The 288,358-nt window shown below is 46.2% G+C and overlaps 5 protein-coding genes across 8 annotated transcripts; 3 read left to right on the top strand and 2 right to left on the bottom strand.

Annotated features, from left to right (window-relative positions):
• Positions 1–18,846: 18,846 nt before the first annotated feature.
• On the top strand, positions 18,847–176,309 carry Scn8a (sodium voltage-gated channel alpha subunit 8). Of its 4 annotated transcripts, none has more exons than XM_051189929.1 (27): positions 18,847–19,008; positions 73,504–73,833; positions 90,633–90,750; positions 92,421–92,511; positions 93,006–93,134; positions 94,802–94,893; positions 103,354–103,575; positions 104,968–105,031; positions 106,617–106,758; positions 108,379–108,585; positions 109,932–110,225; positions 119,693–120,049; positions 129,966–130,098; positions 137,256–137,494; positions 141,622–141,795; positions 143,644–144,000; positions 145,207–145,677; positions 145,947–146,064; positions 146,454–146,608; positions 151,949–152,122; positions 158,615–158,737; positions 163,936–164,220; positions 166,092–166,145; positions 166,603–166,740; positions 167,649–167,753; positions 168,273–168,543; positions 172,900–176,309. In XM_051189929.1, exons 2-27 carry the CDS (start codon positions 73,558–73,560, stop codon positions 174,045–174,047), a joined length of 5,937 nt encoding a protein of 1,978 aa, XP_051045886.1. In that variant the 5' UTR covers positions 18,847–19,008; positions 73,504–73,557; the 3' UTR covers positions 174,048–176,309. The 4 variants fall into 4 exon arrangements, with proteins under 4 accessions (XP_051045886.1, XP_051045885.1, XP_051045889.1 ...); XM_051189928.1 differs by lacking the exon at positions 94,802–94,893 and adding an exon at positions 95,051–95,142; XM_051189932.1 differs by lacking the exon at positions 158,615–158,737.
• Positions 176,310–179,570: 3,261 nt separating this feature from the next.
• Positions 179,571–180,505, bottom strand: Tmdd1 (transmembrane and death domain 1). The gene has a single exon (XM_051190161.1). It carries the CDS (start codon positions 180,459–180,461, stop codon positions 179,571–179,573), a length of 891 nt encoding a protein of 296 aa, XP_051046118.1. The 5' UTR covers positions 180,462–180,505.
• Positions 180,506–184,945: 4,440 nt separating this feature from the next.
• Fignl2 (fidgetin like 2) lies at positions 184,946–210,246 on the bottom strand. Its single transcript, XM_051189933.1, has 2 exons — positions 210,017–210,246; positions 184,946–187,086 (listed from the first exon to the last, which is right to left on the bottom strand). Exon 2 carries the CDS (start codon positions 187,073–187,075, stop codon positions 185,111–185,113), a length of 1,965 nt encoding a protein of 654 aa, XP_051045890.1. The 5' UTR covers positions 187,076–187,086; positions 210,017–210,246; the 3' UTR covers positions 184,946–185,110.
• Positions 210,247–246,742: 36,496 nt separating this feature from the next.
• On the top strand, positions 246,743–249,127 carry Ankrd33 (ankyrin repeat domain 33). The gene is given in 5 exon segments (XM_051189946.1): positions 246,743–246,918; positions 247,159–247,288; positions 247,456–247,596; positions 248,386–249,056; positions 249,059–249,127. Coding segments are annotated over 5 exon segments (1,137 nt in total). The 5' UTR covers positions 246,743–246,765; the 3' UTR covers positions 249,101–249,127.
• Positions 249,128–260,610: 11,483 nt separating this feature from the next.
• Positions 260,611–274,254, top strand: Acvrl1 (activin A receptor like type 1). The gene is made up of 11 exons (XM_051189942.1): positions 260,611–260,680; positions 262,106–262,159; positions 265,943–266,011; positions 266,496–266,747; positions 266,955–267,157; positions 267,330–267,429; positions 268,086–268,232; positions 268,479–268,754; positions 269,359–269,556; positions 272,146–272,276; positions 273,958–274,254. Exons 3-11 carry the CDS (start codon positions 265,948–265,950, stop codon positions 274,090–274,092), a joined length of 1,506 nt encoding a protein of 501 aa, XP_051045899.1. The 5' UTR covers positions 260,611–260,680; positions 262,106–262,159; positions 265,943–265,947; the 3' UTR covers positions 274,093–274,254.
• Positions 274,255–288,358: the final 14,104 nt, after the last annotated feature.

A 288,358-nucleotide genomic window follows, 5' to 3' on the forward strand; every position in this document is an offset into this window, starting at 1 on the left:
TATATATATATATATATATATATGCAAAGCAATGCCTGATGTCTGATGTGAAACATTTGGGTACAAGAAGAAAATAAAACTAGCTGTCAGGCTGGCATCTTAGAACTGACAGAGTGGTATATTGAGGGAAAAGCAACATTAGAAAATTATTTATGGAGATAGAGGAATCTTTCATATGTGTTGAATTGAGGATTAAAATAGGCGGTGATGTATTCATTCCAGGGACCTAGAGGAAAATTAGGGGATGGGTCAAATGAAACCGACTATTCCTGTTGGAGATTGGTGCTGGCTAAAGTGATATCAAGAAATGGGAGTCCCTCCCTTCCCACTGGGTGACATGGTCGTTTGCTTAGAGTGACAAAGTTCTCACAAGTGTTTAGCAAAAAGGTGTATATATCACACCTTTCCCCAAAGATTCAGGTGGTTAGTTACAAACATCTTCATGAGAACCACTTTAATAGTGTTTATTATCCACTTTACTGATAGGAAATATGTGAGCTTCTGCAAAAACAGTTCAGTCTAAGAGCCCTTGCTGTCAGACCTGAGCTTCATCCCCAGAGTCCACATGGTGGAAGGAGAGAACCAACCCTCACAAGTTGTCAGATTTCCACACACATGTAATGGTATGCACATGCATGCTTATGTGTGCACACACACAAACATACATGTGCATGGGGTGGGCTTTGGTTTTTGAGTCATTTCTGTTCTTCTAAGTGACCCCTCACCCATATTCCAGTAAGTAACTCCAATAAAACTCATTGGTCATCTAGCTGGATTTCAGTGGTAGCCACACTTTAGTCTGCCATCAGTTACCTATCAAATCCCCCCGAAACCGTGCCACACAACATACCTGTAAAAGGTGATTTACCATTATTGGTATTTCCCACTACCTTCTCACTATGAGACAGCTGAGGAGGTGAATGCCTTCGGAGCTTGGCCAATTTCAAACACTCGGTACAACCTCACTGAATTGAAGGTGGACCTGGGAAGAGATGCACAGTAATAGAGTTTTATGGCATTCCTCATATATGCAGATACATAGGAAGTAAATAACCATAAAGCACTAACAACAGCGGAGACAGGAATAGTGTCCAGGAAGCTAGAGTTTGGTAGCATTTATGACCTTAAGTAGAATGTGCTAAAATCTAAGTTTGCATCATTTACTTAATAAGACTATGTTAAACAAAATTCTCACAGAATTCCTGAAATTTTAGCTGTCTGTTCTTGTAAGCTTTATGAGTCTGCTTGGAGTGAGTCTGCTATATGTTAGACAGGGTCTCGATGTGTAGCTCTGGTTGGCCTGAAACTTTCTGTGTATGCCATGCTGGCCTCAAACTCACAGATCCACCTGCCTCTGCCTCCTTGAGTGCTGGGATTAAAGGCATGTGCCATCATGCCTAGATTAGGTTTGTATTTTACTTTACCAGTTCATTGCTATCTAGCCATGGATGATATATTTTACCTCTTCAAGCCTGTTATTTCTATAGGAGGGAATGTAACACTTACATAAAAGGGTAAAGGCAAGACTAGAACAAGCTTATAAAGTGCTCATCAATATAAAAATGTCAGAACGGTTGTTTCTCTTCTGACCTTCCTAGATCCATTTTAAATGGTCCTGGACAGTGACACTGCCTCTCCATCCCTGGGTCCTACAGTTACATATAAGACTTTAGACACACAAAGATAGGATAGATGATGGACTATTTTCTTTAAATCTAGCTAAATGTTAATGGACTAAGTATTGTTAACTGTTATTTGTTAACTGTTTTGTTATATATTTTACAATGTTAAAGTTAAAACCCTTCTTTTTATTTAGACAGAAAGGAGATGATAGGAGATGTCATTCTGTAACTCTTATTGGTTAATGAATAAAACACCATTGGCCTAATAGGAAAGCAAGATAGGTGGGACTAGGAGACAAGGAGGATTCTGGGAGATGTACTAGAGAGGAGTCGAAATGTAGGACACAGGAGGAGTAAGAGGTCCAGACCTTCTCTCCGGTAAGATGAGACCACGTAGAAACACTTAGATTGATAGAAATGAGTTAATATTTAAGACAAAGCTAGCCAATAAGAAATGCTACTAACAAGCCAACAGCTTTATATCTTTAAAAAAACAAAAAGGAGTTTGTTATCAAAATCTGCATCTAGCACTGAGGTAGAAAGATGCTGAATTCATGGTTAGCCTGGGACTTATAGTATGATGTTGTCTCAAAACCAAAACCTAACAGTATCCACATGTCCTCAGACCCATTATTTCTCGGGAGGCCATGTACACTTCAACCAGGCTTGTGGTTCTCATCTCTGCATCTCTGCTCATGATCCTCCTTCCCAGTTAGATCCCGCCAACATCAGTGTCCCTTCCTGCTTCATCACCTCAGTATCTATGGGACACATGTGATGCACCAGAACCAGCCACCTGCCTTGTGTAAATGTCTCACTATGTTTCTGTTATTTGATTACGCTCAAAGCTCAAATGTCTCCACAGTTGTCCCCAACTGGCAATGCTGTTTGGGGAAGTTGTGGAACCGTGGGCCCTGGGGTTGAGCTAGTGGATGCAGGTCACCACGGCATAGGTGTTGGCCAGTGACAGCCAGCCCCACTTCTGCCCGCATCCCCTGCTTCCTGATCTGCCAGGATGTCAACAGGATACATTACAAACTCCTGCCACACAAGATCCTCTGCCAGCAGGCCTCCCCCTTTAGCAGGGTGAGACATCTAGAACTGTGATCCAAGTAAGTCCTTCTTCCTCAAGTGACTCCATATTTGAAGGTAGAGACCCAGAGGTGCAGTAGGCAACAATTTACCTGAGGTCACAGTTGGGACTGGGATCCAAATTCCTGTGGCCTGCCTGCTTCAGAAGCTGAACTAGTCCCTGTGAACCATTTAGCTGCTTGGATAATTACCCTAAAAACACAAAACAACAACAACAAAAACCTTAGCTGAGTTTAATGTTAACATATTACAACTGGGGCTTTCCCCATGTCTGCGTTTATCTGCTTTGTCAAAATCATGCTTTGTCTCCTGAGGACTTTATAAAATGACTTCTTTTATATCAAATATTACAATGAGCAATGGGGCCAGGCGGTAGTGTTGGCAGCAGTGCATGCCTTTAAATCCCAGCACTCGGGAGGCAGGGTTCCAGGTCACCCTGGCCTACTGAGCAAGTTCCAGGAAAGCCTGCTAAGCTAGAGAGAAATGCAGTCTAGAAAAACAAAACTAAAAACCAAACACTGGGCAATGGGGGTTGTGAGCTATTCCTTTGCTAGATACATTATAAAACACCCATATAGTGGAATATTATACAGCTAAAACAAAGAACAAGGATGTTCATCATGTGTGAACATGAGAACATTTCTGAGATACAGTGTTAAAATCACAAGTCATGAAGGCTTTTGTAGAAACCTTTGGATAAAACGAAAAGATGGTTAAGAATTTTTTTATACGTATTTTTAATTTGTTTAAAAGACCTAATCCATATTATTATGAGGCTTTTAGTATGAGCACTGAACAATCATAAATGCTAAAGATGATAATATAAAGTGCTTGCTCAGTGTGTCAGGCCCTGGGTTTAGTTCTCAGGCAACACAAATGTATACACACGTACATACTTACACATGCACATACATGTACATACATACATACATGAACATGAACATGCACACACACATGCATATACCCATATATTACAAAGAGAAATGAAAACACACATACACCCATACATACACACATATAGATACACAATGCACATACATGTACATACATGCATGCATGAACACATACATGCATATACCCATACATACAAACAGATAAACATACACCATATATTCACACATACATGCACACACATGTGTACGCACACATATGTAAACATGGATGAACACACACATACCCATACATACACACACAGTGCTGTAATCACTGGAGCACACACATCCCATAGTACACACACAGTGCTGTAATCACTTGAAAAAAAAACATGTATGGAAACCATTGTGGCAGAGAAGGAAAGGGCAGCTGACGCAGGAGCCCTGTACCCCTCCAATTATAGCGCACAGTAAGTAGCGCCTTCAGAGGAGGATGTTTTCAAGCTATCTTCACATATTCCAGCCAATGGGGTGCAGGCGTCTTTGAAGAAAAACCTCCCATCTTCTGGCTGTGTGTCAATCAACAGACTCATGCTCCTGAGTGGCACTGTAGTGCAAAGCTGCTTTGCACAGTTCCTCCAGTCACCATGGGTTTAGGATTGTATCTAGTTAGATTTCTGTTGCTGTGATAAAACACCGACCTAAAGCAAGCTGGGGAGGAAAGGGTTTATTTGGCCTATGCTTCCTGATCATAGTCCATCATGAAAGGAAGTCAGGGCAGGAACTTGGAAGCAGGAACTGAAGCAGGATCCATGGAGGAACTAGCTTCATCAGCTCCCCAAGGCGTGATCCGCTTGTTTTTAATGCAACGCAGGACCAGGCTGGGCTCTTTCACATCATTAACGAAGAAAATACCCCACAGACAGGTAAAATGATGGAGGTATTCTCTCAACCGACACTTTCTCTTCATAGATGAGTCTAGCTTGTGTCAGGTTGACCAAACACTAACCAGAAGTGGAAGTCTGTATGATTGCAGTTGGCATTGTCTTTGTTATACACCACTCTAGCACAGACTTTTCCTTTCAGGGTAAAATTTTAGGTGACTCTTTCAGACTGTTAATAACTTATTTCACTTGATAAACATATATTTTTTATGCTGGCTGCAATTCTTGCCAAGACAGTTTTATAAATTCCCTTTCCCATTCGTACCTAGTGCCATAGTAGGCTCATCCTACACATACAAGCCTCCATTTCATCACAGGAACTGTACTTCTTTAGACCCTTTAGCTTCTGTCACTGGTGTTAGTGGCCGCTGGCTTTCCAGTGATCAGACCTGAAGAACATGTGGGGCACCCTGTGGGAGAGAAGCTCTTGGACGAAGCATCCTGAAGTGGGAAAGCCAGGAGACTGTACTGTACTGGCTGTGCGAGTACAGTGCTGCCAAGCAGGCTTGTGCAGTGAGAAAAACTGCAGAGTACTCGCCGGTGCCCGCCTCTCACCGACAGCACAGTCTTCGGTGTTTTATGCCAAAAGAGGGTTTTGAGTAGAATAGCTTGGTCTGACCTCTATTCTAGAGGGCCCCCCGTGCATGTGAGAGAAGGGTCCAGGTAAAGACATCAACCAAGAAGACTTTGAGACAAGTCAGGTGAAAAATGCTGGCCACTTGTGGGAGGCGAGCTGGGGAGAATTGAAAGCCTGGTTTTGCTGACAGATCCATTGAGAGGGCCAAGAGAAATACAGCAGTCAACCATGGCTCCAGGGTTTTTTCTTGGAGACATTTTCCACAAACGGGCAGAGCTTTTATTATTTGATGAGCTTCACTATACATAGAATGCTGACAAGCAGAGATGCAGGCGTCCCTGGGATGCAGGTGCTGGGCCAGGTTGTCTGCAATCCCTCTGCCCCATTGGTGAAAGCCAGATATCCTGAGGAAGACTGAACCTCGGCGCCTCCATTTGAACTATAAACCTGAGTTTTCCAGATGGTCCTAGACATCCTAGATGTGAATGCATCATGAGGAAAGGTCTGGAAGGGTGACACATCATGAGGCAGACATTCACGAACCTTCTCAATTTACTGAACCCTTAATGTCTCTGTGATTTTGAATGGTGTCCCTGGGAACCATCCCATTATTGGCTAATTAGGCCCCAACAACTTAATAAGCAGCTTTATCCCAACAGCTAAGGCAAGTGTGTAAATCAGCAGTGGTTCAGTAGGTGGACTCTGAGCATCACACAGATTCCATGTTGATGTTAGGACCAGGTCAGATCCATCACCCCACTGTTTTCTGTATTGATTGCCACATGGTCTTTCTTTGTAAAGACTGTTGAAAACCCAGCTTTATAAAGAGTTGATTCATTTAAAAGAAAGTTTGTCATGTAATGCTGAATTTGTGAACACCTTCAAGCTAAAGGTTGCACTGTATATGACAGATGTTGAATGTTGGCGTTTCTCTCAAGAAGTCAAATTATCTCTGAAAGCCTCTGGCACTTTCATATCGTGGGATGCCTTGATGCATAGTTAAGGAGCTGCAGACTTTGGGCACTTGAAGGAACTAAAATCATTACAGGGCAAGGACTTTACATTCCATGTACAGCGGGAAGTAAAAGGTAAAATATTAGGCAGGGAGTACTTGTGCATGATTGGTTAGTCACATTTTATCTAGGCAGATGGAACACCAGGCACACATAGTCTTAGTCTCTGGAAATGCATGTGATAGCTAAGAAGAGATGGATGATAAGCAGATAGACAAACAGGCATGTGCATTCATGCATACACATGAATAGCTGTAATACACCATGATGACTTTATCCCCAGAGCCCTACATGACAGAAGAACAGATTTCTGATAGTTGTCTTCTGACCATCACATGCACACACAAAATGAATAACATATTTTAAAAATTTAAGTATATATTATTGATTTTTGACTTGGGAGGAAGTGAGGGAAGGCTTAGCTTTATGAAACATGGGATGATGTTAGACCAGGAGCTGCGATGAACAACTGATAAGGCCAGACATGATGCTTCATACTTATAATTCCAGCAATGGAGAGACTGAGGCAAGTTTGAGGTCAGTCTGGGCTACACAGCAATAAATAATACATAATAAATAAATAAAGTCAATGCAGGAAAGGGTGAACTATGTAAGCAACTGTGCAGATGTGACATTGCACAGCACATCTGAGAATGACACTGGATCTTGTGACTGGGGCCCACGGATTAAAACCACAGATTAAGAGTGGGAAGGCAGTCAGTCTCTGACTGGGGAGACCGCTCAGCAGCATATTAGTTTGGTTGCAGTGATACTGTATCATGACCAAGGCTATTTAAGAAGTTTCAGAAGGAACTTACAGTTCCAGGGAAGCATGGTGGTGGAGGAGGCATGAGAGCAGCTGGTAGCCAGAGCAGGATGTTGAGAGATCAGATCATGAACTGCAAACACAAAGCAGAGAAGGAAAGGGGGGAAAAATCCCCAACAACCTAGAAGTGGAGTGAGGCTCAGTGACACACTTCCTCCAGCAAGTCTCCACTTCTGGAAGGCTTCATAACTTCTCCAAAAAAACACCATCATTTGGGAGCTAAGTGTTCACATATGTGAACACACATGGGATATTTTTCATTCAAACCACCAGTGGATAAAGCACCTTTTGTGAGGGCCTGAGGACCAGAGTTTGCACCTGTAGAACCCACATTAAAAGTCGGGGTGTGTGTGTGTGTGTGTGTGTGTGTGTGTGTGCGCGCGCGCGCGCGCGCGTGCGCGACAGCCTGTAATTTCAGCAAGTGGGAGGCAGAGACAGGGAGTGCCTGGGTACCCAGACAAGCCAGAATAGGGTCCTCTGGGTTCCTCAGGAGACCCTGCCTAAACATCCAAGGTGGAGAGTAATCTAGGAAGATAATTGATGCCAACCCACACCCACCCACACCCCCTCACACACACACACACACACACACACACACACACACGTGCACGCACTCACATGTGCCCATGCATGTACACATGCTTACATGCCACATACACATACACAGGAAAAAGAAAGGGGAGGGTGAAGCAACCCAGGAACTATGAATAGATTTGAATGAAGTACTATGGAGATTAAACTTTATTGTGTCAACTACAGGGAGCTGTCATGTGTAAGGAGTATGTCCCCCGGCCCCCTCCTGGCCTGGGCCCACCGCCATGCCTGCCCCAAATAATACACAGAGACTCTGTATTTGATATAATGCTGTTGGCCAGTTACTTATTTCTTATAGTCTAGCTCTGTCTTAAGTATTAACCCATTTCCATTAATCTAAGTATTTTCACGTGGTCTCATCTTACCAGAGAGAGGGCCTGGACCTCTGTTGTCTCCAGTCTCTACATGCTGACTCCTCCTTACTACTTCCTCTTTCCTCCTTGTCTCCTAGTCCCTCCTATCTTCCTTTCCTATTGGCCAATAGGGCTTTATTCATTAACCAATAAGAGAAACATATTTACAGAATGACATCTCCCATCAGTCATGGATTTCTATAGTGACTGATTTGATCAATTTCAGAAAGACAGATATGGAGACAGGCAGGAATGGGGGATAGTGGTGCAGAGACTAAAAGGGTGACCATGTGAGCCAGCTATTGCTGCATTATTCTGTGTAACAATGTGTTTTTCCTTAATAATGAGCCTATGGGGTTGCTGAGGAGGCTGGGGCAGTGCCAGGTCTCTTCCACAATCTCCACAGAGTTCTGTCAGTGACCAACCAGGGCACATTGTTCTCAGAGTTGACCTCTATGCCAGAGATTTAGCCCAACAGTGTGAAGGTGTACGTAAAGCCTTTGCTATTACCATCCCTGCTCATGCTTATTGAACAAGTCACATAGCTAAATCTGAGGGCATCCTGGCAGAGAAATGTGTTCTGTCCTCTCTAGGACCCTGCAATGGAAGGAAGAAAGAATTTTTCTGTTAAAAATTCTTTTGCCATGTAGTAGCAGCAAGAGCTAATTAGGGCAATGGCAGTGGAAATCGGGACATGAGGAATTAAGTCCTTTGATATTAATGATCTTGGAGGTCTTCTCTAAGTGAGATCTCTCTTGGCCATATGGATAATATACTAACACCTGTTAGGTGCTTTGCAGGGGAATAAACAGTATACCAAGTGCTTATATACACAGACCAATGTGATCCTGTCAAACCACCAGGAGACAAGAGCTAACATTTTTCTCCATTTCGCAGACAAGGAAACCAAAGCTTGGTAGTTACATAACTGAGCAAGATTAAAAGGCTATGGTGAAGTGTGGATTTTAATCCATTATGCCTGTCTCTGTGGCCCACATGAGTGATCCCAGCAAACATCATTTCCCTACTGTGCCTATTGTAGAGTGAAGCCTACAGAAAAAGCTTTGTGGAACCATCGGTAGGGGCTGGATGCCTAGATTCAGGTACATGGCATATTCTTATAGATACAAGCTAGTTGAGAACTTAAAAGAATTTTAAAAATGTGTGTGTGTGTGTGTGTGTGTGTGTGTGTGCACATGTGTGTTAGTGTGTGTGCACAGTGGGCTGACTCATTCCTTCCATCATGTAGGTCTGGGGGATTGACTCAGATGGTCAAGGTTAGCAGCAGGGGCCTTTACCTGCTGAGCCATCTTGGCAGCCTGGCAAAGGTTTTGTGTTTCGAAGTAACCACCAAAGGTGGGATAAACTGAGAAGACATAGATAACATCATGGGAATTCACACGGATTGCAGCAGAAAGGAAGGATAGAGTGAGTGGCATCGTCCCCAATGCCAGTGTTCTGCAGGACTGCCTTTGCTGGAGGAGATTAGGGGTAATCTCAGAGATAACATCTTCCAACTGGAGTCTGCTGGCATCACAGAGAGCTGGGGTATTAAAAACCTGTGTCTGTGGAAGAGAACGGTAAATTTAGGAAGCCATAATGTCTGGAGTGAGGATAGAACATTAACTAAATTATTATTGAATAGTATGGAAAACAGTGAGATGGGACAGCCCAAGAAGGAAAGCTGTTTAGCTGCTGGACTTTTAGTAAACCTTGGGTGACCTCTAAATGTGGCTGTGAGGACAGGAACAGATCCGGAGACCCATGTAGACTCATAGATGATCTGAGGTGATAGGTACCTAGTCCTGTGACACTCCTAGAACATCTAGATGAACCAGGAGTTGCTGACTTGTAATTCAAGGATGTAATCCATGATCCATGCAAAACTGGGTGTTTGTGAGTGTGTCTGTGTGGGTATATGTGTACATGCATGAAGTGGGTCATTTTTTTTTCCTGGAGGGAAAGAGAAGTCTATGCTTTTCATCAGATTTTTCAAAGGGGTCTTTGAGTCTAAAAAATCCTTCGAACAGATGCTCTTACAGCTTCTTGGGCAAACATTTCAGACACCTTCCCTTGTAGAGGGTAGGAGTAGCTTGTTCTGATCTCTTCCACCCCTATTCCTGCTCATGCCCTGTGGAGCAGCACTGGCTAAGTTTAACTCACTCATCTTTCTAAAAAGAACTCACTTCTTTTTGCCCCTTGGATGAGCTTAGTTGTTAAAGGAGATCCTTGACAGGTCCCATATTTTGAAGATCATCCGCTGAGTCAGCCAATAGTCTTGTATTTTGAAGAGTCTGTAAGTTTGGCAACCCAGAACCTAGCAGATTCTATTACTGGAAACTAGGTACTCCCTCAGGGTGGAGCTTCCATATTTGTTAAAATACTGGAGAAAGGATTTAGAATGATATCCGCATTCACTGTTTGAGAGCTGCCACAGAATAAGTAAGGGGGATGTGGCTGCTTTAACTAACATATATATTCCTCATTTTTGTGGCAAGAATATTTAGACCAGGAGAATTCTGGGGAGAGGAACACAGACAGTGAGTCGCCAGAAAGATGCCTTGTAGCTACCGGGAAGAAAGGACACCTGGGCATTGTCTGGTAAGCCAAGGCTACATGGAGATACATAGATTAATAGAAATGGGTTAATAATTAAGAGAGAGCTAGCCAGTAAGAAGCCTGAGCCATAGATTAAACAGTTTATAATTAATATAAGCTTCTGTGAGGTTTTGTTTTGTTTTTTGTTTTTTTGTTTTTTTTTTGAGACTGAATGGCTGTGGGACTGGACAGGACAGAAACTTCCTTCTACACCTTCTGATACTCTGTGTCCTTTGACTAACAAACCCTTTATCCCCTTACCCCATGTCAATTGGCACCATTACTCTCTGCTTGCATGATCTCGACTCTACCAGATGGCACATGTTTGTGAGATCAAGCAGTATTTGTCTTTCTGGCCTTGGTTTATCTCACTTTATGTCTCTCAGGCTAATCCTGGTGTCATACCTGAAAGGATCCCTTTGTGTAGCATTCTACGTGGCTACATGACATCCCCTTTATCCAGTCATCCACTGAAGGGCATTTGGACTGATGGCATTGCTTCACTGTTAGGAATAATGATACCCAGGATTGCAGTTATCTGTTTGGCTTACTTCTTTTGTGTCTACTGGTTATATTTTATTTATTCATTCATTTATTTATTGTAGGAGACCAGTATGGGTATAGAAATCAGAGGAAAACTTAGAGAAGTCATTGCTTTTCTTTCCTGTGGATTGAACTCTGATCATTAGGCTTGGCAGCAAGCACCTTCTCCACTCAGGTGTCTTACTCTCCCTTCCTTGATCATATACTCAGTTTGCTGGATCATATTGTAGTTTTGTTTATATTTTGGATTTTTTGAGCAACTTTCATACCATTTTCTACTATGGCTGTATAAGTTTACATTCCTATCAATAGTGTATCAGGGTCTACTTTTCTCTACATGCTTGTCAAAACCTATTTTTTAAAAATACTTTTATAATAGTGAATCTAACAGGTGTGAGATGACAGGTCATCATGGATTAATTTGCATTTCTGTAATCATTCACCTGTGGTTAGGAGGCTGGGTCTGTAACCAGCTGACAGGAGTTGGAGGGAGGAGCCAGGCGGAGAAGGGTTTATAAAGAAGGGCGAGAACAGCACAAGGACTTCTTGGGAGACTCTGAAGTGGTGAGCTAGGTGAGCGACCTGCTATTGAGCCTCTCTGGGAAGCAAGATTCTCTGAATCTTGAGTTCTTTAGTGGAACAGAGATTTAAATAAGCTTCCTTAGTAGCTTTGTGTGTCTCAGGGAGCAGAATCCCTCAGGCTTCGGCTCTTGTGCCCTAGCCACTACTGGTAGCAAAAATTGTTGTACCTTTTACTAATACTGAAATTGCTTCATTATGGGCAGAAAATGAAAACTGGCAAAGAGCTTGTAGTAATTTTATGAGAGTGATAAGTAACAAATATCCAAAAGGAAGAGGTTTCAGTTTATAAAAAAAGGAATAAATGGATTTTACCTCACATACTAAAAGGCACCCCAATTTCTGGAGCTCCTACATTTTATACTGATGAAAATTAATCAGGCAAGGCAGGTTATAAGTCAGGAAAAGCAAAGTGGTTCAAAGCCCTTGTGATTCAGTTCAGAAGTTAGAATTGTATGCTATTCTCATGGTATTGTAAGATTTTTCAGAGCCTCTTGATATAATGACTGATTCTCAATATGCAGAAAGAATTGTCGTACATATTGAAACTGCTGAATTTATTGCTGATAAGTCGGAATTAACTTCACTAATTATGGGATAATCAGGAATAGAAATCATCCCATGTATTTAACACGTATCAGGTCCCATACGGGTCTGCCAGATCTCTAGCACGAGGTAATGATGAAATTGATCAGGTATTAATAGGAAATGTGCTGGCAGCCTCAGAGTTTCATAGAAGACACCACGTCAATACCAAGTGTTTAAAAAAGGACCTTTCCATCACTTGGCAACACACCAGGGAAATTATAAGAAAATGTCCTCCTTGTTCCTTGTACAATTAAACTCCACCACCTGCAGGAAGTAACCCAAAGGGTACTAAAAAATGAAATTTGGCAAATGGATGTGTTTCAGTTTTCAGAGTTTGGGAAATTAAAATACATACACCATATAATAGATACATATTAAGGATCTCAATGGGTGACTGTTTTGACTTCTGAAAAGGCTGACTCTGTAATTACAAATCTATTAGAAGTTATGGCCATTATGAGGATACCTATAGAAATTAAGGACAATGCTCCAGCATATGTGTCCACTAAATAAAACACTTTAAAAGCATATTATGACATTAAAACATTTTACAGATATTCCATAAAACCTTATAGGACAGTTACAGAAAGGTCTAATTGAATTTTGAAAGAAATGTTTAATAAACAGAAGGGAGTAATAAAGACTCCCTAGAGGCAGACTGCATAATTCATTATTAATTTTGAATTTTCTGAATGCTAATGAAGAAGGAACAGCAGCTGTGGAGAGACATTGGACAATAGAATTAAATCAGCCTGTGTACTTTCAAGATGTGTTGACCTCAGAATGGAAACCAGGATTTGTGCTATGTTGGGGAAGAGGTTTTGCTTTTGTTTCTACAGGAGAAGAAAAGCAATAGATACCATCAAAATTAATAAAGATTCTATTTGAACAGGAGAGACATCTTGACCAGGAGAAGTGATAGTTCATCAACCAAAGTGGTGATTTGACATGTCAAAAGTTAGGGTTGGGCCAGGGTTTTGTTTTTGTTTTTATTGAAGAATAAAATTATCTACCCTGAAGAAATTTGGACAGATAGACATCTAAAGAAGAAGGGAAAAATGTCAAGAAAAAATTATCAAGAAAAGAAACAATCTGGCATGATGGCATACTTACTTTCCACAGGGTAAAATCTCCTTACCTTTTGAAATATTTGGTGTCCCAATTCAATTATAAACCAAAGCTGGCTTTAGAGTTGGAGTGTGGCTGTCTCCTTCTCTAAACCCAAGTATACTGTTAAAGAAAATTCAGAGTGTTTCTCCAATGAGCCACTTGGTATGGGACAGAAGAAACCTAATCTAGGATATTCTTTCCTTTCATATTTATTATCTTAAATTTTAAAATTTCCATTTTGTTATTAATAATGTATAAGTTTTCCACAGTGAACAATACATTTTTCTAATGGCAACCTCTGAAGTCTCCAAAAGGATGATGGGGCCCCACAATGATTCCACCTGGATCACAATAAAGCCATTGGGTATCAGTCCTCCAAACAACAGGAAGTAATTGTAAGGATGGTACCCACATTCCTAAGAGGTGGGGAGAAAGGAATTTGGTCATTTGTAGGGATAGATGCTTGTCATCATTTATGGGGGCTGTTTATTAATTGTTACTGGTATTGGCAAGGGAGGAAATAATACAAATGATATTATATCCAGGTATCTCTTAGAAAAAAGGGGAAAAGAAAAGAAATAGAGGGGAGATATAGGACTGATAGGATGAAAGGGAAGATTGTTGAATCTACTTTAGATAATAGGGTAGATTATTGAATCTATTATAAATTAAAGGACAACTATTGATCTAAAATGCTTTGTATTTGTAAGGATTTATATAAATTTAAGGTCATTTTTGTTACAATACACTATATATATTTCTACTCTTGTTTAAAGGATTTTTGTATGTTGATACAGATTTAAAGTTATTTTTGTTACATTGTATATTATGTTTCTACTTGTCTAAAGGGTTTTTGTAGATTGATGCAAATTTAAAGTTGTTCATTACCACATATTATATATGTGTGTTTCTCCTCTTGTTTAAGGTATTTTACTAATGCAGTTCATTTAGCAATGTGAGATCAAGTTCTAGTTTTTGAAAACTATTATTACAAACTATATAGGACAATCAAGAAACATGTTAATAGTCATTTGTAACTATTTTTGTAGATATGTTAGGTATGTTTTCTAGGTTAAATAAATATATTTTAGATATATGGTCTTCAAATACTTCAAAAACCTGTAGAATATGGCATTTAAAATATTTTATTAATTTAAAGATTTTCGTGACAAGGAGACACATCTGCTCCTGGCAACACTGATTGACTTCAGAGAAGATGATGGGCATTGAAGTGATTCTTTATGGAGTTTGCTTTCATTGTGGCAAGGTCAGCCACCAGGCAAAGAAACTGTTCTTGACTTTAACTGATGACACAGAGGAAATTGACGGACAAATTACCAATATAGGTGGGACAGCCTTTCAGGTTCCCTGCTTCATTAGAAGCCTGCCAGCTTCAGGCCTATAAGATGAAGCTGGGTGCCACAGTTGCAAAGGCAGTCAGATGTCTCTGGCATTTCGAGAGTTTTTGGAAGTCATTTGCAATGCACCTTTTGTTTACTTAAATAGTATATCCTTCTGGTGTTTTTGATGGAGTTGAAGACTAGATAGTTATAGTTGTGGTTTTCCTTGGTTATAATAGAGAGTAAATTAGGCACAAAATTTTAGATTCAATAAGATAGGTTAGACAATGAGATATTTTCATTTAATTAGTCAGACACAAATGAACTGGAATTTATTATATTATATTGTGACTGTACTCTTTACTGGATAATTTTCTTACTGTATACAGACTTATTTTAAAGTTAAAACCTTTCATTTTTTTGTTGTTGTTTAGACAAAAAAGGGGAAATGTTGTAGAATATTACTTAATGTGTGTTACTTTTGTTTATGTACTGGAATATGTCTAGTGATGCAAAGATATGTTTGATTAAATAACATTTACCTGTAGTCAGGGGGCTGGGTCAGCAACTAGCTGACAGGAAGTTGTAGAGAGGAGCCAGGTGGAGAAGGTTTACGAGGAAGGGTGAGGACAAACACAAGGATTTCTTGGGAGACAGAAGGAGGTGAGCTAGGTGAGCTGCTTGCTATTCAGCCTCTCTGGGGAGCAGGAGTCTACCTCAACCTTTGAATCTTGAGTTCTTTAGTGGGACAGAGATTTAAATAAGTTTCATTAGTAGCTTTGAGAGAGTCAGTTCCTTTCGGAACAGAATTCCTCAGGCTTTGGTTCTTGTGGCCTAGCCACTGTTGGTAGCAGCTGAGTGGCAGTTGGTGAATAGGATAGCTGTAGTTTAAAAGTCAGAAACAATTAAAAAAAGAAAAACAACACATCTGAGCCCATTTTCATTCAAACCACCGCAAAACCATATATACTAAATACATAATAAAAACTTAAAAAACAAAACAAAACAAAACTGCTCATTTGTAATTCCCACATGCTTTGGGGCTTTAGTCTGTTTTTATTCATCCTAGACAGAGAGCATAACAACCCATCTCACCCCACATCAGCAATCTACCTCAGCAACCCACCTCACCCTACCCCACCTCAGCAACCCACCCCACCTCAGCAACCCACCTAACCCCATCCCACCTCACCCCACCCCATCAATTGATAATTATTTGTATATATTCAGGGAGGAGAGGGACTGATGTACATCTTGAGCCCTGCTCCTTCTTTCTGTAGAGGAATGCTAATGGGTCCAATGTTGTGGTGTTTCTTTTGGGGAATCTGATATCATGTTAGCACACTTGTAAAATACAGAAAAATTAACTGTACTTCTACACATTTCCTAGGAATGATGAGAAACCAAAATAATATAAATTGTTAAGCAACACATCACACACACACACAAATACAAAATATTTAGGAGCGATTCCTAGAAAGGCGAATAAGGCCTGTCTCCTGAAAAATCACAGGACACTCAGAGCACTCAGAAGACCCTCATGGTGATGAAATGGAAGAGTTTTGGCTCTGTTGTCATGGAAATTTCCCCAAAGCTGATGCTATAAACCAATGCAATTTTGATCAAAGTTCCAGTGACTTCTTGTTGCTGTTGTTCTGTAGAACCTGATAAAGATTCCAGAGTTTATAGGAGAATGTGAAAGACCTAGAGTTGGAAACCCAGCACTGGAGAAAGAAGAGCAGAGTGAGAGAGAGGGAGAGGCTGGCCTCCAAGTTGTCATCCAGATCCTTGTGTCTCAGGCTTCCTAGTGCCATGAAGCCCATGCTGCTTATGACATCCAGGGGCACATCATGCTCTATGTGTGCTACACCCCTGCACATGTGTGCTACACCACTGCATGAGATCTTCAGCCTGGAAAAAGGCTTCAACTGGCAGATTTCAAAGTTTATTTTAAAGCAAGAGTATACAAAGCCAGGTAAACATGCAAATGAACAACAGAGTCCAGAACTAGAGCCTTCAATCTGCTTAAAACATGGTCCACAGAAGGAGGAGGAGAAGGAGAAGAAGAAGAAGAAGAAGAAGAAGAAGAAGAAGAAGAAGAAGAAGAAGAAGAAGAAGAAATAAATAAACTGGACTTCACAAAACTTAAGGGTCTTTACTTTTGGAATGACTTTTTTCAAGAGACTAAAAATATAAGCCCATACTAGGAAACAATATTTGCCAGTCATGTAGCTGTTAGAAGATGTGTATCCATAATATACAAATAGCTCTCAGAATTCAATAAGAAAACATCCTCTCAACTATGGAATACTTGCAATAGACAACTTCAACCAGGAGAATTTACTGAGCCAAGACATTTAACACGTTTAGTCATTAGTGAGACAGAAGCTAACACCACAGTGGGATAATCAATCACACTATTACAACAGCTAAAATTAAAGACTGGTCATATCAGATGTGGATGAGGATATGGGGCACTGAGGCCCTACTGGGCTGCTAGCCAGAATGTAAAATGGCAAAAGCACTCTGAAAAGCAGTTCAGAAGTTCCTTTCCTTTCTTTGTTATTTTGGTTTTGAAAGGCATGGCCTCATGTAGCCAGAAACTTGCTATGTGGGTGAGAATGACCTTGAGCAGTTTATGTGGTGGCTGTTGGGGATTGGATCCAGGGCTTTGTGCATGGTGGGCAAGTGCTGTACCTGTAGCCCTGGACTTTGCTTGTCATGTACAACCCAGAGGACTCAGTCATTTAATTCTTTGGTATTTACTTATATCCAGAGATAAAAGAGTATGCTTCCATACAAAGATGCGCACAGTGTTCATAGAAGCTTAATTTGTAACAAGCAAGAATCTAGCACTAGCCTCAATGCCATAAGTAAGCAAATGAAAATTGTGGTAGGTCCCTCCATAATGATCACTGCCCAGCAGTAAGAAAAAATGAACACCTTACAGGCAACAAAATAGTCATGCTGAAAGAAGAGTCCTACACCCCCTAGAAGTTCATACTATGCGATCTCATTAGTTCTGGAAAATGCAAACTAATGTACAATAATAGATCAGTGGTTGCCTGGGGGAGGGTGTGGGTGGGTGGGCAATGCAGGGAGGTTTATGAAGAAACACCAGGAAACCCTGGGTGCACCCATCACCTTATTGAGGAGCTCCTGAACACATCCACATGTCAAAACTGTATATTCTAAACATGCAGCTTATTGTGCGCCAAATATATCTCAGGAAAGCTACTGTAAAATGCATGCAGTGGGCACATTATGCGACAGCCTGTGCTAGGCTGTGTTAGAAAAGTGTAAATGCCTTTCCCCTTTAGTCTCTACAATAAAGCCATCAGTTTGGTGCTGTGATTGACTGCTCCCACCTAGTGACGGAGCGAGCACCGAGGTCTGGACAGATTGTCACCCACCAGTGCTTAGCTAAGAGGTGCTATTCCGTCTCAACTATATTTGCATTAGAGACACAAGGCTGGGAGTTCTGGTCTTCACTGTGTAGATCCTTAGGCATGTGGCGGAAGCAGTTCAGAGCGTCACGCCAACTTCACAGAGCGACCCACTGAATTTCGAGAGGGTAAGGTGACCTCTACGCCTTCAAACCCGAGGGCTGTCAGGGAAGCAGTGTCTCTGCCACTCGGATCAGGGCCCTGTCGTCACACTGGATACCATCTGCTGGGTTAACGACTATCGGTTGAGCAAAGATTAAGTCGTTCGGCCAGAAACTTCAGCTGCGGTTACTCGATGACCGAGTGTGCCCAGGAGCAAGGAGAGACTTGTCATTGACCAGGGCCGCACAGCATTTTTCGGGTGTCGACGCCGCCGGTGCTGGCGGGGCCGGCGGGGGCGTCGCGGAGGGAGGCGGGCCCGGGGACGCTCGCAGGAGCTCGGGCGCGGCGCCCCCTGCCGGCTGGGCTCCGGCGAGCATCCATCCAGTCCGGAGCGCGGGGACGCCGGCCGGCCAGCTGGTAGCGACAGGGCAGGCGGGCGGGCGGGCGGGTGTGCGAGCGAGCGCGCCCGGCAGGGTAGGTGGCCGCTGGGAGAGCGGGCGCGGGACACGGGCCGAAGGGCGGGCTGGGGGCGGACGAGCGGGCGGGGGTCGAGTGGGCGCCGAGGGTCGCGCGGGGGACCGGCGGCGGGGGCGCGCGGCGGCGGCGGGGGCGCGCGCGGCGCGAGTCATCAATTATGCAAGGACTCGCACGGCGCGGGAGGGGGCGGGCGCGGGGAGCGCTCCAAGATGGCGCCCACCGCAGTCCCGCCCGCCGCAGCCTCGGCACCTCTGCAGTTCGGCCGCGCCTCCCGGGCCCCGCGCTAGGGCCGCCGCCGCCCCGATCGCCCGCCCGCCGCCGCCACAGCCGCCGTAAGTTGCCCCGGAGTCCCCGGCCCTGGCGCCGCTCCTCGGCCTGGGCTCTGCCTGTCGCCCCGGGACCCTGGAGCGAGGCTCGCCCCTCTCCGCCCGGGGCTTTGCCGCAGAGCGCGCGGCGCGGCGCGGCTCGCGGGCCGCTGGGCTCGCTCTCGGGGCTCGCGGGGGTATGAATGGCCGTCCGTGGAACGGGGGTTTCTGCCCTTCGGGATTTGGACGGGTGTTTGGAAGTCTTCCTTCCGCGGTGTTTGCCCGGGGTTCCCCAGGAGGATGGGGGACCACCAGCTCCCACCCTTGGACACCCTGCTCTCCGGGTCTCCGGGTCGCCCCGGCGACGCGGGCTTGCCCCCGGTGGCACCCTCAACGCTGCAGCCGGCACCCAACCCCCAGTGCCAGCCGGACCCGGGCTCTCCTGCTGCTCTGCAGCCCCTCAGCTCTGCCCCCTCCCCCAGTCCTTACTGAATCCTCCCTCATCCGGCTCCACATTGCTACCAACTGCAGAAGCCGGGGGGACTCCGGGGTTCGTGGGGCGGTCAGGACACCTCCTGTCCTTCACTGCTTTAATGGGACGTATCAGTGCCCCTTTCATCAGGGTGCTCAGAGGCTATGTTGGAGCCCCCCGCGACCTTCCTTGGCAGACTAGGATTCCTGCATCAGAGTACATCACTTTCAGAATATCCCCTTCCCCCACCCCCACCCCTACGCCACCCTATGCAGAGCTTGTTCCTCTCCTTGCTCCCTTCCCTCCCCCACCTTACCACGGGCAGCAGCACCCCGAGCTTCGCGTTAGCGTTGGGATACTGAACTGTCTGCCCAGCTCCACAGCTTGGACCCTTCCTCTCTACTTCACTCTTGGTATCTTGGGGACCGCAAAAACCTCTGCATTTCTCTGGGGAGCTCTGCTCCATCCTCTCCATTGCCCGCAGCAACCACCGGTGGAGACTTGGCAGTTAACTTTCCGGGCGGTACTGGGGGCTGTCAGACCCCTTCAACGTCCCTAGCTTCAAGTTAGGATGGCGTGGGAATAATTTTTCAGCCTAATAAATAGGAATTCTCTAAACTGTGCGTTCCTTCCAACTACTCCACCCTATGCCCTCTTCCTCACTTACACTGCAGTTTTTAAGCACGGGGAGGAATACATTTTATAACTGGAGGTTCCAAGATTCGCATCAGTGTTCATAATCAATGTCATCTGTTGGGGTAGAGAGGCATAGGAGAAACTTTGCATTGCATCTGGCCAAACTCAGGGGTAGGGAGAAATAATCACGCTGCAAAGCTCCACCGCGCAGGGGGAACTGCTTTTAATGCACAGTGGGCATCCAGAAGGGCAGGGATCTGGAGCAGGAAGTGTGGGTGAGGGCTTTTAGGGCAAAGGGGGAGTGCTTTTTATAACTGTTTTCTCGAGTTTAAGCCTAGAGATTCTTTAGAGAGGGGTACGTGTGATAGGACTGGGGGATGTTTTAGCTTTCCAAGGAGATTTCGGGTGTGGTAGATTTTTTTCATCATTTCATAGGCTCTCTTCCCTTTTCTCCATGTGCATTGGGAGATATGGGGGAGGGTGCCTTTTTCTTTCCTCAAAATTGTTTTTTGATGTGTAATGCAAATGGCTGGGCAGCAGTACTACCTACCCAGTACCAGGACAGCAGGACTGGGGATTCAGACTTAAAATGCCGAAAGCTTTTTAGCGTAATGTCAGTAACCCAGCTCTTGAAATACTGCAGCATTTTCCTTTGGAACTCATGACCCATAAGGCCTTCGGTTCTCCCCGAGAGAGGATTTGATTGCTGTGTGTGGGGGTAGCGACGGTTTGGTGTTCTGTGAGCATTCTGTCTGTCCTAGAAATGGAAGCTCTCTGGAGAGGGCTGCAAGCATGTTCTGTGTTCTCTGAACATCTGATGTGTGTGGATGTGATGTCTTTTACTGGGATATGGTGGGTATTGTAAAACAATTCATGATAGTACAGGCCAGTTAGTTACTGGTTTCTTGGGGGTCAGTTTAGGTGGCTAGCTTTATATGCTTTTGGTTTTCATATGAGATTTTGCCAACTTTTGTACAAATATTTGGAATATTTTCTTTTAAATGTATAAAAGGTAATGACTTGGGATATAGTATATTTATAGACAAATAGCCATATAATTGCTTCCTTGAAGGAGGACCCTCAACAATTCCCCTCACCCCCTATGGGTCTTGCATTTTCGTTTGCTTTATGTGTGTGCTAGTTGGGTACCTGCTGTAGTGCTGAATGGACAGCTCCGGGGCTTGTATGGCTGAAGTCAGGCTGGAAAGGACTGGGTTTGGTGTGTGAACAGCAGGCTTTCCTGAGGATGTGGATTTGCCTGTGCATGAGTAGCTGTGTTGTATTTGAGGTTGAAGGTCTAGTTATCACATTTTCCTTACTCCCACATAACTCCTCATTTTGGTTGTCCCTTTGGAGGCAATGCTTTATAGGCTGCAATAGACACGTAGGTAAGACATGCATTCTGCTGACTGTGATTTCAGCACATATTTGTCATCCCAAATGACAATATTACAGCAATTTGGTTTTCATCAGAAGTAACTAGATAGCTTCCCAAGTTAAGCTCAATCTGAAGAACATCTTTGCTAGGTCTATCTGAACAGTGAGAGGGACTCAGCAGGCTAGCTTGTGACCCATTATGTCACATGGGTTTGTTGGTCTAAAAAGTGTTTAAGAAGCATAGATTAAGAAGGGGGATTATAGGATTCAGCATGTTCAGCCTCCTGCCTCACCTGGGCACCCTTCTTATAGGACACTTCTGCTTTGAAGATCTTGTAGGTAGGGAACTCACTACCAGCATGGATGAAACTAGTTCATCCACTGTGGTTGAAATACTTTAATCTCTCTTAAAAAGGTAGCATGTATAACATTGACAGACATAACATCAGAACTATTTAAAGGGCAAATGTCTTTCACATGCTTGCTACTAAGAAAATTGACACAACATTTTGTAGAGAACTGATAAGGCACTCTATATATTTAGAAAGAATGCAAAGAAACATGGCTGCCTAAAGTAAGAGAAGGGTTCTCTGAATGGAAAGAAAGCTGTCTTTCATGTGCTGGGGTTATGTAACAAGTTCTGGAAAGTACCTGCTTTACTTAATGACTGTTTAACCCCTGTGGGCTATACTGAGAAGGCAGAAAGCCCATCCTGTAGAGAAACTGTTAAACAGTGTATCCAGAGTGGGGGCAGTTGCTTCAGTTATAAAAATAACACACACTGGTTGCAGAAACAGCATGGAAGAAAGTCCTTCTGATTTTTACATGCTCAGCAAAAGCACTGGTCATGTTTGAGTGCACTTTGATTTCAAAGCGTACTTGCAGAAGTTACTCGAATGACGGTTACTTTCAAACTGTATCGTTCAGGTTCTTGAACTCATGGTCTAATAGACTGAGGGATTTGAACATTAAGTTGTCGAATTTCTGTTTACTTTCCCCCTTAATCCTTTAAACACTTTTCAGAAGGCTATTTTTAATGTGAGAGATTTTGTCCACAGAATAAACCCTTCTTTTCAAGTCTCTTGGCTAAAATGTAGCAAGTTAACTAGAGGAATAAAGGCAATGTTTCCAATTAGTGGCTTGATGACTAGTGTCACCCTGTGACTCTCATAATATAAGGCACTGTATTAGACATGGACACAGCTGCTAAATGGCACCAACTTAGAAATAATGCCATGCTCAAACACCGTGGCTGTAAAGAGCGAAGGGGAAAAAACAGAATTTCGGCCCTGTGGGCTTATTGATTGCGGAAATGTATGATTGTCAGGTTGCGCTCAGTGATTTTACCTAAAAATAGTTTGTAAAAGGGTAAAAAATAAATATAGGAAAAGAAAAAGGAGAAGGCCTCTGAATTTTTTTCTGTCCTTTTGTGAAGTTGTAGAAACACAGCTAGGACACACAGTTAAATACTGTGCATTGGATTGTAGCGAAATGACCCAACCAGTTGCCATGGTTACTTTTTTTTTTTTACATAGATAAGAAAAGGCAAATGGGTGTATGGGCTTTGGAGTCTGATACAACTAGGTTCAAATCTAGACTTGGCTCTTTACTTGCCCTTTCACCTTGGGCAAGCTATTCTAATTTCTCTGGTTTCAGTTGCCCTCATCAATGAAGATAAGAATAATAATGTCTACATTGTGGCATTTGTAGGGATTAAATAAAATCTGTTTCTGAGATTTAGCAGACTAGAAGGTATTTACATGTGTGTCTTGATTTAGTTATTATGTACTCTATTATAAAGTTTTGGTGATCTGAAAAGCAGAAAGTTCCTTAATGCCAGTCTGGCATAGGAGGTGGGGTCTGCAGGTGGCTTAACCTGAACGGACAGTGCTAGTCACAAAGGAGGAAAATGATATCACATGAATGCATTTGCCAAAGCAACTCTTTCCTTGTTCCCTCCTAAGCTCCATAGGTGGCTCCTGTCCACAAGGACTGATTTAGCACTCACAGGCCCAGAGGTTGAGGCCTACCATTATTTTTACATAGGCTAGGTCTTTTCAGTGTGATAGAGTTTGGAAGGGTGTCTGTCTTTATTTTAGTTTTCTTTGTATGGACTTTGAACAGCTGTGTCTGAATGGGTATCATTTTAGGACTTACAGGTGACCACTCACCTTTGGTCTTTATTACTATTTACCAAAATTCAAAATATCGTTCTATCTGGTCATTTTTAGAGCTAGGTTGAGGCAGACATTGTTCTGTATTACAGCTTAGGAGACAGCATGCCCAGAAGGTGGAGTTGTGCAGGCGTGAGGACGACTTGAGATGTAGAGCACAGACTGCTACTGGGGTTGGTTGATCCACACCTAAAGATTTTTTCCATTAAATGGTGTTACATTCTGATGTTCACAAACCAAGTAAAATGAACAGTTTTGGTTTATTTTAAGGAATTATCATTATCCTAGGTAGCTAAACATATCTTAGTGAGTGGGCATGGTGAACGATCCTGAGATAGGCAGAAAGAAAGCCAAAGTACCTCTGAAAATGCATTTTAGAAGAATGAGGGAAAATGACCTTAAGAAGTGTCAAGAAGTAGTTGAAGGAGCATGTTTTCATTCTGTTTCGGTGCTAACTTTCAGCCCCCACTGGAAGTCAGAATGGAGCCCCGTTTGCAAGGGCTGTCACACCTTTGTATGTGCTTCCCTTTCTCCCTGTGTCTTGTACATAAATAAATACCTTTATGTGACGACCCATAAATCTCTCACACTGCCAACCTGTGTTGCAACAAGTTCTGTAGGGATGTCTTTGTTCATGCAAGGTTGGAGCTGGTGCAGGACTTGGAGGACAGAGCCCTCTGGGGACTGGTGCTGGAAGGGTGAGATCTAGAGCATGAGTAGTTCTTGGAAGCCTTTAGACTAGGAGAGCACAGTGAAGGGGGTAATGGTCAGGGTTTTCCTTAGGGATAGAGCTGTGTCATATCAAGAGAAACTGGCACAAAAACAGAACCTGAGAGTCTAAGACAGTGGTTCTTAACCTGTGGGTTACAGCTCCTTTGGGGGGGGGTTGCATATTAGATATCCTGTATCTTAGATAATTATATTAGAACTCATAACTATGAAGTAACAATGAGATAATTTTATGGTTAGGGGTCATCACAACATGTGGAAGTGTATTAAAGGGTTGTAGCCTTAGGAAGGTTGAGAACCAATGGTCTAAGAGGTGCTCTTAGTTTGGGATTGAAGCTCTGCTGCACCTGGAAGTTGATTTGGGGTAGTGTGTGTGTGTGTGTGTGTGTGTGTGTGTGTGTGTGTGTGTGTGTGTGTGTGACTTGACATGTTATATGCAGAAGTTTGGTGTGTCTTTATAGTCTGATAGTGGTAAGGAGAGGCTTCCTGTGTCACTGGGGCTTGTCCAGAGGTCTAGGAATGGAAAGCACTGAATCCCTCAAAAGCCCCATCATCCAACTCCTTCCTTGCTCTCTTGGTCAGTGTGGCTTTGATGCTGTTGAGGGCTCTGGAGTCCCAGGCAGTGGAGACAAACAGAAGATTTCTGAATTGCAGTTATCTGTTTTCTTCTATGTTAGTTCTTAACTGATGATTAGCATTTCCACCAAAGTGAACTTGGGGAGAAGGGAAGGTCAGTTAGGTTAATTTTAACATTTAAATAATAATTGATAATGAAAGAGATTAAGACTGCTTCATCTGTGAAAAAGTAGTCCATTTTCATGTATCATTTCTTCCTGTTTTATATATAAAGACAGTTAAATACTGAATCCTCAGAAGCTTAGGGTTCATTGTAAACCATTGTGAAATAGCGGTTGTCTTCTTTTGCTGAGCCCAGTGAGTGAATACGGCTGTCTGTCATATGGCTAGCTCCTTGTTCAGGAGTTCTTTAATTAAGGATAATGTAGTGAGCTCTGGAGCCACATCCACTACTGCCTTTTTGTCTTAGCAATAAGCTGAATAAAAATGATTTTAAATGAAAACAAATTAGTGCATTTTTATTAAACTGCAGAGGAATATTAAGCAGGTTGGAAATGAGCCTGGCAGAACTTTCTCAGAGATCAGAGTACCCAGAAACCTCATGTGCTGCAGAATTCTCAACTGGATTCCCTAAGATGTGCTGTAAAGAGGAGATGTGACCCACCATTTTTTTTTGGGGGGGGGGGTAGACATCTCTATTATAATAGGCATGCTGTAAAGCTTGGCATTGAGCTGGGGAGGAATGTGTTGGGGATGTTCACCAAAGGGTGGAGGAGGTACAACAGACAAGGGAGGTACAGTGTGAATATGAGAACTGCTCACACCTAACGACAAGATGTGTATTCACTCCCCTGAAGCCTCGGGTGGGTCCATGTCTTGCCTCATGTCTGGATAGAGCTCAGAACCTTAGCAAGGTGGAATTCTGCTGCTGTTTTAACATTGTTTTCTTTACCTGATTTCTGTGGAGGGAAAACTGGAAGACATTTTCTTGCTTTATGGGAAAAGGGGTGACTTTTTTGTTTTTGTTTCTGAGACAGTGTTTCTCTGTGTAACAAACAGCCCTGGCTGTCCTGGAACTTGCCTCTGTAAATCAGGCTGGCCTTGAAGTCAGAGATCTGCTGCCTGAGTGCTGGGATTAAAGGTCACTATTCCCAGGTGGGGTAATGTTCTTAACCCCTCAGTTTTAGTAATTATTCTGAGAACCTTTCCACCAAAACATTCTTGGCGTTTTCTCTTCTGCTCTCATTTAAAAATCCATCTTCTGTATTTACTTGCTTGAATAGTTGATAGAGGCAGTGTTCTGTCTCCTAGCCATCCAGCATGCACTCTCCATAAATACAGCGGTGAGTCCTAGTTGGGCACGTACACACAGTAGCCCTTCCTGCCCCTCCTTAACTATTTCTATCATCTTTTAGAAAGGTTACTTTTTAAAATACTTATTTTGTATGTATGGGAGTTTTGTTTGCATGTATGTCTGTGCCATGTGCTTGCTTTGTACCTACAGAGGGCAGAAGGAGACATTGAATCCCCTGTTACTGGAATTACAGGCAGTTTCAGCAGCCATGTGGGTGCTGGAACTCGAACCTGGGTCTTCTGGTAGAGCATCCAGACTGTTTTTAATGGCTAAGTCGTCTCCCCCGCTCACTTAGAAGGACCTCAAATCATTTGGTATTTTGATCGATTATTCTAGACTATCTTAAATCAATCCTTTATGATATATGTAATCCTTCTATGTTTTCCTTTTATTGATGAAATTTATGTTCTACTGGTTTAGTTTGTTTAATGTAAAAAGTTAGGGTTTCCATTAGAATCTTCTTAAAATAAAAGTGAGTGTAGAAGAATTCATGGTCTTGAAAAGTCGTGAAGTACAACTAAGAGAGAAGAGTGTAACAGGTTCTGAGAGCTAGCTGTATGAATGACCTTTCTGTGTTCTAGAAACTTATCTGGTTAAGTAAGTAGCAAACAAAATATTAAATAAGAATAGGTTTTCTTAATGGTTCATGATTCGATGATCAAAAAGGGTTTAATTGCCAACTGAGTGGTATAGTTGGCAATTAGTCGATCTCCTTGCTTCCCAAGATACAGTCTTACTATGAAGCCCAGTGTTCTAAAACTCATCATGTAGTCCAAGCTCACATCAAGCTCATGGCAGTCCTCCTGCCTCAGTCAGCTTCATGAGGGCCACCATGCCTGGCCAGAAAGTTGACTCTTCCTGGTTTGCTCAGAAGCTGCTGTAAGATGTGTGCTTTGAACTTGCTGTGAGCCAAAGTGAGAATGGAGTGTTTGGGGAGGTGTGAACAGTCTAGGTGGACTGGGTAGAATTCCCCAGGTGCAGGTAAGCCTGCAAAAATAGCAGTGAGTTAAGCAACATTAAAGGCTTTTCAGTCAGTGGAGAGCATAGAGGATTTAGAGGAGTACTAAATAACCCATGATCAAAGCCATGGCAGCTTGTAGCAGTGTTTAACAGGATGGCATAGAGCAAAGGCGTGGACACCCAAGTGTTTTGCAGTTTGAATTGGTCTTATTGGTCAAAGCTTGAACTCATGATTATGTGAGCAGGACAGACAGGAAAGAAAGCAAATAGAAGTTTGAATATATGTGCCACATGAATGTTTTTGTTTAGGTAACATTTTTCTAATTTTAAAGTTGTTTTTCTGCATGGTTTTCTCCTTATGAACTTCTGAGTTTTTGTTTGTTTGTTTGTTTTTGTCTTGGGAAAACCTGTTTCTAAACATGTTTAATTCTTAGACTCTCCCTGGTGAAGACCATCTGATCTTTGCTGGAAAGGCTCTGCTTTATGTTGGAGTTCCTCTCCATTTGTAAATCATTGTTTTAACTAAACATTTGAAGTTGTACTTTACTGAATGTGATTATGTGTATGTGTGTGGGGGGGTGCTTGTGCCATGGTGCACTTGTGACAGTCCAAGGACAACTTGGGGATTTGGGTGCCTAGCCATCAGACATAATAGAAGTGCCATCTCACCAGTTCCCCATTATACACGCTCCCCTCTCCTGTAATTATTATTGTTGAGTCCATTTTGTGTTGCCTCTGTATGCTTTTTTGGGCTGAGTGCTTGGTATTGGATAACCAGTTAGGGGGCTGATCATTGATGGTTCTCCCATAAGTCATTAATTGCCTGTAGCTTTTCATCTGGGAGTGGGGCCTTGTGAGATCCCCACCCACAATGGCATGTCAACGGGTGTTGTCATTGTTCAGGTTTGTTTAGGCAACTCTATGTTCAGATTTTAGCTTCCTGGTCCTCTGGCTCATGCCGTCTTTCTGTCCCCCCTTCTGTTCAAACTTTTAACATATTTTTTTTTCTCTTGATATTCTCAACTAACCTTTAGTCTGGAGGATAAGGAATAAGAACCACACATCTTTTCATAGGCTGGTGACTGATGGAGAGCTTTGCTTTGCTGAAACAGGTTTCTTTCTCTCTTCTTTTGTATTGTTTCCTTCTACTCCAGACAGAAGTGAATACAGGGTCTAGAGGTAGCCACTAAAAGGATTTTTAGCAGTTGAGGACAGAGGGAAGAGGGAGAGATCTTACTCATGCTGTTACTTTCAATCCAAGTGCTGAGTTTTGAGCTGGCTTGGGTGAGCCCTCCATATGTGACAGGGGCCGCTGGCCCAGCAAAGGACTTGAGTGTAATTTGCAGCACAGGCATACTTGGGGACGTTGGCCTTGCTCTGGCCTCCTAGTTAGCAAAGATCTTCAAGTAAGAAAAGAAAAAAATTATTTGGATTATTAGACTGTATAAACCAAAATAATAAAATACATTTAGAGGAAAAGCACACCAGAAATGTGCCTCAGCAAAACATAATCTCATTTGCTAGAATTTCTTTCTTTTTTTAGCCACTAGAGTTGCTTGAATAACCTGAGCCCTTGCGAATTCCTTTACCTACCTTTTTGTGCTTAGACCATTGGCAGTGACCCCTGTGGCTTGCTGTGGAGCCAGGAGGACAAGCCAAGTTCATGCACATGATGTCAACAGATTTAGCACTCCGTGTAGGGATGCACAGCATCCTTGCAGCACTCCTAGGAGGACTGACTCTGTGCTTGCACCTGCCTCCTAGTTAGGATGCATAGCCGGGGACATCTGAACAGCGGTACCCTGTGGAGATGCTCTGGAGTTTGGCTGGGCAAGGCAGGTCCACCTGACCACCTGCAGGAAGGAGGGGAAAGCTGCCCTGTTAATTTGTATGTTCTAGCGCAAGGAATGAGTTGTGAGCTGGAGGTGTCTTCCCAACCTCTTGTTTGTAATATTTCTCCATTCCTGTCCCTAGAAAAGGGGAAAGAGGTGGTATAACACAGTGTTTCTTGTAAGGACTGTGCAGGTGCCACAGCTTTCACTTACCTCACTAGAAGATTCCTCCATAAGTGCTCAAAGAGTATGTATGGTTTAAAACATCTTTGTGGATCCTTGGCATCAAAAAGTCCTTTTCAGGGCAAAGCCAAGCCCTTTTTTTTCCTGTGTGCTGAGTAGGCACTAAAGACATGCTGTCAGTTAGCCCGAGTGGTCTCTGTCCAGTTTAAAACAGGGCATATTTAACCTGAGTTTTGAGGGCTGATATGCTTTGTGCCTGCTGCTACATCTCAGGTTATCTTCATCCTTGTATCTTGTAGGGTTTGTGTGTATGTACAAGGTTTATCTACTGTTCGTCAGCAGGCTGCTTCTTGGTGTCTGTAGTAAGGTATGGATCAGCAAAGTCCCGAGTGGTGCTTGGAGAACTGTGAGGGTTTTGTAAGGGCAGTTCATTCATCCCTTGCCTGTGACCTGTTGCAAAAAGCTCATGAACAAAACAAAGTAAAACTCTTCAGGAAGCAGGGTGTCTGTGTTACTTTCCAGCAGGACTCCAGAGCCAGCAGCTACTGTAGGTTCACACTCACTTAGGAGTGTGGAGTTGTAGGGTGTCCTGAGTTTTTAGTTCTAGTATTTAATCACAGAACCTAATAGTAACTATTTATGGTGATATAGTAACTATTTGGGGTGTATAATTATGAAAAACTAGTGGAGGATCTGTAGAATCCAAGGCATTGATAGTAGTCTAAATTCTGGGCCAAAAAGTATGTTTTTAATGACCAAAATTGAGGGGTTAGAACCCTGCATTGTTGCCAGCAGTGCACCAAGGACAGCAGGAACGCCTTATAGTCTGCAATCCTTCCTGTTAGGGTTTGTCCCCAGAGAAACTTGTTTCTCTCTCAGGAATAGATTCAGTGTGGCTAGTGTTTGGAAAACTTCTATATCTAGCTGAGAGGCAGTGGACACATAGTTTCCACTTTACTATGTCACACAGGTTTGGCTTTCTTATTATTTTTAAACCTGTCAAAGTCAACATTGAGAAAGAAGTTGTTTATGAGTTAATAAATGTGTAAATTTATGTAAGTACAATTACTGTCAGGACAGAGAAAGTTCTGCTACCCCCCAAAAGTCCTCTTGTCCTTTTGTAGTGTCCCTGTTAGGATAAAGCTTGAAGGGGACCTTGCATGGGGGAACCATGGCGGATTCCCTGGCAGGCGAGGGTGACCAGGCTGACAGAGTTTAAGTGAGAAGTTTTATTGGAAAGGGGTAGGAGGAGGAAAGAGAAAAGAGATAAGAGACACAGACAGAGATGAGAGGGAGAACAGAAGAGAAGAGGGAGACAGGAAAAGTCTGGTCTGCCCCAGGGGAACAGAAGGAAAGAGAGTGGGAAGAGAGCTGGAAAAGAGCAGAAAGAGATGAGAGATGAGAGAGAGAAAAGCAGGAAAGAGAGCTATGTGGGCGTGATCTTTCTTTTGAAGGGGTCCTTTGCACCATGAGTACAGACTCATGGAACCCTGGGCTGACCAAAGTGCTGCCTGAGTGATTCTGCCAGGTGACAGGGGCAGGTCAGTATAATGCCGGAATCCTTACAGTCCCCAATCCATAACTCTTGGTAAGCCCTGATTGGTTCAGCATTCCTATGAGCCTACCTTTCCCAAATGCTGTATAAATAGAACCGCACTATAGCATTTAACTTCTTGAACCTGGCCTCTTTTGTTCAGTGTATCTTGGGTGATTTTTGTTGTACCAATCAGTTCTTTATTATTGGTGAGTAGTATCTTACTGTATATAATTGAATTGTTTGTTACATTGTGTCTAACATTGTATTTAATAATTTGCTTATTCATCTGTGGAAGGACATTTGGAATGTGGGATGTTCCTGGCTATTGTGAATAATGGCTGCTATACAGGTTTTTGTGTAAGCCTAAATTCATATTTCCCAGAAATAGTCCCTAAGATGGGGATTGCTGAGCTGGGCAGTGGTGGCACATGCCTTTGGTACCAGCACTTGGGAGGCAGAGGTAGGCAGATGTCTGTGAGTTCGAGGCCAGCCAGGTTTACAGAATGAGTTCCAGGACGTCAGGGCTACACAAAGAAAACCTGTCTCAAAAAACAAACAAACAAACGGATCTGCTGGGAAGTATAGTAAGTATATGTGTGTCTTTTGGGCTGTAAAGGATGTGCATGTGTGAGTACATAACAGTTTGTGCACGTTTGAAGGCCAGAGGTCAACATCAAGTGTCCTCTATCACTCTCCACCTTATTTTCCTGAGGCAGGGTCCCTTACTGGACCTGGAGCTCACTGACTGACTGGACTGGCTGGTCAGTGAGTGCTTCCTGTCTTTGCTGTCAGTGCTAGGATCTCAGGTATGTGCTGCTGTGCCCAGCTTTTTATGTGGATGCTAGTGGTCTGGTCTCATGCTTGCATAGCCTGCACTTTAAGCCACCAAGCATTAAGGATACAACTAGGAAAATACTTTCCAGTGTGGGTATATCATTGTGCATCCCTCCAGGAATGCAAGGGAGCTCAAGTGCTCTGTCCATCTACCCCCACCCCATCTCAATAATGAGGCATTTGTCCTATTTCATTGTGGTTTCAGCTTGCACTTCTCTAGTGGCTAATGATATTAAATGTCTTTTTACATGCTTGTTTGCTATCTGTGTATTTGTGGTGAAGTGTCTGTTCCGCTTTTTTGCCCATTAGAAATATATTGGATTTCCTATTGTGAGTTTTGTTTTTATGGCTTAAAAAGAAGTCTTTTCTTAGATTGATCATGTGGACATACTTTCTCCCAGTGCTAGCATTTCTTTACTTCTCCTTTATAAATGACAAATTTAAAGTTTTTTGATAAGTACAACTTTCCCATTTTTCTCCTTTATGGGTATGTCTTTAATGACATATTGTAAGCCCTTTTTGTCTAACCCAGGGTGGCTTTCATGGTGTTGCACCTAGACCTGTGATTCAAGTGAGTTCTTTTGTACAGTGTAGGTTTTCTTTGCTGTGTGTTTTCATGCTTCCTCACCATTGTGGAGGAGGTTAGCCTCCCCCTATGGAGTTGGTTGTGCACCTTTGTCAAGTCAGTTGGCTCTGTCTGTGGGTCTTTCTGTATGTTTGTCTCTTCACATGCCACTCTTGATAACTGTATTTTATAGTAGACTCTAAGTCAGGTCGGATGAACTTTCCACCTTTGTTCTTCTATTGAAATTGTTGGGGAAATCAGACAGAATTAGTTTGTATATATCATCAAAAACTCCTACTGGAATTTTTATCTGAACTGTATCAGATTATAGATCAGTTTGAGAATTGATTTATTAACTGTATCCAGGCTTCTCATCAATGAGTGTAATACATTTCTTCATTTATTTGTCTACTATTTGACATTAGCATTTTGTAGGTTTAATTTTTTCTTATTATAGTTTATTTACTAGAGAGAGAAAGAGAGAGAGAGAGAGTGTAAGTCAGAGGACCACTTGTAGTTCTTTTCCTCTATAATGTGGGTCTCAGGGATTAATTAAACTCAGGTTTTTAGATTTTGTTGTAGTTGTCTTTACTTATTGAGCCATCTCACCAGCCCCATTTTGTAGTTTAAGCATGTAGATTCTGCACATAAATTTATTTTTTAACTATTGAAAATGTTTTTATTTTAGGTTTCAGTTTCTAATTTGTTTCTTGAATGTGGAAGCAAAATGGATTTTTTTTTTTTAATGAGAACTTGTGTCTTACAACTTATAGACTCACTTGTTGATTCTAGAAGCTGCTATATGAGATTCTTGGTTATTGAATAGTTTGGAAAAAGTGACAGTTTAATTTCTTCCATTTGGATTTATGTATCTTTTCTTGACCTTTATTGCAAGCATCTTGTAAGATATGGGTGTGGGCCTTCTTCCTGCTCTTAGGAAAAAGTGTCCAGGTTTTTTTTTTCCCATTAAGCTTGTTCCTGTAGATGCTCTTACCAGGTCAAGTTCAGTCTCTTGATAATGTGTTGAGAATGGATATTCAGTTTTGTCAAGTGTTTTCTTTTTCCCTGTGTGAATTGATATGGCCATGTATTTATTTACTTTGTTGATACATGCTTTGTGCTGTTATATTCCTGGATGAATTACACTTGTTTGCAGAGTGTTAGTATCATAGTGTTATACCAATTTGTTAACATTTTGTTGAGCAGTGTGTAATGGCATACATCTTTAATCTCAGCATTTGAGAGGCAGAGGCAGGCAGGTCTCTGTGAGTCTGAGGCCAGCCTGGTCTATGTAATGAGTTCCAGGCTGGCCAGGGCTACACAGAGAAACCCTGTCTCAAAAACAACAACAAAATATTTTGTTGAGTTTTACATCTACTTTAGAAAATTGGTCTGTAGATTTGTGTGTGTGTGTGTGTGTGTGTGTGTGTGTGTGTATGTGTATTTCCCCTTGAATTATCTTTGTCAAGGTTTGGTATTGATAATATAGCCTTTGGAAACATTTTATCAAATTCCTTCATTAACTATTGGGTAGAGGGATAGCACGATGGCTCAGTGGGTACAATGCATGCCAAATACACACAAAGGCCTGAGTCCAGATGTCAGCACTCAGGTCGAAGTCAGGTGTGATGCTGTGTTCTGTGCATCTGTAACTTCAGCACTGGGGCTGAGGCAGTGCAAGGTGGCCTTGTTAGCTGAAATGGCCAAAGTTAGTTGAAGTTCTAGTTCCAGACAGAGACTTTGTTTTGAAAAATAAAGTGGAAGAGCTGTAGAGATGACTCTGTAGGTAACAGTGCTTGCATTGTTACCTGAGTTCAAATCCCCCATGTAAAACTTGGGCTGGCAAATGTGTACCTGTAACCCCAGTGAAGGGTGGAGGCAGGAGGATTGCTGCAGCTTGCTGGGCAATATCCTGGCTCCAAATTCAGCCAGAGACCCTAGCTTAAGGGTATATGGCAGAAGGTGATACAGCAGGACATGTCATGTCCTCCACTGGCTTCCAGTGTACAGGTCTGTGCACACATATATGGGTATACCACATACATATTCATACATACAAAAGGAAAAAACTTAAAAAATTCTAAAAACGCGGTAGATTGTGGTAGCGGGAGACATCCAATATTGATTACTGTCCCATTCCAGGTACATGTACCTGCACACACATGCACACGCATGCACTATGCACACAGACATGTATTTTAAGTCCCCCATCTCACACATACAAATAAATCAGTAAAAGAAAAACATAGTTAGTAGATCTTTCCAGTGGAACCATCTGTCTTTAGTCACTGTTCTATTGCTGTATAGAGACACCATGACCATGGCAACTCTTATAAATAGAGCATCTTATAGGGCTTGCTTATACTTTCAGAAGTTTAGTCCATTATCATCACACCAGGGAGAGTGGCGGTGGTCAGGCAAGTGCTGACTGGAGCAGCAGCTGAGGCTACATCCTGATCCATACGTAGAGAGACACTTAGGCTTGGCATGGGCTTTTGAAACCTCAGAGCTCACACCCAGTGACACACTTCATCCAACAAGGCCATATCTCCTAATCCTACTGCTTTCGAGTAGTGCTGCTCTTGGTGATGAAGCTCTCAAGTCTGTGAGCCTGTGTGAGGAGAACACCACACTATCTGAGCTTTGTGTTTTCTTTTATGAAACTTTTTAATTAAAATTATATTTAAATAACAGCTTAGGAACTTGTGTCTTTGGAGTGGGTTTTTTTTTTTTTTTTTTTTTTTTTTTTGCTTTCAAGGAATTGGTTCATTCAGTCTAAGCTGGCCAGTTTACATGTGTACATTTGTTTGTTATTGATGGCTATGAGGTCTGTAGTGATGTATCTTTCATTTTCACAGAAAATTCTTATATTTCTAGTATGTAATTTTGAGTAAATTTGTTCTTCCATCTCAACTGGAAGGAACTTACATTGTTGATTCTGCCCTCTCTCCACTCCCCTCTACACCTCACCTCTCTTCTTCCTCCTCCCTTCCCTCCTTTTGGATTTTGAAGCAGAGTCTTGCTATATTTCCATACCAGTTTGGCCTTGAACTCACAATCCTCCCACCTCAGTAAAGTACATTTTTAATAATGTACATTTTGCTTCAAGTACTGTGGCTGTATTTGACAAATTTTGATACATTGAGTTTTCACTTTCCTTGAGACTTCCTCTGTGACCTTAAGTTTGTTTGTGCAGTTTGGAACTTGGGATGTTTTCACCAGTCTTCCTTTTTCCCTTTTTTGAGACAGGGTCTCTCTCTGCATAGCTCTGGCTGGCTGGCCTCAAACTCACAGAGACCCGTCTGCCTCTGCCTCCCAGAGTACTGGGATTAAAGGTGTGCACCACCGTTGCCTGGCCACTGTCTAATTATATTCTATCATACATTTTATATGAGTTTAGTGCTTTAAAATAACTTTTGACTTTTGACCCAAAATAAGGTCTGTTTTGTTGCCTGTTTCAAATGTACCTGAAAAGAATATGTGTTCTGTTGCTAGGGAATCTCCTGTGGGTATACCCAATTTGTCGATGGTTTTTTTCAATTTCTTTGTATCCTTGGTTATTTTCTTTTAGTGCTTCTTTTAGTGATTGTGGAGAAAGAAAAATTGAAGTCTTTAACTGTAATCATGGATTTGTGGACTACTTCCTTCAACTTTATAAGTTTGTATATTTTAAGACTTTTGATATATATATATATATATGTACTTATATATATATATACACACATATGCATACACATATACATACATTTTAGATTTTTTTGTCTTTTTATGAATTGATCCTTTGTTATTATTTAATGTCTCTTTGTATCCCTAGTGGTTTTCCTTGCTTTGTAATCTAAATCTGATACTATTATAGAGCCATTCCAGCTTTCTGATGATTCATATTTATTTTATCTCCTTTTTACTTAAAATGTCTTTTTATTTTGAAGTAATTTCAGACCCATAAAAAAGTTCCAAAAAACAGTACAGAGGGTTCCTGAATCCTGTTTATTTAGCTTTCCTTAATTTATATAACTGTGATACATTTATGAAAACCAAGATATTTACATTGATGTAATATTGTTTTACTAAGTAGTAGATTCTTTTCTAATAGTGTCATTTTCTATTCCAGTATCCAATCATATAATTCACATATTTTTTTAGTTTCAGCCTGCATTGTGTTTAATGTGGGTTTTCTAGTGGACAGCTTATAGTATGTCCTTTTAGTTTTTGTAGTTCAGCCTGTCTCTCTGTCCTTTTCTATATCTTTCTCTTCTACACGAGGAAAGCACTTTAGGTGTGCTGTCCCTCCTCACGAAGGGTACGCGTTTGATATGGTGCTGCTGACTTTAGGTACAACATTGTGCACGCAGCTTTAGAATGTATCCATCTTGCTTAACTGAAAATGTGTACTCCTTGATTAATAACCCCCATGACAATTTCTATTCTAAATATTGTGTTTGATCATTTACATTTAAAGTAGTTATTAACATTTAATTCAGGTACACTATCTTATTGTTGGTTTTTTGTTTACTTTGTGGTTGTTTCCATTTCTTTCTTTTGGGACACACACATGCAAACATACATATTAATTTATATGCAGGATTTTAGATTTTACTTTCTTTTCTTTTTGAGACAAGAGTTTCTCTGTGTAGTCCTGGCTGTCCTGGAACTCACTCTGTAGACTAGGCTGGCCTCGAACTCAGAGAGATCCACCTCCCTCTTCCTCCCCACTCTTACAGCATCCCTTTGCATAGTTTCCTTAGTGTTACACTAGGATATCATACACATATTTAAATGGTCAGTCTGCCTAAAATTAATATTTTACTACTTCAAACGGAATGCTGACATGTCAGTTCCACAAAGCATCTTTGCCTCCTCGTTCACCGTTGAGTGCTCAGAGCTCATTGGGTGGTCTTGTGGCAGATAGGAATATTGAGAGCACTGCAGACAATGGTGGCCTGCCTGCCCTGTGATGCTTCTGAGGGAACTAAGATTGGACTAAGAATCACCAAAACGATCCCTTTGCTTTTCCGGGACAATTGATACCAGCTAGCTGGGGCTGAAGAATCACCTGTGATTAAGAAGAGACCACCGCCACTGGGGTGAAATCTTCTAAAAAGTGTTTTCTCAGAGTTAGCACACAGAAGCTGCACTTCAGAGGGGGCCAGCTGATTCTGGACCTTGTGCTGGGTGCCATACTTGGTAATGTATGTAAAAGTCTCCCATGTGGAGTTCTGAAGGCATGAAGGGGTCATGGAGAGCAGGTGAGGCTTGGCTCTGTGAGAGGCCCTTGGTGAAGGTGCAGTCTCAGTTGCAGTGAAGCCCAAGACTGAAGGAGTCATGGAGAAAAGCCGAGGAGGCTCCACCCATGTGGCAGCATCAGAGTGCTTGAGTGAGCCTGGGGTAGGCTACTGGGGAAGGAAGGTATAGCCCAGCTGCCTGCAGACCTGAGCATTCGGGAGATACCAGTACCTCAGGATAGCAGCAGCTGTGGAGTGGAGCTGGCTTGGGCCTCTGGGTTACTGTGGCAAGCCACTTGGGGCCTAGCAGATCTTGAGCCTGAGCTCCACAGTGTGACTTGAGTTGTCTGTGCCCTGGTCTTCCCTTGTGAGTAAGGAAGTGTATGGCTGGCATTTTTACAGGAGCCACAGCTAGGAGACTCTGGGCTTTAGGGAGAATGTGAACTTGGAAAGAGAATGTAGCTGTTTCAAAGAAACTGAACCTTCTTATTTGTTTGTTTGTTTGTTTGTTTTTTCATGACAGGTTTTCTCTGTGTAGCTCTGGGTGTCCTGGAATTCACTCTGTAGACCAGGCTGGTCTTAAACTCAGAAATCTGCCTGCCTCTGCCTCCCAACTGCTGGGATTAAAGGTGTGCACCACCACTGGCTAGTTTAAAAACTGAATTTTTAAAGTGTATGGACTTTTAAAGATTGTAGGACTTAAAATAGTTGGAATATTTTATATTGTGATATTATTATTATGAGCTTGGGGATGAATAAGAAAGGATGGGTTAGTGTGTGTGTCAAGTTGACAAGGGGTCAATGGTGTGTATTTTGAGGGTATGCTCATATAAGGGTTGAACCTGGCTTATGCATGCCAGGCATGCAGTGCTCTGATCAGCTGTACCCCAGCCCACTGTTCTTTCCTTTTCTGGTTTTGTTTCTTGAATCTCTCTATGTAGTCCTGCTGGCCTGGAACTTGATTTGTAGATGATTCTGGCCTCTAAATTGTGATCCTCCTGCCTCTGTCTTTCAAGTGCTGGAATTACAGGCGTGTATCACCATGCTTGGCTCTGTTCATTTAAAAAATTCCTTCCTCCCCCATTGTCCAACTAGCATAGTTTTTGCTGTCTACTTTCAAGTTCATTTGCTCTTCCATTGTTATGTGTGGTTTTGAATTTTTTACATTTATCTATTTATGTGTGTGTGTGTTGGTGTGAGTGAAAATAAAAAGGAAAGGAAAGGCCATGACTGCACCTAGGTGTGGTGGAGGAGAAAATTTATTTATTGTAGATGTATGGGAGAACATAGTCAGAGGCCGGGACATCTGAGGACTCCAGAGTGGATATGACCAGACTGATCTGTGCCAGGTTGGGGCTGGGGTCAGGGGAACCAGATGCAGCAGCCAGGAGGCCTAAAGAACAGAGGGCTGGTAACCAAAATGTCTGGTTTATATAGAGAAGGGTATGCCAGCCAGGAGGGCCCTGTAACCTGTAGGGACTGGGGGATTCATGGAGAACTGTTCTGGTATGTTAAATAGGCACCTCAGCCATTTATCCCAGGTTATGCTACGGCTTACATGGTGATTCGAGGACAATTTACAGGAGTTGGTCCCTCCTTCCACCTTGGGTGCTACAAGGGTCTCTCAGATCAGCAAGATGCAGCAAGCACCTTTATCCACCAAGCCTTCTTACCGAACCCTAGCCTTTTAAGAAAAGGTTTTTTTTGTTTTTTGTTTTTTGTTTTTTTTTTGTCTTTTATTCTTTGATAATCTCATACATGTATATAATGCATTTTGGTCATTTTACTCCCCAATACTCTCATCTGCTCACACTCCTGTGTGAGTTCCTCCTATTTTGATGTCACTTGTTTTGGTTTTATGTGACCCACTGAGTTTAATTAGGGTTGCGTGTATGGGCGTGGTTGGGGCTAACTTATTGGAGCACGGAAATGTTACTGGTGTCATCACCACTGAGGAAAATCACCCTCCTCTCCTCAGGGAAGTGGGACTGGAATGTTGGCCAGCTCAAACCCCTTGTGTCCATAGCTGGTGAGTCCTGAGTCCTTGAGTGCAGTGGCCACGTGGAACCCAGAAGGCAGCATTTGTCAAATAGGGAATGTCTCTTTCTATTTCATTGCACAGCCAATTCAGTTATAGGTCAGTGTCCTTTTTGCTTTCGTGGGCTAGAGTTGGCACTGCTTACTTTTTAAAATGCTTACCTTGATACCTGTCAGTGCCAGATCTGCTAGCAGTGTACTCAGGGTCTAGCTGTGCAAACCTCTGACATACTCTTAGTGGCGGGTACATGATATGTAGCTGGAGTACCAGAGTTGACAGTTTTGTTGAGTTCCTTCTTCCTGATATTTCTCAACTTTCCTTGTCCAGTAGTTTCTCCTTGCAGCTCCTTGGCACTTGATGCTGAGTCAGAAGGATAAACATGGGTTCAGTGGGACAACCCCCCCTCAGTTCCTCTCCTGTAGTCAGCTGCTTTCCAGTTCTTTGTGTTTCTGTAGAGAGATTTCTACACATTACCTGAGGAAGGTGCAGGGGTAGGGGGAGAGGGGGTGGCAGCAGAAAAGGTGCCCTCTCTGACTCTGTCCTTGCCTTACTCTCCACTCACAAGCCTGGGAGTCTTTCTGAATGGGTGTCTGTGGATGTTCTCATTGCTGTAGTAGCCTGGCTTGTTGGCCAGCATGCATCTTGTGTGTGTGTGTGTGTGTGTGTGTGTGTGTGTGTATTTAGTAAATAAACATTTATTCCAAATACCACCTTTCATTATTATGGGACATCACTTACAGTATCTTTCTATGTGTATTTTACATGTGTGATGCCATATCTTCAGAATAAATATGTGGGTATAACATTATTAGACTAAAAATATGTGTCCTTTTAAATTTACTCATGTGAATATATTTCATCTGATTTCAAATAGTGCATCATTTTAAGCCTTGGAGGGTTAAGACTTTTAGAATAGGTACTAGAATCCTTTTTATAATCTGCAGGCTCCTAACTCTAGTTCTGGCTTTTACCAGAAGTATTTGGAAAATGAAACATGGGTTAATGGATTTCCCCCTCCCTTCTGCTAAGAGGCATGCCAGCAACTGTGAAGGAAACACAGCACAATAACAACCTGAGAATGGTCAGAAGAGAGGGCTGTGGGGAGCTTTAGATGTCCAGGTGTTTGGGCAGTTAATTCCTAATTCTCAAATGCTGGCTCCAGTTCATTCTTCAGAGGAATGCTGTGTCTGTCACATACTCTGGTCTCTACAGCTATGTCTGTGTCAGCAGAGAAGCAGATGAACACTCATTTACTATCCTGATCACAGAGTAAGAAGGCCTGGGAAGTGAAGGTCACCCTTCCCAACCCCTCGCTTACAGTAACAGTTTTGCACAAGAAGCTGCCTTGGAGAAGTGTTTGATACCGAGACCAGAGAGGTGCCATTGAGTGGTTTGATGAGGTCTCGAGTCTTGCTTGGAAAATCTGAAATACAGATTTTTCTGTGCAATAGAGCATTTTCCTGATGAGAGTCCTTTGACCCTATATGTGGGACACCACCCCCACCATACATACACACACATGCCAACAGCAAATACTCATACTTTCCATGTTCAAAGGGAGTTCTGTGTTCTTTCAAGGGGCCCATGCTTTTCAGTAATAAAACTGGTTTCTTGGCTCTTAAATTTTTCATCTTGTTTTAATATTTTATTTATATGTAACTTTATGCTATTTGAAAAATTTTGATGATCATTTATTTTGTGGGAAAAAAATACAACGTAGTAAAAATACCCAAGGAAGAAAGTCAGCTATCCTGGAGGGCTATGCATAAAATAATTGTACGGAACGCACTTGGGCTTCCTTCCTTAAATCTGCTCACTTGGCCTGTGCTATGTCAGTCCCTAAGATCAGGAGCCACCATGGTGTAGGTGGAGAAGGGGAAATGGGGCAATTCATAAAAGTCGTTATAGGATTACTGAAGGAGTCAGTGTTTTGGGGCTTCCCTTGGATAATGGCTATATACAGTCATCCTGTAGTATAAACACTTACATTTTAATGTTCAAGGACTCCTGATAGTAGGAATGGAGGTGTCTCTGATTCTTTCGCCTGTTTTGGAACCCTTTTTCCTCCTACTGGTTGACTTGCCCAGCCTCGATGTGAGGGTTTGTGCCTAGTCTTAATGTATCTGGTTTGGTTGTTGTCCCTAGGACCATGCCTTTTTTTTTTTTTTTTTTTTTTTTTTTTTTTTTTGAGACAGGGTTTCTCTATCGTTTTGGAGCCTGTCCTGGAACTAGGTCTCTAGACCAAGCTGGCCTCAAAACTCCTGAGTGCTGGGACTAAAGGTGTGTGCCACCAGTACACCGGTGCCATGTGCACTCTTAAAAAGAAAGGGGGGGGGCAGGTGCTCTCTCTTATGTGGTGGTCGGGATTGGGCCACTGCTTCCATTCACCCCAGGGCAGAAAGGAAGACCACAGCGGCTCTATTCCTTGTTGTTATTCCCTAATAAATAATAAATTCCCTCCCTCCCTCTCTTCTTTCTTTTCCTCCATCTCTTCCTCCTTCTCTCTTTTTCTTCTTCCCTCTTCCTCTTCTTAACAGTAGGGGGGTTGGATGCCCTGTGCTACCCATTAGTTTGTATATCTTATACAGGCGGTTATTTGACTATAGACTGAAACATTGTTGTTATATTATCTGTATGTGTACAGTGATGCTTCCAAAAAAACCTTTAATCTAGATGTGGGAGACTGAGGCAGTGCAGATTTCTCTGTTCTCTGTCAGAAGCAGAGGAAGAAGGAAAGGACAGAGACTTATAGTTACATCTCTTCAGGTGGTTCAGGACACAGAGCAGAAAGGCAAGAGGTCTAGGAGAGGCTGGAAGCTTTGTTACACAGATAGGACAGCCAGAAGACCCTGGGGGGCCTCATCTGGAGATGTGGGAGGAAAGAACACCATCTCATGAAAGAACATCCTGTTAGGGGGACTACTATTCCATCTGGAGGATAAGCATCTAACCTTGAGTGTGCACTGGAGATCAGTTCTCCACATGATCAGGTGTCAGGTGCACCTTATGTACTGTTTTTGTGTCTAAAGTTTGTCACAAAGGAATGTTGCAAATGCAATTTAATTGGGTTCCTTTCTCTTGATGACTCAGCAGCTCTTTCCAGGGTTGAGGATGAAACCCAGGGCTTTGCACACACCCCTCAAGAGTTCTGTCATGCCGATCCATACTGTTGGGCTTTTAATGCCAACTTCAAAAGTTATTTTATGCCAGCTTTTTTTTAAACATTTCTTCTTTTTTAATTTAAATTTGAAACAAGCTTGTTTCATGTCAATCCTAGTTCCCTCACCCTCCTATCCTCCCCTGTCCCTACCAACCCCAATCCCACCCCCTTTCTGCTCCCCAGGGAGGGTGAGGCCTTCCATGGGGAGTCTTCAAAGTCTATCATATCTTTTGGGGCAGGGCCTAGGCCCTCCCCCATGTGTCTAGGCTGAGAGAGTATCCCTCTATGTGGAATGGGCTCCCAAAGTCCGTTTATATACTAGGGATAAATAATCCACTATCAGAGGCCCCATAGACTGCCCAGTCCTCCTAACTAACACCCACATTCAGGGGGTCTGGATTGGTCCTATGCTGGTTTCCCAGCTATCAGACTGGAGTCCATGTTCAGGTCAGCAGTTTCTCTAGGTTTCTCCAGCCTGATCTTGACCCCCTTTGCTCATCACTCCTCCTTCTCTGCAACTGGATTCCAGGAGTTCGACTTAGTGTTTAGCTGTGGATGTCTGCTTCTGCTTCCATCAGCTACTAGATGAAGGCTCTAGGATGGCATATAAAGTAGTCATCAATCTCATTATCAGGGAAGGGCATTTAAGGCAGCCTTTCCACTATTGCTTAGATTGTTACTTGGGGTCATCCTTGTAGATCTCTGGACATTTCCCTAGTGCCAGATTTCTCTTGAAACCTATAATGGCTCCCTCTATTGTGGTTTTTCTTTTCTTGCTCTCCTCTATTCTTTTCCTGTCTCAATTCCTCCTCCCTCATGCCTACCTCTCCCCTCCTCTTCTCCCCTTCTCTTTCTCCTAACTAACTCCCCCCCCCCATACTCCCAATTTGCTCAGGAGATCTCCTCCCTTTCCCCTTCTCTGGGGGACCATGTATGTCTCTCTTAGGGTCCTCCTTGTTTCCTAGCTTTTCTTTTATGCCAGCTTTTTAATTTGGAGTAATTGTAGGCTTATAGACAAGTTACAAAGATAATAAAGATTTTTCAGAGAGCAACATTCATTCTTTCCTGTTTGTGTTTTTTGGATTTTACCTGTTTGACACTGCTGTCCAATTTCTCCCCAGGTTACTTATGTACTATGCTACATTCAGACTGTCATTTCCTTAGCCTTCTCTGTCCTATGATGGTTTCTCAGCATCCTATGGGTTGCTCATTAATGTAGTTTTTCTTATGTTTAGGCTGTAGTTTGGGGCTTGGAGAGGAATACCATGGTGCAATGTAATATGGTAACAGTGCTTACTTAGCAAGTGATGCTCCCTCCATCATGGCTCCAGTTAGCAGTTTCCAGTTTCTCCAGTCATTGCTTTTCCCATGCTGTGTTCTTTGGAAATGAGTCACTAAATCTAGTTTACACTTGGGATTAGTCTCCACCTCCCTCCATTCATGTTGTTTGGAACTCTTCTGTAGGAGACATCTCCTGCCTGTGTGTTATCAAATCATTGGCTTCTATGAGTGCAGAGTGTGTGTTTATATTGTACTTTGAATCACAACACTACACTCTTACTATTGCTCTGCTTTGGCTCCTGGGGCCTCACCAAGGCTTTCTGTGTCCAGTTGACTCGCCTTGTTCCTTGCTGCTTGGACAGCAAGGAACTGGAAGCCAGAGCTGGAAGGCTTTCCAGGCTTGCCCTAGGTCAGCTCTTAGAGGCCTTTTTTTCCCTGGACAAATTAAGATCTGAATATTGGATTGAATATTGCTGTTCATCCTCTCAGTGGATAGATGACACATGCCATGTTGAGTATCCCTCAGAAACGCCTGGGCAGGGTGTTATAGATTTTTGGACTTTTGGACTATTTGCATATGATTAATGATGTATGTCTTAGTTACTTTTCTATTGCTGTGAAGAAACACCATGGCCAAGGCAACTTATATAAGAAAGTGTTAATTGGGGCTTACAGTTTCAGAGGATTAACAATCATGACCATCATGGAAAGAAGCCTGGCAATAGTCAGGAAGGGCATCTTGAGTCACAATCACAAGACAGAGAGAACTAACTGGAAATGGCACAAGACTTTTGAACCCTCAAAGCCCATCCCCAGAGATACAGCTTCTCCAACAAGTCTATAACTCCAAACCCTTCCCTAACTGTTCTAGCAGCTGGGTTCCAAGCACTCAGATGTGAGCCTCTGGGGGCCAGTCTCATTCAAACCAACACAATATGCCTTGGAGATAGGACCTAAGTCTAAACACAAAATTTCATGCATTTTATGTACACATTTTGCATGTATCCTGAAAACAATTCTATACCAGGTTTTTAGTGCACTTATATCTTTGACTATGACAGGCCTCATGTTGGATTTCCCCATTTGTAAAGTTTCAGATTTGGAGCATATTAGATTTTCAGGTCAGAGATACAGCTTGTGTGTTAATCCTGGTATAATATACTTATTTATAATCATCTCTACCTCATTTGAGGTATATATTGAGCTATACATGAGTTTATGCTATAAATCTACTCCATATTGCAGACTTTACACTGCCCTTCCCTCTTTGCTTATTTGACAGTGAGAAACCTGCTCCTTACTATCCACTATGGAAGATGGAGTTTTACTTATGTATTCAAACACATGTATGTATAAAGCTTGTTCAACCCCTGTGAGCAACAAGTTTGCCAATAGCAGCATCTCCCTGTGCTACTCGGTAATCTTCTATTCCCCATCCCTGTTACTGAAGTTATGTCATGCATTTATGGTGGTGCATTCTTTTTCAGACAGCATCTCACTATATTGCCCAGCCTGGCTGGGCTCTAGGAATGGTGTCCACTGTGCCTGGCTAATATGCTAGGTTATTGTTTTTACATTTTTGTGAGTTCTTTGAGAATTTAGTACAGTGCATTTTGATTATATTCACACTGCACCCAGTCCTCCCAGCCCTGCCACCTTCCCTGCTCACGCTTCCCTCCTCCTCCTTTCTCCCTCCTCTTTCTTCTTCTTTTAAAAAAATTCATCAAGTTCAGTTTGTTCTGCCCATATACCCTTGGGTGTTTTGCCACTCACTAAAACCTAATCCAACTAGCAGGAGTCACATCCTTAAAGAAAATTGACTCTCCCTTCCCCAGGATCTATCAGTTGCCAGTGGCTCCTCAGCTAGGAGTGGGACTTCATGCCCACCCTTCTTAATGCAGGCCTTGCAAATGTTGTCATGACTACTGTGAGTATATATGTGTAACAGCTCCTGCTGTGCCTGGAAAACACTATTTCCTTATGGCATCTGTCACCCCTGATTCTTCAAATCTTTTTCCTCCTTTCATGATCCCTGAGCCTATGGAAGAGGTGGTGTGAGTAGATGTCCCATTTAGAGGTAAGCGGTCCCCAGTTGCTCATTCTCTATACCTTGGCCACTTGTAGGTCTTGGCGTTAGTCACCATCTGTTGAAAAAAAAAAAGAAGCTTCTCTGATGAGGGTTGAGAGACTTATAATCTATGGGTATAATGAGTCATCAGGAGTTGACTTAATGTCATGCCCATTTAGCAGAGTAGTAGTGGTAGGTTCTCTCCTAGGGCCTATGACCTGTTCTTGGTCCCAATAACAGGACTAGGTGTGGGTTTCGTCTCATCTCAGAAAGGGGTTGGTTACACTCAGGACATTCTGCCACAGTTGGACCAGTGGCCATGTCTTGCCAAAGTAGGTCATTTTTATAGCTCACAAGATGCACAGCTGGGTAAGATTGACCATGCCTTTTCTTCACTGATAGCATGTATACACCTTCCAACACCATGAAAGCCCGCCAGTAGGAGGGGTGATGCTTTCATGTCCACTGCAGCTTGACAGCTTGATTTCTTCATATTCTGTAACTCGAGTGCATGGTGTCTTCAGTAATAGGGTTTTACTATCACATTCTTGAGATCAACCAAGAGCATTGCCAATATCCCATGATGTTTGGGGTTTATGGGTCCTCACTGGCCAAGAACTCCCCAAATAGTACTCTTTTTCACAGTCTACACTCCTTTCTCCGATGCCCTGACATTTTGGTGAACTTTTAAAAAACTTGGGTGTACTTGTAATCCCAGTGCTGGGGAGGCAGTGACAGGAGGGTCTTTGGAGCTTTCTAGCCAGCCAGTTTAGCCTAGTCAGTGACCACTAGGTTCAGTGGGAAACCCCATCTTAAAAAATAAGGTGGAGGCCGAGCATTGGTGGAGAGTGATTGAGGAAGACACCGACCCAAATCAATTTTTTTGCTTCTACACACATTAGCACTTACACACATGGGCATGCATGCTCCTGCATGTGCATGTATGTGTGTACTCACACAAACAGAAGATTAATTCATTTCTTGTATAAATCAATAGCTTATTTCTTTTAATTGTTAAATAATATTCCTCTCTAGGAGTATACCAGAGTTTGTTTATTCATTCACCCATTGAAAGACATCTTTCAGTTTCAGATGCTTGTAATTAAATCTGTTATAAGTGTGTGTGTTACTTTCCTATGTGAACGTAGTTTTCAGCTTGGTTGGGTAAATACATAGTAAAGCCTATGATTGCTGGGTCGTATTATAAGACTGTATTTAATTTGATAGGAACTACCAATCTGTGGAGCATTAGAGTTTAATTGCCTTTGATGGTTAGTCTTGTCTATCTGACTCAATCTAGAATTATCCAGGAAGGACGTCTTAACTATAACTCACAAAGGGTGAACCTCATACACACACAAGTTTTGTAAAAGTTCACCAGAATGTCAGGGCATCGGAGGATGGAATGTAGACTATGAAAAAGAGTACTAATCATCTTGATTAGTGGTGGCCCCGTTCCCTGGACTGGGGTTGTGGATCATGTAAGAGTGGAGAAAAGCCACCCGAGCATTGTCAGGTATTCATTAGCCCATTGCTTTTGCTTTAGAATGTGGATGTTATATAACGAGCTTTCTAGTGCTCCTGAGGCTGTGATTTTCCTGTCATGATGGACATGACCTGGCTGTGACCTGAAGAAGACCCTTTCCCCTTTAAATTCCTTCATTGGAGTACTTGTCACAGCAGCAGGAAAATTAATTAAAATGTCATTTTTTAAAGGCAGAATGGCTAATTAAACAGTTGATGAGAGTATAAAATGTCAACCAGTGTTTACTTTCCTGTGTAAAATTTGGCTCTTGAAGTGATCGCTCTGTGTGGCATTAAGTTTGGCCAGTAGTGTATACAAAGAGAAAGAAGGTCCTTGTTAGACATCTTCATAGGGGTCTGCTATCTCATAGCCAGTTTCCTAAGGATGGCATGGGACAGCACTGAGGGAGAAGCTGTTGTTCTCTGGCTCTTTGGTGGCAAACTGTTCTGTTTAGGGGCCTAGTTTGTATAGGTGTCTGGCTGACAGCATAGCCATACAGGGATGCCCCATGTTCTCAGGAGGATGAAGGTTGGAAGGGAAAGTATGGCTTCTTTGGGCAAGGTAAGGCAGATCTAGGAAACAGCATGGGATTGGTCAGTTTGAAGAATTTCAGTGGGCTCTGGGTCACAGGGTTTGTCCCTGGAAGGCCTGGTATGCTCCATAAAGACTGGATTTCAGGTAGGTGCACCATTGGTCATTATGCTGACCTTGTGATCAGTGATGCCAAATGGATAAATACAGAATCTATGTAAGAAAGCATAGAATGCCAGTGTAATCTGCCCCCTTACCCTGTGATGCTTTCCTCATCTACTAGCAGAATAACTTAATGTGTTATTGACTGTCTACTGGAAAACAAGGATTCAAAGATTCAGGAAGAGAGGTCTTTGCCCTCAAGGGGCTCATGATATTCAGGAAAAACAGATTCACTCCTTCATTGAGCAAAAGTTCATTAAACATCTACCATATTTTAAGCACTTGCTAATCTCCAAAGATACATTTGAGTCACTCAGACGAGAAGTTCATAACTGAAGAGTGGAATCTTTTCGCTCTGCTTTCCCTCTCTTCTACCCTCCCCTCCACATCTTGCCACATGCTGCTGTTGCTGTAGGTTCAGGGGAGCTAGAGTCCAGGATTCCCACATTCCTGGGAAACCCGAGCAAAGGCATCTGCAAACAGATTCCTCTGAAGGAGCGCTGACAAATATTTTTAAAGACACTGAAAACCTTCCTTCAGTTGGTTGTTTGAGCTTTTCATGGTCTCTTTCCACAGCATTGCTGGGAGTGGCTGAGAAGTGGGGGGATGGGAAGAGGCTATGGGGTTCCCTGGAGACTGTAAGGACAAAAGCTCGTGGTTAGGCTTGCTGCTAACATGTGCATCTTGACTGGACATCCCTCTTTTCTGAAGCCTCAGGTTTCTCATTCAGAGAGTTGACTTTGTGACTGATTTGTTTGGTCTACCATCATCATTCAAAGGAAATAAGAGACTAGCCATACAACTGACAGAGTCATACATTTGCCTGATGACTTCCTGATGGGCCCCGGTTTACAAAAGTCTTGCTACCTCTTAGCAAGTTTCTTGCAATAGACTTTGGGGGAGACACACTCAAATCCAGGCTATAGAAGTGGACTTCCACCCACTTATGCCAACTTAGTTAAATGTTAATAAGCACTACTCACATATTCAGCATTAGTCAGTGAGCTGACAATACGAAGTAGACTTGTTCTCTGCTCTCGAATTTCAGGACTGAACTAAGTGAATGTAAACACATGTGTAGCCTTGTCTGAACGAGTATTTTATATTTCAGGTTTTTGGGCCAAGGATGCTAGAACAATAGAGCCCTGTGAAAGCACCCAAATTCTGAAAACTTGCTGGGATTTGGAATACTTTGGTTCCAAGTGTTTTCAGATAATAGATACTCACCTGTACATCGGGTACTGTGTAAGCTGTAGGCAAGGAAGAGACTATTCTCTGCACTATTGAGGTTTTGAACATGGTGATTTGGTGATGGGGGATATGCTGTGCATTTTAATGTTTAGCAGCATCTCTGACCTCTACACTTGATACTAGTGACTGTCCTATGTTGTTACATTTCACAGTGTCTCCAGATATCCAGATATCAGTGATAAGCCTAAGGACTAGACTCACTGAATTTAGGGACCTTACAACTCTGGAAGTGTACTTTTGTTGTGGAGGAACTGTGTAGTGTAGATTTTATTAGCATATGACAATAGATTTTAGGACTTGAGTAATTGGCATGATGGCTTTTTGTTACATTCCATTTTGGGGGCTTTCAGATTTGAGTGATGTTGGTAAATATGAAAAATGTAGGCGGTTGCTTGTGACTTTGACCTTGGAGAGGTCAACAGGACAGCGAGGCACTCAGACCAGACCTGAGCAGAGACATTTCACTGCAGGTGAGGAGCCGGTGGTAGCCAGGTCAGACTGTGGCCAGGGTAGACCCTTTGTTCTGTTCCTCAGAGCCACCCTTGTGTTTCTGGGGGATGTTGTAAATTCTTCATGGCTTGAATTCTGCCTTCTTTGTTTCCAAAGTGCATCTCGGCCAAGTGTCTTAACTCCACTGTGCCTTGTTTAGTTTGGTTTAAATTTTAAAAGATTGCAAGTCTAGGGGATTGCTCAGACAGCAAAGTTTGGCTGGATCTGAGTCCACCCCCCAGAACCCAAGTAAAAAAGGGTTGGGTATGCACACAGTTGTAATTCTTGTGCTGGAGAGGCAGGCACAGGTGAAATCCCCCCTTTTAAGACAGGGTTTCTCAGTGTAGTCCTGACCGTCCTGGAACTTGATCTATAGACAAGGCACCTGCCTCTGCCTCCTGGAATTAAAGCCATGCACCACCATGTCTGTATGCACCACCATGCCTGTCTAGCTAGCCTTCTTGAGGAACTCCAGGCCAGAGAAAGATCCTGTCTGAAAAATCGGAGTAGATAGCTTTGTGGAACAATGCCTCAAGTTATCCTCTGGCCTCCACACTCATACATGTGCACCCACACACATGTGTACCTGCACATGTACATGGAACTTCATTAAACTATATATAGGATGGTTTCAGGTAAAGTTTATATCATCATGCAGCCATCACCACCATCCATCTCCCAATGCTTTCTTCTTCCTCATCTGAAACCCTGTATCTATTGTCTTCTCCCCATTGTCCCCCCACCCCTCTCCATTATCCCATTTGTGTCTTTATAAAGATGACTCTTATAGGAACCCCAAGTAAGAGGAATCATAAAGCAATATGCTTTTAGGATCCGCCCATGTTGTTAGTTAATATGTCAGGCTATTCTTTCCTGTGATAGAATCCAAATGCACAGATTTTGTGCATTTGTTTCATTTGAGGTAAAATGAAAAATCAGGCTTCCTCCATTTGGGTTCGGGTAGTGCTTGCAGAGTGCCAGGCACTGACTTGTGCTAAGCCTTTCTTTTGCCTTTCCTTCTGTTACATCTACCTCCCTTGATGGCTAATCAAAACCAAGTGATGACTAATGGATTTTTTTTTTTTAATTTCTGACAGTTCAAATCTATTCCCAGGACTGACATTTTCTGGTCTGTGTTCTTGCCACTGTGTTGTTTCCAAAGCTGGACAGTCTGGAAATTCAAGTTCATTCTCTCAACCCTGCCTTGTTCCAGTTCTCTGAAATGCCCTTCACTAAGGCTCACTGTCAACACTTTTCTCTATGATCATTTGTTCTAAAATTCTGCTAATGGCAGCTTGCTACATGAAGACTCCTGAGGTCCAGCAGACCAAGATCTTGATTCATCTGTCATTCAAAAGGATACTGATAGCCTGAGGGCAAGATTTAGATACACTTGGTGAATTTCATTTCTTTGTTCCTTTGACTCCGCTTAAACACCCAGTCTCCCTCCCTCTGCGGGAAGGCATATTTTTGGCTGGCCCCTTTCTCTTTGTGCTGTGCCATCTGTCACAGGGGTCATTGCTTAGAGGCTGGCTTCTTCCCTGCTGGGAGCAGGTGGTCACGGCCAGTGGCTATTGACAGGGCTGGGGCGGGGAGCTTCCGTATGCCCCCCATGCTGGATGTATAGTTGTTACCCTTCAGTCAGAGAAAAGAAAGCCTTCCTTGGGGAAAGAAAAGTTGCAGAGGTGATCTTGAATTGTTGATGTTTCAACTACTTGACTGTCCTGTCTGTCTGTCCCTCCTCTGGTTCCAGACTGTTGGACTGCTAGTTGAGAGAGCACAGAATGCAAAGAAAGCAGTGTCCTTGGCTGTTGCAGATAACATAGTTACACAGAAGGCACTTGGCTTTTGCTGGAAGGAAAAGAAAATGCCCCTGAAGCCTTGAATGATCTTGCTGGAAGGACCCTGGTTTCAAAGTTATTTAAATTATGTGTTTCCAGCTAGTCAGGGTTCTGGGCCTGACTCAGCCCAGTGCTGAGTCACTGAGCCAGCTTCATTCATCGATCGTGTGCTTGCACACAGCTTGGTGGAAGGGGGAGAGAATTACTATTTTCAAATGTTCCTTCCTGAGGTAGCATGGTCCAGAAGTGAGCTGAGAGACAGGATGCTGGAGTTCTATTCTTGGCCCAGCTATGCACCTTCAGCAAGATACAGCCCCGCCTCTTGCCATGTTTAATATGGAAGGATGGGAACCTAAGGAAACCAGCAGGACAGAAAAGAACAGAAGAGGGTTTAAATAATTTTCTTGGCGAAATTCTAAGGAACTAGGCTCCCAAACTCCTTCTCCCTGGTTGGTGGTGTTTTGTTGCCTTTGATTGCTCAAGAACTGTATTGTGGTAAAATAAGAAAACCCTGTCCATGGATAGATTCAGCAGTATCAGACCTTATTCTTTTTCAACCACTGGTGCTATCCCATAGTATTCACACTGTGTGTGCATTTATGTTTTAAAAAGCACAAATTGGGAGCTGAGCAAATAAATGTGCTTGCTGCCAAGCCTGATGACCTGAGTGACCTGCAGAATCCATATGGTAGAAGACAAGTTCCCACAAGTTGTTCTCTGACCTTCACTCATGTATCATGACATGTGTATGTGCACGGACTTGTGCATGGGCACGTGCACACACACACACGTTTACACACATTTTTTTTCAGAGCAGTGATTTACAGGATAAATTAGTAGTGGGTATGTTATCTAGATTACCGAGACCAGCCTGGTTCCTGTTTCCTTGGACCTCCCTAGCTGTCTAGTAGCGTTTGTACACTCTGCCTTCCCTTTCTGGTGTGTGACTCATATGTCTAACCTCAGCACTAGGCATGGTTGTACTGTCCACCTCTCCTATTCCTGGGAGAGGCGAAGCCTTTTCTGCTCAGGCTGTGGAGTCCCTCAGTTCATGTCACACTTTTTTCACTGACATCTGAACATCAGTGTGGTAGTGTCTAAGAATTTTGCTTACAGAGTTCTGTAGTGAGGTAGACCTTCTGTAGCACTGACCACGCCCAGTCAGATATAGATGCTTAATCTTCAATCACTTCATAGACATGCAGAACATGGCATTTAAATGTTTTAATATTAGTACTCCATTGACATGAGACACTGTTGCTCCTGACAGCACCGTGCACTTTCCCGAAAATATGTTGGATACTGTTGTTGCTCCTGCTGGAGTTCAATCTCGCCTCAGCTAATGGCCTGTTGGGCATAGAATTGCCCCCACCTTGACCACTGATTTGGACATGCAGTCCTATGTGCTTGCAGGAGACAAATATAGAAGATTGCTTGACCTTGCCAAGCCAGGGTAAGACAGCCATTCTACCTCCCTGCTGTTGTTGTGGTCTGTCAAGTTCTCTTGGCCTTAGCCAAATCTGGGTGTACCAACGTCGCTGTGAGACCTAGGGTGACTGTTCAGGTGGCTTGCTGTTTCTGTCCTTGCTGCACCTTTTGGAAGTTGTCCATCCGCATTTCCTGTCTACTCTAGTATTGTTAATTTCCTTCTCAGGTCTTGATGAGGTTGAAGATTAAACTATCACAACTATTATTCTCTCTTCCTAGTTAGATATATTAGGTACTAGACTTACGTTTTCCAGCTTAGGACACCTCTATTGTAAACTCCATTATGCCCTCACCCTAGGACTAGATATGTAGGTCATTTTGTTCTCGATTTTCCTTTTCTTAGAGCACACTTGTTATTCACTGTTTTGTATATAGTTTTGTATTAAGCCTAAATCTTTTCTTTAGACTAAAAGGGGAATTGTAGTGAGGTAGTCCTTCTGTAGCACTGACCACGCCCATTGGGGGGTGGAGCGATGGGCGGAGGTGACCTGAGGAAGGAGGTCGGAGGGGGCCAGGAAGGCGCTCTCTCTTTCTGGCTTGACTCGGACAGGAGAGGATCGGGTTGAATTTCCTGGTGTTCATCTGTCTAGGTTGTAAGTTATTTCTCCCTGAATAAACATCTATTCGGCCTATTTGTTTATCCTGATCCTTATTTACCGCAATAGAGTTCTTTCATTTTTATTATACAATGTTTTAAGCATGCAGATAAGCATAGAGAATAATTTATATGCTTATAATTTTGAGAAATAAATAATTATAAGTACAGTTAACACACACACAAACACACACAAGCATTATGTCCATATAAACTCCTAGCTATTTTGAACAAACATTATTATTTTATTTTTTTTTTAATTTTGCAAGGCCTCAGTGCAGAGAGCTTTATACCCTGTAGCAAGTGCATCTTACATGTCTTATATATACTATCTGGTTTTCTTAAGCATTTTAACAAGTTACCCTTCCTGCCCCTCATAGTGACCTTGGACAATTGTTTTGTTTCCCTGATTATTATGTTTCTCACCTGTGCAATGAGAATAATAACAGCACTAGTCTGTCTGGTTTTACTTTAGAAACAATGTGGTAATGTATGTGGTACTCTATAAGGCCGGTGTTACCAGTGTGCCCATCATCTATACAAACAGATGCTGGGGATGGTCTTCCTGGAAGTGATGCTCTGAATCTCAGCACTTTCTTAGTCTGATGCATATCTATCTGTACTGTGCACAAGTGTGTGTGTGAGTATGTGTGTGTGAGTGTGTGGTGTGTGCATGTGTGTGACTGTGTGTATGTGTGAGTCCGTGTATGTGTGGTGGTGTGTGTGAGTGTGTGTGTCTGTGTGTGTGTCTGTGTGTGTGTGTGCACATACATGTTGTACACATACAGTTTCATGTGGAATGATTAGAAATACTGTACTTGGAAGGAAGAGACCAAGAGACCAAGAGGAGCTATCTCTATCGACTTGGATTTTCTCCCATCATTTTCTTTTCTTTTAAGATTAGAAAATAAAATTGTGCATATAAGCTACATGCATGCCCATAAAAGTCAGAAGAGGATTCCAGATCCACAGACACTGGAGTTATAGATGGTGTGAGCCACCATGTGGGTGCTGGGAACAGAACTTACTTCATCTGCAAGATCAAGTGCTTTAACCCTGGAACCATCTCTCCGCCTTTTTCCATTATTTTCAAGATTCTGTGTTATTTTCTGACCTAATTTGTGTTCCTTGTGGTTTTATATTAGAATTACCCTTTTAAGAAAAACAATTCTTTCCTGTCTGATCAAAGTTCAGATTTTAGATAAGAATTGTCATCAGCCATTTGGCTAAAGATGTTTGCTTTCACCAGCGCAAAACTCTTGCTACTGATTCTTTCTTAGTTTAAATGTCTTTTTCTAGTGAATGTTGTCTGAAGAGGGTGCCCCTCTCTGTCAGCTGCCTCAGTGCCTTTTCATGTCCTATCAGAGGTACTGTTTATTGTGTTATAGAAAAACTGCTTTGATTCTTGTGTGTGTGTGTGTGTGTGTGTGTGTGTGTGCACGTGCGTGCATGTGCACGTGTGCATGTGTGCATGTGTGGAGGAGGAAGATGTAAATATGTCATAAGAATTAAATGTCAGCTGGGGTTGTGGTGTACACCTTTAATCCAAGCATTCAGGAGGCAGAGGCAGGCGGATCTCTGTGAGTTTGAGACCAGCCTGGTCTACAGAGTGAGTTCCAGGACAGCCAGAGTCATAAAGAGAAACCCTGTCTCAAAAAAGCAAAACAATAAAAAGGTGCAAACTGGAGGATATGATCGGTATTGTGTATCTATCTGTACAGTCTCGGGTGAGTGTAGTGACCCCCGCCTGTAGCCTTAGCTTCTCCAGGACTGAGGAGGACTGGCGTGGGGCAACATATAAGAGCCAAAACATACTGAACAGCCCTCACTCTGCATTTGGATTCATGGCTCCTATGGTGGTAATTGAGAACTAAGAATAAAAAACACAGGGTTCAGAGCTGTTTGGGAAGGTGGGGCTGGACTCCAGGGAAGAGGTACGGTGAGGGGCGGGAGAAGGGGCGGGAGAAGGGCTGCAGCTGGGGCTGAGACTTTCCGCCACTGTCTGTGCTTTGTTGGTACCTGACTGTTTCATAAAACAAATTAACTGCAAGAAAATACTCAAAATATGTGTGGAATGCAATCCAGTTTTTATTGTTATTTTAGTTCTGGGGAGAGAACTCAGGACCTTGCAATGTGCCAGGCATGCCCTCTACCATGGAATTATGGCACCTATAATCATATTTTTTTTTAAGCTAGAGGCAAATAGAGAACATGGAATAAGTTAACAGTTCTGGAAATGTTAGGCTCATAAATGATTTTTAAAATAGTTTTCTATAATGAAATACATTATATATCAGGAAACATGGAAATGTCTTTTTAAGGGTTCAGAAAACACCAAATTAGATAGGTTTTTCCCTCCAGCCTGGACCTGAGAAATAATTCTCAATTAGCAAAAATTTTTAGATTTTAACTTGGTAAGCACTTTATTGTCCTGTTGCATTGATTTTATTTAAAAGTTAAATTTCAATTTTAACTAATTAAAAAAAATAGCTAGGCTTAGAGGGGAAGATGGCTAGAATTTTAAAACACAAAGAATATTGCTTGGGATTATATATGATTATATATATTAAAAAATCATGTTAAGACAAATAGTTTCTAAGACTTGCAGCGGTTGTTGTGTTAGCTGCTTCCTGGCTCGGAGACATCAGGCGGGCTTGTCGGCTTCTGTATTCCTCAGCTTCCTCTTCTCCCTTCCCTTCTCCTCTCCTAAAGAACACCCCCAGGCCCCTGCCCCTAGGAGCCCACTGTCTGCTCCTCACTGCTTTGTGCTTAACTGGTAACCGTATGCCTCTCCTGGAGTTTGAACTCCACACAGGCAGGATGCAGGTGTTTTATACAACTTGAGGCGGCTCCCGTTCCTTACCTGTCATGTAGATGGCACTGGGAAATGATTCTTGTATGAATGAACAACTGAATGAATGAGAAAGTCACAGCTGAAGGGGACATTCTGGAAACTGAGTCATTGGATGGGAAATATTGAAGTAGGTTTTCTACTCATCATACAATAAAGGTAATTAAGTTGAGTAATAAGCTGTGAGTAATTCTCTTTGGAACTCTTAAATGAAAGAGTAAAAGCTGGGCTCTAACTGCGGGTGCCTTGCTAGACACAGGGAATGAGAAATTGAGGAAATGAAAGGGGCACACTCAGGATTGAGGGAAATAATGATTTTGACATTGGCTCTCTTTCATTTATCTGATTTTAAGTGTCACTTTTAAAACCTTACTTTAAGAGGTATGATTCACTTTTCCTTTCCTCCCTCCTTCCTTCCTTCCATCACTCTCCTTCCTACTTCTTTCCCCATCTTCCTCTTCCTCTCTCCTCCCATCCTTCTCCCATTCTGCCCTTGGGGATTGCACCCAGAGCTTCTCTCAGGCTAAACTTGCAAGAATGCAAGCCACTAACCCATATCCCTAGCCCCAGAGGGAGAGAGGAGAGAGAGAAAGAAAGAAGACATACTCACACGTGGGTGACTCTGTGGTGTGTGTGTGTGTGTGTGTGTGTGTGTGTGTGTGTGTGTGTGGTGTGTATATAGGCCCAAGGTCAATATCAGATGTCCTCCTCAGTCACTCTCTGCCTTATGTTTTGAGCTAGGGTCTCTCACTGAACCTGGAGCTCACTGACAAGCCCTCCTGTCCTCACCTCCCTGACTCTGGGACTACAAGTGCATGGTGTTGTTTGTGGATTTTTACATGGGAGCTGGGCATACATCAGGTCATCTCCCTAACACTGGTTTCTTTGGGCTCAGAAGCCTCTGGTCTCGATCACTAACTTCTTTTCTCACAGGGAAACTCCCAGGATATTGTTTTATAATCCAGTTTTTGTAGAATGCCTCATACCATACTGTTGTTCATGGTGGGGTAAGTTAGCTGCTGGACTCAGCTCTGGATAAAGGATGACAGCTGTTGTCCAAGGACGTCGCTCCACTCTATTGACCACAGATGTCACTCCCAAATCATTGTTCCTCTTTGATCATAGGGTCATTAGACCGTGGCTGTGTGGAAAGGTGAAGGAAGTGTGTGCCTACTGAGTCCTTTTACCTTGGATGTGGGAGATCTCAAAATTGTTGGATGTATCATTTACAAGACAGCAGTCATTTTGCTACCCGTAAGGCCATTGTCTTAAGAGCAGGATACCATTTTTCACTTACATCACAAATGGTCGTCTGCAGTATGCAAAGCCTTGTGCAAGGCAAGACACGGTGCAGACATGGGTGAGCTTGCTGTGCCTCAGGGGCTGAGGGTCAGGTCTGAGCACATAGAGCCACAGTTTAGAAGTCGGGTGAGCTATTAAAGGAGGGGACTTGTTTTTAACTGGGGAGGATGGGAACAGCTACCCCAAGCAAAGATAGGTAAAGTATGGTAGGGTAAAGTATTGGCACAGCTGGAGTACAGGGGTGGGAGAGACTTTGGGAAACTTAAGATGTAAGCAGAGCATGTTGATCAGTAGACTGAAAGAGACCATGCATACTCATTCATTCAACAAACAGTGAGAGGCAATGGTGGCCATCAAATCTGAATTTGATAGCTGTTTCCAGGTATGTCCACCAGATATGATTACAGGGCTGCCCGTGAGGTTTGCAGGGGTGTGACAGCTCTGAGGGTTAGTCACACTCATTAGTTATCTGTAATATGGCTCAATGTCAGTTAAGGCACACAGCAATCAGTTTCCAGCCTCCCCTGGGTTGTGCTTTCCATTGTTACTGCATTCTGTCTTTTCTCCTCCCTGGTCATTTTATTCTCTTCCTGCCTGTGCTACTACCAACTGGTCTCAATGGGAAAGGAATTCTCCCTCCTTTAAAAAAACGGACAGGGAACCATGTACTACCCCCCCCCCCACGTTTTCTCTGGCTGCCCGATACAAAGCAAATCACTTTGCATACTGAACCCCAGATGCCGTCTGTGAAGTTTGGATCTAGCAGTATTTGCTCCTTTAAACGTATAAGTGAGGATGAGATGAGGTAAAGGATAAGAAAGTGCTTTGTAAATGTTAAAGCACTGTGCAAATATGAGGTTGCATTAATCTGTAGCCCCAGCAGCTGTTTGCAGAGTTTGTCACTCTGTTAGCTCAATTTTAAGATACCAGCTAGACCAAAATCTTATTCAGGAAACAAGTACCCTGATTTTATTTTTAATTTACTTATGATGATGAGGTGTACTATGTGGAGGTGGGCACATATGTGGAGGTTGCAGGACAACTTTGTGGAGTTGATTTTCTTCTGCCTTTGTATGGATTGTGGGTATCAAACTCAGGCTTGTGTAGCAAGCTCTTTAACTTGCTGAACCATCTTGCTAGTCCTACCCTGGTTTTTCCTGTGGTTGTCACACTGGGTTGCTTGCTGCTGTGATTCTGGCAATGTGCAGCCAGGTTCTTGTGCATTTTTATAATTATATTTGTCCGACACTGCACAGCTCCTGGCAAATGCTCTGTCATCTGCTCCTCCCCGTAACTGAGGAGGAGGAGGAAACTTTTCTTACCCCTGGTTAAGGCTTCCTTTTTATTTTTATCTTGCCTTGCAGTCATCTTGAGTACCACAGCATCTGCTTGGTTGACCCAAGCGAGTTTCCCTTGTTCAACCTCAGAAGTATGGGGATGGATTCAGACCTTGGACAGAGGGGCATCCTTTAGTCACCTACTCATGGGTCCATGTGCAATCTGGGGATTGCTTGGCAAGTGAGGGTATAAGCCCATCTAAACTGAAGCAGCCTTATGGGGTCTGAGTCTGGACCCCCTGTCACACTGAAGGCCCAGTGGCCTGTAGACTGGGATTTGAGTAGCAAAACTGTGTTATCTGTACTGCGGTTATTGAAAATCTTGGTCCCTTGTCTGGAGCCCCTCTGGAGTACACAAGCTCCTGACCATGGTCGTTTGTAGATCCATCATGGTACAGGAAAGTCCTGTGGGCTTTCAAAGAGGCTGTTTCTACTGGAACAGTATATGTGTATATGTGTGTGGGGAGGGAAGTCATGGTGTTTCTTTCTTTAATTACAATGAGACTGCCAGTACCTAGTGAATTATGTTGTTGTAAGAATTTCTGGTAGTGTTTCCGAAGGGCCTAACATCTTTGCAGGTAGCAAACCAGCTTTGTAGATGGTACTGAAAGAGTCTTCATGAGTTTCTGCATGCCCATCTCAAGTGAACCTTAACAGCAGTCAGCCATGTAAACATTTCCCATTGAATTCTGGAGTGGAGAGGCCTAACAGTTGGACCATTTTGTACATTAGTTTAGTACATCCTGATACTCTTCAAGAATGTCTTCAGGGCATTCTGAAGAGGCCACTGACTGAGAACCACAATTCAGCTTTTTACCCAGCTAGTGCAGAAGTCTCCACAGCATGACTGACAGAACATGACATAGGAGAGGTACCTGACATCTGTTTCTGAATTCTCAGTTTTCCAGTGTTTGTTATGCATGATACACACTAAGAACTGCTTGTTGAAGGGATGAATTCTTGGACCTGGCCATGGTGATGACCAGCTAGATAGTACCAGGCCATTGCTGTGTCCTTCACGTGTATATATTTAGGCCTTTATTTAACCCATGACTCTTTTATAGTAGGTTTTGAGTCAAGACACTGCTTTTTTCTTATTTAAGCCAGTTTGTGGTTTGGATTGATAATTGCCACACCGAAGCCAGAGACTGGTCAGCTAGTTAGTTGGTGTCCTAAACTCAGAAATGGAATGAGAGTGCTAATGGTAGGTAGTATAGTAGAGGGTTAAAAGCACATCATGGAACCAAATATGTAAGCTGAAATCTCATTGTGTGATCTTAAGTTATCAAGCCTCTTTGCTTTTCAGTTTTTCTCATCAGGAATATGGGATAATGACAATGACTTACCTTAGTGGGTTGTTGGAAGGATAGAAAGAATTGGATATAGAGACCAGCTCTGTGGATAAGAGTGCTTGGGCCAGGGATGGTGGACACACTTTTAATTCTATCACTCAAGAAGCGGAGGCATGTAGGTCTCTCTGAGTTTGAGGCCACTCTGATCTACATAGTAAGTTCCAGGACTGCCAGGGCTATGTAGAGAGACCCTGTCTCAATGAAAACAAAAAGCAAACCAAAAAAGAGTACTTAGTGCAGATGCATGAGTACCTGACCCACAGGAAAAGTCAGGAGTGGCCATGCACAGCACCTGTAGCCCTAGCTCTGTGGGGTGTCAGACACAGGAGGATCACTGGGGCTCCCTCATCAGCAGCCAAGCTCCAGGTTCAGTGAGAGACCCTGTCTTGTGGGAAGTCATACAGAGAAGAAACAAGTGAGCCCTGGTCAGCACAGGAAAGGGGGCTCTGTTTTTATGGTAGCTTACACATTAGACCAGTTACAGTTATCTTATATATTTCTTTCATATTAAGACAGTTCTCCAATTTGGTTCTGTCCCCTCATCCCGTGCAAATGGCAGCAGAGGTGATTTAGTCTTGCCCTAAGTTACTGCAGGGCTTTCCATTAAACTATTGCTATGGATTGTGTACCTGGAAAAGAAATGTCAGTTAACAGGTACTCGTGCTCCTAAGTGACCATGGTATTTGAAAAGCTGCAATTTATCTCTGGTCTAACAAGATAGATGGCTCTTGAGCCAGATCGAGAACCTCTTGTGTTGTGTGTCCTCCTGTAACCACCTGTAGGCACGGTGGGACTAGGACAGATCACCGTGCCGGACAATGGAGGGAGGAAGTGGCTGAACACACCAAACAATGATCACCCTATTTATAACTAGGGGGAAAGCACCATGCTTAGTAATTTGTTGCCCCTTTCCTTTGCAGTTGGACAGTTACTAGGCTTGAGTTCACTGAATAAATGATTGGATTTGAGATTCACTCTTCTCACTGAAATCCAAAGGTTCAAGTCTGGCTTCAGCTGTAAAAAGACTTAAATGGCAGAAAGAGAAGAGCTCAGCACGGTGTCAGATGCAGAGGTGCTGAGCATAGCCGTGCTTCAGCATCGCTCTGCGAGCTTCGTTTCTGTCCTTACCTCATCCGTGCACAAAGCGCAGGTGTTAGAGGCCAAGGATCCTCCTCAATTTTTTTTCACCTTTTTAATTTCAAATTCTAAAAATTATTTTGTGTAGTTGTATGTGTGTGGGTGTTTGTGTACTCTTAGCATGTGTGTGAAGGTCAGAGAACAACTTGGAGGGAGTCTGCTCTAGCCTTCCACTGTGTGGGTCCCTGTTAATTGAACTCAGGTCATTAGGCTTGGTAGCAAGTGCCCTTGTTCACTGAGCCATGCCTCTGGCCACACCTTATTTTCTGAGACAGGTGCTCTCACTGACCCTGTAGCTCACCCATTGGTTAGACTGGTTGGTGAGTGACTTCCCAGTTCTAAGACCTTAGGCATGACTGCTACACCCAGCTTTTATGAGGGTGCTGGGGATCAGACTCAGGTCCTTGTGTAGCAGGTGTTTTACTGACTGACACATCTCCAGCCTCATAAATAGGATGATGAATCCTACCAAGAATCTTAACATTTAGGTCACAACATCCAAGTACCAGAAGTATTTATATTGGATGCTTAAATGCTTTCCAAGTGTCTCCTGGAAGTTATAGGTCATGGGTATGCATTTAGAGCTGTATCAGGATTCTTTCAATGAACTCTATGAACAGACACTCATAGGGCTTCTTCAGGAAGATAGGTATTTTAAGTTACCACAGAGCAGCTTTCCTACAAGGATCAGAACAGCCTAGCTGCTGGGGATCAGTGGCAACTTGATGAGCTCTGGGGAAATGTGACGGTTGTGAGGCTGAGGAAGAACAAGCTCTGGCAGTAGCCTTGCAGGGTGGAAAGCCAGTGCATGCAATGCTCATGGTAAAGATAGGCTTCAAGCCTGGTAAAAGGAGCCGGATCTTGCTGTTATCAACAGAGGGTTAAGATGATAATTTTTTATATTTAAAATGATTAAAATTAAGTTCTGGCACAATTGTATCATTTCAGTTCAAGAACTGTTAGAGATCTCCTAAAATGAAATCTGTAAGACAGAAAGAAAATTGGCATGCTCACATCTAGCTGTCACTGGAAGGAGGAGGAGCCTGGGGAGCGGGGATGGTGTAAACGGTCCATCTGGCCACATTTCTTTCTCCTACGCTAGGAGCCACCCACCTTCCTCCCAGCACAGGGCTGCTCCTCTGTCTGATTCCCTGAGCTTACAGCAGATGCACAGAGCTGGCTCACAGGCCTGAGTCCAGCTCTGGTTCTGTAGCAGTCACTTGTTTTCTCTTGGTTCTTACTAACCCTCTCTTTTGAGCTTCAGAACACAGAGTTGGCTGTCTGGTATCCCCATTTGGATACAGCAAGTGCCTCAGACCAGGCCTGTTCAAAGTGAAGTCATCTTCATTCCAGAACTGCATGTCACATCATATTCCTTGGGTCACCGAGTTTTCCTGACTGAAAATGGTTCCTGGTTTTCCTTCTTACTTTCAGCCAGCTGCCCCGCTCACCATGTCACCTGACTCCAGGCTGGCACCGTCCACAAGCTTCTGCCTGGCTTACCTCTGACCTTGTTCTTCCTCCTGTTATGTCCTGTGTATTATTCCTGGAAACTAAGATGCCACCATATGACCAATGCCTCTTAAACTGTAGGTCCCAACCTCACTTGTCACTGAATGTGGAGGTTGTGAAAACCATTTGTCCTTCTACCCACAGGCAAGTGTAGTCCTCACCCTTCGTCAGAGAAACTTGACTTTGCCATAGATGGAGACTGCTACAGAGAACCACACCATTTAAAGGCGGAGGTGTGGAGCTGAGTCCCATCTAAGTACAACAGAGCTCCTACACCTGAGGCTCAGGGATTGCAGAAGAGGGGTGTAAGGATTGCAAGAGCCAGGGGATCAGGAGTTTGTTGTGAGACTGTCTCCCGGTAGTGTCAGGAATTGCATCCATAAGTCTCAAGATCATGGCTGCCTAGACATGAGCTGAACAAGGACAATAGATGTGCTAAAGTGGATGGGGAAAGTTCATGAGGTCTCATCCAACACAAAGAACTACAGGCAACCAAGGGATGCTGAGAGTGGGGAAAATATTCTTCTCCAGGGAAGGGCACACCGATTGGTTATCCAGTACCAAATGACCAGCCCTGACCATTTGCATGCAAGTAACACTGTACAGACTGAGCAGATTATAGTTAAGAGTATATGTGTATATACATGTACATATGTGCATATCACAGCAGCTAATGAAGAAGAGGTGTGGACTTGAAAGAGGAAAGAGGGTAAATGGGAGGGTTTGGAGGGAAGAAAGAGAAGGGAAATTAGGTCATTGTATTACAACCATTTTTTTTTTTAAGATTGACAACAATGAAAGGTTTCTGAACACACAGAAATCAAAATTTAGTTCAGAACAAACACCTAATGAGTCCAAGGTGTTTCTGGGAGAGCTCACCTATGTTGCATGGCATGATGTCACTGCGGCCTTGGTTCTGCACACAGTACATGTACTGCATGCCCTGTCATGCTATGCAGCACCAGTGGAGGATGCCTGAAATAACTAAAATCAGATTCGTCACTGTCACTTTAGAAGCTGCAGGGCTTTCCTGTGTGTTGTGTGCAGTTCTCTGCTCTCACAGGACCAAACTGGTTTTTACAGAAAATAGTTCTAATAGTCTTCTCTGTTGTCATTCTTCAGCATCTAGCAAAACAATGTATCTTTAGATTGTATTGTATTAGGCAAGCACCTTTCTTAGTAATACATAAATTGACTTTCATCATCAATAAACAATAAATGTATGCACACCAAAGGATTACTTCATGATTTAAGAGTAAACGCTTGATTGATATGCCTATTTTGTCTATCTATACCTGGGGTTCATAAAAATTTCTTAAGACTAATAGTGAGTAGAAGAAGTTTAAAAAGCCCTAATGTAGGTCATCATTTTTTTCTTAAAGCTTTCAATGCCTGCTTGCTTTCAGGATAAAATGGGCCTGGCCCTTGTGTGCTCGCAGGGCTTTGCCTTCCTGGTATAGCAGGTGCTTGCCTACCTGGGTCACTGAGTCCACACTGAACTGTTGCAGCAGCCCTATGGCTCGACTGCCCTGCCCTATGATATGCTGAGTGCTACTCTTTGTCCTGCAGAGCTCTGCCCATCCTCTCACTGTCTCCCATGCCAGTGGACTGCCCTTCAGCTTTAACAGATGTTGCCTTTTCCAGAATTCTCTCTCTGATTCCTCTGCGCTAGGCTGGGTGTTCTGCTTCTCATGCCTGTAAACTTGTCTTACCTATTGCAAGGTTTAGCATTCTGTGATTTGCTATTTATCTGTCGTTTATCCCAGATTATCAGGTCTCTTGGGGGCAGTAGTGAACAATCTTGTTCATCAGAGTGTAGCTCTGGCATGCAAGTAGACTTTTATAGTATTTACCTCTTTGTTTCTGGTTTCATGTTTTCAGGCACATGTTAGCATTTCTTTTACTTTTAAGGTATTTCATTGTATGTATGTATACCACATTTTATATATCCAATTCATGGTCATTTGGGCTATTTGGCATTTGTGAATATTGCTGCTGGGAATATCTTTTCGAGTTACTGCTTTCAATTCTTTGGGGGCATATGCTAAATAGTGGAATTGGTAATACATATTACAATAAGGTAATATAGGAATTCTTGTCTTAACTTTGGGGGACCTGCTATGCTCTTCTGGAACAGCTGTTCAGCATTATGTTCCAATTAGTTGTACAGACGTTCAGGTTGGGGGGGTGGGGAGAACAAATGTTTGATGGATGTTGTATGTATGTAGCAGACATGGGTGTGCCACGGCATGTGTGTGGGTGTCAGATGACAGCTTTTGGGAGTCAGTTCTCTTCTGCTAGCTTGTGGGGTCTGGGGACCAGAGTCAGGTAGTGAGGTGAGGTCCTGCCAGCTAGTTCTCAAATAACCACACAGAGACTTATTAATTATAAGTGCTCAGCCAGTAGCTCAGGCTTCTTACTAGCTGACTCCTGCATTTTAAATAAACCCATATTTCTTATCTGGGCTCTGCCACATGGCCCGGCACCTTCTCTCAGTGCGGCAAGTTCACCTCCTGCTTCCTCTGCATCTCCACTCCCAAGACTTCTCTTCTTTTTGCACTTTCTTTTCATCTCTGGTCCCCCCCAACCTCTATCTGCCCAACTATTTGCCAGTCAGCCTCATTATTAGACCAGTCACAGTGACATATATTCACACAGTGTAAGGAACTATTCCACAGCGTGGCCCGTGTGTGCTATCTCACTAGCCCCTTTCAGTTTCTGACGCCCTCAGTAACCTGTAGTTGGTTCCCCATTGCTTGCTGTGTTCCCGTGTTATCCACCCGACTAGGCCTCTCCTTCAGGTATGTGGTTTGTAAATGCTTCCTGCTCTGCGACTTGTCTTTAGATTCTTCTCTTGATGCTTTTGTGTAAAGCATAAGAGTTTTTAAATCTAATTAGTTTTATTTTGGCAGGTATCTCTGTGTGGATTGCATTTGTGTGTGTGTGCTTGTTCACATGTGCATGGGCTTGTATGTGTGCAGTTACACATGCATGTATGTACATGTGGAGGCCTGAGGCAGGTGGCAAGACTCTCTAATACTCCTCACATTACTCATGGAGACAGGATCTCTTGCTGACCCAGAGTCCCTTGGCTAGTGTAGCCACCTGGCTTGCTCCAGGATCCTTCATCTTGGCTTTCCTAACATTGTAATTGACAGTTATACTGCCATGCCCACCTGGCATTTGTATGAGCATTGGGGATCTGAACTCTGGTCCTCTGAACCTCACATCTCACAAATAACCTCCCAGCCATGTTTTCTGCTAAGTTTCATAGTTTTGTTTCTTTTACTAAGGCATTAATTCATTTTTGAGTTAATAGTGCAGGTATTATAAAGTAAAGCCCCACTTCATTCTTTGGCATTTGTCTGTGTGTGGCATGCCTGCATGTGTATTCCTACTGTGCAAATGATAGGGCTGTTCTTGTTCCACATACATAAGCCTTTATTTCTAGACTCTATCCATTGGGTTGCTTCTAGTTCAATACCAAAATTTTGATGACTTCACATTTGTAATTAATTTTAATATGAGGAATGTGTGTCACCAAACTTTGTTCTTTTCGTTCCAGGCTGAGACAAGTTTGATTTTAGTTCTGTTTTGCAATGCCAGGGACTTAACCAATGGTCTTGCATGTGTAGAACAGCGTTCTACTGCATAGCCACACCCAGGTCAGATGTATTGTGTGTTTCTGTACTATTTACAACTTCTGTTGCTGTTTATTTGTTTTTTATTTTTGAAACAGGATCTTGCTATGCAACCCAGATTAACCTTGAACTGAACTCTCTGTGTAGCTTAGGCTGGTCTTATTTAAAAAGTATCTTTATTAATTCATTGAGAATTTTATGCATGTATACAATGCATTTTGATCATATTCCCTGCTTCCTTCTCTAAATCCTCTCAGATCACCCCCCCCCCACCTCCCAACCCTCCAACTTCATGTTTAGGCTGGTCTTGGCTGTTCCATCCTCCTGCCTCAACCTTCTGAGTGTTGGTGTGAGGGCAGGCCACTGTGCATCAGGCTCACTGGTAAGTTAGTTTGGTCCTGCCCCCAGCATATTTCTTACATGCCTTTGCCTAGAGTCCCTGCAACAGCTGCTTCCATTTTACCCTATTCTAACCTCTCTGCAGCCATTTTCTTTGTTGCCCTCCCCCATTAGTGTCCCCCATGAATTCCTCTTTATTGTCTGTCAGATCTCAGTGAGCATTTTAAGTTCTTAGTTCTCTCAGATGACCAAGAGACGAGAGCACTAATCATCTATTGCCACCCCCACAAGTTTTTGAGTTTAGTTCAGTCTTTTCTGAAACTCTCAGGACTGAGAGCCACTATCATTGTTCCTTCATTGTCTGGGTTAAGTGGGGACATGGCAGGAAGACAGCTGAGCAGTAGGAGCAGGGGCATTGACAGAGAGACTGGTTCTATGAACATAGCAGTCCATCTGACCTTGGAATGGCCAGACACAGTGAAGTCTGCAGATAACTTTGACCCTCCCAAATCTTTTCTTCTCATGGTACAGAGGATTAACACCTGTACCTCAGCATGCTAGGCAAGTTGTCTGAACTGTCTCTGGCTCTGACTCCCCCAAAACTCAACTACTACTGTCCGGCTGTTGACCAGGAGACTTGATGATAGCAGTTGGTTGCACTTATATGTGGTGATAAAAGCACTAGAACGGGGAGACTTTTTACTGAGATACACAACTTACTGTGAAGAGGGAAAAACAATTTCCTCACCCAGAGGCAGTTAGTGGTATACCAGGACTTAGCTACCATGGCAACAGGAATGACTGGGAAATGACAACAGTTGTGCAGAAAGTGCCGCGTTAATTTTATGCTCTCATGATTTAATACTGAATCTGTACATTTAGCAAGGTTTGTGAGGCTGCAAGTCACAACCATGTATGTTCTAAGTGTCTTCATAGATTTTGATAAATTTAAAGTTTTGATACAGAGTTGAACAAATTTTATGATAGCAAATAATAAAAGACCCTTTATACACAAAATTTTTAATGCATTCATGATATGCCTAACTTTTCTTTTATGTAAAAAAAATTCTACCTACTGGGTTTATCTGTCAGTTTTTTTCAGATTGTCAAAAAAAATTTTTAAGCTATGTATAAGTGGATTTGTACAGTTCAAACTGCCATTGTTTGAAGGCCAGCCATATATTGGAGGTTGCTAGCTCTCCAGTGTGCTAACTGGCGGTTAGATAGTCCAGCCTCTCATTTGATTTCAGATTCGGCACCTTGCATGGCATGACCTCTGAGTTCAGTCTAAATCCAGGAATCCGTTTACTCTTTGCTCTGAAGAAGGAGGGGTTTATTTGATGACTAGAACCTAGGTACAAGAGGAGAAACAGACTTCAGGGTTATAGCTAGAAAGTGTATATAGTTGCCAATAATATGTGTATATAGGAGTCACAATGTAATGTATATAGTAGTCAATAAAAGAGACAATGACCAGACATTGACTTAGTGATGCTGGGTCAGTTGTTTATTGACATTGGGGGGAAAATGAATCTATTCTTGACATCATATACAATGTCCAGTTCTCAGTGATATGCAGGTTTAAATAAAAAATGTAGAACAATAAATCTAGAAGAAAACCTAGTAGAATACCTGCATGGCCGTGGATAGGCTGGGTATTTCTTTTTTAAAGGCACTGCCTGGGGAGAAAAGACTGATAGATTGGATTCTAGTAAAATTAAGAACCACTGCTTACCAAAATATTACCAGGAACATAATAGAGAGGGAGAGACTTACAAAAAATGCTGGGCATGCGACACACACCTTTAATTCCAGAGCTTTGGTGCCAGAGGCAGAACTCATCTCTGTGAGTTAGAGGCCAGCCTGGTCTACATAGTGAGTTCCAGGACAGCCAGGGCTACATAGTGAAGCCCTACCTCAAAAACAACTGTGGCCAGGATGTAAAATAAATAAGTAAATTTATTTTAAAAAACAAACAAACAAAGAGTACTTTAAGAGGGTTGTTCAGTAAATAAGCAGTTCAAAACAGGAAAATGTAAATGACACAATAGAAGAAAGTGGGCACCACTGAGGCTAGCACCTTACAAATGGGGATGTCTGGCACACAGTATAGAGACGCTCAGTGCTGACTGGCTTTGCAGGAAACACAGTGATCCGGGAGGTGTGTGGAAAGTGCATCAGAACCATTCGAGGAATACATACCGAAAACACGGTGAGGGCTGGGGAGAAGGTGCAGTGTTTAACACACACACACACACACACACACACACACACACACACACACACACTGATACATATTACTTTGTGACTTTACCTTAAAAATTTTATACTAAGTGAAAGAGGTCAGACCCAAATGGTCGCACATTATGTGCTACCATTTTATAGGCAATATCAGAAAAAATACATTGGTAGGGACAGAATGCACTTTTGGTAACAGGGAGCTAGGTGGAGGGTGGTGGAGAGAAACTAAGCTGTGTGAGGGGTAGAGGTGGCACTGAACTTTCAATAATGGAAAGACTTGCGCAATGGTGAAGGTTGTGAATCCATTGCTTGCAGTGGAGTTGTTTGCTTTAAATGGTTAATTTCAAGTTGCATCAATTTTTTTCTCATCCAGCAAGTATTAAAACTCTGAGGCACCATTAATTGAGTGAAATTGAGGAGAATGTTGTTCTGAGTGTTGCCAAGGGTGTGGGGCGGCTGGAAGACTCCACCCTTGGCACTTTATATATGGCCTGCAACCCATGACTCCTCCCTTAGCCAAATTCTGGGAAGAATCACATGAATATTTGACCACGGAAAGGTGGGGCTAATGGGGTGCTTAGCGTCTTCTCACAGCAGCTTACTGATGAAGGAACATGACAGCAAATTGCTGTTGTCACACAGGTGTAGCAACACACGCACAGACTGAACTGGGCACTATGGAGTCATATACCTTACTGTGTTATGTTTACTCTTAAAAAGAAATGTTAGCAAATAGAAAACCAACAGTAGTCACCAGAGGAGACATCTGTAAAGCAGGAGAAGGGACTGTTTGAGAAACATGAGGTTGTCAGAGACCTGGAGTGGTAGTGACAAGCCACAAATTTCTATCTGCTATGAACTGGTGGGCTTGAGGGAAGGAAATGACAATGAAAGCCGATTTCTAGGGAAGAAGATGTTTGGAAACACACCTGGGTAGACTGAGGCTGACCACATGTGAGAACACTGCTTTTGTGGGACCTGAGTGGGTGATGCTCACAAATGGAAGCTATTCAGGAAGGAATGGTCAGGCTGTGGCTGGGCATGGAAAGCAAGGGGCTGGCGGTGTGAATGGGATCCCATGCTGGATGGCTGGAAAAGGGTGGTCCCAATGATAGAGGAGGAGGAATCCAAGAAGAATAGTTTAAAGTGCTTCAATTAAGAGCCTGTGTCTAAAGTGGACCCTAGTGTGGCACTGTCCTGGGCACAGTGAGGACTGTTACAGAAGCCTGGCATCACTTGAGTGCCAATGGGTTGATATGAATGAGCGCCCAAGGGGAAGAGGGTAACAGATTTTGGAAGACAGCCATAGAGAAGAAAGTATGTGGGAGATCACAGCCATGGCACAGTGAGTGTCAACAAGGCCAGATGTTGGAAAGCCAGTGGAGATCACAGACACGTGGGGAGAAAGAGCTAGGAAGGAAAACAGAAGGTTGAAATGTGGTGGGACCAGGGCTAATGGGGGGGGGGGCTGGCCCTGGAGACAGTGGGGGCGCAGAGACTGAGCAAGGCAGCACCCTAGCCATGAGCTAAGCTGTCGCAGTTAGAGTGCAGCTCTCCTGCCCTCTGTCCAACCTCGGCTGTGAGTGAGTGTGGAAGGTGAGCCTGCAATCCCAGATATTGGGTCTCACTGTGGGTTCCAGGCAATCCCGCCTAGCTTTTGAGTGGCTATAGGTGGTTGGAGCCCTGGCTGTCCCTCCCTAGCAGCATGGCTTTAGGGAGGCCAAGGTAATTCTCTAAGCCTCTGTTTCTTTGTTGGTAAATGATGATGATATCAATAGACCTTGTGTTCTGGAGGTGAAGCTAGTGCAAACAAGGTACTTGAAACACAGCTGAGAGGCAGGCAGAGCTCCCAGAGGAGTGCCGTGGAGGCCAAGGCTGGGCACAGACGCTGGAGTATGAGGTTGAGGCAGGAGGAAGGGGATCTACTGGATTAGTTCAGGGTATGGGAGGAATTGGGGAAAAGGAAGCCAAGGCTGGGGGAAACTGTAAATGAAGTCTCAGATCATAAAACCATTTTATTTCTGTGTGATTTGCTTAATGAGCCAGGCTACTCCTGCTGGAGACTAGTGATGGGGAGGATAGGATGGGATGGGTAACTGGAAAAAAAAAATAGATTTCTTTTGTAATAGTAAAGAAATAAGAATTGGGATATCAGCATCTGGTTCAGGTCTTCGGGTTTTTTTTTTTTTTTGCATTAATTAATTAATTTAGTGACGCTCACATGGTATGTGTATGGAGGTTAGAAGGCAACTTCTGGAAGCTGATTTTTCTCCTTCTGCCATGAGGGATAAAACTCTAGTCTTGAGGCTTGGCAGCAAGCACCCTTACCTGCTGAGCTATCCTAGCTTTTAGTTGTGATTTTTTTTTTTTTTTTTTAAAAAAAATCCTGTCCCTGTGACCTGGGCAAATTGTCCAATATCTTAGGACCCACATTTCCTCATCTGCACAATGGATAGACGAGTCCTGCAGTGTCTTAAGTCCTATGCTTGCTCAGAATGCTTCCTCTGGCCCCGCTCGCTAGTGGAACCTGTGGGTTTTGATGTGGTGAGAAACTACCCAGTCTGTGTGGGGCCACTGCATGGTTTTGTCCCTGGAGCCCTGTGCTGTAAGCAGAGTCTAGTTGCAGACACTCAGCTCCAAGCTGTGGCACAGCAGTCACCAGGAAAACTGGATTTGTCAAAGGAGCCCTCAGGGACCACACTTTGTAATCAGTGAGAGTTTACAGCTATTCTCTTGAGCAGGAGCAGGTTACATAGGTATGTGAAGTGGACCCTGAGGACTAAGGGAGTAGCAGAAGCAGCAATCTTCAGCCTTTCAAAACTATTTCCTGGGTATGCATGTGACACTAAGTAAATGTTCTTAAAAGATGTTTGGAGTGTAAGAGACAGAGACTTAAGCGCATTTCCTGGCCCGCCTTATTCTGCCACTGCTGAAAGAAGGAGACGCCACTTTGAATACCAGGGGAACAGCCAGTGGTCACTGTCCATTCTTGTAAAGTGCTGGGCTATTGCTCTCAGCATCAGCTCCAGGCTCAGGTAAAAATAACACAGGGTGGAATGGCTTTTCACGTAGGAGCTGAGAACTCCCTGATGCCTGTGACCTTCCTGCTCTTTCGAGAGGGAATGTTCCCTTCCCTTCTGTCTGAGTCCTTCTAGGAAGCCAGCCTCCATGCCAGTATGCTCCATTGCTGGTACATGGGGAACCTAGAGGTTTCCTCAGCTTTTCTCATTGCTAAGTAGGGGGCCTTGGAAGTGGTGGCAGCCCTTTCCACTGAAAAACATTTCTGTGTTTGTCCCTGGCAGGTGCTTGATCCTGAAAAAAAAAAAACTAGAATTTTATACTGGAAAGATCGTGACAACTCAGTAAATTGAAATACCTTGTAATGGAAGGATGACTACAGATGAAAGCTATTTTATCAGTATTTTGTGTTGGCAAAAGTTTTAGGGGTTAGTTTTGTTTCAGAAAGTGAGAATTTTGAGAAGAGGGACTGACTGTTCACCCTTTTCTTGCCCTTAAAGAAAAACGGATTCTTTTGCAGCACAGGGAGAGGAAGGTGAATTGAGCATGCAAAGGCAGGCCCTAGGGAATGTTAACTATTCCTAGTTAGCTGAGAGCAGAGTGCCTGGGGGATATGGAACACATCTCTTTTGTTCATGTGTGATTCTGAGCAGTGAGTTAAATTTAGGTAAATATAATATATGCTATCAGTTTGAGAGACCCCAATCTTTCCACCACAGAGGTCACCCAAACCATTCTCTCCATAGGCTTTTTTTTTTTTTTTTTTTTTTTTTTTTTAAGATAAAAAGAACCATGTCATGGTGGAAACTGTGTTGCAAAGGTTGTGAATGAAGGTTGAGAAGGAGCTGGTTTAATCTGGCCTCCTTTTAGAGCAGTGATTGATTAATGCTGCCTGTGTTGCTGTTCTTCCAGAGCTGACCTGTCCTGGACACAGCATAACTAACGAAGCTGCTGCAGGATGAGAAGATGGCAGCGCGGCTGCTCGCACCACCAGGCCCTGATAGTTTCAAGCCTTTCACCCCTGAGTCGCTGGCAAACATCGAGAGGCGCATTGCTGAAAGCAAGCTCAAGAAACCACCAAAGGCGGATGGCAGTCATCGGGAAGATGATGAGGACAGCAAGCCGAAGCCCAACAGTGACTTGGAAGCCGGGAAGAGTTTGCCATTCATCTATGGGGACATCCCCCAAGGCCTGGTTGCAGTTCCCCTGGAGGACTTTGACCCCTACTATTTGACGCAGAAAGTGAGTTGGAGGAGGCCCGACTACAGAGGCCCCTTCCCTTCAGGCGTGGGAGAGGGAAAAGGAGCCCCATCTTTGCCAGAGTGCGGAGACATGGCTAGCGTTTGCTTCTGCCTGGGATTGTTTTCCCATTTTTGTTGCTGCTGAGGGCCACTATCAGGCCTTTCCAAAGGCCAACTCTCTTAATAAGACTTCAAGTTTTGCTTCCAGGCCAGATTAGGGAAAATAAAAAATAAAAATTTACAAGGGATGGGGATGTAGCTTACTGGCTGGGTACTTTCTAACATGCCTGGAGCCCCTGGTACTGGGAGCTTGAAGGAAGGAGAGAGGGAGGAAGTGTGGACACAGATAAAGTATCTATTTGTTAGCATCCAAAGGGATATTACAGCTGTGTGGAATCTCCCCGTGCCCACAATTTTGAAATTCTGTCATTATATAGAAAGGTGATATTGCTCGTACAGGGTAGCAGGCAGTCAATGTCGTGGAGACCGTGGGTGTGCCTCTATGCAGTCCTCCTTCCTGACACTGGAGCATGGCCATTGTGGGGCAGAAACAGTGAAGCACACTTTGGTCTTTGGTCTTGTCATGCCCTAGTCAGGTTGAATCTTTGTATCAAAGCCAGTTCTGTTCCCTGGTCAACAGAGAACACAGGCAAAAAGCCAGTCTTCGTTTGGCCAAGGGTTCAAACTTCCTGAACAATGTTTGACCAAATTTTAGATTTTTATCATAATTTTTGTATGAAAGACGACAAGAGGAGAAGCCAAGCCTCCTGGTTCGATTAGTTGCTAGATCCTGAGTGCTGATGTCAAATTGTAGGAGACCCACCTAATTCAACAGATATCATTTAAATAACCATGTCAGTAGGTTTCCCAGATAATGGTTTTATGTAGTTGATGTGAATAGAAAACTTTATGCTATTTTTGTTAACACTGTTCCTAACAGCTGTTAGTAAGTTTTAAATTTTGTCTTGTTAATAGGACAGAATTAAGAGATTTATCCTAGAATTAGTGAGAAGGCTCAGTAGGTAAAGGCACCTGCCACCAACTCTAATAACTGTGATCCCAGGGGTTGGGGTGGCAGAGGTAGATCCCACATTGTGGGAGGAGAGAATGGACTCCTGTGAGTCATTCTAAGTGTCCTGGTGTGCATACTCTCTCAGCAGTACACACACACACACACACACACACACACACACACACACACACACACACACACACACTGCAGAAATACATAAGTGAGTTTTAGAAACCACCCTTAACTCAGGATGGATGACAAAAGCAGCCAGGATGCTCTCTGTAAAGCATAGCCCTTTATCCAGGTGCTTCTGCTGCAGCTCACAACAGCTGCATAGGGAGGAAAAGTGGAACCAGTGGTCCAGAGCTGTCCAAGTTTAAAGAATTAAACATGATACGATTCAGAGGACAATAGACTGTAGAGAGATTGTGACTCCACCATGCTCTCTACTTTATTATTTATATTGTTCTTTGTTAGTATAAATATTGTCTAAGTGACCACAATAATTATAAGGGAAAAATAATGAAAAACAAACTTTACAAAAATAATTCATGACTCTTAGATGATTCTTAGCAAGTCACTTTATTTCCCAGGGCTTAAATTATTTATTTTTATTTCATTTCCTTACCTGTGATTTAGTTTTCCTTTGTGTACCATTTCCCTGGGTCCTGCCCCACTGATGCTTTCTCTGTTTCTGGTGCCTGCATCTGTTTCATGGCCTGGGTCATGGCTGAGGACTCTTTGCAGAGAGTGGGCCTTTGGCTCTACCAGATGAGCCACATTGTTGTCAATGGAGCACTATAGGTCTGGCTTATCATGGCAGAGAGTTGTCCTCCTGCAGTGTTAATCGTTGATGGCGGCGTCTTCTGTGGTTTCTCTATACCTTTGCAAGCAATAGTGTGTGTGTGAGGAACCTGACCTCAGACACTTGTCCTTGCCTTCTGTCACCTGACTTCCCTTTTACTGTGGAATCTCTTTTGGTTTTTGTTATTGTTGTTATTGTTGCTGTTTAGGCTTTTTGAGTCAGGGATGGGGCTACAGCTGTGTACCACCACATGCTATGCTATGGGGTCCTGAGTTTTATCAATGTCACTTCCTACTTTATTTCCCTTCATTTTTTTTTCTTTTAGAGAATCAGATCAGGGGTTTTCTTTACTGTCAGCAGCTTACCAGTAATTTGTTGAGTTTTAAGTGACTGTATAGATTTCTAATAACTATCTTGCATTGGCAATAGGGGAGTCTGTAGGTTGAGTTGAAGGCCCTTCTGCCTGAGTCCCACCCCTTTCTCATTTCTTACACCTGATGATTGACATGGCCTCTGTATCTAATAGAATGTCCTACTATAAAGAAGCGCTGCAGGATTGATGTGTCTTTAAGTATTATGGTGCATTCCTATTGCACTAGAAAGTCATGCTTCTCAAAGTTCAGCTCACTTCAGTGTATATTCGTTTTTCTACAAAGTGAGGTACATTTAAAGTCACAGGAAATTAAAGTTTAGAGGCCTTTAACATCATTTAATTTAGCTTCCTTACATTATTTATTTTATGGTATTGGTACTTTGTCAAAAGCCAGAACCAGGCTTGCAAGGTGACTCAGGGGTTAGGGCATTTATCAAAGAACTGACTCCCATGGGTTGTTCTGATTTCCACTCATGAGGCACGTGCATGCACAAATATATAGATAATGTTTTAAAGCAGAGCTACTGTTACTGGCAGAGCCTGCATTAAATCTCCTCCTTTTAATTCTGTTCATTACAACGTATTTCCAGCTTTTCACCTTTGAAACATTTTATTTCCTATCCTTGGCTTCAGTCAATGCTGAAGACAGATGTAAGGAATGTAAAGCAAACTTCTTTCTTGTTTGCATCCCCACTGATCCCTGTGGCTTGCTCTCCACCTTAGGATCAGTAATGAAGAGTGTAGTGCTAAGAGCCGGGCCCTTTATCAGTACCTCCATCATTGCCTGTCTAGACGTGAGCTCTGGAGCGTTCAGTTGGCCTCTCCACCTTCTTTTACTTTCTAAGGGAACATTGTCTCCCTCACACCACAGCCCACCCCTGCCTGCCACAATGGCAGGTTTCATTCCAGTTTTGTTTTTTGATTTGCCTGGGCCATGGTTTCTTCATCTGTAAATGGGTGTGGTAGAGCGGACATGCATCTGTATCAGTGTACCGTGTGTCACCTTTGCTGTGTGCATCCTGTGCTGGCAGTGTGGTAAAGTGCTCTCTGCCCCCTGTGTGTCTCCTCCCCTTGGAATGCACTCTTCCTTCAGCTTCAGCTTTGAGGCTTTTGCCAGCTCACCCGGGCCCAGCCATAACTTGGTGCTTCTTCCTGTGATATAGCATGGTGCTTCTACACCAGAACTGAGTCTTCGAGACTACAGCCTGTCTTAAGAGCCCCCCATGGTGTTGTCTGGTGTAGGTGTGGAGGGTTCCTCTGTGCCCACAGTCTTTACAGTTTTCTCCTCTTCCTCACTAATGATACAGCCATCAGCCTCTGAAAAATCTCTCTCCCCCATCCTTCCCACCCTCTAGGCCTCCCTCCCTCCCTCCTCTGCCCCCTACCCACCCCCACCCCCCACCCCTTGTGCACACATGTTTCCCTGTTGTCAGGAGATACTCCTTTCCAAATCTGTTTGAATATGTCAGCAGGTGTTCAGAGCCAGGCTGTTAAGGGAACGTTTGTGTCCATCAGGTGTGACTGATGTTGCTGATAACTTGTTCCATTGCAGTCAGCATAGACATTTAAAATTAAGCTATATTTTAAAACTTCAGTTTATTTTGTCATTTAAAGCACCCCCCTGCCCTAATAGTATGGGGAAGTCAAGTGGTATTTCAGTTTTTTATTTACCAGATGAGCCCTGGACGATGCTTTGAGGCAGTGAGGTCTGAGTCCACTCAGACCTGGACGAGTGGCGGGTGGGCAGATACTGAGCTTTTGTTCCCTGTCCATCCATGCAGTTACAGAAAGAAAGGATTTGAGCATTCAGGCTTCTCATGTAGCTCTAGCAACTGACTAAGGGTTGGGAAGGCTTATTTCTGATCCTGTCCCCACCTAATTCCAGGTAATCTTAGCTGTGTCACTCTCCCATGCAAGGCCTTTGGTTTCTCTAGTCTAGAAAATTATGGGTACACTAAAAACTACTGTCCTACATATTTTTCAGTGTTTGTAGAGACGGTAACTTGACTGCCCTGTCTAAAGCAGTGGGTCCCTCAGTCCTGTTTGGTTTTCCTTGGTAGCACATAGCACCTGGTATATAGGACAGTTACAGCTGCATTGTTCATCTCCTGTCACCCCCTCCAGAGAGGAGCCTCACTTCCCAGTGCTCAGAGTTGTATGTACAGGGGCCAATGTTTATCCGAATTCTAAGATGGCTTTGCCTCAGTCATGATGTCCATTGGATATTTAGGAGCTGGTTTACTGCCTTCCCAGGCTAAAAGTTATAAAAATTTTACTGGAATAAAAATTGGCCTTTGCCAGGCAGTGCATGCCTTTAATCCCAGCACTTGGGAGGCAGAAGCAGGCAGATCTCCATGAGTTCGAAGCCAGCCTGTTCTACAAAGCAAATGCCAGGAGAGGCACCAAAGCTACACAGAGAAATCCTGTCTTGAAAATCCAAAATAAATAAATAAATAAATAAATAAATAAATAAATAAATAAAATGGCCTTTGACTTCTTTAGTGATAATTACCATTTAATGATGGAGGATATCTTGAGAATCATATTGGTCATTTTCTAAAATAGTTGGCATCATTTTAGCCTATTCTAATCTATGTAGAGGCTCCTTTTACTGTGCCTGAAGTCACACAGAAGTTCTAAGTAGCTATTTGCATACAGCCTGGTTGACACCACCCATTTTTGTTGACTGTGGCTCTACCATGGGGTCTCATTGTCCGTGCTTCTACCATGAGGTGTTTTTTAAAGTCTTATCTCACTGAACCTCTCAGCTGTCTAGTGCTTAGTTATAGCTCCTTACGTCTTTCCCCTAATTCTCTTATTTCTCAGGGTTCCTTCCACTTCTTGCTCTTTCTTTCCACCTTTCCCTTCTATCCTGTTGTTCCCCAAGGCTCTGGCCTTAGGCCTTGTTTTTACTTGGTGCTTGTGCTGGGTAACTTCATCCTGTCTCAGTTCCAAGCCTGATTTTGTACCTTCAACCTGGGCTGCTTCTTTACAACTCAGCACCAACCCAGCCAGCCCTGTGGGATCCCTACAGGTAACCCACCATGTCCAAAATGGGGCCATTCTTCTCTCAAGCTTCTTTTATCATTGATAGCACCACCAATATTCTAGATATCCAAATTCCTATAATATCTGAAGATTACCAATAACATTAAAGAAATGTTGGATGTTGGTGTTATGATGTTTTTTTTTCCTTTTTAATTGTTTTTATGTGAATGAGTATTTTATCTGCATGTATGTCTGTGTACCGTGTGTATGTCTGATGCCTGCAGAGGCTGGAAGAGGACATCAGAACTCCTGGAACTGGAGTTTCAGACTGTTGTGAGCACCCTGTGGATGCTGGGAACCAAACCCCAGTCCTCTAGAAGAGTAGCAAGTACTCTGAACCATCAAGCTATCTCTCCAGCCCCTGATGCATGTTTTTAAAAGTTAGGAAAGAAACTCTAGCTTGAAAACATTAACCTTATTCAAGTAACTTTCTTGCTCACCCAACTCATGTGTGGAAGAGCCAGGTTTCCATTCTGTAGTCTGGGAACTTAATGTGCCCAGTAGAAAGTGCTGGGCTTTGATCCCTCGCAGGTGTGTGCTACAGGAAGCTGTTTTGTTTGAGGTTTCTGCTATCATTTGTAGCTATTTCCTGTCATTTTGCTTTATAAGTTTAGTGTATCTGCTTTTTTAGTCATTGTTTATGCCCTATCTTCACCATGGTATTCAAAGCATTGAAAAAGGTGTAAAGTCTTAAAAAACGAAAGTTAGTGAATTTTTAGAGGTGGGCGAGCCAAGGGTGAGAAAGGAACCTGTGTCACTGAGCACCTAACAAAAGGCTGGGTATAGCTATAGGTTATTTGATTTCTATTGTGTAATGTCTTCATGTCTAAGAACTCCAGTCATCTATTCAATAAGTGTATAACCTGTCAGTCTTATGCTGGATGGGCCTCATATTATGTCCTCTGTCTGCTGAGCTGAGAAGATCATGGTGGATAGAAGATAGGCCCCACCTTCATGGTACGCCTCGCTGTGTCTAGTGATGCTGACACCTAAGTTATGGTGACCATTTTCTCAGCTCGATGCTCTAATGGAAATGAAGGGCATGTTATGAGGATGTGTTGGAGGGTGAATAACTCTGCTCCAGAGGGTTGAATGGGGCTTCCTTCAGAGAGGAAGTGATTTGTGAACTGGATCTCTTGTCATGATGGTCTCTTACAGGTAATAAGTCACCTGTAAGAGAAGAGGAGAGAGCAGTTAGATATGAGAAGCTGTATACTGAGGCCGAGAGACAGAACAAAGCTGAGTTGTTTGAAATAGTGAATTTAGTTGTGACTGGAGCATAGAAGTGCTCTGAGTGTCTTCTCCCCCTTTCAGAGTTCCCAAGGTCTGAGATACCTTCTGGTACCATTTGAGCCAGTACATCCCTTTAGGGACCTCTACTCCAGGTCTAGCTTGTTGTACACAGTACTCTTAACGACCTGAGCCCATGTATAGATTCTTGGTACCATGGATGGAACCCTTAGAGCTGTAGACAGCTACCCTTGTCCTAGAGCCAAAGAAGAGAGATGGCCCCTGAGCATAAAAGCAGTCGCAGCGACAGGGTCACCCTCAGAGTACTGACTCTGTGCCAGCATGAAGTAAGTGTCCAGGACCCTGACAACTGCTCACACGCAGCAGAGCTGGCCTGGAACCGAGGCCTGTAGAGTTACAGACTCAGGCATTCTCCTCTGCTGATTCAGGAGAGGAAAATGTGACCCTTTCTAGATTGTGATTATTCTTTACAGAATGCCTCAGTTTGCTGTGTTCTTGAACATTTGCAATCCTTACACCAAAGAGGAGACTTTTCCACTGAAGGAGGTTGAGAAGCATGGCCAGGAAGGAGGTTCAGACTTGCCTTGCCCTGGGGAGCAGTGTTATTCTGGTTTAGCCATGAAGCAGGCACAGGGTGTTGCTGTTCTGTCAGGCGGCTTCCTGTGACCAGGATGTAGGAAGGAAGAGTGACAATTACAGCCACAGACAGATGTGGCATTCACATTGAGTTCCCCCAGCCAACCCCTGAGAGAACCATGAGCACCTGTGCTCTCAGGTGCACGTGGCTTTTGTTTATAGACAAGATTCCTTCGCTGGTGTAAGGAGTAGACCAGATGACCCAGCATGGAAAGAAGAGCCCTCCCTGCCTGGAGCCAGCCAATCTGTGTCCGAGAAACTCCCCTGCTATTCTTGCCTCTCACTCTGTGACTGTAGCTTAGGAGGATCCTCTGGGATTGGTATCAACTTTGTTAGTTTGTTTTTGAGACAGGGCCTCTCTATGATCCCTGACAATGGGCTTATGATGTAGACCAGGCTGGCCTTGAACTCAAGAAATCCACCTGCCAGTGCTGGGATTAAAGGTGCGTGCCACCACACCCAAAGTTCTTTGTTTCAACTTTTAAAGCTTCTTTCACTGCAGTGTAGCAAGTAAATTCTAAGTCCCGGCCTTGGAATTAGGCCATCGCATTGCAGTCCTGTGCTTCACAACCTATTTTTGTGGTCTTGAGCAAGTTGCTATACCTCTGTCACAGTCCATCTTCTATAGACTGGTGCCCGCCTTAGAGTGGCTGCCATGACATAGTTATAGAAGGCATGGTAGGATGCCTGCCACATCGTAAATGATTAGTAAACATCATTGTGTTTGTTTCTTTAAGCAGACTCGGGTAAAATTATCAGTAACGTGTATAAGGATGTTTTGTGTACATGTACATCTATACACCATAAGTGTGATGTAGAGGCTGGAAATCAAACCTGGGTCTCTGGAAGACCAGCCTGTGCTCTTAAGAGCTGGGCCCTCTCTCCAGCTGCACTAAAAAGGTGTTTGGTTTTTTTTTTTTTTTTTTTTTTTAACTACAGGGTTTAAGGTCTCCCTCCCTCCTCCCCAGGGTAGTAGAATAGAGGCTGAGAACGCCAGCTCTAACTGTCCATACAGAGCAAGCACAAGAGTTTCGCCTGAGACCTCATGTTCTGCTTTAGCTCAGCATTTTTCAGCATACCTAAGTTGTCCCAGTAACCAGGTATTCTGGAATTACAGCCCCGTTTGTTTTTGTTGGTGCCTCTCTAGGCCACTAAAGCTATGTAGTTATTTCACCTGAACCAGCTGTTAGAGCACCAGGCTACTAAGTCTGACTTGGCAGCTCACTTTTGTTTAACAGCTTCACAGCCTGTTTACATTCTGATATATATGTATATATATATATATATATATATATATGTATATATATATATATACATATACATACACACACACACACACATATACATACAAACATATATATCCCAAATGAGGGTTGTTGTTGTTTTCAGCTCTTCTTAGGAGTCCAGGCTGATCTCACGTTCAGAATTCTACCACTTTAGCCTCCCAACTACTCAGCAAACACAGGGAACCCTTTGAAAAGTACCTGCACCTGCTGTCTTGCTGAATTGACTATGCAGAGTTGCTCAGAAAAGAGTGCCAGCTGGCTAATAATTAGTGAAATCTGGTCTAGAGGTGAGTAGGTATATTGGTTACTGTTGTATTGCTCTGACCCAATACCCAACAAAAAGAAAGAGAGGAAGGATCTATACTGACTCACAGTTCAAGAAGAGCTCAGTCTGCCAGGGAGACAGCTGGCCACTGCATCTTTAAGCAGGAAGGGCAAGCAGACTAATGTTGTCTGTGCTCAGCTCATCATCTCCTTTGAACTGAATTCAGAGCCCCAGACCATGGAATGGAGTCCCCCATATTCATGATGGGTCTTCCCTCAGTGAAACCTTGATGTGAATACCTTTATAAATGTACCTAAAGATGTGTCTCTATGATGATTCTAAGTCCAATCAAATGACAGTGAAGATTAGCCATCACAGTGTCATCCACTGTCAACTTAATATCTAGACATATCAGTTTAATTGAAATCATAACACTCTACCCCTAAGGTCTCAGTTTCAAATTGTAATGTACAATGTATATGTACACTCTATACATCTCCGTAGTCTTTAACAGTCCAAATACTGTTCAAAAGTCCAAAGTCTCAGCTGAGACTCAAGACAAAGCTCTTAACTGTGAGCTTCTATTAAGTGAAACAGATTATCCAATGACAGAGAATTTGCCGTGCCCATTCCAGAATGGAGGGATGGCTATATAACAGAGATTGGACTAAAGCTCAGCAAGCCACCAAACCTACAGTTCCATTCTCAGCATCATCTGGGCTCCAACTGGCCTTGGACCTCTCCTTTACTGTGCCTGCAGCACACATAGCTCTGGGAGTGGGGGAGGAATCCACTCCATGGCTGTAGCTTTCCTAAGTAGATTTCCCACATTTTGAGGTCTTCCTTGTAACTTGGGCTTCATCTTCCCAACCTCATGCAGTGACCTTTCAGGATCTCCTGGCAGGGAATCCACCCCTGCCACACCTTTCCTGTCCTCAGCGATGACCCTACTTTTGTATCTTTCATTCCTATAAAGCCAATACCGTCTGGATAGTACCACCAGTTTCTATGACCAGCTTGATATGTTGCATTGTGGATTACAGCTGCAGCAAACCTCTGTACACCTTCAAAGCATTTCTCCAGGTGGCTGTTTTCAAACTGGGAAACTCCTTGGCAGCATTTAGAGTTGAAGGTTCTAGCCTGCTATAGCCCCGCCCTCATTTAGGTTAGGCCTTCTGTCCTCAGTTAAGTCTTTCTAGAAAACCTTTGTAGATACACCCAGAGGTGTGTTTCCATGGTGATTCTAACCCCAATGAAGTTGACAGCAAAGACTGTCACATCTGACTGAGAGAACACACTGAGGCTGTAGAAGTCAGCCCAAGGTGAGAGGATCAGGCAATTCTAGAATCAAAACAGTTAAGACCTCAGGTGAAGACAGTCATCATTAGTGCCTGTTGCAATTGTAGACAGAGAGACTAAAAGGATCTTATAGGATAGGTAGGTCTGTAGAGCCAGGAGGCAATGGATGTGACTGAGTGGGGAGTCACTCTTCTGAGCCATGTGACATGTGGCTGTCCAGGGGTTACCGAATGACTAATTCCTTAAGATATTTTCTGTTCTGTGTTGTTTGCTACTTCTTGTCCACATGGCATCTATTATTATTATTATTATTATTATTATTATTATTATTATTATTCACCTTTTGTTGTTTTCATTTATACTTATTATATGGGTTAGAAACTGTTCTAACTTGGAGTGTAGGGCTGAGAACATGCTAATAAGTGGGCCATTCTTCAGTACTGTGAAGTTGTATATGTTATATTGTATTTGTACGATGCTGTCATTTGTTTGGTGTGTATACGAATGTGCTTGTGCCAGGTTGTGCACAATGACTCTTTCCCTAATTGTGGGCCCAAGAGAAAAGACATTGCATCCTGAGTGAACAGCAGTGAAGTCACACGCTCCAAACCCCACATTGCTAATTAGAAATGAAAACTCTGTGCTTTTTGGAAGGCTCATTTTGTGCCAACATGACACATTTATTAATACTCCATGCCATAATTTCTTAAGAGCTGTTCTACTGCTCTTAATGGGCTTTGTGCTCAGACGCATCCACTGGCTGTTGTTATAAACATGTATTTTCCCTTGGGCAGTAAACCACAGCCCAGTTTCAATTTCCTTTTAATTCATTTGCTTCACAAAGATCTAATTTAAGACAGATTAGGTAAAATAGCCTTGGTCTTTATGGGCACCAAGTGATCATTGCTTAAGAAGTCTAGCACTCATTCCTCCCCCAGCTGGGTTTTGAAAGGTCTGGTGTTGGAGTCCTGTTGAACTTGGGATGCATTGACTTTTCTGGATCTTATCATTTAGCAGTGATTATAGAGGTTAAATTAAAGAGCCATGTGGATGCTTTAACTTTTTAATTATGGGGCCAGGTGCAGTGATGCACACATTTAATCCCAGCACTCAGAAGAAGGCAGGGGCAGGTGGGTCTCTGTGAGTCCAGCCTGGTCTACAGAGTGAATTCCAGAATAGCCAGGGCTACATGGTAAGAACCTGTCTCAAACAACAACAAATCCAACTATGTATTTTTTGTCAGTGAATTGTCAGTCATACCTGTCTGTATTACTCATCAACCCATCATTGTGACAAATACCTGAAAAATATCAACTTTAAGGAAGAAAGATTCATTTTGACTTCTGATTTCAATGGGTCCAGTCCATGGTCCCCATTTTTTCAAGCCTGTGGTAAAACAGTGTCTTGACAGAAGGGCATGGAAGAGGAAAGCTGCTCACTACATGGCACCAAGGAACCAACGGGGGGGGGGGTGGTTGCATGGGACAAGAGCAAAATATGCCCATTCTGGGTGTCCCCTCTCATCTGCTCACTCCAGCTCTGCCCCATGTCCCAGTTTTCACCTGTGACAATTAATCCATCCAGGCACTAGACTAGAGCCCTCATGATCCAGTCTCATCCTAAAGCCGCACCTCTGATCACAGCTGGCACCAGGGGCCACGCCTTTGGTCTGTAAGGAGTGTCTCATATCCAAACCATGCTGCTGTTCAGTATCTCTCCCATACCCACTGTCCTCTGAAGAGCAGAGTATAAAAGTAGGAGCGACAGCCCAGGGCACACAGGCAGGGTGTCGTGCTCTGCCACCAGGAGGCTGCCCCCTCGCTACTGTGGTTCCCAGGCAGTATCAAGCAGCCTCATCCCTGGTCGTGGACTGGCATCAGAGGGTAAAATAACTACCAAGAGTTCTTCCTGCCAGAGGTGAGGTGGGAGAATAGACCATGGTAGGTTTTCTCCTGGGAAGTGTGGCTTGCTGCCTTTTGCACATCATCGTGGCTGTCTTGTGAAATGTCTAAACTGTAGCATCATAGATGACAAGGCTAGATAGAAAGGTCTTGCCACTTCCAACCAGTGGGGCCTCTTACCCATTTTCTAATTGTGGAAAGTGAATCCAGGGAGAATCAGTGGTTCATCTGGCCACACAGCTAGGGAGGAAAGATGGAGACAACCCCAAGTGTTTCTGGACAGGAGCTGAAGATCTATTTGCTTCCTGGAGGGACAGATTTTCCAGACTCTTGTGCAGACTCACTCTGGAGGTGGGAGTCAGCAACCTCTGTTTTAAAAAAGTTCTCAGGTGACTCTAGTGCAGCAAGTCTGGTCTTCACAGGCCAGATCAGTGTCACCATCTGGCTGTGTGGCCCACTAGCTAAGTAGAGTCTGCCTATTTCCCAGTAGCTGGATGTGTAAAAACTACGTGAGGTTTGTGTGTCCATAAAGTTTACAGGGTACAGCCACTCCTGTGTGTTTATGTGCTGCCAGTGGCCCGCAGTACTTAGCACCTGGACACTTACAGAGAAAGCCTGCCAGCACAGCTCATCTTCTGTCTCACGTGACCCCTGCAAGCAGCAGTGCTCATTGTGAAATTCCCAAGCTTTGAGTTGTGTTGGTCCAGACGCCCTCTTGCTTTTATCCAGAAGGCGTGTTTAAGAAACACTACATGCAAATGATCAGTAAATCTATTTTTTTTTTTAAGATTTATTTATTGTGTTTATGATGCTCTGCTTACATGTCTGCTTCAACACCAGAAGAGGGCACCAGACCCGATTACAGATGGCTGTGAGCCACCATGTGGTTGCTGGGAATTGAACTCAGGACCTTTGGAAGAGTAACCAGTGCTCTTAACCTCTGAGCCATCTCTCCAGGCCCCTAAATCTAATTTTTTTAATGATAAAGCAAATTACAGAGCAACTCTTGACTGAAAGTGTAGAGGGTGTTCACTTTCTCATGCATTCGGTGCACAAAAGATGGTTTTTATTTTCCAAGTAGAGATTTGAGGGTTTAGAAAGAGGTAATGTTGAATTGTCTCATTCTGTGTGCAACATTGTGTCTAAATGATGAGAGTTATATTTTGTGAATGGAATGTAACTGATAAGGCCTATCTGCAAACCATTTTGTAGAAGCACTGGGTTTTCCTCAGACTCCTCAGTTCTCTGGTTCACCCCCAGAACCCTGGCTGTCATTCAACTGACATGCAAGGGCTCCGCTTCTCCATGTCTTCTTTTTCCTCTTCTCTCACCTCAAATAACAGACTGTCCATTAACAAACAGACAGCATTTATTGAACACCTTCTGTGTGCAATAGGAAACACCTCCCATGTGACCAACCTGAGACACAAGGAAATGGGCAGTAAAGAGAATAAAGTCTTGTGAATTGTCACTTAAGGCGGGCAGGCAATTTAGTAAAGGCTTTAGGTGGGTAAAATAAAATCATAAAGTGAGCTTTAGGTCCTTGTGTGTGGACCAGTGAATTTTTTTTAACCACTATTCTTAGCTACTTTATACGGTATACCCAGGAGCTCAAATTCCCCATATAACAACAGAGAAGCCATCCCCCATGTCAACTTCATTCTGCCATGTAGTTGTGAAATTACTACCTAGTCGGGCTCAGTAGAAGCTCTAAAGAGACTCTGAGCTTGGCATAATGTGCTGCTCTTTGCCATGTGACATCTATGGGTGGTGTCCCTCTCCTGAGCTTTTGTTCTGTGACCTTTATGTCCCTCCCCTGAACTTTCCTAAGGTTGATACAGGCTGAGAATTCCTTCTTTACCCGTACTTTATGGGACTATTATGAGGTTGAATGAGGAGGTTATTTAAAAGGCCTGGCATTTCATGGAGAGAGTTGCTATAGAAACACAGAGGGGTACAAGGACTTCAGAAAGAGGGAATATTGTGGCTCGTTTATTCCAGAGATCTGGAAGGACCAGATCTCTGCCCTTGACTGCTTTAAGGTAACCCTAGATCTTCGAGTTCCACTTGGTGTTAGGATTGGGCTTTCTCTGGGGATCACAACAGAGCCTGGATGTCCTGGTGTACAAAAAAGGTTAGCACACAGTGCTGTAGCAAACATGGGATGGGGCAAGTGGGCTCTTCTAAATGAACAGAGCTGCACACCAAAATTGCTTTTCTAGGGGAGAGATTTCAGTGACCCTGGCAAATGAAGAGACTTTAACAGAAGATAAGTAGAAAGGAACTTAAAAAGTAACTTGGGAGTGTGTGGAGTGAGCACTGTATCAGAACTGCACAAGGAAGTGTGAGCTTGGTCCCTGTCTCCAAGAGGGTTAAACTGAGTTTTAAGGAGAGCAAGTAGAGGAACAGGTAGGGGAGAAAGACAGGGAGATGTCGACTGAGGGTCCTAAATGGTGTTTATTAGATTGAACCCTGTCAGTGTCTTTGCATTAAGATTAGAGTTTATTGGAGCATTGTATGCCTCTATTTAGGTCACCATGTTCATCCCCTTGTATTAGCAGACTGTGCCACATGCTTGGTTTCCCTGTTAAGCTGTCATTGTACTGTATTTCATGTGGTCAGATACTCAGTCCTTCATGGGCTGTTAGGTTTGTTTGCTAGTATTTTGTTGAGGCCTTTTGTGTCCATATTACTAAGTCCTATGAGTCTAGAGTTTTCTCTTCTGGTGACATCATTGCCGGATTCTGTATAAAGAACCTTTCAGAATGAGTTGGGAATTATTCCCCTCTCTTCTGGGTTTTTGGAAGAGTTTGTGCTAATTCTTAAACATTCGGTAGAATTCATTAGTGAAGCCATCTGGTCCCTGGGCTTCTCTTTGTGGGGTTCATTTTTTAATGCTTGGTGCAGAAGAGTATTAATAGTGCAGTCTCGCTGGAGGGAAAGACTAAGGATAGATCTGTATGCTAATACTTATAAAGAAAAATTCTTGAAGGATATTCTAAAAACTGGCAGCAAAGATTACCATTGGGTAATAGAATGGAACTTAATCTTATGTTTTTAAATTCTAGGCATACATCATTCTAAATTAAAATAATCAAAAAAGCGAGACTACTTAAAGTGACTTGCATTTGGCTCTTTGCTATCTGTATTTGCTCTGGCCTGACCTCCACAGGGTTTCCCAGTTTGGTAGGCCCTACATCTGTTTCCAGCACCACAGACTGCTATTCCCTCTGCCCTCTTCTGTCTTCAGTTGACACAGAATTATTTGTGGACACCCTGAAGATAATAAAGCTATGCACAACTGTCCCTGCCTTGCTGTTCCCTTTTCTTGCCATCCCTATCTTCTTTATCTGTTCAGTTTCTTTCAGTTCCTATTTTCCTTTATGAACACATCTGGCTCACTTTCCTTTTCTATTACCCACAGACAGTCTGGGGAGGGGGGTCCTCTGTCCTGCCGTCTCTCATATTTTTGTTTTGAATTTCATACTTATCTGCCACCATGATTGCAAGTTCACATACGTTCTCCCATAAAGGGTAGTTCTGTCCAATTTTATGTGCCCTCTCCCCCGCAGTTTAGCACAATGTTTGGCTATTATTTATGATTTATTAAAGCTTGCCTGAGGATTCAGAAAGCAAAGTCAGCCACAAGCTATAGAAGCCAGGCAGTAGTGATACATGCCTTTAATCCCACCATTTGTGAGGTAGAAGTTCAAGGTCACACTGAGCTGTAAGAAATATATCCAGTCCTAAAATGAAACAGCTCACACAGAGATTATCTCAGCACTTGAAATCACATGTCTTTAATCCCAGGACTCATGAGGAATATTTAAGACAGGAGCAGGGTCTCAGATCAGGCATTCATTCTCCAGCCACATTGAGGATAGGAAGACATTGAAGTCTCAGGATTCTCCAGCCACACTGAGGAGAGGCATCAGTCAGAGGTTTTGTGGAGCCAAGATCGCCTTGCAGTCTGAGGTAGAGTGAGAGCTAGTGACCAGCTGTTTTTCTTTTCTGATTTTCAGCTTGAAGTTTGAACCCCAATATCAGTCTCTGGGTCTTTTATTTCTTGTGCTACACTTGGTACAGGGTAGTTGCATAGTGTGAGCAAAGACACAAGTTATGTATTGCTATAGCCTGTTACGAGGGCATGGGCTAGTTTGACTTGATAGGAAGGTTCTTGCTGGAAAATACAAGTGAATGGTTTGGCAAGTCTAAAGTCAGAATCTTCTAGAAGCCAGACCGAGAAGATTTGTTGAGAAGACACTAAATGGAGTACTCGCTGCCTTTGCTTCCTTCAGCTTGCCCAGCTCTTTCTTCCCAGCAGGATAACTGATTTTTTTACAGCGGTCTCCTCTACACTGATTCATCCCCTCACCCAACATTCCTGCCATCCGTGTGTCAGGGCCGGCAGAGCCACTTGTTCCTGTTCCATGCTGATTATGCTCCTGGTTGGGATATACACGCCTCACACAAGGGCAGCCTTGTTTACCAGTGACTTTCAACACCTCCATGTTGTCCGACACATACTCAGTACTTAGGTGTAATTCCTGCAGAGAGTGAACCTTCAATGAGTGGACTTTAAATCACTGTCTGGACCTGGCATAGAGAGTCCAGAATTCTCCAAATGAGAAAGAACCTGCTGGTATTGTAGCTACAATGTGTAATTGAGCCTGAGGGCCGGGTGCTGGCATGGAATGGGAAGGAGCAGAAGCTATATTGCTGGCTTGTTTTTTTGTTTGTTTGTTTGTTTTTGTTTTGTTTTATTTTGTTTTGGTTTGGATTTTTATTTGTTTGTTTTTTGTTTTGCCTTCAAAAACCAAACAGGAGCAAAGCCTTTGAGTAAGTTTTATTTCTTCCCCCAAAAAATGTTTTGTGTGGTGACTAATACTCATGTTTTAATGATTTCTCTCTTTTTTCTCCACAGACCTTTGTAGTATTAAACAGAGGGAAAACTCTCTTCAGATTTAGTGCCACGCCTGCCTTGTACATTTTAAGTCCTTTTAACCTGATAAGAAGAATAGCTATTAAAATTTTGATACATTCATATCCTTTTCCGCACCAGGAGTGAGTGCTGTGGGTCTTACATGTCTTTGAGGGGTTGACAGCTGTACTGTGTACCTTCCCACCAGCCCACCTCACCCCGGGGCTAGGAATAGTGTCCTGCTGGATTCCAAGCTGAGCTCCTCAGGTCCATTTTCAGAAGATATTCCTGGAGTCTAGGATTTTGTTGGTGTCGTTATGAGGGACTAATTAAGATGTCAACCTTTTACTGAAGTCATGGCTTTTTAGTAATTCTATTCCATGATAATTCAGCTTGTTAATGTATTACCTGATATAGAATGTTTTTGAAAACCACATCTTGAATTACAAATACCTGAATGAATGCTTTATATTTTTTTTTCATTGAACAGGAGCTTACACAGTACCAGGTATTTCAGATAATAGCAACTCCTTGGCACAGAAGTTGAGATGCAGACTATGCTTTAATAGGAATCTTTTCTGGGATTGCCTTCCCCTCCAGTTGGAAAGTGCTAACCTTTACATCCCATTAATATAGAACATATGACACATGACAAATGATCTGATGGGTTTAGCATCTTGACACAGTGATTAACTTGTATGATTGCCACTTCATTTAACAACACTTAGTCCCATGCATCAAAAAGTACTGCATCCTCCAGATGCAACTCAGTGGTCCAGGTCAGTGAGCTGCTGCCTTGTGGAGCTTAGCTGTGGAATATATGGTACCACAGGTATGAAGTTATGAGGTTTACAAGAAATAGGTCATTCACAATAGACTTTGTCCCATTTACGATCAGAGATGGAATGTGTTTTCTTTCCTGTCCCTAAAGGACATGTCATTTCCCCCACCTCTGAGGATACTCCGGCTGTAGAGAAGAGAAAAAGTTCAGCCAGAAGCACTGTTTTTAAAATCCCAGTAGTAAGATAAAGATGGGAATAAGAGAGAATGAGTTCACAGGGAATGATCTCTGGCCTGATGCAGTTTGAGTAACTCCTGCTGGCTGTTAAACTGTTTAATTTCTCTCAGCATACAAGAACAGAAAGGACTGAGAAAGATCCTGAGTGGCAAGGGCTCCTTCACAATGATCAAACTGACTTACCCTATTACCCGAGTCTCGGGACTATTGGGCACAGGTACCCTAGGAGTCCATTTCTAACATGCCACACTGATTTTCACGTGGCACACACTCAATGTACAATTGGCCAGACTGAGATATTCAGCCCCTTGGGAGACCCCGGAGGAAAGTGAACCATCAATATATGTAGATTTTCAAATAACTAATTATTCATAATAATTAACAACACATGAATCTTGGGGGGGGTGTAGATTTACTTTCTCTGGTGGCCTTGGAGCCTTCGGTCACTTCTGGGTCCTTTCACAAAGGTTTAAGTATTTAGAGTATTGCGCCATAGTTGGCATGGAAAGTGACAAGTTCATCCAAAAGCGGTGGGTCAGTGACAGTCCTATGGGCAGGGGAACGGCTGTCAGTGCCACCTGCCGGTCAGATGGGATGTCCAGGGCTTTCCTTGTGGTAATGGTGGCCTTTTCCTCTTTTGTGTTTGTCTCCTGCCAGCCTGTTGATTTAGATCTCACAAGACCTAGTATGAAATGGGTTTGTTTTCTAGTTTGAAAAAGAAAAATAAATAAAAGCCCAGGCCAGATTTTGTGTGGCCCCTTAACTCTTCTCCACAGTATTTAGCATGATCATCATGTGCACTATCTTGACCAACTGTGTATTCATGACTTTTAGTAACCCTCCCGACTGGTCGAAGAATGTGGAGTAAGTGCTTCTTTGTTTGTCTGCTTGTTTGGTTTGAAGATTTTCGTTGTGTTATTCCAGTTTATCCATGGAGACAAATAAATAGTTACTGCCGGGTATTTGGGGTGTGGGGGGCACTGAAGATAATGTAGGATTTGGGAAATAGCCTTAGAAATGAATTCTAGACCAGGCAGCACTGGGAGATAATTCTTCCTCACTAGCAGGGGGCTTTCACCGTCCTGGGTCCTCCTTCCTCCGAGGCTGAAATCAGTCTCCCTGACGGTTCCAGAGTAACCGTGTTCTGGATGGAACACCAGTAAGGCTCTTGTGCAGCCTCCCAGTTGCTGTGGGCATGTCAGTCCACTTCAGTCAGGGCACTCTCTTCTCCCTGGCACTGCAAAGTGCCCTTTCTGTTTTGTCTGTGTGATGAAGCTACACCCAGGCAAGTGTTACCTTAAGCAGGTTCATTGACCGTTTCTGCCGGGAATAACCTCAGCTGTCCATACCTTTGACAGGTACACATTCACAGGGATTTACACATTTGAATCACTAGTGAAAATCATCGCAAGAGGTTTCTGCATAGATGGCTTCACCTTCTTACGAGACCCATGGAACTGGTTAGACTTCAGTGTCATCATGATGGCGTAAGTTCCACGATTATTTTTACTGTTTTCTGGATATGACTGCATATGTGTGCACGTGCGTGCGTGTGTGCACGGGTGCATTGAATGGGCTTGCATGATGGTGCAAGTGAATGTGAGTTTGTGGGCTCAGCAGAATGGAGAATTCTTTTTTAACTTTTTTCTTTTAAGATAGAATCTCATGTAGCACAAGTTATCCCTGAATTCACCATACAGCTGAGGCTGTTTTAAACCTCTGATCGTCTTTGCCTCTTCTCCAGGTGTTGGGCTTACAAGCTTGTACCAAAACACCTGGCTACAGAATGGGAATTCTTGGGTAACTGCATCTGACCCATGGGTTGCAAGCCCCTGTCAGTTTTCAAGACATCGGCATGTTTATACGGGAGGTGGTGAAGGGAAGCTTTACAGCTGGAAGGCCATAGGGGTGACTCCTCGTGACTCTTCCTTATAGTTTATGCCCCTTTATGACATCGGCCCAGGGCCTCACACCCATTGCTAGCAGGCCTCAGTGAGGGCATGAAAGATTTTGGGTGTAAACTTTTAGCTGAAACACATTTGAGGTTTTTAACTCAAAACATGAGCCATTGTATCTAAACTGGCTCATCCAGAAAAGTTACTAACTGGAGTTCCCAACTCTTGCTGGAGACTTCGTGGCTCTGCACAGTATCTGCACTTCTACACAGGTGTGCTCACTGCCTCTGGCAGTCTGTTTGGTTTCAGCTGGGAAGTTTCCATTTGAGAAACTTAGTTGAGGATAGAAGAGTTAGACAGGCTCGTATTTTTATTTTGAAAATGCATTGTCATCTAAGGGAGGGGACACTTGGAGTGGGATATAGGTTGTGTGTATAAAGATGTGTGAAAGAAAGCAAGCATTTGCATGTGTGTGGGCCTAAGTCAGGAGGAAGATGCAGTTCCACTGTAAAATGTGAGTGAGTGGTGTGCCCTGAGTATCTGAAAATGGAGCTGACTTTCAGTTCTATGGAGACAGTCTCTACTCTCTAGCATTATAAAATATGCATTGGTGTGCATTTTAACTCTCTGTCCTCCTAGGCACAGAGCTGGTGAGAAAATGGGCACGCAACTCAATTTTTGCTCTGATCTCCTCATGATCTGGATTTTTTTCCCCTGAGCCTTGCTTTTGGCTGTCATGGGGTAAAACGTCACCTGTAGAATGGCTGCAATATATATATATATACAACTCCCTAAGAAGTCATGGATACTGCCATGTATCATCATGCCCATTGGCAACTGGGAGTCGCTCTAATATGGATTTGTCTTTGTAAGGCTCCTGCCACAAACATTTTGCCTCTGTTTCTTATGAAATTTTTCATAAAATTGGGAACATAAGTCTTTGATACCTCATGGCCATTTCCCCTTGCTAAAAACAGTAAATTCACTCTGCCAGTAAAGTTGCTCTGAAGTCTGCCCATCACCCACTGGTCTGAGAGAGTGAACCCCAGAACGCCCTAATCTGTCAATACTTTAGAATATACTTCTGAATTCTTCTTGCCCGCTTTTTAAAAGATGTGTTCCTTACATGTTTATATTTTGAAATTTTTTTCAGGGAAACAAAATAAAACCATAACTTATACATAAGACCCTCACTTGCCCCACTCTCAAACCCTCCCCCAGTGGTCCCGTTACAAGTTAACTTTGGTTTGATTCTGCAGGTATATAACCGAGTTTATAAACCTAGGCAATGTTTCAGCTCTGCGCACTTTCAGGGTTCTGAGGGCTTTGAAAACTATTTCGGTAATCCCAGGTAAGATGGCCCGGGGTTGGTGTTAGGTGTTGGGTTAGGGCCCTGATGTGACGTATTGTACTTTTTGTTTTGTTGTGGTTTTGTTTTTTTTTCCTTTGGTGTTTGTGTTGTGTCTGTGTTTGTCATTTGTGTCTGTGTGTGACCTCCCTTACTACAGATATGTGACAGAGTTTGTGGACCTGGGCAATGTCTCAGCGCTGAGAACATTCAGGGTTCTCCGAGCTTTGAAAACTATCTCTGTAATTCCAGGTGAGCAAATGCGTGCACAAGACTGGTTTTGCTGCACTCCTATTCTCCTCCATTCATTTTGTTCACCACATTTGAAACTGGTATCGACACATTTGATATGGCCTGGCTCTCTGCATGCTTTCCCTGAGAAACGATCTCTGGAATGGCCCTTTGGTCTGTTGACAGGCTTCTCTGTCCATGCTTGCCAGGCATGCAGCTCTCATTCCACCCATGCTTTGGAGAAAAGCACACGCTTATGAAGCCTTTGAACCTTACAGCATCTGAGGAGCACTGTATTGGAGCAAGCTGTGTCTTTGTATAGGAATCATTTGAATCATGGCCTCATGGAATTACAGTGACTGTAACATCCACTCCCATTCCCATTGCTTGTGATTCCAGAGTTCCTGTAGCATGTTTTGCCAATCGCATGTTATTAAAAAAACTTGTACTTTTACTGGTACCATACTAATATAACCTTTAATCAAGAAGTGACCTAACCAGTTAACTAGTCACTTCAGACTAGTTAAGAGTTAAAAGTCTTGGAATTAGTGAGCCAAATTTTAATAGTTACTGTCTCTTATACTCTCCAACTGTCATCTTCAATAGAATGAGACCAAGCAGACATCTTCTGTGAGTAGGCTCAGGGGTCACTCTCAAATGTAAATTACAATGAAAGTGTATACAGGCACTGCTGTAAAGTCAAAGGTACAATGTCAGCAAAAGCTGAGACACCCGGGGACAAAAGGAAATGAGAGAGTGGGTTGAAAAGTAGTTGAAGGACAATCTCTTGAAAATATTTGCCCTTTGCTTTCCCATGCCTGGTTGAGCTAGCCCAGTGGTTCTAAGCCTCTTGAAGGTTTTTGGTCCCTTTCAGACTCAAATGAAATTTCAAAGATGCCTTTCCACAGACACCTCTCCCACAACCATCCATGCATCTCAGGTTAATATTCCATAATTTAAATAATTGCAGCTGGACAATAACCTCTCCAAGAACTGGTCTTGAAATCTAGAAGAAAAGATGTGTTTAATGTTAAGACTGGCAGTAACCCAGCAGAGGTGAAGGCATGTGTTTCTCTTGGGACTTTAATTGGGGTCAAAGGTATTAAGGAACACTTCCTTTCCACCATGTTGTGTGGAAACGGGTGCTGAGCTCCATGTTCTGCTCTGTGGTCCATCCTCTGTGGCTGATTTCAGATATAGTTCTTTTACCCTCTATTTAACATCGTGTCAGTGGCCTAGGTGGGGAAACACAAAGATAGAGCTATGAAGAGGATAGATGGGGTGTGGTTTACCAGGGACCTCAGAGTACCAAGCCCATAAGCAGGCCTTGTTCTAAGGCAGCTGGGATGCCAGATCTCCACTTTCATTTTCACTTTGGTCTCTTTTCTCCTCTGGCCCCTTTAAACACGATCCCATGTTTCCTGTTCCTCTCCCCCGGCACTCTGTGAGCTGTCTCTTCGCGTTCCTGTGATCTCAAAATTTCTCTTCCAGAGTTCAGTGCAAAGGCTGTGTTCTCTTCACTAACTGGGGCAGCAGATGCTGCCGCTTTTGTCTCTCTCTGCTCTAGGGTTAACTTTGGAGCAGGGCATTTCTGCAAAGTAATTTTTGCCAGGTTACTTATACTCTCTAGGGGTGTGTGTGTGTGTGTGTGTGTGTGTGTATGTAGTGTCTATAGCACAGTGCCTGGTCCATAGCAGTGCTACATAAATGGTTGTAGTAGAATCACTTACCAAAAAAAAAAGCCTTGTGAAAGGTTTGTGTCAAGATTTAGACACTAGCTTAGCAGTCTGAAAGAGATTCTCAGATTCCTGCTTCTATAAGTGCCCCTAGTCATGCTGGCTTTGGGAAGATAACTGGGTTAAGGGTAGTATAAAATTAGGGACAGATCACTGTCATCAAGAAGTTTTAACCCTTTGTGTTCCAACCCCTTGCTCTCCATTCTCACTGTTTAGTGTAAGAGAGGCCAGTTGTTGGCCTATGTAGAGTTCTGAGCTTATGTGTAATTCCCTAGAGGGCTGTCCTTGTTTCCTTCCAAGGTGGGGTCAATATGTGTGCATCACTGGATCAGGGTCTATCTCTTGCTTAAAACTCAAAGTTACTTTGATTCCAGGTTGTAGAGCTAGGACACAGCAGTCCTCAGTCAAAGCTAAAGCTTTGCTCTCTGCCTTCTCCCAGCTCCGTTTGGATCTTAGACTTTCCCCCAGAGCTGCCAGAACTACAGAAGGGAAGCATGGCTGTGTCATTTACTTTTCTGTTACTGTGACAAAATCTCTGATGAAAGCAGCTTAAAGAAGGACAGGTCATTTTGTCTCACAGTGTGGAGGAGTGCAGTCCACCAAGGTGAGGGAAGCATGGCAACAGGACCATGAGGCCACTAGTCACACCGGGTCCACGGCCACCGTGAGGGCAGCTCTTTTCCCTGGACACCCTCGCAGACACACTTACACAGTTGTCCCCTCAGTGATTCAAAATCCTGTCAAATTGAGAATCAAGATCAGCCATCCTGAAGGGTCACCGTGGAAATGACATGGTGTCCATAAGATCTCACAGTGGTCTTAAAGTCTTAGTATTTCATGAGAACTGTCCAGGCTGGTGCTGCGTCCAGGCCAGTGTGGCACCCAGGCCAGCATTATGCCCAGGCCAGTGTTGTGCCCAGGCCAATGCTCCCTTTGCATTCTGGTAGCTATTTTGAATATGCCAGGTGAGCCAGGTCACTATACTACACAATAAAGTGTTTTAGTTCACACCAATCTTTTGTATAAGAAATATTCCTGGGCAGTGGTGGTGCACACCCTTGAGGCAGGCAGATCTCTGTCTGAGTTCAGGGCCAGCTAGGGCTATTACATAGAGAAACCTGTCTCAACAAAAGAAAGAAAAAAGAGAAAGGAAGGAAGGAAAGAAGGAAGGAAGGAAACGAAGAAGAAATGCCATAGAACCTTCATGACACTTACAAAGACCAAACTCGCATTCTGAGCCTTCTTATTTGATGGATCAAGACCCGGAGGCAGGCCACTTGTGGCTTCTTTTTGTTTCAAAGGCACAATCTTTGGAGAAACAGTGCACATACACTCTATGTTGAAAGAGTCTTTAGGCCAGAGTTGGTGAGATTCAACTTGACATTGAGCTATTCTGCCAAGAAGTCCGTGTCTTAAATCTTCATTTTCACATTGCGTTCATCGGGAGCTGCAGCAGAAGGTGAACTCACAGAGGGTTCCATCAGAGGGGCTACTTTCCTACTGCCCTGCCATAGGTCAGACCTCACCTTGCAGGAGCTCTCCTGGAGAAGAGCACTGCAGCCCGAGCGAGCAGAGCTGCAGCTGGGAGAGCTGCAGCTGTGGGTTCCTCTCCATTTCCCTTCTGTAAAGGCTCCCCGCACCCACCGCTCCGGGTCCTGATCCAGTGCCATCCATCCCGAATTCTTCGGGGTTGTGACTCTTCCTTACTTTCCTCTTGGATTCTCCATTTCTCTACTTTCATTTCTGCTCCTTTCAGTCCTACCCAATGAAATCAGGCAGGAAACAGAAAACAGGGGTGTCCTTTCCTTCCTGCCCAGTTTTCACCAAGCACTCTTCTTTAAATGTATACATTGTGAGTGTGGCTGTTTTCCTGACTAGCAACAGAGTGGGAAAGATACTTTAAGATTATATTCACTGATGGTTTCTTTCTTTCTATTTATTATGGTTTTTGTTTGTTTTTTGAGATTCACTCCGTAGACCAGGCTGATCTCGAATTCAGAGATCAGTCTGCCTCTGCCCCCAAGTGCTGGTTTTAAGAGATCAGTCTGCCTCTGCCCCCAAGTGCTGGTTTTAAGGCATGTACCATCACATCAGGCTGATCATTTCTTTTTAAATATTAAAGTTTTAAATCTTGTTGCTTTTGTACTTCTCTTCCTTCTACATTGCATATTAGGGGGGAAAATCACCCAAATGTAGTATGGTCCTAAGTGGAAAAGAACCAAGAGAGAGGCTGCATTTGCAGGACGAAAGTGAACAAGACTTGCCTTACCTCTGGGACCTGATGGAACTGTGAGCTTTCCTCTCCCCCAGGCTGAGAACTGCTTCTGACAGCTGTTGGGACGACTCCAATATTAATCTTGTGGGAAATTAGCTCACACTGCTTTAGACCATTTAAATTGCCCAACCTGTGCGACAAACAGGGGACTATGAACTAACTTCATTTATAATTGGACCATCACAGCAACAGACTTGATCCCGACATGCATGGCTGATTTCTCCAGACACAGGACATTAGCAGGCTTTGTTTGTTGTGCATGAGATCTGGAGGTATCGTGTAAGGTGACAGGAGAGTCAAAGGTGCCTTTGGACAGAGTGTAGTAGAAGCCTGTAGCACCAGCTTTTCCTGCTTCTCCAAGTCCCTGCCATCCCCAGCCACCTTCATACCTTGGGTCCGCCCCACTGTCTTCCCAAGCTCTGTCATGAATGTACAAACTTCTGTTCTGGCACATACCAATGTGTGCTTATGTTCACATCTCTCAGGAGTTCTCCCTGTCCAATTTGCCCCCACATGGCTTCTGCTGCACGCTTTGTTGTGTAGGAGTCGTTAGAAGGAGCTCTCTGCTCTGTTTGGGGTAATTGATTTTCAGTGAGTGTGAGCCAATAGAAAAAGCCAGAACAGTATCATTCTGCATCAGGTCATGAGTGCCACTCCTGACCAGTGCTGGTGGTAGTTGGTTATATTTTCTGTATGCAGCCACTTCAGGCAACCTTAGAGCTGGACTGTAGGAGATGCCATTCTTCAGTAACCCACCCAGCTGAGATGTCATTTGCAGTCATGTTTCCACTTGTGGGAAACCACTTTGTAAGCTGAACAGACTCAGCAGCAAGATAATCTAAGCCTCAGACATGAGAACACTTGAGGAAAGGATTTTTTAGCTGTGTGGACTTAGGTTTCTAGATGTCTTTGGCTGAGACATCTGGCTGATGGAGAGGGGACCATAAGCCACCTGTTGGTGACAGGCCCATCTTTAGGAAGTGAGTGCTAGGCTCTACTGGAAAGCCACAGGCTCCAATTGTGCACCTCTGAGGTGAGCAGAATGCTGACCCAGGAGACCCTACAGACCCCAGAATTTTTGTCTCCACCCCACTTTCTCCAGAAGTCTGTTTTTCTTTCTTCAAATACAAATTCCTCTACTTTGTCAAGCACATCTTAAAATGACATAGTATGGCTGCTATCTAGCTGTCAGTTTTATATGTTAATATTTCTGCCACATAGTCAGATAATGGTCTCTTGTCCTGCTCCAGATCCTTATTGGAAAAGGGTCTGGATTTAGGTCAGATGTCCACCCTAATATCTGTAAGTACCAAGAGAGAGTCACCTTGTACAAACAAAGCTGCTAACAGCACACCCTCAGGGACAGGGACAGTTAGAGTTTGTGGCCTAGAATTTCTTGTGATACAGACTTGGAACATCCAAGGATTTCCCACCCTGGAAAATTAGGTCATACTCAGGGTGAAATTATGATTTATTGGTGGATTCATTTTTATTTATGCCAAGCCCTTGCGTTTTGTATGGTTTGTAATTTGGAGTTTTTCTTGCTACTGTAGGTAGCAGCATCCTTTTTGTTTCAGTTGAAATAGCAATGCCCAGGGCATCAGATGATCACCCAGTGTCCAGATGGACACTTGTCTGGTGTCTTTAAAAGAGGCAGCTGTGGAAGCTCTTTATGTGATGAAACATGGTAACCGTTCTTCAGTGACCTACTCAGTTGTTCTCTTTGAATCACTCTTCAGCAGTAGATGCCTGAACTTGAGTTACTGGCCCAGTGTAGGCCTACCCCAACCCAGTCAAAATACAATGAGAAGTTTCCATTTTCAGAAGTGGTATAGAACTCAGTTGCATAACTCTGGGACACTCCTTGATGACTGCCTTCTACTTGCTGTGCCTAGCGGTGCGATCACAGGCCTTGGGCATAAACGATCTTGGACACCTCTTTCCTGAGTCTCCACCCTATCTTTAAAGGCTCTGAGAGGAGATTCTTCAGCTTTTCTCCTTCCTGCCCACTGTGTGCATATCCCACGGGAGAGAGCTGAGGCTTGAGAAGAGACTTTAAGTTCATGCTGAACCATGACGGGTTATAATAGTGATTAAATTTCTCAGTGCCTGGACCACTCCTCTGCCACACAGCCATGTGGGATGGACCCTGAGTAGAAAGCCATGTGTCTGGAACCTAGGCAAGCTCTCTGCCCCTTGGTTCTGTAGCCTCCAGGGAAGGCCACACTGTAAGAAGGCCCAGGCCTCTGCATACTTTCACCCTTAGATGCCTTTATGGTTATCTGTAAGAAAAGAAAAAAAAAATATTATCTATCTACTCTTCAGTAAAAATTTATGAAACTGCCTGCTTTGTGCCAGATTCTAGACGAGGCACAAGGTCCATTGCTGAAGTTCAACCCAGGAAGTTCTGCTGAGCTTAATTCTAAGCATTTTAGGTGGTCACTTGCAAAATGCATGGGTCTAAAAACCTTGTCCAGACACACATTGGAACACTGTCACATGGAATTAGCCCTGAGCAGGGACATTATCCCCACCAAGTCCCTTTGAGGGGGCCCTAAGATATAAATTAATGATATGTGACACATGCTCTGTATCATGACAATGTGATGAAATTGGAATTGTGTACCTTTACAATTGAGGTTCACACAATAATAGTTAACCTCCTTCACCATGCTCCAGCTGCTCTGTTAAGTGGTTATGTGTGAGCACACTCAATTCTCAAGGCAGTCTGGTGGTCAGTTACAACTGTCTCTCTAATTTCCTCACTTATTTCTGGTGGAGCTGAAGGCGGAAGCCAGGGCCTTCCCTGTGCTAAGTAAATGTTCTGCCCTCTAGCACAGCCTCATTCCAATCATCCCTTTAAAGGTGAAAATGCTGAGAGCCCAGAGGCTTATTTGTATTGCTCAGATGATAACATGTAAGTAACACACTTTGATTAGGGTTATTGAGGAGCCACCCAATCAGGGCAGCAAAGCTCACATCAGCTATCCCTGGAATGCCAGCCTTGTATTCTTACCATCAGAAGTTGATCAAGGCTGACCTCTTCACTGAGCCCATGTGTGTCAAGGCTCAGAGTCTCTTGCTCATCATGTACACTGTAGAAGTGTTTGTGTTTTGTGGGCCATGTCCTACAGTAGCCTGCTGTTGGGCATGCTGAGGATTGCCACACATAGACTCTTTTGGCTTAAGTACCGTAAACCTGTAATTATATTTTTATGTGTCTCCCATCATTGATATCACCCTATGCAATGTGGAAGTGATCATTTTCAGGTTTAAATTTGAACCCATTGTCTTGCATTTTAAACCTCAAATTGGAACTGGTATAATATAACTCCTTGGGAGGCATGCACCCAGGCATGCAGAAAACTGAATTCTATTCGCAGCACCAACCTCAAAAATAAAATAAAACAAAACTTTACATTAAGTTTCAAGTGTCTCATTTTGACACAAGGAAGGTTACTGTAGCAAGCAGGACATGTACCTTTAAATGGAAAGACAAACTGTAAATACTGCATTGATAACACTTAATGTTTTCAGTACATTGGCATTTCCAGAGTTCTTCAGAAAAGATATTGTATCTTCTTGCTTACTGGCTTATAAACTATCCAGTGGTTCCTTTTCCAACTTGAAAGCCTCCTTAATCTCAATCCTTTTTTATTTGTTTATTCAACAAATATTTATTGTGAGTTAGACACTACAGATATGACTGTGGACAAGACAGACAGAAAATGAATTATAACCATGACAGATGCTACAGGGGAGACTAGAAGGCTCTGCTAAAGCAATAGCAATGGTAGGAGAGGGAGGCGATTGGGAAGGCAGGGAGGGCATCTTGGGCAGTGGTTTCATGAGACCAGAAGGGGAAGGTGGAGTTAGATTATGTCGGGGGGGGGGGGTGTAAGAGAAGGAACGGAGCATCTGGGAGGAGGGACCAGCATGTGTCAAGCCCCTGGGGAGAGGGAAGTATGACCACGGAGAAGGGAGCCATGTGCTAATAGAAGCAGCTTCTGATTCTTTTTGAAAAGGATTATTGGCTTAGAAATGGATACTTCTGGAAACTGACAATGCGACCTACACATTCTTATTCTATGTGTAAGGATGGAGTGACCATATTTCAAGGGGGATACAATGGGAGAGTTGCAGGTAGGACTAAGTGGGGGGGCTAGGGGAAGAAGGGAGGACTTTGAGTTGACTCTGCCTTGGGGGGCTCTGTCTTTTCAGGCCTGAAGACAATTGTGGGTGCCCTCATTCAATCTGTGAAGAAGCTGTCCGATGTGATGATCTTGACCGTGTTCTGCTTGAGTGTTTTCGCCCTGATTGGCCTGCAGCTGTTCATGGGGAACCTTCGAAACAAGTGTGTGGTGTGGCCCATAAACTTCAATGAGAGCTATCTTGAAAATGGCACCAGAGGCTTTGACTGGGAAGAGTATATCAACAATAAAAGTAGGTGTCCTCTCCACTGCAAGAGCAAAGCTTGACCCAAGGTTAATTGTCAGGGGCTGCAGTTGAGCTACACAAAGTGATCTGGCCCAGAAAGGCTCAGAATTGCCAGACTCAGCCTGGGACGCCATTACCCTATCTCCAAGGCAGGTCTGTGTCTGTGTGGAAGCTCTCAAATCCTTTAATATTATTTTTATTTTATTTTATTTTTAGACAGGGTCTCACTATGTAGGTCTCACTATGTAATGATGGCTGTCCTGGAGCTATGAGGCCAAGCTGGCCTTGAACTCACAGAAATCCACCTGCCTCTGCCTCCCAAGTGCCGGTGTGCACAGCTATGCCTGATTAAGCCTCAGCCCTTGAAAACCAAGGGAATGCTTAGAATGTCCTCACATGCACCCCTAAACTTCTGCTTTAGAAGCTGCATAAGCTTTGCTTTGCTTTGCTGGTTTACCTGAAACAGTTAAGCTTTCGGTCTAGACTATGCTTATGAACCAAAGCTCTTTGATGCTCATAAGAGCTTTGCAATAGGACTTGTCTAGGGAGTCAGGTGATCTCTAAGATGCCATTTGATCTTACTACAGTTGAAGAGTTTTAATAACTTCATTTGAGGAATCAAAGCTCTGGGGTCTTAAATTAAGGGGAATTTGGTATAATGTTGTTTCTATTAACAACAAAAAAAGCAGTATCACCAGTAGTCACTCGAGAGAAATAAAATCAATTAAGTAGCCTCAAGAAAGTGTTGCAAAAGAGATCTCAGGGACAGAGCCTTCTGATTTAAAGTAGGGCATGGCAACTAATGTCTAGTGCAGCGTTTTAGAACATCTTGATAAAAATATTACAAGGATAAAAGGGTAAAGAAGTATAAAGGAAGAAGACCTCAGAAACTGACTTTCGAACAGTGGTTCTCAACCTGTCAGTCATGACCCATTTGGGGGTCAAATATCAGATATTCTCTATATCAGATATTTATATTACAATTCACAACATTAGCAAAATCACAGTTATGTAGAAGCAATAAAATAACTTTATGGATGGGGGTCAGCACAACATAAGGAACTGTATGAACAGGTGGCAGCATTAAGGAAGATTGAGAACCACTGACTTAGACCATTTAATCCAAGTAGCAGAATCTGGCACGCGGAGCTGAAATCCTGGGAGTCGGGTGCCTGTGACTCCAGCACCACCTCCAGGGCTTTTGGGTAGCTCTTGGCTTTAAACACATACAGGAGATCATTAATGGGGGGAATTCTTATCAGCTTTCTGCTGTTGGGAAGGATTTATACGAGCTAAAATCAATAGCTGCTGTTGCTGGCAAGCTAGGGACTGTGTCACCTTATTCTCTCATTCACTGAAAGCTGCCTATTCATTTCCTGCCTCTCCCAACCTTTCCAGCAAACTTTTACACAGTTCCTGGCATGCTAGAACCCTTGCTCTGTGGGAACAGTTCCGATGCTGGGTAAGTAGTTCACCCAATGTTGTTTTTCCTTAGTGTGCCTCGTATTGGTTGGGTCTAGATGAGCAACATCCTCACTTTCCTTGTGCTCACATACTGGGCCCCACACGTGGGTCTGACCTATTGGCTGACTCGGATTTTCTTTCCATTTTATATTTGATCATCCAGAGTTGACATCTCACTAGAAGGTGAATGCACCAGTAATCTCAAACTAAAATGAAAGCTGTGAAACGATAAGGGAAACTCTAGCACTCAATGGCTTATCTGCCTCTTATAAAGACCCTCTCGTCCTCTGTTAACACAGTCCCTGCAATGTGAACCAAGGACACTGTCTTGGTGAGAGTTCAACATCCAAAGACAACCCAAGTAACCCCAAAGGGTTAGATACCAACTTAGGATCAGCTCCTGTTTGAGCTCTAGAGTGTTGCCAAGCCATCAAATCTATTCAAGTCTCGCTTTCCTCCTCCATGACAGATCTAATAATAAGCTATGCTCTCTTCCTCACAGGGTTACTGTAAAGGGCCTGTTAAATACTATCTACACAACAGTTCTGTAAACACATGTAGGGTAGTGATTCAATATATAATATAATATATACATATGTATGTATGTACATAATATAGTACTATCCATACAACTGTCTGTAAACACATGAGGTGGTGATGGTTAACTCAGTACATTCCCCCCCCCAGGAGCTGCTATTTTAGTATGACACCTAGAAGACATGTTAAGTTCTATATTGAATTAAATACTAGAAATTACATTGAAAGAGACATCAGATGGGTCCAAAAGCAGGAGAAATCATATAATTGACTCATTGAAATCCCTATAACTTAGGCCAGCACAGCAAATGTTATAAGAACAGACAACCAAGAACTTAACTACTTTTGTTATTGACAATACTTGACTCATTTGAATTAGTAATTAACCAATTAATAATTTGATAGAAAATATACATTGATATGGATCTATACTATCACAAGACAGTGGTTCTTATCCTTGGCACACATGCAGCCACCTGACCTATCTTTAAAGTGCACATCCATGGGTTCTGCCCACTTAGCTTCCAGTACCTAGATGTGCACAGATCTCAGCGTCTTTATCCTTCAAGACTGCCCAGTCACTCGGATTCTAGGCCTTCCCCAGACATTGGCTAGCTGTTATTTTCTTTCCTTTCTCCTCTTTTTCCTCCTTCTTCTCCCCCAACCACTCCTGTCTCTGTCTGGTTATTTTTCTTCCAGTTTTGTTGTCCTGGCTATAAAGGTGACTATTTCTATCTCCAAGGGCATGGAATAGATGGGTTTGTGTAATCTATTTCCAAGGCCATGACTTGGTAGGATTATTTTTTAAAAGCCCTAAATTTCCTTTCTCTCTCATTCTCTGTGTGTGCATGTGTACATGTAGATATGCACATTTGTGTGTGTATGCACATGTGCATGTGTGTGCACATGTATGTGGATATACGTGTGTGTGTGTGTGTGTGTGTGTGTGTGTGTGTTGCCAGAAATAAAATTGAGGGACTTGAAGCTACTAGGGAGATCTCTTCCCCAGAGCTGTGTCCCATCCCAGTGTGCCTTTCTTTCTTCAGGCAATGCCCAGAGGGATACCAGTGCATGAAAGCAGGAAGGAACCCCAACTATGGCTATACAAGCTTTGATACTTTCAGCTGGGCCTTCTTGGCATTGTTTCGCCTTATGACCCAGGACTACTGGGAGAATTTATATCAGCTGGTAAGTAATACCTCTTTTTCTTTAGCGACATAGTCCACATGAGGGTATGATGAGTGTGGGGCTTGTGTGTGACATACCTGTTATGGATGATTCTTCCCACAGCCTGGTCCCACAGCCGTGTCAGCGCCAAATGAATAATGCACCAGTAATCTCAAACTAAACTGAAAGCTGTGAAACGATATTAGTTATAAAGCTATTGGCCAATGTCTAGGGCTTCTTATTGGCTAGCTCTGTCTCAATTAACCCATTTTTCTCACTCTATGTATTGCAGCTAGACTGTGGCTTACCCAGTAATGCCCAGCATGGTGTTACTCCTCTGGCGGCATCGTGACTGTCCAGTGGGTTTACTCTGCCTATCTTTTCCAGAATCCTTCTCCTCTGGTAGTCCTGCCTATCCTTCCTACCTGGCCACTAGCCACACAGTGTTTTATTCATCAACCAATAAGAGCAACATATACACAGAAGGACAGCCCTATCACAGACCTATAATGAAGACACTAAATAGGATCCGAGAATGGCATCTCCCACACAGCAGGATGGGTGAATTCACCCAGCTCTCAGCCCTGTTTATGTTTCTTGAATGTTTAGTCATGGTCCATTGTAGCTTACACCTTGACAGCCTCAGCCTGGCCTGGAGGTTTGCAGCCTTCGGCATCTTCTAACTTCACTCTCTGCAGTGTGTTTTCTTGGGGTTTCAGTGTTAGAGCATGTAAGAAATAGCAGGGTGGGGGGAGGAGGGAGAGAGGGAGAGAGAGAGAGAGAATCGCAAACACTCATTTGTGCAAGGCATTTTACAGTATTAAAATGATAGGATTTCTATCCATGGGACCTTGAAGTATGACTTAGAGCTGTAATTTTGGACTTGTTCGGGTATGTGGTATGAGTGAGAATAAGGCTGGACCCATCCTATTGGGCCACACTGATGACTTTAGGTGTCTTTTAATTTCTCAAGTTATAATGAGGAAATTGATGTTGCTGATGATCCTATAAATATCCATTGTTTTCTCTTTGACTATGGTACCGGTTAATTAGAGAATAACAAATAATTCTCTCTTACAAAAAGGAACCTCTTTAAGAGAGGCTTCTAGTTCCAGTCCCTAAGTCAGTTCTTACTGCTGGGTATAATAGGCACTAAATTCCATTATATCCTTGCTAACTGAAAGAATAAAGAGCCAGGTCTGTGTTATGGGTTTGCAGTCCTGGCACTCAGGAGACAAGCAGGAGGATTACTGGGAGTTTGAAGCCAGTCTGATTTATGTAGCAAGTTCTATACCAACCAGGATCACATTGTGAAACTTTGTGTAAAATAGATAGAGGATGGATGGATGGATGGATGGATGGATGGATGGATGGATGGATGACAAGATATATGTGATAGATGGACAAACAGATAAAATGTTTTTCTATGAAAGCAAAATGCAGGGGATATTTTCTCTACAGTGGAAGTGGTGGTTAAGTGTTAGGAAGGCATTTGACCACTGGGATGTGAAATTGGTGCAAAGTACCATACAAGAAAACTGTGACCTACCCAGCCTGCAGTGGTCCCTGCCAGGCTCACACTGTGTTTTCGTCCTGCTTCATTTGATGGAAATGACTGAGGAGATGGCCTTTGTCTTTCAGACCTTACGAGCAGCTGGGAAAACATACATGATCTTCTTTGTCTTAGTCATCTTTGTGGGTTCTTTCTACTTGGTAAACTTGATCTTGGCTGTGGTAGCCATGGCTTATGAAGAGCAGAACCAGGCAACATTGGAAGAAGCTGAGCAAAAAGAAGCTGAGTTCAAAGCAATGCTAGAGCAGCTCAAGAAGCAGCAGGAAGAGGCCCAGGTGGGTGGTTCTGTGCAGCGGCCTTCTTCATGATGACTGCACTGAGCTCTGGCTGATTGCCATTGCAATTGCTTCTTTATTGACTATCTCAGCTCAATGTCCAGCTTCTGTGATGACTGGGAAGTCATCCACTTATTAACTACTGATGAGTAGTTAATGCACCATTTCAATAAGCCTAGTCTGCTTTGTCTATTGACCTGATGCTGGAGATTGAGCACAGGTCCTCTGCAGTAGGAATGTAACCCCAAACACAGCCTCTTTGGGGTTGAGAAAAACATTAAGATGCCATTCAGGGATTCACTATGACCATAGAGTATTATTTCTAATTTTAAAAAATATATAGGGAGAGAATTCTGTCAATTAAAGTTATCACCACACAAGCTTTTATCCCCAGAACCCACAGAAAAAGCCAAACATGATGGCTCACATTTGTAACCCTAGCCCTGGACAGGCAGAGACAGGTGGATCCCAGGGATCCCTGGCAAGCCAGCCAGCCTAGCCTATTTGGTGAGTTCTAGGCTAGTGAGAGACTCTGTCTCAAAGAACAGGGTGGATGGAATCCTATGTTCACCTCTGGCCTCAACTGAACACACTTGTTCATAAGGACATATGCTCATGCATGCACGCGTGCGCGCGCACGCACACACACACACACACACACACACACACACACACACACACTCACACACTCAAGGAGATGGGAGATACAGTGAGATGGCTCAGTGGATTACAAAAGAAATGCTTGCCACACAAGCCTGGTACCCTGAGTTTGAGTTCCAGAATACATGTAAATGTGGAATGCAAAAAACAGCTTCATAAAAGTTATCCCTTTGATCTCTGTACACACACACACATATACACATATGTGCCATGCACTTACACACAATAATAAATAATTTTTAAAGTTTTAAAATGATGATATAGGCAAAAAATAAAATTTAGAAACAATTGTGAATCTATTACTCTTACCATTTATCTTTTTGCTTGTGTATATGCTTACACATATATGCAACGATATGTATTATTTTTCGGTGTTTGCCTAATAGTATCTAGTATGGGTTCTAAGCATTCATTTCCATTGTTACTCACTAAGGAATACATTGTATGAAGAAAGCAACCAGGTCCTTATCTGGGATACTCAGAGTAAGTCCCAGCATGCTTGCCATGAGTGCTCTGGTCATTCAGGCCTGTGTACCAGGATGCAAGCTCACCCAGAAGGTGGTAGCAGCCAGTGCTGACCACAACCTCCCCTTTAGGGTGGGCTCGTGTCCTTATCTGTCAGTGGCTGACTTGGGTGGCTCCAGATAATGCTTCTGAGTAGGACTGTCTGTGTGGCCCTTCCCTAGGCTGCTGCGATGGCCACTTCAGCAGGAACTGTCTCAGAAGATGCCATTGAAGAAGAAGGTGAAGATGGGGTCGGCTCTCCACGGAGCTCATCGGAACTTTCTAAACTCAGCTCAAAGAGTGCCAAGGAACGCCGGAACAGGCGGAAGAAGAGGAAGCAGAAGGAGCTCTCTGAAGGAGAGGAGAAAGGAGACCCTGAAAAGGTGTTTAAGTCCGAATCGGAAGATGGTATGAGAAGGAAGGGTTTCCGGCTGCCAGACAACAGGATAGGGAGGAAGTTTTCCATCATGAATCAGGTAAACTCTTTCCATTGTCTCAGATAAGCCCTGAGACCCTGCTTTCCTCATCCCGCTTGTCCTTGAAGCTCTCAGACTCATCCTTGCACTGACCTTCCTCCCCAGCTGCCCTTCCTCTGTTGTGAGCCCCAGGGCCATGTGATCATGATTGGCAACCTTGCTTTACACTGGTGATTACATCACACTAGCAAGGCTTGGGGTCAAACACCAGGAGGGGCTTTTCTCCTGTTTGTGGCAGATCGTCTCTAACTGTGTGTGATTGCCACTAATAATAGCTGTTGTAAAAGTCTAGGACATCTTATTTGAGCATGACAATTTCTAGCAATTAATTGTTGTGGCCATACAGTATTATTAATTACCCTGTAATGTATTGAAAGCTCCAGTTTTATCTAGCTTTGATCAATGTGGAAACCAAGAACAGGCAGAGAAACTGTCAGTTACTTATCATTATTGTAAATATCAGCTTATGGTGGGCCACTTGGAGTTTTAAAGATATTGGGTGACCATTTAGTTCCCATTTTAGAAAATGCTGCAGACTTGCTAGGTGTGGATAGAGCACTGTTACAGGGGAGGGGAGCAGTGTATCCAGTGTATTTTGCTTTATTCACAGAGATGATTCATCTTGCCTTTGCATCTCTTGCCTCGAAGTTAGGTCTTTGGCCAGTCCTATACATTTTGTCACGGCAAGTCTTTCCTGTGCACACCCGTATTTGAGTTCCTGTTAATCTTGGCTTAGCGCAGGAAGGTTTTCCACTGCAGCTGTGTCTTCTCCAGTCCTTCTCTCTCCTTTTTGTCTTTACTGACAACAGATCACTTTGTAAAATATAGTTCCCATTGCTCATGTTGCAAGAATTTATGGAGTATCTACCAAGAGTCAAGAATGGTCCTAGGTCCTGGAGATTAAGAGATGGTTAAACCTCAGCCCTGCCCTCAGGATCTTACTATGGCAGCCAGATGGTGTGTGTGTGTGTGTGTGTGTGTGTGTGTGTGTGTGTGTGTTTTACATATATTTTTCCATAAATGAAACTTAGTAGGATTGTTTTGGAGTTGTAAGCCAGAACTTTCTAGAAAAGATAAATTCTGAATGAGGCTTCAAGAAAGGACAGACAGAAATGAGTCCCAGATAATGGATGTGTGTGCTGATGGGACAGAAGCAATAGACAGGAAAGGATGCTCCCGGGCTGAAAGAAAAGTATATTACAGCTTAGACATCCCAAATTCGATTTACTTGGCACCACTCAAGAAGAACAAATGGGGTGAAAGAACGCAGGCTACCAACATGACTGATGTTGATGGAGTAGGAGCTGGGACAGTAGGGGTGCTAAAAGAACAGTGAGTTTGGAAGGCTATGAGTAGAAGGGTTGGAGAATATAGGGCAGTAGTCAGTGGACTGCAGTTTTCCCAGAGTTGTCTAGTGAAATCTGAATTAGATGCATCTCTTCTATCTGGCATCAGAAAAGTCATTGAGGACTTGGTGATACAATTTCATACAGAATGAAGATGGGTGCCATACTGAGGGGAGACAGTAAATGTAGATTTAAAGAGTACGTGTGAAAGCTTGGTAAGGTGGCACATACTGGTAATTTCCTTTTTTTGTTTTGTTTTGGGTGTGTGTGTGTGTGTGTGTGTGTGTGTGTGTGTGTGTGTGTGTAGTTTTTTTGGTGGGGGAGTTGGGTTTGTTTTTTGTTTTTTTTTTTTTCCAAGACAGTGTTTCTCTGTGGCTTTTGGAGCCTGTCCTGGAACTAGCTCTTGTAAACCAGGCTGATCTTGAACTCACAAAGATCTGCCTACCTCTGCCTCCCAAGTGCTAGAACTAAAGGTGTACGACACCACCACCCTGCCATAATTGGTAATTTTAAGACTCAGATGGCTAAGACAAGAGAATCCCAAGTTCAAGGCCAACATGGGTACATAGCAAGACCCTGTCTCAAGAAAATAACACAGCTGGCTGTAGAGGCGAATGCCTTTTATCCCAACACAGAGGAGGCAGAGGCAGGTAGATGGATCTCTGAATTTGAAGCCAGCCTGGTCTACAGAGCGAGTACCAAGAAAGCCAGGGCTACAGAAAAAAACTCTTGTCTTGAAAGAAAAGAAACAATACATGCAGCTGCAGAGATGGGTCAGTGCTTAAGATCACTGGCTATTCTTCCTGAGGACTCAGGTTTGATGCTCAGAACACCCTCTTCCGGCCTCCACCAGTACTGGGCACGCACATAGTATACAGACAGACATACAGGCAAAACACCCATACACATAAAATGAAATTTTAAGATAAATAAACACAAAACAGTCTGGGGGACAAAAGCTGGCAAAGTCAGGTTAGAGATGAAGTACAAAAGAATAGAAATGGTGACAGTCTTGATGACAGGAATTAGATGTAGTTGTTAGCAGGAAAGGGACACCTTATCCTTTTTTCCTTGAAACCTCAGGAAAATAATCAAGGGCCAAGCAGATGTTTGTAGACAGGAAGGTGCTCCCTGGCCATTTTAATTTTTCCATATCATAGAAAATGTAAACACTTATCAAAGGAACTTTGAATGAGAACTGAATCAGGTATTAAAGAAGATATTGACAGTTCAGAATAGTTTAATTAAGAAGAATAAGAGAATTTCCCTAACGAGAGTAACTCTGTTTGCTAATAAAGTCCCGGTTCTTTATCATAGAGTTTGTAGCACCACCTGTACCAACCTGGATACAATCCATCCATCCTTCCATATCCAATCATTGGACCCCATCAGACACCCAGTCCTTAATCCAGAACAAACCACCAGATACTTCTCCTATTTGACATTTGTTTTCTGCCTTGTGTGGAAATGCCCTGAGTTGTCCCATCTGTAAAAGCCCACATCACAGTTGTCCTTCACATCTATCTGTGAAGAATTGTCATCTTGCACCCTCACCCCCAAAGCAGTAGCCTCTATTCCATGTTTCCATCATGTTTATGTATCTTTGTTTTTACTGTGTGCCTATCCTGTCTACATATTTGTGTATGTTCATGTCTCTCTTCTACTGAAGTCTAAAATCAGCTTTTGTACCCATAGCTATCATTCAGATACTGCTGGTTGAATGGATGCAGGGCATGTAGAAACCTGACTTCATTCCCTCTAGAATGTCATCATGGCCCATAGACAGCCACCTCAGAGTCACCTTCATTACCGCTCTCCTGCTCCATTGAGGACTGTGATTGCAGCTTTGTTGTAGCTCTGTCCTTGTCTTGAGCATATCACCGTTCTCTGTAATGAATGCCTCACTGCTCCTGGGCTTGACTATTGAATACTCTCTGATTAATCTATAGGCTTTAGCAGAGTCACATTGATTACTCCCTCACTTAGAAAATAAAACTGGGTTCTGAGATGTCCTGCTTTGCATGAAAGTGTTCACTTCCTCTAATTTCTCCATTTGAAAATAAAAAAATAAGGATTGCTCTTGGCCATGGCTGACTGCCAAAGCTGGCTTAGACTTAGATGCCCCACATGGCAGCAATATTCTTTGTCCTAGGACTTGCCTGCAGTTTCTCTGAGTGTATTTGGAGGGCTGAAGGAAATGAAACCTAAAGAGACTTGCTGATTGATGTATTCAGGTTATGACACTAATGAGCACTAGAGCCATGATTTGACTCAGTTCCCTCTACTCTAGAATTTGTGGCCCAGCTATTCTTCCTCACTGATGCACAGACATAGTTTTAAGAATTTTCAGTTAGCCATCACTGGTGAAGCACACCGTTAATCCCAGCACTCAGGAAGCACAGGCAGGTGGATTCCTATGAGTTCAAAGCCATTCTGGTCTTCAGAGTCGGTTCCAGGACAGCTAGGGCTACACAGAGAAACCCTGTCTCAGAAAACAATTTTTTTTTTTCGTTTTTTCATAGCACCATCCAGTTTTGTGTCTGTTTCTTCTCTGTTCCCTTGAACCTCCCATCTCCCTGCTCCATACTCATTTCTCTCCATTTTCAGGGCTCATGCAGTTTAGTAAATATTATGTTGAAACTGTGTTTTTGTTTTGAGAAGTGTATTTATTCTGTTGCAGTTTTCAAATCGTTGTGGTCTTAGAATACCTTTACATCTTTCAAAATTATTGAGGAGTCAGTGACAAGGCTCAGTGAGTAAAGGACCTCACTGACAAAGTTAACCACCTGCGTTTGATTCCTGGACCAACCTGAACAGATTCCCATGAGTTACACACATGTATGCAACAACACACACACACACACACACACACAGTAAATGTAAAAGTGATTGAGTGCCCCACACAGCTTTTTTAAAAAGAAGTATTTTAGTGTATCTTATTATAAATTATATTTAAGAAAATTTAAAGAAACTTATTTATGTATGTATTTTAAACTTTCATGTGCTGATATGCTAAAAATACTTTGTTGTTTTGTTCTTAAATCATGAATGATGACATTATGCGTTATTCTTTGCCAAACTTTGGATCCCTGGCTATACAGATCTTCCAAATGTTGACATACAGTATTAAAAATCTAAAAAGTCTTCAAATATAGCAAAGCTACCAGCCCACAGTATCACTCAGATGCTTGTAAGAAAATAAGATTGATCAAAGTGGTTATCATACCGATATCATCACCAAATGGTTCTGTCCTGGTGGGTGAAGGGTGGCTGGAGAGCCCCTTGGGATCACTGGAAGTCCTCAGATCACATTCTAGGAATCACTGTGCTATTGGAAAGCAAAACATGAGTGAAAAATGAAATAGAGCATTTAAAACCACCTGTCTATTTATCATATTTCAAACAACCAGTGATCACAGGCCTGAGGATAGGTACATATTTATGTGTGGAGAATGTAAGGCCAATCCCATAAGTCCAGAGCACCCAAGAGCTAGTCTCCCAAGAAAAATCCATAGCGGTCCTATTTCTTAAGTTGCTATGCTGTGATCATCTGAGAAGAGCCAGGGCACTTAGTTGGTTGATAAGAAGAATTTCAAAAGTAAGAAGTAAAACATATTTGTTTCATAAACCTGGTTGGATCCCAGGAGTTGATAGAGCCACGGCCTTGAGACACAATAGGTATTTTATTAACTAATATTAAATTTTATTACCAAATAAAATATCTTTCCTTAGGTGGCAGTTAATTCACAAGGCAGTGTCAGTAAAACAATTCAATCCAGAGGGAAAGGAACCCATTACATGTGAACATGGCCAGTTTGCAGTGTATAATCAGAATACAAACCATGTAATCTATTTATAGCTACAGTATACAAAGCAGTCCAAGTGATATAAAGAGATTTTTAAAAGGCATTATGCCCTTAAGGAACTTGTAGATGGTCTCCAGGGAGATTTAACAACAATAAAAAGGCTGCTGCACCTGGAAAGGGGCTGAGTGCTGTGCAAGGATTGAGGGGGTTGACAGAAAGACACAGTAGGCTGAACAATGGGAAGGAAGAGTGTGGTAGCAATGGAGAAGGGACACTCCTGGAGGCTGCCTGCCTGCCTGGTGCACATTTGAGGGAAGTTAAGTAAAATGCAGTCAGTCATGGAGGAGGCTTGACTGCCCATCCTAGTTATCAAAGATGACCGTGGGAGATAAAACAAACATGTTCCTGTTTTGTTTGTCCATCTGTCTTTCTAGTGAGGCCATCAGATTTTTGTGCCACTACACAGTTTATTAAGTTTCTCTTTTATCCACCCCCATAGTTGCTTTTGAGTGTGCCTTTTATTTGCAACTTAACCAATCTAAAGCTACTGTTGCTAGCTACTTCCTTTGTCTATAAACTAATATTTCCCTGCTCCAAACCATTCTAGAGCTGAGTGCCCAATAGTTAAGTGCCTCTTCTACAGCCTACATAGACCCCAAATTATTTCATACTTTCCAGCCTTGAGCTTTCTCCAGCCTGCCTCCCCTGCTTAGACTGCTGCTTCCTGAAGACACACTCGCTGACTCAATGTGGTCCTCCACATCATGGAGCAGCTGTCTGGGACAGAGGTGTGAAGTCTTCTTACTATGTTCCTGCTTCTTTGTCTGTTGTAATTGTTGAGATGGGGTCTTGAGTTATAGCCTAACCTGTTCATAAACTTGTATGATCCACCTGCCTCAGACTCCTGAGTTCTGGGATAATAGCATGCCCAGCTTTTGTCTTTATATCTTAAGGCACCATCTTCCAGCCAGTCATTTTATCAAACTGTCTGTGGTGAAGGACTAGTTTCTATTTTTTTCCAATTGTACATGAACTGATACTATTGTGAAATGTAACAATGAATTTCCAGAAAGATTACCATATTCCCTGATGTTATGACACCATTAATTGCCATAAAATTTCCTAGCGTTCATTCGTCTTACTGTAAGCCAGTAAGTTTTATGTTATCATTGATCTGTGAATGTTGTGCTCACTGCGCACATTGACTAGAACAGGTTCAGGGGAAAGAGGCAGCAACCCAATGAAGGGAGCCCAAGAAAGACTAGAGTGAAGCAGAGAGGCTCTGGTCCACTTACCAGTGCACAAGTTGGAAGAGAAGTGTAGGAGCTGGCCATGTGCATGCTCTTATAATGCCAGCTCTCATTCACAAACAAGGTGTAGGATCTACCCAGAGTATCAGTCCCTCTCAGTGCCAGCATGTGGCAGAACAGTAAGTGGGGATGCTGAGAGATGATGCTGAGCTCAGTCTTCCCACAATGCCAGTGTGTGGCATATGAGTGTTCTGCAGTGGCGTTACCAGCACGTAGGTGGAAGGGACCTATGATTTCTTTTTGACTTTTCCTTTTTCTTTTGTGGTGCTGAGGTAGGAACTCAGACCTTCATGGAACCTGGGTAAGCACTGTTCCTGGACTACAGCCCTTGCCCCAACTATGAGTTTCTTCAAATGGCCTCCAGTGATGAAACTCAGATATGTTTCAGAAGTTTGTGGGCTACTCAAAGCCAAGTCAGGAAAAGACCACACAGCAAGGGAAAGACACCGGTGAGAGGGTGTGATGGGAGATGTCATTCTGTAAATATGTTTCTCTTATTGGTTAATGAATAAAGCACAGTTGGCCAATTAGCAAGCAAGATAGGCGAGACTAGGAGACTAGGAGGAGAGAGGATTAGTAAGGAGGAGATCCAAGATGGAGGACGGAGAGAGAAGAACGCCAGCCACTCTCTCCGGTAAGATAAGACCACGTGGAAATACTTAGATTAATAGAAATGGGTTAATATTTAAGGCAGAGCTAGCCGATAAGAAACTAGTAACTGGCCAACAGAATTATATATTAATACAGTGTCTCTGTGTATTATTTGGGGCTGGCACAGTAGTGGGCCCAGGCCGGTGGGGGGGGGGACAACTCATAACTAGAGTGAAGTGCACTGAATTAGAATTCTTCAAAGAGAATGCAACCCATTGAGAGACAGGGGCTTTGTACATTACAGGAAGAGATAGGAACTAGAAACACTTGGAGCATAGAACCAGAAATGATTCTCGACAGCACAGAGACAAGGACAAAACACTAAACACAGTGGCCCTTCTAGGATTATCATCAAAAGTCTGCTGAAGTAGTTTTCCTTTAACAGTTATAATGTGTGCACTATAATCACTTAGCAAGCTGCTTTCTCCTACAGAAGTGGCTCTCACACTGAGCTTTTGCTTGGAGTTCTTGACTACTTTGCAATCAATCAGTTTTCAAGAACCGGATCCCCTAACCTTTAACCTATACAGAGTTGTGCCTGAGATTAAGCCCTGTGACCCAAAGCACCAGTGTCTGTGTGTGTGTGTGTGTGTGTGTGTGTGTGTCTGTGTGTGTCTGTGTGTGTGTGTGTGTGTGTGTGTGTGTTTAACCCCCCTCCTTCCCTTTTCAGTGGTAACCTCTTCTCATCCCAGGTCACCTGTATGGCTTATTTCCTTAAGGATATCAGCTTAAAGGACAATTGAAAGTATCAGTGCCTACAAAGTACTCTCTGACACAGGAACTTAACTCCTCTGAATCCATCTCTTCCTTACATGTGTCTGTTGCAAGTAGAGTAATCATAGAAATTCTGTGAGGGCGACACATATATTAAAAATAAAAAATGAAGACATACTTTTTCACATGATGGCAAGTCTAATTTGACCACTTCCTTAAACATTGTGAACACTGTCAACTAGAGCATGCTGCAGACTCCCGTAAACCAGGGGCTAAGTCTGCCGTCTTAAGACCGATACAATGTGTTTAAAGCATGTACTGTGATAAAATCATCTTATTTTAAAATGCCCACATTGATGAAAATAAAATGTGGTTTTGAGTGTTCCCTTTTCTGCCTTAAAGTGAAAGAGTAACTCAGTCCTGACAGTTGTTAATGACCTCAGCAGTTGGGAAGGGACTGCTGAGGTAGACATCCACTCACTAGCAAGTTCCCTATCCACAATAAGGTGAAAAGAAGCGTGAATTTGTGGCTGACAGCTTCTTCTAATATATTTGACTGGTGGTTTGCCATGTGGTTTTTGGCATATAACTTGGAAGGAGTTCAAAGAATTGAATGACATTATAACACAATTCCTTCCAAGATTATATTTGCATGAGTAAAGCTTCCCGACACAATGGAATATTAGGAATGGGCGTGGGTGAGCCATGTCTCCTTCTCATAAGTAATCCTATCAACAAACAGTGAAGCACAATGGAATGAATAGCCATTTCATCGAGAGGTGTGCTTTAATAACTGCTTTTAAGTTAATTGCTTGTCAAATGTATACTATGTGTATAGTGTGATCAATTACATTCATAAAAATTATAATCAAAACAATATGAGAGAATTTGAAAAATATCTTAGGGACTACTCATGGTCACAGAAGAAAGTTTTAAATTTTAAGATTGCTTATTTATAATTCTTTTGGTGCAGAGCAGTATTCAGTGGGAATCAATAAAATGCATTTAAGCATAAAAATCACTGATAAAATTTTGGAGGGAATGTGCAATGGAAATATGTGTTGAAGGATAAAAGGGAATGAAAAACTTGATAGTCTTGAAAATGTGGGTGCTGGGAATTATGTAATTTACAACCAACTAAATTAGGAAATAAATTATTCACAACCACTTAAAACTCTGATTTTAAAAGATGCTGACTTTAAAGTGGAGGCGGTATAGATCACGTGTGAACTGATTAACAGAGGCCTCTTGTAATGGTATCAGAGCTCCAGACAGGTACCAATGGAGAGAGGGCCCCTGGTTCTGGCACCTCTAAGGACTTTTGCTAGGTGGGCTGTGGAGACAAACTTGGGCAATGTTTAAAAGCATTTTCCTTGAATGCTGGGAGTAAGCACAAAAACAAACAAAAACTTATTTACATGCAGGGTCTATTCATCTAGGTGACTAGACATGTGATTCCAGGTGTATGTATGGGCATCGGGGTGTGATTAAGAGTAAGTGATTTAAGGTAGTAGACCTTCTACACCCTGCAGAACCTTCTGGAATCCCTGGTATTGTGGCCTGCAGGGGAGCATCGGGCTGCTGCTAGCTGGTCTCACACCTCTCTTTCTCTTTCTTCTCTTTCCCTTACCCTCTCTCAGTCCCTGCTGAGCATCCCAGGCTCACCCTTCCTCTCCCGCCACAACAGCAAAAGCAGCATCTTCAGCTTCCGGGGCCCTGGGAGGTTCCGAGACCCTGGCTCAGAAAACGAGTTTGCCGACGATGAGCACAGCACGGTGGAGGAAAGTGAGGGCCGGCGCGATTCACTCTTCATCCCGATCCGGGCCCGCGAGCGCCGCAGCAGCTACAGCGGCTACAGTGGCTACAGCCAATGCAGCCGCTCATCACGCATCTTCCCCAGCCTGCGGCGCAGTGTCAAGCGCAACAGCACCGTGGACTGCAACGGCGTGGTGTCGCTCATCGGGCCCGGCTCCCACATCGGGCGGCTCCTGCCTGAGGTGAAAATAGATAAGGCAGCTACAGACAGTGTAAGGAAGTACACAGTGGACCAGGCTAGGCATGGCAGTCTCCGCTCCTGCACCCTTCTTGCCCGCCAGGCCGGCCTCATGGGCTACCTTCCATTCTGGTTAACTCCCCTGCCTCTCCCTTCTTTTCATCCTCCCCTTACTCCTCTTAATCTTACCTTAGTCCTTTCCTTTAGACTTTGCTTCCTCTCCTCCTGCCCTGCCTTCTTTGTTTCAGGGCTCCTTTTGTTTCACCTCTTAACGTCTCCCTCCACCTGGGCAAATCGGGCTGTCCTCTGCCCATACACACCTGCTTTGATTGACTGCAGGGTAGAATGAAACTGACCAGTTGCCACTTCCAGTGACCTTAGTCTGAGCCGGTTTGAAATCACTGCTTCTCGGAAAACAGCTTGGAATTTAAAGACCTTACTGTTTCTATTTTTTAAAATACTATTTTTGAATGCCTCTCCACGAGGATGAGATGTGATTTTTTTTTCCCAAAGAGGAATGTTCATGCATTATGCCGTGGTGGAGGTTGTATCAGGCAAGCAAGGACAGCAGTTGAGACCAAGAGAGAACTGGACCCAGAGTCTCAGAAAGCATTGGAATGGGAGAAATGAGGAGAGGGGAAAGTGGGAGGTTGGGTGACGAACACATGGTGCATGGGGGAGGAAGTAAAGGAAGGAAAGATAAATTTAAACGGAGTCAGTCGTCAGGCTCTGGGGGAGTAGCAGGTAATAGCTTCAGAGAATCGATTGTCTAAGGGCTCAGTAACCGTCCCCTCCTTGGGAAAAGCCATGTCTTAGCATTTCTTTAAATTCTAAGCTCTTTTTTTTTAAGTTTTAAGTTATAATACCTCTGAATCCTAACTATTCCCACCTCCAATTCTTGAGCAGTCTTCAGTGCCTCCGTAGCTGGTGTGAGCCCGAGGCAGCATGCTTGGCCATTGTTCTAACCACTCAGTGTCTCTAACAGCATGAAGAAAGCCAGCCCTTGAGCTAGCATGATGCATGTGTGAAAGAAAGTGGGTAATGGTGGGTGAAATGGTTCTTAGTGATCTGTATTAGGACGTTAGGACAGTTGTTGGCTGTACAGATAAACACCCAAAGACAGGGCTGGCATATGTAGTTTAATGGGAGATAGGGCTTTGGCATGCCTGCCGTCGGCCCTGGGTTCCCTCTCCAGCACCTCACAGTAGGTGGAAGGAAATGGAAAAAAATCAAAAGTCAGTTTGAATGTGTTTGAGGTTGCTTCATCTCTCTCTGTCTTTTTATTTAAAAGGAAAATGCCTTGTCCCTTGGATACTTAGCTTTGTACAAGCTAAAGATGTCCCCTTGCTTTCTGTGTCTGTTGCAAAGCAACTGAATTTGATGCTGGGACCAGGCCTTCTGCATTATGAGGCCAAAGCTCTCCCAGTGAGCTACACCTCTAGACCAGCCTATGTATATTTTTTTTTTTTCAGAAGTGTTAACCTCTGAAAACCCAGTCCTTTTCTTCCAGTTGGCTTTAACATCATTTCTGTCCACTGACTTGGCTATTGCCCTTCTGGTGACCTGATTGTTTAAAGTTACTACGAGAACTAATAATGAACAGTGACTCAATTTCTCCAACCCAGAGAGGTGGCCAAAATATCACCATTATATTACATTTTTATTTGATTTTCACTGATTCTGTATCTAGAGTAAATTTTGGGCTTGATACCAAGGTAGTTATATTCTATGGGAAAACACCAAGAATTGACATCAATCAAAAGTCAGGATAGGTCATTTGGTGGTGCGGTACAGTTGGGGCAGCTCAATAGTTCAGATATCCAGAGCTAAACTGAATTGTGTTGTACTGGAAGGTTTACGGTTTGTAAGTCAAATAATAAAGCTGACTTTTTCCCCAAATAAAAAGGATGAGATGTCCAGGAAGTGTCTCAACTTCGGCTTAAGTTATGTTCAGGCTTGGCAGTTGGCTTGGCTTGTGTTTGGTTAGGTTAGGTTTGGTTTGGCTGGGTTTGACTGGGTTTGGTTTGGTTTGGTTAGGTTTGGTTGTGCTTGGTTAGGTTTGGTTGTGTTTAGTTAGGTTTGGTTGGGTTGGTCTAGGTTAGGTTTAGATTGGTTGTGTTGGCCATCTACTTCTGGGCATGGGTCTGTCCTAAAGAGTGGTTTATATATCCAATGCTACTCTGTTGGAGAAAACTAATTCTACATTTGTGAGTGGTTATCAATTGGAGATAGCTTCTAGGTTAGGTTTTCCCTCTGAGACCTCATCAGGCTGACATGTGCAGGCCCAGTGTATGCTGCCACAGTCTCTGTGAGTTCATGTGTACATCAGTCCTGCTGTGTGTAGAGGCCTTGTTTCTTTGGTGTCCTCCATCTCCTCTGGCTCTTACAGTCTTTCCAGCTCCTGTTCCACAGGGTTCTCTGAGCCCCAAGGGGAGGGAATTGATGGAGACGTCCCATTCAGGATTTAGAATTCTAAGGTCTCCCCCTCCCTGCATGCTGTCCAGCAGTTGGTCTCTGTATTCCCATCTAGGAGGCAACTTTCTGGTGATGGCACTGATCTATGAGTATAGCAGATGTTAAGATTCATTTCGTTGCTACCTTTCTTTAGCAGAATGGTGGTATTTGGTTTTCCCCTAGATTCCTGGCCTATTGTCTTGTCTCAGGGTCTTGGTCCCTCAGCAGTGTCGGGATGGGTTTCATCTCATGAAATGAGCCTAAAATCTAAGCAGATAATGATTGTCAGCCTCATAAGCTTGGTGCCAGTACTGCAATAGCGTACCTTGTCTGTAGGTCACCACTATAGATTGGAGAGTTTGTGGCTGGTTGGTGGTTAGCTTTCTCCTCTAGTGGCATGCAGTGTACCTTCCAGTACCATGAACACTAGCTCAGCTTCTCCATGTTCAGTGAGTTATGTAAGTGTTGTCTTAAGAAATAGAACCTTACCATCAGATGATGGAGAGCAACCAATAGCTTTGTGGGGCTTCCCATGGAGCCCCTTTGGCCAACAGTTAGATTAGATGTAACCCATCCCAGTACTGGAAGCTTCATTTGGTAATGTGAGTTGCCAGTTAGGTCTCTATCTCCTCCATTATTTGGCAGTTCCATTTAGATCACTTTAATACATGTATATATTTTAGGGTTGTTGTTGTTCATTTGTTTGTTTATGTAGACACAGTGCTGTGAAGTTGCCAGTTAGACTGCCTTAATTGTGTCACACAGGTTTGGGTATGTTGTGTATTCATTTCCACTCAATTCTAAAAAGTTTTTAATTCTTTATTAATTTCTGTCTTGACCCACTTTTCATCCAGTAGAGAATTGTTCTGTTTTCAATGAGTTTATAGACTTTCAGTTGTTTTTGTTGTTGTTGATATCCAGCTTTAATTTATGGTGGTCTGATAGGATGCAGGGGGTTATTTCCTTTTTCTTATATCTATTGAGACAGCTTGTTTTATGTCCAAGTATGCGGTCAATTTTTGAAGCAAGGTCCATAAGGTGGTGAGAAGAAGGTATACTCTTCTGTGTTTGGGTAAAGTGTTATGTAAATACTTACTAGGTCCATTTGATTTATAACATTATTTATCTGCAGCATTTCTGTTTAGTTTCTGTGTGGATGACCTGTTTATTGGCAGTATTGGAGTATTGAACTCACCTAACTATCAGTGGGGGGGGGGGGTCAATATGTGATTTAAGCTGTAGTGTTTTGTTGTTTGTTTGCTTTATGTACTTTGGATGTTCTTGTGCTTGGTGCCTAAATATTTGGAATTGCAATGTCCTATTGGTAGATTTTTCATCTGATGAGTATATAACATCCTTTCTGATCTCTTTGGATTAGTTTTGCTGTAAAGTCTATTCTGTCAGATATTAATATGGCCACACCGGCTTCATTCTTTTTCCACTTGCTTGAACTATCTTTTTCCATCACGTACCCTGAGGTGATGTCTGTCCTTGATGTTAAGGTGTGTTTCCTAGATGCAGCAGAAGGACAGAGCCTATTTTTGCATCCATTGTATGTCTTTATATTAGGGAATTGATGTTGCGAGTTATTATGGAGCTGTATTTACTGCCATGTATACAGGGATGGGCATTTTACCAAGGTGCAGGGTCAAGGTTAGCCTGGATGATAACAGTTGTGGTTTGGGGTTTCCCCCCTCTACTCATTTGATTTGCTGGTCAGAGTTTATTTTTTCCTTGTTTTCTTGAGGGTAGTCAACATTTTCAGGTTGAAGTTTTCCTTCTAGTGTCTACTATAGACTACATACTGCTTAAATTTGGTTTTATTGCAGAATATCTTACTTTTTTCCATGTATTGTGATTGAAAGTTTTGCTGGATATAGTAGTCTGGGCTGCCATCTGTGGTCTCTTAGACTGTGTAGAGCATCTGTCCAGGCCCTTTTGGCTTTTAGAATCTCCACTGAAAAGTCAGGTGTTATCTAATATGTCTGCCTTTATATGTTACATGGTCTTTTTCCTTTGGAGTTTTTAATATTCTTTTTTTGTTGTTTGTTTGTTTGTTTTGCTCCATATGCTTAGTGTTTTGATTGTCATATGTCATGGGAACTTATTTCTGCTCCAGTCTAGTTGGTACTCTGTATGCTTCCAGTACCTTGATACATACCTCTCCTTTAGGTTAGGGAAGTTTTCTTCTATGATTTTGTTGAAAATATTTTCTGTGCCTTTGGCCTAGGTTTCTTTTCCTTCCTCTATTCCTATTATTTGTAGGTTTGGTCTTTTCATAGTGTTCCAGATCTTCTGGATGTTTTGTGTCTGGATTTTTTTTCTTCCATATCTTGTATTCTGTTGGTGAGGCTTGTCTCAGAGGTTCTTGTTTGACTTCCTAAATTTTTCATTTCCAGTTTTACCACAATTTGGATTTTCTTTGGTGATTCCATTTCCACTCTGTGTGTGTTCCTAGATTTCATTAATAGATTTAGTCATATCCTCTTTAAGGTCCTTGGGCATATTCATAATAACAGTTTTGAAGTCCTCATCTTGTGTTCTTTCTGTATTGAATTTCTTAGGGCCTGCTGTAGTAGGTTTTCTGGGCTCTGGTGAACATACTATCCTGGTTGTTACTGATTCTGTTTTTACCTGGTGTCTAGGCACCCACATCTGGGAGGATTGTAATTCTAAGTGCTGATTTGGTCTGGTCTCTGTTGGTTTCTGTTGCCCCCTGGCTCTTAGGAAACTGCTGGATGTGGCCACTGGGAGCCCTGGGTAGAACTTGTTTCTGGGTTTTGGGAGCTGATATGCAGGGGTGGGGATGGGCTAGAAGGATTGGGAGGTGGGAGCTGAGAGGGTCCACAGGAGGAAGGAAAACTAGGTCTACCAGAAGATTCTAGATCCACGGGGAGTGAAGGAAGAGAGGGAAGGTGGGCCCATGATAGTGGTTGTTACAGTGCTGGGGATAAGCCTGGGTGATGGTCATTGGAGGACAGAAAGAAGACCGCCTACCTGGTCATGGTCAGCTCGTTTCCAGGGAGAAAGTGTTTCCAGTGTTGGGGAGAGACAAAGGAACGGATGAGGAAGAGAGGCCACAAGGGATGATCAGCTTAGTCCCTGGGATGGGGGCAGAGAGGAAGGAGAGCCACAGTAGGTGATCTGCTACAAGCTGGGATAAGACTGGGAACTGGAAGGAGAGTGAAGACATCCTACCTAATTACAAGGCCAATGTGGCCTAAAATATGAGGTTACAGATGTTCACCACCACACACATCTCTCCAGCCCAAAAGTTTTCTTTTTTATTAAATACCTTTGTGGTGAAATTCTGTAGCTTATGGTAAATTATGTTTGACTTTATGAGAAATTATAAAGTAGTTCTCTCAAACAGTTCCACTGTCTTTTATCGCAGCAAATGTATTAGAGACAGTTTTGTTAGTCTTTGATTTATTTGCTTCATTCATTTACCTCGTGGTACTAGTGATTGATCCCATACTATAAACAGGCACTGTCACTGAACTACATCAGCCCCTGTCTTTTAGAGTCCAGCTGGGGTTGTTTTGTTTGGTTGCGAGATTACGGTCTGACTATGTTTTCCAGGTTGGCCTAGAATTTTTCATGTAGACCAAGCTGGTCTGGAACTCAGAGATCTGCCTGCCTCTGCCTCCCAACTGCTTTTCCCTTTTTAAGTCAATGATATTTATTATTAGTCACATAGTTTATAAAAAAAATAGACTGTAACCAGTAAGGCAATGCTGTATGAAAAACAGATCCAGGCTTGTTCACATGACATGTATACAAGGGAAGCACAGCTCTTTCTGCAGCAGTCAGATGCCTCTCAGCCCTGAGTGCAAGTGGACCAGTAGCTCTTTCTACAAGAGCCTGTGTTCAGGAACTCGCCCAGTGCCAGAGCCCCTGTCCACAAGCCTGCCTGGTGTCAGAGCCCCTGTGTCCATGAGCCTGCCTGATGTCAGAGCCCCTGTGTCCACGAGCCTGCCTGGTGCCAGAGCCCCTGTCCAGGAGCCTGCCTGGTGTCAGCACCCCTGTCCAGGAGCCTGCCTGGTGTCAGCACCCCTGTCCAGGAGCCTGCCTGGTGTCAGAGCCCCTGTCCATGAGCCTGCCTGGTGCCAGAGCCCCTGTGTCCAGGAGCCTGCCTGGTGTCAGAGCCCCTGTGTCCATGAACCTGCCTGGTGCCAGAGCCCCTGTGTCTATGAGCCGCCTATGGCTCAGAAACTCATCTTGAGCCTGGTGAGGCTGAGATGTACAGAATGGCAGGGGCTGTGGGGATGTGTATATCCTCTTTAGTTCATTGTTTGAGATCGCTTGACCACTGTTAACTCATTTTTATTGAGTTGTTGATAGTTTCTTAGTTCCTCTAGATACAGGTCCATTATGACAAAATCCAACATCAATTTTTATTTTGTGATACTGCTTTCTTCATCTTGTTTAGGAGCTCTGCCTCTGCCCTCAATGTTAAACGAATGTTTGCTGACAGCCTAATGGCTCTTGGTTTCATACTCACAGCTCTGATCTCAAATTAATGTTTGTATATGAAGTAAAGCAAGGATTAACCTGGATGGATATCCAGCCTTCTAACACCGCTTGTGAGGGCTCATAACAGTTTCCTTCCCTGTTGCATTGGTGCCTTAATCCAATGCTTTGTTTCATGTACTGTGAGTCCATGTCTAGTCTGCTCTGCTCCCTGAGTTTTTCCTGCTTATGCCAACGTGTGCCAGCCTTCATTCCCATCTTGTACAAATCTTTTAAACAAAAATCTGCATGCACTTAAAGATGTGTAGCGAATGCCTTCTAAGTCTTTTTTTGAAGACTCCTTTTTCTTTCTCCAGCCTTTACATGTCTTTATTAATTTCAGAAACATCAGTTTCTTCCTAAAAGCCTTGAGTTTTATTAGGCGGTACACTGAACTGATGAGTCAATTTGAGGAGAGAGGGCATCTTAATTTTTGGTATCAGTGAATGTCATTTCTCTAGTATAAATAAAGGCATACTCCTTTATTTATCTAAATCTCCTAACGTATCTCTCTTGAAAGTCATATAGTTTATCATGAGAGTTTCATTTCTTTCAATAGTTTTATTCCTTAGTATTTTTATATTAACATAAATATATAATTTTTTAGAGATTGTTTTTGAAATATTGCTGGAATATAGAAATATAGTAGATTTTCCCATTCTATGCATTATAGTATCTTGGTTCTGTTGGATTTGGGGGGGATTTATAGAAAATTCCATGGAATTTCTACATCGACAATAATATTTTCTGTAAATAGCTGCCATATTTACCTATTTATTTTCCTTATTATGCTATCCTGGCCTTCAGATTCAGCTGATAGAAGTTATGAGAGAAGACAGCCTCCCTTCTTTCCTGTAGTAAAGAAAGAGTGTTTAAAGTTTGACCTAGAGGTGTGGTGTTGTCTCTCTGTGATCAGGTTGAAGCTGTCTGTTCCCTTTAGGTTTGCTGAACTACAATGTCACAAAGGTGTTTGATTGTGGATGCTGTTTTTCTGTATCTGTGGGGTGACCTTGTGCATCTACTTTGTTCTGTCAGTCTGACAACACTGATTCAGCTTGCTTTATTTGGTTAAACCCAGTTTCTGGTCCCTGTACCCTTTCTCTAGTCTCTTTACATTTGCCATAAGAAGATAAGAATAATAGTTGTTCTTTGTTAATAAGTTTTAAGATTATTTTTGTGATTTGGGTGGCTTTTTTAATAGCTAGGATTGGGAGTAAAGAACACATGACCTGAATCCAGTCCCCAGCACTGCAAAGGCAATGAGGGCTTCCCAGTAAGGACCCATAAATGATGACCTACTGAGCTCGCTCTCTCTTTTAGACTCTGCCTCCACTAATCTTGCTTTTTAAAGTCATTATTAATATATTCTGAAGACATTATGACTTGTTTTATGCAGATGCAGAAAATAGAAATAGTTTCCCATTCCTTAGTCATCATCTGGTCCTTCGGAGGTGGCCATTCTGAAAATCATCTGTCATATCCACTATATCAATGCAGTGCCAGAAATAAGCGTCTCATCAATAGAGTCTTTGTATGTCCATTTTTACATGGTCATCACTTTACAGTGCAGCAGATTAATCTGATTTATTAAATGTTCTATCAGAATGGAAACTGAGAAGTGTGTATTTATCTAAGATAATGCTTAAGTCATTCTTACAGATACAGATGTCTTTATAGCACTACAATTCCCACGGAAATGAGTGTTTTCTCCTCTCCATTTCTTCTGTAGTTCTGCTACATAAACAAGTAAGACCCAAGTGAACCAAGTGTGTTGGTCAGTAGGACAGTGTGAGTAAACACGTTAATGAGATAAATTTTGTCATCTTCTGGGAATTATCTTCTGTGCAGTCTTTCAAATCTAAGTATTTGTAAGGACAGAGGATTTTTGAAGAGCTCCTCAGAAGTATTCTATTTCCAAGACAACCAAGATCATTTTGGAGCTGATCTGGCTTGCTTCTCTCATCTCCTACAAGCATGTCTTTTCCTGTGCTGGAAATGGTAACTGTCCAAGCCACCATGGAAATAGCAGAAAAGTCCACATTGGTGGCGTAATACAGGGAACAGCATGGTTACTAAAGAGGTGGTTTTTAAACCGTCCATTAAGACTAGTCTGATATAGTCACAAAGAGCATCATCCAGGGGCAGTAAGAAACCCATCCCTGGGGACTGGAAGACTGCTTTTCGAAAGTCCCAGACCCTTGTGGCTTCTCACAACTGTGTACAGCTCCAGTCCCAGGGGATCTGGCCTCCACAAGCACCAGTCACACATACATGGTACATGGACATGCACACAGGCAAAGTACCCACCTATATATTAAAAATGATGATGGTGGCGATAGTAATGATCATGGTGCTGCAGCCCAGTACACCACTGTTCAGCATTAAACAACTATATCTTATAACAACCCAGAGATGTATTTACCATTTGTATGTTATTTGGTTGGGAAATTTAAACATTGTAATTTAATTAAATGGGTTTTTTGTTTTGTTTTGTTTTGGCACATCATCTCACTATGTAGCTCTGGATGTCCTAAATCCAGTTAGAAAGTGGTTGGTTACTCCCAAGATGTCTTGCCAGGCCAGTTGTTACTGTAGCTCACAGGGCTCATGGCTGGGTAAGACTTGTGGCAGCTCAAGCCAGAGCAAATGCCAACATGGGAGGAAGGTATGATATGTCTTGTTTCCCCCCTTGAGGAACCATTGGCAATTGCAGCTGCTGTAGAGGGAGGGGAGAGAAGGGGATGAGTGGACCTGGGAGAAGCTGGGAATTGAAGTACACTTAATCAAAACACATTGTATGGAGCTCTCAAAGAGCTAACAGAACATTAAGAAAGCAATGCAGATCATAAGGTTCTGTCTCACACTCTGGACTGACAATCCAGTGGGGATCAAGCCTTGTGTCTGCCCAGCTTTACTCATCCTATTTGCATTATTTTATTTATCTATTTTTATAGGCAACAACTGAGGTGGAAATCAAGAAGAAAGGCCCTGGGTCTCTTTTAGTTTCCATGGACCAGCTTGCCTCCTATGGACGGAAGGACAGGATCAACAGCATCATGAGTGTCGTCACAAATACACTAGTGGAAGGTATGAGCCCTGCATTGCCCTTCAGAGCAGCTGATCTGTGAGAATAGTGTGTGGGCAAATAAAACCCTGCCCCTTGATGTGAGTCTTTCAAAACTCTGTGAGCCTTTGGAATAGATCTTACCAAATATAGAAACCAGGATCACAAACTATCTTCCCAAAGCTGCATCCAGAGAACCAAGTAAAGGCCTAAGCTCTACCACCAGCATCATACAGAGCTAAGAAGTATCGAGGAAACATGGAGGATGACTGGAGGATCTCTAAAAGCCCCAGTGAAGCCATCATGGATAGATGTTGTGAGACTTCACAGTGCATGGGTAGAGCTGCACATACCAAGTGATGGAATCCTCTTCCTAGCCCTGCCTCACGACATACCTTCCTTGTCTCCTGTCCAATGACATGCAGCCCTTTAGATGTTTTCTGAAGGAACATGAACTGTGCACTTGATTATTCCTAATTCTGCCACTCTCAGATACCACACATATCCACAAATATATGTAATGTGTAACTAGACAAGCCTAAACCAAGTGTCTCAAGACTTAGTGCCACAGGGGAAGAGCAGCCACTTCCGAGTCCTAACCTGAATGCAGTGATGTGGTTATGCTGACTTCTCCAGGCTACATGCTTGGTCCCTGACATGTGCTTGGCATGCCATGTAACTGCTGAGAGTTTCCCTTAGGCTGTGGTACCTCCAGCAAGTACTACCTTCTCCAAAGTCCTGGTGTATATCCCAGGCTTCTCTTAGAAGTAAACCAGTAACTAGGGTCCCTTACATGGGATTCCCATTGTTTCTCTTCATTCAGTGCTGGTTTAGCTTCAGCTGGCCATTCTCAGGGTACACACAGCCAGGTTGCCTTAGCACTAGCCATAGTCCCTGAGATGGTGGCACTTGGGAGTGTCCTACTAGCCACAGGATGTATTAATTAATCTTTGAATTGTTTAAGCTCACCGTGTGTGTGTGTGTGTGTGTGTGTGTGTGTGTGTGTGTGTGTGTGTGTGTTGGGGGTAGGGGTGCCATGGAAAGAGAACCCCTAAAAAACCCTGTAGGAGTATTGGTACCCCAGAGAAAGATGAGATGCACTGTAACTGGGATTAAGAGAACATCAAGTGGTGTGTCTAATTTTAAAAACTTGAACAACCTTCCTTCAGCCACCTGAACAACCACTGTCCATTCTAGTTTCCCAGCTCCTGCTGGAGTCAGTGTCTGATGGAACATCTTCAAGCTTTGTGGCCTGTGTGTTGAGGTTTCAGGCAAATTATTGCAGACTGTAAGAATTCCAAGTTGAGAAACTAGCTTGAAATTTTTGGCTAATTTTATTATTCACTTAGAGACCAAGACAGACTCTTTCCAAGTATACATGGCAATTGAAGAAGACGAACAAGCTCCAACAGATACATTCATCACTGGCAGGGACATGAGAACAAAGGAAGGCTCTGTCCAGAGCAGCAGTTACTGACTGCTTGGTAGAGTGGCTCAGCACACAGTTTGGCCAGTGTGGAGACTCAAACAAACTGTCACACTGGACTCACTGTGCTGAGCAGTCACTTCTTTAAGACTTAGTTGAATATAAGCCATTGAGGCACTTTACTTCTGTTACGAGTAGTTTTCCCACCAGCCTGGCCCCAGAGCCTCATCAGCCCCAAATAACACAGAGATGCTGTGTTAGATATAAAGCTGTTGGCCTGTTTCTAGCATTTCTAATTGGCTAGCTCTGTCTTAAATATTAACCTATTTCTATTAATCTAAGCATTTCCATGTGTTCTTGGCTTACCAGAGAGATAGGGTCCGTACATCTGCTCTCTTGATTCTACATTTTGAATCTCCCCCTTCCTCTCCCCAAATCCTCCTTGTCTCCTAGTCCCGCCTTGCTTTCTTATTGGCCAACAGGGCTTTATTCATTAACCAATAAGAGAAACATATTTACAGAATGATATATCTCCCATCAGACTTCAAAAATTAACCTTGTCTTTCTCCATTCTGCTGTATGCATTCTCTACTTTCCACTAGCCACACATTAAAAAAAAAAAAAAAAAAAAAAAAGAGGGAAGCATTACTTGTGATAGAGACTGCTGCAGTCTCTATTCTCTGTTAGTAGGCCTGACTGTTCCTATAGCCTATACCTGTCCTACCACCCAACCCCCACACACCCCTCCTGTGTTACCACCCGACCCACCTCCTGGGCTACCTGACCCCCAGATGCCCTTCCTGTCCTACTGCCTGACCCCCACACTGTGCCAGCACCTGACCCACACACACTCTCCTGTCCTATACCTTGTCCTGGCTCCTTTGATTGAAGCTGATGAGCTGGAACTGAGTGGTGTGAGGAGGTTGAAGACATTAACAAAGATCCACTGGTTTTAACCACTGACCCTGCTGTGTTTACTGCCTGCCACATTAAAAGCATTACATGAGTAATTATTCCTGCTTCCCAGACTTAGAATAGGGAAGCTCTGATGTTATTTTAACCAAAGATTTAAATAATTGCTTTTGAACCAATGAAACAGACTCTGTAGCAGAGAATTCTAGAATTTCTTCAGGAGAAAAATCTTGCTGCCCTCCTTCCCCACACCATCCTGTTGCACAGTCACTGCCCTTCCCCACACCATCCTATTGCACACTCACTGCCCTTCCCCACACCATCCTATTGCACACTCGCTGTCCTTCCCCACACCAGTCTATTGCACACTCGCTGCCCTTCCCCACACCATCCTATTGCACACTCACTGCCCTTCCCCACACCATCCTGTTGCACACTCGCTGCCCTTCCCCACACCATCCTATTGCACACTCACTGCCCTTCCCCACACCATCCTGTTGCACACTCGCTGCCCTTCCCCACACCATCCTATTGCACACTCACTGCCCTTCCCCACACCATCCTATTGCACACTCACTGCCCTTCCCCCACACCATCCTATTGCACACTCTGCCCTTCCCCACACCATCCTATTGTACACTCGCTGCCCTTCCCCACACCATCCTATTGCACACTCACTGCCCTTCCCCACACCATCCTATTGCACACTCACTGCCCTTCCCCACACCATCCTATTGCACACTCGCTGCCCTTCCCCACACCATCCTATTGCACACTCACTGTCTTTCCCCACACCATCCTGTTGCACACTCACTGCCCTTCCCCACACCATCCTATTGCACACTCACTGCCCTTCCTCTCACTATCCTATTGCACACTCACTGCCCTTCCCCACACCATCCTATTGCACACTCACTGCCCTTCCCCACACCATCCTATTGCACACTCTGCCCTTCCCCACACCATCCTATTGTACACTCGCTGCCCTTCCCCACACCATCCTATTGCACACTCACTGTCTTTCCCCACACCATCCTGTTGCACACTCACTGCCCTTCCCCACACCATCCTATTGCACACTCTCTGCCATTCCTCTCACTATCCTATTGCACACTCACTGCCCTTCCCACACCATTCTATTGCATACCCTCAACTTGTCAGGTAGGAACCTTAGTGGTGGTGTGGGACAGTGGTGATTCCCTGGGGAGACCTGACCAGGTATTATTGCCTCTCAGATATCCATCTAGTTGATGCTGCCTTCACCTCTTCTGTTCAGCTAAAAGTGCAGAGACAGCAGGAACTCTTTCCTGCCTTGCCAAAACCTGATGAACGTTGTTGAGTTGAGTTGACTTCGGTTGACTTCAGTTGAGTTGAGGGAAACTCCTAGCTCTGTTAGTCCAGCAAAATCTCAATCTTGGTGAAAACTGTTCCCAGTATTCCTAGGACTGAGACATGAGGACAGCCCCTCTAAAAATATCCAGAAGCAATGTACAACAAACTCCACGAACCTTCAGAGACTTCACTCTCTTATCTGAGCTCATTCCCCCAACAAACACTTTACCATGGAGACCCAGCCACTAATAGGGAAGTCCCCATAAAAACATCAGGTACAGTGTGTATATTTGTCATTCCTGTCATTAGGGAAGCTGAAGCAAAAAGATCCAGTAAGGCAATATAATGAGACCCTGACTCAAAATAAAATAGACAAGTAACTAACTAAAGAGAAACTAGCAAAACTCCTCATTGAGCCAAGGATCTTCTCCACCTCCCACTCTCATTGAACTCTGTGGAGCTGATTGCTTGAAGCTTACCCCAGCTTCAGGGCATACACAGGGGATAGGGAGCAGGTAACCCCATGGGGATCTTCTGGGCGGCCCAGCGTGGGGAGAACCCCCTTGATCTCTGGAGCCTAGTGCAGTGTAAAGTGTGGCAATTGTGTCATCTCTCAAATGTGAGCAGTCAAGACTTCATCTTCCATAAGAAGAGCCGCTGAGCTGCAGACATTTGGAGAAGGGAGGAGATAAAAAAGGAACGGAACCAAATTTCCAAATATGTACTATAAGAATTTATGGAAATAAGAGAACCTTTTCGTTTTCTTTTCTGGGGAAGAAAACTAAATTTACCTTGGGAAAGGAGGGGGTTTTGTGTGAAAGAAGCTGAAGCAAATTCTCGTCACAGACTTCTTTTCCCACGCAAACTCCCACGTGGCTCTCACTGGGGCCCTTCAATCTGAAAACCAAGGCAACCATTCTTCTTAGCAACCAGGAAGCCAGTCAGATACCCACCCTACCTAAATAGAGTCATCACCCTGGGCCACAGCCTAGGGCTGGATAAGGGACAGGGCAGACAGAGTTGTTGACAGTAGCCATCCTGTTCTTGGGGAAATGTTGGAAATTTTTATTTTGTTTACATTTGTTTATTTGATCATCAGTGGTTTTTGTTTTTTTAAATTGGGGGACTTATTATGTAGCCCTAGCTAGCCCAGTACTTGTTATTTAGCCCAGGTTGGCCTCAAATTTGTGGCAGTCTTCCTACATTAGTCTCCTGGGTGCTGGGCTTACAGGGGTGCCCAGAACTGGGGAGAATTTTGTTTTTATTTCATCTCTGTTAGGCTTCTTAAAGAACATCTTCACCAGATAAGGAACTTGGAGTGTCATGATCCCAGCTTTGCGTTTCCTGTACTTTGAAGAGAGTTTTGTCACCTAAGCCTTGTACCTGGGTTAGTGTGACTGCAAACTGAGCTGTTCTCTGTCTTAGGTGCCCAGTGATTCTTTTTAATTTTGGCTTCCTAAATCATCTGAGAGACCATGCAATCAGTGCTGAGAGTCTCCCTGGCCTGGGAAACCTCTTGAAGGAGGTGTCCATGTGTGAGTGTGTCTGGGGAGTCACCTGGAAAGGAGAACATCTCTTGGGCTGGCTTCAACCTCCCCTCACTCCAACCAGCATAATTCTTGGCTTACCTCTGTTATGTGTGGGACATAAGGTGTTTGAAAAAACTAGATTCTTCTAAAGAGAAAAGGTATAAGACAAAGTAAGAGAAGAAAAAAAGACAGTATGGAGGGGATGGAAAGAGAGGCTACAGGAAGAGAAGGAAAGGGCAAGAGAGATGGACCTAGGAAGAGTGACAGGGGCATTGAGAGGGTGCGCCCTGTGTGGCTACCTCAGCTGTGAACTGCAGTCTCACAGAAGGTGGGCTCTGACCTGTACTCTGAAAACAGTAGATTACATGTATGGCGCCGGCCAGCAATACCTTTTCTCCTGATAAAGATAGAACCCTGCCAGATACACTATCCAGGACACTCCCTCGCTGTCTGCTTGGGGTCTGAGGCACTTGGTAGATATTTTAGCTTGTTTAATTCTGTGTGTGTATGCATGTACATGTGTATGTGTTAGTATAGGTGTGTGCATGTACACATTTGTGCATAGGCACATGGAGACCAGAGGTCAGGAAGCTAGGCTGGTACAGTGAGCTGCAGGGATCTGCCCATCTCTGCTCACCAGCTCTGGGGTTATATACACGCACTGGGGTTATACACATGCACTGGGGTTACACACGCACACTGGGATTACACACGCACTGAGGCTACACACATGCACTGGGGTTATACACACATGCTGGGATTACACACGCACTGGGGTTACACACATGCACTAGAGTTACACACATGCATTGAGGTTATACATGCATGCTGGGGTTACACACATGTACTGGGGTTACACACATGTACTGGAGTCACACACATGCACTGGGGTTACACACGTGCACTGGATTACATATGTTTGTGTAGTGAGCATTTTACTGACTGAGCCATATCTCCCAGCCTCCCAGCTTGTTTAATTCTCACCAAAATTAATTAATTAATTAAAATGTAAAGAGATGGCTTAACTTTTTCATGGTCCCACAATTATTAGCAAGTGTCTGGCCTAGTATTTGAACCCAGGTATTCCTGGCCTCAGTGTTTATCAGTGTTTATACTTTTGATGGTTGCTCTGATAAAAAATGTAACAACACTGTAGACTAGTTCACCTTCCATGTAATCGAGAACTTCATTTGCAGTCTGCACTTAATGCCTTATATGCATCATCTCTAGCCCTTAACTGTACTTAAGAAACCTTGTCAGATGCGCTTGGCAGCTCACTTCCTGCTCAAACCTATAGAGTCACAGCTGAGCCCTACGGGTCACTTCACTTCAGATCATCCTCCTTGTGAGCACTGCAGCCCACTGAACTAGGAAGTCAGAGCTGACCTCCATGATCTTTCTGTACCCAGTGCATTGAGATTTATATGTAACTGGGTCGTTGCTGATTGGGAAGGGACTTGCGCTTTGCCCTTCCTTGAAGGAAACCTGAGGATCAGGGAGCAAATACCCTCTAGTTACAGCACCAACAGTGACAGCCACCTAACTAGAGGAAGAGCCTGTGTGTTCTCTCTCCTCTCTACACCAGCGGTTCTCAACCTTCCTAATGCAGTGATCCTGTAATACAGTTCCTCATGTTGTAACCCACACCATAAAATGATTTCCATTGCTACTAGATAACTGTAATTTTGCTGCTATTATGAATTGTAATGTAAATATCTGATGGTCTTAGGTGACCCTTGTGAAAGGGTCATTCAACAGCCCCCAAAGGAGTCTCAACCCATAGGTTAAAAACTACTACTCTCCCTTTGTGTGTGTGTGAGTGTGTATGTGTGTGAGTGTGGTGTGTGTGAGTATGTATGTGTGTGTGTGTGTGTGGTGAGTGTGAGTTTGAGTGTGTATGTGTGTGAGTGTGGTGTGTGGTGTGGTGTGGTGTGTGTGTCTGTGTGTACTGAGAGCTCTCTATGTTCTTTGCTCACTCCAGAGCTGGAAGAGTCTCAGAGAAAATGCCCACCGTGCTGGTATAAGTTTGCCAACACTTTCCTCATCTGGGAATGTCACCCCTACTGGATAAAATTGAAGGAGATTGTGAACTTGATCGTCATGGACCCTTTTGTAGACTTGGCCATCACCATTTGCATTGTCCTGAATACACTGTTTATGGCAATGGAGCACCATCCTATGACGCCACAGTTCGAGCACGTCTTGGCTGTAGGAAATCTGGTAAGATGGAGCAGGGATGACGTGATTGTGGCTTCACTGTGGGGAAGCTGGGACTCAGTTAACAGGATAGTGATGGTGGTTAACTGGAGATGAGTGCGTCCGTATGTTGTGTCTTTTCTGCAGTGCTTTGAGGCCATCACTTAAAGCCATTGGCAGGAAACCAGCTGCAGTGACAAGCGTGGGAGACAAAGGACAGCAATTGGTGTAGCAGCTTGAGCCAAGGATTTCTGGATTGTTCCCCCCTCCCCCATTCTGTTTTTTCATGTTGATCCCTGTATTGATCAAAAAATCTACTTTCCCTTGTATCTTAGGTAACAGCCACCCAAAATGGGGGGAGTTGTGCGCCCTACACTCCTTGCACTATGGGCTCTTACCTCCCATATGGGTTTATTTATGAGAAACTTTTGACTCCAAACTGCTTCCCCGCCCGACAGTCCCATCTCTGGGCCATCATCCAGTTTCTGCTACTAGCTGATCTCTACCAAATTTCTCATATTATTAAATCATATATTCATCTAGTTATATTAATTAGGTCAAAATATGAAGCTTCAAAACATAAGAAGCTATCATTTCAGATTATGTTTTCCCAGGACAGAGATGAGAAATTGTTGAGTTCTGGGAGTAAAAAATTAGTTGGAAATAGTCCTCCCTGTTGCTTAGGAGCTGCGTCATGGCCATGTCCCCATCCAGCTCCATGTTTTCCTTCAGCGTGAATGGCTGCCTAGTGTTCCCTGCACTCATGTTCTCCCTCTTGTACAAGCTCACATACACATTCCCACACACATGGGATTTCCACCTTCAGTCCTCACATGGTTATTTTAATACCATTTCTTAGTTCCCGTCCTGAAAACATACTTTTGCCCAGAGCAGGCCTCACCTTTCTTCCTCCTCCTTCTCTTCCTCCTTCTCTTCCCTCTCCTTCTCTTCCTCCTCCTCCTCCTCCTCCTCCTTCTCTTCCTCCTCCTCCTTCTCTTCCTCCTCCTTCTCCTCCTTCTCTTCCCTCTCCTTCTCCTCCTCCTCCTCCTTCTCTTCCTCCTCCTTCTCCTCCTTCTCTTCCCTCTCCTCCTCCTCCTTTTCTTCCTCTTCTTCCTCCTCCTCCTCTTCCTCCTTCTCCTCCTCCTCTTCTTCCTCCTTCACTTCCTCCTCCTCCTCCTTCTCTTCCCTCTCCTTCTCCTCCTCCTCCTCTTCCTCCTCTTCCCTCTCCTTCTCCTCCTCCTCCTTTTCTTCCTCTTCTTCCTCCTCCTCCCCCTCCTTCTCTTCCTCCTCCTCTTCCTCCTCCTCCTTCACCTCCTCCTCCTCTTCCTTCTCTTCCTCCTCTTCCTCCTCTTCCTTCTCCTCCTCCTCCTCTTCCTCCTCCTCCTTCACCTCCTCCTCCTCTTCCTTCTCCTTCTCCTCCTCCTCTTCCTCCTCTTCCTTCTCCTCCTCCTCTTCCTCCTCCTCTCCTTTTTTTAACTTTTACTCTTTGGGGATTCCAGTTTTCTACAACTCCCCTTGTCTGTGTCTGACCCTTAGGTGACTGATTGCTCAGGGCCATGCGGTTTGATACACAGTCCATGTTGGACTTTCGGGTGCTCATCACCACCGCCAAGCACAGCTTCCATTCATCTCCTCATCTCTGTTCCATCTTTATCCCATCGCTTGGCTTAGATGATATGTCAGACTTCCTCTGTATAGTTCCTCTTTTCCATTTGTAATTAATAAACACTTATGAGGGAAACATTTTGAAATTATCTAATTTTCTGTTCATTTGGCTTCTGACTCGCCCCTCTATATCAGAGTGGACTCCTGCTTCTCATTCTTATCCAGTGTATTACAGTGTGTTACTGTCATTTACTTTTATGTTTACCCTACCCCTGACAACATGTTTTCTGTGTCCTTTTGATATATTCTAGTTTCGTCCTTGCTTTCTGGTACCAGGAGAATCTTGCATTTTTTCTGTGCCACGATTGAATAGGACATTCTCAAGAAGCCCTGCCCTGATTGTTCAGTGAATATAGTATTGGGAAGCCAAGACTGGCACCTGAGTGTGCTTATTGAGGCCAAGCCATTTAGAACAAACTCATTGTACACAGTGACAACCACAGTGACAACCACAGTAACACCACAGCATTCCTTCTGTCCCCTCCCTTTCTGCTTTGAAACTCCTCTGACTGTAAGAAGCAGGTTACCGGTCCTCATGATAGACTTACGTGACCAGAAAGCCAGTGTGTACCTCCACCCTTTGAGCATCCAGACTACTGCTCTCCATATGCAAAGTCCTTCACACTTCCAAGGCTCGAACAGCCTGCACAGGCCACTCTACACATCTTTATTTTGTGTGCCCTCCTTGATTTTTGGAGAACCATTAGAGCCTGCCTGGACACACTCTCGCCCTACCACAGGTCTTCTCTAGAATGGGAGCTCTCTTCATCCTGATTAGACTGTGACTCCTCATGCCATGCCACCTGTCTGTGTAACACTCCCACTCAGCTCACACTAGACCACATCTTACCTCCCGTTCTCTCAGACTGGGCCACTTCTCTCTAAGGGCGGGAGCCTTGGCTACAGCGAGCTCTCCCCTACTCATGTGTCCGTCCTCACCAAGATGCTTTGTTTACCCTGCTTAAGCTGTCACTCTGCCAACCCCGCTTCACTATTCAGTTCAGTGTAGATACCTTCCCATCCCACTCAGGCCTCGGTGCCAGTGTAGTGTAGCTATCCCAGACGGATCTCATTCTACCTGTGGTAGCCCTCACTGGACTGGTCCTCCATACTGGAAGGAGGCCTCTCCCTGCCCTGGCTCTGATGCTGTTTGTTTGCAGATTGTTTGTCTGCAGGATTGTCTCAGTTCCTGAGAACTGACTTTTAGTGCTGGGGAGCACCTCTGCAGAGGTCCCTGCTGCCCTGCTTTGTCCCAACAGCTAGCTCCAGGTCCCTCTCTGTGGACTACTATGGTGTCAAGCCTATTGTTGCATTAAAAAGTTCTCTGTTAAAATAATCAGTAAGAATCACATATGGGTAACCTGCCCTAAGGTATTATCCTTGTCACAGGCTTCTGTCATAATTTGACTTTCCTAAGACCTGTGGGATAGGGATAGCCCCAGGAAATACAAGGTGCTTTTATGTCAGGCAGAAGAGCAGAACATAAGAAATTGGGGGGAGGGGGTATGCTACAAATGAATTAGATACCATACTAAAAAAGTAAGAAGGAAGCTCCGAATTGTCAAACACTGAGAAAATTCCTTGGGAAACATTCCATCAGTGGAACAGTCACAGGCGATAAAATGGGTTGGAAGACCATGCATCAGCAGAATAGAGTCATGACATCTGGGAAAATCAGGCCCAATATATTATGTATTGTAACATATGTTCATTAAAAAAAAAAAAAACTCTGAAAGAGGTCATATAAAATGGTGATTATAGGCAAAGTGGGGAGACTATGAAATCTTTCTGGTTTTATATACTTTGGATAACAGCTGATTGCTTTTCTTACTTAAATTGTAGCATATGACTAGGTTTGGTAAGATAAAATAGTAAATAAAAAGTGAGAGGGTATATTGTGAACCTAAACACTAGAAGTATTTTGTTTTTTTACAAGTGTTACTTTCTTTTAATTGGTACATAGTCGTGTTTATTTGCAGGGCACAGCTGGCATCTCAGTACATGCACACATTGTGCAATGATCAGTTCAGGGCAATTAACAAATCTGTCACTGCCAACGTTTGTCTTTCTTTGTAATAACCTTCAGAGTCCTCTCTAGCTACTTTGAAATGTAAATACATTATTGCTGATTATAATTACCCCCCATAAAATTAGACCACCAAAATGCCTGACAGCCTTTAAAAGGGGGTGGCCTTGTATCCTGATCATATTGCTTAGATTATTTGTTAACCCTGTGCTACACCATATGAACTGAGTTGTTCATCGGGCAACCAAGATGGAAACGCTGGGACTGACTGAAATTTTCATTCAAACAAAGAGGAGACTGTCTTGTATCAATGTGGGGTGCTCGTGGGCTATTCAGGTGTTGATGGCCAGCAGTGTAGAGGCCAAGGCTGGCTTTTGATTCTTGGGCATGTGGTATTGACAAAGATGATAAAGTTATGTTCTCTTTGGTGCTCCGTCCTTACCACCTTCCTCTCCTTCAGGTGTTCACTGGGATTTTCACAGCAGAAATGTTTCTGAAGCTCATAGCCATGGATCCCTACTATTATTTCCAAGAAGGCTGGAACATTTTTGATGGATTTATTGTCTCCCTCAGTTTAATGGAGCTGGGTCTCGCGGATGTGGAGGGGCTGTCAGTGCTGCGGTCTTTCCGATTGGTATTCCAGATTTCTCCAATTGCTTTGCACATTTCCCATCTTACAGCTAACTACCAGCAAGTGTTTTGTATAGCTAACACAAGCTGTCCCCTGAAATGTACTCTCTCTGTCCCCTGGAGTACTCTATCCTGGTTCAGCTTGCCACTTACTTGGTTTCTCCACTAAAATCTTGAAAACTTTTGTGCTAAATGTAACATGATCTAAAAGTTGGGTTTTGAAATCAATAAGCTAAAGAAATAGTTTTAGAGTTTCTTTAGGAAATAATGGTTAATTCAGAAGAGGAAGGAGTTTGGTGGCCTCCTGAGATCATTTGGTTGGCTAGTGCATTATTTCTCTGAGTATCTCTCCCCAAATGGAGAAAACCTATGTGTTCAAAGATGGTGGTTTTCATTTCTTCTGTATGGAAACACCTGCCAGAGATTGAAAAGAAAATAGTCTTTTATTAAATTATATTGAAGTTAATAGGTGAACATTGGCTTAGTTTTCCATGTTATTAATGATTAATGTCATTTATTAGTGTATGTGTATGAGGAAATGTTTAAATTGCTAAGTTATTCTGGAGAAGTTAATGAGATATGCACTGAGCACAGGCATGAGTGATACCTTGTAGATGAGAGGCCTCACAATTTCTTGCTCCCTCGTATTCCTGTCTTGGGTCAGGACAGTACCTAAGCACATTTCTTACTGAGATAGTCAATTTATCAAAGAGCCCGACTGGAGTAGAGCTCATACGATGGAGATTGCACACATGGCACCTCACTGAAATGGCTGGTTAGGATCCTGCCCATAGTTGATTTATTTTTAATTTTTAAAAATGTATTTATTTTTACTTTATGTGTATGTGTATCTTACCTGCCTATCTATGTATCACATGTAGTGCCTGGGGAGACCAGAAGAAGGCACTGGATCCCTTTGAGCCAGAAACATAGGTGGTTGTGAGTCACCAAGTTAGTGCTGGGAATTGAACATGGGTCCTCTAGGAAAGCAATCAGAGCTCTCAACCCCTGAGCCATCTCTCCAATCCTCCATAGTTGCCTCTTTAAAACAGTCTAATCTCCATTACAAATAAAGGATTGAATAAGTTAGAACCAGACAGGGGAAGCTATGAGTTTCCAGCAGAAGGGTGAATCTCAAGCTTTCAGATGAGACCCTCATTTCCAGTTAGCACAAATTGCTGCTATTGACATCTACCAAAATGTCTATGTGTTGTAATGAGTGACATCTAACCTTGACATTACTATTATTCCCTTGGTCAACACACCATGGCTTCATACACCAAAATTCTCAGCCTGTTTGCTAGTACCTTGTAATTATTATGGAGTATAGACACATGATTGACGGGCATCCAAACATGTTTTCTGAATTAGTAACAGTGAGTGTCCTTCTACAGATGTTTGCCCCCAATTATTGTGAACATCTCACACTCTCGTATCAGCTGTTGGTTAGTTGTTGACCAGCCAAAGGAAATCCTTAGAATTTTCTAATGCTTGCTTTTTAGGTTAACAGATGTGTTCTTTTACTGTCCTTACAGTTCCCTACAGATTGCATACTCCTTGCTGGTTTCTCTCCCTGAGAACTCAGGAGTCAAATCAGAAAGGACTGTGACTCAGGACAACATAAAGATCCAGAGACAGGTTCTTGGGTCCTGGCTTTAAATTTTTCATTTAACTTCTGACATTAATCAATTTTCTTTTATTCATAAGTTGACTGAATCTTTGAGTCTGAGGATTTTCTAAGGGTGATAAATAAAATTAGGCCAACTTTCCTAATGTTACATGTTTTTATTTCAGCAGTGTTGTGAGACAGTGGTTTACCATTTTTTGTTGTTTTTTTTTTTTTTTTCCTTAGCTCCGAGTCTTCAAATTGGCCAAGTCCTGGCCCACCCTGAACATGCTGATCAAGATCATCGGGAACTCCGTTGGTGCCCTGGGCAACCTGACCCTGGTGCTAGCCATAATCGTCTTCATCTTTGCTGTGGTGGGGATGCAACTCTTTGGGAAGAGCTACAAAGAGTGTGTCTGCAAGATCAACCAGGACTGTGAGCTGCCTCGCTGGCACATGCACGACTTCTTCCACTCCTTCCTCATTGTCTTCCGTGTGCTGTGTGGGGAGTGGATCGAGACCATGTGGGACTGCATGGAAGTGGCCGGCCAGGCCATGTGCCTCATTGTCTTTATGATGGTCATGGTCATTGGCAACTTGGTGGTTAGTACCAATTTGAACCTATCATTGTTCTTTGCCCTAGGCCACTTGGCTTCTTTACCACTTTGCATCTTTGTTGAAATCTTTCTTGACCCAGGTCGGCTTTAAGATACAAATGAAGAGATGACTGTTTATTATCGGAGTGCCTACTGACTCATGACGCACTGTAACCTGGTAACCCTTGGTCATGAGAGAACAAAGAAACACCCTCCTCCAAGGTCACATAGCTGATAGACTTCAGGGGTTCTGTCTGCCTATCCTTCCAGTTGCAAAATGTTTCCTTTTTCTAGAAAACTCAGCATTTGTTCACCTTGGCACTGTTGAAATCTCAGGCTGCATACTTCACCATGGCCTGTTGCACTGTTGAACTTACCACCATCCCCAACCTCTACTTGATGGATGCCAGGAGCAGCTTCTAATTTCAATGACAAATGTCCAATGACATTGCCATATGTTCACTGGGTGTATTGTGCACACTGCAGCTGGAAAAGCAGCTGGCACGATCCCTGTAACCTCAGACACTGAAGTTCTCCCTTTTCTTCTGTAAGAAGTTTGCCTGCAGTGGGCACATTCCTTAGAACCAGCCCTGGCTCTCCCATAATAAAAACAGTTATGGCAAGCTTCTACAGTCCCCAACATTCTCCACCAATCACTGTTCTCTAGGTCCTGGTCCTCTAGCACCTGCTTTCTGTATACTTGTTTCTTCACATATCTCTATACCTGCAGCTTTCTTCACAGTATCTCTGGATTGCATCTTTGCATTTCTGTAGTTTATCCAGTATTACTAGAAGTGTGACCTAAAAGCTACCTGCATCATAATCGCACAGGTTTATTCATCTAAAGGCCTAAAAAGGGTAATATATTGGGTGTGTATGTACAAATATAAAAGTATAAAAGAGCTGAGGGAAGTACAAAAATTCCTTATATTAAAACCAAAAGAAATCCCCATCTGGTGACATGAACATTTAAAATACCACATGGACATGCTGGACATAGCATACTGGTAGAGTGCTTGTCTCACATGCTCAAGGCATTCATTGTGCATTCATTCATAGCACAAACAAATAAACAAAATGAGCTATGATAAGAGCCAAATAGAGCACAACAGAAACTCTGCAGTCAGTGTGGAGCTGTTGGCTTTGTAGCCCTGACTAGAATGGATAACTTCTAACTCCACCATTGCTCCTTTCTCTGCTGCCACTGGCATAGGTACTGAACCTATTTCTGGCCTTGCTTCTGAGCTCCTTCAGTGCAGACAACCTGGCAGCCACAGACGATGACGGGGAGATGAACAACCTGCAGATCTCTGTCATCCGAATCAAGAAGGGCGTGGCTTGGACCAAAGTGAAAGTGCATGCCTTCATGCAGGCACACTTTAAGCAACGGGAGGCAGATGAGGTAAAACCTCTGGATGAACTGTATGAAAAGAAGGCCAACTGCATTGCCAACCACACAGGTGTGGATATCCACCGCAATGGCGACTTCCAGAAGAATGGCAATGGCACCACCAGCGGCATCGGCAGCAGTGTGGAGAAGTACATCATTGATGAGGACCACATGTCCTTCATCAACAACCCAAACTTGACTGTTCGGGTGCCCATCGCTGTGGGTGAATCTGATTTTGAGAACCTCAACACCGAGGACGTTAGCAGCGAGTCAGACCCTGAAGGCAGCAAAGATGTAAGGTCCCAACATTGCCATGGGAGCCAGCCCAGGGCCCAGAGTCATGGTTTCCCGGGCTAAACCTGAGTTAGTTGCATGGCTTCTGGAGCACCTGGATCTGAGGCCGGAGTAAACCCTGCTCTTTGTCCACTTGACTTGTAACCCAGAGACCCACGCAGGGCCCTGTGGCTAACACCTGTCTGTATACGACCCCTAGCAGAGGTGGTGCGGATCAAGGGTGTGTGTTCCTGTGTAGCTTTTTGACCATACTTTTCTTTTGTGTCTAGAAACTGGATGACACCAGCTCCTCTGAGGGAAGCACCATTGATATCAAGCCTGAAGTGGAAGAGGTCCCTGTGGAGCAGCCTGAAGAATACTTGGATCCAGACGCCTGCTTCACAGAGGGTGAAAAGCGGGCAGAGAAGGGCTGGCATGAAATCCGCATGCCATTCAGTTCCATCATGCAGGGGTTGGGGCTCTAGAGCTAGCCACCATTTCGACGGGAGTTTTGTATCATTTCCCTTACTCGGTTCTGACACATGAGTTTCTAGTCTCTAGTTTGTCTTGCCTATCTTCTCTTAGCACCAGCCCCCAGGCTGCCACTAGAAAGGTCTCTACTGCACAGTGTGCCTGCCTCTTACCCACCCTCTTCCTGATTCCTGAGGCCTTGCCCTGTCATTACCTTTTCAGCAGTGTTCAGCTACTGCCCTCCCTACTGTGTAATGGGAGTCTGGAAAGGGGCAAGTAAGGCCACACAAGCATGCGGTCTGACCTGGCTCTCCCATTGGTACCAGGTTGTGTTCAGCGGTTCAAGTGCTGCCAGGTCAACATTGAGGAAGGGCTAGGCAAGTCCTGGTGGATCCTTCGGAAAACCTGCTTCCTCATTGTAGAGCACAACTGGTTTGAGACCTTCATCATCTTCATGATTCTGCTCAGCAGTGGCGCCCTGGTGAGATTCAGGGAAGAAGGGCTAGTGGCTGGTGGGGGAAGGGCACAGAGACAGTCTCTGGGAAGAGGCTGGGCATGGGTCCTGCCCGGTGTCTCTTAAAGGATGGATTGGCTAGAGTCCTAATAGGAGACTGTTGAAGTGCTTTGAGCTGGTGTGGAGCCTTTGAGACTGGGATCACCCTTCTTCACATTCTGATCCTAAGACTTAGCATGACCCCTGCTGATGAAGAAATACCTGTCACTGCCTGTCATTGCCTGCTTTGCCCTCCCCTAGACAGACTCCCGAAATGAGCATCCTTCTCAGCACCTGTTTCCCAAGGTAGGAGGGATGTGGTCCTTCACCCACTCCCCGGAAAACCTGTCAGTAGCGTATGTTCAGCGATCCAGTTCTGCTGTGTCCTCGGTGCTCAGCAGCAGCAGCAGGTAGCCTGCAGGGTGGAGCGTAGATCCTTCCCTCATCATGCTCCCCCATGGTGCTCATCATCTTGACAATTACTCTCATGTTTAACTGGCCTGCCACCGAGGACCTGTGGACAGAGACTGCTGTAAGGGAGTTGGCTGCTGGCTGAGTGGATGTGAGGATAGAGGGGCTAGAGATGCTGTACATTTTCCTTTTCATTTGTGAAAAACACAGGATTTTGAAAGGTTTTTGTGTCATTTTTTTTAATTTTTAAGCATTTATTTATGGAGAAATGCCATAGCATATATGTAGAGGTCAGAGAACAACATACAAGTATAAGTTCTCTCTTTCCACCAAGGTCCCCAAGATTGAACTCAGGTCATCAGGCTTGGTGGCAAGTGCTTTTACCTGCTGAGCCATCTCACTGGCCCCCTTGAAATGTCTTTACAGAAGGTGGGCACATTCATGTAGGTTCAAAATTAAAGCTTAATCTGGAATTAAAAGAAAAGGTGGAAGATCTCAAAATCAATGTTAAAGAGCTCAATAATTTGAGCAGTTTCATTGGCTTACCAGATAAAAGACTATGAGAAATTGAGAAGGACAATAGTGTATGGGAACCATGGCCCAAGGGGAGGCTAGCGAGGGCAGAGAGGAAGGTTTTTGAAGGGGGGCTTCAGGGTTAAAGCTGGAGACCTAAAAGATGGCAAGGTAGACACTTACCTGCCAGATGGGGAGCCAGGCTGTGCCACCTGCCCTGCCTGGGTCACCTGTTGCACAGTGACTCAGGCTGTGCCTCCTGGGGTGCTGTGGAGGAACTGGGTGGAAGGAGCAGGGCCCCTCAACCTACAGTGAGAGAATGGGGATGGTGTTCATCATTATCTCCACACAGAATGAAGCAGCAGTGACCAAAGGCTTTGTGCGTTCTTTACCGTTCGCCGTTAGCAGTATCATCCATCAGAGGACCAAGTGGTGACTATTGGCTCAGTGCAAGGCCCTGTGCAGTTAACAGATGCATGCCTGGAAGCCCACACCTTTAACCCAGCACCCAGCAAAGAAAGGCAGGTGGATGTCTGAGTTCAGGGCAAGCTTGGTCTACAGAGTGAGCTCCAGACTAGTCAGGGCTGCACAGTGAGACCTGCTGAGAGACCCAGCTCTCAGCAGAGGAGCTGGGGAGGTGTGGCTCTGGTGACACTGTGGGTGCACACACAGGAGGCCTTCTGGGAGGCAAAGTTCATTCTTCATTTTATTTTTCTGCTGCTGCTGGTTCTGATCTCTCTGTTCTGTCCTCCACCATTTCCCTTCTTCTTTTTCCCTGTGTTCTCGTATCCCTTTTATGCCCTCTAAGACAAAAATTTCTACTCAAGAAAAATTACCTCATAACCACAAGTTACATATTTTCCAAAAAGCAAATGAAAATCTTTGCATAAGAAGAAATTACATTATGATCACAAGTTATGTTTTTCTTAGAAGCCCACAAGTAGTTTTTCTTTGTGTTAATTTTCCCACCATAACATCTTCCCTCCCCCCAAAGCAATGATTCTTTTCTAATTGATTAATAAAGTTTCAAGCAAGCCATGTACATTTCAAGCAGTTCCTTTGTACAGGCAGGTAGCTATTTGCAGTTTCAGTACAGCAGATTCCTATATTATTTCTACTCTAAACAAAAAAAGTTTAGAAAAGTGGTCAACTAACCATCTGTTTTTATTTACCCACAATAGGGTCATTTAATTTCCTTTCACAATTTTGTTTCTGTAAGGTGCATACTGAAACTTGCAATTAATTCTGTAAGCTACATAACGAAGGAACTCTGGCCTAACCTTGGTTTAGGGACATAATTGCTTTCTTTGATCATCAGCCTACACAGGCAGAATTCATGGAATTGTAATGCATGAAACACCCTTGTTCTTATTTTCCATCTTCTGTAAATCTCATATCTAACAAAGACAAAAGTAACTTTTAGCCTATTTTTGCCTTATTTGTATCTCTTATTGGAGCTATTGGCAAAATAACCCAAACCATTTCCCTAATCATCTTCACTAACTGCCTTAGCCACATGGGTCTTTTAGGTTAACTCGGAAAATCCAATTACATTGATTCAACTAAGTATCATTGCTCTTATAAAAGTCATCTTCATGGTCTGCAAGTAAATTGCCAGTGAGGAGTGGGATTTTCCCATAAAATAATCACAACTATACTAAATACAGTGGGACCCTTTCTTAGAGTAATCACACCGTGCCAAACACAGCAGAAAGCAGGAGGAAACGCAGCAGAAGCTAGGGAGGGAAGGAGGGATGGAGGGAGGGAGGGAGGGAGGGAGGCTGCTATAACATCAAAGGAAAGGCTACACTAGAGCTACAGTGAACCCCAGAGGGAGGGCCTCCAGTGACAGGTGACCATTTGTGAACATCTCATCTTCACTTACAGAATAGTTTTCTAACCAATGCTCTGCCTTAAGGGGAACCATTTCTGTTTTTCATGGAATAAAGAGAATTCATTTGTGCCAAGACCATGAGAAGGGTCTCAGGTCCCATAATACCCATATCCCCTGCCCATTCATGAAGTGGGTGGCACGCCTGATGTTTATTTGTCTCCATACCAGGGCCCTGCACATGCTACTTAATCACACTACCAATGAGCTATACCCCTAGCCCTCCATTTCAGAAGATAGGGTTGTTCCCTCCTTTTGGAACTGGTCAAAGCAGGTGCTTCTCGTAGCATCACAGGGGACCTATCCTCACCTCCATGGAGCTTCCCGCATTTCCTCCTGTGTTAGGGATTTTTCTTGTCACTGTGACAAAACACTTAACAAAAAATTCACTCTGGATCTTCTTTTCAGAAGGTTTCATTTGTGGCTCCTTGTTTCTGAGACTGTGGAGGCAGAATGCCATGGCAGCAGGAGAGGACACAGTTCACCTCATGATGGGCAGGAAGCAGGAGAAGGGGTCAAGGCCAAATAACATCCCTGCCTTAATTAGGGTTTCTATTGCTGTGAAGAGACAGCATGACCATAGCAACTCATAAAGAAAACACTTCATCAGGGTGGCTCACTTACAGTTTCAGAGGCCCAGTCCACTATCATCACGGCAGAGAGCATGGCAGTGTGCACACCCACTCCAACAAAGCCACACCTGAGAGCCTGTGAGCTTGTGGGGGCCAGTGTTTTACAAACCACCACGATCCCAAGCTCCCAGGAGCTGCTTTATTCAAGCAAACAGGAAACTCTATGACCTCCCAGTAATCCATTCAGATTTTGAACCCATCAGTGGATTCAACCATCCCTTTGGTCTCCCTAGGAACGGCTCTCACTGACACACCTCCAAGTGGGTCTCACTACTCCCAATCCCAATTAGCTATCATACTTCCCCTTTGCACCACAACTATTTAGTCCACCATTGTGCAAAGGGGGGGACTACCTTGTTTATGAGTTCCATAGAAAGAAAATAGCACTATGGTTTTCTGCATCCAAGACTGTCCCACCCCTGGGGCTTTCCATCCATGTCTGTGGCATCAAGGAACTAAAAGAAAAGAACTTGTCAAATCTGATAAACTATGTGGGTAAGTTTGTGAGGAAATGGAACACTCACACCCCTCTGGTGAGTGTGAAATGGCTCAGCTACTATGGAAAATAGTCGCCAGTTCCTCAAAACTGTCAAGGTGTTACCAACAAATTCTACTCCTAATCATGTGCTCTAAAGGATGGCCAGGCACTGGTAGTGAGATCCCACTACTTGGGAGTCAGAGAAGGTGGATCTCTGAGTTTGAGGCCAACCTGGTCAATGGAGTACGTTCCAGGACAGCCAGGGCTACCCAGAGAAACCCTGTCCCCCCCCCCAAAAAAAAAAACAGAGGGAGAGAAGAAATGGAAACATACTGTCACATACTAGCTTAAAAATAGAAACAGCCCAAGTATCCATCAACTAATGTGGTCTGTCCATACCTTAGAGTCATGGGCCTCCATGAAGACTGGAGGGCGCGCGCACGCGCGCGCGCTTGTGTGTGTGTGTGTGTGTGTGTGTGTGTGTGTGTGTGTGTGTACATACATGCATACACATATGTACATACACAAACACGCACATACTACAGTGTGGAAAGATTGAGAACTTTGTTCTTAGTTAAGGAGACAGACATAGGGATTGAAGAGATGGCTCAGCTGTTAAGAGTGCATACAATTTCCAGAGGACCTGAGTTCAATTCCTAGCACCCACATCAGATGGTCCACAACTGCCTGTAACTCCAGTAGCAGGCGATCTAGCACCTCTAGTCTCCATGGGCACCTGCATTCATGCACACATACCCATGCACAAACAGTCACACATACACATAGACATGTGCTCAAAGAAATTAAGTCTTTTTTCAAAAGAAGCGCCCAGACTGGCTGGGCATGATGGCGCATGCCTTTAATCGCAGCACTCAGGGAGGCAGAGGCAGGTGAGTCTCAGTGAGTTTGAGGACAGCTAGGTCTACAAAGAGAAATCCTGTCTTGGGGGGGGGGGGAGAAAAGAAAAGAAAAAGAAACAGCCAGGCACAAAGAATATGTCCTGGATCATCTCATTTCTGTGTGAAATGTCCAGAAAGGGCAGATTAGTATACCAAGGACCAACAGAATGTGGGGGCAGGAGGCTGACAGCTAGAAGATGTGGAAGTTATTTTCCTGGTTAATGGAAATGTTATGAAGTGCTCTGATATTTATCCTAGAAGCCATTGAATTATACATTTAAAGAGCTGGATTATATGGGATGTAAATTATTTCTCTATAAAACACTGACCTGGGAGCTCAGTAGTGACCCTGCATACCCAGGGCCCTGGGCTCTATCCCCACCATCACTAACTAAACCAGTAAATAAGCAAAGGGGGGAAACCTGATGGCAGGCAGCTCAGTGTGTGAGGAGCTGCCATGCTGGCGCACTTCTGCTGGTTAGGCAGCTGTTGCCTCTCTTCCAGGCCTTTGAAGACATCTACATTGAGCAGAGGAAGACCATCCGTACCATCCTGGAGTATGCAGACAAGGTCTTCACCTACATCTTCATCCTGGAGATGTTACTCAAATGGACAGCCTATGGTTTCGTCAAGTTCTTCACCAATGCCTGGTGCTGGCTCGACTTCCTCATTGTGGCTGTAGGTGTCCTGTTTTCCATTTCTCACCCTTTCTAGCAGGAGCTGGGGCTACCTGGGCTAGGTTAACAATCAGCACATAGCTGTGGGCTACAGGGGAAGCCCTCTTATGGCAGTTATATTTTTTTGGAGAGTGGGACTTCAGAAGACCCTGCATTGTCCCAGAGGCTGTCCTAGTCTTCACACCACTGGTCCTGGCTTATTTAGATTGAGAAAGCCCCCCATCTTTAGCCTGGACACCAGAAGGTCCTTGATCCCAGACAGGGAGATACCCCCTTTCTGCTACCATGAGATGGGATTCTGGGGTGAGGTGGGGTGTGGGAATGAGGTGCAATGTGAGGGTGAGGTGGGGTATGGGGATGAGGTGGGATGTGGGAATGGGGTGTGATGCTGGGATGGAGCACAATCTGTTACTCATGTCCATGCCCGTGGATCTTTCCCAGATGTGCCGATCAAGTCCCTTTTCCTGGGAAGAAGAGCCTGTGGTGTTGCCATTTCTGCTGTGATCACCAAATGAAAACTTTCCCCCTCCAGGCTATCTGACCCTGCCCCAGGCTTCCCGACTGTGAGCTGCCACATTGTGTTTTCAGGTTGGGGTGGTGGCGTCGCTGTTTCTCACTCCCCCGCACTTCTTCCTCTACTACAGCGACTGACTTCCTCTTTCTGTAGTAACTAAGACTTTTCTCTTGCAGTGTCTAAAGAAAGGGTGTGTGGGGATCACAGGGCCAGAGCTGTGGAGAATTTACCTGCAGGTTGAGAAAGGCTGCAAAGGTGGAGGGCTGGAGGCCGGAGACTGGGTGGGCTTGTTTAGAAGACGCTTCGTGGTCTGTGGAAACTTCCTGTGGAATACCTGTGGGCAGATCAGTTGGGAAGTCTCTCTCACTCATCTAACAGGAGCCCAGGACTGTGCCCTAGCAATGACTTCCGTTTCAAAAAATGCAGCCCCTTCCAAAGTTAGTGGCCATTTTGAGAGCTGTCCTTGTGCTTGCCCTCTGCTGGCTGTATTAGCCAGGGTTCTCTAGAGGACCAGGCATTACAGAAGGAATCTATATATACAGAAAGGGAATTATTAGAATGACGTACAGGCCACAGTCCATCTAGTCCAACAATGGCTGTCTATGAATAGAAGGCCCAAGAATCAAGAATCCAGTCGTTGATCAGTTCATGAGACTGAAGGTCTCAACTGGTCTTCAGTATACCCCAGAACCCGGAAGAAGTAGGCTCCAGTGCCAATGAAGGAATGAACTCACCAACAAGGTGAGAGCAAGCAGGCCATTAGCAAAGCTTCCTTTTTCCAGCAGAAAGTGTGGCTCAGATGAGAGGGGGGGGGGTCTTCCTGCCTCAAAGATTCAAATTAGAGTGGATCTTCCTGCTTCAAATTAAGCAGAAATCTGCTACAAGTGTGCCTCTCTATTTTAGGGTTTTAGTTAGTGCCAGCTATAGTCAAGTTGACAACCAAGAACAGCCATCACACTAGTCTTTGGGGAAAATATGCAAATGAGGTGAAGAGGCCAGCCTGCAACCTTAAAGTAAGCCAAATACCGGCCCCAGAGAAGTAGTCATGTCCCTGCAGTAAATAGGACTGGACACTTAAACAGTTATGGATTCCAGCTTGTGGGGAAGACTATAGGATGGTATCTGAAGCTAGACTGGCTCTCCAGGCCAGTAGCTCTCCAAGGTACCTACACTCAGGAAGATGCCCACAAAGCCCTTGCTCTCTTGGATTCACTGAGAACGCAAATGGATAGGTCCACTACCATGCTCCAGTTACTCCCAAGGACTATGCCATAGAACAAAGTTTCCCTTTTCCTTCATGATCAATTCCAACTTGAACCAGTTCCTCTTTTGTGCTGAGCAACCTTGGATTCAAGATGTGGTCAGGTATGTTACACCGCACACCCCTGTAGTCAAGAGAACTGCTAAACCTACAGATGGCCACTTATCTATCAAGGGTTCTTTTTATACTAGGCAGAAAGAGGGTAAAGCATTAAGACAGGCATATGCTAATTGACTGTAACTCATCAGTTCCTCTAGCTTCTGGAATTGCTGAACTATTATACTGCTATGTGTCCTCACATTGGCTCTGAAGATTATCCCTATACCAGTTGTTGGTAATCAGCAGGAATTGAATATTGTGTTCTGATTGATTTACCTTAGTTCATAAGAAGTCGAAGAAAGACAAGTAGACACAGCCCCAGGCCTGGAGAGCTTATACCACAGAAAGTCCAACCTAGCTCTAGGCCAAGGTAACCCAGGCTGTGAGAACGGGACTCTCATAGGAACCACACTCTTTTGACCTCTGTCCATTTATTAATTTGTGTAATGTTTATTGAATATCCATGATATGCCAACTCTGCTCCATGTTGTAGAGAATATAAAGAGTATTGAACACAGTTGATTCTCTCTCACATCCTAAGAAAATAAAACACACACACACAGTCACAGCCTGATATGTGAGGATACCCTACTCAGTCACAATGGATTCATAGACTGCCACTTCTAAATTGTGGATGGGTAATCCTAGCCCTCAAGAGGCAGAAGCAGGTGGATCTCTGTGAGTTCAAGGCAGGCCTGGACTACAGAGCGAGTTTCAGGACAGCCAGGGCTGTTGTTATACAGAGAAACCCTGTCGGGGTGGGGGTGGGGGGGTTGAGGATGGAAAATAAGGCATTGATTGGCTCCCACATAACTAGAAGTTTCTGATCAACCTGGTTCTGCCGCCCTGCAGTCCCAAATAAATGCACAGAGGCTTATATTAATTATAAACTGTTTGGCCAATGGCTCAGGCTTTTTATATTATATAAGGCTCTCTCTTATATTATCTCATAACTATTAATCTGTATATCTTCACATGACCTTATCTTACTGGAGAATGCCTAGATGTCCTACCTTCCCCATAGCTACATGGCATCTCCTCAAGACTCACTCTCTGAGTTCCTCCCCCACCCCCGAATTCTCCTAGTCTGATAGTCCTGCCTATACTTCTTGCCTGGCTACATCATGCCTGTCCATTGGCCAAAGTAGCTTTATTCATCAACCAATAAGAGAAACATACATTCACAGTATACAGAAGGACAACTCCTATCATTGTTTGCTGTCCATTGAAGGAATGGATCTCATTCTGTGGACATTGTAGAGCTTGTAGGTATAAATTTAAGTCCTAATTTAGCAGCATATCTGCAGCACTCTCCCATCTGATCCACTGATGATTTCATGTTAGGATCAGTTACTCATCTCCATGCTGCTTCCCTGATAGATACTCATTTTCTCTTGTTGTCTCCTAAAGCTGCTTGTAGAGCCATGAGGAACGTCCAGACAACATCTCAGACCAATTCTCTTTATTAGAAAGCCATGTCAATTCCAAAACAGTCATGTTTTATTTTTCTCAGGTCTTTGTCTCCATTGACTTTTATGCCCTGTAAAAGAATTTTATCATCTTTCTCCAGGGAAGAGTTCCCCATTGCTTTCAGGGAGCACATTTATTGAGGAATGGGAACCTCAGACTAACCTTGGTCTCCTGAAAACAGTCTCTCCTCAGAAATCCTTTTGGAGATGTCCTCCAGGGTCGGCTTCCTTCTGCACTTGCATGGCCTCAACTTTGTCTCTTGAATGTTTTTTCTTTTCCCTTTTTTCTTTCTTTTTATTTATGTATTTATTTTAGATTTCATTCCTTTGTACACTTGACCAAATGTTCTGATTATGTCCTGTAGGAGTTTAACCTGGAGACCCAGGAAACTATAAGAGAGCCTTCAGCTGCTGAGAACAGTCGGGAGGGGACCTTGCTGGACTTGCTTTGTAGATCTTGGCTCAGTGGCGGCTTTGGAGCAAGCCTCTTCATTGGCCTCTATAGTTCTTTACCCTTCCCCGCACTGTAATTAGTAAACCTGCCACCCTTCAGAGCTGGGGTCTTCCTGCTTGGTGTAGGGTCTCTAGACACTCAAAGTTTAGGTTTTTGCAATCTGTACCCACCAAACTTCACAAAGTGGAGCTGGCCCAGAGGACATTTGAGCTGAGGCACCTAGTTGAAATGGGATCAATTACCTTCAGATGCCACCATTAAAGCCAACTGATAGGTAGTTCTAGACTACTTGGGATTAAGAGTTGGATCGAAGGTTGGAGAAGTGGCTCAGCAATTAAAAATGCTTAGTGATCTTGAAGAGAACCTGAGTTCAATTTCCATCACCCATGTGACTCCAGTTCCAGAGGAATAACAGGTCACCTCCAGCCTCGCACATGTGCACCCACACACATGCAAACATGCAATTTAAAAATAAAATAAATCTTTTTGTAAATTACAGAAAATAGTTGGCTTGTCCTGACCATAATAGCCAAATTAATTTGAATTGATCATTATAAATAAAAGGAAAGTGATCAGTTGGCTGTTGTGTGCTAGTTAGGGGTTTTGAGCCCTTGACTTGAGTAAAGATTAACCTTGTACCACCTTCACAGAACATGGACAGCCTAGTAGGGTTGTGCCTCCCTCCTGATTCTTTGAACACTACCTAGACTAGATGCTGTAGAAGATACCAAAGCTGCGGGGTTATGAGGTTCTTAGGAAAGAGTCACCTGTGGTACTTATTGACTGTTTCCTTTGTTAATTTGTCATTCAATTCTCAAATGGTTTCTTGTCATCCAGGATAAGAGGGCTTGTACCTATTTTATAATTGAATCCTTTAAGCCTACTTCCTGTTCTTTCACTGACCTTCTGGTTTTATCCTCACTAATCCTAGTACTGAATTATAAATGTCTTCTTTTTTAAACAAACAAACAAAAAAAATTGTAGCCAGGCTTGGTGGCCTTTATGCACTCGAGAGGCAGAGGCAGGCAGATTTTTGTGAATTTAGGTTAGCCTGCTCTATAGAGTGAGTTCCAGGACAGTCAGGGCCACACAGAGAAAAAACCCTGTCTTTAAAAAATACGTTTTTTTTTTTTTTTTTTTTAATGTTTATGGCTATAGCTTAGTAGTAAAACACTTGCCTAGCATACACAGGCCTGGGATTAATCTCCAATTCCAAAACATACAGAAAGAGCCACAAAGGCATGCAGTAGACACTGAATTAAGACAATCTAAGAAAAGTGATCAAAAGCAGTAGATGAAACTAAGCTGTAGAAATTTTCTTCCTTTTCTCACTGGCTTTGGCTTTGAAACATTAATTAAAGTAGACATATAACTCCAACTTCCCAGTAGAGGGAATACCACAGCCCATCCCAGAATCATGTACAGACACAATAGAATACAACATGCAAAAAAGGCTGCGGTGATGAATCCCAAGCCCAGACATTCTCAGACATGATTGGGTAATGGTATGTTCAGGCTATGTGCCCCTGAGGAGGCCCCTGTCTTGCTCAAGTCAAACCCAGGCAGCTCTAGGTGGCTAGTGCCCAAATTAAGAGTCATCCTGATAATAGGAGCAAGGTAAGTTTGCTCTTGGGGAACAGGGATGTCAGCAGCCCAACTCTCCATGGTTCAGACATTGATGATCTGTTGAAATACTGCCATGTCACCTGCATGCCAGTGCTAGGTCTCCACAGCCTGCCCACGTAAACCCGAGCCCTGGCTCGGGTCAGCAGTGTGAGTCTCATCCTAGCCCCAGAGCTACCAGTGATGGGGATTCCCTATGGACAAATGGAATGACCCTCTCCCCAGGAGTTCTTATAGATATTGTTAAGGAGAAAACTAATCAAAGACTGTCAGAAACTGGCAGAGGCCAGTACATTTAGAGCTATTCTGAAAGGAAAGAAGGGAAATTACAAGAAATATGGCTTTGGTCCCTACAGCCACAAAGGGTCCTATGGCCATGAAGGGTGATAGTTGATCTTAAAAGATGGAGGTTATAGTTAAGAGTGAGAGAGGGGATTGTATAAGTAGTTCTCACTGGGCCAGAATCCCATCAAGGAGGCTCTTGGGGAAGACAGTCACCTGTGGTACTTATGTTTCCTTTGTTAATTTGTCATCCAGTTCTCAAATGGTTTCTTGTCAACCAGGATAAGAGAGCTTGTCCCTGTCGGAAATCCCATGGTGGCTGAGCTGAGGAGGGGCAGCTGGTGTGGAGTGTGTGTATTTATCTGTATTCTTTTCCATAGGTTCCATTAAGTTTGTCTGGCTTAATTTAATGGGAACTTCTGGGAGCTGCAGACTGTAAAGGGCGAGGGTAAGGTTCTTGTCATCTCTTCAGGCTCCTCTCCTTCCAATGGGACCTCCTCCTCTCCCTTCCCCTCAGCCTCTTCCCTTTCCAACTTGCGTGTGTGTCCTGCCACCTGCCTTTTATTCTCTCTTCCCTTTGTGTTTTTCTTCTGCCTCTCTCAACCACCTTTCCTTCCAGGTCGTTTGAGTCAAGTTGAAGTAGGCTGAAGTAGGCAGCCGGTGCCACCCACTTCCTCTGCGGGGGCCCCTGTCTGTTAACTCAGGGCTAGGGGTTTTATTCTAACATGCTGGAACCTCTGTCTTCTTTTTTTTTTCTTTTTTTTCTTTTTTTCTCTTCTGTCTCCGTGTAGGTCTCTTTAGTCAGCCTTATAGCTAATGCCCTGGGCTACTCGGAACTAGGTGCCATAAAATCCCTTAGGACCCTAAGAGCTTTGAGACCCTTAAGAGCCTTGTCACGATTTGAAGGGATGAGGGTAAGCTACTAAGAGCAGCCGATCCTTCTGCATGCCAATGGAAACTGTTAAAGCATGCTAGAACTGATCACATGGTGGGAAGATCATTCCAACACAAACTCTGTGATGCAGCCGCTGAATTGATCCTCCACTTTCTTCCTCACACCTGCCCCATGTGCAGGGGAGTTCCATTAAGCTGCCTCATCACATTAATACTGGCCCCACCCCCAACAACATGCCGCTGCAGAACATGTTAACACTGGCTCCCCTCATTTGGCCTGGCTTACCTGTAGCACTGGGAAGGCTTTCTGGGCTGTTGGATTTATAGGGAGAATCACCAGGTGCAAAGAAGGGGAATTATAACCCAGAGACCCTCTGAAAAGCATAGGTTGAAGGCAGGCATAGTGCTGGGTAGGGACAGCAGCCAGATGGGGCCTGTGGCCTTGAGGTCACTGAGAAAGCAGCCAAGAAGGGACTTAAAGATGGTGGCAGGCTTGGAACTGGGGATGGAGCAGAATTTGGCATGACCCTGGGAGAAGAAATCCTTTTCTTTGTATTCTGATTCCTCTTATTGCACCTTGTTGTTCTCAGCCCAGTCCCATAAGGACTGGCAGCCTCTGTCTGATAGTGAAGCTTTTCTCCTCACCCCCCAAACCCTCCACCCATGCTCTGTGGTCCCTGTTCTCACTCCATCAGAACGGCCGACAGTGTGACATGACTGAGTATCAGCTAGTTCTGAAATTTCTTGAGACCCCTGTTCCTACTTGGACGATACACTACCTAAGTTCAGACAATACAAGGGGTTGTCGTCTGCCATAAGAGAAGGAAGGCTTTCTCTTTTGATGCCTTTTCTGGTCTCTTTTGGTTTTAATGATTGTTAATGTGCACAGACGTACACACACACACTAAAAACTTGTTTTCCAGAAAATGATGTGGACAGCCAGTTCGATGGTGATTGTTGCCCTGTGCTAATCAGGGGGGCTGGTTATATATACTTCAGGGGCCCAAGAAAGCTCGCTTCGCTTTAGATATTGAGTACATGCAGGAGAGCAAACCAGAGGATGTTTTAAATATGCAAATATCAGAATGTAGGCATGAAAATGGAACAATTGCAATGGTCACATGAAGTAAGACTGACTGGCAAAACTAGAGACCAGGACAGTGCAGCTGTGCCCATTCATCATCTGTGACCCTGGCCACTAGTCCACAAAGCTACTCACAGCTATACAGGATGAGGACACTCTCATGGGAACTTAGGAAATTTATCATTTTAGTGTATTAAACAAATGCTGTCTGCAATGAAGTTGAGTTTACTCTGTAACATAGTCACAGTTTGACTTTCTACATGGGAGCCTTCAGTAGCTCTCCTGCAGCCTTCTGCAGGAAGGGTAATTCCAGGGCAGTAAATTTATTCCAATTAAAAATGAATTCTTCCACTAGTAAGAGGTTTCAGCATGTGGGTAATACAGATACTATTCCCACCAATGTGTGTTGCTTCAGAGTCAACAGTTGAAATGGCCATGTTGTAAGTGGAAACAGGGTTTTTAAATGCTCATCTCTGCTTTCCTACTTGCCCAGATTTCTCATAAGGGATAATAAGGCTTAGTAGTTTTAGAGTTAATAACCCACCTTGGTGGCCGAAAACCTCTGTACAAGATTCAGCTATGAACATCCCATCAAAGGCACTGGACCTGAACCTAGTCCTTGACAAGGACCCTGGCCTCCTAAAGGAGATGGCCATTTCCTACAGACAGCTTCCAGCATGCCCAGCTGGCACTAGGAACTTCCCATCTTGTTGCTCATCACTGTCACTCTGTCACTGTGTCAAAAGCAGTTGCCGTGGACCAGCCGGAGGCATTTGCTCAAAGGAAGTGTTTTGAGTCCCAGATGCAGGAATCCTTTTGGTGACCTCCCCTTTTCCCCTTGACTCCTTTCCTACCTTCCCTCACCTCTCATTTGCCATTTCCCCAAAAACTTGGGCTTGCCAACCCTCAAGTAGATCAGAAGCCCCAAGTCCAGAATAAATGATCAATTCTATTTTTTTTTAACTACCTAGCTGTTTTGTTTAAGGTAAATAGGCAGGAACAGCTGTGAGCCCAAAGCTCCAAGTTAATAGTGTTCAGTGGGGGAAGTGGTGGAGATACCACTTTTGGTTGGTGCCAGTCAGCCAACTGGCTGCTTTGGGCAAGTAGAGAGGGCTCAGAGATCCATTTCTGCCCTGAAGCCTGTCAGCCCTTCTGGGGAAGATTGGTCCAAGTAGATGTTAGGCTATGTTCATAGCAAGTTACCCAGTAGTGCCTGTGTTTATTCGAGTATGATTTTCCATGGGGTGTGTGTTTTCATCCAGTAGCTTGGCTTCTTCAGTGTGCCAGCATTTGCAAGATCCCACCTAAAGCCCTCAGCTAAGATACTTGACACACTTACCATCATCCATGCAGATGGGCTCAACTGTCACTGTACTGCTCTGGTTCTAGGCTCAACCTTTCACTTGAAAGGGGAATGTCACCCTAGCCTGTCCTGGGGTACTCACTTCAGTCTCCTCTCCTTCCTCAAACCAAAGACCAGACATTGCAACAGTCCTGCTATTGGCAAAGGAACACTTGATGTCACTCCTTGCTTTTCTCTCCTCCATAGTAACCCTTCAGCCCTTGCTGTTAACTCCGAGGGTATTTACTGCTGTGAAACATGCATGCATCTCTGTTGTCAATATATAGTTGTCATGAAAGCCATGTTCCCTCTGCCAGACGCTCAGAGCTATCTCCCAAATCTTGTAGAGCTTTATGGGTGAAAGTAGTGTCCTAAGCAGTGGGAGATGGTAAAAATGCAAGAATTAACATCCAGCAGAATTTGCTCATCAACTAAGTTACAGTTAATTATGTTTGTGTCAATTACTAAGTATAAGCTGCCTTTGAAAAATGCAGATCTCTTACAGGTTTCTAGACCTACCCTTGAGCTCTGTGGCTAAGCTGTAGAAATCTAGCTTATACCAATGCTGGATTTCATCATAATTAGGGCAATGTAAAATACCCAGAGAGCAGAGGGAGCAAGCATTAAGTGGATGCTGAGAATATTATCACTAGCTTGGTCCTTTCCGTGAGAGAGGGAAGCCTGACTTCTTGCCCTTCAGTTGTTGAGAACATGTAGCAGTCCTTCGAGAGCAGAGTTAATCCTGCTTCACAGCTCACAGCTTAATGGCCAGTGTCCACAGCAATCAGAAGCGATGAGCAAATCGCACTGAATCTCTTTACTATTTTATCTGTAAAACTAAGGTAAGGAGTTCTCCAGTAGCGGTGATCAATAAATGAAACTACACTGCAGAGGCTGAGACTGTATCTTAGAGGAAAACCTCTTGCCCAGCATGTGTGGGACCTGAGTTCACTTCCCAGTACAGAGGAAAAGGACGTTTTACAGATAACTTTTTTTATAGGATTTTTGTATCTTATGGGCCATGAGCCTCAGATTAGCACCTTGGGTTAGCTAGCTCTCCCTTGCTGTAAGTATCTTGTATCCATAGTTTACTGCAACATATGGACACCTTGTAGACCAGGATAGATTGAGCTTGACAAGAGCTCAACAGCACCCTCATAGTGGGAAGAATTAACAGAGCAGGCTTCAAGCTGACTTGCCATGAAAATTCACCAGCTCAGGCTTCCTCCCCTTGGCACTGCTCTCTGCCCCACATCACGGTGTCCCCGAGCTCCGTTGCGACTTGCTACCACACACACATGAGTTAGTGAAGCTTCACATAGTCTGCTCTTACTGTTTGAGAAGCGACTGTTCATTTGTGGATCATCCCCTATATTTTTCCTATTCTTTTCTACATTTCATTGCTTTTTGGTGCTCTCAGTGAAGGGTGAAAACTGTAGAATGAGGAGGTAAAAGTCAAATCTGATTATCCAGCACCTTTGATATATGCACAAAACAACATGCAGAATCTCCAGAATTCAGAAATCCTGGGTGCCCTTGCTTGAAGAAATAGCCATTTGTGGTACTGACCATCTGGGCTATACAAGGTTTCTTGGTCTAAGAATAAAGAAACAACTGCCTCTCAGTCTAAAGTCCTTCATATATGAATTGGAGAATCACAAAATAAACAATCTATAAACAATCTAAAAGCAAGAGAAACTCCAACTATTTTCAGTACAGAGCAGAACAGGTGTCTTCTCAGCCATGTCTTCCAATGAGTACTGTCTGAAGTAGACACACGAAGCTGTCAAGACAGCCTTTATGGGCCTCAGCAGCTCTGCCCAAGACATTGTTGCCCCACGACCTCCAATATTGCTTTGTGATCTCTGAACTCTGGCAAAAACTGCTTCAATGGGAGGTACTGGTTGCCTCCAGCATAATGCTTTTAAAACCCAAGAAACGTCCACTCCTAAAGGCACTTTGGTTTTTTAACTTAATTCCTGAGCTTTACTTACTATTTTTTTTTTTTAAATATTCTACCAGTCTTTTTAGTTTTAAGGGCGGTGATCTAACCCAAACCCTCCAGAAAGCTTTAAGCCCTTTTGATTTCTGAAACTGAAGAATGGAGTTGAGGCCTGGACTGAGCAGAGGCTTGAGAAGCCAACATCTCGGAAGGCAGAGCAGCAAAGAACCTTGAGTGAGACTCACAAAAGCTCAGATTTTGTCTTAAACCATTTGGTAGAGGGAATATAGCTTTCTCTTTCTTCTTGAGCCTGCAAGATCTGCATGCTCAGCTATTGCCTGAAAAGAGATAACTGCCTTGCATAGTTGTAAGACTTTCCGTATCGTGCTAACCCAAAGGGCAGCACTCTAATTTTGAACAATCGTGCCTTGTTTTTCAGAGGGGGAATGTGTGTTGAAAGGCTTCTAGTGAGCTTGCAATTGCTCAGATTTCAGGTGGGGGGTGGAGGGGATGTATTTTGTCAGTTGAGAAGGAGGGAGACTGGACTAAGACATCGTTTTTCTGGTCCCAGGTTGGTGCTTAGAAAAAAAAAAATCAAATCCAACTTGGGCAGGGGAATTTGCATAAACTGAAATAAAACACACCGAATTAAAATTCACCCAAATATAGTGCAGAGACTTAGGACATTTAAGTCCTGCTTCTGGGCCTGTCCAGTTACACTAATTGCAAAGTCAGCACAGTGTTTTCATGACAGAAAAGCCACAGGAATATCATTCCCCTCCTGGAAACCAAAAAGAATGTGCCTCTCCACTTCTGGCCAGCACTGAGCAGCCTCCCCCTTCCAATGCAGGTGGTGGTGAATGCCTTGGTGGGTGCCATCCCCTCCATCATGAATGTGCTGCTGGTGTGTCTCATCTTCTGGCTGATTTTCAGCATCATGGGAGTTAACCTGTTTGCGGGAAAGTACCACTACTGTTTTAATGAGACTTCTGAAATCCGGTTTGAAATTGATATCGTCAACAATAAAACTGATTGTGAAAAGCTCATGGAGGGCAACAACACAGAGATCAGGTGGAAAAATGTGAAGATCAACTTTGACAACGTTGGGGCAGGGTACCTGGCCCTTCTTCAAGTGGTGAGTGCTCCTGCATCAGATCTGGGGCAGCTGGGCTGCCAGCAGAGATCCCACTTGGTTCCTTCTCAACCCTTGCTCCAGAGTCAGGCTCACAGGGGTCTTGATAAGACATCACTCCCCGAGTCAGTTTCCCAGAAATGCCTTTCCCCAGGCTTCCCTGTTCTGACTCAGCATCTGCTGAGCGGCAAATAGAAATGCTGCAGTAGGAAAAGGTGCTAGAGCAGTGGTTCTCAAACTGTGGGTCACAAACCCACATATCAGATTTTTCCCAGTAGTAAGATTACAGTTGTTAAGTAGCAATGAAATAATTTTCTGGTTGGGGATCACAATAATAAAAGGAACTGTATTAAATGGTCCAGCATTAAGAAGGTTGAGAAGCACTGTGCTAAAGGGACCATCTTCACTCCCCGAGGCAGTTACAAGGGGGAGAAGGTGAGTCCAGAGGCCAATTTGATAGAGTAGGAAGCCCTAGGGACAGTTATGCTGAAGTATACTAAGGACAGGCCAGCACTACCTTGCTGGCATCCCTAAAGCTCAGCCCCAGACATGGGTATCAGGGGAGGGGCTCATTTTAGTGACCAAGCTGCTTTTGCCTAAGTTCATTCTACTATCCCTAGCTTTCTTGTCACTTCACCCGGTGCTTGGAACGTTTGTTAGATGAGACTGCGTGTTGCAGGGAGAGCTGGTGTGGAGCTAGCACACTCTAATGTGTACTAGATTTGTAACTTGAGACAAATTGTTCAACTTCTCTGACCCTTTGATTCTGTTATTGAATGTAGATAATAGCTTGCTTACTTGTTAAGAGAATTTGTGATTTAAAAAAAAAATATCTCAGCACAATGCCTAGCACAAAGCTAATTAAGGTAATTGTTATTCTGTGCTTTGGTTCCTGTTATTACCACGCCTACATCATTCAACTGTTGTGAGTATTGAATGTGATAGTGCAGGGAAAGCTCCCAGTCTAACCTAACCGTGGTGAGCACTCACTGTTAGATGCAGTAGAGGAGAAGTTAATGAGATGCACCATACTCATGGGACACCATGATGGCACCTTTGCTGTCCTGTCACAGTTTAACCAGTTGGGGCTCTTTGGGTTTAAGCAGTAATGGAAGGATAGAGCCCTTGTCTAATATGGACAAGGCCCTGAGTTCAATCCCCAGCATCACAAAATAATTAGGTGACTAATTAATTAAAAGAAGAAATGGGTTGGGCCCATGGCTAGAATCTGGGCATCTCAGAGAACCAACATGCAGCCACCAGCTAACACAAGTGATCATGCTCCGTGTGCAGGTCATCCAGTGTGTAAAGCAGCTCCCAGAGCCTGGAATCTGGTGAGCATAGCAAAGCTGGAGACTGCTAAACTGACTGTCATGTTTTCCACATCATGCCAGCTCTAGCAGGCTGACTGAAGGCTGAGAGAAGGCTGCCAAGGAGAAGGCAGGCCCAGGGCTATGCATGCATTAGTAAGGATGAGTCCCAAGCCTATGGGTTTGTCTGTTTAACACAATTGTGAGTTTTTAGGCCCTTAGCGCTTACTGAACACCTTGTTAAAGAGTGGCTTCTTGGTGAAGGTCCAGGCATTCCAGTGGACTCCTGAGTTCATGCACATGGCTCACCTGTTGTCACTCTGCTCTCAAACCCTATAGTCACGTGTTAGTGCAGTCATTGCTGTGTGTGTCTTCACCAGGCTTTGGTGATATTTTCAGGGACTCTATTAAAGTCTCTTTGGACTCTTTCTTGATTGAGTCCTGTGTCCCTGTACACTGTACCATCCTGTATTCTTGCCCAACCTAAGCCTGGCCTTTAGGATCCTGCCTTGACTCCAATTACTCCCTAACAGGCACAGTCTAATGACTGACTCTGTTTCTCAGGCAACCTTCAAAGGCTGGATGGACATCATGTACGCTGCTGTAGATTCCCGAAAGGTAAGGACACACATGGTAAAGTGACCAGCTTAAATGATAGAAAGAAGATACGTGGTAGATCCATCAGGGACAAGGAAGAGCAGAAGAGGGAAGGGCCCAAAGTGTCTCTCTGGACACCAACTGCTTGTCATGTTGATTGTAGATCTTTTTCCTTCTCACACACTGGCTGTGCATGGCCAGACCCTGCTGTTCACATGACCCTGGTGGCAGTGTCTAGCCTCCATCCTTCCTCCCTCCCCCTCGCTTCCCTGCTCCTTATCCCCAGACGTGACAGTGCCCTTGAAGGACAGGTGGACCAGGGGAGGGCAGAGAGAGCCTATGGCTTCCACCCCAGCCTGTCAGCCACATGAGGGGAGAGTAAGACTGGCAGCTTTGGCATGTTGGAGTCAGCCCCCCCCATCCTGATGACCCCCAAGGCAGGAACTGACTTGAGTGCCTCTTTCCCATCCTTCCACAGCCTGATGAGCAGCCTAAATATGAGGACAACATCTACATGTACATCTACTTCGTCATCTTCATCATCTTTGGCTCCTTCTTCACCCTCAACCTGTTCATTGGTGTCATCATTGATAACTTCAATCAACAAAAGAAAAAGATAGGTCTCCTCCCCACATTGCCAGTGGTCAGAGGTCAAACCAGACGAGAGGCACACTGGCCATGTCTCTAGGGAGACTCTGTCTAAAACTCAAACTGCCACCTCATGGTAGCACTGACCCCCGTTTCCCGGCAACAATCCCAGCCAACCCCTTTTGTTTGGGGCTGTACTTGGCAGTGTGTGGCTTACCACATTTCCATGAGGTCGCACATTCCTGAGGCCCCTGCTGTTGGGGCTTTCTACCAGAGAGATGGACAAAAGAAAGTACTGTGGTGAGAGACAGAACTTGTCAGTGGGATTTTGAGTCCACCCTCAGAGGGTTCATTTCCCACATGGCTAGTGATTCTTCCAAAGCAAACCGGATGACAGACTTACTCTTGTGTTCAGTCCAGTGAGTTGAGAGAACCACAAGGTCCAAATTTTGAATTTCATAAAAAAGAGAGTACACCATTTGTGGCACTCAAAACTCTTCTTTCTAATCATTTGGGAGAGGTGCTAGGCATGGCAATACACACCTTTAATACCAGTATACAGGAGGCAGAAGCAGGCAAACAGATCTCTCTTCATAGTTCCAGGCCATCCAGAATTACATAGTGAGACTCTCTTAAAACAAAACTTAAAGCAAGCAAACAAACAAAAAGACATGCTTTCCCCTTGATGTGGCTATCTTTTGGTCCCTTGCCCTGAGAGGCTGAGGTTGGACAGTCCCGTCTCACTGTGTGGCCTGACATATCTTAGACACCCAAGCTGAAGCTGGAGTAATTGCCCAGGAATGCTCCCTGCAGGAGAGCTCCCCCACCAAGCTGACCTCTGTTGGGGAGAGCCTCTCCATTCTCAGTGCTGGACCTAGGTGCTGAGTCACACCACCAGAGCCAGTTGTAATTGTCCTTTCTTCATCCTTTCTTTACTTTGGAGGTCAAGACATCTTCATGACAGAGGAACAGAAGAAGTACTACAATGCCATGAAGAAGCTGGGTTCCAAAAAACCCCAGAAGCCCATTCCCCGCCCCTTGGTAAGAACACTGGGCAGGTGTAGTTGGCTTTTCACTCTTTGGGGGCCCACCACCCAGCTCCCAAATAAATACAGGGAGACTTACTCTTACTTATGAATGCCTGGCCTTAGCTTGGCTTGTTTCTTGCCAGCTTTTCTAGCTTAAGTTATCCCATTTCTCTTTGACTATGTTTTGCCTCTGGGTTTTCTACCTTTCTTTTTTCTGTATGTCTCTCTTTCCATCTTTCCATACTCTGTGGTTGGCATCCTTTTCTTGCTCCTCATTCTTCCTAGATCTCTCCTCCTATTTATTCCCTCTGCATGCCAGCCCACCTACCCATCTCCTACCTAGTCATTGGTCATTTAGCTCTTTATTAGACCAATCAGGTGTTTTAATCAGGCAAAGTAACACAGCTTTACAAAGTTAAACAAATGCATCATAAAAGAACACAACACATCTTTGCGTCATTAAACAACTATTCCTCACCATAAATGAGTGTAACACATCTTGAACTAATATTCTCCTATCTTTCCTTCACAGAACAAAATCCAAGGAATCGTCTTTGATTTTGTCACTCAGCAAGCTTTTGACATTGTGATCATGATGCTCATCTGCCTTAACATGGTGACAATGATGGTGGAGACAGACACTCAGAGCAAGCAGATGGAGAACATTCTCTACTGGATTAATCTGGTCTTCGTCATCTTCTTCACCTGCGAGTGTGTACTCAAAATGTTTGCCTTGAGGCACTACTACTTCACCATCGGCTGGAACATCTTTGACTTTGTGGTGGTCATCCTCTCCATTGTGGGTGAGTGGGTGGAGCCAGCTGAAGGACAAGGGCCCCAGCTTCAAGGGTGGATTGCTCAGGGTGGGTAGGTGCCCCTCAGATCCCACCCCTGTGTGCTTTTCTGTCTTCACAGACCTGCCTGGCAGGGCGCATAGGTAGTGTGTTTCCACTGAGTGCTCCCAGCCCTCTTGGGTGTAAATGTTGCAGCCCAGAGGCAGGAGATGAAATCGGATTTGTTTTCAAGGGATTCAGAGTGTACCAGGAAAAGCAAAAGAAGCTTGTTTTTTAAATGTGGCAATGGCCTGAGGAGATGGCTCCACTGGTAAAATGATTTGCTGTATGTCTTCGTTAGGGCTTCTATTGCTGTGATGGAACACCATGACCAAAAACAACTTGGGGAGGAAAGGGTTTATTTCATTCACAGTTCCAAAGAACAGTTCATCATCAAAAGCAGTGAGGGCAGGAACTCAAGCAGGGCAGACACCTGGAGGTAGGAGTTTTATTCTCAATTGATGCTCATTCCTTTCTGGTTTGTGTGTCAAGTTGACATAAAACTAACCAGTCTACTGTACAAACATGAAGACCTGATTTTGATCACCAGAACCCATGTTGTGGACATGGCATACAAGCTTATAATCTCTTCACTGGGGAGGCAGAGACAGGCAGATCCCCTGGGCTTGCTGGCTGGCCAATGTGACCCACTTGGTGGGTTGTAGGCCAGTGAAAGACCCTGTCTCAAAAAACAAGGTTGATAGCACCTAAGAAATGACACCCAAGGTTGACCTCTGGGATACACACACACACACACACACACACACACACACACACACACACACACACACACGTACAGCTATAGTGAAGTATGAACTAATAAAAGCATGGCTAAAGATTCTGGGGGCAGTGGTCACAGAGCTGATGCCATTGCCAGCAGTACTGAGACGTCACTGTAGGCAAAGTCACACCCCCTGAGTTGTCTCATTGGTACCACAACTGCACCAGAGTCAGGATGTCTTACCTACCGTCACTGCTTGGCTCGTTCACCTGGGAGGTGGCAGAAACAGAACTCAAGTTGGTCCCAAAGTTCATGTTTCCTTCAGCCTAAAATCACAGTAGGGTTGACGTTCTGGCAGGTGAAGAAGTCCTCAGGTCATGTCTCCTTGAAAGGGGCCCCAAGTGCTATGTCCATGCCTTGGTTCCAGGTAAGAGTGCTCAAAACCACGGGAGCTAGTCCCAGAGTGTCACTTGAGCCCACCGTTCTCTGAAGTCAGTGATTGAGGGTACCACAAAGCAGATGGCCTCCTCTTAGCCCAATGCATCCTCTAATTTTGTCCAAAAATGTGATGGCATGTGGAACACTGAGTTTTGGAACATTCTTCCCCAAAAAAGATTCCCTAAGCTAAATTATTGGAAGTGACAATGCATAAAGAGGTCCCTTTTGAAAGTTACTGTGTGCATTTACCTTCTGCAGTAAACCTAGGATGAGGCAGGCAGTAAAGAATTTGGGATCCCATGCTGTCTGCTTCTCCCTTTGTTTTAAAGACCAACTTATGTCAGGGCACAGTGGTGCACACCTTTAACCCTAGCACTCTGGAGGCAGAGTCAGGCAGATCTCTGTAAGTTCAAGGCCAGCCTGGTCTATGTGGCAGGTTCCAGGACAGCCAGGGCTATATAATGAGACCCCTGTCTTAAACAAACAAAATAAAACTTATTTATATTTATGAGTGTTTTGCCTACATATGTATATGTGCACTATATGTGTGCCTGGTGCTTATATTGGATCCCCTGGAACTGGAGTCCCAAGTGGTTTGAACCACAATGTGGGTTCTGGGTACGAAACCAGGTCCTCTGCAAGAGCAGCAAGTACTCTTAACCTCTGTGCCACCTCTCCAGCCCCCCACACTGCCCACTTCTATTAGACTGAAGCATCTTGTGCAGGTAATAAAGGTAGTTTACATCTTAGTGGAGCATGCTGCCAGCCATGGCCATTCTGATGTTGATTGACATAATCACTGAAGAAGTCTCAAGTGTGAAAGGAACTGAGGCCCAGAGAAGTCCCTGAGACATGTGGCTAGTGAGTGAGTATTTAAATAGGGATAAAGGCCAGCTTTGGCCTAAGTCCATCTTCCCAGCCTCCCTTGCCTACTACTGTACATAAACTTTTCTGCCAAAACATGACTAAATGAGATAGAAAGTCCAGTCAAATCACACCCCCCCATGCTATGTTGTCCTCTAAGACAGTGATATTGAAGCTTTTGATGTGGAAATTTTTATCAACTGCTAATCTGTTCAGAAAGGAAAAACATAGAAATTCTTTTTTAAAAGTAAAAGGAAGGTCAGAGAGATGGCTCAATAGGTAAAGGCACTTGCTGCCAAGCCTGATGACCTGAGCTTCATCCTTAGGACCCACTTGGCAGAAGGAGAATCTTCTGACGCTCACATAAATGTCATGTCATGTATACACACACACACACACACACACACACACACACACACACCAATAAAATGTATTTTCATGTACCTGGAGTGCCCTTTTCATGGTTCCGCTGGGGACAAACACTCCTCCCTCAAGCCTTTGTTAAAGTGTGGTGGGCTCTCTGAAGCCTTACCTCTTTCACTTACATCAATGAGAAGCAAAGGCAAGGCAAGGAGAAATCTGAGGTCCTGGGGTCAGCACCAGGCAATCAATCGGCCATAGCTTCTAAGAAGGAGCACACCTGTCACCCTCCAGGCTCACCCTCCTTCCCTTCCTAGAGGGCAAAATTCTTCCCTGGCCTTTTTTAAAATTTATTTATTTTATGTGTTTTGCCTATTTTATTTTATGTGTTTTGCCTACATGGTATAAACATGCACCACATGTTTGACTTGTATCCAAGGAGATCAGAAGAGGGTGTCAAATTCCCCAGAATTGAAATTGCAGACAGTTGTGAGCTGTCATGTGGGTGCTGGGAATTGAATCCTGCTCCTCTGAAAGAGCAGTGAGTACTCTTAACCACTGAGCCATCTATTTCTCCAGCCCCAAACTGTGTTATTTTGTGGTGGGTAGTGTGTGTGTGTGTGTGTGTGTGTGTGTGTGTGTGTGTGTGTGTGCACGCGCACGCGCGCACACGCACGCACAGTGAACCACACGCATGGACCTGGAGGTCAATCCTGGAACTGGAGTATGGATGGTTATAAGCCCCCATGTGGGTGCTGGGAATCAAACCTGTGTCTTCTGCATGAACAAAGGCTCTTAACCACTACACCATCTCTTCAGCCTCTTTTCTGGCTAAAACCTTCAAATGAGAGATTCTTGAGCTCTCTGCAACTAGACTGATAACACTCATGAATACTCATGGCTAAGAGACACTGGAGTGACAATACTGACAAATACTCATAGCTAAAAAACTTTGTGCCAGTGGATGTTCATCCGTCTCCTTAGCATGCAGAAGGCAGAGAGTAGCATTGCATGTCGACAGCGGTCCCTGCTTCCTTCAGCTCTCACTTCTGGCCTTTTCTTCTCCTCTTACTTCTGTGGCCTTGCTAGGACTTCACTATGTTGCTGTTTAATTTTAAGTGGTCTACTTGAGGTGGGTCTACATGGGAGTGGAAATAGAAATGGCATCCAATCGTCCATTTCAACTCTTCTGAATCCACCTCCTGCTGGCATTGTACCTGCTTTGAAACTGGTTTCTGTTTTATACCTTTCAGCTCAAAAGTTCAAGGCACCAAGTAGGCTGCCACCCTAGACATCCCCCTTTAATCTCTGAGGCTAACTCACTCACTCATGAGGAGATTGGGGACGAAAAACAAACCAAGAATAAGATTCATTGAAAATGCGTAGCATTAGCAGAATAGTTAGGATGTGAAAATCAAAGGGTGGGTTGTCATGGGGGGAACTGGGGCCTCCTGTGCCATTTGTAGGTTAGAAACCCTGGTGGCATCATAAAGAGCGTTCAAAAAGCTGTGTGTGCACATGCTGAATGAATGGAAAACAAAGGTCTGCTTTGTTCTGGGCACAGGAAGGGATAATGTAGTCACTTTAATCTGAGGCAGACAAAAACAACATGTTAAGTATACAAGTATAGAAAAGATAGTCCTGTGTCATTTCCTAAACATAGATACACTTGACTATTTATGAACTTACACATAATAAAACTGTAAAAAAAAACACTAGAACCATTGAGACTTATGGGTCCTCTCAGGCTAAGTACTGGGTGCTGTATAAGTTGCTAATTGAGCACACAGTACATGTGGTAGTTTTCTCCACTTTTCTGTATGTTTAGGATGCATAATTATTTTATTATGAGGGTTCCACTCTAGTAAAAGGCACACATTCTATGTGTTCTTAAACTTCTGTGTTTCAGACCTGAGTAATCGAGTCCTCTGTTCCTCCTTTAGGAATGTTCCTGGCTGATATCATCGAGAAATACTTTGTTTCCCCAACCCTATTCCGAGTCATCCGATTGGCCCGCATTGGACGAATCTTGCGTCTGATCAAAGGTGCCAAAGGGATTCGAACCCTGCTCTTTGCCTTAATGATGTCATTGCCTGCCCTCTTCAATATTGGCCTCCTGCTCTTCCTGGTCATGTTCATCTTCTCCATCTTTGGGATGTCCAATTTCGCATATGTGAAGCATGAGGCTGGCATTGATGATATGTTCAACTTCGAGACATTTGGCAATAGCATGATCTGCCTATTTCAGATCACAACCTCAGCTGGTTGGGACGGCCTACTGCTGCCAATCCTAAACCGCCCCCCTGACTGCAGCCTGGACAAGGAACACCCAGGGAGTGGCTTCAAAGGGGACTGCGGGAACCCCTCAGTGGGCATCTTCTTCTTTGTCAGCTACATCATCATCTCCTTCCTGATCGTGGTGAACATGTACATTGCCATCATCTTGGAGAACTTCAGTGTAGCCACAGAAGAGAGTGCTGATCCGCTGAGTGAGGATGACTTTGAGACTTTCTATGAGATCTGGGAGAAGTTTGACCCTGATGCCACCCAGTTCATCGAGTACTGTAAGCTGGCAGACTTTGCAGATGCCCTGGAGCATCCTCTCCGAGTGCCCAAGCCCAACACCATTGAGCTCATCGCCATGGACCTGCCCATGGTAAGTGGAGATCGCATACACTGCTTGGACATCCTTTTTGCCTTCACTAAGCGAGTCCTGGGAGACAGTGGGGAGTTGGACATCCTGCGGCAGCAGATGGAGGAGCGGTTCGTGGCATCCAATCCTTCCAAAGTGTCTTACGAGCCTATCACAACCACTCTGCGGCGGAAGCAGGAAGAGGTATCCGCGGTGGTCCTGCAGCGTGCCTACAGGGGACATTTGGCTAGGCGAGGCTTCATCTGTAGAAAGATCACCTCCAGTAAGCTGGAGAATGGAGGTACACACCGGGAGAAAAAGGAGAGCACCCCATCCACGGCCTCCCTGCCCTCTTACGACAGTGTAACAAAACCTGACAAGGAGAAGCAGCAACGAGCAGAGGAAGGAAGGAGGGAAAGAGCCAAGAGGCAAAAAGAGGTCAGAGAGTCCAAGTGTTAGAGGGTATCAAGAAGGGAAGCTCGCACTGGCTTAACAGATACAAGTGAAAGCTTGTTTACAAACTTCTGCGTCTCACCAATGCAGAGCAGCTGTGGAGATGCTGTACTGGAAGACCTATACCAAACATAGTCTGCTTACATGTGACACGGTTGCATCTTGTGCAGTGACCTGCCGAGGGCAAAGGACCCTGCCCCCTGAACTCAAGATTTTCTATCGCTTGGGCCGGTGGTTACTGCATGTTCCACACTCAGTCAATGCAACTTAGGACTACACAACAGGATACAAAACAGAGGTGGCTGCTGGGACCGGCAGATTGCCGTCGCAGCCAAATGGATTTTATTTTTTCATTTGTTGATTCTCAGAAAGAGAGCATCCCTTTAAAAGTTTGTTTGTTCATGCAAACAATATTTGCATTCTTACATTAGTTAAGCTAAGCAGCAAAAAGAAACACACACACACACATTCAGCCTATGTCACTAATTGTCTATTTCTTTGACATAAACATCTTCTCCACATGGGTGTCACGTGGTTTGGAGATGGGTGGGGGAAACAATCAGGTTTTTTTCAGGCTGAGGAGGACTTGCTCAGGCCAATTCCAAATATTGTGCTCGTTCAATGCGTAGAAATGATTTGCATGATGGCATGCTGTGATCAGGAGTCATGCATGAGATCCATTCACCACAAGACACTATTAATCCTGTCCCCTGCATTGGGTCAGCCTTTGGACGGGACCCAGCCCTGCACCATTCACTGTATTTGGAGAAATGGTAAGCGTTCCATACCGGCTGCAATTCTGAGTTCTTAGAAGTCTTTCATACACCTCCGGGTAGGGAACCATAACTAATCAATTGACCACCACCACCAACAGAAACAATCCAACCCAACAAGCAGATGGATCCGTTGTGTGTACATGTTTAACAGACATCTCAACATACAGCCATTGTTGCACATTTTGCAAGGTAAACTATCTAATGCTGCTCTGTCCAGTACATGGGGAGACTTTGGCCCCGAATGGCTTGTACTATTAATGTCACTGTAAAACCAAATCCTAGGGCTAAAAAAAAAAAAAAAAAAAAAAAAAAAAAATAGAAAAATAATTCATTTGTATCTTGCAATATTATGATTGTTTAGCCTTCATCCTGGAGAACTGACACTTGGGGTAGAGATAAAAGTGCTATTTACTAATAGTAGCATGTTATCTCTAGGAGGCCTTTGGGGGGACTTACAGAAACCTTTCTCTGGGGGTTATGGGGTGCTTACTTCATTTGGTGTCATGTCTGTCTGAATTGTGGCTTTTCTCAAGCTCAGGGTAGATATGGAAAGGGGTTAAGATATTCTGAACCTGTAGAGGGATTGTCACACACTCCCATCTGCGGGTTCTTCCTGCCTCCATCACATTCCTCCAGCCAGCAGGGCTTCCCTTCCCAGCTGTCCAGGGCTGGGTATGGGCAGCAGTGTTGCTTGGGGTGTGGGTGTGGGCTCTTCTGTTTGTGATCTTCAAAATAATGGTCACTAGCAGGAACTGAGGTAGAGGTGGGCCGCCTCTGGGCCAAGCCCACTTGGTCTTGTTAGGGCGCTGGCTTTTGTGAGAAAGGGACTCTGTATTAATTCTTTCAGGTGTTGCAGCTTCCCTGGCATTTCCTTTCTGTCCACCTTACTTTCTGCTTAGTGGCCTGCCCACTGTTGTGGGGGGATGGCTTCTGGGGGAGCGCCATACCTTCCATTCCATCTCTGGCTTTTCAGAAGACAGCTCTTAGTCCAGGGTGTCTCACCTGACCACAAAGTTCCAAAGCCAAGATGCCACACTGGAGTGTCAGAGAGTCTCAGAACCAAGTCAACATCATCCTTCCTGAGCATAGGGTAGAGGGAAGCGAGCCATCCACCACCAGACACATTAGACCAATCTGCCTTGCAGTAGAAGCACTTTGGATGTAATCCCACAGTTCACTTGACTAGTTTTGAATAGAACAAACCACAGCCAGTCAGTGAGCAGGGCTTTCTCTCCTGTTGGACCAGTAGACACTGTCCAGCTGTCCTCAGCTTGCCAAGACCAGCTGGGGAAGTGTGACAGTGCCCCTGCTGCCTGCTAGGACGAATGTGGAGAGCCACGTACCGGCATAAACAGCACAAAACAGAAGCTGACGCGTGGTTATTCTTTTTAGGAGAATTATAAATACTGTAATATATAATTTTATTTTATTGGCATGCCTTTTTGTAAATACAAATTACTATCTTATTAAATAGGAAATGGCTTCTGGCTTATGCCATTGTCATGTTTATTTTTATTTTTTATACTTTCCTTTCTTCTTAGAACCAGATGCTGTCAGCCAATGTACACCCCAACCAGACAGACAAAAAAAAATTTTTTTTATTGCTACTGGTCTTTTCCAAAACAACAAAATATATACATATATATATATTTTTGTTCCAATGTGCAATAAATTCTAACCACTTCTATGCAAGATTTGGCTAAACTTAATCACTGATCTTAGATCTTGAGATGGGCAACAGCTATTTGATCTGCTAAGAACACCAAGCGCCATGCTAGTAATGTTAAGCTACTAGAGCCTAGATCTGACGTCTTCCCCCAGCTCCTGACCCAACCCAGCGGGCTGTCACCTCCCTCCCATATCTCACACCCTCCAGAACTCCCAGGAAGAAGCCACCCAGCCCACTGATTAGACCTCTCCCCCTGTTGCCCCTCATCCCCTTCCCTCCACCCAGCCACTCCCTCTGTCCCTACTCTCTCACCACCCTGCTCCACACTTTTTCTTGTAAACCACACCATCACCAGCAGTTCACACCCGCAATTAACAGGCATTGACCCTAAAGAACCAGATATGGCAGTTTTCGGTTGGTTTCATTTTGTTCTGTTCCGTGTCCTCACAGAGTGAGCAAGTGGCAATGCTTTGCCAAATATTCACGAAGCCCACCAATCAAAGAGCAGCAGCAGCAGCCAGTACCACTGCACACACACACACATATATATATATAGATATATAAATATAATATAAATATTTATTTTTTGTAGCAGGTCCTTGGTGCAGTATTTATATTCCACAGTCCTCCTTTAAAAAATAAAATAAAAAGAAAAAAGCAAACAGTCATGTGATGCTGTTCATTTAAAAACGCAGAGCCAAAGCCCCTGAGCAGTAGCCACCATGACTGCTGGTTGTGTGAAAATAACCCCCCTCTTCCTTAACTTCCCTGTGGCTGAGGGTGAGGAGACTGGAACCAGAGCAGAGGGTGAGAGCAGGGAAATGTCCCAAGTCCTTGTGGCCTGCCTTCACTCTCTGGCCCCGAGCCACTTGGGCATCTGAAGCTGTGGGCAGAGGGGAAACAAGCTCCCTATCAGGGCCCTGGAGCTACTGCGCCCAAAGGGTTTCTTTCATTTTGTCTCCACAGCCAATGCAAACTGTAAAAGACCAATAGAGTGTTAGTGAATGCATGGAGGCCAACGCTGCACTAAACGAGACATGATTTTTTTTTTAAAAAAAGTCAATTACTATAAGCCAAAATGAAACAAAATAAAAACGACCCTTTTTACCACACAAGGGAAGCCTGTCTTGGTGTGTGTCTGTTGTTTGACTTGCCCATCCTCGAGTTCTGGGAGGGGTCTGGGAACCGGACCCTGAAGCATTTGAGAAGAGGAGAGCAGGGCTAGGTAGAGACTGCAGAAAAAAAGCCAGGTCCAGGTCCCCAGATACCTGCTGCCACTGCATTTGGCATTACCCCTTAGGCTGGACCCCTCCTTCAGCTGTCTCCCTCAGCAGAGCCCCCAGAGATGGCCTCAACCAACCCAGCTGGACTGGCCTTACTTCTGTCTTGTTCATGGAAATGACTTAAGAAAAAGCTACTCCCATCCCTCAAAGCTAGCAAGCACGCTGCCCAGCAGCTTCCCCTCCACAAGCTAGTGTTGGGCCATGCCCTCCGTCCACTCCCATAATCCCAGACTGGGGCTGTCCCCTTCACATTTGTGCAGGGGAGGGGGCACCCCTTGGGAACATCCCTCTCCAGGCTGTGTCTCCTGGTCTAGGGACACTCAGGAGGGTCTTGAAGTGCCCACTCTAGAAGCTGAACTGGAGAGAGATGGCTGGTAGGTCAGTCCCCATCCTTGTCCCTCAGCCCCAACCTCCAGGCCTTCTGTGGAGGGTTAGGACTCGGCGATTTGAGTCCTGGGCATCTTCCCTAACGATGCCTCTTTCTTTTCTCAGATGTTGCCCAAAGTTTTGCAAAAAGCTTCGTTCATTTTCAGGTACTCCCCCACCGCCTAAAGAATCAGCTGCCACCAGTCAGTGGGGGGGCAGGGGGCGTCGGGAGAAGAGGAAGTCTGGGTGTGAGGCCAAGACTTGCACCATGGCTAGTGCAGCCTGGACCCATTCTCAAGACTTTCTCTGTTACAACACTCCTGAGGCACCTCTGCCCCTGATCCCACTGCTGTTTGCTGTACATAGAGGCTAAGTGGGGCCAAGTGGGCAGGTGTGCACATGTGGTGTGTGTGTGTGTGTGTGTGAAGAATGTACATAGGTAAAGGGGAGTGTGGTCCAGTGGTTCCAGAAGAGGGACAGAACGTGTTCCATCCCTAGCTTGACCACTGGCTCGCTGTGTGGCCTTGGGCAAGTCACTTAACCTCTCTGTGCCTCAGTTTCCCCATCTGTAAAATGGGGGTAATAATACTGACCTACCTCACAGGGGTGTTGTGAGGCTTTAACTAGATGTTTTGTAAAGTGTTCTGAGATACAGAGACCAAGGCGCCAGGGAAGGGCAAAGTATACTTTGGACTTGAGGAAGATGAACTAGTACCATAAACGCTGCTATTCTGAGAGCCATTTTAAACTGCACCGCTCCACTCCCCTCCCCCGCTTCTCATCACCAGGACAGCAGGTCGAGAAATGTCTTTCCTTGCACTTGCTTCTGGGGTTTGTGATTCTAATTTTTCCCCCTTGCTGTATCTCCTTCCTTACCCCCTTGACTTGTCCCCTGTTTTGTTTATGCGGAAATGGCAGAAATGCTTGAGAAATGAGAATGTATAAGTGGATTGGAAGTTTATAGTCTGAATTTTCAATTTTACTTTGTACTGTACATCTTTTTACTTTAGAATTTGCAATAAAGGGTTACGTCAATCTTGTTTTCAACTCTCCTCTTGGACTGGCCTGTCATTCTGTCAGTGTTTTTGCCCCCAAACCCCTGGCCCTGGGACTGCCTGGCTATGGCAGGGTGGGTGGGAAAGTGTGAGGTCCCCACCGGTCTTCAGGAGGCCTTGAAGAGTGACAGAGTGGCGTTGCACATTCCAGCAGGACCCGAGCTCCTTGCACAGGCACCCACCGGCCTCTGGGGCACAGACTTGCCTGCCAGTCAGCTCTGGGGTCAAGAGTCTGGCTGCGCCCCATATGGAGAAGTGAGCAGCTTCTTGGCATGGGATGGGGGACAGCTCTGGGGACCCCTGAGCCCGCTCCTGAGGCCCGCACCACCCATTTCCATTCAACCAGCCACAAACTGCGCCCTCCACATCCTTTGGAAACTTTATAGTAGTGGGGCCCCGTGGTTGGGGGACCGCCCCCTCGGTGCCCAGGCTCCAGGCAGGAGCTGCTCTGTTTCCCAGCGACAGAGCGCCGGGGCCGGTTTGGGCCGGGATTTAGGGCGCGGTGCAGGGGCGTGAGGTCGCGCAGGGTTGCCGTCGCTGCCGGCGATCCAGAGCGTGAGCACAGTGATCAGCACCCCGGTGCCCAGCGCGCCCACGAAGCCGGAGAGAAGGCCTAGAGCCAATGGCCCGATCCAGGCTGCTGGGTTTCGCGTGTATGGGGGCTGCGGCAAGCGCTCCACGATCAGCTCTAGGTCGTCCCAGGAGGGCTCGGGGACCGCAGCGCGGCGGTCGCGCGGTGCCGGGGCGGGGGCAGGAGCCACAGGCGGCTTCATGTAGTTCGCGCCCGACCTGCGCAGCTGCAACGTCGCCTGCTGGTGGAGGTTCTTGGCCAGCTCCCGCGCCACATCGGGACGGCCGCTGCGTCGCAGGGCTCGGGCCATGCGGTCCCACGACAGGGCAGGGGCCTTGGCAGCCAACCAGGACGCCAGCGCCTCGCGACAGCCGTCGGAAACCTCCCTGAACTCGGCTGGCGCGCCCTTCGGCCCCTCCGAAGACTGCGTAGCTGCTGCCCGCCGCCTTTGCCCCACGGTGCCCTGTTTTCCCGGAGAGGGTGTGAGCAGCTCGGGGCGAGCCAGCCGGTCCTCAGATAGCCGGGCAAACTCCGCGTCCAGGTCAGGCTCTGGCGCCTCAAGGAGCGATCGGAAGTGGCTGCACTCCTCCGGGGTCAGCAACTCTGACAGGCGGACGGCTGCATGAGGGCCCATGGCGTCCAGCGCACCTGTGGGGGCCAGTGCCCGGTTGCAGAGAGCCAGGACCAGCGCCCACACCATGGCTGGGCCTGAGGGAGGGGCTCCGAATGCCTCAAGGCTGGGGATTGTGGCGGAGCAGGGGCGAGGGACGTGTGTGGAACGTGGAACGCTCCTGCCAGAGAGAAATCAGGGGCCACAGGGTCTAGGGAAAGAAGCTCCCAGCAGCCTCTGGTGGAGAGACAGAACTGGTGACCCAACCCATGGGACTGGGTGACAGGACGAGCTTTATATTCAGATGCCTAATCTAAACTAATTCATGTATGTAGATTTGTACCAGATGCTCTGGGCGCTCTCCAGTCAAGGCCTAGATTCTCCCAGATGCTCTCACATCTGCTAGTCTAAACCCTCATCTTCTCAGGACTGGACAAATTCCCGGCTCTCCCATCCCCACATACTTGGGCCCCCACTTACCTAACACATCTTTTACCAAGATGGCTTGACTGTGGTTTGGTCCACAGTCCGGCATTTTGGCCTTCATGGTGGACCCTGCTATCTCATGTCTTCAGGGGGCCACACACGCTGCCCACACACATCATAGCTCATCTCTAAGTATCTCCACACACACCATCATGCCCAACACACTGCAGCTAGACCTTTTACTGTCTCACCCTAAGACTCAGGTCCCCACTTTGTCCCAATAGTGACCAGTATGTAAGTGTTGAGCAAAGGTTTGTTGACAGAGTGTGAATTCTTTGAAACCAGTCTCCTGTCCACAGCCACCTGTCCAACCCACATGCAGAGGGTACTTAAGGGTAACTTAGCATCCTACCTGACTTCTCCAACCTCAGGACTCCCCACTCCTGCCCCCATGTCTTGCTCTTGTAACAAACATGAAGGATGTCAACAATGTCCTCTCCAGTCTCCATATTTTGCTGACCTCTACCTCTCCCTCCTGGGAAGATACCTGACTTGCCACTTGTGGGTATTTTCTTTCTTTTTCCTTTTTCTTTCTTTTTTTCTCCCCCATGTGTCTGTGTGTGGTGTGAGAGCACCTGTGTGTGTACTGGTACAGGCCTGAGCCTCACAGGCTCAATCACTCTCCACCTTATTCCTTGAGTCAGGGTCTCTCAGTTGAATCCAGAATTCGCTGATAGGGTTAGTCCAGCTAGCCATCTTACTCTGAGGGATCCCTTACTTCTGCCTTCCAAAGGCTGGAATTACAGCCCAGCATTTACATGGGTCCTGGGGACCCAAACTCTGGTCTCCACGTCTGCATGGTAAGCACTCTGCCTGCTGAGCAATCTCCTTAGCCCTCTTGGGCATTCTGTTTGGTTTTGTTTTTCTGTGTAACAGTGCTTGCTGGCCTGGAACTTGATCTGTAGGTAAATCAGGCTGGCCTTGAATTTACAGAGATCCGCCTGCCTCTGCCTCCTGAGTGCTGGGATTAAAGGTGTGGGCCACCACCAACCTGGCTCCTTTTGGGCATTCTTGAGAGAAGCCCTGAATTCTTCATTGGAGTACTCCTCTAGAAATATCAGGGTCTACTCAACAGAAATCTCCAGTGACTATATCAAAATCAAACAGTTGCACCAGCCGTGAGAAGATTGCTAGAATCCACCCCCAGTACCCTTACCTGCTTTTCAGTTATATATTTATAGGATCCATTTGGAGGACTCTCCCCACTATGGCTTCTCAGGGGTGTCCTTGGAAGTTTGGGTAGGTGGTTTTATTCAGCATCCCCACAATGTCATCATACAATAGGTACATGATAAGCTGCAGGAGGACATGTCTGGACCTCCAAGGACCAAAAGGTAGAGCTCTTTGAATCCTGGAAATATCCCATTTGTGCCTCCAGTGGCTGCTTCTGGTTTCGCCTCCTGTGAGCTCATACTGAACCCTAAGAGGGAACCCAGCATGCCATTCTCCTTGGTCTGTGGCAGGCAAGGCCCTGAGATCCCAGCCTCTCCACAGTGTCCCTAATTTTTCCATTTATCGGTTTATTGTGAGCTGTCAGAGATAACTGGGACTAAAAGACAGTGAGGAAATGGACAAGGGGCCTCATGGCCTGAAAACTGGGCTTTGGATGCCTCCACACCTTGCCCCTCCACCCTGTGGAAGATAAGTATGACCTTCACCTCAACCAGGGCTGCTGTCATGGTCTTAAGGGTTCCTCTTCTTCTTCAGCCCTCCTTTGTTCATGAATTCATTCAACAAACATGTTCACACTTCACTGTTCCTTATACTCCAGAGTCTAGGGATACAGTCAATCAGTCAGGATGGAAGGCTCTTTATATGTGACCTTGAGCCACTGGCATGGCCTGAAGAGCAAAGTTCCATAACTTTCTGCTGAGGGAACAGAAACACCCAGAGCCACAGCCAGGGCACTGACAGACCTGAGTAGCCAACACTTCCCGCATCCCACAACCCCCAAGAAATCCTTCAAATGCCACACATCATAACTTTAATACTGTGTAATATTTTCTTTTAAAATACAGTCTCTTCTGAGGTAGACAGACCACAACTGCAGAGCATTATCAGACAGGAGATAAATATGCCCATGTACAACACACAGCAAAATGAGGTAGAAATGGTTACAGCTGAAGGAGAGGATCCCAATCCAATATTAGCAGAGGGAGTGGATGGCCAGTGTGCCTCCCCTGCAGGGCGTGCTACACCCCACCCCTGCACCCTACCCCTGCACTCCACCCCTGGATTCTTTGGTATGCCCCCAACATTGCTAGGGCTAGACGTGCCCTACCATCCTGCCCCATGCTCATGAGGTAGGTGCTGCAACCGGGGGCTGTCTTCTTGTGCAAAGCTTCCAAACCTGGGAACAGAAAGAGCCCAGCAAAGAAGTGTGGGGACCCTAGGATGGGTCCATGGACTTCTATTCAGCCCCCTAGAGGTGCTGCTGCTTGAAGGGACAGCTGCCTTCCCAACTCCACTTCCCTGCCCATCTACCCCACCCACCCCACCCCCAGACCTGAGAGAGCCCCCTTACTCCATGTTCCCACCAAGGGTCTCTTGGCAGCAGCACTCTGAGCCACTTGCTTTGAGTCCTGCCCTCGGTTGGGTGACTCCAAGGAGAGGCTTAGAGAGAACAAGGATGAAGGAGGCACAGCAGATTCCCTGTTCACACTCAAGGCTAGCACCTGCCCTCAGCACCTGGCCCTGCCGAGGCTCTCATGCCATCCTTGGCAACTGGAAAGTGAAGGGGACTAGGAACTGTAGGGACAAAGGTGGAACAACGATGGGAGTGGCCCTTCATTGCATCAAAGATTGTGAAACAGTCTGAAGAGCTAAACAGCCGGTGCCCCATTAAGGGAATGAACAGCAAGGGAATGGATAGGGCTTGCAGAGAAGGGCTCTAGTCCCTCTGTGTGGGAAAATAGCCTGTAATCTCCAGGCCTGACACTCTAGGGAAACAAGTAAACACACTACCCAACAGAGCTTTCTCTGCCTGCCTGCTGACAGGTCCCAGAGGGACAGGTGGCCTGGCTCCTAGTAGTCAGTATGTGTCCAGCCAGACTCCTGGCTAGACCATCTTCATTCCTGAGGGAATCCTCTTATTTTGGATAGGGGGCCTCTGACCTAGCAAGTGTCCAGTGAGGTGGCCTGAGAATGTCCCACCTGAGTCACCTCGGAGGCAGGACACTGGCAAGAGCACCCCAACTCTCTGTAACCTTCACAGACAACCTGGAGTGGAGGATTGGGGCCCACAGTATAGAACAGCGGCAAGAAAGGAGCAAGCCTGGCTCACCCTCTGGAGTCCCTGCCCCCACCCCCATCCTGCAGGCTGGGTGGGGCCTGAGGGGGAAGCCCTTAGTTATCACATTCTGCTTCTTTTCCAGTAACAGTAGTCTGAGGCTCATGTCTGGTATTCCTCATCAGCCCCAAGTCTCTCTGGTCTGGGAGAATCTGCTCCCCTGGGGTGGGTCTGGGGAATAACAGGAGAGCAGGCAAAGTTTAACATTCTTTCTGAGGTCAGTTTCTTCCTGAGTTGTCAAAATAAAACGAAAAACAACAAATCCTACACATCTTACAAAAATAAGAGGCCTAAAATATTAAGCAACCTACATTTCTGGGACTTCCCCTCAAAAATGAACAAACCACAAAAACCAAAACAAAACCCTTCTTTGGGTGTTTTTTCCCCTCGTTCCCACTCCAAAGACCCAAGATTTCGGGTGGGTGATGTACTAAGGGGGTTGTGGGGGCTCCCTACTCCCCCCCTTCTCAGCCTCCGGACCAAAGGAACTCTGCCAAGAGACACTGCAGTGTGAATGAGAACAGGGGGGAGGGAGGAGTAAAGCCCAGCGTCCAGGACACACAGAGCTAGCTACACAGAAAAGCACAAAGGGTGGTAGGGGGCGGGAGGGGGCAGAAGAAGCCAAAGCCTTAGGGAGAAAACTAAACCAATACTACAGAGAAGGGAGGGAAAGGAAAAAGGAAGGAGACAAAAGTATTGTGGAGAGAGGGACGGAGTTCCCTAGCTCATGTCGGGTGTGCCCGGTCTGCCGGGTAAAAATGGCGAACGTCCCATCCACAATAAATAGGAGAAACCTGAGTACACGGTGCACATGTCATCGATCTGCCTGGCAGAAGCGTTTTCCTTCCCATGAAAAACAAATCGACCGGCAGAGCGCTCCTCTCTTCCATACCACATTCATCACTCCTTGGGCCAATCAAGGACATCATCGCCTCAGGCGGAGGTGGCCTTCCCGACACCACCCTCAGTGTCCAGAACCATACATTTTGTCCCACTCCACTAGCGAGTCCAGATCCTTGGGGGAAGCCCGAGGGCCCACCTTGGCCAGAGCAGCCTCCACATCTTTGTAGCAAAGGGGCCTCTGCAGTCCAGAAAGGCCCGCCTCAGCCGCTGCCTGCTGACACAGCTGCCCCAGCTCGCCTCCGGAGAAGCCCTGGGTGCCCTGCACCAGGGCGGCCAGCTCCCGCTCGCTCAGCACACAGCCCTGCTGAGCTAGCGCCCTCTGCAGGATCTGCCCGCGCGCCGCACCGTCAGGCAGCGCCACGTACAAGCGCAGCGCAAAGCGCCGGCGAGTGGCCTCGTCCAGGGCCGCGGGCCTCGAGGTGGTACCCACCACCAGCACGCCGTCGGCTCGCGCGCTGCAGCCTCCGTCCAGGCAGGCCAGCAGCGGGGCCCGCAGCGACGCCCCGTCGTCCCGCGCCGTCGGCAACAGCGCGTCCAGCTCGCTGATGAGCAGCACGGCGGGCGAGCGGCAGCGCGCAGCCGCGAAGGCCGCCTGCAGGAGGCGCGCGCCCTCGACTGCACCCGAAGCGGCCAGGCCGGCCCCGCGCAGGCGCAGCAGCGTGGCGCCCAGCTGGGTGGCGAGGCAACGGGCCAGCAGTGCTTTGCCTGAGCCATGGGGCCCGAAGAGCAGCACGGTCCGTGGCGGGTGAGCGCTTCCGGGACAGGCGGGAGACCTCAGCAGGGGCCACAGCAGCTCGTCCTCCAGCGCCGCCTTGAGCGCGCCCTGGCCCGCCACGTCTGCCCACTGCACCGGGGGCCCGCAGTCCACCAGCTTGCTGGTCACCAGCTCCAAGGTCCCTGGATCCACACCCTTGGGTGGCTCGCCCGACGGCGCCGTGAATCCCCCGCGGGTGGCGGGGACCCGCTCGGGAGGGAACTTGTCAAAGGGCTCGAGTTGCGGGCCGTAGACGGGGGAGCCCAGGACCTTAAGAGCACCCCCGCCGCCACCGTACTTGCCCGTCCCCTCCTCCGTGGCCCCGGGAGGCTTCGCGCGGAACCCGTTGCCCCGACACTCGGCGTCGTCCGCGGCGGGGTAGTTGGCGCCGTCGGCCGCGGGAGCCTTGGCGGGCTCGTAAGCGTACTTGCGGTAGCGTGCCTCCGCGCCCTCGTCCACCGCCTTGCGCTTCAGCGACACGCCCTCGGTGGCAGCGGTTGTGGCGGCAGCGGGGAAGCTGTAGGGCGCGGGCCGGGGCGGCGCGGGGGCAGGCAGGGGCGTGGGCGCCGCCAGACCCGACGGCAGGTAGGTCGCAGCGGGCGCGGCGGGAGGCGGGAGCGCTCCGTAGCCGGGCTGCGCGGGGTAGCCCGCGGCCGGATAGTTGTAGAGCGGCGCCGAGGGCCCGTAACCGGGCGGCGGCGCAGGCTGCAGGAGCGCGGCCGGGGGCGGCGGGGCCAGCGCAGCGCTCGTCTGTGCGCAGTAGCCGGGCGCCAGGTACCCGCCCCCGTAGCCCGTCGCGTACTCGGTGGCCGCCGACGGGCCCCCGCAGGCGTTGCTGGTGTACAGCGGCTCAGCCAGGTTTCCTGCTACCACCGGGGAGCCTCCAAGGCCTGCGGACCCACTCCCACCGGCCGGCTTGGCTCCCGGGAGGCCTTCGTGGAGCGAGGCCAGGGGGTAAGGTGGCTCCGGACCGGGCCAGGGCTCCGGGTCCCCTTTGGCACCGTTGAGGAAAGCGGCGTCACTGTAGCTGGCCAGGCCTGGGCGCTCGTAGGGCGAGTCCAGGACTCCGGAATACTTTTCAGCATAGCGCTTGAGGAGATTGGAGGCAGTGAGGGCGGAGATGTCGTCGTGTGCCCAAGCGTAGTGGCAGCGCTGGCGACCCCCTGGAGGCATCTCCAATTTGTGGGCCGGCGATGGAGTAGTGGAGGAGATGTCCAGATGCTGCTCTGGCCACTGGTTGAGGGGCTGGGCGTGTTCTGGTGTCCAGTGCATCTTCGAAAGAGCTGCAGGCAAGAAGAGTGGTGACTGGTCAGCCCCTGCAGTGGCCCTGGGGACCCACTGGTGGGCCCTACACTTGGATGATGACAACCTACCCTTCCACCCTTGGGACCTAGAATTAGTTCTTAAAGAAAAAATAGTTTCCTCAGCACCAAGAGGAACCCAGAAATGCCATGTTAGCCCTAACAGCATACATCAGGCAATAGTTATTCTCACCACACTAGCTATACCCCTTTATGGAACAAAGGTCATTATTGGGGTCTAATAAGAAGGGCCAGGCGGGTGACAGACACTTGCTGCTCACCCACTATGTACTGGCAAGCCCAGAGCTCCTGGCTAAGAGGTCCAACGGGTTGTCATTCTGAGATGCTCTGTTCACCTTGTGCCCTGGTGTGTGATCCTGCCCATAGACCCTGGAAACCACAGTGGCTAATCCAACAATACTTATTTCCTTGCTGTTTCTTTTCTTTGTACCTCTGCCTAAAGAAATCAGACACCTGACAACTGCTGTTTATAATAGTTATAGAGGCTGGGCAGGTACTCCTACCTGCTCTATCCAAAGCATGTAGCTTGCCTCACAAACATTATTTGGAATGGGCATATAGTTTGCTGAGGTATATGGGTTAGCATGGAGCATGCTGGTCACATTAAGTGCATCCCAGGGCCAGTAAAGTACTGCCTGGCATGCTCAGGGACCTGGGTTCTATCACCAGCACTGGAGGGGTTAAAAAAAAAAAAGGTGAACCCTAATTTGTTTTAAGCTTCCCAGTCACCAAATAGAGAGGTGTGATCAGACTCACTTTGCAAAATACCAGTTCTCAGAAGGAACAAATGTCCCTGGTATGGGAGGGTCACAGAGCAGATCTGTGAGATACCACAGTGTCTCTGTACCATTGACAACAAAAAAGGTCCCAAGGCTGGTCCCTAAACTGTCCTCTGGCACCCATCAAGGCTTGAGTCCTGAAGTAGTGAGAGATTCGTGGCCTGAGGAACAGTACTGTCTTGGCACATGGCTCCAATAAGCTAACCCTGACTGAAGAATAAAATTTCGAAGACTAAATGAGGCCACAGCACACCCAGACCCAAGTTCTGTGGTGACTATTTCTCAAGCCAAAGCTTTTTGTGATCTTACTTAGCAGGTTCTTCCTTCAGTAAACTTTGGAGTGTGTGTTGCTGCACAAGGGACTGAATCCAAGCCTCCTGCAGGCCAAGTAAACACTATGGAGCACTACCTCTAGCTTCTTTGCAAAAACTGTATTGAGCAAATGCTATGTGCTTTAACTAGACATGGGACTAGGTTAAAGGGTGGCTAGGATGGCTCAGCCAGCCGAAGAAGGCAAGTAAATAACATCTGTCATGAAGAAAGAAGATAGAGGGCCGTGCCTGAGGCCTTGGGGCTCAGGAGAACGTGGCTCTCCTGGCTGAGAAGGACTCACCAAAGAGCTAGTATCTTTATGGCATCTTGAACAGTTACAGGGAGCAGTGCACTCCGGATGTCGGGAACAGTTCATTCAGGGCTAGCAGGACAGGTGGAGTTATGCACACCTGCAGTCCTTGCACTACAGAGCCCTGGAGTTTAACACCAGCTTTAGTGGCACCAAGTAAATCAAACCCTTGGGGCACTTTACTGCCACCTGCTGGAGACATATCACAACCTACACAGCTACACTGGGCCCTTGTACAGTGCACACCTACAAAACTACACACTCTGAGCCTACAGAGAAGACCAGGAAATGCTGTTTCTGGAGTGATGGGGTATGTGCATCCATACTGGCAGTGGCTGGTCATTCTCTCTACTTTTGTGCCTGTTACTTGACCCTTGGGAAATGAAATTTTCCCTTTAATCTACATCTCTGTCAACCTTATAGCCAAAAGTCCTGCTGGTCCACCTAGAAAAGGCATGAGCTGTGCACTCGTACATAAAAGGAGGGTGATAGTTCTGGAGGGCGGCAGCAGCTGGAAAGGAGAACAAACAGAAGAGAAGGGATATGTGTTCAAATTCCCAGCTCCTGCTGAGGGGTTTCCAAAGATGAGCCGTTACCTGGTGACAAAGGGGCAGTTTTCCTGGGATATCCAGTCACTATTAATCCAACAATGGGTCACAGGAAGTGACATCAGTTACACAAATGCAAATGACATTTTACTACATCAAACCCAGGGTCCACCCCAACTTACTATATCACCTGTGCTCTGGCTCCTTGGTTATCAGTACAGTAAGAAAGGCACAGTAAGGCACAGGCCTGAACTTGTCTCTGTGAGTTTCTTTCTCCCTTGCCAGGCAGTCTTAAGCCTTCACCAGGTACCACTGGGAATCACTCATCAGACTATGGGCCCACTTCCACTTTGTCCTGTCTTCTGAGCCTGATTCTCACTTTCTTCTGCAGAAATCAGCCCTCTTTGTAGGGCACCTGATACCTGGCATGTCACCCCAGACTACTTAATCACAGGCTTGTCTCCTCAGATACTTTAGGTCATAGTCTTTCTATTTTGGCCAGGAAAAAAGAAAAACAAAGCCATTTTTACCTGCACCTGTATACACCTTGTAGGCCAAAAGCCTGATGACCCACCCACCTCAGCTGTAGATCCCCATCTTGACCCAACAAAGCATCTGGTCTGGCCCCTTCAGTCCAACCCAGCTGTTGCGTACTAGCTCTTCCCCACCATGAGTGTAACTCATCACATCTCCAAGATGACCTCTTTTGGCCCTGGGTCCCCCACTAGCTGCCAGCCTGACTCTGCACCCCTTCTTTTGGTGACTGCTGTCTATGTGTGGTAACAATGATCTGCCACATGTTCTTTAGGCTAGCAGGTAGGCAAGGAGCCATGCCTCTAGCAACTAAGCTGAATTCCGGAGCATTGCCTTTCCCTCAAGCCTAGAGAGGGGAAAGACAAAGATCTGGTCTGATTCTGAGTGCCTAAGGCCTGGGCCCAAACAAAAAAGGAAGGGAGGTCAGGCTCCACGATCTGCTTTCAGGTTGAAAGTGATAACAAAAAGGATCCCAGAGACACACTGGACTGCAAGAGTATGTACAGATTTAGGTTCATGCGCCCTTGAGAGTGCAGGTCCCCAGCAAAAGCACCTGTGCTGCATACACACTGAAGAGTGGTCCCAGCTGCTTCCTCACAGATCAAACCACACAAGCGGGGCCTGCAGTGGATAGAGATCACTAATTCCCTCCTCCCTTGTTAGCCCTTAACATTCCCACACAGCCAACCTTCCCCTTCTGTCCCAACTCACTGTATCCTATGGGCCCTGGGTCCTCAGAGCCAGGGGTGAGAACACCAGGACTTGGGCAAGAGTGGAGCCCTGAATCAGGGAGGCTGGTTTCACAGCCACATCCAGACACTTACAGGGGACCCTGAGCAGACGACTCAACCTTATGGAACCTCATTTTCTCCAGGTTAAAGGGCATAATACATAAGAGGATTGAGGATGTAAAATGATGTGTGAAAAGCAGTACAAACTACAAGTCCCAAGTAGTTCCCCTCTCTGACTCAGCTGAACAGGTCACTTGACTGGGGGCTGGGGCAAGGAGCTGGCTAGAAGACTCCTTCCAGCGGGACAGGACAAGCTGGTCCACATGCCATTTCATAGACCCCTGCTCTGTGCTTCCCCTGGGTTGCTGCTCCACAAGAGACAGAGACGCAGAGAGAGCCCTACCTCTCCAAGATCACTCAGCTTCCACAAAAGATAGAAGTCAAAACAACTCTGGCCCTTGACATCTTCCCACAGCGCCTGTCTCCAAGTCCTGTCCTTTTGTCCCTCAGCCTGAGGAGGGAGTCACAGCCCAAGAAAATGGCTTCAATATCTTCCTGTAGACATAGCTGTCTCCCAGAACTGCGGATTTGGTCTTTAGACCTCATGGTGAATTTGTATCCTTCTGGCCAAGCAGCCCAAAATAAGCTGTCTCTCTCCCTGTGGATATGCAGTCACACAACTGCATGTGGACCAGAGCTGACCAAAACCCTGGTTTGGGTTTTGTGGCTTACCCTAGTGGTAGCTGGGACTCTGAGTAAAGCATAGGGTATGGCATCAATGGTTACAGAACTACTGATATAAGAATAAAGTTTTTCCTACAACCCCACTTCTCATTTCAAGGAAGCCCACGACTGCAAAGAAGTGATTCAGCCTTCACAACCAGCCTTAGACCTGTACCGCCTCCCTGCCTAAGAGAGCCCCACCTGTCCCTGTGCTCCAGGCCTGGCCCAAACTTTGACAGCCTAACCAGCAGACCCCATGCTGTCACTGTGTGGCCACCAGCCAGCTGCCTCCCCTCTCTGCTTTACACTCTGTCAGTAACTATAGGCTGCAGAGGAGGAGTCCAACCATTTCACTAAAATTGTGAAATTTTAAAAATTAAGTGGCACAATTTAGAGTTGTTTGGGGATATATGGCAACCACAGTGTCATATGGCACCTCTCTCCATTCCCCATAAGCCCATTCAGACCTCAGAAATTCTGATTCCAGATTCCATTACCCACTGGAGGTGGGGTATAGTGCAGAAGAGGCATCTGGACCCCACTCAGCTCAGCTGTAGTAGAGGAGGCTGATGCCCCCTTCTGGGCAAGCCTCCTCCAGCTCCATTATCTCAGCCTGGGACAAAAGGACTGGAGAATCCCATTGTGGGGCCTCCGTATGGAGATCTCATTAATCTATTCATTGAGGCTCCCACAGGCCTTTTGTCATAGGCTTTTTGTCTACTGCTTACAACTCAGGTCCCAGGGGGTCTGCAGCCCCTGGCAGAGCCTGAACAGGCTTCCTATTCTGGACCCTGCCCCTCATGCCAACCCCCAGCTATGGAAAAAGGAGAGAGACAGCGATCTGGGGACCTAAAGGACTGGGCACTTGCCCCAATCCTTGCAGTTACCACACAGAAGCCTCTCTCCCAGTTTCAGGACAGAGAAAAGGAAAGGGCAGAGGGATCCTCCTGCCTGGGGGATGCTTTGGGGCTGACACAGAACCTCAATGCATGTCCAGGATTAGCAGAAGTTGCCAGGAAAGTGTCTATGTTCCACATTTACTAAATATTTGTCTTCTAGCCTTCCAACACTTTCAGAGTGTCACCTACCATGTGCCAGCTAATAGAAAGGATTGGGTCAAGCTGTGACCCAAGTTTACAGCCTTGATCAACTGAGTGTGGTCAGGAAGAAAGGGAGAGGAAAAGGAGGAAGAAGGAATGGGGAGGAATCAGCCCAAAAATACATTTGAGTTAGGAAGACTGAGCAAGGGCTGTGCACATCCCCATGACTGCAGGTAACATAGCACTGTATACCTGAAAACTCCCAAAAAACTAAATGTTCTCACCACAAATAACCATGTGAAGTGATGTACAGAACTACTGCAATTTAGCCTCATAGCAATCTATTCATCAAAACCATTCAAGTTTTTGTTATCAATCAAAAAGTTTAAAAACAAAAAAAAAAAAAACCACTATTTTCTTTGGTTTTTGTTTTTAAGACAGGGTTTCTCTGTAGCTTTGGAGCCTGTCTTGGAACTCATTCTGTAGATCAGGCTGGCCTCCAACTCAAAGAGATCTACCTGTCCCAGCCTCCTGAGTGCTAGGACTACCACCTGACACAAATCACTACTATTCTTAAAGTTCTGATAAGTGCTGGGTTTTTTTTCCATGTTAATGGGACTTACAGGGCTACAGTTGACAGAGTTTTTTGTTTCATTTCATTTTTAATGTGTATGGGTGTTTTCCCTATGTAGGTCTTTGCACCAAATGCATACCTGGTGTCTAAAGAGACTAGAAGAGGGTGTTGCATTCCCTGAGACTGGGGTTACAGACAGTTGTAAGCTGTCATATGGGTGTTAAGGATTGAACCTGGGTCCTCTGGAAGAACAGTATTCTTAAGAGCTGACCCATCTCTCCAGCCCCTTGAAAGAGTTCTTAAAAGATTTTTTAACATATGTGTGTGTGTGTGTGTCTTTCTTTGTGGGGCTATGTGCATGTGAATGCAAGTACCAGCAGATGCCAGAAGAGGGAGCGAGACTTACAGGCCACCTAACCTGATACAGAATATTATTTTAATTAGACAAAGACGTGTTACATTTGTTTATGCTGATGAATATTATATTAACTGTGTAACGGTGTGTTACATTTATTTTTGTTGCATTTGTTTAATTATGAGAAGATGTGTTTCATCTGTTTCACCTTACCTGACTAAGGCACCTGATTGGTCTAATAAAGAGCTGAATGGACAATAGCTAGGCAGAAGATGGATAAGTGGGGCTGGCAAGTAAAGAGAATAAGTAAGAAAACTCTAGGATTGAGAGAATGAGGAAGACATCTGGGGCAAGAAGCCAGGCAACCATTGTCAGACAGACAGACACAAGAAACAGTGACAGTAATATACACAAAAGTAAGAAGAGTAAAAACTCCCTGACACAAAAAGGTAGATTGAAGAGAATCAGGTTAACTTCAGTTAAGAATCCAGAAAAGAGGGCTGGGGAGATGGTTCAGAGGTTAAAGAACACTGGGCTGCTCTTCCAGAGGTCCTGAGTTCAATTCCCAGCAACCACATGGTGATGAGACCATCTGTATGTAATGAGACATGGTGCCCTCTTCTGGTGTGCAGGTATACATGCAAGCAGAACACTATACATAATAAATAATCTTAAAATAAAAAAAATGGCCTTTAAAAAAAAGAGAGAGAGAGAAAGAAAAGAATCCAGAAAAGAGCTAAGCTAAGGCCAAACATTCAAAACTAGTAAGTCTCCCTGTCGTGATTTGGGAGCTGGTTGGGGCCCAAAAGAAAAACCATGATACCGGAACCAATCTTAGTTGCTGTAACAGCAGTATATGTTCTTAACCAGTGAGTCATCTCTCCAGTCCTGCCAGGCTGATTTTGTTTGTTTGAATAGCAAAGACAGGGATGGGGGTGCAGGAGGGAGAAAAAGATTTATCTGGAAGTTCAGAGACATCCAAGGCTATCTGGAGCTGTGGACATCACCCAAAATGGGTCTGCAAAGACTGGAACCTTGGCACAGACCCAGGCCCAAGAAAAGAAAGGGGGAAGAAGTGTGCTGAGTGGCAAGTAGTGTCCAGTCCCCTCGTTTCCTACCATTCCACCTATGTAAGCAGATGTCTGCAGAGGCTAGAACAATACCACTGGGTGTGGCCAGCTCTACAAAGGGGATCCCTTCCCTCTGCACTACCATGGCAAGGTTCATGTGCCAACTAAGGAGCAGTGTTCTGAGGGAGCAGGGGCCACCCTCCCCACTGTCCCTAGCTTTACTCCTGGCCCAGGGCCACAGTAAAGACCATGGAGTTGCAGAGGGGGTTGAGGCAGTGGGGTGCAAAAAACAAGCACAGGGCTGGCAGACTTAAAAGGAGAAATGAGGAAGGTCCAGACCGCAAAGCTCTTCCTTCTATGGACTGAGTCTCTAATTTGCCTCTATCCAAGCTGCTTATCCTTTGTTGACTGTTTGTGAAGAACACAGGTCTCTCTGCTGAAGGGCACCAGCCTAACAAAAGAATGCAAGCCACCATTCCTCCCTTAAGATATCCAGAAAAGTCAGCCTAGCTCATTCAGAACCACAGATGGGCCTTTGGCACATGCAGTACCTTACACCTGCCATGTTCTCTCTGCTCACTAATCAGGTCCATCAGGGTCCATGGGGGTCCTGTCTCTTTCATGCATCCTTCCCAGGCCCTCCATCACTAACCCCTTATTTCCTTTTAAAGTCTTCATAGCCACAAGAACAGGGGGCAGATAGCCTGATGAGTTGTGTTTGGCCTCCTCTTGGGCCCTGATTCCTCCTCTTAACACTCAGTGGCATTGTTCCAGAATCCCTCCTCTCCTGCAGGGCCAGTTTCCGCCTCTCCACTGTGTCCACATCAGCCCACAATATGCTGTGATTTTTCCTACTGCGGGGGTGGGAGTGGGAGGGGGTGCTGACTGGACCCTCTAACTGCTTTTTAAAACTTCCCCAAAACCAACAGTTTGGAAGTTGCCTAGATTAGTATCTCTGATTCCTCTCTTCTTGTTTCATCTTCAACCTGGTCCAGCTCTGTGTTCAGGTCCAGCACTCCACCCACCATAGTCCTCATCTGGCTCTGATGACCTAGGCATGAGACTAGCAGGCTCTCTTTGACTTGACCTCTCTCTGACTCTCTAACTGCCCTCCATGACACTAACTAGCCTCCACACACTCACAGGCCTGGGATCTGGCTTCTCTCTCCATGAGGGTCTTTAGATGATCACAGCCAGGCTACAAAAACCAAAAACTGACCTTCACTTGTGTATAGATGTTAGCTAGGCAGGGTCCTGCAGCCTTGGGTTCTTAGCTGTACTCCACCATGGCTAGCACATGTCACCTCCAGTCAAATGGTTAACTGCCACAATGAACACATCTCAAAGCTGAGCACAGTAGCACAAGCCTGTGTAATCTCAGCACTTGGAATCCGGAGGCAGGAGATTCAGTTCAGTTCCTCAGCTAAATAAAGAGTTTGAAGCCAGCCTGTATGAAACTTTGTATCAAAATGCCAAGATAAAAACAAAGCATGTCCCCAAATCAAACTCTGGCTACCACTCTATCCCATGCTCCACATTCTCAGCCTACTCCATAGTGGAGAGGGCAGCTTTCTCTCTTCAGATTGCTCAGGCAGATGCTACCTGTCATCATTGACTTCTTCACACTGCAGAACAACAAATAACTGGCCCTCACTTCAAAATGTGTACAAATAATGAAACCCCGTTTCAGCACGCCCATACACATCTCTCATGTGCCCCAGTTACTGCACTGACACCCACCCTGTTCTCCACCAGCCACCAGATGCTCTGAAACATGTCTGATTGTGTCATTCTTCCATCAAAAGCTTTTTTTCTTCTTTGAATTGTGGTGTGTGTATGTAAGTGAGCATGTATGTATGTTTGTGTATGTGTGTGGAGGCCAGAGGTTGATGGTGTCTTCCTCAATTGCTTTTCACCTCTTGATGATGAACCTAAAACTGATTGATTTAGCTAAACTAGCTGACCCCTCCCCGTGCTGGGATTACTCACTTACACTACTGAACCTGGCTTTTTTGTAGGAAATAGAACTTAGCTCCTCATAATTGCACAACTGAGCCATCGCCCCAGTCCTTTTACCCATGAGTTTTGATGGCTCCCACTCCTCTTAGGTTAGAAGCTGAAATTCTGAGGACTGACCAGTCCTAGCAGATCTGTTTCCATAAATCCTGCACTCACCTGTTGGTCCTCCCAATGTTTCCATAAGTCCTCCACCTCACCTGTCATCACTCTCACAGATTGGTTCTCCCAGCCAAGGGCACTCATTCTCCCATTGTGTTGGGAGCACCCTCACAGCTCAGCTGTCACCTCATTTCGAATACTGTCCCCTCATCCTGATGTTCTTGCTGGCACTCATCCTAGATGAGCTATCTTCTGCTTTGTTCTCTGTGGAACCACTAAAAAGCCTCACAAGAGCAGGGGCTTTGTGGTCCTCACTGTTCTTTCCCAAGCAGCTAAGACAGTGCCTGGCACACCGTAAGTTCTTGATCAGTTTTAGGATGGGCGGATGGATGGATGGATGGATGGCAGACAAAGAGGCTCAAAATTACTTCTGTCTCCATATAAGGAAATGGGAGTGTCTCCCTAAGATGGTAGAATGGCAAGAGAAGCCAGAAATGGATGGAAAAGGCATTGTGCATCTGAGAACACCAGAGGAAAGTGCTCAGCACCCATCTCAGGCCCCTGGGACGCACCCAGCCTCCTCTCTCTTGTCTCTTCTGCTCCCCTCCCACAGACCTCCAAGAGAAGACAAAGGGGGCAATGGAATTCCCATCAAAGGCCATGGACACATGGTAAAGAGATCAGGGCCCTTGGGACCCTGCTTCCTGGAGGTAGCGAGGCCTCCCCGCCAGCCTGGCTCCTCTCCAGGGTGGGGGTGTGGGGGTACTGCCCCTGGCCTCCTCATATGTCAAATGCCAAACAGCAGGAGGTCAGCCTGAGCAAAGCTGGCCAAGTGGCCCCCATCTGGGCCTTGTGTGCACACACACGAACTGGGGGGAGGGGACAGCAAAGAATCCCTGTCTGTGTCCTCGGTCAGGGCCACAGCCAAGCTGTGACCATCTGTTGTCCTGTTGAGAGGCCAGGCCAGGGGCTGGCACCCTTGAGTAGTAAACCTTCCACTTTTCCTGGGCTGGAAGGATTTACAAAACTTTTAGTTAGCATCAGTCTCCCTTCTCAGTGCTCATCAACGGAGGCTCTGCTCTTCCATCTTACATGGAGGAGAAGGACAGGGAATCTCCCAAGGTTATAACAGTTGTTAAGAGCATAGTATGATAACCCATGCTTCCTCCCTGCTTCCTGCTCCAGCACCGTTCTAGGGGCCTTGCTCTGGATTGTCTAGGACCAGGCTCCAAGGCCCAGCCACCTGCCTAAGCCCTGACTGCCCCTCTGCTTCAGCCCAGCTTCATCATACCCCCTCCTCAGGAAGCCTTCTCAGGCTGGCATCCTACAGTCCCTCACACCTAGAGGGATACAGCCACCCCCATTGCTATTGTGGCTGTTTGGCCCATGCAGGATCACTGGAAGACGGCTCAGGCCCACACTCAGGCAGTCTGTAGCCACGGAGAACACATACAGCATTTCCATGTGGGGCAAGTTGCAAAGGAGTATGGTGTGACAGGGAGGGTCCTCCTGCCTCCCCACCCAGCCAAAAAATGAGGCAGGGATGCCATCTGCTCCAAAACACTTTACTTAAAGCCCACAGCTTCTAATCCCACACTATCTAAAAAGCAGCCACCAACCACAGGAACTATTTACATTTAAATCCACTAAAATGTAATAAAATTAAAATGTAGTTCCACAACAGCGCTGGCTATATTCCAAGCACTCAACAGTCATGTGTGGGGTCAGCGCCATATAATTCATCACTATGGAAAGTTCTGGATGGGGCCCCTCTCCTCCCCACTAGGGCTCTGCTCTGTAGCCTGAGCTTTGTTGGGGACCATGGTGGCTGACAGCTCCTCGGACCTCAGGGAGCCTTCCTCAGGACACAGGCTGTCCCCTTCCACCTCCCTGATGGTTTTACAGCCACTCTGGACTGCAGCTTCCCTGAGAGGGCCTCAGCCTCACTGGGGTATCCCCTCCCCCAGCCTGTCTGTTCTGCCCAAGGAGAGGAGGGGCAGGCTGAAGAGCAGGACACAAGGTAGGACAGGGCAGTTTGTCATCTGGCCTTCAGGCTGGCTGTGCTTCCCTCCCCCATCAGCTCCTAAGCACCCCTCCCCCACCCTGCCCACCATCCTCATCCTCATCCAATCCCAAGGACAGATGGGGGCCTAGGGGCCAGCAGAGGGGGAGAAATGTGACCACAGTGAAAGCACTGTCAAATGACAACAGAGTCTGGGGGTCACAGCTGTATCCCCTGAGGCCTGGACAATCCATGCCCAGCCTTGCTGTCTGGCCATGCTTGGACTGAAGTGGTGGGGTGGGGAGAGGCAATGAAGAATCTTGGGGGGACGGGTGGATAATCTTAGCTGGATTATCCCAACAGATGCAACCCGGTCCCACCACTTCACACACACACACACACACACACACACACACACACACACACACTAGCCCCCACCAGGTGGAGATGTAATGATGGACAGGTGGGCTTCCTCATCAGCTGGACCAGGTAAGGGCAGAACTTGTTCTGAGCTAGCTGAAGATCCTTTGTCTCTGTCCAGTGGTCTGAGCAGGGTGGACATCCCCCAACCCCCTACACACACACACACACACACACACACACACACACACACACACACACACACTCACACACAGCTGCTTCGACAAACCCCCTCCCAAGGCCTTTGACCAATCACAGCTCTGATGAGTAAGTCCCACTGTCCAGCAGCCCTCAGGGAACGTATTAGCACATTTGAACTGCTCAGGCCTCCACTGACAAAGCCTGGGGCCTCGGGAAGAACCACAGCAGGAGGGCGGGGCCTTTGGGGAGCTTGCCTCCCCCTCCCAGGAGGAAGCTCTACATTCTGGGGCTCAGAGGCATTTGGGGGCCTCAGCTCCAGCCCTGAATAAGCAATCCATAAAATCCCAATTTACACACTCACTGATCAAACAGCCTGTCCACAACCCCAGGAGGCCAGGGTGACTCCCGGACCCCCTCCCCACACTCTGAGGAGCCTGAAGCTGGACACAGGACAGGAGGAAAGGCTGCTGAGGACATTGATCCAATGCAGCCCTACCCTAAGAGTTCAGGAACCTGCCAGTGCCTCTTGTGATCTGGCTGCCTTTGGGGGATACCTCTGCTAGCTCCCCCCCCTCCTGCCCCCGGCACTGTCCACCTCAGTGAGTCACAGCTTTCTCTAGGGCTGCCCTGAGGCTGCCAGGCCTGGCTTAATCACTTTTCCAGCTCAAAGGGCCTCTCTCTCCTGCCCCCCTTTTCCAACTGCTCCATCCAGTTCTCCAATGACCATCTCCAGGTACTGTCCCTCCTGAGGAATGCCCTAAACCCTACCCTCCCACCACCCCATCTTGCTGTCAGGACAGGGCTGTCAGGGCTATAAGCCATCTCCCTATGGAAGCCAAGGAGAAGGAGCCCCCTTGTCTCCCTTAAAGCACAAATCACTATACCTCATGCCCATGTTTTGAGTAAGAGAAGTCATCCTGGTTAATCAGCATTCTCTTTTAAATAAAGCATTGCCACTCCAGAACTCTAGGTGACCTCAGAGGGGCTCACCACAGCTGACCTGTGTTTGCCTCTTGCCTGCTGGAGATGGGCTATAGGAATAGGCACAAGCGTTCCCTGGATCAAGAAGCTTGAGTCCTGAGGTGGAGACAGTCTGGAGAGCAGCACAGCCCATCCTACCACACTGCCCTTTAGCTACAGTTGCAGCCAGCCAGGAATTACTCCTGGGCCCCAAGGAAGGCACAGAAAGGGGATAAGTACAACAGAGTATGCTTCTCAAATCCCCATCAAATCCAAAGGACAGAGGGAGGTCAACTGCACACTCTCTGGAAGCCACCATAGGAGGGGGTTTGTGGTACAAGCATTCTACAGCAGGATACTCTCCTTCCCTTTCCCTCCTCAGCTCTTTTCACTCCTCTGCTGTCCTCAGTTCTTTCCCAGTGCAGTTTAGACCCACCATGGATCTGAGGGAGCAGGTATTAAACAACCAACCGCAGGAGTGACAGGGCCAGGGATCTCTAAGGCCATTCTAGGAAGCCCAGAGGATGATCAGGGGGAGGGGTCAGCCTATGGAATGAATGACACATGTCTGGATCTGGTCTCTCTTCCAGTGTGAACTGGCAGGGAGGGCAGGGTGCCTGCGTGCTCCAAGCACTTTCAAGGCATCCTGCTGGCAGCTGGGGCTGAGCAGGTAGCAGGCAGGGCAGGGCAATTTGAACCAGCGCCTCAGAGGTCTGGAAGAGCCCTAGAAAGGGAGTGCTTTCCCAGCCAAAAATAAAAACAAAAACAAACAAAACACAACAAACACAAACAAAACCCCCAGCAGGTTTGACCGGTGACTCTGCCAGAGAAAAGCACAACTTTTCTGCTGGGCGCTGGGAGAGCGCAGTCTACAGCCCTCACCTGTCTGTGGACCTAAAAAACACAGTCTCCCAGGCTACCCTAGCCAGCCCCTGTCCCTCTAGCCTGTGTCCTGGGACATCTCCCACCAGCTTCTCGTCTCTCCATTAGACACCCCAGGGTCCTCATAATAGCCCTTCTGTCACTGTGAAACTGCCCAGGCAAGATGGCCTGCTTTGTGTTTCAGGTTCCTCCCAAGAGTCCACTGACCAGATCAAACCAACCATCTCTACTTTTCACTACCCCTGAGACAGGAAGAGCCAAGAACCCAGGTGAGAAACTTTAGGCCTGCCAGGGTGTGCAGAGAGCTTAGATTCCACATGATCCAGGAAACACTCCACCTTCTTCCTCAGAGTCCACCTGTTCTCCTAAGACTGTCACTACTCAGAAGCCACAGCCCTTATCACCAGCCACCTAGTTCCACCGTCATTCTCTGAAATGATCGCACACAGCTGGCCCCACATTTGAACCCTCTGCCTCTGCTCTCCAGCCCTTCTTCTGTCTGGCTACCAGGGAGGTCCCCCAGTCCAAAACACAAAGCCACTTCTAACAAGGAATAGACAGAATCCCTTCAAGCAGCCCTGATCAGGTCAATCCACCCTTCTGCCCGGCCTCAGACTTGCTGCTGTCCCCTCTTCTCTGAACCATCTGTGCTGACTCTGCCAGGCTCTGTCTGTCTAGCCCCTCTGCCCCGAACACCTTCCAGTGGTGGACCTTGGGGAACTCCCAAGCTGTTATTCCACTCTGAAGCCATCCCTGGCTCCCTGCTTCACTGCCCCACCGTTCTGATGCTTATAGATAGCCACTATCACTCATTAAACTGAGTTCCCCTCCCTGCTCAACACTCATGTGTGTGAACCTCCCTAGAGCAAGCTGTCTAGCCAACCCCCCAAGCTGCCCCCCCTCGATCTCCCTTTATCCTTCCCTCCCCCTTGCCACCTCACAGATACAAATGGTGGGGTGGGGGGGCAGCAAGGGGCTCGTCCATACTGCTTCATAATAGTAACTACTATTTTAACATTGGCCTTCTGGATCTGCAACTTCTGCATCCTCGGGTTCAAACAACAGTATTTCAGAAAAAAACGCAGCCAGCACTGAACCACACCTTCAGCTTCTATCACTACTTTCTGGAGATAATTTGATTTTTTTGCATAGTACTCAAGGCCCTATAGTTGAACCCTGTGCTTTCTGACCTCAAATCAGCATCAGGCTGTGGGGACTCAACACCTGTGGAGCTAACACAGGTGCAGGGAAAGGAGACTACCACCTGCTGCTCTGTGGAGGGGGTGGGACACTGCTATACCGCAGAGTCTGCCTCTTGGCGAGTCTGCCCTTAAGCTTTGCCTTCCTCTGGGACCTGGTGCTGGATGGACAGGAGATAAGGAACTGTCAGGGCTCTTGGCCAGATTTAAGCCATAGATCCTTTTGGTAGCTGGGAAGTCTGCTCTGTTCTCAAAAAACACTTTTCATTGTATAAATAAAATTGTATTTGTAGCACTGGGAACCCGACCTATTTATGAACTTCTCAGAGGTCCTGGGACACAAGCCTCAGGCCAGGAACCCAGAGTTACCTCCAAGACTCTATGTTGCCCCTCCACTCAGCCAGACCTAGGATCTGGATGCCTTGAGTTGGTGTAGGAGGATATGAGGCCCCCAAAAGTTTTAAAGTCTGGTTGATCCTTTTTCCCTGGCCTCAAGTGTGTCCCCACTCCTGTGCATGGTTGTGGATGAGAGACACGCCCCCACAGTGCCTGCCTGACCAAAGGTAAAGAAACAGGCCCAGGCAGCCCACCTCCAAATCCCCAGGTGGACAGCCCTCCCAGCCTCTCCCCAGCCCTGGGGTGCTGAACTGAGTCACTCAGCTATGCAGCCTGGCCGGTCCACCTGGGTGTTGAGTGGGAAGGGTTGTCCTCAAGGGGGTGGCTCCCATAGCTGCAGGGCCACAGGGACAGAGAGAGCAGGAGAAATTGGGGGAGGATGCCAAGCAAAGGCTGAAAGGCCACTGACACCCACTGCTTGCCCTGGCGGGGTTCTCAACACATTACCCATTTCATATATGCCCAATATTTAATCTTCAGGGGAATCTAAAGTGGTGTTGCCATGTGACAGATAAAGAAACTAAGGCACAGTTCCCTTGTCTAAGTCACCAGGCCAGAACAGGGAGCCAAAGGGATGCTATTCTATTTAACAGCTAAGAAGACATATCACTTGATTCCTCTGTGCTATTTGGCCTCCCTCAACATTAGTAAGCCTCTCCCCAGATTACAAACCCAGAGCTCAGCACCCTCTAAAGCTGTTCCTGTGCCCAGGTCTGAGGAGCTCTGGCCTCAATGTTAACTCCAGGAGGTTGTTAGAGTCACTGGCACATTCAGTGGAAAGTGGCCACCATTCCCCACTCTGAAAACAAACAGCGCAAGTTTTGGCTTTATGGAAGGTGAAGCTGAGAGTTTTAGAAACCTTGGAAATGCTGTGCTCCCCACCAACAGGGACACTGGACATCAACTCTGGGGCTCTCCCCTCCTCTGGGGTGCTCCCTGCAGTTCCCACATGGGAGGGCACCTGCTGGACACTCAGTGGGCCCCAAGCTGAACTCCTAGGCCTTCTCATGCGCATAACCCACTGACGAAGTGCCTTCTTTCTCAATGAGGGGCTGAGGACCCAAAATCCAGGCCTGAAGAGGGTGTAACTGTAAGGAAATGACAGACAGAAGAGTGCCACCTTCAAAGGACATGTCTACCTTGGAAGGAAGCTCTTCTAGAGAAAGGGCCTGGGGCTCTAAGCCTGGGGCTCCTTGCTAAAATTCATAGTGAAGCCGGGTGTAACAATCCAATGTCACTCAGGAAACTAAAGTGGGAGGATTGCTGGAAACTTGAAGCCAGTCAGTGCTACACGGTGAGCCCCTGGCCAGCCTAGGTTACATAGTAAGACCATGTGTCAAGTAAATAAATAAAAAGCAGGAAACAGATAAACACAAAGAGTCAGACAGAGACCCCCATCATTTAATGGGGTTTGGAGCATGAAGATTCTGCTCTCATGAGTGGATTCATGTCAGGCCAGGTCGTGAATTAACAGTAGAGTGCCCTTCTGGCATGCATAAGGCCTCCGGTTCACTCCCCTGGCACTGCTTCCCACCAAGAGTGGGATTTGAGCATGGTGGCTCACACCTTCAATCCTAAGGAGTGGGTAATAGCATTACCAGAATGGACAGTTATTGCTGACCAGTTCTTTCTGTCTCAGCCTTGTGCTCATGTGCCCTTCCACAGTATAAATGCCCTTGCCAGAGGCCAGCCCTACACTCTTAAACATCTCAGCCACAGGAAGTTCAAATCAACTTCCACTCATAGTAAATCTCCTAGTTTCTGGTAATTCCAAGAAGTAAAACCATCTATGAACCACTGTGTCTCTATAGAGTGAGGTGAGAGGCAGCTTCTCCTTGTGGTCAGAGTTAGAGAGCACAGTGTCCCCATCAGACAGAAACCTGCAGACTGGGTGGGGGTGGGGCCATGGGTTGCAGGGAGCTGGGATGCTGACCACTGGGGGTTTTTTGGGTTTTCCCCCATTATGACCTCAGGGAACAAACACCTCCCCAGACTCTTAAGCACCCAAGGGTCAAAAAGAACTCAACGCTTCAGGAAGACAAGCTTGAACAGTGACCCTTGTCCCAGTTGCCTGCTGATTCCCACTGACACAGCCTCCCCAGGACAAGCCCCTTCCCAGAATTCCTGTTATGGTAGCTGGCCTCCCTCACAGTCTCTCCCCAACCACCCTGTACAGTTCTGCATGGCCACACCCTCAGGGGTTCCCTTCTACTTGGGGAATGTTGGGGCTGAAGCCTGTCCTTTTACCTCTTTGCTGGTCTCCAGCATCTTTTAAGTTCCCTGAAGGTGGCACCATATTAAAAAAAAAAAAAAAAAAAAAAAAAAAAAAATGGGTACTGGATGAATAGCTACTGGACCTCCAAGGCTTAATGACCACTACTCAGGTTAGGCAACACATACACCCTCCCCCAAGCATGAGACTTTGTTAGGATAGCCTCTAGGGGCTGGGAAGATGGCTCAGTGGGTAAGGGTGTTTGCTGCCAAGCCTGACAATCTGAGTTTTATCCTGGAACTCCCACAATGGGAAGAAAGCCAACTTCCCCAAGTTGTCTCCTGACTTCTACACATTTGCAGAGTCACATACACACAATCAACAAATAAACAACAAATGTAAAGAAGTTTTTGAGGGAGACTGACCCTAACTCCAGGCATGAATGCCCAGTTGGTGGGGTAGAAATGTCAGGGACTATGGCTAGCATTCTTTGGAGCATGGCTGAGACATACCCAGGACATTGCAGTGCTGGGTCACCACAGAAGGGAGGGATCCAAACAGGGGTCAGTGAAATGTAGTTTCTTCCCTGTGTCAATGGCTAATCTTGTCACTGGTCTTAGGGTGCCAGGTACTGAATGGGACAAAAGAAGGCAGGCTACTGTCTCCCCAATTCCTGTTCTCTATCCTGATGCTGCCTTGGAGGGGCTTCAGAGATGGTGTGGGCAACCCTGGTGGAGCCTAAGCCTTCACTCATGTACCTTCTTACTCCTGCCCTGGGAGGTGGCTCTCTGATGTGACTGGGCTCTAAGTCACTGAGTAGGTCACTAGAGATGTGCATATATTGCACAGACACATCACCACTGTGGGGCTCTTTCTTATCTCCAGCCTGAAAATAAAGAACCTGAGACTAAGAGGCAGACTTTCCCAGGGTAACACAGGCAGGGTCACTACAGCTCCAAGTTTATCCTTAGAGTGGGTTCCAGGACTAACGACATAAACTAGGGTTGGGGTATAGGGACAGAGCTTAGTGATGGAGTACTAACCTAACGTGCAAGGCCCCAAGTACTGTAATAAATAAATTAATAAAATGAAATAAGATTGGGCTTGGGCTCAACTTTTCATTATGAACTCCTGCCCACTTACAGTTAGCAGCTGAATTTTAAAATTGTCACAGTTAGGAACCAGAGGGCAGCATAGTGCCAACTGCACCATTGCAGTGTCTTCTTGGTTTGGCAAGCCAGCTGAACGTCACCTTTACTGTAATCACAGCCCTCACGGACTGGGTCATTCAAGACTAGAGCTCTGCCCCCTTGTTCTGGCCCCATCCACAAACACTGTTCTCAGCTCACTTCCCAAGGGGAACCGACAGCTTCCCAAGTGCTACAGGAGGTTCCCACAGTTGCCATGGTCCTCAGGAGGCACTCTGAGAAGAGTTAGCTTCCTTTGCCCCTTGTTCCAAAGACAAGTGGACCCTTACACAATAAAAACCTTCCACCAACCTCTTTCCAAGCCACACAATCAGAGATGGGAAGCAATGTGAATCCTCCAACCTGAAAGCTATATCTGCAACTCCTCATGGGTGGCCTATGGCTCATGCAGTCCCCTGCCAGTAACAGAATGGTGGGATAACCACTCAGCAAGAATGTCAGGAGATCTAGGCTGCAGGCCACAGCCTGGCCTCAGAATCTCAGAGGGGCTAGGCTGGAGGAGGGCTTCAAGGGCCCAAGAGCCCTCCTTAAAGGAGAAGGCAAACTATGGTTAGTTAATGGCAATGCACTTTCCTGAGGATGCCTTCATTAACCTCCCTGTAAATCAAAAGTTAGAGACCCACAGTTTATTGTTTGTTGCCCCCCACAACCCCTCCCCACCCAGTGGTCAAGGATCCAACCCAGGACCTTTACAATCTAACCAAAAGCTCTACTACTGAGCTAAATTCCAGCCCAGAGACCCCTCCCCCCCCCCAGAAGAGGTCGTTTTGAAGGCTCCTACCACCTCTAGCTAGGCCCTTCCCTTCTGTGTTTTTAAGCATGAGCCCCACTCACCCCACTCAGCCATTTTGCAACTCAGGCTAACTCAGCTGTGGCTCCAGGAAACACCATTAGATTTCTTGTTGGGCTTTGTTTGTTTGTTTGTTTGTGTTTGTCCTGGGTGTGGGTGGTCACCAAACATACATTGTACCAGTGAGCCACATCCCGGCCCTTTTTTGTTGTTGATGTTGGCAATGGTTTTGAGACAAAAGCTCACTCTGTGGTTCAGGATGATATGTAACTCACTATGTCACCCAGGCTAGCTTTGAACTCATGGTAATTCTGTCTCATCTCTTTAGTGCTATGATTAGAGGTGTGAGCCCTCACATCCAGTTTTACTCGAGTTCTATTTCTTGATTCCTTGCAGGGAAAGCCCTGAGTTTCAGTGTCACACTGAAGACCTTTTAGCTCCCGGAAGACACAGCAGGGTTTGATCAGGACTAGGACTTCAGGTGGGTATGGCTCACCACGCCTCTGACTTCTGTCCATTGGCAGGCAAGAGCTCTCAAGGCAACAACAGACCAAAGGTGTGCCAGGCCTTGGTCCTTGATCACCTTCCAGGATGCAGCCCTGGGGCGTTCCTGAGCCAGGCTTCTGTGTGGAACCTGGTTTTCATTAAGTAAGGTGATGAAGTCACTGAGTGCCAAGGCAAGAAGAGGCAAAATTCAGCTAGAGGGGTCAGGGAGGGAGACCTCCTCCAAGACCAATGGTGGGGGAGGGAAGGCAGGGCTCCTGGGGACCCGGGGCTGCAGCAGTAGGAACTAGTGGTGGGAGTGGGGGAGTCCAGCCAGATAATAAGCAATTGTTAATGTGATCCATATGGATCCTGACTGGCTTCTCTGTTTAACAGGATAATGGCAGAGAAAGAATGCTGGTCTGTGGGGAAGGAAAGGGGCAAAGTCCTCTCCGAACTTGGGGGGTGGGGAGGGTCACCAAGGAGGAGGAGGGGAGAAAGGGAGGAAGAAGGGAGGAACTGAGCCACCCAGGGGTCTCCACCACCCAGGAGGAATGACCAGACTCCAGGTTTTGCAGACCACCTGGTTAAAATCTTCATGAAACTCCTTTTCCTCACCTAACTGACATTTATGGGCACCCAAATGGCACAAAGTATGCCGTTGGGCCAGGGGCCATCCTTGTATATGCTGGCCTCCTGGAGGCAAAGGCTAGTTTGGACACAGCCACAATGTAAGGGAGGCACAGGTGCAGGGCAAGGAGACTGTGGAGGGAGGGAAGAAGGGAAGGAGGGAGGGAGGGAGGGAAGGAGGGAGGGAGGGAGGGGCAAGTGACAAGAGCTGGGGACTCTGGGGAGGCTACACAGGGAGATATGTGGCATCCTAGCTGGGCCTTGAAGAATGAGAAGGTTGTGGCAAGACCGGGACAATGGAGAAGGCATTTGGCTGAAGGAACAGCAGGAGCTGAGGCAGAGAGGCGTGAAATTGCGTGGAGAGCCTGAGATTCAGCAATAAAGCCAGGCGGGGGAGGGGGGAGAGGAGGGGCTCTTGATCCATAAAAAGCTGTGGCCATGGATGACCAGGATGGAACACCACACTGGTGCCTGGGTTCCTTTCTCTTGCCTCCTTTTTCCCTGCCTTGACCTGGGTAGTGTACTGGAATTGTCTAGCTAGTGATCCTCAATCTGGCCACTCAGTTTCCACCAGAGCCAAAGAATATGCAGGACCTTACAGGCCCACCACATCATCCCTGTGTCTCCCTCTCTTCCTCCTAGGGAGGTTGAGAAATCTTGAAGACTGGACCTTCCAGGAACAACTCCAATCCTGCATTACAACTAAGTTCCCTTTGGCCCCAAAAGGGCTTCCCCCAGAAGACAGTAAAGCAAGGGCGTGTGGGTCGCTTCTGGATGGTGCAGGCACCAACGGAATCAAGGGCAATGAGGGTCGCTTCTGGCTGCTGCGCACACCAATGGAATCAAGTGGAAATAAATGAAATGGTGTTAAATATGGGGAAGGGGGATTTACGAGGCCTGTCACACAGCCCTCCGGGGCCTTCCAAGAAGACCCGCCTCTTTCTTCGGACGACTGGAGAAAGTCCCGCCCCGCCCCCTGCCCGCAGCTTGGAGCGAACGAATACCCGCTCTCAAATCCTAGGGCACCCCCTTGCTGCCCATTACTACTGTCCCTGGGTGGGGGGAGATAAAGCCCAATAGAGAACGGCGTTCAAACACGACCTAGAGATTCTGGGGGATGGGAGGTTCTGGAAGGATGCTGGGGGTTTTGGATGGGGCGCTAGGAAGGTCCGCAACTCCCCCACGCAGTCAGAGGCCTTTGGACCACAGCATCTCCGGACCCACTCCAAATAGAGGGTGACTCCGGGGAAGGTGTCAAACCCCGGAAACCGAGAAACCCCCAGTCTGTAAACGCAGAACCGGGATGGGAGCACACACCCCACTCCTAGTTGCGGGGCTGAGAGCCGGAGCTCGCTCTGCCTCTACTGCCGGAGCGGACAACACAAACATTCTTCCGTCCTCTATTCTCCTCCAAATTAGGTATCCATGGAGACTGGGCCGGCAGCCTGACAGCCCCACGGCCTAATCCTGATTTAGTGACCGTCCCTTTAACAGCCCACCCACCCGCCCACCCACCCCTGCACTCCGGGCAGCAGCGGGGCGCAGGCTCCAGGCTGCTCTCGATCTCCCCGGCGCAGAACGCTCACAGGCCATCGGGAACCACTGCACTAGAGAGGTCCGGGAGGAAGCCAACATCTATTAAGCTCTTACTGTGTGCCCAAAGATCTACGGGGTGCCCTCTATCAAGGGTCTGGAAATGGGAATCTCTGTGTAGACCAGAAGAGGGCTCTAGGAGTGGGGAAGTTTAAGGGGCTCTGTCTAGAGCTGTGAACTCGGGGGGGGGGGGGCTCCGGGTAACCAATGGCCCACGGGTGAAAGTAAGCGCAGCTTCGTGCAACACCCCAACTCTGAACTAGGACTGCTGTCCCAGGCTGAGGAGAAACGAAGGCTGTGTGCGCAGGGGCGCAGGGACCGAAATGGCCCCGGTCTCCTGTCACTGCCCCGTCACGATGCTAGGGAATCTCCAGGCCAGTAACCCAGCCCCCACCCCCTCCCGCACACACAGGGGCCGCTGGACAAAGACCTGACGGAATGGGAGGGGCCTGCGGGCCGGCCCTCGGGCTCCGGCCGCCGGATCCTTCTGGGACCCGAACCCGTAAGTCCTGGCTCCCTCTCCCCAAGCCCGCAGACTCCCCAGAGCCCGCCGCTCGCTACCACCACCGCCTCGACTCCAGATCGCGCGGCGAAGCGGGTGCCCGTCGGCGGCCGAGCGACGGTCCCATCCCAGGTCGCCCCCTTCCTCCCGAGAAATGACCCTGGGCTCCCACGCACCCGCTCGGGTCTCTCCCGGCCTTGCCCTCCGACCTCCGCCTAGTCAGACCCTCTGCCCCTCAGCCCCCGCCCTCCCCGGGCCTCGCACGGCCCCGTGCCCGCGGACAAAGCTCCGGACATCGGACCGCACAGTCGCCACCCCCTGACCCCCGGCCCGCCCGCGCGCTCCCGCGCCTGCCCCCTCCCGGGCCTGCGACGCGTACCTCGGCATCCCGGCCGGGTCCTAGGTGAGTGTGCGCGGCCTCGGGGGGCGTCCGGCCCAGGGACCGGGGCGGGAGCGCGGGCCGGGGGCGACGGGCCAGGGCTGGGGGTCAGCGGCGCTCACCATCCTGGGGCCGCTGCTGCTGCGGCTGCTGCGGCCGCCGCGGCCGGGAGCGGGACTGGGCAGTGGGGGTGGCCGGACAAGGGGCGGCCCAGGCTCCCCCCGCAGGCAGGACCCCCACCCCTCCTCCCCTCTCCCGCCCCCAGCGCCCTCCCTCCGGGCCCGCGCCCCGCCCCTCCCAGCGCCCCGCCCCCGCCCCAGCTCGCCCGGCCCCTCGGAGCGGCCTCGCCGCCCCGCCTCCCCCTCCCCGGGCTCGAAAATAAATTAGCCACCCGGGGGGAAAAGAGCAGATGACCCTCCGTGTGAGAGTGTCCTTGCGCCACTCTCGGGCCGCTCGCCCGCTCCCGCCTCCCCTGCCGTCGGAGCGGGAAGTGCGCTGGGTGTGGAGGCCCGACCCGGAGGCGGGGAGGCCGGGGAGGCCGGACGAGCGCGGAGGCCAGGGTTAAGCGTCAGGCTGCCGTGAGTGGCCGCTGGCTGCGAGCCGCTTCCTGGGTCGAAGGGCAAAGGGGAAGGCGGCCGGCCGGGCCCGCCCCGTCCGCTGGCTGGCCAAGACCTCTTCCAGGACGCCTGCGAACTCTCGTCTGCGTCCCCGACCCGGGTGCGCAGAGCGCCTACACCGTGCAGGATGCCCAGGGCAGGACGGACAGCCAGGCGAGGGCACTGTCTCTGCACAGGTGCCACCGAACGAGTTGGGGGGGCGGGGAGTGTACAGGAGACCGAGCCTTGAACTGAAGAGCGGACTCAGGGGTGGGACTTAAAAAAGTCAATCATTCTGAAGAGCTTCCCCCAAGGATGGGCCCATTGGCGCGGACTGAAGAAGCCCCAGCCACTACTGGTGACCAGTGGCATTTGCACTGAGGTATATGCCGTTGTGCCGAGCGTTGGTGCTCCCAGTCTAGAGTAGGTACAGTTTTAGGAGTCTCAGCGCTTCGGTGGTGATGAAGGCCAAGACTCCCTGGGCCCTAAGAAGCCGTGAGCACAGGCTCTACACTTTTGGTGGAGGTTCTGGAGGAGCCCAGAGTGGCCAGATGATCTGTGATTTACCACCTGTGGGTAGTGCTTCAGGGCTCTGCCTATCTTCTGAGGCTTCCTTTTCCTTCCGGGTGGCTGGTCAGCATGAGCCAGGACAGGATTCACCCTGGAGGGACTTCCTCTAACTTGCTCAACAGGCCTCTAGTCTCTGAGTCCCAGAACTCTACAGTATCCAATCCCTTCACCAGGGACCATGCCTCTGGCCACTCTGGCCTCTCACAGACCCAAGCAGCTCTGTAGGTGCCAGGGAAGGGGAAGGCACAAGCTTCCAATCATCCTTTTTACTTTTTATTTTTTTCATAACCTAAATATGAAAATAAGACCAACATCCAGCCAAGTTCTGAAACTCATAAGACGAACCCCAGAATTTTCCTGCTTGTACCCCATCTCCCCATTCTAATCACATACCTCTACCCACACACCCTGACACAAACCAGGGATGTGCCAAGACTCATAATCATAAAGGCAGGGCACAAACAGCCTCCATCCCCATGCTAGCGGGGCAGGAGTTGTGACAAGACAAGGAGCTTGTTAGTTGTATTTATTTTCTGTTGGGGCATCTGAGACTTGGGGGCAGGAGGTGCCCAGCAAAGCCCACTGCATTCCTGTTCTCTGCAGCCCTTGATGGCCAGAGGCAGATTTAAGAGGCCAGTGTCCACAACAGCAGAGATGTCTCAGTCATCTGGAATTGTGCCAGGATGCCAAGCCTGGCTGGCCTCTGATGGGCAACTCTGGGACCAGACTGCACCAGTTTCCAGGAGGAGATGGTGACAGGAGGGGGCTTCCTCTGAGGCACTCAGCTTGAAGAAGCATTCGCATCTTCCTAGAGAAGAACACTCCCCAGTGCCCGAATCTAGGGAAAGCCTGTTCATGCCTGAGAGAGATGCTTAGCATTCTGTAGAAGCCTCCAAGGCCCTACCATTCAGACCAGATCTTACAGTACCACACGGTTCTTACTCTTAGGTGGCCATGGGTCACAGTGAGGGCTGTAGTTAGCAGGTGGGGGAAGCCTGCTCTCTTGCCTCCTTCACCTACATCCTGTCCCAGTGCCCAGGCAATGAAGTATTGCTTTCCTTCTCTGAACTCATTAAGGTCCTGTTAATACATCACCCTGAAGCTGACACACACTCAGTTCTGGCAAATGGCCTTTCATCATATCTCTATTCTTGGCCTTTCTGGGGGGCTAATCTCTAAGGGCTCCTGCTTGACCCCTATCCTAACTGCCCTCAGGCAAGGAATCTGTGCCCTGCAAGCCCCCTGCTGAGGTCACTGAGAGCCTCCCAGGGCAGGTCAAGTGCCCACAATGGATTGGATAATAATAGTGGTAATGATGGCTAATGCATAGGCTTCCAGGACTACCATCCTCTTGCAGCCATTTGGCTTCTATCACTTCCAAGATGGAGTACCCACTGCTACCCATCCCAGAAGCAGGGGCTGTTCTTGGTGTATGACTGGATGTCAGCAACTTCATGTGAGTGTGTATGCACAGGTAGGAGCATAAGTGTATATGGCCCAGAAATGGGCATCAAGGGCTTTCCAAAACCATGCAGAATGCCTTACACCCTCTTGGAAGACTTTAGATGGGGAAAGGAGGGCTCTGGGAAGTAGCAGGAGCCAGACTCAAAGAAGGTAGAAGCAGGTGGGGTGAGGAGGTAAAGATAAAGGCCCTAGAGAAGGATGGGTGGAGGGAGGAAGCAGAAAGAAATGGAAGAGAGGAAGAGGAAAGGGAGGGTGTGCTCTCTGTGGTCCTCTGCTAGCCCCTCAGGGCAGGAAAGGAAGGAAGCATGTCGTGGTTGAGGGGACAGGGAGTGTGCCCAGAGTACACCACACCCCACCAGCTGCTGCCTGAACTTGCCTCTCTGGTCAGGCTCAGGCTGCTCTGTCCACAAATGGAAGTGCCAGCCTTTTGGGATTTGGGGGTTTGGTCATCAAGGCCTAGCTGCTAAAGTTTCCCCCATTGCCAAAGCCCTCCCACCCATGCCCCACCACACTGCCGTTCATAAACTTACACCAGCTTTGTCATCCCCTCCCCCTTCCCCCCTGCTGCCTCAGGATGGGTCCGGGCCAGCACCCACACAGCCAGTCTGGGAGCCTCTGTGGGAATTAAAAAATGCACTCATTCCTTTCAGGTCCACCTCTATGTCAGGCCACATCAGCGCCCCTCTTGACTTCCCTGTGCCTAACGGGATGGGGAGGGCGTGAACGCTAGCACACACTCAAAATCCTCAACTTACTCTAGATACTCTGCTGCTGTGCAAACAGAGGCTCCCCGGGCCCCTCCAAGAGCACAGCTTTTGCTCCAGCATCTTGAGTTTAATCCCGCTTTATACCTGTAGTCCCACAGAATTCAGTAACACCGAGCTATTAGAACACTTCCTAATCTCTGAGCCCAGAATCTTATTTTCTACTCCAGTTCAACCATCAGAACCCAACTCAGTTGAACTTTCCTCTGTGAAATCCTGCAGAGTCATTAACTTCATCTCAGCACGATTTTAAGGTCTTTCCCCCACTAGGTCTAGGGCTTGAGTCCAGGTCTCTGCTTCATAGAGCCTGGCCCCTCCATCTGTCCAGAGGCAGGACCCACACCCTCTTAACACACCAGCCCCTAGAAACCCACAGGAAGTCTCTCCTCTCTTACAAAGTTTACAAATGCAGGGTAGGGTGGGGAATTAGAAAACCAGTGTGCATAGAAGGTCCCCTGCCCCTGCTCTGCCCTCTGGGGCTGGGCCTGATTGGAAAGTCCCAATACATCTGTTTGTACTTAAGACATTTAGTAATGTCCAGGACTGCTCCTCCTGCTCAGCCTTCTCCTTTCTAACTCAGCCTTCTACTCCCTTTTCCAGCCTCAGAGAGGGGAGGGGCTTAGCAAAGCCCAAGGAGTTGGACCCAACCCTTCTCAAGCTGTGTTGCCATGGTGCCATGGTATTGTGGTGCCATGGGGTCCTGGTGCTGTGCTCCCTGGGCCCCAAAAGAGCTACCTCCAGGTCCTGCATGCATAGCACACTTGGACCAACTCTAACCCCTTCCACACCTGGGCTAGTACAAATCGAGGAATATAACTGGTCCTGAAGCCACTTTAGCCGTCAGTCATTTTCCAAAAGCCCTTGCAAAATATTGAAGGGTAAAAGAGAAGAACCTAATGAGTGGTGTATGTCTGTAATCCCAGCTACTCCAGAGGCTGAAGCAGGAGGATTACTTGAGCCCCGGAATTTGAGACCAGCTCACTATAAGCATCATAGTGAGACCCTGTCACAAGAGGGTTTTGGGAAAATAAAGAACAGAGTGGATCTACCTAGATGGGCCTTGAAAGACTCCAGATCTAGAAGATGGCATTTACCAATGCCCACGTGTGCTCTGAGACTAGAGACTTAGAAGACCCAGTGCTTGCAGAGGAATTTGGGGACAGCAGCAGGGAGGGACAGTAGGACAAGAAGACATATAGATTTGCATGCCTATAACTCCAACAGTACAGAAGCAGGAGGGCCAGTGCAAGCTCAGAGATCAGCCTGATCTACGTAGCCAACCAGTCTACATGGAAAGAAAGGTAGCAAAGGAAGCAAAGTAGCTGTAGCTCTCAGGCAAGGAGTAGTATTCAGGGTACAGTAAGGCTCTAGCCCCTGCTCACCTGGGAAGGGGTGGTGATGTTCATGTAATACAATGTGTGGAAGCACTTTGGAAAGTGCTGAGTGGCCACTATTGGTAGGCACAAATGTGTGTCTGCTGCTCTGTTTAGCTCCAATTAGCTTGGAACTCACTCTGCAGTCCAGGCTGGCCTTAAACTCAGAACAATCTGCCTGCCTCAGCCTCCTGAATGCGGGAATTATAATAGAATGTCCCCATACCCAGTAAGGTCTAAGTTCAGAGTGTATGTGTGTACATGTGTGTGCACATGGAGATTGGAGGTTGATGCTGTCTTTCGCGATCTTCCTCCACTGTGTTTGTTGTTTTGTTTGTTTTGGGCCTCGAGTTCACTATGTAGACCAGGCTGGCCTGGATCTCACAGAGTCCTCCTACTTCTGCTTCCTCGATGCTGGGGTTAAAAGTGTGTGTCATCACACCTGACTTTCACCTTATATTTTGAGAAAGATATATATCTTTCTCGCAGAACTTGGAGGTCACTGATTGGCTGGCCAGCAAGCCCCAAGGATCGTCCTGCCTCATCTTCCCCAGCACTGGGATTACAAGCATGTGCCTCGAGGGCTGCCTCTTGATGTAGGTGCTGGGGATGTAGATTCATACCCTCATGTTTGCACAGCAACCACTTCACTGAATGAGTCATGTCCCCAGCCCCTGAAAGTGCATTTCTGTAATGCCTCTCGAGTGGTCCCTTTGTCTCAGGACTAGGAGCCATTTTGGAGAAATGACTGAGGAACCCTGGCCCACACAGAATAGCCTACATCCAGAGTATAGACGCGCACGCGCGTGCGCACGTGCACACACACGTACACATATATACACACATACACATATACACACGTACACACACACATGTACACATATATACACACATGTACACACACGTACACATATATACACAACATGGTTTCACAAGTAATTAAAAAATTATCATAAAAATCAGATGGTAATAAACACAAAACAAATTAAAAACCAAACATCTTTAATCCCTCTACCTAAAGGTAAACAATGGAGTGTAGGGGATTGATTGTACACTTCTGCACCTGTTTTTCTCAGGGACAAATACTTTGAACACCTTTTCTTGTCTGTAATGTGTCTATGCTGGACTGGCGTTGGTGACAACTGGGCTGGCGTTGGTGACAGCACAATAATGCAGGTGGTGTGCACCCCAAAAATGAGAACTTTGCTTGGCTGATGATAATTTTTCTCAGAAACAAATTTTGTGTGTGTGTGTGTGTGTGAAACTATTTCTTAAGCTTTTAAAACATTTATCATGTGTGTGTGTGCATGGAGAATGAGAAAGTCAGAGGACCTTTCCAGAGATGGAACTCAGGTCAGGCTTGGCAACAGATACGTTTACCTGCTGAGCCATCTCACTGGCCCAGAAGCAAAATCTTAATGAGCAAAATTGTGTGGTCCACCTTTTCAGGAGGTTGAAATACCTAACTTGAGGAGCCACCCAGCCCCAGCCTCTGCCCAGCTGCCCTGCCATCTCCTTCAGGCCTTCCTCCCAAACTAGCTCCAAGATGCTGGGCAGTGGTGGCCTTGTGGCCAGCCACACCAGCAGACAGAGGCGCGGGGGTGGGGGGGGGCACTGGGGATTCTGAGCATGGAGGTGGTTTAATCAACACACCTTCACTGAGCCCTGAGTCAGGTTGCAGCAGTTCTCAAGACAGGAAGTGGGGTACCCAGCGCTGGGAGTGGATGGTGGCTATGCAATCCACACTGAGGGTAGCCCCAACTCTTAAGAAGGTCACTGCTAACTAACTGACTGTAGAAGTGAGACTTAGATGGCTACCACCACCCGCCCCTGGCTTTGGAATCAGACCAATCGCCCAAGCACTGGTCTGCCTTGACCTGTGAACTTAATGTTCTACACTTTGACAGACACTCTGTCCTTCTGCCTTCTCATTGGTTGGCTGAAGGCTGTGCCTCCCGATCCATGCTAAACTCCGCCCAAAGAAGTTCCACCCCATTCCTGCTGGATGCAACATTTGCACACACACACACACACACACACACACGGTGGGGGGGGCAGGGGTAGTACTAAGAGGCACCTGGTGGTCATGGGAAAGGCCCCCTCTGTAGGTTTCCATATTCCCTTCTATTAGCAGGAAAGCCAAGCTGGAATGACTCTGCAAACCTGGAAATGTTTGGGGGCAAATAAAAGCTGAAACGGAAAAATTGTCAGGCCTCATGTTTTATTTTTGTTTGAGAAATGCAGGCATTTTCAAGACAGCCAGCAAGCTCTTATGGGAGCTGGGGGTATTAGTCCTAGGATAGGGGCCCTCAGCATGAGAGAATGCCCAGGATCTGTGTTCCCTCCCTCCCTCCCTCTCTCTCTCTCTCTCTCTCTCTCTCTCTCTCTCTCTCTCACACACACACACACACACACACACACACTACAAATAACACTCTATTGGAAGATTCGGACAGTGGCCAATGTGGACCTCTAAATACTTCTGAGCTGTTTGGCACCAACCCTTATCTGATCTGCTAACACAGCCCCCTCACACACCTCCTGCTTCACCGAGGTTCCTATATGACCCTGGCTTAAACCCCTCTACAGCAAGTCCTAACAAGTCCCCTCAGTGGTCGGCCCTATAAAACAAACACATGACAGTAATTCACCCCATTAGGTGCCACCACTATAAACACACACACACACACACACACACAAACTACTTTATGTCTATTGGAAAGAAAAACTAATTAAACTGGCTGGGATTCCATATTACTTATTGAAAAGACTTAAAAATAAATGCACCCCCAACTCCACTCCCTTGTTGGAACTGAATATAGGGCTTTGACAATGAGCTACATCTCCAGCCTCAGCATCCTTCAGCTCCATCCATAAATGTATTTTAAAAACATTTACTTTTAATTGAGTGGGTATATGTTCATGCTACATCATGTGTGTGGAGGTCAGAGGTTAAATTTTGAGAGTCCAGTCTTGCCTTTTGCCAAGCAAACACTAGGAATCCAACTCAAGTCATCAGAATTGGCAGCAATCTCTTTTATCCACTGAGCCAGATCAACCCCCCCCCTTTTTTTCTTTTTTTTCCTTTTCTTTTTTATGTGTATAGTGTTTTGTCTTATTATATGTCGGTGTACCTCTCTGGAGAGGCCAGAGATGGCATCTAATCCCTTGGAATTGGGATTACAGCTGTGAACTACCATGTAGGTGCTGGGAATTGAACCCAGGTCCTCATAATAACTGACCATCTCTCCAGCTCCCATATCTGTTTTGTTTTATTTTGTTTTGTTGGAGACAGAGTCTCACTGCTCTGACTTCCATCCCCAGCTCTCAAAAACAAAAAAAGAATTAAGTAAAAGAAAAGGCTTTCTCACCTTCAGAGCTTGATTTCTGGAATCATTTTGAACTCTGACTACCACTGTCTGCTTTCTATGCAGATCTCCCTGTGAACCATTGAGACTGATGGAATTTCTGAAGCACACTCTACTATATTCTTCTCCATTACTGGATAAAAAGTTGCCCCAAATTGCTGAGCAGTGATGGCACATGCCTCTAATCCCAGCACTGGGGAGGCAGAGGCAGGGTACCTACCTTCTTTTTCCTGATCTGCTCCAAGCCCAGGACTGTAAATGGAGTTTTTCATTGGGACAGCTGGCTCCCAAATAACCACATGGTGACTTCATATTAATAATGAAACCTCAGCTGATAGCCTAGGCTTGTGTTTTAGCTAGCTCTTGTTTCTATTAATCTATGTTCTGCTCCAAGGCTCCTTTTACCTCATCTATGAACTTTCCATGCTGTTTCTTCCACACACGGCTGGCAACCCCCAAGACTCTGCCCTTCTCTTCCCCAGCATTCTCTCGCCCAGAAAATCTTTAGCTTTTGTATGTATGTATGTATGTATGTATGTATGTATGTATGTATGTATTTGTTGTTTTTCAAAACAGAGTTTCTCTGTGTATCAGTCCTGGCTATCCTGGAACTAACTATAGACCAGGCTGGTCTTGAACCCAGAGATCCACCTGCCTCTGCCTCCTGAGCACTAGGATTGAAGGTGTTTGCCACCACCAACACCTGGCTTAGTTTTTTTTTTTTTAAATTAAATCACAGTGACATATATTTACACAGTGTAAAGAAATATTGCACACAGGATGCCATATTCTTTAGTGGGAGCTGGGTCCCTACCCCACCTAAGATGACTATGAATCTCTCTGAAGCACCTCCATGAAATCCAGTCTCTGTAACAGCATCTGGCTGGCAGAGGGACACCAGGCATGATCTGGGCCTAAGAGTCACATGGGTATGTTCTTTTGGGAACTTTTAGGAAGATTCTAAGAGGCCAGAAAAGAATATTTTTCCTGCTTTCTGAACATTGCTCTCTACATGGGCTGTCTGAAACTGCAGCATCTCCCATGTGACTTTCAGAGATGTCAAGGACACAAACAAAACCCAACGTGAAAAGGATGGTAGAGAATATGGTAGAATATTCCTGGAATGGAATCCTACCTGGATCAAAATGGGCTCTACTAAGCAGTGTCTGGACACAGACATAGATACAAAAGATGACATCCATCCAGTACCATCCCATCACAGAAAGGCCTAGAACATGCAAACTCCCCTAAAGGAGAAAAATGGGGCCAGCATACCCATGATGAGAGCATGGAGGATAAAGGAGACTTTCTAATATCAAGTCAGCTTCTTGATGGTAATGCTTGCCAGGTACAAATTTGTCAAAATCTATCAGTTTCTCAGTTTGTGCATTGTTCATCACATAAATTATTTTTATAAAGTCAGTGGCCAGGGCTGGAGAGAGAGAACTCAGTCAAGGAAGGGCTTGCCTCATAAGCATAAGAACCCACGTTAACGTCAGAACATACCTAAAAATTCCAAGAATGGCAATACACTTGTGATTTCAGTGCTGTGGAGGTGGAGACATCCTTGGGGGCTTGATGGCCAAAAGCCTAGCCTAATTGATGAGTTCTACACCAGGAGACACCCTGTCTCAAAAGGATGACAGCACCTGAGCAACAATAACCCAAGGTTGTCCCCTGTCCTCCACACACAGACACACACAAATTAAACAAGTACACACAACAAAAATTAACATAATAAAAGCAGTGGCGGGAGGAGGGAGGGAGAGAATGCTAATGTGAACACAGAAACAGAAGGAAGCTAGTAGGCTCCTTCATGGTGACACCTCTAAGCCCCTGACTGAGGCAGCAGCCTTTCACCATGACTTCCTGTTTGGTGACATAATACATTGCATAAGCTATTTCTAAGAAGTTAGGTCTTGGCTGGCATGGTAGCCCAAGCCATTAATCCTGGCACTTAAAATGTCTTGAGAGACAGAGGCAGGTGAATCTCTATGAGTTCCAGGCCAGCCAGGACTACACAATGAGGCCTTATCAGGGTAGGCAGGATGCCATCCTCTGGCTGATGTTTTGCAGAACTGCTCCAAGCCTCCATAGGAGACCAGACCTTGTCATAATTGGAGTCTGCACAGTAGAATTATGAATGACTCTTGTATCCTAGGTCTTCATGACCAGGAGTTCATCTGGAAGAAGCAATATCTCTGAGAGTTACAGAAACATTTAAAGATGAATCGGTATCCACTATCCTGGCCAGGAGACTCACAAGACCCTGGTCACCAGGCTCACCCTGAAGGAGGGACAGGTCGAGATCTAATTCCTCTGTAGGAAAGGGAAGGAGCAGGAGCTCACTGGCATGGTGCCCACCAGCCAACTTGACTCAACAGCCTGCATCCCACCGGTGCAAGCCTTTACCACCATCACCAAAGGTAAGGCTGGACAGCTGGGCACTTGTCCATCAGCCCCAAGGAGTCACAGTCACGGGCTGGCACTGTGACCAGAGGATAGAACCTGGTAGAGCCTCCCCAACCTGTGGCACTGCAGGGCTCCCCAGCTCTGGCAGCTTTGTTGAGACTCTCCCTCCACATCTGGGTACCAAGTCAGAGATGGCATGGTTGACAATGAGCCAGGCTCTGAGGGTTTCTGAATCTACAGAGAGGGAGCCTTGTAACTCCCATGGGTAGACATCTGTGAGAAGCTCCAGTTCTCTCTCTCTCTCTCTCTCTCTCTCTCTCTCTCTCTCTCTCTCTCTCTCTCTCTCCCTCTCCCTCTCCCTCTCCCTTTTATTATTGTTACTTTGTTTTCAATGGCTGTGTTGAAACTCACTCTGTAGACCTCGAATTCAGAGATCTGCCTGTCTCTGCCTCCCTAGTGCTGGAACCAAAAGTGCATGCCATTATGCCCAGCACCCTTCTTTCCTTCCTTCTTTCCTTTCTTTCTTTCTTTCTTCCTTCCTTTCCTGAGAAACCTCAAGTAGCCCAGGCTAGCCTTCAACTCTTTTTAACTGAAAATAATCTGGAACTCCAATCCTTCAGCCTCTGCCTATAGAGTGCTGGAATTACAAGGGGATATTGCCATGCCCATTGTGTTTTGTTTTATTTGTTGTTTGTTTTTATACAGGTGATTTCTATTTAGCCCTAGTTGTCTTGGAACTATGTAGATCATGTTGGATTCAAATTCACAGAGATCAGCCCACCTTTGCCTTTTCAGTGCTGGATTGTATAAACAACTTTGTGAGGTTTTTCTTGGTAGTTTTGGTGGTGGTAGTTTCCTATGTGCGGTTTTTTTTTTTTTTTCTGTTAATACCCATTTTATTTTCTCTTTTAGTTTTTTGTTGCCCTTCCAACCCTCCCACTTGAGGCAGTGTCATGCACCAGTTTGCCTTGATATTACTAATTTTTGGTTGTATTGCAGTTGTGGATTAATGCTTTTCAATTAATGCTTGCTAGGGACCAGTTGGGTTTTTATATCAGTGGCAGATTTATAATAAAAATTACTAGCAGAAACGTTAAAATTATTTTTATTATTTATTTATATGTGTTTTTTATATGTAGGAATGAGAGTGGAGAGGACAGAGGGATGTCAGATCCCCTGAAGCAGGAGCTACAGGCAGTTGTGAGCAGTCAGATGTGGGTGCTGGGAGTCAAACTCTGATCCCCTACAATGATATGTGCTCTTAACTGTTGTGCCATCACTCCAACCCCAAAAAGTATTTGTAGAAACATTTAAAGAGTCTTCTATAACTAGGATGCTAAACATCCTGATGAACAGTATTCTTTATCAGAAAAGAGAGACTGTGCACCCAGACGTAGAGCACAACTCCTGCCTAGGTACTAGGTACTGGTGGGCTTTAGCCAAAGTGGAGAAGGAAAACAGCCTCTGAAGAGCTGCTGGGTGGAGGGTCTGCTTCCTGCCCTTGCCCGCTACCATGCCAAGGTCCCCTGGGGTGAGTACTCACTCCTCTGTTCTTTCCCCTGTTGTCTGTGACATGGAGACCCCAGGGACCAGTCTACCTGAGGCCCTGGGGAGGCTCAGCTGAGAGAAAATGAATGGGTGTTCCAGGCATGGTGCCTGGCACTTTGTGGGGGTCCCTGAGACTCCAATGTTCATCTGGCCTGGGTAAGGAGGACCTGAGCTTAGAGCAAGCAGGGAAGCAGAGGCATGAACATCTAGAGACTTACGGAGTGAATTAGGAGTCTATAAAGATGGATGACAGCAAGGACTTAGACCTTTGTGAAAACGAGCGATATTGCCACTCAGGCTTCCAGCAAAGGTTCTGAACAACATCTCTGCTCATCACCAGCCAAATGCTTATGGAGAAAGAGGGGAAACGTGACAGGAGGCACTGACTTTGCAGATATGAGGAGTGAGTTGGGTTTGAGGAACCTGTGAGCAGTGTGTGCTGGAAGTCAGGGCCGGGGCTCTGCCATCCTCCAGCTGTGTGATCTGGAGTGCATCAACCTTCTCTAGCCTCAGTATCCTTATCAGGAAAATGGACACTGTCTAGAATTTAGTTTTATTAAGTGGCCCAGGCTGGCCTCAAGTTTGTAATCCTCCTGCCTCCACTTCCCAGGTACTAGAATTAAAGATGCTCACCACTGTTGGGAATGTGGAAATTCTGAGAAATCTTATGAAGTTAGGTCTCTATGAGATGGTACCCAACCTTTTGATATTGCAAAGGTGATGGTATCCTCTCTAGGTGTGTTGGGCCACATTCATAGCTCTCCTGGGATTCAAGCAGCCAGTGGGACACAGGTGGGACATGCTTGACATACTTAAATGCCTAGTGCAGTACGTGTTCATCAAACGGAGATAATGTTTCCTCTCCTTTATAGCAGCAGCTTCATGGAGATCTGCTGTGGCCAAAGTGCCAACCACACTTGGCACTGGCAGCTTTCCGAACTTCACTTTGCTGTATCCTGTTTGTGGCAGTATACTGGCTGCAGAGGATTTCCTGTCCCTGTCCTTAGACATGTCCCTCCCTTCCTTCCAGTCTCTACTCTGCCCTCCTTCTTCCAGGAAGACCTCCTTGACTAAGGTCTTTCATTCCCTGCCAAGCTCTCTCTTGCCTCTCAACCCCAGGCTCTCCCAACGCAGATCAGATAAGGCCTGCACCCTAAGGCCACAGGCCTCAGAAGGGAAGGCTACCTCTCACCACATGCCCACTGGACAAGGGCTTGATGGGGACTGGAGGAGTAAGGATGGGGCCACCTGCCAGAGTGGCAGCAGACAGGCCAGCTAAATCCTTGACCTATGATTTAAGAGGTCGGGCATAATTCAATAGAGCACTCCAGGCTGAATCCCAGCTTGTTCACACAGGTCAGGGGGATGAGGGATAGAGGAGGTACGAAACGGGAGGAGGGCGTTCTCTCTAACAGTCCGTTGCCTTCACCCCCGGTTTTTGGAGCACCCTGAAAACCCACACTCCCTTCCCCCCACCAATGCAGACACTGAGGGTGGGCGCGGTAGAAAGGAGGGTTCAATGCGGCGCCTTTTACGAGCAGCCTTTTCCTTTGTTGGGGGCCAGAAGTTTCAGCTCTGCCCAGGTCCCGGCTGTACCTAGACCAGCATCGTTTTTTGTAATTCTCTCGTACCTAGGACCCAGTAGGGTAGAGGGGAGACCTCTGGAACCGCGGGGTGGTCGGGTAGAGTCCCCTATGTAAAACAGTGGTGTTTCCAGAGTGGCCCTTGTCCTCAGAGCAGGGAACGACCCAGCCTGGGTCTAGCACCAATCGTCCACCACCTCCCCCACGGGCCTCCGCTTAGGTCTACCCTCGGGAGATGCTATGCAGATGAAATGCAAAGCAGGTCGTGATGGCTGTGAGGATTGGCTGGCACCAAAGACCTTGTGGCCCAATCCTGGGCTTCTGGAGGTCTGAGTGCCCCCAGCACAGGCCTTGTCGGGCCGATAAATCAGCTCAGTCATCGTTAATGGCTCCTGACTAATTGCCTGGACTTGGGCTCCAGGGCTTGGGTCGCCCACATTAAAATTCAATCAGGCCCAGCACTGGCTATTAAATATTCATTGGGAGAGCTTCCCGAAACCAGGCTGGGGGTGGGGTGGGGGTGGATTGGGTTAGAGGGACTACCTGGAGCCGCAGTCCACTTCTAGGCCTACTGCTCCCACACTGCTTTGCTCTCGTGCAACTGCCGCCTGGTTTCCAGTCTGCTCCAATGGGCAGATTCCTCTCCGGAAGCCTCTGAGCTCTCTCCAAGGACTTTGAGACCCAGCCATTTTATTGGAGTGTAGCGATGAGCCAGGCCGAGGCTGTACCAGCACCTGCCCTGTCTGTGCGTGCTTGGTCACCTTGCCTCAGTTCCATCGGGAATGGACTAGCTTCAGGTACGGAGGATTGTCAACTGACCGAGTTTGAGGGATGATCTCTTGTGTTATGACCTGTGCGCACAGGCAAAGGGGGAGGGGGAGAATTAAAAGTAAGATAAATTCTTAAAAACAAGGGAAAAAAAACAAAAACAAAAACAAAAAACCAGAGGCTTGTCTAGCCTGGAGCTGTGGTGAATAATGCATGGATCTCAATGCTCTAGGCCCGCCTAGGCTTCAAGACCTTGTCTCAAAACCAGCAGACAAAACCCCAGAGCTTTCTTTCTGAGCAGAGCTTCTAGGTCCCCTGCACTCACCAGGCACTGGCCCCACAGGGCCACTAGGCAGATTATCTGTATGGCAGCAGGAAGGAGGTGGGTCAAGGGCATCCTCCATCCCTTAATCCAGGAATGAGTCCTCCAGTGCCTGATGCTGAGTAGGATGACTAGAAGCAGGGTACCAAGGATAAGGAAGAACACTGGAGAGCAAGCACACCCACATGGATAACCTCACGTAGTGGTCACACCCACCCTGTGCTCACAGGTCTGTGAAGAGGGCTCAGCAGAAGCAATGACATCAGAGGCCCAAAGCTGGAGGACCTGCTCAGGGCTACTGAAGACCAGGTGTTTCCCAGCCCTCTGATTTACTGAGGGCCTCATCCCTCTGGTTTACTGAGGGCCTCATCCTTCGGCCAGACCAAGAGGTTTGGTGTTAGGAGAGAAAAAAGAACCAGGATGTCTGCTGGAAGGGACCCATGTCCTCTTGTGTCCTCTCCTGCCCAGGCTTTCCCCTCCATTTTAGCTCTTCCCTGTCCCGGTGCCTGAGGTGGGGGATATTGGGAAGGCTAAGTCTGCAAGGGCCACACAGAGTCCCTCAGGTTCTGCAGGGATGGAATAGAGGCCACTAGCCTCTGCGAGGGTGGGGCCACTCAGCTTCAAAGTGGGTGTGAGGCTTAAGGAACACAGTTCTTGAACATAGGAAGACACATTTTTATTTTATTTTTTGGTTTTTTTGAGACAGGGTTTCTCTCTGTAACTGTACTGGCTGTTCTGGAATTCATTTTATAGACCAGGCTTGCCTCAAGCTCACTGAGATCTGCTTACCTCTGCCTCTCAAGTGCTGGGATTAAAGGTGTGTGCCACCATTTGGCTGTCAGGAAAACACATTTTTAAAGAAATAGAATCTCACTATAACTCTAGCTGGACTAGAACTCACTATGTAGACCAGGCTGGCCTCAAACTTACAGAGAGATGCCTGCCTTTGTCTTTTTGTTCTATTATTTCTAAGGCCATCCAATATTGGTTCAGCAAGAAACCTAAAATTTTCATCTGAGGACTCCTGCTCCCCAAGGCTTCAATGCTCTGCTAGCAGGAAATGGGACCCAAGAAACATCCCCTGTCCCGGAAGCAGGCAGGCCCCAGGGCTGGGTGCAGGCCCCGTGTCTGGCAGCCATTAGGAAAGGGGCTGGAGCTGGGAGGCCTCAGACCTCAGCAGGTCAGGAGTGACCTCAACCAAGTGTCCAATTCCAAAGCCAAACGTCACAGGCAATCCAGGATTCCAAGCTTACCCTGCGTGTGGTTCCTATTAGAGCTGGTTTGGGGTCTTCCTGAAGGCCAGGCCAGATTTCAGAGCCCCTCCCCCAGCACCACCCTTCCCTTTGGAATGTCTTACCCAGCTTCATGATGCAGCCTGCCTGCACACAATCCTGGGTTATTGGCTTCCACCCACTAGAAGGCTGTAATGGGTGTGGGGTTGAGTGTGTGTGTGAGTGTGTGTGTGTGAGTGTGTGTGTGTGTGTGTGTGTGTGTTTTCAATCCCTTTAAGAGGTCAAAGGGATAGCAGTCTTTATACCTATAGTCTCCCAAGGATAGCTAGTCTCCAGAGACTCCTAACCTGTGCCAGGGAGTACTCTCTCCTCTCCAGGTCAGCTGCCTTATTCCTGCTACATCCCCTACAGCCTGGATAATTGCAACTGCCCCCATGACCTTTGGCTACCAGGCTGTTGCTCCACACTCCTCTGATTACATGTACCTTAAAGCTTGGGCTTGCTACTCAGACCATTCCCTTCTCCAACATATGCAGTAGCTTTTGAAGGGCTCTGTAGCTGTTGGACACAACCTGGACCCTGAACATATTTGTGCCATAATATTTTTAGTCTCATGATATTGTAAAAAGTCTTTTAAAAATGTCAACAGTTAAAAGACATGATTCAATAGATACAAACAAACTTTCTTGTGACTATTGAGGTGGGCATGGTGCTGCATGTGCCTTCAATCCTGGCACCTGGGAGCCCAAGGAAAGAGATCAGAAGTTCAAGGTTATCCTCCACTAAATAGCTCAATACGCAGGGCACTGGTGGTGAATGCCTTTAATCCCAGCACTCAGGAGGCAGACAGGGGAGTCTCTGTGAGTTCGGAGCCTGCCTGGTCTACAGAGCGAGTTCCAGGACAGGTCCCAAAGTAATACAGAGAAAGCCTGTCTCTAAAAACAAAACAAAATAAAAAAAAAAGTTCAAGACCCCATGGGCTTCATAGGACCTTGATTAAAAAGAGAGGAAGAGAGGTGGGGAGGAAGAGAAAACTGACTCTGGCAATCCTAAATTTGCTTATGTCAACAATGGGCTGAAGCTGCCTAACCACAGTGGAATCTCCAGGGCTTACATGTGTATGCACTGTAGTCCCCAGTCCCTACTGTCTTCCAAGTCGAAAGCTCAAGAGATTAGGCTGGGCATAGTGATGTACACCTGGAGGCAGAGGCAGGCAGAGCTCCAGGTTCAAGGCCAGCCTGGTCTACAGGGGGAGTTCCAAGACAGTCAGGAAGGGCTATAGAAAGAAGCCCTGTCTCAAAAGATGAGAGAGGGTGGGGAGAGAGAGAGAGAGAGAGAGAGAGAGAGAGAGAGAGAGAGAGAGAGAGAGAGAGAGAAGAGAGAGAGAGAGAGAGAGAGAGAGAGAGAGAGAGAGAGAGAGGTTGTTTTGTTTTTCCAAGACGGGATTTCACTGTGTAGCCCTGGCCATCCTGGAACCTAGATGGCCTTGAACCTGGAGATATGTTTGCCTCTGCCTCCAGCGTGCTGGGATTAAAGGCCCACTGCCACCTAGCTAAAAAAATGTTTTAAAGGGAGTTGAGCCCTGGAGACCAAGCTGGGGGACCTGCTCATTCTAGCAAGTGTCCTACCACCTCTGAACTACATCCCAGGCCAAGCTGCCTTCTGCCCACTGATCTTTTTATCTTACTTCCTGGCCACTGACTTTCCTACCGGCCTCTCCCTGAAAAGATACTTCACGGTGCTATAGCAAACTCAGGTCTAATTGAGAAGCATGTCAGTCCAGCCTCCCATTATATCTCAGATACCTTATTGTAGCTGATTCAGCCCCTCCAGCACTGGCCACAAACCATCAGGCAGCTCCCTGTCTGAGCTCTCTTAAGCCTTGGGGACACTCACTGCTCCTTCTGTCTACAGTAGTAGTCTCTTCTGCCCTTGGGAAGTTACCTTCAGACTGACCGGTAGTCCCTCTGGTTCCAGAAAACTTCTCAAAGTACCCTCTGTGTAGAAAGACCACCTCTAGGCCCAAGAGGCCTGCCAGGTACCCTGGTGCAGAAACACTGGCTTGTGGGAGTAGGAAAGGAGGCAGAGGACACCGTGCAAGCCAAGGGCCTGTATCTTTGGTTGGAAGCACATCTATATCTCTGTGTGTATATGAGGACTCCAATGAGCAGAATTTCTTAAGGAAACAGAGAGCAAGGGCTGGGGGTGTCACTCAGTGCTGGTCAAGCACCAACAAGGTTCTGGACACAGTGGGTATAAAGATATATCTCGTTGCTGTTGTTTGAGACAGGCTCTTGATAAATAGCAAAGGTGGCTCTAGTTTGCCATCCCTAAGCATCAGCCTTCTAGTGCTGGTATCACATGCATGAGCCCCCTACACCCCAATGGCAAAATTCTTTCAATGGGAAAAAGGGGATATAAGAAACCCTGATGTCTCCGGGGGCGATTCTTAAATACCATTGGCCTGCACTGTCCAGACCCCATCTTCATGGCTGGAGCTGCTGATAGAGACACAGGCAGAACCCCAGCTCAGGCCCTCCTTCCTCAAGGCTTCCAATATCACAGCAGCCCTTCGGTGGTGCATTTTTGTTTGTTTTTTGAGACTGGTCATGCCCAGTAGCCTGAGGCCACCTAGTACCTCCACTTGATAAGTGCTGTCATCCCAAATGTACACCTCATGCCGGGCTCTCAGCTGACTCAGCACCCTACCACGGCCTTCCCAAGGCCCTAGATCAGCAGAACCAACTTCTCTCCCCCAGCAAGTTTTCTACCACTTCGCTGACTCTAAAATGAGTCTTCAGAACACACCCAAGAAGCAGGTCCTAGGTGCCCGGAGGACTCTTATCCCAGGTGCCCGAAAGCCAGCCTGCTGGTTCCAAGAGCCAAGTCATGCTTTCTCCTACCCGCTCAAGTCTGAGCCCTGGCTTCTCCACTCCAATCCTCCCCACTTTGTCTGTGGGCTCCAGATCCCTAGCTTCCCATCTCAAGACCAGTTAGTGAAGGAACTGCGAAGTGAGAGCCCCACCCAGGCTTCAGATCTGATTCAGCAAGGCAGAGCCTGAGAGACAGGGTGCGCGCACGCGCCTGCGGGGGTGGAGTGGGTGGGAGGGGGTCGGAAGAAGGCTGTGGCTCGCCCAGGCCGAGCAATGGGGGAAGGGAAGCGATGAGAGCAGATGGCAGCAATTACCACTCGGACTCTCCCCCGCCCGCCGCCGCCCGAGGCCAGAAGATCGGCTCCGCTGGCTCCGCTGGCTCCCAGGACCCAAGGGGCGGGAACCATGGTGGGCACTGGCGGTCCAGTTTAGGGACAAGGACATGAGTGCCAGGTTGGGACAACTCTTTCTCCGGGGATAGCCCCGGGAGATCCCCTTTGGAAAGGACACAAACCCTCCCCCCAGAGCTCCAATTAGCCCAGCGCCTGCAGATCCTCAAAGGTCCGAAGATTTATTTGCAGGCTAGGGAGCTATATGATTGTGCAGGTTGTGACCTAATCAAGGACCCAGAGGGTGAATGGTGTCCCCAATTGAAGCTTTGGAACTTGGCAGGTGTTGACTCGTCCTGGAAAGAGCATAAAGGCAACAAACAGTAAACCAGCCTGGACTGCTCTTGATTAAGGGCTGCTGATTAGAGAGGTCAGAGTAAATGGCTAGGGTTGGACCCTGTGTTAGGGGCAGAGCTGAAGAGAGCAGGAGGGCTCAAGGGGCTCAGGATAGACAAAGCTGAAACATTTGGTTCCTTGGTCCTTACTGAATTCTCTCCCTTCTTGGCCCGAATCCTGTCCCTAGTCTCTAAGATGTATCTCTCTCTCTCTCTCTCTCTCTCTCTCTCTCTCTCTCTCTCTCTCTCTCTCTCTCTCTCTCTCATACACACACATGCTTCATTGAACAACTGCAAACGCTCTCCTAGTTCACTGGAATCAATTCACATAGCAGCAAATAGATCTTAAAAAAAAAAAAAAAAGCCAGAATATATGTGCCAGGGCAGCCAAGGCTACACAGAGAAACCCTGTCTTAAAAAAAAAAAGAAAAGAAAGAAAGAAAAGGAAAGAAAAAAGAAAGGAAGAAAGAAAGAAAGAAAGAAAAGAAAAAGAATACAAGTACTTTGCTTGCTTTTCTCTGCTTGAAACCACCGTGCAGAAGCCCCAGACTCATCCCTCAGCCCCTGCCCACACTGTCCCTCCCTCCCTTCTGCATACTCCTTTACTATCTGCTCCTTGAACTTGACTTGTTTCTACCTCTGGCCTTGACCTTGCTAGCCCTGGTCCCTTCATCCTGTTCTATTCCAGGAAGGCAGTCCCACCCACTCCATCCTTACATATTGTGTCCTTATAACCAGCACTTAACCTACATACCTCTTCCACAGGATCTGCCACAGTCTGTAACTATATTCCTCATTCACCTGCTTTGTAACCTGCTGGGCATCACATGAGCTCATGACCTTGTCTGCTCATTCTCTGCTAGGGCATTCCACATGTACTGAGAACACTTAACAAATGAAGACACCCCTGAATATCAAGCTGGATGTTACTCCATTTGGTCACCTCCAAAAGGGCTTCCCTCTGGTGGAACCAAGTCAAGGGCCTGTATTGCACCATGCTCACCAAGACACCTTGCCTGCATGGGCAGCTTATGGCCTGGCAAACAATCCAAGTTGTCTGCTGTAATTAAACACTTGCTCTGTGCCAGGTATTATTCTAAGCACCTTAGATAGCTTGGCTAATGAAGTTCAGAAACTGCCCCCATGAAGTAGACACTAATGTAACATCAGCTTGCAGAACATCAGCTGTTCACCCAGCCCACCTGAGCACTAGAGCACTGGTTACTCAGCAAATGCAAGCATGTTGCAAGCACCGGGTTCAAACACAACAGGTATGGAATAGGCTACTAAAGAGTGAGCATAGGGCAGTGAATAACTACTATAGGGAGATGGAACCGAAAAGAATTTGACAGGACACAGGAAGGAGTCAGAAGTGTGAGGCTGGGCACAGGGTTAGTTTGGACAAGAGAAAGGACAGGACAGACATGGTGGCCTTTAATCCCAGCACTGTGTATCAGTCAGGGTTCTCTAGAGCAGTGGATCTCAACCTTTCTGTCACTGTGACCCTTTAATACAGTTGGTCATGTTGAGGTGACTCCCAACCATAAAATGATTTTGTTGCTTCCTCATAACTGTAATTTTGCTACTGTTATGAAAGTCATGTAAATATCTGTGTTTTCCAATGGTCTTTGGCAACCCCTGTGAAAGGGTCATTGGACTTTCCAAAGGGGTTGAAACACAAGAACTCCTGTTCTAGAGGAGCAGACCCACATACACACACACACACTATATACATATACATATATATGTATATATAATAAAATATATACACACATACACATACAAATATACATATACATGTACATATACATATACATATATATATATATATATATATATATATATATATATATATTCAGGCAATGGTCTACCTAGTCCAACAATGACTGCCATCAGAAGATCCAAGAATCTAGAATCCAGAGTCTAGTTATTCAGTCCATGAGGCTGAATGTCTCAGCTGGTCTTCAGTATATGCTGAAATCCCAAAGATGTAGGCTCTAATCCTAGTGAAGGAATAGACTAGCAAGAGCTAGCAGGCAAAGAGAGAGCAAACCTTCTTCTTCCATGTCCTTTATAGAAGGCAGAAGCAGGACTATACAGAGAAACTGGGGGTTGGGGGAGTAAAGAACCAGGGGAGGGTATAATAATCCTAAGGGAGCAATAACGGCATTCATACCTTGAGAGAAACAAACAGCTCTCTAATTGGACTCAAGACCCACTCAGAAAGAGGGAAATGATGCCTGGTGCTGGGAATCCAGCCCACTACCTAGGGCTAGTGAAATTGTGAGTCTTGGAGGAGACTCTATAGCCACCACTTTAATAAACCAGTATAATCCCTAATTGCATTCTAAATGTTTATCTTTATACCTGTAGATAAGTATAGTTCAAGAAGTTTCTCTATGCAACAGATGGAGATCATTATAGAAAACCACACCAGTTAAAAGGCAGAGTTTGTGCGGCCCAGTCCCAGCTGACAGGTCTGCAATGGAGCTCCTGCACCTGAGGCTGGGCAAACCTTGCAGAAGAGGGAACAGAAAAAGAATAAGAGCCAGAGGATCAGGGAGTGTGCTGTGAGACTGTGTCTCCAAGCATTGTCAGGAGCTACACCTATAAAGTCTCACCAACATGACTGCCTAGACAGGAGCTGAACAAGGACAATAGTCGTGTAAAGGGGACAGGGAAAGCTCATGAGGCCTCACCCAACACAAACCTAACCAAGGGATGCTGAGAGTGGGGAAAATAGTCTTTTCCAGGGAAGGGCACACCGATCGGTTATCCAGTACCAAACGGTTGGCCCCGAAAACCTACACATGCTAGTAATGTTAAATGGACCAAGCAGGCTGTGCCTATATATTTAGAAATACATACACACATATGTAAAGACAATTAGAAAGAGACCTTGTAGGAAGGGGTACATGAGAAGGGTCAGAGAAGAAAGAGAGAAGTTGTATAATTACACTATAATCTCAAAAAAAATTTTTTTATTTAGAAAGAGAAAGACTGGGCATGATGATCTTTAATCCAAATTGGAAAGCAGAGGTAGGCAGAGCTCTGTAAATTGAAGGCCAACCTTTTCTACATAACCAGTTCCAGGCCATCCAGAGCTACAAAGTGAAACCGTGTCTCAAAAGACCAAAACAGTGAGCTAGAGAGATGGCTCAGTGGTTAAGAGCACTGACAGCTCTTTCAGAGAACCAGGGTTCAAGTCCCAGTACCCATATTGCTGCTCACAACTGTAACTCCAGATCCAGGGACTCTGGCACCCTCACATAGACATACAAAATGCCAATGTACATAAGTAGTAATTAAAAAACAAAACAACAGCAATAAAAGAGTAACGAGCAAGGCTGAGGAGCTAGCTCAATGTCTTAATCTCCTGAGACTCATTCCAAAATCCATAGCTGTCCAATGTGGGCTGTTCTGGGCTGTCCTGGTATGGGCTGTCCAGAGGGCTCAGAGGGTAAGGGCACTTTGCACAGAGCCTGATGACCTGTGTTTGATCCCAGGGACTCACATGGTGAAGGGCAGAACCAATTCCAGCACATTCTCTTGACTTCTACATGACCATCATGGTTTGTGTCCTTATCCCAAAATAAAAACAGAAAAAAAATAAAAGAAAGAAAGAAAGAAAGAAAGAAAGAAAAGAAACAACAATAGGAGGGAAAAACAAAACCCAAATCCAGGTGTGCCAGGGAGGAAAAGACCCAGCCTAGTCCCAGAGTCAGGTTCAGGTTCAGTTATTTTTTGTCCCTTTCTTTGCTTGGTATATTTAGTGTGGGTGTACACAGCATTGTACACAGCATGTGTATGCATTCATGCAAAGGCCAGAGACTGACATTGGGTACTGCCCACTATCACTGGCCAATATATATATATATATATATATATAACACAAAGTCTGTCACTGAACCCAGAGCTCATTAACTGGCTGGCCAACAACCTCTCAGGATCTGCCTGTCTTGGTCCACACCATGTCCAGTGCTAGGATTACAATGTTGCAGAACCACACCTGCTTCTTCACATTTATTTCCTTGTGTCATTGTTGTGGGTATGCCACCGGGTGTTTGTGGAAGCTAGAGATTCTCTTCTTCCATTTCTATGTGGATTCTTGAGATTGAACTCATGCCACCAGACTTCTGCAAGCACCTTTACCCAGGGAGTGGTGGCTTGCAGGTACCACTACAAACTCAGGTTCTCACACCTTTGTGGCAGACATTGTATTGACTGAGCCAACCCCCATCCCTGGGCCTCAGATTCTTGATCTGTAAAAGCCGGTGTTGAGTCCTGGCCCACATTTTGAGCAGGTGTAGGTGGCTGAAGGCAAGTAAGTCTGTGAAAGCCCTGCCTGACTGCCCCTTCCCATCTTTGCAGGCCCTGGTTGGTAGGAGGCACTAAACTGATTTGCTCCCCTCCCCCACAGCCCTGTCTCCAGAATTTATAGATTCCTTATTGTCTTGCACAAAGGCCTTCTTGGGGAGGGGGTGTGGTGGGGGAGGGCACTGGGGAAACAAGAAGTCAGAGGCTAATTAAAAGCCAGCCACACCCGCAACCCTTGTAGAATGGACTGAGACTGACGGGCCGCGACTCCCAGCCGTTCCAAGGGACTGGCTTCTGTGGCCTTCTGCTGGAACCAGCACCCAGCTATAGTTCTGTAGCCTCCCCGAGGTGAATCACAGTGCCTATCTTTCCACCTCCCATCTGGCCCCTGCTCCTAGCCTGCCCTGTGTCCTCTGTAACTCCAGCCCACCTGTGTTAGTCCTCTACAGGGAAGGTAGCTTTCTGTGGGTACTCTGATACCCTGAGTGGGAGCGTCCCCAAGACTCTGACTCTGGGAGATGGCCTCCTCCCCCACTCTGGCTTCAGGGAGAAGGTCGGAGGCTGAGGCCAGTAGACCTGACAGATGGGATGCCGTGTTAACAGATGACACAGAAAGCAGAGTTACTCAGCTGCTTGTCCCTGCTCTTTCCACATGGAAAGGGGTGGCCTTCACAATGAACTCAAAGTGAGGGTTTCTGAGGAGAGGGGAAGGGAAGCCATGGGACGCCGAGGACAGGCATGTGAAAGAGGTGACTTGAATGCAATCACTGTCACTCACCCACCAGGTGATGTCAGTACGACCCTTCCGCCTTCCAGGCTTGTGTCCTCATCTGTCAAATAGGTCCATGAAAAGTTTTGCCTTGTCTTTATCATTGACTTTTCTGAAGATGAGTGAACTTTTGTGTCTGTCAAGCAAGGCCTGGTGGCTCATGCCTAAAATCCCAAGACTCAGAAGGCTAGGATAGGGACCTTGTGTGCTTCATAGTAAGCTTACATAAGAAATAAGGTGTGTGAGAATGAACCAAAACTAAGTATCTATGAAAATGCTATAAGGAAACCTGTTACTTTGTAAGTTAATTTAAAAAATAAAATTAGGAGATGGAGGAAGAGCCCCTCTGGCAAAGAGCTTACTCCACAAGAATGAGGAGGTGACTTCTTTAATCTCCAGAACTTGGGAGAAAAAGCCAGGCCTGGTGGTGTGAGCTGGTAACCTCAAAGCTGGGAGAAGACAGGCAGGAGAAGACTTCTGGTCTCCACATACATCTACATGTACTACTTTAATTCCAGCACTTGGGAAACAGAGGCAGGCAGATCTCTGTGAGTTCAAGGCCAGCCTGGTCTACAGAAAGAGTTCCAGGACAGCCAGGGCTACACAGAAAAATCCTGTCTGAAAAAAAAAAAAAAACAAAAAACAAAACAAAAAAAAAGTGTGATTTTCTGAAAACGTGGAGGCTGCTTAATATAGATCAATAATTACCAGCTCCCTAGTTGTTCATAAAATTATTTTAAATTAATTTCTTACAATAAAAAGAGAAGGACATTTTGGATTGATTTTCATTTTATTAATTTATTTTTATTTTATGTATGTGGGTGTTTTGTTTGCGTGTATGTCTGTGCATTACATGTATGCCTGGTGCCCACAGAGGCCAGAAGAGGGCATCAGATTCCCTGGAACTGGAGTTATAAATGGTTGTAAGCCACAATGTGGTTAGGCTGAGAGTTGAACCCAGATCTTCTGGAAGAAGAACCAGTGCTCTTAAGTTCTGGGCTCTCTAGCACCAAGAATAGAAATTTCATAGCATCTTGCTTTTCAGTTGTGGGCTGAAGAGATAGACTCAGCAGTTAAGAGTGAATTGAATGTTGTTGATTTTTTAGTTTTCACTCTTACTCTCTTTTTTTTTGGGGGGGGGGGCACCTGCTTCCCAACTCCCAAATAACTATACATATGGAAGCTTATTATTTCTTATGAATGCATAGCCTTAGCTTGACTTGTTTCTTGCCAGCTTTTCTTAAATTATTCTGTCAAATTATCCAGTTTATCTTTTGCCTCTGGGTTTTTTTTTTTTTTTAATCTTCCCCTATTTCTGTATATTCTTTATTTCTTATACCATGGCTTACTATATAGCTGGGTGAGTGGCCTCTGATACTTTGTATCCAGCCAACATTCTCTATAGATGTCACAGAAGAATGGTGTCTGCTCTACCTGCTTAAGGGAAGGAGCTGCAGTGTCTGGCACTCAGGCTGGGGAACCAAGCAGTTCACCCTAAGTGAGCTTGTTGGCCCTATGAAGGGGCTAAAGGATTCCTTGACTGCTTTTTCAATGGGCAAAGAGCCTTTTTGCTTCATATGATTCTCAGTACCTGAGCCCTGAAGATGTTGCCTGTGGCTGCCCACCAGCTTGGTCCATGAGGAGTGCTGAAGCGCTTGTCACAGATGCAAGGCAGTGGTGGTGAGGACCTTTCCTCCCTGAACTTCACCCATGACCCTTGTTCCTGTCCACATCCCAGGGCCATCGTCCATGGAGGGTGAGCTGATCAGAGCTAGCCCTAAATCAATCCCAGACTTCCATGCCAGCTCTGAGTTATGAGCTGTCTGCATTGTGATGTAGATCATGGCTGGGGAGTAGGGGGCATGACCTATGGCAGATCACACTGGACCCCCAGAAGGGGCCAGAGCAGGGGTCAGAGGCCATCTCCTCCATTCTCTGCCCCACCCTGCTGGGTCCATCCTTTGCCTAATATTTAAAATGTGTGAGGCCACTTTTGTACTAACCTGTGGCCCCAGCTGAATCTGACATCATGTCTGAGTATAGGCTGCTCCTGGGGAAAAGCCCTTGGAAGAGAGAAAATGGATGTGGTAAACACAAGTTTGGTTGTCTGATGGAGCCTGTTACAAACCATACTCAACTGCTTCCCCAGTAATCTTAAGATAACAATGCCCCTTTTCCCTACTCTAGGCATTTAGAGATAATATTCATCTTCTTAGGGTTGGGTATGGAAGGTGATGCTTAGACTCGGGTATCTCTTTTAGACAGGGATAGAGTATGGTTGGGAAAGGTATGGTTTAGATGGGATATGGGTAGATTAACTTATCTTCTTGTGAATTATTTTAGTAATAGTGAGATATTAGTATCATACACCTTACATGGTTATAGATTCTTATATGTGGTAACCTATGTAAAATTAAGTTTAGTCCCTTCCCAGAATTGTATATAAACTGTATATTTTGTCATATTGTGAAAATCTCTCCAATTATGATGTTTTTGCACAATATCCTTACCACATTCTATGTATGTATACTTTTATTTATGTTCAAGTCAGTTTTGTATATTGATACAATTTAGGACATTTTTATCATGCTGCACTTTATAGTTCTACCTCTGATCTAGACATTTTTACTCTACCTCTGCTTTAGGGAAATACATGTATATATACGTACATAGTTACATTCCTTACTATGCTTTACTCAGGGAAGTTTCAGTCAGTGTTATAGCTAGGTTCCTATGTTTCCTATACCTATGTGATTAGTCAGAAATAGATGCTTAATATTCAAAGACTTCATAGACCTGCAGAACATGGCATTTAAATGTTTTAATATTAGTACTTCGTTGACATGAGACACTATCGCTCCTGACAGCACCATGCACCTTCCCAAAAAATGTTGGACACTGTTATCGCTCCTTCTGGAGTCCATCCTTGCTTCAGCTATGGCCTCTTGGGCAAAGAACTGCCCCCACCTCGACCATTGATTTGGACTGCAGTCCTATGTGCTTGCAGGAGACAAACATAGAAGACTGCTGAACCCTACCAAGTCAGAGTAAGACAGCCTTTTTACCTCCCTGCTTTTGTTCTGGTCTGTCAGGTACTCTGGCTGTACCAACGTTGCTGTGAGACCTTGGGTGACTGTCCAGGTAGCATGCTGTTTCTGTCCTTGCTGCACCTTTTGGAAGTTGCCCATCTGCACTTCCTGCCTACCCTAGTATTATTATTTTCCTTCTCAGGTCTTTGATGAGGTTGAAGATTAAATTATCACAACTATTATTTTCTCTTCTTAGTTAGATATATTAGGTACTAGACTTAAACTTTCCAGCTTAGGACTTCACCCTAGGACTAGATAGTTAGGTCTTAAGTTTGTATGTTCTCGATTTTCCTTTTCTTAGAGCACACTTGTTATTCTCTATAGTTTGTGTATCTATCCCAAATTTTTTCTTTAGACTAAAAGGGGAATTGTAGTGAGATATTCACCTTGTCCGCACCTGTGGCATAGACCACGCCCATTGGGGGTGGAGACAGGACTGGACATGACCTGGGGGAACTAAAGCTGAGGAGGGGGCTCGGAGACCTCTCTTGCTTACAGCACGGGGACAGGAGCACATCAGGAGGCATCCTTGGGACCAGGAACCTGCTGGTGTTCATCTATCTATGTTGTGAGTTATTTCTCCCTGAATAAACATCTATTTGGCCTATTTGTTTCTCCTGATCCTTTTTAAACATCAGTACTTCTCCAGTGCTGTCTACATCCCCCAAGCATGCTCTTTCTCTTTTGTTTGAATCCCACAAGCAGACACTCGAGAGCATCCCAGGCCAGAGGAGGAAGAAAGGGTGCACACAGGCAAGCAACAAGCCTCCTTCAGGGAGATTAGAATGGCTAGAGAGGTGGAAAAAGCCAGTGAGGTGAGAGACATCAGAGAAACGGGGATAACTAGAAAGAGAAGACACTGCATACTCTCTGTCTCTCTGTGTGTGTCTCTCTCCCTCTCTCTCCCCCCTCTCTGGAGGACTGGGGATGGAACCCAGGTTGTTACACATACTGGGCAAGTACTGTATCATGGAGTTACTCTCCCAGCCTGGCTTTGGAAAGTATGGGAGACAGTGTCAGAGAGATAGCTTAGCAGTTAAGAACACTTTCAGAGAACCCAAGTTCCAATCCCACCACCCATGTTGGGCTGCTCACACCTGTAACTCCAGGGGATCCAACACCCTTTTCTGGCTTCCATAGGTACCCACACATACATGTGGAACACACACACATACTCACACATTTCTTTTTAAAGGGACAGGGTCTTGGGACTGAAGAGATGGCTCAGTGGTTAGGAGCACATGGTGCTCTTGCAGAGTATCTGGGTTTGGTTTCAAGCACCCACATAATGACTCACAGCCATCCAGTTCCACAGGATCTGATGTCCTTTTCTAACTTCCACAGACAGCAGACACACATGAGGTGCATATATATATATATATATATATATATATATATATATACATATACACACATACATGCATGCATACATACATACAGATAGAACACTCATGCACATAAAATAGTCAATAAATCTAAAAAACCTTTTAAATTAAAATCAGAGATAGAGGAAGATTAAGGAGGAGAAGAAGTCGTATCACTCTGTAACCCAGACAGTCTTTGAACTCACAGCAACCTTCCTGCCTTCTGAGAGCAAGGATCACAGACAGGACAACGATCAATCCTGGCCCGATCTTAGCCTTTAAATGTGATTTTTTTTTTCTCCCAATATATGGTATTATCGAAAACAAAAAACTGGTGTGGAAAGTAAAGTGAACTCCCAACGGAAAGAATAGCTTGTAACACTCTTGTATCTTTTGGGAGAGGGGTGGGGGGTTGAGACAGGGTTTCTCTGTGTAGCTTTGATAGCTGTCCCGGAACTCACTCTGTAGACCAGGCAGACCTCAAACACACAAAGATCCACCTGCCTCTTCCTCCCGAGTGCTGGGGTTAAAGGTGTGTGCCACCACTGCCAGGCCTTTCATACACTCTCCATCCTCCAGGCCACCATACAGAAACTATAACGACTGGTTGAAATGAACACGCATCGCCTGGAGTGTTATCCATTTACCCGCTGACCAGCAACCGTCTCTGCACGGTATCTGTCAATGGAGACAGCACAGGCAGGGCCAGGAACCCATCTTGGGAGCTGGGAGGGGCATGGGGCTGGCCAGCAGGCCGCTTGCATGAGGTAGGAAACTTGGACAGGACACAGTTGACACAAACCTCTGGGTATACAGCCAGGCTGGCTAAATATGATCCATGGAAATAACTCACTTGATCTCTGCGCTTTAGGGAAAAAATGGGCCGCCACCACCCTCCTCCCGTGCACCTTGCCAACTTTGGAGCCCTCTGCGGCAGATCTAGCTAGAACCTGGAGGGGTAAGGTGGCCAGAGAGGCGCAGAGGCACTGACAAGTCCTGCTCGCCCCTGCCCCCTGGTGGCTGAACATATCCTTACAGAAACAGGATGGAGGCAGGGGTTGTGGGTCTACTCTGGACCACTGAAGAGAATTAAAAAGCAAATGTCTTTTCACTAGGTACGTGTCCCCCGAAGCATCTCAACCCAGGCTGGTTTCCTTGTCCACTTGCATGCACTCAATCTTCTTCAGGCCTAGGATAACTGGTCAGAGAATTCCTGTCTGCTGGATGAGCAACACCATTGGACATAGGTGGCAGATGTCCACAGTGAGTGAGAAAAAGAACCAAGGACACGATTAGTGATAGCTAGCACAAAGAGAGAATAGCAAAGAGTTGTGGTTTTCTTTCTTTCTGTCTGTCTGTCTTTCTTTTCTTCTTTGTTTTGTTTTGTTTTGTTTGAGACAGGGTTTCTCTGTGTAGCCCTGTCTGTCATGGAATTCATTCTGTTGATCAGTCTGGCCTTGAACTCACAGAGATCCACCTGCTGGATTTTGAGGCATATGCCACGTGGTTTTCAAGGAACATGCAGGCAGTGTGGTTCAGCTGGACTGAGTGTGCTCAGCATGCATGAGGCCCTGGGTTTAACCTCCAATACCAGTAGTGGAAAAACATAAACAAATAAAAACTGGATGAATGAACTGGATAATTCAAAGGAATGAAGGAATGACAAACTCTTTGTGCTGCCAGAGAGGTTGGTGAGCAGGGAAGAGGAGGAAGACGTAAGAGAGGTTCTGAATCTTTTCTCTTTTTAACCATTTGCCACCAACTCAACGTTAACCAGATTCAAAACACAAACCATGAAACTGACATTTCACCTCTCCCTCCCAGCCCTGTTCAGTGAACACCGTCCTGGGCAGGGGCCCCCAACCTTGCCTGTGTTGGAACCAGTCAGGGAAAACTCTGAAATCTGGCTGCACAGGTTGTGACCCTCCCCCTGGACTCGGTCCTGGGAGTCGATGTTTCTTCCTTTTTTAAAGGACTTTCATTTTTATTTGCATTTGTGTTTGCCTGTATGTATGTCTGTGTGAGGGCATTAGCTCTTCTGGAACAGGAACTCAGGACCTCTGGAAGAGTAGTCAGTGCTGTTAATCTCTGAGCCATCTCTCTAGTCCTCATTTCATAAACTTTTTATTGAATATAGATTCCACACATGAGGAAAAAGAAACACCTGATAGTTGTCTAAATCTGTGTTATTTCATTTAATGTGGTCTCAGGTTGTATCCATTTTCTCAAATTAACATAATTTCATTCTTTATGGCTGAGTAAAACTCCATCGTGTATGTGGACCACATTTACTTTGTCCATTCATCTGTGTTGGACATCAAGGCTGGCTCGGTATCTTGGACATTGTTAACATGGGTCTCTAGGCATGCTGACTCTAATATGCCCAGGAGTGGCTTAGCTGGGTTCTGTGGGTGCTTTAGTCTTAGGGTTTTCTTTTGTTGTGTTTTGTTTTTCAGGAACTCCATAGTGGCCGTTCCCACAGCTGTGAATGAGGTCCTCTTTCTCACATCCTGACTACTATTTATTTTCTATTTTTTTTGAGACAGGATTTCTCTGTGTAACCCTTGCTGTTCTGGAACTCAGTCTGTAGACCAAGCTGGCCTCAAAACTCAGGGATCCACCTGCCTCTACTGTTCCAACACGGGTGAGGTGTAGTTTTAGTTCAAATTTCCCTGATGGCTGAGGGTGGAACATTTTCCCATGCACTTTTGGCCATTTGTGCCCATGAATTAATTTACCCACTTACCGATTGGTTTTGTGTGTTTAATTGTTGAGTTCTTTATAGATTCTATGTATTAATCCCCTCACAGATGTGTAGCAGGCAAAGATCTTCTCCCACTCTGTGCTCTCTTCTCTCTGCTGCTCCCTCTGCTGTGTTGAAGATTTTAATTTCCTGAAGTGTTTCACCAATCTTGGAATTACTTCCTGAGCTATCAGAGACTTTGCAGAGAGAAAGTGCTTGGCTACAACTGTATCTTGAAGTGGTTGGGTTTTGTTTTGTTTTTTGATAATTTTTGTTTTGAGACAGTCTCACTCACTGTGTAGCCCTCGTCGGCCAGTAACTCGCTATATAAGCCAGGCTGGACTCAAATTTACAGAGATCTCCCTGCCTCTGCCTCCTGCCATTGGGATTAAAGGCTTGTCTGTTCCAGGTCACCCATGTCACTATGACAAGCAGCTTACAACTGTTTGCAACTCGAGGTCTGGGCCTTGGACATCATTTCTGATTTGTGGACACTGTACTCACACATATTGGCACACATAAGTGCACAAACACACAAACTTTTAAAATTAGGAGGCTACAACTGTGTGTTTTTGTGTGCTCTAGTCCATTGTTTTGTTTTGTTTTTAAAGATTTATTTATTATGTATCCAGTGTTCTGCATGCATGTATGCCTGCAGGCCAGAAGAGGACACTAGATCTCATTACAGATGGTTGAAAGCCACCATGTAGTTGCTAGGAATTGAACTTAGAACCTCTAGAAGAGCAGCCAGTGCTCTTAACCTCTGAGCCATCTCTCCAGCCCCTTACATTGTTTTTGTAAAGTGCCATGCCATTTTATCATTATGGTCTGTAGTGTAATTAGAAATGAGACATTGGTGACCCTTTCACCATAACTACTTTGGTCTAGAATGGCTTTTTTACCCCTAAATTTAATTACATTATCCAAGGCCCTAACTTCAAATAGTCACTGTGGGAGTTAGCTTGTCACATTTCAATTGAAGATGAGACACAATTCAGTCTACAGGTTTTTTTTCTCAGTATATAAAAATGAATTCAGAAGAAAGGCTAAATATGAAAATAAAACTGTTAAGATTAAGAAGAAGAATGAATATCATTTGTAAGAGAAAAATTTCCTTGGGCAAGATACTAAAACAAAAAGTATAAGAATTTTTGAAGAGTTTAACAATATCAAAACTCAGGCTTTCTTTAAATCGAGGTCACCATTGGATTATAGTATGGTAGTCACATCTAAAAGGTTTATTATCTGGGAAATTAAAAGAATTTCCAAAGAATCAGTGGGGGAGGGGTGGGAGACAAGAACTATGCCCCTCCCCACTGACACAAGCCCATGCTGGCCAAGGCCAGGAGCAGGCAAATCCCAGTAGTGGTAACAAGAGTGATTTTCAGGTGGGAGAAGAGAGGCTCACCTTGGAGACAACCAGAAGTTCCACATCAAATGGGGATATTGATGCTTAGTTCTGTCTGTCCAGCTGATGAAAGTATGAAGTGAACAGTTCCAATCTTTGGCCTGGGTATTAGAAGGAAATCATTGCATGTGAGAACCTCCATCAGGTGTGTGCCCTGAGACCAGCACAGCAAGAGCTAGATGAATCGAAGAGTGTCTACTGGAGAAGTGTTTGCAATCAGCAAGAAGCAACCCAGAGCACTGTGAGGATTAATATTATCGACTCCACAGGCTCTAGCCTCACCAGGAGATGAGCCTAAGGAAATGCTAGGAGGGATTGTCTAAGGTACATCAGTTGTGTGGAACGTCTTCACTATGTGTGTGGTCATCCCATGTGCTAGGGGTCTTGATCCAAATAAAGAGGAGAAAACAAGCTGAGTGTGAGCTGTCACCTTTCTTGGCTTCCTGCTGCAGACTCTGTGTGACCAGCCAGCCGCCCACCCTGCTTCCACGACTGCTCCGTTGGGCTGGATTGTGCCCTAGAACTGTGAACCAAAGAGTACCTTCCTTAATCCTCTGGAGGAACAGAAAAGCTAGATGTGGTGGGTGCACACGCCTGTGTGCACCCGTGGGATTCCATGCTCAGGAAGATACAGGGAGAGTGATAGCAGGGCAAAGACGCCCCTGTCGTCTTGTATCTCGACAGCAGAGAGTTCCCGTCCATTATATTTCTGCAAGTAGTTCCCCAGCCAAGCCTTCAGTATGCAATCAGACCAAGCTCAGAGGTGAGTAGAGAAAAAGGAATCTATGGATAGGAGCTGTGTCAGAGATGTCTGGCCTACAATCTCATAGACATCTGCTAAGTACTGCATAGAACTCCACATTCACCACAATTCACTCTGATGCTTTGGGGTAGAGCAGCCATATTGTGACTAAGAGGAAAAGTAGGAGAATTCCAGACAAGGCCCTGGCACCATCAGATCCCTTAACCAATGCCAACAGCTTGCTATTCCTGAATTTTTTTCCCTGTGAAAACTAAAACTCTATTTGCTAAGCCACTTGTATCCATTAGAGTGCAGTGGCAGACAACAAAAATACAACTGGCTAGTTCAAGCAGAAAGGGCTGGAAAAGCAGGCTGTAGGTCTGAAACAACTGCCAGCTTTGGCAGTCACATGACCTCTGCCTGTGATTGAGAAATCCACAGTCCGGTACTACAGGAAACTGGCAAATCAGAAAGCTGCTAGCAGAGCCCGTCTGTGCTGCCATGGTCTGTCTCAGAAAGCGCGGGTGTCCTGTTCTACATAACTCTGCTCTAAATTTACCAACAGAGCATAAAGCCCAGATCCACAGCTCTGGGAGGCTGGGAAGTGCTGACTTAGCAGTTTGGGAGAAAGACCACAGGAGCTTTGGATGAAAGCCCAAACAGTCCAGCCCTACTCTCCAGGTCAGCCCCACTGCCACGCCCCTTCAAGCTCCTAACTGCATGTGACCTCACAGGACAGGTCTTTAAGTCACAGGATGGGGTGAAAAACAAACAAGTGCTCTAGCATAATTAGAAACCTGTTTAAGTTGCCAGGCCATGGTGGTGGATGCCTTTAGTCCCAGCACAGAGGCAGGTGGCTCTCAGTGAGTTCAAGACCAGCCTGGTCTACAGAGTAACTTCCAGGACAGGCAGGACTATATAGTGAGATCCTGTCTCAAAAAAAAAAAAAAAAAAAAAAAAAAAAAAAAAGAGAGCGAGAGAGAGAGAGAGAAAGAGATAAAAGAAAAATAAAAACAAATACACAAGCCAGGTGTGGTGCTGCCCACCTGTGATCCCAACACTTGAGAGGCAGAGGCAGGTGGAACTCTGAGTTCCAGGTCAGTCTGGGCTACATAAGAGACTTTCTCCAAACAAACAAAAGACCAATAAAGCAAATACAAGAAACCAAACAAAAGAAAAACAAACACAAATCACATTTTTTTTGTTTGTTTTGTTTTGGTTTGGGTTTTGGTCTTTTTGAGACAGGGTTTCTCTGTAGCTTTGGAGCTTGTCCTGGAACTCACTCTGTAGACCAGGCCGGCCTTACAGAGATTGAAGGCTTGTGCCACCACTGCCCAGCCCACAAGTCACATTTTAAATAAAATGTACGTGTTCTATGATTATTATATTAGCACCAAAGGGTAAAGAGAGGAGGAGAAAGCTTCAGGAACCCAATGTCAGGGGAAAACAATATGAAGCCAGAAAGCAAAGTCCCCCAGTGTGGAGAGTGCTGAGCTCCAAGTCATTCAACTTATTAATTCCAAAAATGACAGTACAGACCTATTATTTCTTTAATTTCATTTAAATATGTCATATTTTACTTACCCCTTCAAACCTAATCCATTCAATTTAATACATCATAATTTTTATAGCCCTAATTTGGAATTTCTCTTCTTAAACTTATTTTTATTTTATTGTTTCTGCTTATAGGTGTTCTGGTATTGTGTAAGCCTGTGAGTGCAGTTACCGATAGAAACCAGAAGAAGGCATTAGATTCCCTGGCACTGGAGTTACAGACAGCTACAAGCTGCCTAGTAGGTGCCAGGAACTGAACTACAGCCTACTGGAAGAGCAATCAGTGCTCTTAACTTCTGAGCCACTTCTCCATCCTTCTGACAATCCTTTATGTTTTGATTTCCTTGAGTAAACCCTGGAGCCCACCTCCGCATTCATGCTTACTTAATACTCCTGGCTTCCCCCACACCACAGCTGTGGCCTCTTCCCAAACCAGCTCCACTGAAGAGGAGGGGATCTCAGGCTTGGCTGCTGAATGTCCAGACCCTTAGAATGCTTTTCTTGCAAAACCAGTGAACTTTCATGATGAAGGTGAGAACGATCAGCCCAGGTGGATCCACTCTGCTGTGGTCCTAGAGAAGTCACCACCAGCCAGGTCTAGTGGGGTCTTAGTGCTGGGATGGGGAAACGGCAGACAGAACAACCACCCCTCCAGGCCCTCAATCCCTTCCTAACCCGCTTGACCCAGCTCAGCCCCAATGTGTTTATGGCAGCTTTCTTCAGGAACAGCCATCTGTCACCCGCCCTGTTTCCTGGTGACAGACAATCCCTCGGCCACTCCACTGAAGGGCTAGTGTGCTTTTGGAGGTGCAAGGGTGCTCTGATCCACAGCTCTGCCTGCCATGATAGTCTTTTGGAGACCCTAGAATTCCAGGTAAGGTTGGGGGAGGGGAAAATGATAACCTCAGCCATGAACTTCCTTGGGAACCTGACCTACAGTAAGACGCTGTGGCTGCCTATCTTGTGTCCAGTTGGGGGCAAGATACTCATCAAGGTGAAGGCTTTCCCTGAAGAGATGGGTGAAGCTTCAGGGACGTCTGCCCAGGATGGCAGGAGAAACTGTTCCTCTAGATTCTGTCACAGCTGCCAGCTGACTAAAGAGGGATTCACCTTTCCTCCCCAGACTGGAAGCAGAGGATCCACCATTGACCCGGGAACAGTTGGACATGTCCTGCCCAAGCAAGGAGACCCTGACTCCTCTCTGCAATCTGAAGACCCTGTACTGGGCTTGTGTTCACAATGACCCCGCTGAGCTCCAAGCCAGGCTGGATGCTGGGGTCTCCCCAGAGGAGGCTTCCCAAGTGGACAGCAATGGGAGGGTGAGATGCCCAAGGGCTTAGCAGGGCAGCTGGGGACAGCTCAGGCCCCCCACGACCCCTCCCCCTACAGCTTCCTGGTCTGGTTCCCCAGAGAGTTCCCGAAGCCACTCCTACTCTTTAGATGGGTGAGAACCATCTTCACAAGGGGTTGGGACAGGTTCTGGGAAGGTGCAGATTTAGAAGGAGGGGATGCTAAGGAGAACTTAGTGGAAGGTGGGGTCCAAGCTGCTCTGTCCCCAGACAGGCCTCATGGTCGCATGCTATCGTGGCTTTGGTACCATTGTGGCTCTTCTCAGCGGCTGTCCTTTCCTGGATGTGAACCAGCAGGACAAAGACGGAAACACCGCCCTCATGCTCGCTGCTCAAGCAGGTGCAAGACATCCCCACTCAATACCCTCACCCTCATCCCCCCTCACCCCACCTCACCCTGCTCACAGCCATCAGGGCCACAGCCCCAACCTTATACAAGGGTCTCTCTGGCCAGGCTTTATTGTCCCATTACCTGGGTATTCCAGCTTTGTGGTCCTTTCTGTGTAGGTCACACGCCGCTGGTGACTTCCCTGATCAACTACTTTGCTGGCCTGGACCTGGAGCGCAGGGACCATCGGGGGCTCACAGCTCTGATGAAGGCTGCCATTCGAGACCGCTCCGAATGTGTGGTTGCCCTCCTCATGGCAGGTGCGTGGCTCCTCTGCTACCACCCACCAGATACCATTTAGCTACAGCAAGAGAAGAGGGAACAGAACACCGATCAAGGCCAACTTAATGGAGGAGGGGTGTGCTATCACCCTCTCACAGTACGCAAAGCCTGGCTAGCCATAGCTCTATTTATGGAGGTCCCAGCAAAGAGTGCAGACATAAGATGGGGAAAGGTGTAGGGTGAGTAGGAGTCTTGAGTTCTAGTCCGGGCCTCTCCATTGCCTGAGATCCAGGTGGAGAAACATGGCCACATGGGGCAGCAGTGAGGACTGACTCCAGCTCTCAGGCTGGAGCCTTTGGTGGAGAACCACTCTGAGTAGTGGGACCCTCACTATTCCCCCTGAGGTGGCTGTTGATGCTCTCTGCTGGTCTCCCTAAGGAGTTCCTGTCTCCAACATTTCCCTTCTCAACCCCAGTGGGTTTAGCAGGGAAGCAAGGGTACCCCATGACTTTCTCCTTTCAAGTGACTGTCTCTCTGGCCCCAGAGAAAAGGGCATGAGAATGAAGGAATAAAGTGGGAGGGTTAAATGACTGAACACATCTCCCCAAGCAGCTGTGGCTTAAGCAGCTTGTGCTCTGCTCTTCTTAGACGGCCCTATGAGCCTGTTGGAGACCCCACCGGCTCTGTCAGTCTCCCCGTCCAGACTTTGGTAGCTTCCTGTCTCTTATACAAAAGGCTGAAACCCAAGCCAGCCTTGCTGCTGAAGAATATGCCGTGCACAAACCATAGCTCCCTAACTAATCCCTGCCACACCGGTCCACTTGCAGGTGCTGACCTGAGCTCGGTGGATCCCGTCCGTGGCAGGACGGCCTTGGAATGGGCCGTTCTGACTGACAGCTTCGACACAGTGAGGAAGATCAGGCAGCTGTTGAGGCGGCCACAGGCAGAACAGCTCAGCCTGCGGTACCAACCCGAGTGGCCAGCCTTGACTCAGCTTGTGGCCCAGGCCCAGGCCCAGTCTGCCCCATCCCTCCTAGAAAGGCTCCAAGCTACCCTGAGCCTCCCTTTTGCTGAATCCCCACAGGAAGGAGGTGTTCTGGACCACTTTGTGACTGTCACCACCAGCTTGGCCAGTCCCTTCCTCACCACTGCCTGCCACACACTGTGCCCTGATCACCCACCCATGCTGGGCATTCGAGGCAAGTCAGTGCCAGAGCTGTTGGGCACTGCCCCTCCCCCTCCCCCAGCACCCCATCCTCCTCAGGCTGTCCCTGTTCCCCAGGTCTTTGTCCCCTACCAGAGCCCTCGGAGTATGCTCTCCCAGTGGCTGCAGTCGAGGGACAGTACTGATCCCAGGTCCCAAATTCCCAAGATCCTCCTCTCCAAGGCACCCTCTCCCCCTACCCAGTATGAGTTGCTACTCAGGCCTGGAGGGCAGCGAAGTCTGGCTCTTCCTCTCTGGAGATACCAGGAGAGGAAGAAGCAGGAGCAAGGAACAAAGAGCCATGGGGAGGTGGGCTAGGTCAGGCTGGAGGCAGGTAAGACACATCCCTATCTGGGGCCTCTTCTGCTTCCCAGCTGCCTCTGCTTTCAGGAACCTGCTTCCACCCAGTGTACAGGGTTGTCCATGGCACTATCTGCAGGAGGAAATGAGACCAACACAGGGTCTGTCGGCAGGAGACTGGCTACAGTGGTTATGGTGGGGATATCTATACACTGTATTCTGTGTAGTATGGCATAAAGCTAGAGAAGGCAAACTGTTCTGACATATTTGTCTTCCAGTTGTATCAATAACCAAGGGTAGAAAAGCATTCATGACATGCCATTTGCCAAAGAGAAAAGCTTCCTCAGGTAATCATGGTTTTCTTTTTTTTTTTTAAAAAGATCTATTATGTGTACAGTGTTCTGCCTGCTTATATATCCACATGTATCCCTGCAGGCACCAGATCTCATTACAGATGGTTGTGAGCCACCATGTGGTTGCTGGGAATTGATCTCAGGACCTCTGGATTAGCAGCCAGTGCTCTTAACCACCAAACCATCTCTCCAGCCTAGTAAGCATGTTTGTAATCATCTATACCCTCAACTTTGTGTGATTTAGAACCACCCAAAAGACACCTCTGGGTATCCATAGACTGGGAAAGAGAAAACCATCTGAACTTGAAGAGCAGCGCCCAATGAAATGGGGCCCCAAACTGAATGAAAAGAAGGACACACCAAGGACAGACATTCCCCCCATTACCTGACTGCAGACGCAATGTGGCCTGCTACCTCAAGCTCCTGCTGCTGAGCCTTTCTCTGTGGACTGAACAAGAAAAGTGACTAATGCAGATTACTACAGAGGTATCTTGAGTACCAAAAGCTATTTAACTATTTAGTAAGTGGAGCAGCAGGATGGATCAAAGAGAGAAATGCAAGACTGTGGAACAAGGAATAGGGGAAGAAGATTGCAAAGTTAGAAGAAAATAAATTCCCAAACTGGCAGTAAAACCTGGACTGTTTTTACTTTTTGTCAAACAAAAATAATTTGGGGGCTGGGGAGACAGCTCAGAGGTTTAGAGCACTGGCTTCTCTTGCAGAGGACCCAGGTTTAGCTCTCAGCACCCAGTTGTAGGGGATCTGATGCCCTATTTTGATTTTCCTGGACACTAGGCATTCACTTGGTGCACAGAGCTACATGCAGACAAAACACTTATACACATAAAGTTAAATTTTAAGGAGAAGGGATAGAATAATAATGTGCTGTTTGTCAATCTCCTACAGCTTGACCCCTTATTTAATAAAGTCTGAGCCTTAATGAGTAGAAACTAGTATGTTTGCTAGACACAGAACAGAGACCTGTAGTTCCAGCGACTCAGGAGGCTGAGACAGCAGGGTCATTTGAGCCTGAGTTTGAGACCAGTCTGGGCAACACACAGACCATGTCTAAAGAAAGATGGAGGGAGGGAAGGAGGGAGGGAGGAAGGAAGGAAGGCAGGGGGAGGTGAATGGGAGAGGGAGAAACAGCAATACTAAGTATATCAAGAGAAGTTACTCTCGCCAGCTGACCCGTAGGTAGGGCTATTAGACAATGATCTGAAATATCTTCGAAAGGACACTTTGTGGGGCTTTGTGTGCAAGTTTGGAGTTTTTCTTTTCCAACACATTTACTGCAGACATGCACTTGTATGCTTCTAATAACTGCAGCAACTGCACATACAGTGCCTACTATATAAACACATGCATTTTAAGGTGCCTACTGCATACATTTGGCCTTCTCAATGATACTGCAAACTCCAGCTTTAAGCATGTCTGGAGCAGAATTTATAGGACTGCCAGTGTTCCACAGTTAGAAACTGGAAGAGATCAAGAATGGAGCCTGGCCACTGGCCATGGCCCCCACAACAGAGTGCTAGCCCATACTGTCCCCTCTGGAGCATTCCAACAAGGAAATAGGCATTTTCTCTAGAAAAGGGCTTACAGGCTGACCAGGAGCAGCCAGGCAAACTTGGCACTATTCTAAAAACTTTTTTGATTAAAACAAGTAACAAAAGTTCCGAATTGCGGTTGGACATGATAGTACATTGCTCATCCCAGCAGAGGCAGCAAATCTTTGAGTTTAAGGCCTGTCTGGTCTACATACTGAGTTCCAGACCACCTAGGGCTACATAGAGAGACCCTGTCTCATGAAAAAACAGACACAAAAACCTTGCACTTTTAGATTTACAAAAAAGGTTATTTATGACAATAGCGCATAGACACCTCAGATTCTCCTGTTGTTACAGTGTTATTACAGTGAATGAGCTTGTCGAGTCATATTGTGATTAACCCAAACCCATGCCCTTCTCTGTCATGGCAACTTTTCTTGTTGCTGACAATCGAGATAGCTTTGACACCAGCAATCCTCTTCCTCCCCTCCCCCCTCTTCTCTCCTCTCCTCCCCTCTCCCCACCCCTGTCCTCCCCTCCTCTTCTCCTCTCCTTTCCTCTTCCCCACACCCATCTTGCTCTATAGCCCAAGGCTGATGTTTTCATGGGGCTCTGGGTTTGGGGTTTTTAGGAGGAAGACTCCTCATCGGGTGGCACCGAGGTGCTTCCTGTGAGCAGGACTTGTCCCTTGCTAGCGTTGGTCAGTTGGCTGAGGTACTGTCCAGGTTCCCCTGTGAACTTAACTCTTTCCTCACTTTCTACCCTCTTTGAAGGGAGGCTATTGTAGGTAGGGTAGGGCTATTGTAGGAAGCCCACACCCAGCAGTCAGGAGTCACACCCCAGCTCCTGGGACAACCAGTGTCAACTTCAACACCAATTCTTTGGTTTATACACAGAAACTTTTGAAATTTTAATCATTAATACATCTTTTGAATATAAAAATTAATCTGCTCTTTAAATAGGAACACATATACATACACATTCATACACATACATGCACACATACTCACTCACACAGGCACACACACATATACACACATGCACACAAACACATCCACAGACACAGAGACATACATACACAGACACAGCCTGTTCCTCCCAAAGTGCTCTGAAGGTAGCCACAGAAGGCTGCAGACTAACAGTACTGTTCCACACCTGTGTGGTCCTCACACCTGTGTGGTCCTCACACCTGTGTGGTCCTCACACCTGTGTGGTCCTGAATGAAGCACTTGTTTCTTTTGCTTCAGGACTCACACCTGTGGGACGAGAGCCACTGGATGATGCAGAGAAAGGGTTCTGCAGACTGCAAAGTTCTGTCAGGAGGGCAGGTCTAAGGAAACGTGTTAAAGAATCGGGCTTGACTGAGCTGCTTCTGGGTCTCCATGGTGGGTATAGACTCCTTTTCCTTCTCATCAAGTACTGAAATCACAGCACATAAAGCCAGCCTTGGCAGTGGCCAGTAGAGAAACTGTATCTACACCCTTAGGCAATAGTGGCAAAATGCTGTGGTCTGAGAGTTGGCTTGGGACCCTGGGCATATTATTTGACCCTCCTGACAGAAACAAGAACAATAAACTTGGGCCTTGACACATGACTCAGCAGTTAAGAGCACTTGATGCTTTTCCTGAAGACCCAGGTTCAAGTCCCACCAACCACATGACAGCTCACAGCTGTCTGTTCTAGTCCCAGGGGATCTGACAACCTCCTCTGACCTCTGTGGGCACCAGACACACAGTGGCGTGGAAATACATGCAGATGAAACAGCCATACACATGGAAGAGGGGCGTTAAGACTTTTGTGAGGAATGAATAGGAACGGGCATGTAGCTCCACACCTGGCCACCCTCAACCTTTACAGCCTTCCTACCTTACACCAGAGGAGACTATAGACGTGACAGCTAAGTGACTGGCCCGTTCACCAGCTGACCAGTGGGGACTGGAGCATAAAGCCTGTGTGACATAGAAACCTTCTATCCCACTGCAGCACGTCACCTCCACCCACAGCCTGCTGGGCTTCCTCTTATTCTTGAGCATGCCCCCCCCACCTGTTCAGGGGTCACCCTAGCTGTGTATGTCCTGTCTGTGCTGGATCTAGACAGTGGTTTCTGCAGAGGGAGCACCCCCCCCCCAATCTCTGACTGTCTCCAGGGTGACTGGGCCCTAGGCCTCAGGCCAAGACATACCAGTCCCCTGAGAGCTCCTGACTCCAGCCTGACTGTATCCTGCTGAGTGGAAAGAGACCAGCATTAACCTCCCTGCCACTGCCCAGGTGGTCTACCTCATCCCTGCCTCTGACTGAGTCTTCCACACTTCCTTTATTTCTGCAGAAGCTAAGAAATTCACAGCTTCTTGGCATGCCATAAATTAGCTACACTGAGACCCTTGAGATAGGTAGACCCAAATTCTATCCTGGTCCTGCCTTTCCCAGTCTCTCTGTCTCATAACATCACACAAAGGTCACATAAAACAAGCTACTTCCCAGGATACAAGGCACAGATGCGGCTGGTAGGGAAACAGCTGTCCTGTTCTGAGAGGGACAGTGGACATGCCACAGCATCCCTGTGGTTCTGGTATGATATGTTTTGTTTTGTTTTTTTGAGACAGGGTTTCTTCTGTGTACTTTGGAGCATGTCCTGAACCTAGCTTTGTAGGTCAGGCTGGCCTTGAACTCACAGAAGTCCACCTGCATCTGCCTCCCAAGTGCTCGGATTAAAGACATTGTTTTGGTGGCCCCTGAAATGTGAAAACAGCCCAGAAACCTCCTCAGACTGGTTCTGCCACAGCTGCACATCCCTGCCCTAGGCACCTGCTTCTCACCCAGTCTGGCTGCTCAAGTTCTTTTTTTTTTTTTTTTTTTTTTTTTAAGTTTATTTTATGTGCATTGGTGTGAAGATATCAGAGCCCCTGGGGCTGAAATTAGACAATTGTGAGCTGCCACTTGGGTGCCAGGAACTGAACTCAGGTCCTCTGCAGAAGAGTAGCTAGTGTTCTTAACCACTGAGACATCTCTCTGGCCCTCAAGTTGTTTTTAAGGAGCACACACTTGCATTCCTGCTCTGCAAGGTTAGGACTCTGTAGGCAGGACTGGGGATTAGATAGACTAGCAAATTCTGAGGGTGTCAGCCAGGCTAGGGGGGGACTCCCAGGGAATCTCCCCTCACTCCTGTTAGGGTAAGGACATGTTTGTCCCTGCTCAGCCCTAGCTGCCACTCAGCTTAATAAATGTGCATAGAAAAGAATAGTGTTTGGGCTCCAGTTCATTTGAACTGGGATGCACAGACAGACTTAGTCATCTGCCTCCACCTTTCAGGCAGCCCAGGTTCTAGGAAGGCCAGTGTCCCCAGTAATGCTAGCACACATCGAAGGAGACCCTTGCTGGATCAGCAGAAGTCAGAGGACAGAAGGACAGATGGGGACCCCTGTGGGCCATACCAGGTAACCAGGACAGGATATTGACCTCCCTCCCCATAGCAATGGCTAAAGATACTCATGAGTCACCACTATCCAACTATAGTCAGTTAAACCCTGAACACTGGCCCTGCTTTCCTCTCCAGCTCCCCAATTTATTTCTTGCCTGATCTTTTAGGCCTGTCACCAGTAAGTCTTCACTTGCCACCAGAGGAGCCCATCTGGTGGGGACACATGCAGTGGCTGGAAAGCCCTAGCCTCTGCCTTTGTTCTTTGAGGCCAGGGTGGGTCTGAAAGGAAGACTTGGGAACAAGGCTTAGCCACTCTCTGAAACCCTCGGCCCTACCAACACTTACATCTAGAAATTTTGGCTATACTCACACAATATTGCCCTATGTAGACATGTTATCTGCCAGGACCACAGGGGCCTGCAATGTCACAACATGACAATGACACACAGGATCCCGAATAAACAGAGACAGGGCACACATTCAAGCACAAAGCACATGTGCACACCCTTGGCCACACAGGCACACAAACATCAATGTAGAAAGCATCACCCCTGCTCCTGGGATCCCAGACCCGCCCCACCTCCCACCTACATCTCCAGCATCATGCACCATTCTCTTCATTGTCTGTGGGGCAGAGTCTGTGTAACCATGTGAAGCAGGGGTTGAGGTGCTCAGAGGAAGCCCAAGGCTTGTCCTCAATCTTCCCTTCAGCCCCAGGTGGTTTCCTTGACTGTTCAGAGCTGTGGTTCTGCTACAGAGAAGAGAGAGGTAAGCAGACCTGAATTCAACTCCTGCAGCCTGTTTACCCAGACCTGTACTAGGGAACAAGGGACAGAGGCCTATGGGCTTGGAGGTCCTGGAGACAAGAGCTTTCCTGAGGGCCCTCAGTCCAGGCCCTCCAGTCCTGGGAAGGACAGAGCCTGGGCAAGGATGCTGGAGTGGAGGGAAAGGGGCAGGATTTATGGCATTTCCCCTCCAGCTGGAAACAAAAGCAGATTCCTGTGTCCTGCGTGAGCAATCCGGTCCCACCCTCCCGAGTGGCTGGAACTGAAGGAAATACCGCTGGCCTCTGGCCTCACCCAGTCACTTGGCCCCTCTTTCAAACAATCTCCCTACTAACTTGGGCCAATACCTACTCTCAAATCTCAGAGATGCTCTCAGTCCCATGAGCAGTGGCCACCTTAAACCCTCAGTCTTTTCTAGCAGACAAGGTTCCTGTCACACCACCTCCCACCCTCTAACCCACCTCTCTAACCCAAGCTCAGGCTCAGTTTTTCTCTAGAGGGAGGAAAAGTCTAGATGCCTCAAGAAGGCCATGTGCCATCCAGAATGCTATGTAACCAAGGATGACCTTGAACTTCTTATCCTCCTGCCTCTACCTCCCAAGTACTGGGATTAAAAGCATGTACCATCACCACCTGGGTATTTTTAAAACTTTGAGATAGAGTCTTGGGCTGGATCGAGTGAAGAAAGATGCCTGCCACTAACCCTCATGACCTGAGTGTAATCCCTGAGACCCATATGGTGGAATGAGAGAACCAACTCCCATAAATTGTCCTCCGACCTCACATGTACGCCATGGGATGCTCTCCTTTCAGAAGCACACGCACCCACAGCATAAATATAATAAAAATAGTATCTGATACAGTGTCTTACTAAGTCTTCAACCCACTCGGTACTTTAATTCCTACCTCAGGCTCCCAAGTAGCCGAGATGGCAGGTCTGTGCCACCATTCCCAGTTTTTACCAATTCTTATAGTGGTACGCTGAGAATGGCCCCCACGGGCTCATAGGAGCTATGGCCTTGTTGGCGGAGATGTGGCCTTGCTGGCGGAGGTGTGGCCTTGCTGGCGGAGGTGTGGCCTTGCTGGCGGAGGTGTGGCCTTGCTGGCGGAGGTGTGGCCTTGCTGGCGGAGGTGTGGCCTTGCTGGCGGAGGTGTGGCCTTGCTGGCGGAGGTGTGGCCTTGTTGGCGGAGATGTGGCCTTGCTGGCGGAGGTGTGGCCTTGTTGGCGGAGGTGTGGCCTTGCTGGCGGAGGTGTGGCCTTGTTGGAGGAGGTGTGGCCTTGTTGGAGGAGGTGTGGCCTTGTTGGGGGAGGTGTGCCACTGGGGGGGTTGGCTTTTAGGTTCCAAAAGCCTAAGCCATTTCCAGTTAGCGTTTTTTTTTTTTTCTCTGCCTCATGCTTGTGTGTCAGTATGTAAGCTGTCAGTTACTGTTCCAGTGTTATGCCTGCCTGTACACTGCCATGCTCCTTGCCACAATGGTCATGAACTCACCCTCTGAAGCCATAAACAAGCCCCCAATAAACTCTTTCTATGGTATCTCTTCACAGCAATGGAAAAGTCAGTAAGAACTCTTTTGCAGAATTTTGTTTCTTTTGTTCTGTATTGAGGACACAGGGGCCACTCTGCTAGCACAGGCATGCCTTGGGGGGGGGGGTCTGCTGACTCCCTCAGTGATCTACCCCTCCCCCCCCAAACACATCAAACATGGGTTTGCAGCTTACAAGTGCTGGAGGACTTTTCCACATGCTTCTCTGTTAGTCTGTGAATGTGATGGAGAGGACATCATCAACCCCTTTGTACAAAGTAGGAAACTGAGGCCCACATTCAGGTGTCCCAACTTCTGGCTTGGGTTCTTTGTAAGTACTGTCCCCTCCTTCAGTGGTCAGGTCGGCCAATAAGAGTTCAGGGGTCTGGGAGCATGTGAGAAGGGATAACCTAGAGCTCAATGCACTGCCTGGGAGCAGACAAGGTTAGATCAGTTTCCCAAGAGATACCAGACTTTGTGCCCAACCACTTCCGTGACATCCCATGAGCATATTCTAACCTCTACACTCTTTTGTCTTGGTGTGCCTTTCCTTGCTCAAGGGCTAACAACTTGAGATGAGTGGACTTGAAGATTCAGAGTAGGTGGGAAATAGACAGCTGTTCCAAGGAGATCCAGAAGAGGAAGATGCCTTGGCTGTCCCACATCTAGGAATCTGGCAGTCTCTGCCAGCCTCTCCCTGAGGAGCAGGGCTGCACACTGGCTTCCTGGATCTCCCAAACCTAGGCACAGCCAAACTGCATTTTGATCTAGACTAGAGTAACAGAGTCTGGGACAGATAAGATTGTCACATAGGCTGGGAGGGGTCTTCAGGGTTCTCTAGCCTACATCCTTCATTGTGCAAAGAAGTAAATTGAGGCATAAAAAAAGAAAGAAAGAAATGAAGGAAGGAAGGAAGGAAGGAAGGAAGGAAGGAAGGAAGGAAGGAGGAAAGACTATCCAGGCCTGGAAGCTAGCCCTATGACCCACAGTTACCAATCTTTTCAAGAAGCTACAGTGTCTTCTGCCCAAAGCTAAGGATTCCTGCCTCTTCAGGATTCCATTCAGGCCATCACATTGAGAATCTCGTCTCTGTTTAACAGACAGATAACAGAAATCTGCAGGTATCTATGCCACATCTTCCCTAAAGGAGACCCACAACTCCTCCTTGTCGCCTAGCTTGTCTTTCTAGTTTGAAAAACTTGACTCTATCCCCTGGCTCTGTGTGTGTGTGTGTGTGTGTGTGTGTGTGTGTGTGTGTGTGTGTGTGGTGTGTTATCCAGGGCCTTGCATATGCTGAGGAAGTACCCCACTACCCAACTATACCTCTTCCATTTCATAATTTGAGAGAAGCAAAACCCAGCTCATTCCCTGCTTCTTTCCTCCCTTGCTTTGCTCCCCACTTACCCTGGTGCAGAAATGGGCACATACTTTGTAGAGCCTGGTGCAAAACAAAAATGTGTGTCCTTTGTCCAAATACCACTAAGAATATTATGAAGAATTTCAAGATGGCAGCAGAAGAACATTAAATCAAACATGGGGCCCTGAATGTCTGTGCATACCTGGCCTTGGTCTCTCTTGAGTGAAGCTTGAGCTAGGCATGGAGCAAGCACATGGCATTCTAGTTCTGTGTAAGTGGCAACAGCAAGATCTCATGTTCAAGGCCAGCCTAGGACTTTAGGGATCTTTCCCAAACAAACAAACAAACAAACAAACCCCACAGTTAAGAACTTAATGCACCAAGCTGGCCCTAAAAGGTCAGAATTCATTGTCCTGTCTCTACATCATATTCATTGTCAATTGCCACCAAAAAGGACCTCCTTGAAGTTGTTCACACTGCTGAGGACCTGCAGACCTCTGCTTCAGGCGCTGCTGGGAAGCCCTTCTAGCCTCAAAAAAGTCTAAATCAGATTTCTTTGGGCCTGTTTCCTCTCATTCTGTTCTTGCTGAATGTGGGGAACAGCTGGGCCCTGTGAGCAATGAATTCTTGTAGACTTGGACAAAGCCTGTAATTCCTTTTCTATGTCCTCATTGGCCTGAGGCCCTAGTGCTTTCTCCAACTCTGTATCCTCCTCCATTACCCAACCCCCAGGTTCCCTGTGCACTGCGGGAGGCTTGGCTTCACAAGAACTGCTAATGCACCAGCCAGTGTCTGGCTGAGAGGAGGGGGAGATGCCACCCCTGTCCACACCTTCTCTTCTACCTCCTAAACCTACTTCTCTCTGTTGTACTTCTCAGGCCTGCCCACAGAAACTCTCCCATCCTCACAGACACTCATCAGCCACTCAGCAGCTCTTGACCTCACCCATGATCTTCTAGATCCGCCTTCCCAAGCAGGCAGGCCTTGGACTCGGGCTACAGAGATCCCATGGGTCCTGCCCCAAAGCCCTCACTCCCACTCCTTAAGACAGAGAAATGTAGGCTAGAGAATGAGAGAGGTTGGCCAGCAGCCATAACAGGGAGGAGGAAGAGTGGGTGTGAAGATGGCCATGCAGCCAGGCTCCCAGTTCTATAGCTAACCGAGTGTGAAGATGGCCATGCAGCCAGGCTCCCAGTTCTATAGCTAACCGAGTGTGACAAAGAGGCCTCCACAACCTGGAAATGCAGATACCATAATCCCATGGTACTCCTATTGGCTGCATGACAGTTTGTTCTGATGCTATCCTTCAGTTGTGCTGGGGTTCTGGAAATCCAGGAGACTTGCTATTCAAGAAGCTGTGACAGTGTATTGGTGGGGGAGGTCAGCAAAGGAAGTGACATCAGTCTGAGCAGCTAGCCATTGTCTCCCCCAGCCTCTATTCCTGCCAGAGGCTCAGACTGAGAACTGAGATAGGCACCAGGCACCATCTTTTTCTGTTTGTAAGATGGTCCTCTGTGCACTATGCTCATTAGCACATGGGGCGGAAGCCCTGGAGAAGTAACGAGGGTCATAGCAACTATCCTGGATTCCCACTCAGTGGATGTACTTCAGAGTTGGTATGGATACTCACAGGTTAAGAATAAAACTCAAGTCCTGCCGAGGAAGGCCTCGACTTTCACCCACACTTCCAGTCTGCACAGCAGGGTCAGGAGGAAGACTGTGGTCATAGTCATCACCGCACAGAGGGAGCCCTTCTGTCCCATTCCCCAGCTGCATGTCCCAGCCTCAGGAGGCTCCATGCCCCAAGTTCTAAAGCCTATCTGGTGGTCTCCTACACCCACCCCTCAGCCCTGCATCCTTTGGTTTGTCCTCCCCTGAAGGAGAAGGCAACTGCCAAGCCCTAAGGGGCTCCGATCAGACCGACTCACAATCGACCTATCTAGACCACTCCAGATCTCTTTAGCCCTAGGATGAACATTGATGGACAGGACTGCAGAAGAGGGAAAGGAACAAATGTATTAAGGGTAAAGGGACTGGAGCTTGGAGGCAGAAAGGTTTAGGATGACTGGGGAGTCCCAAAGGGCGGAGCCAACTTTTGACCAGACCCTCCCAGCCCAAACTCAGCTCTCACAGCACGGTTCCTTAGATACCCCAGAACCTGGAGTGAGGTAGATAAGGACCTTGCGCAGGTCCCTCCCTGGTGCCCACCCCACTCCCTCCTGAGCCGGGAGTACAGGTTTCTGCCTCTCGGTGAGCTACCCTCATCCCTTCTCGGGGCCCAGAGTCTTGCCTCCTTTCCTGGAACCCACGGGATTCCAAGTCCCGGGTTCGAGGCCCGCCCCTTGGGGGCGTGTGGCTGTTGCGGCCACACTGGGGTTTGCAGCCGGCTGGAGAGCCAGGCCTTGCTGCCGGCTGGGAGGCGTGCTGGGCAATAGGAAACGGACTATTAGGAGGGAGTGGTGGAGTCGGGCCAGGCAGGAAGAAGCTAGAATAAGAAACATTTTTGCTCCAGCCCCTTCCCAGTCCCGAGAGGCCGCAGCGCCAGCGCGGATAGAGCCCTTCCCCAGCCCCAGGCCGGCTCTGAAGTGAGGCCCTGGGAGGAGAGGTGGGGTCCCGCAGCCCTGTCCAAAGGTGAGTGGAGGTCGCATTGGGCCGAGCTGGACGACCTGTCCCCGGTCTCAGTGGACCTTTCCTTCAGAGATCTCTGAGATCCGTGCGTGGAGGGGTCAGTTTTAACTGGACAAGAGAGCCAGCATTCTCCTGGCGTGGACACACAGCTGCCTGTTATGCCACCTGAGAATGGGAGGGAGCTGGACCAATCTGGAAAGGGAATGGAAAACTTTTACTCTTGCTAGGTGTCCTGAGGCCTTTAGCTTCTCTTCCCCAGTCCCAATCCATTCACTTAACTCTCTCTTCTATGCTTATCTGTGAAAATAAAATGGGCCAAAGGATTCTTCCCCCGCGGAGCTCCCATGTCCCTCCAGGGTGCTGGGGTAACCTAGGGGTGACTTAACCATGCTGTTGAAACTCCTCACAGAGCCCACGTTTTCCAGACCAGCTCTTGCTTAAGGAACTTGTCATTACAAGGCGATATCCCAAATCTTACCTCTAGTCCTAGAAGGTAGGAGAGTTCTTCTGCCATGAGTGTCCTTTACATCCAGGCTAAAGGGGAATCCTAGCTCTTCGCCGGGCTGTCAGTCTGTCCTGGAGAGGACTGCTCAGGCTGGCTGCATTCTTAGGCCTTCCTCTGTTTATGAGCAGCCTCAGTTAGAGTTAGAGTCAGGGCCAGTCCTCCCTGGCCCCTCTCCACTCCATCTGTCCTCGGGGTCTGTCCTCTCCCACCCCTCACTTCAGTTTGTCCCCCACCGATTGTCTCAGTTATCTTCTGTGTAGTGTGTGGTTTTTCTCACACAACCTATCGGATGGGAGATCACTGCATGCTGCTTGTAGGAGAGAGGCCCACTCCAAGCTTTGGTCAGTGACACCAGGAGACATCCTGGTCGGGTTGTTCTTTCTGGGACAGAGCTGGGCTCAGAGTCTCAGTTCTCCTGCCTCAGGAGGCTCCTGAGTGCTGGCGTGTGCCACCACACCTGGATACGGTTGAGCTTTTAGTAACACTAAGTGCATCTTTCCTGCCACTTAATATACTACCAAGTAACTCTTCTACACTTACCTGGGAATGGCACTCTTCTTGTGCCCATCCCATAGCCGTAGACAGTTGAGGCTGGCCTCGGTCTGAGCCTGTGTGTTGACTCCTGTACTCCGTAGGAATCTTCCCTGTTGGGTGATTTCAGTCACTTACAATCAACTATGGTGTGAAAGTAGTTCATGGGAACTTCTGGAAATAAGGGGATTTTAAAGGTTTAAATCCATCACGGTGCGAAATCTTGTGTTATCTCACTCCACCTCATCTGTCACATGAATCATCGCTTCTTCATCTTTGTATCCATGCTGTATATATTACCTACCTATTAGTTACCTAGTGGCTGTCAGGGTTACCAGGCTGACTGTGTATTTCTGTGCTTATGCTCAAGTAACCTTTATTTCACTTAACAGTGGCCCAAAGTGCAAGAGCAGTGGCGCTGGCAGTCCAGATACACCAAGGAGAAGGTAAAGGTGCTTCCTTTAAGTAGAAAGACAAAGGTCCTTGCTAAAGTGCACTATTGGGGTTGTTGTATTTTCTTATGAATGTTAATGTTTTCTGTGCTTGATATACAAATTAAACTTTAGTATAGCTATGTCATAAGTAGAGAGGAACAGGACATGCAGTTTGGCCCTGTCTGTGGTTTCATGTACCCAGTGCGGTGTGGGGATGCATTGCCTCAGGTGAGGGAGGACCATTGATTGCACTGTGCCACTTTGCAGATGCCTAAGACTCTAAAACCTAGACTTGTTCTACAATATCCCACCACTACAGAGCTAATAGAAAATGCAGGTGAATGCTGAACGGCTGGGTCTGTGAGGTCCAGTGAGGGTTAAGTGTGGAGGATAGTTGAGTTTATCACAGCACTTTTCTGCTTTGGGACAATCAGTATGGAAGAGCCCTGCTGCTCATGGAAGCTGGAAAAAGACTGACAGCCACCATCAGGCACACTCCTCTCTGGGTCTTCACCTGAGGCTCAGACACTGATGATGGACAGATAGTTTCTGGGCAAGGACAACACTGTTCAATGAGACCTGAGGAGGTACCAGTCAATGACACCAGGGGGACATATTGCTAATCTTGGGTCTCCTGAGACCCAAGATATCTTTGTCCTGGGGCTCACCTAACTCCAGACAAATAGAGGAATAGCAATGGTTGAGGAAGGACTTGCTGTTGGCTACTTATGTTTACCCAGTCATGTTCAGCCACCCCCTGTAAGAGTATTTATTGTGAGGCTCCAAAGAGACACACAGCACTAAAGCTCAGGGCCCAGCACAGATTGAGAACTCAGAGCAGTTTGCCTGCTGGTGTTTCCTGGTGTTAAAGTTAATGTTTGAAAGTCATCTAACGTTTGTGATTTCAGGCCAACAGCAGCAATGCTTCTGTCCATGGGAGATCTTTCATCCAATTTTGCTGAGGAGTAAAAGAGAGCTATAAGATGCAGATTACAGCCCCACCCCGAGCTTAACCTGAGATGGGACTCTGTTAGTGCCATCGCATTCCCAGGGCTGGACCAGGGGTGACGTCTACATTACTGCCAGCCTTTGCCTCCACTGCTGTTTAGGACTGAATCTTTTCTCCCACACCCATGCTTACCCCCACACCACAGCGTCACCAAGTCTCTGGTCTTGTGTTACTCACTTTCTTCCCACAGAGATGGGGAGGCACCTAGAAGGAACTAAGAGTCCCTTCCCTCTGTGACCATGTCCGTCCACCCAGCTATGCCCTGTGAAATGAATGAAAGCCCAGGAGACAGGTTTGGGTCTGTGCCAGACACCTTTCTCAAAGCCTGGTGCATACCCAAATGGATCAGAATTCCCTGGGGAACTGTTTACAAGTGCATGCTTTTCTTCTCTTCCTTCCTTCCTCCTCCCTCCCTCCCTCCCTCCCTACCTCCCTCCTTCCCTCCCTCCCTTCCTTCCTTTCTTTAAATCCCCTTCTTTCTTGAGTCTTGGAGTTGTGGTCTTGTTATGTAACTGAGGCTGGCCCCAGCATCTTAAGTCTTCATTTGGTAACCCCCATCCTCCAGTCTCAGCCTTCAGAGTGCTAGATCACAGGCACATTACCATTGTACCCTACCCAAAGCACATTTCTTGCTGGTCTCAGACAGACTGAATAGGAGGCTGAAATGGGTGACAGACCCAATGATCTACATAGATAACTCACTGCATAAGGTTCTGATATGTTGTAGAGAGGCAAGGGGTACATGGGAGGCAGTTAGGGAGGTGGACATTTGGTAGCATGTCCCAAAAGGATGTCTTGTTGTCAGCCATTTCTCACCTCATGGCCTCTCCTTAGCTACTTTCTGGACAGGTGAGGTCTGCCAATGATGGCTTCCTGCCCATGGCCTTGGGACATGCCCTCTGCATTCATCCCCAGGACCCCTGTAGAGTGCTTATCAGAGTCCTAACTGCTTCTAGCAGGGGCAAGAGGCAGGAGGCCAGGCAGAGGCTGGGACACAGCTACAACAGCCCAGGTTTCTATTTCCTCCCCCAGACTGGGCCTCTGGGGCAGAGGAAACCCAGGCAGGAAGGCCAGGGCTGCCACTAGCCAGAAAGGTCCACCAAGCCCTCTTGCCTGACCTAGACATCCTGCTCCCAAAGCCTCAGTGTCTTGGGGCCACGTTTAGTACCAAGATTAGGACATGGGTCTCCATAGTCTATATGTGATTGTATGTCCAGCCCTTTTCCTGTCATATCACAGGACACGTATGTCCAGCACGTCTTATAACACACCATAGGACACCTATGTCCAGCCCTTCTCCTGTCCTATCACAGGACATGTATGTCTAGCCTGTGTCATGTCTTATCACAGGATGCTCCTTGTATTGGGGATCCAGCCTGTACCACTCTGCCGTTCAGACAGTCTGAGTTTCTGTCTGACCCCTGCCCCTCTTGCTGCAGCCTCAGCACCTACCCTCTGGTCCTGAGGCTTTGAGAAGTAGAGACTGGGGCAGCTCCTAAAGCCCTCGTTGATTTGGGTCCTGAGTTCCCAACTGTCAAGCACTATAATCACTCCTCTTACCAGTGTTCACCAAACTTCTGAGGAGTCAAACCTCAGGCAACTTTGCAAGGTCAAACATTCAGTGCCCAAGTGTGTTTCACTTCCTATACCACTGGCCCTCCCCCACCCTTTCCCAGGACAAGAAGAGAGAAGGGGGCCAGATGGCTGTTAGCGGGAGACCCTTTACATCTCAGCGCTGTCAGGCTGTGTGTGGCTGCTACAAACCTGAGGATGCAGGTGGCGGCTGACCCACTGGCTCAGGACATAGAGAAGGGACAGTAGGGGAGAGGGTTCTAGACTCCTGTGTTAGACGTGGTTACTGCCAGAGGATTCTTAGGGAGCCTGGGCAGTCTCTCCTTTGGATAAGCCTTACTCCCTCCTCTAAAACCAGAGCTGGGAGGGGGACAAAGAAATGGCTAAGCAGCTAATGATGCTTGCCACATGAGCTTGGTGACCTGAGTTTGATTCCCAAAACCCATGTTAAGGTAGAAGGAGAGAACCAACTCCACAGACTTGTCCACTGACCTACACACTTGTACCTTGGCACACAGGCCCTTTAACACAAACACATAATAGCCAATGAAATTAAAAAAGTAAATAAGTAAAAATCATAAAACCGGAGCTGGGGTTGATGGTTTGTAAGGTCCCAGTTTCAGAGGTCCCTCTAGACCCTGTCCTTCTTCCAGCCCGCCCTGGGCTCCCTGCTATGCGTGACTCCAGCCAGTCCTATCCAGACCTCAATCTAAACAATCTTGATTCCTGTTGCCGGCCTGGCGGGACCCTGAATGGCAGGAAGTGAAGACAGGAGCCTGTTTATGTTTGAAGCAGCCAGGCATGGGGGTGGAGGGGCACTGGGAAAGGGTGGGCAGGGGTGGAGGCTGGAGGGGTTGGCAAATGGCAGAGGACAGAGGGAGCTAGGAAAGACATTTCTTTCCACTGTAGCTGTGCCTTCTGCAGCGCCCTCCTCCTGTCTGAACCCAGCAGTGGGGTACAGAGCTGGGGTCCCTTTGGCTCTCATCCTTTACACAGGGCTCTTCACCCTTCACCCCCAACAGATGGTTTCCATGGGGAAGTGAAGCAGGACTTCCCTTGCAGGCCCCACCCTAAATCCTGACGTAGGAGTGAGGAGGTGGCTTCCCTGCCTCCCCCAAAAACCTCGCAGTGATTTCCTCCTGGTAGGAGGGGACCTTGGCTACGACAGCTGTCACATTTTGCAGATCTCACGGCATCTCTTCTCCTATCTCTAGTGACCATGACCTCCGAGATCCCCAGAAAGGGCCTTCTGATGCTGCTGGTGGCCTTGGGCCTAACCAAGGGTGAGTATAGGAGGAGCAGCGTGGAAACAGGGACCTGAATGGAGGAAGGCTGTCTGGGCTCAGCTCAGCTTCTACTGGGGCTGGATCTGAGGACCTGAGAACATGAGCCGGGCTTGAGGGTAGACAGTAGACTCCTAGAGACTAGTTCCCTAGCTGCTCCGACCCTCCTTTCTAACTTCTTGATACTGACTTGCAGGATAGAATCTACATTTTGGGTGGAAGAGGTAGGGGTGTGAACACAGGGAGCCCTGGACCAAGGCAGGACCGGTAGTAGGAGAGGAGGTCCCAGCACAGGCAGTAGGCCGAAGCTGGTTTCTCCCAGTCTCTACTACCTGTGTAGCTAGGGGTAAGGATCTGAGGGAAGGACAGTAAGGGGATGGAATTAAAGGACAGAGCCTTGAGGGGTTTGTCTCAAGAAGGATGGAACAGTAGGAGGAAGTGGCTAGCCTCCTCTGAGTGCCTGAATTTCTCATATGTCTCCCAGGAGGTGTGGTGAAGGCCTCCAGGGGTCAGCTGGTGAACTGCACTTGTGAGAGCCCACACTGCAAGAAGCCAACCTGCCAGGGGGCATGGTGCACAGTGGTGCTGGTTCATGAACAGGGCGGGCAACCCCAGGTCTATCGGGACTGTGGGAATATGAACCAGGAACTCTGCTTGGGACGCCCCACAGAGTTTGTGAACTATCACTGCTGCTATCGATCCTTCTGCAACCACAATGTGTCCCTGGTGCTTGAGGGTATGTCCAGTGGCTCTTCCACTTTCCCCTGATCTTTGTAGATCCTGCCCACTCTGCCCCATGTTCTCCTCACCCCCTGGCCCAAACAGAGAGGGTGTGGGTGTGTGGGGGGGGCGGGATGCTGGGATCTAACTGTCAGAGTGGTTTGGCTCAGGGTCAGGAGAGCAGGCCTGGTGGAGCTGGGACTCAATGTCCCCCTTCCCCCAGCCACACATACTCCTCCTGGAGTAGATGACCAGCTGCATCTGATCTTGGGCTCCGTGCTGGCCTTGCTGGTCCTGCTGGTCTTGGGTGCTCTGGGCTTGTGGCGTGTCCGTCGAAGGCAGGAGAAGCATCGGGGTCTGCATAGTGACCTGGGCGAGTCCAGCCTCATCCTGAAGGCATCCGAACAGGGAGACAGCATGCTGGGGGTACGGGCCTGGAGACTACCTGGGACCCAGGGTGGAGGGTGGAGTAACAGTATCAGGGGGTCACCCAAAGATGACAAGTGGGGGGGGGAACAACAGTGGGGCAGTGGTAGACAAGGGAGAAGGGAGCTGTGGCTGACGGGCCAGCCATGAAGTGCCCACTTGGTGTCCCTAGGACTTCCTGGACAGCGACTGCACCACCGGCAGTGGCTCTGGACTCCCCTTCCTGGTGCAGAGGACAGTAGCCCGGCAGGTTGCACTGGTGGAGTGTGTGGGTAAGCAGTGAGAGAGCCAGGGATGGGGACCAAAGGTCCAGCCTGGGCCAGAATACGTAATTCCATTGGGCAGAGAGTGGGTTGGTTATGGGCCAAGGTTAGGTCCTTTTGCAAGCATAGTTATAAGACGATAAGCTAAGGGTAGCCCCAAACTAGGGCAGGGTATGGATTAAGATATGTATAAATTCGGGTTTGGGGAGAGCAAGATGACTGAGAAGGTGAAGGCACGTGCTGCCAAGTCCAATGACCTAAATCCAATCCCTGGTGGGTACTTTGTGAAAACATAGAACTGTCTCCCACAGTCATCCTTTGACTTCCGTATGTGATCCTAGTCAGTGTGCATTACACACATGCACACATACAAATAAATACAAGTAATTAAAAAATTAAAAGTCGAATGTGGTGGTTCATGCCTTTAATCCCAGCACTCAGGAGGCAAAGGCAGATAGATTTCTGTGAGTTCAAGGCCAGACTGGTCTATATGGCAAGTTTCAAGTTGGCCAATGACACACCTTGTCTTAAGAAAAGTAAAAAAATAAAAATAAAGTCAGGGTTGCAGAAGAGGTCTTCATAGCATCCAGAGTTGGGATGGGATTTCTAGGACTGTGTGTGTATCTAGTGTGTGACCCTTGCTCTTCCCTCCGCCACTGAATTAGGAAAGGGCCGATATGGCGAGGTGTGGCGTGGTTCGTGGCACGGCGAGAGTGTGGCGGTCAAGATTTTCTCCTCACGAGATGAACAGTCCTGGTTCCGGGAGACAGAGATCTACAACACAGTTTTGCTTAGGCACGACAACATTCTAGGCAAGGAGGGGACATGTCTGCTATCTCAGGCCTAGGCGTCCCAAGCCCCTTATCTCAGGGCCGGAATACACAGAACTCTGGGCATTGGTCTAACCCCGAGTGGTTCCCAGATCCTCTTTAGCCTTAACCTCTGACTCCAGCCACATCATCAGTCCCTGCCCCATCCCCTCTGAGCCCCTCAGCCCTAGGTTTCCCTCAGCCACTCCTTCCTCCTCGGTGCTTTGACTGAATTCCTTTTACCTATAGGCTTCATCGCCTCCGACATGACCTCGCGCAACTCAAGCACGCAGCTGTGGCTCATCACCCACTACCATGAACACGGCTCCCTCTACGACTTCCTGCAGAGGCAGACGCTTGAACCCCAGTTGGCCCTGAGGCTAGCTGTGTCTGCGGCCTGTGGCCTGGCACACCTGCATGTAGAGATCTTTGGCACTCAAGGCAAACCAGCCATCGCCCACCGTGACCTCAAGAGCCGCAACGTGCTGGTCAAGAGCAACTTGCAATGTTGCATTGCAGACCTGGGTGAGCAGGAGGGGAGAGGGTGGGGCTCCACAGGTGGGTGGGGCTTGTGTGCTCAGCTCTGCCTGTTTCTGTAGGGGAGAGAATTGGAGCTTTAAACCCTGTTTCCAAACTGGAAGAGGCAGATGGATCTCTGGGTTAGAGGAAATACAGAGTGAGTTCCTGTACAGCCAGGGCTACATAGAAGACCTTATCTCATAACAAATAAATTGTTTCCAGCCTAGACTCCTCCACCATTCACTCTACTTCCAGAAAAGGGACAGGAAGGTAGAAACCTGTGTCTTACCCTGGCTTCTAAAAGAACACAGCTCCTAACCCACCTCCAAGTTCTGCTATGTAAAATGGGCATCATAATGCTTACTTTGCCTTTTGGGTTCTTGGGAACCCTGAGAATGCTGTTGCTGTAAAGCAGACTACATGGGACAGATGTTCTCCCTCTGCTCTCTGTCTGTAACCCAAGCCCTCTGAGGCAGGTCTCCCTTACTCTGCTCTTCTGTGTCTGTCTGTTTCTATCCTCACTGCATCTGTTTCTAGCCTGGGTTTCCCAATATGGGAGTGGCAGTCCTCTATGGGAGTCCTAGTGGACTGACAAGTCAAATACCCACAGGACTGGCTGTGATGCATTCCCAGAGTAGTGATTACCTGGACATTGGCAACAACCCCCGAGTGGGTACCAAGAGGTACATGGCACCTGAGGTGCTGGATGAACAGATCCGAACAGACTGCTTTGAGTCGTACAAGTGGACAGACGTGTGGGCCTTTGGCTTAGTGCTGTGGGAGATCGCCCGGAGGACCATCATTAACGGTGAGGGCCTACCATATGCAGGGTGTGTGTGTGTGTTAGAGACTGTGTGTGTAGTGCCTGCGACCTGAGGGTTTGAGACTACCAGCATTCCTTCACTGCTATGTATCAACTAGTTCAACACAGATGGACTTTAAGGTTCATCTGGTCCTGTGAAGGTGTGGATCTGGCCTTGAAGTCTTCAGTTAGAAACAAACAAAACCCCCATAAATATCAGAGCTGGGGCTATGGTTCAGTGGTAGGATTTTTGCCTAGCATGTTCAAGGCCATGGGTTTCAATACTGAGCATGGGTTGAGGTGGGGCAGGGAAGCAGTTAGTCTAGCATTTATTGAGCTTAACTATGTGCCGTAACAGATACTCTGAAGGTATTGTCTTATTGAAGTCCCCTGTTTGGTATGAGGTGGTGTTGGTCAGTCGGATTGCCTGGATTCGGTTTCAGGTTTTGTAATGACAGTGAGCACTTTAGCCTCTCTGTATCTGCTTCCTCATTTGTGAAATTAGAATTAAAAAAATAACTGTAATCACAGAGATGAATACAATATTCTAGAACAATAGCTAGAAGCTGGGCTTAGTGACTCACACTTGTAATCTCAGTACTTAGGAGGCAGAAGAACTGCTCCAAGTTCAAGGCCAGCCTGGTCCATATAAATGGTGAATTTTAGATCAGCCAGGCCTACAAAGAGAGACCCTGCCTCCATCCCCCCACAAAGAATGAAAGAATCAAAAAAAGAAAACAGTGCCTAGAGCTAAATATTAGTGGTCATCGTGAAAAAGTGCCTACATAGTATTTCATTTTATAAAAGAAGGGTTTAGGAGTCAGGTTTGTAGCTGGCTAGAGGTAGCATCAGGTCTTAAGCCAGGCCACCTGATTCTGGGCCAGTACCTTCTGTCACTGTGGCGATTACATGTTGACCCTTGATTCCTTGATTTCTTTGTTCACATGTAAGCTATCTGGTATCTAGGCTGCCTGCCTACTGCAGCCTCCTTATTCCAGTTGATTGCCATGGGAGACCCTAACTTGGGAAGGCATTTGCCTGCCCTGTGCTGCCCTGTGCAGCCCTGGGATTGATGGCCTCTCAGTCCTGGGGTAGATGGAAGACTACAGGTTGACTGGACAGCTAGCTGCTGTAGTGTTAGCTTTCGTAGAGGTTGTCTATGACTAGGGTTGCCAGGAGTCCTGAAAGTTCAGGAAGAGACTTGAACCCTGCTCCTTGGGAGCAGAGATGCCCTAGTTTCCCAAACATCTACCAGGAGCCAGCCCTTTGCAACTTCATTGTTCTTCAGTCATCATCTGTTGACAGCAGAGACCCAGGTGTTTCCAGTCTCTCCTAGAGTCTCCCAGGGGTTCCGATCCCTGGGCATGAACCTCTAGAGCCAGCTCTGTGAGGCTAGAGCTGGGGCACCTAGATGAAATCAAAGAACTCTTGGGCCTGGCTGCAGGCAGGAAAGGAAGGGCTGATGGATTGGCCTTGGGCTTCTGGGGCAGAGGGGAAGCTCTGTCAGCCCCACACAGACTCCAAGCGCATTATAAACACTGTAATCTGGTGTCAGCCCCGGCACTGATTAAAGGCTCATTAGACACGCTCAGGCCTCTGCAAATCGCTGATTAGGGCGCCAGCGGCACAGGGGCGGCCTGGAAGCCCGCCATGGGGAGAACAGCTGGTGAAGGCTTCATTGAAGTTGTGGCCTACATGGTCACAAAAGCAGCCTAGGGTTGGGAAGCAGGAAGAGGCAGGGGACCGCCTCTCACCCCTGAGGCACACCTTTCAGCAAGGCTCCTATTTAAGCCCACAGGAACACTGCTGGTAGTGGCATCTGCAGAGGCATGAGCCTTCCCTGATGGTGAGTGGATATTAGATGGACCAGGGGATAGATCATTTCTTCTTAGGAGAGGTAGCTTTTCTGTCCTTTATCCCTGTTCCAGTCCTACCTTAGATGCAGCTAAGAGGTCAGAAGCACAGGATCTGGTGTTGGATATTGGCCTTACATCCCACCTCTGTCACTCAATACCTGCCCATCCTTAGAGATAAGCCACTGTCTTTAGAGCTACTGTTCTGGTTAACAAAGTGGAGTTACAGTGTTACAGTTCCCATAGGCTGATGTGAGGATCCTATGCAGAGCAACAAGGGCCCTGCTTAGCACACAGGATGTGCTCTGGAACACTAGTTCTTAGTGTAGTCAAGGAGTAGTACCCAGCCTAGGAAACTATCAAGATGGATTTAAGTCCTGAGTCTTCTCTGACTGACTAGCTAGGCAACCTGAGTGTGGTACTTCTTAACCTAAGTCTCTTCAGCCATGACACATTTGGTATGCTACTCACAATACGGAGCTACCATGAGGACTAAAGGGAACACATATAATGTGCTTATTAAGGCAAACACAACCTGGGAAGTACAAAATACACAGTAATTCTGTGGTGTGCGTATAGTTGTTATGTTATAGGATAGGATCCCTCTAGAGAGCAATATGGTCAGATAGTCAGACAGCTAGCTCCAGGTCCCTTGGGACAGAGCCCAGGCAAAGTTGTCCTCTGGATGCTCTTTGGTCTCCTTAAGTCCCAAGTAAATGCCCTATCCCACTTGAATCCCCAGGCATTGTGGAGGATTACAGGCCACCCTTCTATGATATGGTACCTAATGACCCCAGCTTTGAAGACATGAAAAAGGTGGTGTGCATTGACCAGCAGACCCCCACCATTCCTAACCGGCTGGCTGCAGATCCGGTAAGGCCTCTGCTGGGGCTGGGCTGGGTTGGGCTAGGCTGGGCTGGCATGGGTGGAGGTTGATTCTCAGCTGGGATTTCTGGGTTCAGGATCTTGACTCTGTAGCCTGTGCTTCTTGGATAGACCTTGGGTGTGTTGGGTGTTTTCCCTCATGTACCTGGTTTGTGGATACCTCACCCTTCTTGAACCTTCTAACCAACCTAGGATTTTTTAGAGCCTCTTACCTTACCTGTGAGAATCAGGGGGTCTCTGCTAAATTCCCCCTAACAGGTTTTTGTTGTTGATTTTGATTTTATTTTTCAAGACATTCCACACTTACACAAAGCAATACATGTATAGATAAAAACACATATTACACATACATATATATAATATAATATAATATAATATAATATAAATGCTTCTAAACACTCACTCTCGACATGTATACATATGTAGGCAGACTCTTGGCACCATGAGGGCAAATTTTCTGTTTTTTAGCTTTCTTTGTTTTTGAGACAGTAGTCTTACTATGTAGCCCTTTAAAAAATCACTTTAAGAGCTGGGTGTAGGGCTGGAGAGATGGCTCAGAGGTTAAGAGCACTAACTGACCTTCCTTCCAGAGGTTTTGAGTTCAATTCCCAGCAACCACATGGTCGCTCTCAACCATCTATAATGAGATCTGGTGCCCTCTTCTGGTGTGCAGGCACACATGCAGACAGAACACTGTTCATAATAAATAAATAAGTCTTAAAATAAAAATAGCTGGATGTGGCAGCACAGGCTTTAATTCCAGCACTCAGGAGGCAGAGGCAGGCAGATCTGCAGAGTTCGAGGCCAGCCTGTTCTACAGAGTGAATTCTAGGACAGCCAGGATGACATAGACAAGCCCTGTCTCAGAAAACAAACAAAACCCCAAAATAAATTTCTTCTTTCAATTTCATAAAAACATAATGTATTTTGATGATACCCACCTCACTATCCTCTCTTACTGCCCCTACTCAACTCCTCCTGCTTTTCATGAAGTCCCCTCTTCTCACTCTGACATTCCCACCAGCTACTTTAGTATCTGGCAGACACTAAAACTCAATGCCTTTTTACTGAAAGATAATGAATATGTGCATGTACACATGAGAGGCCACGTAGATGCATTCCTGAACACACATATACTCACTCGTAGGAACCAGAGGAGTCAGGCTGCCATATCCAAGGGCCACTGAGATTCTTGGTATAGGCTTCTTTCTGGACACAGGCACTTTTGGGGCAATGCCCACCATTGCCACACTCTTAGTCACAGTACCCTGTGTACCAGGTCTCAGGCTCCAAAAGGCAACACAGGCTTGCAGAAATACCCTTCACAGTGGATCCCGCAAGGGGCGGGGATAGAGCCGGGGCTGCTTGGAGGTTGTTCACCAGGTGGGCTCTGGAAGCCCCACACCCTCCACAGTCTCCCCTGTTGGCGTTCTGCCACCATCGTTCTCACTCTGTTTTTTCTCCTTCCATTTATCCTTCCCTCCTCACCCTTCCCTTCTCCCCTGTCTTCTCTTGCTTGCCTTGCCTTTTCCCCCCTGGCCAATACTCCCATGTCCTCTCCTTTTTCCTTTTATGTCTCCCATCCTGAGCCATTGCCTCCTTACCCTGTGCCTCTCTTCATCCTCCTGACCAATATACCTCTTCCTCTGCCTGTCTCTCAACACCCTAGGTCCTCTCCGGGCTGGCCCAGATGATGCGGGAGTGCTGGTACCCCAACCCATCTGCTCGCCTCACTGCGCTGCGAATCAAGAAGACATTACAGAAGCTCAGCCACAGCCCAGAGAAACCCAAAGTGATTCACTAGCCTAGGGCCACTGGACTTCCTCTTCCTGAAGTGTGTGGTGGGGCAGAAGATGTATACCCTATCTGGGTAGAGATAGTGTGAGTGCGTACGCTGCCCTGTGTGTGCCTGCCCAGCTTGGCCCCCAGCCCATCCAGCCAAAAATACAGCTGGACTGAAATTCCATCTGCCTCCGTCTAGCCTGCTCAAAGTGGCCGGCTCTCTGACGCCTGGCTAGGCTCCTTGTTCCCAAGGCCAGCGGGGTACACCCCTACCACTCCCAGGGCAAGGTAGCCAAGCCAGGGAATCCCGTGCCTGAATCCTGGGCTTGCAGTCTCCCCTACCCTTGGTCAACCTTACCACCCCACGGGAGCTGCCAGGATGGCATGGGGCCCTGTCCAGCTTCAGCAGACACTCTATCCTGCCAGGGCTCAATGGAAGATGTGCAGCAGCCTCAGTTCCTCACTGTGGATTTTTATCACTTCAATGATGTCTTTTGGCCTTCCTGCCTAGACCCTGGCTAGTGAATGCCAGTCTCTCTGGAGAGGTGGTGTCTGATCCTGCCACCCTCCATCCCCTTACCATGCTAGCTGGCTTGTGAGGGTATCAAAACCCAAGGGCCCTCTCAGTAAAAGGAAGGTGGAGCATGGTGGAGGAGAGCCGGCGAAGGGACTTGGCTATCTCAGGATCTTAGATTTGTCCCTGGTGTTTTGAGGCCTTTCTGACACTCAGCCTGTGTGAAAGCTCAGGTCATCACTCTTGTCAACTGCTCCCATCCTCCTCCCTGGTTGTTTGCATCAAGCTGCGGTTTGTTATAACTCTGAGTCCAGCACAGCTGAAAAAGTGCCTCCTGGTCCACTCTCCAAATCCCTGTTCTTTTCTGAAACTGTCTTAGTGGCCACCCAAGGACTCAGGCAGCACTGGGCCCTCTGACTCCCTCTGTGGCCTGTCCTTCTTTGTCCCAAGGTTCAGGGGTGGCCTCATCTGAGCTCTTTAAGACTTCAATGAAATTTCAGTTCTGTCAAGAAGCCTCCAGCTACCAGGGTTCTGCTGCCTCATGGCCTTGACTTTGGCCAAAGCCCACACCTAGGCTAGGCTCCAGAATGTGTGCCTCAGGAGATGTGAAGGGTGCATACCCATGTGCTGAACAAGCGAAACTGAAGCCTGGGTGGACAGACTGAAGAGGAGTGGGTTGTACGTGAGGCTTAAGGAGGGCAGGGTGGGGCTCAGGCAAGAGACAAGTTCATCCTGGATCTTAGGAAGACCTGGCCCAGAGACCCGTGGCTATTGCAGGGAGAGCCGGTCCTGCTACACACACACACACACACACACACACACACACACACACACACACACACGCCCATTGGGTGCCTCCGTGGTGTGTCCTGTCACTGCTCTTTCTCAAGCTTTTCTTTCAGCATTGTACAAGGACCAAGGAGAACCAGGAAGTGAAACTAGATGAAAATAGAAAGTAGACCCACGATTCCCAGACTAGTGGGGCCAAGTCTGATCATTCTGGGAATCGTCCTGCCTGAACTGGATTTGGGAACAAGCAGCTCCACCAGAGCTAGGAAATCCTAAGTAGAGAGTATCTGAGTGATGGGGTTGAGAGACAGGGGAATGGCAAGGGAAGAGGCTCTCTAGAGACAACTAACTCCAAATGCTTCTAAGTGCAGGTGTGTGAATGGAACCTACTTTTCTGTACTTAGAGATACCATTTATGGGAGCACTTAACCAGTGACACGCATCTAGTAGGTTCTCAATAAAACATAGTTGCCCCCTGAATTTCTGCTACGTCGTCTAAGGCTAGTAGTACCTCCGCAATGGTCCAGTCAAAGAGGTCTCGAGAGGACCGGAGGGTCCGGGAAGTAGAGGATCCCAAAGCACAATCACCAAGTTACCCTTGGACAAGATTGCTCTTGACCGCTCCCTTGCCTAGAACCACACTGAGACTCAAACTTGAGATCCCACCCATGGTAAGGAGCAACCTGATTCACACCAGTCACGTCGCCCTCTGCTGGCCAACATGCTGCCCAAGGCCGCCCAGCTTCCCTAGCAGAGCCAGCTGGCTCCTCCCAGCCGGTTCTGGCCCTCCTCCCTATCTCCACTGCAGCATGCTTGGGAGCTTGCTCTCAGCTGTTCTCATAGAGACTGTGCCTGGAAGCCACACCTAGCAAAGGAGAGTTTGCATTTACTCAGAGGTGGCTTCACCCTCCCTGTTCGGTTCCTTCATAATTCCCTCCTCAGATGCTCTCCACCTCTGCAATCAGTCCACACCTCCAGAATGAAAAGTGCCCCTTACCTGGAAACCTATCCAGCTCAGATAGCACCTCATGCACCCTCCTGCCCCACCCGGGAAATTGTGAGCCACAAGCCACTGGGGGAGTGGGATAGAAAATAGAAGACAGGTGCTCAAGGAACTTTTTGATACTGTCCAGCCCAGAAACACAAACTTCTAACAAGAGGGTGTTGAACCTGTCTTAGGAAAACAGGAAGAGCACCCCAGTTCCTTCTGTGATTGACAATTTTTGTACTCCCGGTGCCTCTAAGTGGGCTTAAACCTGCAGCCTTCTGCACTGGGAGCATGAACCTCCTCCATGGCACACACACCAGGCAAGACCTTCCCAGAGGACTCTGGAGTAAGCCCTAGATGATGGAAATGCTAAAAGCGTTCCTAGGCTCCCACCTTTCCTTCCACGGGCACAGGGATGGTCACAGTATGCTTGAAGACTGGGAAAATGACAGTGGGAAAACGGCCGTGCAGGATTTCCAGTAGGCTGGTCAGGATCTGGCAGGACCAACCCTTCACCATGCAGTTGGAAGAGTTCTTGAGAGGTCACTGTGGCCCACACGCTTGGGCACATGCACATCCCCTTTACTGCCTTGGAAAAAAGAGAACCCATACGTCCCCTTTGCCCTGACTTCCTCGGGAAACCCCAGCCTCCAACTTCCTTATTACATATAAAAATTGAGGGTGCCACAGCATGCCGAATGGAGTGAAGGTGGCCCCTGCAGCATAGCCCTGATACTGAGGCTCAACTCTAACTCTGCCAAGGCCTATTGGTACCCAGGCCTTCATAGACAGTTCTTTTCTTCACAGGCTCCGCCCTCCACAGTTCTGCCTCATGCCAGCAGGTAAGGAAGGTGCCCTGCTTCCTCAGGCTTACCCTTCACAGTAAATCAACAGCCCAAAGCTAGGTGTAGGTGGTGCACACTTGCAATTCTAACCCTTGAGAGGTGGAGGCAGGAAGATCAGGATTTCAAGATCATCCTCAACTACAAAAATGATTTCAAAGGCCAGCCAGGGCTACAAAAGAACAAAGAAATGATTAGCAATCCAAGAGATAGCAAAATCTGCATGCTTTGAAAGCCCACCCTAAGGTAGGATGGGGGTGCCCAGTTCAGTGTCCCAGGGCTGCGTCTGATGGTGGCTCTGGGTGGACGACTTTTGAAACAAGCTCCCCCCACCAGGGCCTTATTCAATTTGCTAGAAATAGAGACAGAGGGCTTCTTGACTTTGCATACAATTTGCATAATGTCATAGACACACTGTCTATTTTCAGGCAGTTTCCAGGTTCAAGTGTTGCCACCGCTGCCCTGAGGGGTGTCATGTTGAGATGAGTCTCTTTTCTGTTCTTTCTCACCCACCCACTCTTATTGACCTACATCCTGACTGGAGGAGCATATGGGGGAAGGGATGCTGTCCAGGGAGACACAGCAATGAGAAGTCAGCACCCTTATCACCTCCATCACCCACAGCCCGGCCGATTGCTCAAGGGCAACTGACAGCAGTGAATGAGGTAGAGGATTCAGATAATCCAGCTGCTCTCCTGCCTCTGCTACAGAACTGCCAGCCTGAATGTTCAGACAGTTTGGAAGGAGGAGGAGGAAGACAGCTAGATAGAGAAATGGATTAACCTGGGCTTGAGCCACCCAGAAAGTCTTGCTTGCTCCCAGATAATCATGTTAGGGCAACAAATGTAGCCCTCAGTCAGCCACTCTCCTGGAAGACCCCTCCAAGCCACCAGAGTCCTGATTTGATGATTTTTGTTTTTTAAGACAGAGTTTAGAAGTTAGACTGTTCTCCCCATAGTGACCAGGTTGGCCTCAAACTCTGCACCCTCCTTCCTCAACTCCCCAAGTACTGAGATTACCAGCATGTGTCACCACAACAAGTGGTGGACAGTATCTCTTAAGCATCTGATGGATAGAAAGAAGTCAGTCTGAGCCGGGCATTGGTGCAGCACACCTTTAATCCTAGCACTCTGGAGGCGAAGGCAGGCAGATCTCTGTGAGTTCAAGGCCAGCTAGTCTACGGAGGGAGTTCTAGAACAGGCTCCAAAGCAAAAACAGAGAAACCTGTCTCAAAAAAAAAAAAAAAAAGATGGTCTGCACTACAGTCCTCTCCTCCCCTCCAGCAGCAGTCTATGCCTATGCCGAGTGCCTGCCTGGGCCATGGCTATACCTGTCCTGTGACTGTGCCTGTCCTATGGCTGTGACCTTCATTAGCACCAGCCTCAGAGCTCAGAGCAAACACCCAAAAGGGCTGATTGGGATAACTGTCACCAAGCTGCTTATGACCTTGGCTGGTACTTGGCCTCTCCTCTGGGAAGGAGGGGGACTGATAGAGATTAAGACAGGACAATTCTCACTTTATTGTGACCTGTCTTTGGTCATTGGAGCTCCCTCCTGCAGACACTCTAGCCTGGGGTCCCTATTGCTGCCTTCACTGGATGCCAGGGCAATGAGTCTGGATCCTGGAAATCCCAAGGCAACTCAGCCAGGCAGACCAGCAGCAAGGCACTACCCAGAATTCCCAGTCTCTGGCATCTAATCCCCCTGGACCTGCCTCATCCCTTCAGGCAGGCGTTTCCTGTTGATAAGAAGCTCAGTTGCAAACACTGATAAAGAGATGAAAAAGGAAATTGACAGGCCAGGGTATAACGGGTATTTGGTTTGCCTTTTCTACCCCTCTGCCCTCCCCCTCCAACTGCTTCCCAGAACCAAGCAGAAAACAGGCCCCCCACCTCCACACTGGACCTTACTCTGGAGGTTCCAGGAATTTGGCTTGAAGACTTACATAGTTCTCAGAAGCCGGCCCTGGCACAGCCTGTCCCGGGAGGGGAGCTTAGGAGGCAGGAAGCACTAGGTGCTGAGTCCCCAAGTCCCGGGACAAGGGCAGAGGTACAGGAAGGATGGTCCCACAGGTTGGTCCATCTGGACTCTTCCCTGCTTCCTCTGTCCCTCTTCTCAGAGGTCTGAATCCAAGTTTTGCTTAGTTGCCTGGCTGGTCTATAATTAGCAGATTTTCCGTCTTTCTATTCCCAGGCTTATTGATGGAAAGTCTCATTAATTTTGACTCTACTCATTTGGAACCTATGATCCTTCAGGACAAAACACAAGGCAGATGTTTAGAAAAACAAGCAAAGCAAACAAGTTTTCAAGGCACACCCTAGGGCTTGGACGGGCAGAGGCTGATTTCTAAGTACTCTGCCTGTAATTAGGTGAGGAGGCTCAGCCTGTCTTCAGACTTCAAGTTGCCCTTACTCAGGGAAGGAAGGTACCATGGTTTGATGTTTTGCAATTCTTTTTCCCCCTCCTCCTCTCAGATACAATTCCTTACTAAAGCTGGCAAGGTAAGTCTGCATACTCAAAGTTGACAAGTAACTAGCCTGGGCATGTAGCACTGTGCTTGAACACTTGCCTAGCATGCAAAGAGCCCTGGGTTCCATCCTCAGCACCACAAATAAAACAATAAAAGGAGCTGGAGAGATGGCTCAGTGGTTAAGAGCACTGGCTGCTCTTCCACAGGACCCATGTTCAATTCCCAGCACCCACATAATGGTGTGTGACTCCAGTTTCAGGGAACCCAGTGCTGTCTTCTAGGCTCTGTAGGCACTGGCACACAAGTAGTACACAGACATACATACAGGCAAAATATCCATACTTATAAAATAGTAATTTTTAGAAATTAAAAAGAAAGAGAGAAAGAAAGAAAGGAAAAGAAGAGAAATGGCTATATACAGTTTGGACACTGCCTCCTAAATTCTTAACTATTTCCAGTCCTGGTTACCATTCAATAAAGTCCTCATCCTACTTTGTGGCTCTCACTGTACTTTTGACACTTGATGGGATGAACAAAGGTGAGTAAAGGATTTTATCCTCCACAGAATCTCGAGGATCAGTTAAGAGCACTGGCTGCTCTTGCAGAGGACCTGGTTTGATTCCCAGCACCCACATCCGTGAGTGGCTCCAGCTGTATGGAAGCTGAGGCCCTTTTTTGACCCCCTTGGGCACTAGGCATGTAGCACAGACATACAGGAAGGGAAAACAGGTGATTCAAAAGATTTAACTTTCTCTTGGAAGAGAATGTTGAAGAAGTCCTAAGTCATTGTTATCCTTATTTGTAGGTTAATTTTTTTTCAGTGCTGAAATGAAGCCCAAGTCCTCAGGCATGCTAGACAATCTCTCTACTATTGAACAAGGTGCCCAAGCCCCTTGGTTACTTTTGGAAAATGTATGCTTTCATGCAGTTCTAAAGCTGCATGAAAGCATCTCCCTGTCATCTCCCTGTCCTTGCTGCTCTCTGTCCAGGCTCTCCAAACCTCACAGAAACCACGTGCCTCAGTTTCTTGTGTTTCTGTCCTTCCTTCTGTCCTTCCAGAATGACCTTATAGTTATAAAAATAAATTTGAATATGCATTTCCCCTCCTCATCCCTCAAAAATAAGCATATTCTATACAATATTTTGTACCTTACTTTTCTCAGTTATAATATATTTTCATACATATAATAATAATATATTTTCAAGGACTTTATATATTGTGTATAGATAACTTTCACTTTATTTTTAGCACAATATAGTATCTCACTATTTGTCTCTGTTCTTTGGAAGTTTTGATTATTTCCAATCTTGGCAATTGCATCATGCTAAGCAAGTAAACCAGTATAAACATCAGTTTGCTTCATTTAAGTGAATCTATAAGACAACTTCTGAAAAGTGGAATTCCTGGGCATATGAATTTAGGAATTTGTTCTCACAGAGTAAGATAGGAGATGGATTACAGGATAAGAGAATAGAACCAGGCAAGCAGTGTGTGTCTTGGAGCTGAGGTGGGGTGGGGATCAACCTGGGCTACACAGGGAGTTCCTATCTGAACAATAACATGAGCAAAACAAAAAGTGTTTATGGAGGTGATGGATAGAAGGAAGTGAGGAAAACATTCTAGAACTGGTCATAGGAACAGTGTACAGTTGTGTGTGTGAGCATTAGGAGTAGTGAACCAGATTTGTCTGTGTGTGTGTTTGCTAATGTGAGTGAGATCTTTACAATATACAATTGACGCTGGACCTGAAGGATTGTATTTGCAGTTCCAGCCCTTGGGAAGAAGGCAGGATTGCTCCAATGCAAAACCAGACTGGTCTGTATAGTGAGCACCAGGGCCAGGGTCACACAGGTCACACAGTGAGATCTCAAGCAAACAAACATACAAAAAAGAATATACATGTGCATGTATACACACACACACAAAATTGATTGGCAAAAGAAAAGACTGTAGTCGATAACACAATGCCTTTTATTTAAGTTTAGAATACATACATATTCAAAACAGCGTTACAGCCTTAACAAGGATATGCATATATTTCAGGACATGGAGCAGCTCATTAGAGTGTCGTGGGGTGTGGGGAACAGGAAAGATGGAGACTGAAATGGAACTGGGGAAGGAACTGGAAAACAATATCTGAGAGAGGCCTTGTCACTTTGTATAATATAAAGATGCTATGCGACATCCTGATTCACTTGAGCCTGGTGTGGAGGCAGGGTAGGGAGGAATCCAGACCACTGAGTCGAGTCTTGACTAAGTCACCCTTGTGCTCATGATCTGGCAGGAAACAGAACAAAAGGAGGCATGCCATGTCCTCACCTTGCTGGGGTGGTTACTTGTGAGGCATCAAGGTCTGGCCAGAGCTACTGTATCATAGACCAAGTATCATAGCAGCTGGGCAAGGTAATGAACAAGCCTTGGTGGTCTTGAAACTTGGAAGGTGGAGGCTGGAGAATCAGGAGTTCAAAGCCATCCTCAGCTACCTAGGGTGAATTTGAAGCCAGGCTGGGCTACAGGAGAATTGAGACTTTGGATGGATGGATGGATGGATAGATAGATAGATAGATAGATAGATAGATAGATAGATAGATAGACGACAGACAGATAGCCTGCCAGAGGTAGAACATTATTCCTGTCCATAGCATCCTGTCTCCAGTCTTACTGTGCTCTGTGCTGCTCAGTGTCAATGGCCCTCAGCCCCTGGGCCTCTTATCTCCCCAGCATCCTCTTCCAGGAGCTGCAGTTCAAATGGAAAACCTAGGGTTATGTATATGTATTTGTATATTTCTCTAGCTATATTTATTTGGATTAGCAAAGAGCTCTCCATCTTGCCTTTACTGACTGCTCCCTCTAGATCAATACTCAGATCTTTTGAGATACTGAAATTTGCATTCACACCCCCACAGTTCTCTTTAGTAACAATCTCCCCTCCATCAGATCTGCCCAAGGTGGCAATGGCCTTTGGGAACACTGAGAATGACCTTACCTTGCTAGAAGCTGTTTTCCAATGTAGCCAGTATCTTAAAAAAATTTTAAACTACATTTAAGCAGACTTAACAAGGTCTTAAAATAGATACAAAGTGGTTTTACCCCACAAGGGTATTCTTAAAATATGAAAGTACTGTTTTTAAGCATAGACAAGTACTTCAGAACATGAATTTACATTGCAAACAATTTCTATGCTAATTATAAAGTATTCTTTCTCAACCAATAGGTAATAGTTTATATTTCTGTTTATACCTGAAATGAATACAATTAATTTTTCTTCTTTTCTTTTTAACTATGTTCACTCATTCAAAATGGCCTTTCCTACTGGCATGATGGGGCACAGCTTGAAGGAGAGAAGGCAATAGGAAGAAGAGTTCAAGGCCAGCCTCATCTGCATAGTGAGTTCAAGGCCAATTTACAAAAGACAAAAGAAGAAGGAAGAAAGGGAGGAAGGGAGGGAGGGTGGGAGATAAGAAGGAAGGAAGAAGAATCTTCCCACCATGCTTCCTTCTAGAGTTACGATATTTTTAATTTCAGGTGTAAATCAGAGAATATGAGGGAATAGACATAAAAACAGACTTGTTACAGTTATCTTGGAAAAGGGATTGTGACTCCCTGCGTCGTCAGCATTTTTTTTTTTTTTCAAACAATTTAAACTCTCACAAGTGAAGTTCCCCCACACTTTCTTGCCTTGAAGCCTTGACGCCACAGCAGGTCCTCAGACACAGTCTCCCCCTTTCAGGCTCCCTAACCTCGCTTTCCGATTTTTGAGACAGGATAGTAACTATAGCTCTATGTGGTTTGCACTGGTCTTGAACCTGTGAGCTCGATAATCCTTTGCCTCAGCCTCCTGAGAGCTGGGACTACAGGCAGCTCCATTCCCAGTTAAATTCCTCACTCCTGGTGACCAGTCACCCTTCAAACTGAGTCCACGCACTTTTCTCCTGGGTCTTCCTCCACCAGTGGGTAACTTGCTCCAGGCAGAAACCTGCACACCCTCACCCCACCCCTCCCTCCTTCTTCCTCCTGTCCCCTTTATGGTCACATTATTGGAAAAGTGTCTGCCTGCTCCCTCCCACTCACTTCTCAGCCTACTGCCTTCTGATTTTGCCATGGAAACTGATCTCTTGGAGGTTACCACTGGCCTCCTTGTTACTAAATCTAGCAGACCCTTCTTATTCCTTCCTTATTTAACACCACTGACCATGCCCACCCCTGGCTTTCCTACCACCCACTGCATTCACCACTGTGCCCATCTGCTCAGTGCAAGAGTTCCTAGCACCCAGGCTGGGTTTTCACCTTCTGCACAACCTTCCTGTGTCATCTCAACACAATGTGGTGTTAATGCGTAAAAATGACTCCAAATCTGTGTTTTTGTTTGTTAGGACGGGATCTCAAGTAGCTCAAGTTGGCCTCAAATTCACTATGCAGTGGAGGGCTGTCTTGGAACTCCTGCTGCTCTAACTGTAGCCCTGGAGTGCTGAGTGATAAGCGTGTCCTACTGTGCCCCATCTATTCCGTGCTAGGGTCTGAACCCAGGGCTTTGTGTATGCTAGATAAACACTATAGCAACTGGGCTATATACCCAGCTGCCAAAATCAGTGTCTTGACCCCTCTCCCTCCTGAGCTTGATGTTCCCAGACTTCGCCCCTTCTGATGGTTCCTTAGCATAGATGTCCCCCTACCTGAGAGTGGCCTGTTCAACAAACATACAAACTATGTCCATACTTTTCTGTTTCCTCCCACCAGCTCCCCATGCCAGTTAGCTGGACACAAAACCTCATCCACCTGCCGCCTCTCAAGACCTTCTCCAGTACCCCCTCAGTTCCCAGCATTCTTGCCTAGACCATTGGGCCCTATTCCTGTTCACCTCACCTGTACTGGAAATGCCACTGTCCTACTCAGGACAGCAAATGTAGACATGCCTTGCTAAGAGTCCCCTGACCTGCAGCTTGGGCCCCAGCTCCCTCCACAGGCCCCCTACCTCCCATCATCCAGCCCCCTTGAAGTTCTTTTCCACCCATTAGTTCCTTTTGCCTCCAGGCCTTTGTACACACTGTCCCCTCTGTCTGGGACATGCTTAGCCTGGCTAACTGGCACTCATCAGACGTGGGTGGCACGATGGAGTGGACCTTGAAGGGTGGCTCTGTTTCCAGTCTGTCAACTAACTCCTCAGAGTCTCCTCTGTGGAGAAGGGCGTAACAAGACCTATCATGCCTAATGTGTATTGATTTTTCAGCAGTCTAGCCTACCTCTACCCATCTGAATTCTATCCCTTCTTCCTTGCACATGCATGGATGGCGGGGATCCCCAGAAACTACACAATCAGCTCAACACAACACAGCCCACCCCCAGTCCCTGTCTCTGGAGTGCAGTCTCAATGCTGGACAGCAGAAAGGGCAGGTCTGAACAGCAGACTGAAGCAGAAACATGGAGGAAGCAAGGCCCAGAGAGGAAGAGGATGCCAAGAGAAAGCCGCTCTTTAGCGTTGGCCATCCTTGTTCCAATGACCAACTGAAGCCAGCTGCACTGAACTGTGAGAAAGTTCTGCATTTCTAGACTAGACAGGGAGGAGAAAGGGGGTTCCCTGGATTTCAGTAAAGTCCTACGTGGCTTGTGTATCTTGAAAAACAATGGCTGAGGCTGAGGATATGGTTCATTGGATAGAGAACAAAGCACACGCAAAGCCCGGGGTTCAAACCCTAGGGCCATATAAACTAGGTGTGGTGGGTGGGACATGCCTTCATGTAGAGGCAGAGAGATCTGGAGTTCAAGGTCATCCTTGGCTACATAGTGAGTTTGGGCCAACCTGGGCTTTCAAGAGACCTTGCCTCAAAAGCAAGCAAGCAAACAAAATTCATTGTGAACATAAAATGAGCTTGGCGTGATGACTCATATCTATTATCATAGCATTTAAGAAGCTCAGGGAGAACCATTGCTACAAACTTGAAGCCACCCTGGTCTACATAGTGACTACTGGGCCCCCCTGGGATACAGAATGAGGTCATGTCACAAGAAAATAAACATTTTTTAAAAAACTAGGAACGAGGTGTTTACATCTATAATGGAGCTATGTGCTGAGGCTGAGGTAGAAAACTGGAACTCTTTGCAGTCAGGTCTCTAAAAATAAGGCCCAGTGTTGAACATCCTTCTACCCTGTGAGTGCATTTCCTCTTCTCTGTCTTCCCTTCTCCCTCCCTTTGTTCATATGTCACACACCTCATCCCTTTCAGTCATCTTCTTCTGCTTCCTGGCTCGCTTTCTAATTCCCTTATTTTCCTTTCCCCCATTATTTTGATCTTTTTTTCATACCCTATATTTTGACTGGTTTTCCCTCCTATGACTCCTTCCAGATCTTCCCCACCTCCTACCCAACCAATTTTATTCTCTTTCTCTCTCAAAAATAAAACCCCCAAACAATCACAAAAACCCTTCAAAGGAAAATCAAAACAAAAGAAGTAATGAGATTTAGTGACATTCCATTGGAGAAAACTGATTTTTTCTCTGCCAGAGAGTATCAGTTGTAAATAGCTTCTTGGTTCAGGATAGGTCCACACGTCCACTTTTCCCTCTTAGTTCTGGGAACCTGTCTGGCTTGAACATGTGCTGGTTTTGTGCATTCTGCCACAGTTCCTAAATTCATATGTGCATCTGTCCTGTTGTATTTGGGAGACACTGTTTCTTTGGGATCATTCAACACCTCTGGCTCTTATAATCTGTTTGCCTCTTTTTCTGAAAAGACCCCTCAGCCATAAGGGGAGGGTTTGATGGAGACATCCCGTTCAGGATTGAGTGCTCCAAAGTCTTATTCTCTGCATATTGTCCACTTGTGGGTTGTGGTGGCTTGAATGAGGATGGACATGTAGGCTCATATGTTTGAATACTTGTTCTCCAACTGGTGGAACTGTTTGGGAAGGGTTAGGAGGTGTGGCTTTGTTGGAGCAAGGCTGTTATTCCCAGTTAGATCCTCTCTGCCTTGTGCTTGTAGGTCAGTGTATAAGCTCTCAGGTACTAATCCAGTGACGTGCCTTCCTGCCTGTTGCTGTGGTTCCCACGGTGATGGTCATGGACTTAACCCTCTGAAACCCCACATTAAACACTTTATTTTTCTAAGCTGCTTTGATCATGGCATTAGAGAAGTAACCGAGACATAGGTTTCTGTGTTAGTTTCCATCTACAGCAAGAAGAAGCTTCTCTGAGGAAGACTGAGTGAGTCATTGATCTGTGAGCATAGCATACAAGGAGTCACTGTATGGCTATGTGCATTCATCAGAACAGTAGTAGCAGGTTTTCTTCTAGGCCTATGACCTATCTAGTCTCAGATGGTCATTTTAGCAGTGTGCATGGGGTCCATCTCATGGCGTGAACCTCAAATCCAATCAGAAAGTGGTTGGTCACTCCCCTAACATTTGTGCCACTATTGTACCAGTATACCTTGCAGGCACCTGAGTGATCCTTCTTGCCTCGGGCTCCTAAATGCAGGAACTACAGGTATGTACCATTCTGTCTTTCCTGACAGGATGGTCGTGAACTCTCTATGTAGCCAAGAATGGCTTTGAATTCCTACTGTCTCCACTGTGTAAGTGTTGAGATCATGCCCCACCTGGCTGTTTGCTTTTTATTGAGAAGGAGAAATACTGTATTTTGAAAATGAGGGAGGAAATTGCACATACTCTATCCTAATAAATGGAAGCCATTTGTTTCATGGCATACATACTTAGCACTCTGGTGCACATTCCATTCTGTGTCTGGTATTTCTCAGTTAGCATCTCATAAATATTTCTAAAGTGTTTAGAATCATTTTAGTGATAGTCTAATATTTAAGTTTATTATGTAATTTACAAATCCACATGTACATTTATATACACACATACTTCTTTTTTTCTAGTATAATCATGCTTTGTGGGCAAGACTTTTGGTTGGGTTGTTTTTGTTTCTTGGTAGTGGTGGTGATGATTTTTTTCAAATTTTGGGGGTTTTGTATTTTCCATTTTTTTTTTTTTTTTGAGACATGGTATCTCTGGATAGCCCTGACTGTCTTGGAACTTGTTCTGTAGACCAAGCCGGCCTACAAGCTAGTGGGATTAAAGGTACGTGCTAACACACCTGGCTGGCTCTTTATTTATTTATTTTTTAATCACAAAACAGGATATACCATCTTTGGAAATGATATTTCTGGGTGTGGTGGTGCACACCTTTGATCCTAGCACTCAGGAGGCAGAGGCAGGTCAATTACTGTGAGTTCAAGGCTAGTCTGGTCTACCTTGTGAGACCCCGTTTTGAAAGAAAGAGAGAAAGAAAGAGAAAAAGAAAGACAATGCTACTGATAATATAGTCAAGAAGAAATTATTTATAATAATTTTGTTGAATAGAGAGATCTTGTAAAAATTTTGCTGTTATGTCTTTCTATCTCTTTTATGTATAATTTTAGAGTATACTGTGCATGTTTATAACCTGTTTTTCTCAACCCTAATTATATATCATAAACATACTTTGGTGTCATTACTTTTGAGTGTGTGTGTTTCTGAGTTGTATAGATGCTAAGCATGAGCTCTACCTCAGTCTCTACTAAACACTTCCTACAAGCCTTTGTGGGGAGGAGGCTGTACCTTACAGGGACACTTCTCTCGCTGTAAATATTGACTTGCCTACAGCTTCAAGAGCACATCTGCTCACAGTATTTCTTTGGGGTGAAT

Source organism: Phodopus roborovskii, unplaced genomic scaffold (assembly GCF_943737965.1).
Source record: "Phodopus roborovskii unplaced genomic scaffold, PHOROB, whole genome shotgun sequence".
In the NCBI taxonomy this organism is placed as follows: Eukaryota; Metazoa; Chordata; class Mammalia; order Rodentia; family Cricetidae; genus Phodopus; species Phodopus roborovskii.

Coding starts and splice junctions, on each gene's coding strand:
- Scn8a (XM_051189929.1), top strand. CDS start 73,558: ATGGCAGCGCGGCTGCTCGCACCACCAGGCCCTGATAGTTTCAAGCCT. Junction 105,032..106,616: donor GGGAACAGTTCCGATGCTGG/GTAAGTAGTTCA, acceptor TTCTTTCTTCAG/GCAATGCCCAGAGGGATACC. Junction 168,544..172,899: donor GGTCATCCTCTCCATTGTGG/GTGAGTGGGTGG, acceptor TTCCTCCTTTAG/GAATGTTCCTGGCTGATATC.
- Acvrl1 (XM_051189942.1), top strand. CDS start 265,948: ATGACCTCCGAGATCCCCAGAAAGGGCCTTCTGATGCTGCTGGTGGCC. Junction 266,012..266,495: donor GGCCTTGGGCCTAACCAAGG/GTGAGTATAGGA, acceptor TATGTCTCCCAG/GAGGTGTGGTGAAGGCCTCC. Junction 268,755..269,358: donor ATGTTGCATTGCAGACCTGG/GTGAGCAGGAGG, acceptor AAATACCCACAG/GACTGGCTGTGATGCATTCC.
- Tmdd1 (XM_051190161.1), bottom strand. CDS start 180,461: ATGGTGTGGGCGCTGGTCCTGGCTCTCTGCAACCGGGCACTGGCCCCC.
- Fignl2 (XM_051189933.1), bottom strand. CDS start 187,075: ATGCACTGGACACCAGAACACGCCCAGCCCCTCAACCAGTGGCCAGAG.